This window comes from Dermacentor andersoni, chromosome 3 (genome assembly GCF_023375885.2).
Source record: "Dermacentor andersoni chromosome 3, qqDerAnde1_hic_scaffold, whole genome shotgun sequence".
Classification (NCBI taxonomy): Eukaryota; Metazoa; Arthropoda; class Arachnida; order Ixodida; family Ixodidae; genus Dermacentor; species Dermacentor andersoni.
The window spans coordinates 71,832,243-72,120,600 of NC_092816.1; the positions used below are offsets into that span (position 1 = coordinate 71,832,243).

The window sequence follows — 288,358 nt, forward strand, 5'->3', positions numbered from 1 at the left end:
GAGAGGACACCTTGAAGACGCGCTTGGCAAGTACCGTTCAGTCTGTCGCAATGATTCATTTTCTACTAGAACAGCACGTGAAAAGCTGTTTTAGCTTTATTACGCGAAAACATGTTTAACTATGAGAACTTATTGTGTGTACGACTACATGTTACGTAAAAAGTATCAGCGGGCCGCTAAAGTTCGAGGACAGACGACAAGGTTCGCGCTCGCTTTGAAGCAGTTGGTCGTCTGTTCTTGCTTTTCTTCGCTTGGTCATGCATTGTGGGTGAGTAAAGATGTAATATGCGTTAATGGAAACATTTTATGACGATTTTACTTTGAGAACGCGTTATTTGCGTAACCATATCCACGTTTTAGACGACGCCTCTTACAACACGAGCCTCGCAGACATACCGTCATTCCCATGACGGCACGGTGCCCCCTTAAGAAACTCCCATAGACGGTGGCGCCAGATTACCCTCTAGGTGTTATAGCAAGAAACTCTATGGGTTGGAGTGCATGCATGGCAGGCATTAACAAATCCCGACTTTGAACTTGCCAATGTTGAAGAGGAAAATGTAAAATCATTGCCTGCTGCCAGTGCTAACATGCGAGGCAGAAACTTGGAGGTTAGCAAAAGTTGACTGCCTTAAGATGGATGGAATGAAAAATAGGCTTAATGTTAAGACCGTGATTGATGGACTGGAGAGTAAACGGCAATAGCCGATATAGTTGACATGAGAAAGAGGTAGGCAGGTCATGTAATGCATAAGGTGGATAATCTGTGTACTATTTGTGTTACAGAATGGATGCGAAGGCAAGGGAAGTGCCTTCAAGGGTGGCAGAAAATTGAGCAGGGTGATCAAATTGTGAAATTTGCAAGCAGGAATTGGGCTAATGCAAGACAGGTGATTTGAGATTGCTGGGAGAGGTATTTGTCCTGCAGTGGACATAAAAATTAGGCAGATGGAACATAAACTGCAATTCACTAGGCAGACAATTGTGGGAAGTTTACCAGAGATGGTTGTAAAATTTTGGGTAATTGGCAAAGTAGAACCTATTTCTCTCCACGAAGAGTATGGCTACAGTGGCTAGATTTAGCGGCACTGGTCCTGAACTAAGTTACGCAGTGGTAGGGGCGGCCGCAAATCAAGGGCTTGTGACTTGCGCCACGGCTAGAGTTGCATCTGCGAATACCGCAGAAGCTTCAGCCATCGCGCTAGCTATTAAAACTAAGGACGATCTGGGACAATCGTCGATAACTCTTACAGATTCCCAAGTCGCGTGTAGACTATTCCTCACCGGGAGGCTACCACACAGCACCACTCGCCTATTAGGATCCAACCTAACGCAGAAACACATGATCATCTGGTGCCCGGGTCACGCAGGACTCGAGGGCAATGAGAGAGCGGACGGCGCAGCTCGTACTTTTGTCAACCGAGCGGCCGACCACTCTGACGAAAACCCCTTTTTACCACGAGACATCCTTGAGCACCAGCGGCGCGAGCGAAGAAAGTACAGTCCACCACACCCTGACCTATCCAGGCAGGACTCTTATGACTGGCGCCGAATACAGACGCACACATTTCCAAACCTTTATTTGAAAAATGCCATTCACCCAACGCTGTACAGCGTTCGCTGTGCTTGGTGCGGAGGCCGGCCAACTCTCGCCCACATTACGTGGGACTGCCAGAACAGGCCACCCGAAATTAATACACCAAAAATAGCCGGCAAACTTTCCGGAAGGGAGCAGTGGGAGACTTGGCTCGCCAGCGAGGATCGGGAGATGCAACTAGCGCTCCTCGACCAAGCACGGCGGACCGCTCAAGCCGGTGGGGCCCTGGACTAGGGGCTCCACCCACTCGCTTTCTGCATTTTTTTTTTTCTTTTAAATAAACGTTTTGATATACATACGATGACATCGGAGCCAATGTTACGCCCAGCAGCATGAAGTTTCACTGCATGGTGAACATTGGTACCGAAGTAGTCTATTACGTGAAATTTTACATGATTTCACATCTCTCCTTTGTCCAAGAGTATTGTAGTAGTGTGTGTGTTCTTCGGAAGAGGGGGAAAATGTCACGGATTCCCTGCCGCAGGGGAACTTCACTCCAGCTTGCATGAGGGGATGCTCAACTTACCGAGGACTTGGCGTCCTGTCACGGTGTGCGAGCGTAGTGAGCAGTCCTACAGAGGAGGCAGTGAGTGTCGTCATTCATTGAAAACGGGACAGCAGTTGTGACTATACTTTGTTAGGTCACATGCAACCTTGTTTAGAAGAACAGAATTCTCCGAATGGAGAAGAGCATAGTCCTTGGCCGGCCTTAACTCCCATTGTTTGGGGCAATAACTGGTAAGAACATCGGAAGTGTATGGAGGTACTGTGATTCAAGATAGAATTTGCTATGCTTGCATTGCACGTTCATTACAGCCTGTACTACTGAAAAAAGGCCACTGAGGGGCAACAAAAACAAACCGTGTGCCCTCTGATTTGTAGAAGGTAGACAAACTTAACTTTCTGCCCTTGAGACCCTGTTGAGGGTTAAAGGGCCCCTGAAATGGTTCGGACAAGTTTTGTAGGTGACAGCTTAAGTAGAACATTCGCACCACAATTTAAGTGAAGCGTTACGTATTAATGGAGCTACAAGCGATTAGAAGTTACCCTCCTCCCTAGCCATGCTTTTCCTCCTCAACTCGTTTGCCGAGCGATAGGGGCTAAGCTCCGCCTTCACTGGTTCTGCGTCACCATGCGTCGTCACATCGTCCACTTCCGGTTGCTTTGGAGCCCGCCCCCGCAAAACCTCTCATCTAGCCTCTTGGCCGTCAACCCCAAGCGAGAGCTATCGAAGCAGCGTGCGTTGCGAGCATTCGGTCGCAGCGTCAAACGTGTCTGGTATTCCGGTAACCACTCAGTAGCTGAACGTTTCGACGGAACGGTGGAGGCATAAGTTCAAGCAGATGAAGGAACTTTAGCGTATACGTACGTGAGCTGCCTGATCGGTCTCCACGGTCCAGCCATCCGTTGGCGCAGAGCTTAACCAGCCAAAAGAAGAGCTAATATTGCTCAAACCAAGTGTAGAACATTTTAAACATTTGCAAAAACAACGTGTTAACGATTACCCTCCTGCGAAAAATTTACACCAGCAGCAAAGAATACATTTTCTTACTGCTACTGTGTCTGGTTGCGCTCTATGCCACCAGGTGGCTGCACCGTGCAGACCATTCACATTTGCGCTTCAGTTCATCCATGAAAGGACACGCAAGGGACACTGCAAGGCCATGGCCCCTTGCGCTTGCGTTTACCCTAATACCGGACTCGCGAAACGTTATTGCGTTAGTAATCTTCCGGCGTAAAGTGACGGCCGCAATCGCGCAAATCCTGGCGCCGATCGGATAGCGGCAGTCCGATGCGCTGCAGCTAGTCCGCTCATGGCTTGCAGTGGGACACGATGTCGCAGCTTGACATATTGCCAGTCGCTACGTTTGCAGTCCACAACTAAACAAAATCGAACCATAGCGCTCGCGAAGATAGACCAACACTGACGGCGGAGCGCTCGTCAAAGACGGAGCACGTTGTAACACAAGCAGACGACCATAAAGTTGGAAAAATTATCGATCACGCGCCCTGGTCAGCCAATCGGAAACTCTCCCCTATGGGTGAGAGAGAGAGAGAGAGAGAAGTTTAATGATACGAAATGCCGAGAGGTCGGCCTGAGGTATATTCCTCTAGCCAGCTACTCGGCATTGGGGGAAGGGTAAGAGGGAAAGAAAGAGGGAAGAAAGAGGTGCATGATGGGTGACGATGACGATAGAAGAAAGATGTAGAACATATGGCAAGCAATTTGGCATGCTCAAAGTCTGCAATCCAAGCCCGTAATTTTTAAAAAGTTCAGTAATGCCTGGATGGCCTTTAAACTCGATTGAGCATCTGGCCAAGGGCCTAAAATAACGTCCTCCGACAACGGTGCGCTGTCGAGACGCGTAAGGTCGTTGTCCAACCGTTCACGCTCTTCCACGTACTTAGGGCAGTCACAAAGCACATGACCTATAGTCTCAGTCACATTGCACACCTCACAGTGTGGAGACTCGGTGCGTCGCATGAGGTGCACGTATCCGCGCGTAAACGCTACCCCCAGCCTTACTAGTCTGTGCAGGAGACTGGCACAGCTTCGTTGAATTTTAGGTGGTAGCCTAAAATTCGTGTAGGGTCCAATCTTTGGAGTCGTCTGTGGCGATTATCCATATGGGTTATTTGAGTCATATGGGTAGGGGCGGCTTAAAATTCCGCCGCGTAGAGTGCTGCGATCGGCAGCAATGTGCATTTTTAAAACCTTATAATAAATTACACGCTTTGAAGCACTTAGATGCGTCAATTAATGATCAGAAGGACCTACTCTAACGACTCAGTACGTTTGTAGAAAATCGTTTCAGCGTCTTTTTAAAGTGCCCCTCACCTGGTCTGGCCGTTTTGAGAAGCGCAGAGCATACATTGCGTGATAACGACCATGCCGCAAGGTATTGCATCGCTACGCGCGACGGAAAGATTGAAATTTCGAACCGAACGCCGTTTTTCCTTCTCGCGGCCGCCGCGCTCCAAGCCGGAGGATGACGTAGTCGCGTCCCTGCGCCTACGTACTCGAGTCCGCAGTGAGACGTCGCTCGTGGTGACACGTGCCTTCTAGAATTGTTCAAAGCACCATCTGTTACTTGTGTGATCAGTTGCTTGAATTGAAGTTTGCGGAAATGATAAAACACACAAACAGAATGTCTGCGTCTTCTTTGCTTCGCACCGAAGCAAGAGAGATTTACTTCCGCTTCGTCTGCTTGTTCCCACGGTTGTGCGGTCACGTGCACAGGTACCGAAACTATGCCATTTTCTACCGTGTTCCGGCGCGTGATACTCTGCGATCCGCTTGTTCTATCTCAGTATATTCTTGTAGCACTGAATTATACCGCTAGTCATGTGTCCTTGTGCACAGCCCGCAAAATCGTGCGCTGCGTGAAACGATAACAGCTCGCGCGCCATGCCGCCAGCGAAAACAACGTAACTACCGGGCGTATGTTGGCGCTTCCACGTTTCCAGTGAGATCCCGCTCCTTGCGCAACATCATGCGAGGAGGGGGGGGGAGGGGTTCTAGCTAACTCTAGCAGGCGTTTGCCTTTCGGCCATGCCAGGTTATTCTGGCCGCCAACAGATCACGCCACAAGCAGATGTGCTCCTCCTTACTCCCATTTGCTGGCGCTCTAAGCAGCCTCCGCATAAAGTACCTTACCTCCGCATAGAGTTACTGTATATGCTACCAAATATAGTAGCATATACTGTAATTCCACCTCCGCATAGTATGAGGGTTCACGCGGCGCGCTCCTCATAGGTTTGGCTTACGGCGCGTAATAACAACGCCACGCGGCAGCCCTCCTGTACATTTCTGTAAGTACTTTCAAAACGAGGGACCTTTATTACTGTCGAGATAATAATATTGGGCAAACTGAAAGCACAGAAGTGTTTACAGACGCCATCTCTTTACCGAATACGTACAGTGACAGCCACTGCGTGCGGTCGCCGCGATGGAGTCTCCTGAACCAGCTTGTGTGAAAGGTTGGCAATCGCTGAGCGCAAACTATGTGAAATATGTTCTTATAGCGGGTGGTCTGTATAACCAAATGGCGCATAACAGAATGAAGCCGCAATGCAGCGATCGCACGGGTTCGCGGCGACTGACTGCGCGTCTGCCTGCATGTCCGCGCACAATGTTTTCCTTTCGCTGTGAGCGCGTCATCATACCGTGCTGTGAGCTTTAGGCCGCAGCATGTGGACATTTGACAGTACACTAGCAGCCATTGTTGCGTGGACGCTATCAGAACTGTTCAAAAATAATTTCGTTATAGAGACTTCGACGCCTACGGCGACGTGATGTGCCGTTGCGACGATTCAATATTTTTTTTTCTAAATTCTTGGACGTTTCAACATTATTTCTAAAGTTGCGTCGCATTGTATGCACTCAGCGGGCAATATCGCGCTACTTTTCGTAATCTAGTGCGTTAATTAAAACGCGCACTGAGACGTTCGCCCGCGCTCGCTGCCCGGCTAATGTCACGACGGTTTCGCCTATGAACTTGTTGATGCTAGAAACTGGCAAGTTTACCGGAATGGAAAGGTAGTGGTAAGAAGCACATTAAACAAAGGCATCGCATATGGTCATGTTTGTGTTATAGAAGCACATTAAACAAATGCATGGCATACGCGTATACGGTCATGTTTGTGTTATGATCATAACACAAACATGACCATATGCCATGCCTTTGTTTAATGTGCTTCTTACCACTCCATAACACAAACATGACCATATGCCATGCCTTTGTTTAATGTGCTTCTTACCACTCTCTTTCCATTCCAGTAAAATTGCCAGTGTCTAGCATCAACAAGTTCATAGGCCAAACCGTCGTGACATTAGCCGGGCAGCGAGCGCGGGCGAACGTCTCAGTGCGCGTTTTCTGCTACTCATAAAACATCGCAGTCCCGGCGCCGTAGCAGAAATATTCTTCGCATCTGCGCTTGCTGCATACCCGAGCTGTAGCCAATGGCTGTTTGCCGGTTCTAAGTTTCGCGAGCCAAACTTCACGCAGCTTCTTGTCCTGCGGCTACGTGTGAGTAAGGCTGACACCGGGCTCCGTTTGGTACGTCCGGCACTGCGGCACCGAACAGTAGCCTACCATGCTGCACGCCTCCAAAGGCAGCCATTATATATATTGTGATTTCAAATGTTGTCAAGCAGATACCCAAGGCGGGAAAGCCTCACCACATCATCAGAACCGCAGCGCAGGTGGGTAAACTTTCGTTTTCAGCTCGCTTCGGCGCTTCCGAAGCAGCCGACGCGGCCGCTGTGTCCACGTGATCCCTCATATGCCATACGTCACGCTGACGGGGGCGCCTGCTTTTCCAGTGGTGGAGCTCGCCCCCAATACAGGAACTCCCCCCGCGCGCTAGGAGAAAAGTGTGGCGGAAATGACGTAGAAGGTTCTCATTTTTTTGCTGCTTTTTTATTTTTTTATTTTTGTATGGCCACGCCTTTTGGGCCACAATGGCGGCGTTGTTATGGTTTTGAGCGCTCATACGTGTTGCTCTGGTAGGTTTCGGGCCGTGGCAAAGGCGCTGAGTGGGCGGGTTTGCGTTAGTCACCGTGTCTTGTTGCGCTGTGTTACCTGCACCGTGCTCTGCCAGATGTTGCGCGAGCGCGCGACACCACGCGCAGCGCGGCGTGGTTTCGCGAAAGATGTAAACAAGAGAGGAGGGTGGCCCAAAAGGCGGAGCATCGCCATGAGCAAAGCCAAATTCTGGCTTCACTTTTGCTTCACAAAGAGTGACGTCAGGGCCTCTCCTTAGTTTCCTTCCTCCGTGATTTCCGCAGAGCACGGGTCACGCGCTCGCGTGTTCCCTTTCATAAAGGACTACCCTGTACACACAGAGAACATTGTGTCCGAGTCTTATTATTTCATGCAGCCATATTGATGAAACCCGATATATGGTACCTGCTGCTAGACCACCGCTTTAGTTCTGCAGAAGTTAAATTACGTAGAGATGCCGTTGAGATGGTGGACACCACAATCGCCATAAATTTATTCAGAGCGGGGTGGTTACCCCATTATAGACGTGTGCAACTTTAAATACAAAATCTGATGAATTGATTTCAGTCTTCGTTTTTTTTTTTTGGTTAATGTGCAGCTTTACAGTGTTCAGTGTGTGTGCAATGAGAGCATTAGTATAGTTTCATCGTATATGTAATTGTCATAACCTTAAGCACCTTAAGCTAGGGCGCCTCGATGTCTCAAGGAGGATTGAGGCACCCTATTAAAAGCAAGACTGGTGCGACAGTGCCATAAGATTCCTACATCATCATTGACATGTGACAGAATATTCTGCGATAAGAAGGAGCTTATTGAAGAAAGTATCATGTTAGGTGTAGGATGGTTGGACTGAAAACTGAAAGATTGGTGCCTTTCTGTCTCACATTAGATACATTGAATGACTAAAATAGATCCACTGGCACAAAATCTGCTTGTGGAGCAGACGTGACACACTCCTTTTTTTTTTTTTTTTTTTATCGGAAGAGAATGTGTTTGCGCTTAGGGGTTTCAGCTTTATCTGTCTTTTCGATATACGTCAAAATTCGAAATTGCAAGTACATTCGAGTCGCTTGAACGTCCCTTGACTATCTTGACACTAATGTTGACCTAAAGCTTTAGGTGGACCTCACTCAGTAGGGGATTGTAGAACAGTGAGCTAAACTACGTAAAAATCGCGTCCTTTTTAACTAAAATTAATTAACAAAGGCTGGCAGCAACGCGCGCAGGCTGATCAGTGGAGAAACAACCGAAACATCAATACTGATTGAAACGTTGCGTAAATCTATCGCGAAGGTTTATAATAAATCAACCTCATTTCTGCATGTCTTCGCTAACTGTAATTTGCAAAAACCACGATAACCCAAAAACAAGAACAAGTGACAAAAACCTCGGCATCATCATCATCATCATCGTGTTTTGAAAGTCGCCGGCACGAGCCGCAGACTTTATTCAATGGCGACGTGCGTGAGTAGCTGCAAGGGTTGAATTATTGAAGTCGCAAAGCGTTGCGAATTGAACAGCAGTATGCATTCTTTTTCGGACGACGAAACTTCCTTTCGGGTAAGCCGTATCCAAATTGACTTCGTACGCCTTTATTCAGTGAGTTCTATAGCTGTTGCCTTCACCATCATATCCACTGTAGTTTGAAGAGCGGAATCACCCAACTTTCAAAACAAAGTTAAGGCGATAAACGCACTTTCGCGCTAGCGACTAGCGGAATTTACAGTGTTTAGTATAGGTGCAATGACACTTGGTTGGTCTTCTCACCCGTCTTCAACTTAACACGTCACGCGCTGTGAACTAGACTAATGAAGTTCACGGCGTTTTCATATCATACCGTTTTGTTTAATGTGAGCCAACAGTGCAGTATGGAACGAGGCAGAAAGTGCATTCGCAGATTCTGTCTTGTCTGAATTGAGACCGTAATACAAGAAATGCTCCGTGCTTAAATCTTGACAAGAGCATTGTTTGAGGTTCCACAAGGGCCTGTAGGCATCGTTTGTGTGAAACACGCGCGTTTGTACCCTTTCAACTAGGCTGAATTGTAGGCGTTCATGTTCGCTGTGTCACCTTTGATACACCATGGAGCTGCCGGGTAATCACACAGCTCAAGCGTTGCGCAACGCGTCGCGAAGTCGCAGCCTGACGTTCGCGCGAGCTGCGGGCGAACGTCAGGCTGCTAAAGAAGGACAGGCAAGGTAAAGACAAGCGCTGACTTCAACTAAAATTTACATTCACTTTCCCACGTAAACACCAATGTAACTTGACTGCCACGCCGTCTACTAGCCTGAACTAATTGGTTGATTTCTCAAAAAAGTTTACGATCTTATGTTTCGGTTTACGACTGTTCCATGCGCGAATGTATACATTCGTGTTTAACGAAAGTAAATTTTAGTTGGAAGTCAGCGCTTCACTTCGTCTTTCCTGTGCCTCTTTAGTCAGCTGCTGCGATTTGCATAGCCTCATGAACTACCAACTTGCGTCCGATCAAACACAAGCTGCGAAATATTAAGGAGAGTGGTCTGTTTTCTTATGTGCTTGAAGTTATTAGCAGCTGATGTTGCTCTCGATGTTCTGCTTTGATAATGAACCTAGCATACCTGTTTTCAGTGTCGTGTGCCCGATCCTGCATTCGCAAGTGGCAGAACCAGCTTTGCATGGGGAATTGGGAATTCCCTCATCGTTTTCCCCCAGGCTCCGGATGGTAAGGCTTCCTTGTCACTTCTCAGTGAAGCTTGTATCACAGCGCCTCTCTGAAAATATTGTGTGAAGGCAAGACCTGCCCTGTGGCAACTGCTTGCTTCCCTCGCACTGAAATTTTGCGAATGCAAGCAATCGTGTCATTGCAGTTAGGCAGTGACCCTAAAGTTGCAAATTCGAAAACATCCATGGTAAGAAAAGGCAGGTGTTCAAAACAGAGAACATCAGGAGAATGACAAGAACAACACAACACAAACGCCAACCATCAGCTGAAAGATCGCACAAGGAGAGAAAAGAAAGACACAATACCTGCAGTTCAGTTTCGTTTCTTATTTCTTTTGCTACCATGGTGACATGGTGCGCAAGTTGTTATCCTCTGATGAGCCAGTGATGTAGTCTGCTATGGGCTATATAGTACTATGAAATCAGTCGCACACAAGGCCAAGGCAAAGTGTAGGTTCATCCAAAGTGCACTTTTTGTACCAACACAACAGTTGGCAAAGCAGTGCATTCTACTTTCTGCTTGGCACTTAATATTTTTGCTGCTTATCAACAACATTTGCTCGAAAAAAGGCTAGATGCAAATGAGGAAGGAATTCAGTGTTGGTCACTGCTTATCCTTTCTTTTCCTTGTCACAAAGGCTCTAAGTGCAGGCATGTGATTTATGCGGCCTTTGTTTAATTGAAAAGACGGAACATGTTTGCTACATAACATAACTTGGTGTTCACTGGAAGCAAGATTGGGAAGCGATAAGTTTGTGACAGTGTTGTGTATTTCACTAAGTCTAGGTATCTTGTAGAAGTTGATCTTTATTTTGTTGTGCAAACATATACTCATGAGCAAAAGTTTGGAGACCATCAACAACAACAAAATTCCTTCTAGTGCAGTTTCACATTGTAAAATTGCTCTAATACATTACATTGCTTGAATGTGCATGTGTAGGCTGCAGCACTTGACTTCAGGCAGTATGGCCAGTCTGTGAACAAATAAAAGATTTGTTTCCTACCACCATTAGCCTTGTGGGTGTTCATTTTATTGCAGTAATTCGGTAGAGGAGCTGAAGCTGCGAAGTATCCTGTGGTGATTGAGGCTAAACAAGCTACAATTTCGGATGGAGGAATTCTCATTATGACACATGGCTTTTGCTTGCTTTTGATTCTTGCTTTTTACTGGATCACACAGGTTGTAGCCTCAACTCCATAACTAGATTATTGTGAAATGTAGCGACGGTATTATCCATTTTATATATAGCAGGCAACACTACAAAGGCTAGAGAGACTTCTCTCACTGTTCACATTTGCAACCAAAAAACAGTGTGTCCCATATGAAAGAAACATGCAGGTGTGCATCGTGTGATTCCATGTAACATTAAGTCTGGCACTTTTATGTCACAGGGTATGACATAATTATTACATGGGAGGTGTCGGAGATCTGAAGCTACTTACCACTGAGCGAGGGGAGTGACATGTTTGTGTGACCAGAGGCCACAGCTTGTACTTGTGACCAAAATATTGCACTTTGTATACTAGAAGCAAAAAGATGCACAAATAATAGGTAATTCAATGTAAACTAACGTCCACAAGTTGTAGTTGTAATATATGAAGTAGTTATTCTGTAGGCATCGCAGATCAAAAGATAACTGCAGTGCGAAAAACATGGAGTGAGTCTTGTATGACCGCACTACTTTTGTAACTTCCGTAGCATAGTCTGCTAAGTATGAAATGGAGTATAGAATGTGTTGTCCTTTCTGATGGAGATATGTTTCATGTAGAGACTGTGCATACATGTATCTGTGTTATTTTTTTGTGCCCAGCCAAGCAAGCGAAACCGAGGGGCCAAAGAAAGGCCGGCTACCTGCATGATGTCTGTTGGAACACTTCCCTCTACAACAGGGTGATGAGACAGCTGGTCAATGAGTCATCTTGTGAGTTTGACTTCCGCTAGTCCAACCCTCGTGAAGGTTTTCTTCCACAAAGCAAAGTTCACATCTTTCCTTGTCCTTTGAAGTCTTTGTGCAAGAAGAGGTTGAACTACAAGGGAATTTTTAAAAATAATTGCAGAATTTTATTGATTCAAAAAGAGACAGTTCACAGGAAAGTGGAGGCTTGAGGTGACGAAGACAAGCCCCCTTACCGAAATGTTGGCAACGACATTCTTTGTTCAACTACTGTTGAATCTCATTAACATTCTATAAGATATTGCCATAGTGCCATTAGGCATATTGATTTACACTAATGTTTCATACAATAGTGTCACGATGTTAGCGTAGTAATAACTACAACATTAGGCATTCAAGAAAAAAAAAGACGCAGGACCCAGACAATCTTCCATATTGTCTGTAACCTGTAATTTTGTAAATCGCCTGTAAATGTATTTTCACTTGTCTGTCTGTAAAATTAATGTGATCTTTTCTACTATGTCGAAATTACAATAAATATAGTTTAATTTTGTTGTAACTGTGCCTGAGAAATGTATTCTGAATACTGCCATGCATTAAAGAAATATTCAGGTTTTAATTAGACTTCTCTTTATTGAGGCTTTATCCCAGAGCTTCTGTGCAGAGTAACACAGTCCACTCAGGAATGAGTGCAGGTTATAGCTTCTTAACAAGTAGAGTAGGTCACAGCAAAATTTTCTTGAGGGAATAGTAATTTCTGGTGTTATGGAACACCACTGTCGAACACCAACGTTGGTACTTGAAGCCCCCCCTGTGCAACTGCAGTGCATATGAGAAATTCTTTCATTCTTCAGTTGCTGCAGTGATAAGGATGAAACCAGAAATTCTGTTGGTATCGTCTAATTGTTTCTACAACCCGTGCAACCTTGAAGGCTGCATGGTGAAGCATACTGATAATGGTACTACTCATAGCTAACGCTTACTTTATTGCATACTAGGAAAATGGGACCATCCGGGCTTTTGAATTGCGCAGTGGCGCCATCGCAAGCAGTGTCTGAACCATTGGCTCTGAACGAACAGGCTAGACCCTCTCGCCCACTTCATAACAATGACGCACTCCCCTGCACATTCTCGTTTCTTCCTCAATTCCTCTTGGATTTTATTCAGCCGCTATATGCGCTGCACATAATCAGGCAGTCCTATGGTTAGTCATTCCTAGTTTTGCCTGGCTTCATCTCAGTGGATCGATTCTTGCATTATGGTTTTGCTTTTCATTGTCCAGATAGATGATTATTTTTTCACAAATCATGCTGTAACTTGCTGAAGAGGTTGCAATTTACGCACTAACTACAGGCCGTTTAGAGGGCCCACGACATCGCAGAGAGTCACCACTTCCTGGTACCGTCGTTGGTGGAGCCACCCACTTGATTGAGGAGCCTTCGGCTCCCCCCAATCAAGTTTCTCAGGACACTCCAATAAAGTTCTTGTCACTGTCACTGCTGTAACTCATAACTGTGAAATTCTTTGAGTTCTGCAATGGGGTATGCTCATGGCCAATGTGGTGTTATTCTCGGTCATGTTGAATGCATTGTTGCATTTTATCATTGAATACAGCATACAAAAATAACAGTGGAAAGACACTTTGACCTCCTTAGAACCCTAATATACATAATAGTAACAGCTAATTGCCTTCAGTTATCTCGGAAGTGATTACAAACAATGTTTCCATCTGGGTACGAAATCAGATATGCATGCAAAACTGTATGGAAGTGGTTTAATCATGTTCTACATGTCAGTCTGAGAAAATTGACATTAGTTTGACCTAACTACCGTGTCATCACGGGCAATGGAAAGTGCCCGTGAAGTGCCTTTAAACTACTGCAAAGTGAAATTAAAATCCTGGATGCAGCATCAATATGCCAACATACCACGCAATATAGCGAATTCCTCTCTACATCTAGGCAAAGAAAAACATTTTTTACCATAACTCAAAAGACCGTTACTTTCTCCAAGTATGGGGAGATGTTGCTTTCAGCATTTATGTGTGATATTTGAAAAAAGGCTGGGGGGTTTTTGCCAGTAGGTAGTAAAAATATCCTTGAAAAGAAACTCTCCCTGAGCTGTTTTCAGGTCTCGGGAGGTTAAAAGGGGCATTAAGTAGGAGTATGAAATTGAGTTGGAATCATAAGTTGGAATCGTAAGTTGCGCGGGGGGGGGGGGGGGGGGGAGAGAGAGAGAGAGAGAGAGAGAGAGAGAGAGAGGTGCTTCTGCAATAGCAATATGGCCACTTTTACATGTTATGTTGTGTCTTTAGTTTCCTTATAGTGCAAGTGTAGCACTTTCTCTTTGATGAGCAATTAATTGAACCCTAAGTCATGCTGTCAAAATTAGTCGTGTCACTCCAAGATGGTGTGGCAGCTTCAGGGCATCATTGCCACTTATCTTTCGTTTCTTGCCCTTTTTCTGGCTAACCAAACTCCCTCTTACAGTAAGAATGGGTGTTGCATTATTGCATAATTTAATAATACAGCTTAACATTATATTTCTCTATATTGTCAATTTAATTCATCACAAGCTTATTAGGGGCTATTTTTTCTCTCTATATTATGATATGTCAAGCTTGCAGTTTTAAGGATTATCACAGGCATTTCTAATACACATTGGCACATTCATTGTGACCTATTCTTCTTGACCTGTACACTTTTTCGTGCTGCTTTCTTTTTGTTGTTGTTCTTGTTCATGTGCACATGGTGACTGATTTTGTGTTTATGGTCTGCAGCGGTATTCCTAGACTTGCAGAATTTTGCTCGAGAGTTCAAGGGAGAGACAGCACATCCAGGGTGAGAGGCATTTTAAGTTGAATGCTAAGTTTGTCCACATGTGTCAAGTTCAATGACAGCTGATGATAATGATGTCACATTAATATTTGGGAATATACTTCAATAAACGTAACTGTAATTGTAAGATATGCTAGGCATGCATTCTCATTGTAGTTTACACACATGTATTAGTGTTCACAGACCATTGACTTGGCGGGAACATTTTGTAAGAGTTAGTTGAATTTTTTCGCAGTGGTTGCTTTGTCATGTTTGCTTTTCGGTATTAGCACATGTTGATTTCGTTTCATTGCAGCTTAGTGACGACCAGCAGGAGTTACCGTGCTACCCTGAATGGCTGCTGGAATAGCTGCCAGGGTAAGCTGTTCTGTTAGGGACGGCCATCCATCCCACATTTCAATGTGCTAAGGGTGTGCTTTGTGTTGAAGGTCAGTTACTTGGCTGGTGGGGGATGTGCTGAAACATTTTTCTTTTGTCAGACTTGCGTGTCTTTGGCAATGAGTTATTTCATATGCATCATGACAGCTACAGCTCATTTGTAACAGCTTGAATGACGATGGTGAATTCGTTGTCTGTCTTGTTTTCTTGAGAGTGCATAGACCTCCATTGTTAATCGGTTTTCAGCGCCACCTGCCACTTAGCAGCGGTGCGCATGTGACCTCGCTATTGTTCACGATTGACATAAAGTGTGTTGCACATATAGTGTGTTGTGTTTGGTGGATTGCTTCTGTCCTTTGTTTGTGTGTCCCAAGCGCAGCTACACAGCTGTGCTTGGGAGCTGACAGCCCTGTGTGAGCTGATGAACAGGAAATACTGTGGTGTACAAAAAGGAATGGTGATGATCATAGTGCTGCATGTGTTATGAATGATTGCGCACTATCACCAGTCTTGCTGCTGTGCTCCTGTAACATGCCCAGTCGCTCGGCGCTTACCGACTTGCATCATATTAATGAAAGGTTGAATAAGTTGGTCTGGTTGTGCGCATCATTTCTTGTTTTACTGTCGTCACGGCCCATAGCATTTGTCTAACCTACACACATTACCATCAGTGTTAAATGTGGAATGTCAGCATGTAATATATACGTTTTGCCCTGCCTCCACATTCGCAGAGGAAATGCAGTTGGTGGATGAGGACAGCAGGCTGGATTTTAACGCAAAGGTGAGCATTGACCAGTCATGGCCTTAATGAACAAGAAACATTATGTTGATGCATGCCAATCCAGACAATGTGCTCCACATGGCATTCCACCACCCTTCAATAGAGAATAGCTGTCAGTGCTGTGACGAGGGGGACATTCAAAACAAGATTGTCTCTGGAGTGTTCTGCTTTGTGCTTAACATTGTGCCTGTCTTTTTTTTCTGACAGCAAACTGCCTTGGCCAACTGAGTACGTTAGACCCTTCTTGCACGCCTAGAAAAAGTTTCAGAGTTGCGTTGCCATAGCACGTCTCTATCAGTACATTTAGACATTTACGTAATGTACTTCGTTGTAACAAAATTTTCGATATAATGAATCATCTTACTTTTCGTAAGTTGATGTCTGTAGAATGCCACATCCATATATGTTTTTGAGCTCAGTGTAATGAAATTGCACCGTTGCCACAATGGAAAACTGTAGCACGAATGGAAACTTTAGTATGGGCACTGGTGGTCAAACGGTTGGTTAGTATGTGCAGTTGTTTATTAATGGACACACTTGGGAATGTAGGTGAGCATGGTGCAGTGTAAAAATGAGCTTCGTTCACAACCTGATTGTGCACAGGAGGTTGTAGTGCATCCGTTACTCATTTAAGTGCGAACTGTTTATTTCAGGAATGTTTGCACTATGCATACTGAAACTATTACAGCCCATGCCTGTTACAATAGATCCACATGCAACATACTTCCAGATATAACAGACCATTCTTATTGCTTAATTTGCTCTGCCCGTATCATTCCTGTAACAAATTCCGCTTTTAACGGACCTGCCTATAATAAACTATCAGCTACAAGGGACAAAATTTTGCATAAGTTTTGCCCAGATGGTGCATGTATAGAACATACTGTGCTGCAACAATGCGTGTGTGCATGTGGTAGTGCACTCAACTATTTCCAGCCACTTGCACTAGGTGCGAAAATTTACTTTTTTAGGGAATAAGAACAGTAGTGGCGTGCTGCACGATGCCCCGCCAGCTAACAGAGAGTTTTAGGGGCGACTATGCAAACAGCTCACCACTGCCCGCCACTGTTAGCTCAGTGCCAAGCAAGTGGCAAGAGGGCCCTTAGGTCTAATCAGCTTCGCTCTGAAACCGTAGCATATTGGCACTTCAAAAGTAACTGCCGACTATCACAAAATCCATTGATTTGAGAATACCGGTTTTCTCATCACACCAATTTGCTCAAAAAAAGAATGCAGTCTGGATGATGCACTTCGCATCATGCAGACTGCAAAGTGCATAATGCATTCGAGCCATCTCGCATGCAGTGCAGCGGCAGCTAGACGCAGGCTCAGAGTTGAACTTGCCTCGTATCGCAACTCTTGTTCCTGCTATAAATTTGACAGTGGTCATCGTTTCCTATCAAAGGTGAAGTTAGTAAGACATCGGTTTATCCTACAGACCACTGTTTTGTGTGAAAAACAAGCTAGGTAGTATTTGTGTGATTGGCGGCAGCAGCATGCACGGGTAGGGTGGCCACAATGGCAGAATTTAAGATGTTTTGCGGATAAACTGCCATTTGTTGGTAGCTTGCCTTGAGAACATGGCGAACAGCAAGGTGCTGCACGCACAATAGTGTAGATGTACGATTACAGTGGAAATCCGTCTATCTCATGATTTATTTATGCCAAATTCGATTTTCTTAATTTTTTCTATTGCTTCTAGGTTCTAATAATCATACAGGCTGTGATTGCTGCAAAGCTCTGCCATTTCACAGCACACCGTCGCCCTAATTTTGGATGGAACAGACTTTGAATATGACACTCCTTTCACTGGATTATAGGGTGCATTGTAACACACATTTGCTATATTTATACCCGACAACTCCTGTGACCCGCCATGGTGGCTTAGCAGCTATGGCATTGCATTGCTAGAGACGAGGTCGCGGGTTCGATTTGTTGCAGTGGCCGTCGTATTCAAATGTGAGCGAAATGAAAACACTCGTGTACTGTGCATTGGGTGCAGGTTCAAGAACCCCAGTGGGTCGAAATGAATGCGCAGTTTTCCACTACGGTTTGCCTCATAATCGGATTTTGGGTTTGGTATATAACACCCAAGAATTTTACTTAGTATTTAATTGAACTCCTGTGCTCTGCCTCACACACTCTTGCATAAAACTTGCACCAGAATCACCATGGGGGGATGCCGCTCTTCCGGAGTTGCTGCTATGCCTCGATAATTTGTGCTGGCTGTTGTTCTATTGCCTCTCTTTCTTCTTTCATTCCATGTGCAGTACGAATTGCTGAGAAACATCGAACACATTTGGCACTTGTGCGAGATACTTTTCTTGGACGTCCAACCAGGTAGGTTGTGAGAGCCCTGTCAGGGTGTCTTTTATCATGGAGAATGTGGAATTCTCAGAGAATTTGCCACTTATGGAAAATTCAGGGAAAAGACAGGGAATTTTCACCTCAGTTTTCAATTGGGAAAATGTGTGCTTATAGTGGCTAGAGCCAAGCTAGTTGTATGCCAGAAGCAAGCTAAGCTTTTAAGTGAACCTTCTTTCTGCATATTGAGTCTTTTGCTGGTTTTTTGAGCGCAAACCTTGCTGGATGGTGACTACAGCTCAGACTACTTATAACGTAACCGCTTATAATGCAGGACTGGATATTATGTGGTCATTTCTGACTCCCTCTTATCTTCTCATAGCACTAAATGTATGTGCATACCGCTTGTAATGGAGCCACACAAGACAAAGTACTGGGTTTAATGCGGTTGCCGGAAAATACACCACAGACAAGCAGGGCAGCGAGTGCATGTTTCAAAAAGGCACACCAGCTGAGGGGAGATTAACAAAGAGGCAAGGAGCAAATAAACAGGGAACGGAGAGAAAAAATAAGAAAATGCGCCAGCAGTGTACTGGCACAGTGGGCGCTTGGGTGTTGTGTAGGTGACCGAGAAGCCTTTTGCTTCGACCACTTGGTCACTTGTCAGCGGCACGCAGTCCACACCAAACGCACGTGCATTGTTGTTCTTTGGCTCTTCAGTTTGTGCGCGGAAAGTAAATAAAATCACCGACTGATATTTTCTCACACGAATAGGTTCTCAAAATGCCCTGAATTGTTGAGCAAGCTGGAAAAACAAATTTCAACGGTAAAATTAATTTGCAGTTTGTTTTTCAACTCCAGCACCACGCAAAATTTGGTCGAGGACGTGAGGGTTCTTCATGGTCACCCGTTGTGATGCGCATCGTCATGAAGTGCAGATACCACGCACGCACCTTGACTCCTTGACACTGTCAGTTTAACCTGTGTTCCGCAAATTCGTCAGTTCAGAACGTTGTCCACATGCGAGCTTTCCCCGTTCCTACCAGTACATGCACATAAAAGCTTCTGCTATACGCATCCATGGTAGTTCCCGGCTGATTGCCTGTGAACCCTGCTTCACACATGCAACCATCAGTTCAGCTTGTGCGCAAGATCTTGCACCAGATCTTCATGTGTTCATCTAGGAGTACAAACATATGCCAAGGGTGAGCTTACCACGATTGCGTGTTGCCTGACACCCCTGCTGGCAAGACCTAACCAGCGCCGTCTCATCAGGAGTCCGCGGCTAAAGTTGTGGTTTGGTGCAGAGTCAACAGAATGCTTCGTAATGGCTGTACGGCACTTGGAAAGCTGAGAAACCACCTCACCAAATAAAATTAGGGCACATCCCGTTCGTATGCTTCAATTTTCGGACACACACAGCTGCTTGGTCTACATGTATTGCAAGTGCCTATTGCCTTAGAAAAATGTTTTTGTTATAGTGCAGAAATTCTCGACTCCGGCAACTTAGGTTATAAGCGGTCTATGCTGTATCATGAAACAGATAGCAAAGGCCTTGGCTTTGGCAGCCTTGATGCCATGAGGTAGCATACGAGGGTTTATGGGCACGTTGCAAGTGCTAGGCGGCGCCCTGTCTTTCCGACCGCTAGCGCCATCTGACGAATAGTTGCGCGAATGAGGTAGGATTACTCACGGCGTCAGCAGCTCGCGCTGCGTGTTTGGCGCCCTGTCAAACGGTAGCGATGGCGCGAAACAGCGTGCCGATATTAACTTTAACCGGGTTTCGGGAATTACAAGATCTTGACAGCTTTTTTCATGAAAAGAATTGCGAGAAAGGAAGTCGTCTATTTGAAGTGGGGCACGTCTACGATGTGAGGAAAGTGCTGAACTCGCACTGATCGAAGTGACTGCTAGGTGTACTATTCCGCAAACGAAACATAACGCACCGGCGAGATGCGTGAAGCTCAGCGTAAGTTACTTCGTTATCTGCGGTGTGGACGCATGAAATTATAGGTGACATTGATTCTTGAAGATCGGCGACAGCAGACAAATCCTAGCGGGGAGCTGCAATTGCCGTGCTGGCTTCGCAGGGAAGTACAAGGACGCCGCGGTAGTTTCCCTGTACATACAGGACGGCAAATACGAATCCAAAACATCTCATCCAAGAACGTGGGGCGTACGAACGACTCGTAAGACCTACCCGAGGTATTCTAACGTTGCTCTCCCCAAACACAAATAAAGGTGTATTCATAGTAAAATATTTACCGCGCACAATTGACAAGGACACAGTGAAGGGGGACACACGAGCTTACCTGTTGAACTTGCCAGTTCCACTGAACTTACCAGTTGTGTTAGACTACGCTGGGAAAATATTTTCGCCCAAGTTACTGGAAGTGCGATACTTTTATGTTGCGATTTTTCAGTGCGTGCAAAGGAGGTTCCAATAAACCACGTCGTCAAAAATTTTGGTGATCTCAACTGCCCCTTAGTTGATACACTGGGTGCAGAAGGGTGTACGCCAGCTTAGCCAGCTGCAACCCCTCCTCAAATCTCTCAGCAAGCCCTAGCGCTGTTTGAATGGGAGAGGATTGGGAAAGAGTTCCACAGCTTTACTGCGGTACAGTGTGGAAACAAACTACTTTGTTTGCTGCATATCCTGGTACGCACTGCAAATGTCCCGTTGCTGCCATCATTGCTGTAAAAGCAACGAATTCAGTGTTAACGCACTTGGCATAACGCCGAAACATGAAACAGCTTATGCCGTCGGACGAGCGCTATCCAGTGTTGACGCCGTTCTGCCGGTCGGCTTGGAAACCTGTAAAACTTTGTTCCTCGTGAGTTGGTGTACGTGCTGTTGCAGCCCACTATGCAACAGCTCGGGTTGCACTTCGGCATTGCTCAGAAAAGGCAACAGCTACGCGCAAAACAATGCACAGACAGGCTTTCTGAACGCAAGCGGGCCGGTCGTATCCTGCCGGTTCCACGCTCGCCGCCGCGAGGGGCGCCCTAGTAGGCGCAGGAACTACGTTTGCAACCTGCCTATTGGCCAGTTGCCTGCTCACCTAATGTGTCAGTTCACATACTGTGTGGTGCCTGCAGTTAAGATGTTCCACAACTGCTGCCATGGCCATGAGTGGCACAGGTTAACACTCCCAAGGTGGTCAGATGTCAAGAAAGTTGGTGGGTGGATGGCCCCTATGGTCACTTAATGGTAAAGTACTGCACACGTAAATGCTGATGATGTAGGCTCAGCTACAACCTGCGGCAAATAGTCTTTTCGTTCATGTTCATTTCCCTTTCCTTCGTTTCTTATTATTTCTACATTTAGTTAATACACATAGAAGTTAATTTCACCCCCAATGTTTTATGTGGCATAATTGTTGGTTTGCTTCACATAGTCTTAACAAACAAAATACCGGGCCCCTCAGTTATTCTTCCTTGCTTATTGGGAGTCAACAACTCTATGGCAGCTAGTACCTGTTGACTTGCAGGTTGGGGGTGTATGATGATGAATTGAGCAAGGAAGCAAGTACATGTGGTACCTAACTCTGAGTCATACTTTTGCCCGCTGGTAAAGGCACAGCATATTTGCAGCAGCTGCAGCGCTGGGTTCAGAGCCGTTCTGCAGATACCCTGGGAGCCCGAGTGCAGGAGATACTCGAAGAGGATGAGCCACACCGGGCTGTGGATTACTGGGATCACGTGAGTGAAGGGGGTCGCTGGTGGCCCTATCCTGACCTGGTTCCACATGCTTGTGTGCGTGCATGCCCAAGCACAGACAGACAAGAGAGGCAGCGTTCACATATTGACGACAATGAATCGCTAAGTTTGAATTTTCAGCCCCATTCAAGGACGAAAAAAAATCAGGCTGTAGGTGTCCATTGAAACTACGACCGGGTTGGCCCATGTACACTTCACCACATTATAGAGGAGTGTGCTAGATGGATACAAGAAACATATCTGTAGGCATGCTTCAATTATTTTAAACTGTAGTTATTTTCCTCTTTACTTCTAACTTCTAGCATCAGATATATTTCTAGATTTATCTAGTTTCATCAAATGACGGAGTGCCGCACAGCCCAGTCTAGGAAGCCATACATATTGCAGGAATGAGTAAAGGCCCCATCAAACATTGTCATGGTGCATGGTAAACCAATACATCTCGAATTATTGTCGAGTGATGAGCAGCCGTTATCATCATTAATAAAAAGATTTTTCACATCCTAGTCTAGTAGACTTCCATAAATCAACTCCGTATAATTTGATTTTTCGTATAATTTAGTCGTGATCGAAGGTCCCGGCCAGCGCCTATACATTTCTATGGTCCCAAACTTTCATTATTTCGACACTAACATTGGCCTTCATCAGATCATTTGATCTTGACCAGTGAGCATGTATGTGCGTGACCTCTAAGCAGTCCATTTGCATACCCAGGACTCATTGACGAGGGCTCATGATTGTAGTTTAGCTGGAAAAGGGACTCTTTGACCAACGTAGCATAGCACTAGGTAACGTCTTATGTCTGCTCTAATTACATCGCAGTAGAACCCACTTATAACAATAATCAAGTGCCACGAAAATTTCTTTCTTACAACTGATAATTATAACCGGGTTGCATGAAAAAATCAAAATAGGGGGATCCCAGAGCTGATATGAGAAAACTATATAGGCAGGGAGGCTACCACCTTCCTCTGCCCAGCTGCTGATTGTGTTCCCTCGTTTAACTGTTTGGTGGGTGCTCCTATCGCGTGTAACAAGCTGCGGCTGTTGGCGTTAAAGAATGGCACTGCTATAACAACTGCAAAGAGGTGCCAAGGGTGGCAAGTGATCTGCGAGCACTGCCAAGGCATCACTTTGGTGGCCCCAAAAGGGGCCTTTTAAAAATTGCAAGAAGAGTGCCGCAGCAGCCTGTCAGCTTGAGAAATCCAGAAGAAATGCTGAGGAGAGATCGCCACAAGCATCTCACCGCGTACTTCTCACGGGCTTGCACAAGAAAAGCCTATGTCCGTCAGCCATGCATGCTTTACGCAAAGCTTGCCGACATCCTTCTCCAAGGCATCCAAGCGCTCCACGTAGTGCAGCAGAAGGTTCCTCACAAAAACGAAACCCCGGAGGGACTGAATCATGCCGGGCCTCCTGTGAGGATAACGTTGAGGCAGCCTGCCCTACCGCGTCATCACTGCCGTCGTCACCGTCGCTATCCGATGAAAGCACGTTCGCGACGATCGTCTCATCGGTTAGAAGTACTTAGTTTCCAAATCTATAGCCGTGCGCTTTCTTTTCACCGGCAACGTCGTGCATTGCCGATGATCAGCGGGCGGATCAGCCATCTTCCGTTTTGGCGGCGAGTCAAGTGAAGTTGAGAGACCGCGTGGCCAGGAACGACTTTGACACAACCAACAAAAACGAATGCGAGCGATTAAGCTGTTCGCAGAACTGCACTGAATGAGAGGAAAAACGTGTACGCATTGAGTGGTGTCCCCGGAGAGGTCTCGCTTGCACTTGTTTTGCCGACTGCAGCGCTGTGACTGTCAGCATGAGCACCATCGCTGCAAACCAGTCCCTGGAAAAAGCTACCCCCGATAACCATCACGAGTGGAAAGGGAGAAGCATGGGGACGACAGAATAGGTGAAATGCTCGCCTGAAGGCACCGGGTGCGCACCTCAATCCCCATATCTGGAGCCTTAATTACCCTTCTTTTCGAGTTCACGAAGATTAAACTGAGGTGCACCTTTGGTATGACAATAAAACACAAACATAAGCTTACTCATTGTTTTTATGTGCCGAGACTGTTATGGAAGTTGCCCACTTATCTCCCCATCTGAGGTCATCTTCAACATGGCACTTCCAGTTCCTTTGTAAACTTTTGCCATGCTTTCACGATGGTTACTGAAGAGTTGCTGCATCGTGCATAAAGTGAGGCCAGCTGAAAGCTGCTTCCCTTCTAATTCGATGATCACCGACTGTGATTGCAATCGCTGGAACTTTAGCATTGCTTGATGTCCGGACAAAAGGCCTCCTAATAAACTGTTTTCAGCATAATTCTTGTTTCTAACTGGCTGCCTGCTTGCCTGCCACTTCCCTATTACTACATTGTGAGAATATGTGCTCGCAGTGCTTGCAATTGTAATACAAACTGGTTACACTGATGCTCTATCTAATAATGGATTTGCAGGTGTATATGCTGGTCCTTCAGGCCAACCTGGATGATGTAAGGAGGCTTCTCAGGACACACCCAAGTTCAGGCCGAGACGACTTCGTCATGCTGGATGAGCTGCTGCAGTCAGCACCACAGGTGGGCATGCTTGGGCGGGTAATTGCCATGTGTGCAGATGCTGTAAAAAATGAAATTCACTTCTGCTTTGCTCTTTTGCAGAATATTCTTGCCAACTGCTTTAACTACAGCTTCTGGTCATGACATATGTTACAACTGACAGTGTACTTGCTTTTATTAAGAGAAGCCACATTGCTGTACTATACCTTTTGGCTAAAGCTGAAGAATTGAACATGACCCTTTCTCAATTAGAACAGAACCATGAGCTAAGCAAATTGATGTGATAACATGGCTGGAAAGAAAGAAGTGCAAAATTATAAAGACACGAGGAAAGAGACGATTTAAGGGACGGGATGAGAGTGCTGACTAGCAACAATACTTTTGTCTGCATTAGAAAATAATGTAGAGGTTCGAGACTCGGGTGCCTACATAACCTTGATTGTGTACACTCAAGAATGAGGTGGAAGGCAGAACTGGAAATGAGGGAGTTCCAAAGATTGATGTCTTTTTGTTTTTGTTGTACAGGGGTCCCACCAGGTGGCGTCGAGGGAGCTGCATGTCTGGTGGCAGACATGGCAGGCCCAGTGTGCACGTCATCTTGCAGATGGTGATTTTTCTCTCTTGCCAGAGCTGGAGGTCATCTGCAAGGTTAGCTCTGTCCCAGAATACTTAGAGTGACATGAACAGTGAAACCTTGTTACTACGAGCGCTTCATTAATGAATTTTTCAGTTTATCGAACATTTCAGAAATCCCTTGCTGACTGCTTATACCGTATTTACACGATTGTAAGTCGACTCGAATGTAAGTCGACCCCCCCATATCGCGTGAGCGAAAAAAAAAAAAAAATAAGAGAGCATACCCGAGAGCGCATTCGATAACGAAAATTTATTAGTAGCTGACATGGTCACTGGACTACTCGTCTTCACTAGTGCTGCCATCGTCATTGTTGCTGCGGTCCCACAGCGCGTCGTGGTCGAGCGGAATTTCAAATTTGGCAAACGACCACACCAGGACATCTTGCAGAACAGCAGCCCACGCCAAATGCACCCAACCACACGCAGCCGTCAGGGAGGCTCTTTTGACAGGTCCGGTTGGGGTAATTTCGCAGTCTTCTGCCGCCAGCCACTCGTTGTACTCATGGCGGAGCAGAACCTTAAAATTAAGGCGAAGGTCTGGGCTTGTTTCATGACCACGTCGCACTTCACTGGCAGGGACCGATCACGCATTTCAGCGACGTACGCCGCAAGCTTAGCCTACGGCTCCGGAAAGCGTCCAGACTTTGGCACGTGGGAAATTTTTCACTTGTCGTCACAGGTGAAAATTTCGCTTCGCTGCAGTCGCCACTCTCGCACCACCCGTTTAGAAACATCGAAATTGCGGCCCGCTGTGCAGTGATTTGTTTCTTCGGCGTAAAGGATGGCAGCCCTCTTGAACGCTGCTATGAACGAGTGCCGAACTATTAGGGGGCTTGGAGCACTCATGACGACTGGGGAAGCATAGAAGTAGCACGTAGCCGGCAGTCAAGTGGAACGCGTCAAAACAATACCATGCCAATACCAATGCCTTCAAATAGAAAGAGAAACCAGCGAGCGGTGTCTGCTCTTCCATGAACTACCGATACTCCCCGCAAGCGCCGCCGTTCTGAGGGTGCCGCCGCAAATGGGAACAGCGGCGCTTCCATCAACTATCGACACCCCCCCATGAGTGTTGCATGCACTGTAAAACTCCCAAAAATGTTAAAAAACCCTTCCGAAAAGCGAACAAACACGCGGGATAGCGAGAAGATACGGGTAAGGCCATAGAGCAAACATAAAATTCTAACTACGTTGTAGCTCCCGTTGGTATCGCTTATTTTGGCGGGGCCATGCTTCGGTTTCGATTGTAAGTCCACCCCCCAACTTCAGACTTTCAAATTTTAAAAAAGGGGTCGACTTACAATCGTGTAAATACGGTAGCTTTAATGTAAAAGTATTTCGGTACTACAAACTTCAGAATACAGAACTTTTCAGACAAATGATCATTGTTCTGTTTCCGTGTCATGTTGATAGCATCTCGGTACTAGGAACTCATATTCCGAATTCTGAGAATTCCTAGATGTCAGTATATTGTCACGGCAGCCGGAGCAGTAGGCTAGCAGACGACGACGCAGTACACGGACTCTGAAAACCTGAGATGATGCAGTAGGAGAAGAATGCGGCAGTGGACCTTCTTCATTTTTTTTTCTCTTTTTGTTTGTTTCGAACGTACATAGAGTTCATATAAATGACTCTAGAGGAAAAACTTCCCACTGCGTCCATGCATTGAAATCGGCAACCACAAGGGTGCCACCATGTTGCTACTTCGTGCAGGTGAGCAGGTGCAGACGACGAGATGAGATTCGCGATCCATAACCTTCCTCAGTATGGTGGCACCATCTAGTTCAGGCACCTGTGAGTGCATCCTTTTATGCACCATAAATATTACATGACGATTTCTAAATAGCCATCCGATCTGCATTTTCATATAGTTTAGGTGCCGGCCTCAAGAGAGACAGTTGCGGTGTTTGCAGCAAGGAATGTGGGAAAAGAAAAGCATCGTGCTTTGGAGGTGATGCCGAGCTTCCTCCTTGTCAGTGGTACTGTAAGCGTTGTTCACTGTTACTATATGGTGTGCCAGTGGTGCATAGTGGCAGGTTCTATGGAAAATGGCAGCAGCACGGGCCATGAGGCAACACTGGTGTTTTCATGGATTTGATGGGCAGAATGGCTAATATTGGGGCTTTCACTCTAACGACCTTTCAGAATAATGAACAATTTGCCATGGTCCCCTGACGTTCATTAGGTGTATCGAGATTTCGTTGTATCAGAAGTGAAGTCGTACATGTTCTTAGAAATTGCATATTGAATAGGTTTTATGGTTATAGAGACCATGATGCCAGGTTGCATAATTTTATGCACATCTCCATGCTTCGCTGGCGTTTTTAACTGTTATGGCTACGTCTGCCACCAGCATCCTATTAGGTTCTTGTAGAGGAACTTCTGTCGTCGCCATCACCCAATCGAATCAGTGAGCAAGGTAAAAGAGAAATTCCGGCAGAATCCATCTCATGATTACTGTTGATGTTAATGCAATTAGCATTCAAGCAATATCGACACATCCTATTGCTGAAGACACGTTTATTTAAAATTGGTTGTGGTCATCCTGAGATTTCTATTGCTTCATCTGTACTCGCATGCACTGTTCTTCGATATTGGGTAACGTCGATATGGCGTTTGCTTGCCAAGATCGACCATGAGCATGACAGGATGCCCACAACTATGTGACGATGACGCAGTGAAGACAATAGAAAGATGCAGAAGGAATGATGTCGATTGAATGACGAAGGCGGCATGAGGATGAAGGCATGGTGACAGTGAGAGCACAATTCTGAGATAACGACGACAATGTGATGATGACAGCATGAGGACAATCGGATAACGAGTGTATGAATATAGTGGCCATCATGACGACGGTATCACGAAGACTGTATGATAACAATAGCTTGACAATGCTATTACGATGACGGCATGGTGAGATCGGGTGGTGAAGTTGGAAGACGACGATGGAACAACCACAACAGCATCACGGGGACGCTTAGAGGTGTGTATGACGACGATGCAATGACGGCGATAGCAGGACAACTGTATGGTGACAATGGAATGGTGGCATGATAACAATGGCAGGAGGAGAGAGTCAGGCGACGAAGCTGAAATGATGACGATGCAACGACTGCGGCAGCATCACAACCACAAGCACTTACTTAGTCGCCCAAGCTTTAACAACTTGGTCCACTGGGGCGGCGTAAAAAGCATGACAATGACAGCATCATAGAATCAGATGAAGAAGCTGAATTGACAATGGAATGATCACGACGGCATCACGACCACGAGCTCATACCTAGTGCCCCAAGCTGGTAGACAACTTTGACCACTCGGTTGGCGTTAAGGTCTAGATGGATGTATGAATGGACAGAGCGGATAGATGGACGCGCCTCTTACAATTAAGGTTGCCAAATTTTAAATGCTGTGTCCTTGCAGCTGAATTTCAATTTTTATTTTAAAAAATACATTTTGTAATGAAAGCATTCAATTGATTGGTCTAAGCACATTGTGTGACTAGAATTGCTAGAATAAACTAGAATTGCTCTGTTGACTCCCAAAAATGTTCATAAGGCACATAGCTTCATATCTATTTACTTTTTTTTTCTTATGAAATCATATCTTTCTCTTTTTGTACACAGATATTAATGGGTGACAAAGAAACTTTCAGAGAACTAAGGTATGTAATTCATTTTTTTTTTCTTTTCCTCCCCTCTCTTTCGTTTAATCACGAAGGGGTCTCCGAGTGCCGTGCTTCTTTCGTTGGTTTGTTGTTTGGCAGATCACTTGATATGTCTTACAAAATGCCGCTGAATAGAAAAAAAAAATTCTGATCTCTGTGTTGGGTTCAAGCTCAAGACCTTTCACTTTCGAGCCAGGCATTCAACTTTTAAATGCTGCACCAAGGCTGTCCTATTGAAGTGACAGAACATAATCAAGAGTTCGACGGCACACCGTCTGGTCATGTAAGAGCATCATTAGTACAACAGGTGGCATGCTTTGTATAAAACAGTGTGCACAACAGCAAAAAAAAAAAAAAAAAAAAGTCTGGATACCATGAAATGTGTCACTTTGCGCATGGTTCAAGGCCGATTAAAATCTGGCATTGCAAGCACTGAAATGCTATCTGTGACAATGTAAATTTCTTTAGTGTGTGCCGTCATATTCCTTGTGTGATGAACATAGTAAACCTGAAAGGCTTGCAAGAGGGTATGTCAGTGAATGAGCAGTCTGCATACATTGTAATATGATTTCAATGCAGTTAAACCTCGATATAACGAACTTAAGTATCACAAAATTTTGATTAACGAAGTATTTAACTTTTCATGACCTCTTCTCCATAGAACACCATGTATTTAGAACTTCAGTATAACGAATTGTCTTCATGCACGATTTCAATATAATGAAATTTCACTGCCACTGCAAAGGAATGCTGAGCCGCAGCATGTTCCATATAAAGTACAAGTGCGATAAGATCCTGTCGTGCCCCGAGCACTTTGTGCTTTAGGGGCCAGTGAAAGTGTGCGAGGGTGAGAAAGAAAGATGTTGGCTTGACACACGAGTGCCGCCTCCCCGTGCGAGCAAAGGGAAAGGGGGCAAGGGAGTGAGCTCGTGGTAACGTGATCAAGCATGCACGATGGGCAGGTAGGGGGGTAAGTTGGTGCACGTTGCGATTTCTGGCGTGTCTAACCCGTGGCTGCGCGTGGCTGTAAGCGTGGCTGGGCGCATACGCAGCTGCGCACTCTGCTTTAGACGTTATCTGCTGCCTGTGCAAAGAGTGGGGGTGCTGAGATGGCGTGGCGCGACGTAAGTTGTCTTACCACGCATTTATTATTGGAGTGGCATAATCTCGAGTTTCGGCGACCCGTTGGAGCGAAAGCTAGATGCAGCGTTCGCTCCCTGCTGCCAGCGCTTTTCCCGATAGCGTTGTCCCAGTGCAGGTGACGCTATCACCCGCGGGGGCGAAGTGCACGCGAAAGCGTGGATAGCTTCGCTTAAATCATACCGCTGAGAAGATATCGTCAACTTACGTGGCATGAAACCATACCATTCGTCGCCGACTCTCAAATTTACCAAAACGGATTGTTTTCTAATTCAAATTTGCTTTTGTTCTATTGCCCGATAAATTGTAACATTCTGTGGCCCCTTTCTGTGTCAACAAAATTTATCGCGACTGTACTTACTTGCATAAAAAGTCGAATTTCAATGCTAAGAAATTTCAATATAACGAAGCAAATTGCTTATTTTACCAGCTTCGTTATATCGAGGTTTAACTGTAATATTTAGATGACATTAATGCATTTGAAGTGCTTCTGTAAAATCATTTATCAAGGGCAATACTGGTCCCCCTTTGGTTATCATCATTACATGTTGTTCATTTTCATAAATGAACAGTGTTGCAAACAGTACTGGCGTGTGGGTTTCATAATCACACTAGTGTGCAGCTCTACAGAGGCTTATGCAACATACTTCCATTACAACAAGAAAACGAGCTTGGGCTACACAGCCTCGTGGCACAAGTGGCACTCATGCCATTAGTACTTGTGATAATAGATGCCATGCTCATAAGTATGCACGTGCAGTCGAACCCACATATAACAATATTCAAGTGTCAAGAAAATCCCATTTTTATAACCGATAACTGTTAAATAATTGATAATTGATAACTGGGTTGCATGAAAAAAACTAGAGGGGATGAACATCCAACATTTTATTTAAACAGGAAGAAGCATAGTCAAACATACTTATAGCATTACTGTTTTCAAGTGAAGCTTGTATTGGCTAACAAGTGGCATCATCATGGTCACATAAAAACCCAGTTGCTCCCAGAGCATAGTAGCTGTGGGAAAGGGGTGGTTTGATGAGTTGACAGCTGCGCTGGCACTGGAGCGTGAGTCATTATCAAGGGTTCCAGCTGCATAGGTGCGCGCTCACGCCACGCGTGCGGTCAATCGGAGCTGTTTTGCTTCAGCCAGGGAGGGAAAGAGCACGAAAGGGTTTCGCACGCGCTGTGCCGGCTTCGTTTCTGTTCAGTTTCGGAAAACGGATGGGATGGACACGCATTGTGCATTGCCTCGAGGAACGGGCAGCGTTCGATGAGCAGCGGCGAGAACTCGCCCGTGAAAGGGCTCGCCGTTTGCGCACCGATCCAGCCGTTAGAGCCACCCAAGCCCAGGGAATCCGACAGCAATGAAAAGAAAATCCCGAACTGAGAGAACAATAGGCCGAAGCAATGCGGCACCGTTACCTGTGGATTACTCAACCATGAAGAAGGTCAGGTGCACGCAGGACAAGCTTTACTTACCCCTATTTTCCGGTAGGAGAAGGGTTGGTCATTGTTTAATAACATTATTTGATTGTTAGAATGACCACCTGCCTCACCCTGAACTTTAGTGGTGTATGTTTGCTCTGTGGTAAAATAAACCGCTTGCTACAATGTTCTCGTGCCGTATTATTCACTATAACAATTAGATCTGGCTACTGGGTGTCTCGGCGCAAAGAAAAGCAATGTGAAATCCAGAAAAAGAAACAAAAATGTCGCAGTTTTGCGAAAAGGGCGAAGCATCGATTGCTATAGCAAATTATTAGAGAGCTATAAAAGCAAGGATTGTAGTTTTATCGGCCTTACAAACTTGTAAACATTCGCTTACTATTTAACTAAACAAGCACAGTGCTACACGCGCACAGGCAAACGTGAACACGAGTCACTTGACGACTGTGAACACTGACTGTCAAAATGCTGGTGGGAAAAAGAGTGGCACCAGCAGCATGCGAATTGACCTTCGTACTGCCTGTCTCTTCAACGCGAACTGAGCGCCGAGAACACAGTGCGCTGGCACTATGTTATTGTACTTACGACGACGATGAAAATGTGCCTGGAGTGTCCATATAATTGCGATCGAAAAGAAAGATAGATAGCAAAAAAAATATGGAAGAAAAATCTTGAGCTGCTTCCCCACCGCCACCTTTGTGCAGTGCACCCTACACCAGGCCGTGCTACATAGAGCAAACTTTCACGACAAATTTTGCATGGCAGAAATAGACGTGGCAGCACGATGCCAACTGTTTACTGCTTAGGCTACATGGAGAGGAAAGGCTAGGCTTCCATCACAGCATGTTTACCGCCTTGCTGTTCATGTTGCCTGACTCGATAAACGTGTTTTTGTAAAACAAAACAAAAAATGATAGTTTTCTCTCCATTACATGTTAATGTCTAAGCAATTAAAAACAAAAAGAAAATTACATAGATGCACTTACAAACGATTTCTAGTAGGCGTGTGCAAATATCACCGAATCGAATGGTGAATGTTCGAATAATTCGATTGGCGAATTGAATATTTGACCTACGGAGACCTACAGAGACCTACACACAACCATATGTGGTGCGCGCCGCGGAGCCTTTCATGCTTGGTGCCGCCCCAGTGAGTGTTTCACTTCATTTTCAGCGCAGAAGGAGCCCTGAGCGCACTGTCGATGGACCGCCCTGGCTGATGCGGCAGCGGGCTTTGTCACTGTACGCACTCCCCTATGTTGGCCCGAGCCGGGGATCTTACACACAGCGCCTGAACGCCATAATTTGCAGGACGGTGCTGCGCAGGTCGGGGTTGACAGGACAGATCCAAATGATAAAGCAACGCTGACAGATAGAACAGCAACAAAAGCAGTGTGAATTTCATAAAGTGCAAAGATCGGGCCGATTAGCTGCCAATAGGCATGCAGATCGTGTTGGATACATGGTGACAAACTTCACGCTGCTTCAACAGCTGTCAGTCTAACACGCACGCTTGATTTCGGGACCGATCACATGATGAGCCACCCGTATAAATTCTGGGCTGGCTTGCTGCCAGTTATCACATTGGCCAGCGGCGTATTTTTGCCACGGCCACTCTGCCTAGGCCTAATTAGTGCTGCTTCATCGGGCATCGGCGACTAAAGTTACGGTTTGGTGCAGAATAAACGAAGATATATTCGCAGAAGCTGTGCAACACACTGAAGGTGTCAAACCCCCAAGCAAACGAGAGTGAGTGCACGGGATGGCAACAAAGTTGTTCACAGCTGCCGTTTTTGCAACACATGGTATGACGGCCTCTTGTTCATAGTGGCGTTCGTAGATGCACATCAGTACCTCTCTGTCTCTCGTTTTTTTTAAGCCTCTACAAACCTATTACAAGACTAGCTTGGATTTACACCCTATTGCATGCATCGGTGCGAACGGCATATAACAAAGGAGAGGGAGTGGGGGGGGGGGGGGGAGTATTGTACGAACTTACAGTAACCCTGCAGATTTCAAAACCTTTGACAGGTGGCAAATCTGTACCTGACACTGTACCTGACGCTGTACCTGACAATGAAAAGGCGCAGGCGGCACCAGCTCTTTACCTTCGGTACTGGCTAAGCGGGGAGCGCTGATCATGCCATGTGATGCGTGATTCTTTCATCTGTCACGTAGATTGGCTTTATGATGACTCATCTGCCGTAAAGCTGAACGCTTCTGAGAAATTTGGGAGAAAAACTGGAAAGAAAAACTTTCTGTGCAGTAAATGAAAAATTGCCACAAAACACAAGTCCACTATTAAACTTAGAACCTTATTGGTATTCAGTACAACAGAACATCACTAATTCATTCGATTGAGAAGAAAAAATGCGCTTGATTCTACTCAACAGAAATTCTGTTGATAAAAAAAAGATCTTTCAGACCTTCATATACCAGAACGGAGTGGTAATCATTGCTTGCATACTTATTTGGTGTTCCCTGTAATAAGGGTAGACCATACTGTACATCTTTATTTCTAAGTACCCAAGTTACTGATAGCTTGCTACATTCTTGTTTACAATGCTAGGAGACTTCCGAGCACGTGCAGAACCATATTTTCTTGTCCAAAATTTGTAACCATTAAATTTTGTTAAAATTTTCTGATATTCGATACTCAATTCGATATCTACTCTACGGCATTCACACACACCTAGTTTCTACACATTTTATTGATCTGTAAGCATTTTAGTGGGCTGGCATTGTGCCATCCGACTACGCTGTTCGATGGCACCATAGAGTTTCCTTTAATAGTTGGCATTAGCTTGGTGCCTTGGTGCCTCCTGTTTCACATGCAAGCCTGCAAGCAACTGCACGGCAGCAGTCGCAGCGATTGAGTGACATCGCAGCACACAGACGTTACAGAAGGATTTGTTGTTCTGCAGCAGCCATATTAGTCCTTCGTTTTTTTGTGTGTAAAAATCTGTTGTGATGATTCATGCTTACTTCAGTTTTAGTTACTGTTTTAAAACCTCGTATAACAGCAGGCGTCTGTTACTGTAGCTGAAGGGAATAGCGTTATCGAAATTTGGCATGTAACAACCCTGTCACTGGCTCTCATTCTCGATGCTACCAGGCATTCCAGCCACACCGATGCAAACAACCTGGAGACCAAGCACAGTCAGCTTCTAACTATAAACTCTTGTCCCCTTTTTCCCTCAAGGCACTCGGCCATGCGATGGACACTCCACTGGCGGCACTAGAGAAAACATTAAAAACTTGCGGCGGCTCACAACCAGCCGGCAGAAGTCAGAGGGAGATAGCTCGTCATGACACCTGGCGAGCACGTGAGGGCTGCCAGGCGACTTTTGCTTGTGGTGGCGAAGTTTTGCTGGTCGAGCTAGGCTTACAGTGGGCGTCAACTGTTTTGGCACTGGGGGTCGAGCATTTGCTGTTGGCTGAAGTTTGTCTCTTTGATGCCGATGTTTTGCTCCATGTAACCCAGCTTTTAGTCTCCAGTCTCTCTTCTACCCCTTCAACGTTGGCAAGCGATTGGAAGGGAGATGGGAGAGTCGCGCCGTGTGGGGTGTACAGCACTAAGGACGATGTAAAAAAAGCTTGCAAGTTTTTAAAGCGAAGCTCTCTTTGCCTCTTCCTTTGACTTTTGCACTGCTACTGCTGCCTTGCATGCCACGTCGGAGAGTGGCTGAGATCATGTATATACATGGAAGGAGCGGGGCAGAAAGGAAAGGTGTCATGAGAGACTCGTTTGGACCTGTCACATGTGCACAGCGCCCTCTGTAGCTTCCTGGGCATCGCCACATTAGCATCTTGACAGCTGTAATTATCTGTAGCCCCCAGTAAAAGCATTGCAAGAACTGCAGCACTTACCTTTCTACTAACCTGCAAGTCCGGATGGAAGGTAGAAATAATTGCAGAGAGGAGGTGGGAGAGGAGTCTGAGAGTGGATAGAACCGACATATTCGCGAAACAAATGAGCAGCCTTGCCACTCTCGCAGTTCCCCTACAGAGGAAGAGGGTGGGTGAGGGCAAAGATTACGTGAGAAGGCAAGGAAACGCTACTGCCATAAACACGAAAGCGGTTGCGGGCAAATAAAGGTACAGTACATTTCTGCTATTTCTGAAAAACACCATGAAAATTTGTCAAGCGGACAACTGACGCATGGCATGCAAATGCAAAGCTGCATTAAAGCACCGTAGGGTATAGGCAACATCCCGGAAGCAGTCACACGCCAAATTGACACTTCTGTGCCCACCGTGGTAGCTTTGTGGCCATGCCATTGCTCTAGGTCGCGGGTTCAATTCCAACCGCAGCGGTCGCATTTCGACGGGATCAGAATGCAAAAATGGTCATGCACTTTAATCAGGTTCACATTAAAGTAAACCAGGTTGTCAGAATTAATCCATAGTCAGCCACTACGGCGTACTTCATAATCCGGTTGTGGTTTTGGCACATACAGCCCAGCCCTGGAATTAAAACACTTCTGCCACGAATGCCATGTGCCATGTGAGGAAATGACAATGCTCTGCCCTCTCAGAGGTTATGAATAATGGCACACAACAATGCCTCAAGCAAACGCGTCTCCTAGTGTGCGCTTTGTAATTCGCAAACAAACAGCAGTCGTGCATGCACGGTAACCTTTAAAATCAACTCACTACTCTTGCATTGAACGAAACATTGAAGAAATTAAACATTCGCCTCAAATATCACCGATTCGTCAATCAAAGCCAACAGCACAAACTTTCACTTACATCGATTTCCATGCTGCATGGGGTCCACATAATTTTTTCCCCTGTATTTTTTAGGCATTGCGACGAAGTCGTGCCAAGAAATGAATGCGCGCGGCACGAAGTGGGTGTGACGAAGAGCTTCACATATTCTTTTTTTTGAGGCACTGCGAAGAAGGTGGGCCATGTGGAGGTAGGGTGTGTGTTGGTGTCACAAAGGCCGGGGTGACAAAGGGGCTTGCATTTCTTTTTTTCAAGGTTTTGCCTTCTTTTTTTGAGAACGTACTCTGTAGCCAGATTTAACTGTTATAACCGATAATGTGGCATAGGAGCATTGTAGTAAGCAATCTGTTTTAAAATAGAACACAGAGAAAAGTTGACAATGTATCAGCTGCTCATTATTGTTAACACCGGTATCGTTAGAAGTGGGTTCGACTGTATTGTAAGTATATGATTTGCGGTAATGGCAAAAGGAGTTGAAGTACGCGCTCTACAACTGTTATAGAGTGCACTTTCTGAGGCATACTCTTGGTGCAGATACTTGTGGTACTTTACAGGGAGCTGTGCATGACGTGGTACAACTACCTGGTTGCGCTGGTGACATACACTCGGCCCACAGATGAACCACAGATGCTGGCTGACCTGGCCGAGGTCAGTGAGGGTGGACTTCCACATTCACCTTCTTTCAGGGTTTATGATTCACTCTATTGTGACATGATTCTGTGTGTTAATCCTTTGCAGTGTTTCTCTGCTTCTGATGATGAGAACCATTGTTGGCGCAATCAGTTTCTAGCCTTAATAAGGTCTATCAGTATTTAAGTTTTCTATTGCGATTGAAGCGCAAAGCATGGTTGACTATTGCAGGATTAACGACAAGCTTGGGTACGAATGGGAATGGCAGTGTAATGGTGCCAGTGTCTGTGTCAGTTTTTATCAGTGTCTCTTCAAGGGCATTTTATTTAATGTGCCCAAGTAATAGGCACTGCACTTCATGTCGCATTGAGATCGCTCTGTACTTGTCCAGCACATCTGGAACGAGAAACAGAGAGCTTCAACAAACTGGAAACTACAAGTAGGAACATTGTAATGACAAGAATTTTTAAAAATGCTAATGGTTACAGTCTGACAGTAATTTGCATTGATCTGAAACGGCGGGTGTACTGCAGGTAACTCTAAACAGCTGCTTTTCCTGTTGTCTTAGTGGTTTCAGCAACAGTGATTAATGTTTGGTTGTTCGACTGTTGTTTTCTCCTTGTTTACATTCAGTCCTTTAGATTCCAAACTTTGTTGAAGTAAGGGAAGTGTGCTGCACTATGGTGGGTTTCTTTAGTTTTTCTTTCCTTTTCCTTTCCAGGAACAGTATATTTGTTGAGGTCAAATTCTTACATTTACCGATAGATTTAAAGAAGCTCAGCTTAAATGGAGCCCTGGGCTTAGAGAGAACTCAGTTGGACTACTAGCAAACAGTACACACAGTGGACTTGCCATATACGTACAAACAGATCTCAAAATTTTTGTCAGCGTGTGTTGTTTTTGGAGCCTTTTGAAATGGCTTAGTTAAAACAAGCCAAATAATGGCTTATCTTTACCGCTTCCAATGGGACAGTGGAATGCACCCAGAACAGCTAACGAAATGACATTCACTAAGGCTTATATCATGCATGCAGTATTTGTTCTGCTCAGGTATCTGTTCGGGCACAATCATCGGGCACAGTCGATCCTCATCATATAACTCACACCTGACTTGGAAATACCTTCGTTGTATTAAATATTCAATATAAGTGTTATGTTCCAACATCCACAAAAAAATAATAAATCACAATGGGGCCTGGGCAAAATAAACGCTAGCATATGTGACTCCTCCAAGAAGGCAGCAATGGATTTCCTGTAGATTTTGATGGCATGCTGGCAGCTTGCCATGGCGATACGTGGCATGTGAACATTGATAAATTACAAACACTTCATACCATTGCCATAATATGCAGCTGTGTGATCAGTTGGATCATGCAAAGTTGGTTTACTGGCTTCCCGGCTGCAGGGCCAGCCAAGCCATTGCCCAAAATGTGCATAAACATCCAGGATGTGCTGTTTCAAGTCGCTGAGTATTTGGCACTTTCGCTCCTAGAATACATACATGGTACTTTCAGCAGTCCAGTAAAGAAGTATTCGCGCCATTATAACTCATATTGTATTGAACCTTGAAATCTAAGCTAGGTTTTACAGCAGACTTCTGTTAGTTCGACTCTGGTTGTGGCAATTCATTTTTCGGTCAATTTGGTCTTGCCCAAAGGTCCCGGCTGGCACCCGTGCATTTCAGTGGGCCCAAACGTTTGTCTTGATCCTAAAATTGGTCTTCGTCAGATTATTTGAACTTGACCAGTCCACATGCTAGCATTTGACTCCTATGGAGATCCCAACAGTGAAATCTTTAGTGGCAGCGTCTCTCTCAACAGAGCTTGGAGACAAGTGAATCCGTTGAACAAATGCCATCTCTTATCGAAAAAGCTCATTTTTGGCCTGCCCTACGGAGATTTTCAGGCAATAACCGTATCTTACAATGTCTGATTACAGTATTTAGCCACTTCCAATGTACGCCTGTTTTCCTTTTTTGAGAAAATTGGGCCGGAAATTGCCTGCGTGGTGTCAGGATTGGGGGCTCAATCCCATCGCTCGTGATCCGTTGTCAAGATTGGAGTCTGGCATGAATTCGAAGTTAGCTGGCCCATGCCGTCGTCCAACTTATCCATGCTGAGGACGTTGATGAAGGGAAGTACTGCTTCTCATCGAGAACGAGGAATATGGGTTTGTTTACATGCAGTTCATCAGTCTAGCATGACTGCGAGAGAAAGTACGTCAGTCTAACACGACTGCTTGAGAGAGTGTCTCAGTCTAACATGACTGCTTAAGAAAGTGTCTCGAGCATCCGCACAACAGCCGTTTGTAAACACTCGGTCCTCCCCCGATTCCAAGGTGGCAGAAACATTCGTCCAGTCATCGTAAACACGCCGCCTCTCCGCGGGACGGTTTACACATACACACGCACACACACACACACACAGGTTCACGGTCCGAAACCGACATCACACAAATTTCGTGGAACTCTGAGCAGACCCTCGCAGTGCGCCCGGGTAGCCATTGTCTTGCGTCTTGGTCGGCGCGTGGAAAGGGGCCTCCACGACGTTACCGCGGCAACACCCTCACTCATAGCAGATCAGGTCCGCGTTGGTGGGTTTGGTAACAATAGTTGGCCCGCCGAACTCATTCAGTCACAACGGCGACGAGGATAGAGCGTAACGGTGGCGTTCCTTGTAAGTGGACACCGCCGTCGTCGCAACTGGCTGGCCACACTTGCACCTCAGCTGGGCCGTTCTTAACAGTGGTCACAAAACCAAAACTGCCTTTGTGGCATGCATATGCTTTACCGCATAACACACATGTATTGCGGCGAAGCTGACATTTAGAAACCAGTCTCTGCGGTTCAACACATATCAGACCCCTGCCCATTCTTCTCGCTAAAAAATCGGCTGTGCGTTCTATTTCTACTTCATTAGGAGCTTTAATGCTACTTCTGCGTCAGTTTTCTACTTTGGACACCTAGAAAGTGGGTGCACGTTTGAGGGTGTGTTAAAATCAGGCAGATAAATGCAGCCATATGAATTGGTGTATTTTGGCATTTTTTCTGCACCTTGTTCAATTTGACCCACTGGATAATTATATCAGTTTTGTGAGCCTCGTCAAGGTAGAATTAATGGAAGTCGACTGTATAGCAGTAGGATGCGCATAGAAATAATGCATGGCCAATCAAAATTCAGATTGGCTATATATATCATATCACTTAATATAATTTGTTATGCTGGGTGCGCGAGGTATTTGAGAACACAATGTTGGCTTCAGGCAGAGAAGAATATCTCCAGCAAAAGTGGACATATTTTCACCAGGCTTCAGGAAATATTTCTCTTACTGTTTATTTGCACAATTACTCAATGAATCCGCCATCCTCAGCTATAACCAATTCAATTCGTCTTTGGAAACGGCTGTATGCGCAGATCAGGTGGTCCTTAGAGGTGTTGGCCATTGAGTCAGCAATGGCGGCCTTCAGCTAGTCTTTTGTGTTATGTGGCTGTTTGTCGGCCTTTCTCTCAATGACGCCCCAGACATAGTAATCTAGCAGATTTAAATCTGGAGAACTAGGAGGCCACAAGTTGGGAGTGATGTGGTTGTAGAAGTTGTCAGACCCACTCCTGGGTGATGCAGGTGGTGTGGGTGGGAGCCGAATCTTGCTGAAAGACATTAGGTCTTCCTTTCGAAACAATCTCTATCCAGGGCTTTACAGCGGTGGCAAGCACCTCCACATACGCGGCAGCATTAACGCGGAATCCTACTGCAAAAAAGTGTGGTGGCATGACGTCAACCTCATTGCTGATGACTGCTAACACCATCACAGATGACATAAATTTTTGTGCATCACTGTAGGCACCTCATCAGCACTTGCACAAAGCCACCTGTCGTTATGGTGGTTAACATTTTGGCCTTGGTCAAAGTTCTTTTCATCTGAAAATAAAATAAATAAAAAAAAGAACAGAGCACTCCAGGCTCCTCAGGTCCCTTCAGCTTGCTTAGCAAGCGCTTGGACTGGAGCAGATGAGTCTCCAGCGTTTTATCGGACATGAATAGCCCCCTCCTCATGACAACAGAATGCTACCTCAAATCCTTCTGCACCGCGAGCCTGACAGTCGACTCTGCGACTTGAAGCTCCTTTGCAATGGCCCGCATTGATTTCCCTGGGTCGTCAATCACGATGACTTGCAGTCGCCAGAGAAAAATCAGGGGTTCTGACGATGCCTGACCACTGACTGTGCTTTTTCCTTTTCGCCACAGGTGCCATGTCACCACCAGAACGCTTCAGTTCTATTCGCGCCTTGTAAATGAAAGACTTCGCCGCGTTCAGAAAGCTGTCAAGTTCCAAGTCGCTGTGGTGGCCGCTGTGGCCAGGCCGATGAGGACTGCACGGCGTTTCATTTACTGTGTCAACCTGTACGCTTCCTTCTTTGAACAAACTGGGCAGTGTGAGTGATAAGGGGTCAACCAACAAGAAGCCGCACGCCTATATAGATATGACGAACCTGCTGGTCTCAGTCGCGGTAAGGAATAGTGTACTCAAATACTTCACGCACCCGGTATTCATATTTATTATACGAGTGTCAGGCTTTTACAGTGTGTAGATAGTTGATGTTTGTGATAATTCATGCAAAACTGAGCAAGCACAAGTGTCCTGCTTAGTTAAGTGATGGGGAAAGGCCCACACCTGCTGATAGTATATGAGAATTGGTTCTTTACCTCAACATGCCAGTGCCACTGTGTTTGCTTAGGCAGTTATACATTACAGCATTTATGCTCTGGTTATTTCTAACCTGACAGAATTGCCTTACCACGTTTGGAGGGCTGGAATCAACGGGAGGCATGGACAGCATTCTCCTGGCTGCATTCAGATTTGACTTGCCGCAAGTTATTCGAGAAGCCAGGTATGCTAATTACCTTTCCGTTGTTGGAAATTGACTGTCCTGTTTGTAAGTGTGCGTCAGTTGCTTGCTCTTTGTCAGCTCCACTGAATTTTAGACAGCACTGCTCCTTAACTGAAAAGGTTGTTTTATTTCCGTAATGCTTCTTCAGTTCGTATGCTATAGTTTGTGTACTATACATTAATGCTCCCGAAAAACTGTGCCAAGAGATAAACCCTGCTGTGCCCTGCTACATTTCAGCAAAATACGAGAAATCTGTGCCCACCAAATGCCAAGAGGGTTGCCTGAGCTTTCGAAAATGAAACTAAGTCCTTCAACGCCATTTTCATACGCATCATAGAAAGCAACATGGCTTGAAGTAGCGGCTGCGTTAGCTCTGCAGTGGACTGATCCAAGCCGCTCCAATTAAGCCTGGATCTTAAAATTGTTTCTTCTCTGGCTGTTGTTTGTTTTCAACACCTTTCGCCCCGCTGGGTGCGGGTTGCTTAGGCGATGGGACAACATCACTTTTCAGGAGGCTGTGAGTGATGATGCTGATGCAGAGCCAGACCTTCACTTTCATTCGCAAGGCGATGTCACGGCTTTAAGGATGCCGTGCTGCTGCTACTAAGATTGTAGTCGACACTGCACCAAACAAGAACTCTCTGCTAACTCGTGAAGCAGTGCTGGTTAGGCCTAGCTGCATTGTGCTGCCATGACAAAAATTCACTGTCGGCTGACATGGTAATGGGCTGCAGGCCATCACAGCAAGGTGGCTGTTAAAAAGTTTGTACCAGTGCTGTTCGGCTTGGCTATTGGGCGTGAGACCGTGGGCTAATCTGGCGGCCGGAAGCCAAGATTAGGTCCGTGGGTGACATGCCGGCAACTACCGCTAATGCCATCACAAACTTTTATTTTTGCGCTTGCAGGATGGAACGGGGAAAGCTCGTGTGCAGATAGAAAACCCCAAACTGAATTCACGCATCACAGTATAATGTGACATTGTTGCACTTTCAAAGGTCATGAACGCATGCGTGCACTTTGTGATGGCACAGTATGCAGATCAAGCTGTGCGACTAGTGAAAGCAAAACTGCCTCACGCTGTTGGCCACCGCATTACTTCTTGTACTACAGTGAACTCTCACTTGAGTGAACTTCAAGAGACTCAAGGAAATAGTTCACTTAACTGAAAGTTCACTAAACTGAATATTCACTAGAATATGGAACAGCATAGGGCATAGCAGACATAGAGTCAAAAGTTTGAAATGCAATTTATGGAATTATGTGCATCAATATATACAAAGTGCATAACAGTTACGTTGCTGCCTATCACATTTTGAAAAAAGATATGTAATTTTCATTTGCACTGTTGCTCTTAAAGTGTAAAAGTAACAAAGCTGTACAGAGAGTCTGCGTTTTTGTGCACTTTATCTGGCACAGCCTTTTGCTGAGACACGGAAGCCTCGAAATTTTCAAGGGCATCCCAAGCCTCGAGCAGAATTACAGGATTTTAATCTGCCTCTGCCGTTGCATCTTTCTCATCGCACCCTTCTTCTGGGTGACGAACACTGGAAACAATTTTCAGATCTGATAGTTCAGCACAGGTAACCAGCTCACTGTGACAACACACATAGCCGCTGCTGGAGGGGCGATTTTGGTGCAGTGGGCTTTGGCTACGCCAGCGCTGCAGTGCGCAAAACTTCAACTGATTTCAAAAATGAGCCCAGGTATACTGATCAAGTATGCTCAACTGAAATATTCACTACTAAAGAATTCGTTTAATTGAACGATTTTTCCATTTAATGCATACGAAAACTGCTAGGAATTTTCTAAAAGTCTGTTGTTCTCAAATATTCGTTAAACCGACGTTCGTGGAACTGAGAGTTTACTGTAGATGGTATATCAGTGAAGTCCACTATAGGGCAAAATGAAGTAAAATACCGCTGGTGTTGTAAACAGCAACAATATTAATTTGACTGCTAAAGTTCGTGTTTTGGGACTGTCCCATTATTTGGAAGTTTTTGCAAGAAATCTGAAAAAATGCTGGATGACTGTTTTCATCATCAAGTTTGATACTCAGTATGCAGATGTTACATTCAGAGGCAAAAGTCTCGACACAAAGACGATTCCACCATGAGACGTGGATAATTATGAACGAAACCATTCTTGAAGAATCAAGCAAAATGAAGTTGTCTTCAAATTGATCATGCAAGTTTTTAATGTAAACATCTATTCCATAAATTGTGGGGGAAAAAATTATTTGCTGGCTTTACTTGTTCACGAAAAATGTGTCTGCCAAAGCACATCAACCACCTATGCCGCAACTATTTGTGCTGATAGCATTAGGTTTATAAAAATTACTGATACCTTAACTTTAGAGGATTCATATCATCTGCAGGTAATGGTGTGCCGACAACAATGCAGAAATAAAAAACAAATCGCCGATTCCATTTAAGGAGGTAAAGGAGAGTGTGCCTATTACATCAGGCTATACTGTATTATCAGTGTACTTTTTTTTTTTTTTTTAACCGAGTGCTCCACCTTAAAGAGGGCCCCTTACCAAGTCTGGCCATTTCGAGCTGACAAGCGCCGGGCATACGATGCACGCTAACGATCGTGTCTGCTAAGTATTATGTCGCTGAAATTTCAAACCGAACACCGTTTGCCTTTCTCCTCGCGCGTACCGTGCTCCAAGCATGACGGATGACCTATAGATACTAGTGCGCCTACGTACATGTGTTTTTGCTGTGATGTCGCTCTTACTGACTAATGGCTTCGAGAATTATTCAAGGCAACATCTGTTATTTGTGCAATATGTTGCTTGAATGAACAAATTAAAGCTTAGAGAGATAATCAAACACACAAACCGAATGTCTGCATGTTTTCGTTTTACTTCGCATCGCAGCAAAAAAGATGGATTTCCGTTTTGTCCCCTTGTTCCCACATTGTGCAGTTGCGCACGCTGACATTAAAACTATGCCATTTTCTACGATGTTCCAGCGCGCGATCATGCTCTGTGATCCGCTTGTGTCTGCCTCAGTGTTTGTGTAGCACAGACTTATACTGCTAGTCAGGTGTTTTCATGCAAAGCGTGCACAATCATGTGCTGCGCGAAACAAGACAATTGCAACAGCTCGCGCGCGACGGCGTCAGCGGAAGTGTGCTGCGCTGCAAAAAGGCGAGGAGAAAAAAAGAATGAAGCCGGGGCCCGTAACGTATGCGTCACGTGAACCTCAAGGTCCGGTGTGGGAGAACGCAGGGAAGGAACTTCACTCGCGGAGGCTAGATGGGGCAAGTGGAGAGAGTTTCTTTCTTGGCTATTAATGAACCAATTCAGAAAATTCTTGTGGCTGAACACTCCTTAGAGGGCACATAACTTAATCTTCCAGCGTATAGTACTGCCATTCTACCGAACCTTCGTTCACCCGGCTTCCCACATTTCCACACGCATCGACCATGAACATGAGACAAAACCTACCTATATTTTCTGGTACAAAAAAAAACATAGTATTTGGCCCTTGTTTTGTCGATCAGTGAGTGGAATTCTCTACCTGCTAGCATTGTGGCCCACACACAGCAGTCAACTTTCCAATCTTCTTTACTTGCTTTCCTTGAAACCGATCATCCATTGCTGCATAAGCAATATGTAGTGCGTTTGACATGTACATGCTTTTTATATTTATTCTGTGGTCTTTGCTTTATTTTTCGATGACTGACTGCTTTTCCTTCATCCCAACATGTTGCTTTGTTAAGAAAGACCACTCTTGTTCATGATTACTGTATCCCATCCCCCCTTATGTAATGCCCTTTTCGGCCCTTAAGGTATATAAACAAATAAATAAAATAAATAACTAAAATTTGCTATGGGGCCTAGTGAGAGGCCCTTTAAAGGATACATTTGTAACAATTACATCATGCCGAAGGTTCTCAACACGCCTCCAAAGTGTGTATGTAGCTCGTCCAAGTGCTTCCGTGCTTTTCTAAGCCACTGAAGGGCTTTTTGAGTGCATCTTAGTGCACCACCGTTTCATCACAGTCCATAGTGAAGACTGCAATGAAGGGACTGGGTAATATATAGTTAACAACTGCATTCATAAACCTGCTCCAAAAGTCCATTCTACTGCTCCAAGATGTATTTCTGGCTGCTCGAAAAGCTGCTCTGAATTGTCATGGACTAGTAGCATCACTGACTATAGTCCATGTGGTATAGTGCTATAGCACTTATGCATATATTTGAAGTCGCAGAGACTCTGCCACATGCTTCTTGCACACGAAAGAATGACACTTTGCAAGCATGAAGGTCAGGAATTGCTTAAAGCGTTCTGTAATTTGATACTAATGTTGATTTTGAAATGAGGGGGCATGGCGTCATAGACATCATTGCGATGGCATGACACAGAGCAAACTTTGCTTACATTGTGTAGCAATAAGGTCAGATATGGTGACGCTACTTATTTGAAAAATAAACAAATTCTGTGTGCGTTTCTTCCGGCTTTGCTCACTCATAGAAGTGGCAGAGGTCGCAGGAACGGAGAAAACCAATGCATTGTGGCATCATGATGCGTCCACCTCTCGGCAAAATGTGCTTTGTCAGCCCTGTTCTGGTGTCGGTGCATCACTGTTCTCTCCAAGTGGTAGGATGTGTTGAAAGGCTTTGGGCTTATCCCTAGCCTTAGCTTCAGTACGAGGTTGAACATTGTATTCTTGCTCTTCATGGTGTGAGATGTTGATGGGTTGTAAAATGGTGTGCCTAAGAGGGAAAAAAAGTAAAAAGAAGTTTTGTGCATGAACTGAGCAAATATATACTACTTCAGGTAAGGTTTAATTGTTTAAAGGCTGTTGAATTGCACTGGCTTGTGTGGAGGCTAGTGTGTGGCTCTCTCTCCCTATTTTCTTTAACAAAATGTTCTGATAATAGTATTTGCTTAGGCAGGATTAGGTTAGGTGAAGTAGATGCTTTATATTTGAGGGTACTGAAGGCATTGTCGCAGCTGCTACATGTGTTTTTTTCTGCAATTACAGCTATAACTGGCTGCTGTAGTTCTCAGTAGCATGCTTGCCTGGTAAGTTAGTTCTGATGCTATGGGTAACAGGCTTGTGTGAAACCATGACCTGCAGCTTATTCCTGGACAACTGGTGGTTCTCGGCACACCTGTCAGACCTGCTCTTTCATGCTGGACAGATGGAGGCTAGCCATGCAGAGTAAGTATACTCTCTCACTCTAGTCTAGGACTTATAAAAAAATATACTATAGGAAGAGCAGGGACATTACTATGCTTTCTGGTGTGTAACTTGTGTTTGAAATGGTCACGTCATCTCTCATCGTAGCTGGGTAACCATTTAGCATCACATAGGAGACAACTGTGAAAGGAAGACTAAACGTCGGGGGGACAACTCGGAGTCGACTGTCCCCACAAGTACGACCTCTCCCTACTGAATGCCAAATCTAACTAAAAACAGAAATAATGACTTAAAAGCCTTGACTGTCTTGACATTTCTCTTGGGATAGCAAGCCTCCACTGCAGTTTTTGTATGCATTCATTGTTATCTAAACTTTCTAAACTAAACATGCTGGAATTAGTGGGATATGTTTCATTAAATATCTATTCTTGAGGAAATGTTTGATAACATGAATGTGATACAGTGAGCGCAATACATATTTACTTTCCTCACTCATCCTTAACTCTATAAGTTCCTCTTAGCGGGGCAATGCTGATTGCAATGCACTGCCTGTCGTTCCTTTCCCTTTTTTTTTCTTTCCGTAGTGTGCTTAAGGTAACCTCTTGAGGCTGGCATGATACAGAGGCACTCGAGATTGACAAATTAGCAGTGACACGGCAGGCGGGATGAATTAACAGCCGCCACTTGTCCGTTTTCTTAAATATCTGGAAGGTGGTGCATGCATGCGCCCAATGGCTGCTTCTCTGGGCCATCATGACTCAGATAGAGTCATCGGTGACATTGCATAGTGCAGAAAAGAGAAGCAGGCATCTTGAAAGTTGCTCCAGAGAGCGAGATAACTTTTGTGTGAGGTTGTAGGTTTCTTACTGCACTCAGTGGAGTAGTGTTTGGCTCACATGTTCACGGCAGTATTGTTGTTATTTACAGAACAGGATTTTTTATGCCACTTTCGAAAAGTGGTTCAGCACCTCTTTCAACCAACCTAACTTCTGCTGCATCCATAAAAAAGGTTTGGAACAAGTAATGTATATCTTGTAACAGAAGCAGTTGCTGAAAAAAAAGTGGATGACTTTCTTACTAGGGCGTGATGCTACAAAAATGTTTGTCAAAGCATTATTAGTGGTGATTTCTTAGTGAAAGTGCTTAGAGTTTCTCACTGTTTTACGTCTGGTCTCTTACTTTACCTACAGGTATGCCAGTGAATTGAGGGAGCACCTTATCCTGGAGTATGCCGCGTCCCTCATGACACATCACAGGTGTGTGTAAAATGCCAAGTTTCAGACGGTGTAGATATTGATGAGCCTCATTGCAGAATTTCATGTTCGAAGTACGAGTGGATGTTTTACAACAATCTCACGAAAAGAAGGCATCTCTCATACTGAAACTCAAAACAATGCCGCTATTAATCCTCGCCAAAAATTATGTAAACCTGGAATGTTGAGAAACAGCATAGTGCCTTGGCCCAACTTCCAAGTTTGGGTAATTCTCACAGCATGCTGAAAATTTCGGAGACCATGTTCTGGGATTTCAGGTCCTCCAAGTGCCTGCATTGTCTGGTTTGGTGCTAATTTGAGGCTGTTAATAAGAATGTTAAGCAAATACCAGCTGTGCAACTTTGCCAAGATTACTTCAGTTGTACTGTATGCTGCTCACTTAAAACCAATTAAGCCAAAGTTAAGTTTTGCTGCAGTTGGCCTTTAGAGGGACTTTAAAGAAAAACACTAAACCAATTTGGGCTGATAAAGTATTCCTTAAAAACTAAATTTGATTAATATTGTTGTAACAGGTTGATATTAGAAGATGAAATGAAGGTGAAAGTTCAAGTTTTTTTGTTTTGCACTGAAACCCCAGAGCTGGTACATCAGCGTGACGCCACGAATTTTGAAGTATTTTCTCCTGTTTGGGCCATCATGGCTCAATAAAAGTTGCAGAAACTTTACAAGTTCAGTCCTTGACTCCTTTGAAATGGAAAAAGGATCATCTTTAAGGGTAAAAAAATAACTAGGCCCAAGCAGAGGCTGTCAATATCCATGACCACACTGTAAGCTTGTGTGGGAAGGGGACTTCAACGCAGTGTCGCCACCGTGTTTCATTTTTACCTCTTTTCTGGCATACCAAGCCTCTTCTCATGGTAAGAGTGGCTGCTTTGATATTGTGGAATAGCGATGTGCTACTTAAGCTCAAATTATTTTTATCTTTCGTGCGCCTTTAAGAAACTGAAGTTGCTGCAGTGTCTCAGCAGTGGTAGGCTAATGTTTCAGCTTTGTGGACTAGACCGCGATATATAAATTTCATGACAGAAAGTGTACTGCTTTGCTTTTGGTCCCTGCGGTGTTCTCTGTTTGAAAGTCAAAGTGTTGCATTGTTTTATGTTGCAGCCTCTGGCAGGTTGGTGTTGGCTACCTGGATCATTGCCCGCGACGTGGAAGGTCAGTCCTGGGCTTTATTAATGGTAAAAATCATGTTTGAGACCAGCTGACTCATGGAACATCCCTGTTGCATATGCTGACTAGGCACATATAATATAGTACTATCTATCTATCTTATATAGTGCTATCTTATATAGTACCGGTACTATCTTATATACAACCTTTGTCAGAAAAGTTCCAGTGCAAAGGTACTAAAAAATAGAAAATTGCACTTACCAAGTAATGATCCTAGCTCCTATCAAAGTAGTACCCTTGGCTATCTATGCACAATTGCCAACGTTTCTGGAGGTCTTGGAAGCAAGCAGGGAAATCTGTAACTGCGATGCTTGTAAGCTCATTTGTCACAGCCCGTTGGATGTTTGCATTATCTTGATGAAGCTTTCCTTTCAGTTGCCTTTTCACTCGCAAAAACAAGAAAAAATCACACGGCAATCACATGGCAAATCATATGGCAAATGTGGGATGGCAATAACAGAATGTCTGGCAGCTACTCGTTAACAGATAAAGCAGAATGGAGTCTTGCATTGTCATGCAGTAAGATGCAGTCCTGAGAATGCCACAAATCAGGGCGACGACATTGGATTGCTTCTCACAAACGTTTCAAGACTTCAATATAAAAAGGTTGGTTCACTGTTTGACCTGGAGGAGTATACTCATGGTGAACCAATTCTTTACTATCAAAGAATGCGATCAACATATTCTTTGTTCTCGAAGGTTGTCGTTTGACTTTTTTCGAGGCTGGTAATCCATGACTCTGCCATACAGCACTTTCAGACTTCGTGTGAGGATCATACTGGTAGCACCAGCTTTCATCCCCTGCAATAATCGATGCAAATGCGGGATAACATCTGGTGCTATCCAATAGCTTAGCGCAAATTCGTCGTCTGTCCTCTTTCTGTTTGTCCGTTAATGAGTGAGGGACAATCTTTGCATTAAGTTTCCGTTTCCCTAAACCTTTTCATAAGATCTTATGACACGCGTCATGATTCAAATTCAGTTCTTCTGATATCATATGCACAGTTGCACGACGGTCTTCTTGCGATAACTGCCTTACGTGCTCCACATTTGCATCGGTATGTGCTGTAGACAGGCGACCAGCTCTGGGATTATCCTGCACTGAATCTCTGCATTCACGAAACCTTTTGTGCCACTCGAAAACATGACTTCTTTGAAATGCCTTGCCTGCATATGCCTGCTTAATTGTGCTCCACATTTCACTAGGGGTTTTCCCGAGCTTAACGCGGAGCTTAAAGTTCACTCTTTACTTACAATCAGCATCTATTGTGTCACCTTAACTAATGCGACAACAACCCAAACAACGTGTTGCTAAGCACAGCTCTGCCACCTAGTGAGTTTGCGTGGAAAGATGGCCAAGGTTATGTCAAGTAAGAACATATACCAGGTGACATAAAAACATTTGTTCCTTTTTAGTATTGCAAACTCAGAAATAAAAAAAAAATTGTCCTGGAACTTTTCTGACAAAGGTTGTAGTACTAGAGTGAAACCTTGTTAAACCATAGTTGGCCGGAGCTCGGAAAAAGTATGTACTAAACCGTAGTACTGTTTAATCGAAATAGCATGAGATCGACCGCTTACCTGTCAAAAACAGAACTCGAAGAGAGTGCAATGAAAGGGGAAAAAACATGCCTTAATTATTCACTTCGTGCGACAAAAGTGTTACTTTCGTTTGATGCCGCCGCGGCGCCTAGCAGCGACGACAGCGGGCTCAAACTTACTGAAGCTTTGAGGCAGCTTTTCAGCCAGCCCCCTCTTCTCAGCAAACACTCGCATGGCAGATTCCTCGTTGCGTCACATATTCTCCGTGCACGCACGCAGTAGCGCTGCGAAAATTGCGGGGCGCCTTTTTCATTGCGGGGTGCTGTTTTTGTTGCAACGATTGCATTCATGTGGCTGACATAACGCACAGCTTCTGCCACTGTCGGGCCTGAATCGCCCGTGCTGTTGCTTTCCGTGCCGTCCTCGTCACTGCCGCTAGTCGACACTTCGGCAACAACAGAGGCAACGATGGCGAAAAGTCAAACCTTGTAGCCAACATCTCTTCACGATCGCAGCAGCGCTGCCGAGCAACTTCTTCGCATTCCAAATGCCACACACCGTAGTCAACAGCAGATCCCTGTCGCATGCCAGCACCGACTTCTTCATGTCACATTCGATAGCATGAACGATGTCTAATTTTTCTTCTATGCTGAGCATCCGGTGTCTTTTTTATCGGAGCTTCAGCTTGACACGAGACCTCGCTTGCATGACGCCATTACGCTCTCTGGCACGGTGCCGAAATGATCTTGATGTTGATGTGGCTTCACGCACAAACGCAGAGGGCGCTTGGAGGCTGTTGTTCCAATCTCTAATGCTTGTTGTTCTGCCAGGCCACCCGATGAAGACGACGCACCGCCATGTTTGCGTGATGAAAAGTGGAAACACTACGTGCTAACAGATACGTACGTAATAAGCTGGTACGGTTTATGTTCAATGGCCGCTGAGTCGGGGATTTGACCTTACTACTTTTAAAACAAAACTACTGTTTAAGCGGGTACGGTTTAACGAGGTTTTACTGTATATATATACTGTATATATATACTGTATATATATACTGTATATAAGTGCATCTCTCTGGAGGTTGGAGGAAGAGGGGGTGAGCGCGTATATTATACCCAAATTGCGTCACATAGCACTGCTCAAATATTTATACTACAAGTACATTCGCACAATAGCATATGTAATAACCAGCATATAACAAAAATAGGAAAACAATTTTTTGGGATCTTTTGGTATTGCTTGCAATGCTGTTCTTGGTAAGACCTGCACCTTGACTCAAATGACAGCTTCACGACAGTGTGAAGTGCAATGCCTTGAAGGCACATTGCAAGGCAAAATTACCTGTACATAACTTTGTGGGATATGAAGGGCCACTTCAGGGTTTTTATTTGAAGCGTAACGCATAAAATTCTGTTATCTTATTGCATTTACTGGCCCTTATTCCTGTCCTCTCAGGTGTCGCAGAATCTTGGTATTGGTAGGCTTAAATAAACATGGACATTTCAATATGTTGTGTTGCATGCAGGGAGTACTTGGAAGCCTTTATCGAGCACATCCCACTGAAAACCCAGGCGCAAGCATTGAAGGTGGTCGAAATACTGGAGCGCAGGGAAATGCCAGCAGGTGAGGGCTGTTTGGAGAACTTTTTTGGGAAATCTGGGAAAAAGAAAGGCGAAAGTCAAAAGCGTCTCTGCAATTTGTCTTCTCTTTCGTTCTAAGAAGCACATGGAGTGTGGTGTCTTTGGACATTGTTCCGAAAAGCTTTTAAGTCACAGGCATACCTTGCGCCGTGGATGCCATGGGCGATGATTATATCCATAAGTGTGCTGCCGAACCGAGCCTGAGCAGTGGTGATAAATAGATGGGCATCAGATATGTTGTGGTGCATGCACGAATGAATAAATGCAGTATGAAAGCAATGTTATTGGTTGTTTTGGTACAAAAAAATGTGTGGAATATGCATGGCCAAAATAAATTAGACCAATGTAGCCCACTCCCGTGTAAGGGCCTCATCTCGTCAAGATTGTTAAAAAAAAAAAAATAGCGGCCTTACCACAGGTGTGTGCGGTGCATTCGTTTCATGGAGTCTTCAGGACCCTTTAGCTTTAGTTTAGTTTTAGCTTTGACTGAACTCGCACTAAAATAACTGGAATGGGGTTTCTTACGGTCATACTCTATCATTCCTTAGTTGGTTAGTGTTTGTGGAACTGATCTAAATTTATAATCCATGCACGCAAAAAGAAGGGGGGCAAAATTCGCCGACGGTTGCGGTACTCTCTAAGCGTAATTTGAGCGCAGCGCTATACATGTTTTCATTCCACGATATATTGGCCGGTGCGGACAGTCTGTCTCGTGCTGCAAGTTGCAAACGGTGCGAAGTGTAGCACGGCAATCTCACTAATCTGGAGATCACAAAAGGCAGTGCATGGGTGATGCTTGGGTGCGATTCACAGCAGCCACCTGAGACAGACCTCCCAGATGACGTGTGCTACTCTGGCGCCATCTCGTAGCCATCGTCACCGCACTACACTTTTCTTCTCACGCTTTCGCCATACCCTCCTTCTACACTTCCTGCCTCGTGGTTCGGCTGCACCATCCTCATCCGCTTTCCCCCTCGCAAATTTCATCCCCCGCTGCGCTCCGCGTTCACTCTTCACTCTTTCATCATTCACTTGGTTACGCTGATGCAGAAGTGGGTGCATAAGAGCTGCACTCTAAAGCACAAACTTTCTCGAAGGCTACCTAGGCATGCACCCTAGAATGATGTACAGCACTGTGTGAACACTACAGTTTTGAATATCTGGATTTGTGCATAGGTGCTATCAGCCTCAACTCGTCTGCTTCCTCTAGCATTCAAGCTGCTGCTAGCAGTGCTCTGCCCATCATGCCTACGTCAACTAGCTTCGTCATTTTTCTTTATTTTCCTTTTCTTAGTGCATTTACGATAACATTTTACTTCGGCTTATCCTCAGCAACACCAGCTGCAATGTTCAGGAAAAATTGCTCAGGGGTCTGCACAAGCTGGTTGTTGCCATTTTGTAGCTACCGTAATTGCTTGATCTTAATGCACCCTTGATTGTAACACACATCCTGTTGATCCGAACTGAAATGAGAAAGTGCACTGCCCTCGATTCTTCACTCATCAGTTTATGGCAGTAAGAGTGTGAGAAGTAGCAGTTCGCTCTCACTTGGGCAAAGATAATTTATTGCATCCCATCTGCAGTAGACTGGGCATCACTCATTTTCGTCATCACAGACCTCCTCTTTACTATCAGCAGCTCTGAGCATCGCATCTTCAATGCCATCTATGGCATCTGAGAATGTTGCATTTCCAAATTAAGGGGGGACATGGGGATCAAAGCAAACTTTTTTATTTACCAGCCGATTTTGATGAAATTTTGCACAGGTGTTAATAATATCACATAAACAAAACTGTGAAAATATGGCTGCGATATCTGAAGTACTTATTTGTTTACAAAATTTTTCTGCTTTCATTTTTGCAAAATGCCTGCACACCTGTATATTGATGGTAGGAGTTCAAGCAAACATTGATAGCACTCCTATATGTATCCTCCACACAGTGACATTCCTGTAATTTTTTTAGCCTACCAGATTTTTTTTATATTCTCATTCCTTGGTAGCTACTTCAATTGCATGAAAATCTCGACTGTGAAAACAAAAGATAAGAAATTATTGAAGCAACTATTTTGAAAACAAAACATGTCACTGTGTGCAGTGGTGCACAATGAGTGTAACAAAACAAACGGTGTAAAAATATTCATAACAGTGGCTGAGTTATTGGCTTTGCAAGTTGACCTTGGTGGTAGAAAAAAGTTTTGAGAAAACGGTGTTCGAAGTTTTGAGCCATGTTTATTCGAGTAGAAACCACCGGCCTTGTAGGTGCAGGTGTCAGGTTGATCTCTTGGCTTCTTGGATCTTTTATGCTTGCTTTCATGTGCTTTTTGTGCCCTCTTCTTGCTCAAGGCATCTTTCTCAGCCGCTCGACTCGCTTGAGTCCGTCACCACCGAGCATGCTCCTCCCGCCGTAAACCCTATCTTCCGTTCGGTTGCCGGCACAGAACCAAGTGACGCGCGGACAGTGGCGGCGGTCATATTCAACACCTCCGACAAGATGAATTGTGACTCAAGATGCGACTGTATGGTGCGACCGTTGCTGATGCACGGTTCGTTTTCACGGCCGGCAGACGCACGCGCTTGGACCGCACTTTCGTCGTTCATCTCGGTGACGGCGGTGGCACAATCGCGGTACGTCGCGGAGTATTTACGGGACGTCGCAGGCCCGGAAGCATCGGAAACGGCCGTTATTAGTTCGGTATCATCACCATTGGAGCTCAAGGCTGCAACAGCCTGCGAACTGCCCGGCAATGCGTCGACAGTCTCTCTTGCAAGCTAGCGCGCGGACACATCTCTGCTAGGACTACTTATCGTTTGGATGTTCGGCGGCTTGCGCTTGCGGCTGCCGAAGCGGTGCTTGGTCGCGTATTTCGTCGTCCACGTCCGCCCAGTCATGCTCGAAACCACAAAATGAAATAGAAAACTCAAATCGGAATAAAGCGATGAAGCGGTGGTGTACCTCGAATATCTAACACGTACACAAAGGCGCAGCAGCCAGCGCGCGAAGAAACGGGAGAAGCAGACGCCGCAGCAGCTCGCTTCCAGACCCGGCCAATGGGGCGGCTCATAGAACGCACGTGACGGAGCAAGCCAATCGGCGGCCGTAACAAGCAGCTCCGCGACCTTCAGACTTTTTATGTTTTTATGCTTGCTCTTCTCTCTATCAGGAAATGAAGGAGGGGCGTCAAAAGGCGAAGAGGCGCGCTTTTCAACGGTACCAGCATGGCCGCGCTGCGTACTGCCGTTCCGGAGCTAGGGGCGCTCGAAAACCGCGACTTTTCCACCGATTTTCACGAAATTTTCGCTGTATTGCCTGGTGTATATATTTATTTATGGTACATAGCAGTCGTTTTCAGCGGAAATACTTGGAAAACTTATAGAAAAGGGGTCAAAGATTCGGAATCTGCAACTTTCTAAAAAGTGATTTTTGGGTCGTTTTTCCATAGTTGATCCCCGCGTCCCCCCTTAAATGCCGTGTAGGCCATGGCAGCATGACTAAATTAGAGTGGGCCCAAAGATATAACTGCCGAGACATGAGGATTGTAGTAGATTAGATTGGATTACAGAAATTTCTAATGCCAATGACGATAGCTTTTTCACTATTATAGTTTAGTTTCATTCTCTAATCTGGCATGCGTAATGTTTTTAATACATTTCCTAGAATAAAAGGGCACATTATAATTGTGTAAATATGGTATATTCTAACATCTGCTTTGATTGACATGCTTTTCTATTCACTGTAACATGAACTGTTTGAAAGTGTGTGTGTTTGTGTGCATGCATGCTCACCTTCAGCAATTCTCTTCCAGTCAAGGACATCTGCCTTGCAGGCAGTGCAGGATAAATTAACAGCCTCCACTTAGCCATTTCCTTTAGGATCTGGAAGGCAGTGCATGCGTGCACCCAGTAGCTGCTTCTGTGGGCTGTCATGCTCCGTGTAATTTCATCGGTGCCATTGCATAGGGCACAAAGGAAAATTGGGCACCTTAAAGTCACTGCAGAGAGCAACATAACCTTTGTGCGGAATTGTAGGTTTCCTGCTGCGCTCAGTGTGTGTAGCTTCAGCAATTCTTTTCCAGTCAAGGACATCTGCCAGACACTGGCGGTTCGTATGGCAAAGAAGGGCCAGCTGGGCATTGCACTGACCTGGGCCATGCGTTGCAAGGTGAGTTGTGCACCTTTTAGGCACATCGTGCAAAACACAAGTCGATAGGAATCCAGTGAAAGTCAAGGTTGGAGAGTTAGCTCACGAGAGTTAACCCTGTAACGCCTAAGCCTGAGCTCTACTCGTCTTACCAATTCGTACCAATATTGCCGAGGGCGAGTCCTTCTCGTCAACACTGCAGTTTCCATTGCTTTAATTGCCACACATCTATGCATCCCACCGTCCACTACTCAGATGGCACGCTCGTGCATATTATTTTGCAGCTTGCATCTGTTTTGCTCCCATGATTGAGATAATATTATTGAAGACTTCTACGGGGGCATTATGAGAACTATTCTTCTAAAAACAAGGTTTGTTATTCAATGTTTTCATTGAGTAAAAGGAATATGTAGAGCATACATTTACTTTTTCAGTTAGCGCAGTACATGAAGAACCTCAGAAAAGTAAAAGAAGACTTAGAAATATTGCTGCAATTTTCCAGGAAAGATTTTGTGACAAAAGGGTTAAAGGCCAGCTATAATGAAATTTCACTTTAGCCATATTTGATATAAATGAGTAGTTCAGTAGAACCTAATTTGTACATGTTGGAAATAAAATACATGAACAAACATACTACAGAACAAAAAACATAACCTCGAAAATGTGCTACCCACATTCACAAAAAAATTTGGCACTCAACTGTAGTTATGTACGTAATGCAAAGCCCTGCCCGAATTGTTGCGGCATGAAGTGCCAATGTGTATCGATTGGGCCCAGAGGCCAAAAACGCACATTGCTTCAAAGCGACAGCGTTAAAGGCCCCGTGTCGAAAAATATCTGGTGTCGGCGTCCAGTGCCAGCGTTGGCTGTCTGCAAAAAATCATCCCGAACCACACATATGGAAACACGCAGGCCCTCCACATGGTACAGAGGCGTTGCCGAACTAATTGAATTTCTCAAAATAAAGTGCATCAGAAAAATCTATAAGTACGACTTACGCGCAACCTACAGACATGATAGTGTGAGATTGTAATTTCAATATGCGAGAAAACATTATTCTGTTACGCGAAAACTCAAACACAAACCCCTTTTCCAGCGTTTCTACCATTCATAGAGCAGCGCGCCCCACTCGGTTCCTTGCAATAAGACCATCCAGGTGGTGCTTGCCTCTGTGCATCTGCGGCAGTGGCGCACAGAGGCAAGTGCCACCTTCATGCGTAGCATTTGCCGCCAGCGTTTTTCGGTAAACGTTACGGTTACCTAAGCAGCAGTTGCCAGGAAGCGGGAGAAGCAGTCAGGAATCTTTGAATGCCGTCGCCTTCCACTCTTAAAGGTGAAGCTGAAGCGTCCTCCCCAAATTTTTTGCCATTTTTGTGGCTTCAGCAAGCTTACACATGCACTCCTCAGATTCGGCCTAGGTCAGCAGCTTCTTCAGGTGCCACATTTTGACAGTTTTGACATGCTCGGCAGGTGAGAATTGTCGTGGCACGAGATGCCAGTGCACGTCGAGCTGGTGGGGCTCGAGCAATCCGAGACTCCATTTGTAATTTTTCTGTTGCTTAGTGTTTTGAGTGACAGGAAACAAACAGAATCAAACAGGTGGGGTAGCTGACATACAATGCCTCCATAGCGAAACACGACATTTACGCCAATGCATTTCTCCGCAAAGTTTGGGAATTAATATCTCGAAACTGGTGTCGTTCTGAGAATACATTCCAAGTGGATCCGCCTTGTGAACTCTACGGCTAGAAATTGTAAATTGCAATAAGGGTCATATAGTAACTAGTTAAAAATGTAATTAGTATATTTTTGTTAATTAGTCAATTTCACATTTCAATTTTTTTTTTTAAGTAGTGTCCGCTGCTTCGAGTAGACCACCATCTCATGATCTGGAATTGAGCTCTCTCCCACAGGCAACTCTAAAAAATCTTAGTGTTCGCTGAAACAACCCGTATTTAAGAAGGTGCTTCATACAATGTTAGAGTGGTCCCTGAATGACTGAATTTCCTGTGCAGGCATCCAATTGTGGGTGGAATAGTACTGCAGCTCAGTTTATTGCATTTAGTAACGACATACAGCACTTGCCGCTATGCAACAAAAATAGAGTGCTGTGTGCTGAGGAACACTTTAAATTTCTGCACTATAGGCACTACAGCAAGATTAATCATGATCAGCAGACTTCATGCTTACTTTTTTGTGTGTCATTTGCTTTTGTTAGCAAAGCAAAACATGCAGGATCCATTATGAGAGTAATGCGCATGATTTTATTATGACTCGACTATCCATGGCAGCGCTGTAAAAACGGTTGGGAAATGTGGCGAGGGTTCTGCCCTACACATGTCCACATTTGCGGTTCATGGGATAGTGACCGAGGATCTGCAAATGCGCAAGGCCTGCACGAAGCTTGTGCCGAAAGTGTTGACTGGAGATCAGAAAGAACTTCGAATTGTGCACTGTTAAGAATTGTTGGATTTGATTCAAAATGAGCTGGACTTTCTTAACTCTATCGTAACTGGAGACGAATCCTGGATATTCGAGTACAACCCAGAATTGAAAAGGCAGAGCAGTGAGTGGCACACAATCTCATCCCCCCGGCTCAAGTAAGCGCGAATGACCAAGTCTCACACCAAAACAATGCTCATTGTCTTCTTTGACGCCCGAGGAATCGTCCATTTTGAGTTTGTACCGCAGGGAGAAACAGTCAACTCAGCCGTTTACCCAGAGGTGCTCAAGAGATTCAAATGCCAGGTCGCGTGCGTGAGGGCTGACATGCTGACTGACACAGTCAAGCTTCACCATGACGATGCCCCTAGCCACACGTCCTTCATCGTTACGAACTTCCTGGCCCGGAACAATACCCCCGTGGTCCCCCATCCCCCTTACAGTCCCAACTGGCTCCATGCGACTTTTTCTTTTTTCCCCGGCTGAAGAGAGTGCTGAAAGGAAAGCATTGGGATACCGTGGAAAATATCCAAAAGCTTGCTACAGCGTTTCTGAGAGACATTCCTGTCGAGGACTTTCAGGGTGCCTTCCAGGCGTGGCAGACACGTCTCCGCAAGTGTGTTGATGCAGGGAGAGAGTAGTTTGAAGAATTTTAACCATTTGTACAGGTCCATTCAATAAATCTATTTTTCCCAGAAAATGCGCCTTACTTTCATAATGGACTCTATACAGCTGTAGTTGTCTGTGCTTCACACTTCATTTACCTGGAAGAATGTTTGCATAGCCATGTTTGATAATTTTTCTTTGAACTAGAACTTATGTTTTCTTTCCTTTTTCCTTACAGAATCCAGTACTAACATCAAGACTGGCAGACCAGTAAGTCTACTTGCAGTGCTTCTGAAGCTGCGCACTTCACATGCTGATAGTATCTACTGGGCACTGTTAAGTAATGTATTATAGGGCTTGCAGAATGCTTACTTAGGTGTATAGTTACTGGGGGAATAATTTAAGTTCGTCTTTCATAGTGGACCTAATATGTACTGAATGCTGTGTGGATAAGAGATTCGTAATGGATGGCTCTTACGGCTGAACTGCTCACAGGTTTGCACTCGGATCTTTCACAGAAATAGCATTTAATGCCATGTTTGGCCATCATAATTTGCGTGTTTTGTCCATTACAAATCACAACATGTGGTTCGGGGAAATGAGAGACTGAAAAATTTTTACTCTCATAGTGTGACAAGAGGAGCAGTGGTGCAGTCTGTTACTGGTGTGATGGAACATGGCATGCATTGTGCTTTGCCATGGCACTGACTGATGGTGCCTATGCTCTTTTCACCGAGAAAATCGGCAGTTCTTGCCTTCCATTGCCACCCATGACGCACACTTCTGATTTACTGTGTTTGCACAATTCTGACGTGCACCTTTCCTGAATAAAAGGTGTATTAAAATATGCATGCACGTTACAATCGTAACTAATTCAGAATCAAAAACGAAACCGATTATTACTATAAAGAAAGCTCAATGCAAGATAGCTAGCCCACGCTGCCATTGTATGGGTTGTATGAAGAAAGCGACGCTTGGAGACATCGTAAGGTGGGCCCATGGTGCATGGAATGCTCTCCCGCAGGCGACAGTTGTTGCATACCTCCAGAAGTGTGGCATTTCTAATGCATTGAATGGAACTGAAGTTGACTTTCTGTGGTCGGCAGACAGCGAAAAGGAGGCGTCGTTGGACTCCGATTGCGACTAGCCACCAAAATTCAGCTGTACCCATATCTGTGTGCCTTTGTACGTTCCATAAAATTGTTTCAACACGGTACGCGTCAACTCAGATTTTGTTACTTGATGTGCGCAGTAGGATTCGCACCAAGTTATTTTTCTGGATATTTGGATGGTAATATATATAATATATATATAATATTTGGACGGCACATTACAATCAGTGGCACGGTGAAATCATGCAAATACGGTATTCGGATCAAACAGCCACGTGTTCCTGCTTTTAAACATGGTGTCAAACAAAATAAACCATGAAATGCCACTTTTGCATGAGACATTAGAGCACCAGCGAGCCTGCAGTTTAACAAGGATTGCCACTTATTTACAAGGCCTTCATTTGAGCTCTCATTTACTGAACGTTCGGTACACGGCTGCTTACAGATCAGGAGAACCTGTCTATACATCTTTTCCGCTGCAGAGCAGAATAATTGGCTGCTTGTTAAGGAAAATTTGATTTCAGTAACATTATTTATTTGTTGCATTTTTAATATAGACTTTCAAATTGCTGAGTCAGTGTTTTCTGCAAGACATTGAGCACCGTCGACACACAACCCAACCCACACTCAGCTGTCAAGCACTAGTATGTGTGTTTGGCACTATGGCTTCACTCGAAATGGTGCAATGGTGTTGCTGTTATTAGCCGAGAAAAAAAGTATTGAGTACTGCATGTGAAGCAAACTAAGCATTAGAATATGAGCTGCCCATTGCACTTGATTTTCTGTCATATTGTGATTGGTTTCTATGCAAAAAAAAAAAATTACATGGCATTTTTTGTTGCAATCCTTTCTCCCATTTTTCCTCTACACCACAGGTTCTTGGCTGAGTACAGTGAACGGCGGGAGCTGCCCTGCCTGGACTTGCTTGAGAACATGGGCGAGAGCATGTTGTTCAGTGACCGCCTGACATTCCTTGCCAACTACCGGGAGTTTCAGCGCAAGCCTCCTGGCCAGGCAGCTGCACGTCTTCTAACTGACCTCATCGACTCGCAGCTTGCACCTCACTTGTAAGTTGTCATTCTTCCGGGCCTCTTTCAGAGCAAGTAATTATATTTAAGGGGCACTAAAAGAGAAATTCTAAATCACTTTAAACTAATAGAGAACTCTGTCAAACTGTTTTCATTCATTTCACAGAAGTAGGTAGACTTTAATGAAAAGCACTCTTCCTTCAAGTCATGCCAGTTTTTGTGGTACCTCGGTATTTTGCTGTTTTCGTGGGTCAGTGAACTGGCAAACATGTACTGCCATCTGCGGCCAAGGATAAGTAGCTGAGGCCTGTAGCAACGGAAACAACAGGCGAGGACCAGCCAAGCACGTTGAGTGAGAGTTCATCGTGCATCTGCTGCGAGCATCTCCTCTTTCAACATGCCCTTTTGGCTGCCATCATATTACCTGGAGCAAGTGACGCTAATGAGCAATGCTAGCTGAGGCGTTGGTTGGAGGCCGTGAGCGTCGCGTTTGTTTGGTGGTTTCAATTTCCCATTGGCGTCTTAAAACACTAGGTAATAGTAAAACGGCAAGGAGTGTCTCAAGCCACTGGGGTCTCACCAGCTCGATCCGGGTCAGTGTCTTGTGCTGCAACAGTTTGCGCAATACTCCACATTATGTTTTTGCATATACAGTTGGTCTGCCAAATGAAGGCCAAAGTTCCAGCTTTGAAATTTTGTGCCAGAAACCCAGCTTCAATATGTCAGTGTGTCATCATGGTCTTATAAGTATTTTCTCATATTTGTGTCACTGGGGGTGGCTCAGTAAAACTTGTTGGAACAAGTTAAGCCTTTGGCCTCTTTAGAATACAGCGTAGTCCATCTTTGCCAATAAAAAAAAACTAAGCTAGGCCCGAACATAAAGACATCACAGGAAGGTGGCTAAAGAATTTCAAGGTGGCACTGCCACCTATCTTTTGTTATTGGATCTTCTGTGGCCCACCAAGCCTCCTCTCGTGGCAAGGGTGGCATTGTTGGCATTGTAGGAGGGTAGCTTAATTATACAGCTCAAATAATTTTTTTACTTTGTGTCCATTGAAACTAAACCTCATTACAACAAAGTTGCATCAAAGGCTAAAATGTAGGCTTGTGCAAACTTTGCCTTAAACGTGGTCTCGCAGCAGCGCTATCACGAAACCACACCTCAAGGCGAAATTCTGACTGTTGTGAAGCAACACCTTGAGTAAAAATTTTCATATTAACTGCATCCTAATTTTGCCATTAAATTTTATATTTTTAAATTTTCGACGTGGCACTAAACAGTAACTATCGTGGCTTACGCTTGGCAAAACAGCCTCGATTAGTCCCAACAGCCAGGGCAGGCATGGTGGGAGACTGTAAAGTGTCGCAGAAAATATGCTGCCTATTGATGATCGGGCTGAGATCATGCATGAGGGCAGGATTGAGGACCGCAAAAGCAGCGAGCATGCCTACCAACTTTGCATGTGCGCTTATTGAATGGAACGGGTTAAGCTTGCGTGTCAGCGGAAAGCCTCAAGTTGAGTTTGCACAACACTGCATAAACATGCACAGACTGCAGCTGCAGTTACATCGGTGAAACCGGCAAATTCACAAGACGATTAAAAGAGCACCAAAGGGACGTCTCCAACAAGAAAAAAGTCTCGAGCGCCCTTGCCGAACACGCCGATAATCGCAGTCACCGCATCGATTGGGAAAACACTGCTATAATGGCTAAGGAAAAGAATTTGATGACGTGACTCTTGTTAGAATCTTTATTTATTCAAACTACTGACAACAGTATCAACAGGACTGATGGAAATCTTCCTGCCAGCTACACCTGTTCCCTAAGTCACATTTTCGCATAAAAACGACTTGGGGCTCTTGCCCACTTTTAGTGTGATCAAGGAACCCGTACGGGTCCCGAAACATCTCTGTGTTATTTTCACCTTGACTTGGCCAGTGACCGCAATTTCTTCATCGTCATGTCACCTGACCAGACAAACTTTCGTCGAACTCTTGGCTATTGCATAAACAGCCGACGTCGTGCAGTCAAGGCTGTACTTTACAGCATCACGATGATGCACGACTGGCGAACACAAAATGCTCCTGTGGCGTAACAAATCTTCTGTACTACTGGAGTTGTAAGAAATGTTGAACTTGCATATTTGCATAAAAATTTATGCATTACGGCACTTTGAAAATAAACTGTATTCTGAGATGAACCTGATTCCTTTTTGGCAAGTAAACAATTTTCTTTTACATTTGTCAACATCCGGTACTTATGTCATGGTTTTATGCAAATCCTACAATTTGAACTACTTTGTTCAAAATTACTCTGCACTAATTACTTTTCGCTTCGTGCTGAAGACCTGATATTTGCATAAGCCCACTAAAATGCTTTTGTTATAGCCGATGTATAAAATAAGCATACATGGCGATATCAGATAAAGATTTCACGATCAGTTTTATGCAAAAGCAACACAAGCATGATGCATCCAATGGGAAAATTTTGATGGTCTATCAATGGCTTACTGTGCCGATACATGGCCCATGAACAATGCTAAGCCTTTGCACGGTCCTTAAGGGGGGACACTGTTCTTCGAATAATGTTCATGATGTTTTCCATCAATATTCATGAAACTTTCCATTCTTGTTAGGACTTTTGTGCTGATTTCAAATATGTAATTATTTTTCCAATAGGCCATTTAGTTCTGAAGATAAATGAAATTAATTGTTCATAATTTGCACAAACAATAGGGGGGAGGGGAAATGCGCTACAAAATTCATATTGGCACATGCCTGGGTACTAGAAAACATAAGGAACACAATGGTAGGAATACTATTTTGATACATCAAATATTAGCAATTTTATAGCAATTCAATTTTTACTGTTCAAATTGTGGCTACCCCACTGTCTGTTCTAAAGCAGAATAGAAAATGTTTAAAGCATAAATTCCAAAATCTGACCCTACCATTGTGTACTTTGCACACTCAGCTACAAGCCACAACAAAAATTATGGCTCTATCTGCTTTGAAGGCAGAGATATCGCCGCGGCAAATCAGCAACAAGTCAAAAGTCAGCGTTTCGAGAAAACGAGAAAAAAGGAATACATTCACTTTTAATCAAAAGTACAGAAATAATTTTGCATTATTTTGCAGTGAAAGTGGCTAAAAGCCACCATTAATGTAGTCGCTCTGACCACGGCCACCCAAATGCGGCAAAAACATCATTTGGCACCTTTCGCCGATTCCCGGTGGCTTGCATCGCGTGCGCGGCAAGGTTGTCGTTCATGCGGGTCGAGCTCCACGCCGACGCGATATCGCTGCAACACGCGCACGTGCTAACGATCTTTATGGCGAGGCCAGATGACCGTTCGCTTTTGCCTCCTGCGACGCTGCCGCCGCACACCTTGCACTTGACAAACGACATCAGTGCGTTCACGGAGTCCTACTGAGGATAGCGAAGCCTGCGTCGGCGTCGACTGGCGCAGCTGCAGCGCCGTCGGCGCGAGTGAGCAAATCCAACACCCGCTTTGTTGCTGGCGTTGACGCAAGAACTTGAAGTTTTTTTTAGCAATCATCTCCCTCTGCAAAAAAATCCGCACGCTGCGACATTGCAGCGTCATGCCGAACGCGGCCGCTGTCCGTAACGATTTCACTCATTTGTGAGCTGTCTAGGCCTACTTCGGCATCGTCTGCGGCTTCGGCATCATTTGCAGTTGGCGGCGAGCTACTCTCGATGCTTTCAGAAGCAATGGAGCGCTTTTGAAAGTTATAAGCTGATCGCTTCTTTTTTTTGCCGAACTTGTGCCTCGTGGTGAACTTCCCCGGTGGACTGGACATTGTTGGGCATGTGCCAACAAAGCTACGAGACGCGCCATCGCGTTGCCTGCGGAGTGGAGCAGACGATGGGAACCTCGCGCAGCCAACCACAGCACGCGTTTTTGGTCACGTGCGCTAGTCAACGAATCGGATCGCGCGTTCTGGCTTATTTCTTCCCCGGATTTCAATTTCACTGGCGTACCGACGGAGTCACTTTTGGCGGGAAATTAAAGAAGGAAGGCTCCTCTTTCCAACGAGACCAAGATGGCTGCGATCGTGCGCATAGAAAAAGAGCTATGCGCCGCGATAAAAAGGGCTGTTTTTGCGCGGAATTTAGCTCACAGTGATGTTATAAATTGATATTGCGGACGAAATACTCTTCCCTGAGATTCGAAACTTGGTGAATTAAAGGAATATTAGCTGTAGAATTCGAAAATTTGGTTTTCAAAAAATCGTTTTTTTTTGCGATTTTCTCGCCGCAAAGACCCGTGTCCCCCCTTAATATGCAATTCTGCAATTGGTGTGATCACATGCGTGGATGTGTAAGACTGGCCTGGCGTTGTCACCATTATGTTCAACGTGTGGTGTGTGCGGTGACATAGAACATTACCTTATGTGCTGTACTCTGTATGACGCGGAAAGGAGCGTGTTATTCGGGTCCCTCAAGAGGACAGGAATTCCCCACAGTTCTATACAGGACATTGTTTTCCCGCGCGGGAACCGGTTAGATAGGAAGGAGGTTTCTCGCCTTCTTTTAAATTACCTGCAGGACACGGATTTGGCCTCCACATGGTGACCTTAGGTGTGACTATGTGTAGTGTAGTTGTGAGGTCTGTGTCTGATTTATATGATTTATGTATTTTAAGTGTCGCTACGGTGGAGCAATTGCCGGCAGCTACTGCAAGGCTAATCCCGCCAGTAGCCTACAACCACTCAACTCAACTCAACTCAACTCATGGGTTGGTACGTTGGCTTGTTGACTGTGGCCCAGCCAAGTCAAGTCGCTGGCCAAGACACGCAAATCCAGAATGTGCCATTCAAGTACAGTATTCGACATTCTTGCCACCAGAATACACATTTTGTACTGAAAGTGGACAAATATTAGCTTCACTGTAACTGATATCTTGGACCTTGCATTTTCGGTTTCATTAAAGCAGTAGAAGGTGTTCTTATAGAAATGAAGCATGGGCAACAAAATTTTAGATTTATTTCATTATATATCAAGTAACTTGTTATCCCTGCATTTATTTTTGGTTGAGATTCAACTGTAATCAGTATGTCTTTAATAGTTATAGTTCAATGTCCTTAAATAACACTGTGGGTTACAAGAGATGCCGTATTATAAGAGAGCCATATGTTTTGCCACCCATGGTTCGTTAACTTGCACCTAAATCTAAATACATGTACAGAAGTATTTCTTGCATTCTGCCCCCACCGAAATGAGAATGCTGTGGGTTTTGGATCAAATCTGCAGCCTCGTGCCCACCAGCAGATTGCCATAGCAGTTGATCCACAGCAGTGGATTTGAGAGAATGCACTCTTTCAGCCAATGCTACAACTCTAGCTTGACAAGACGTCGCATTAGGATATGGGAAACAAGCTCTATAGCGCATTTCTTTATTACGAGCAAGCATAGATGCCCCGTCTGTGAAATTGGTGAAATTATGTTAGAAGGGAGCGGCCGGAGGAGGAAAGCGCTTGGAGGTAGGGAAAAGAATCATTGCATCTGCTTCCGTTTGTGCTTCGATGCCGCGGTGCTCGCTGTGCATGTTCGTGCCATCCATATGCTTGCGCAGAATCCGTGTTGATGACGTGAAATGTCACTAAGTGTTTATGTTTTCTCATCAGTAACATCATTGAGCAGAAACTACTCTGAAAGTGCAGAAACTGCACTGAAGACGCGTCGCGTCTTCAGTGCAGTTGGTCGCGTCGAGACAGTTGTTGATAAAAACACAAAAGCCATTTCCGGCATGTAATCATGACTGAACGATTCAGAAGATAGGGCTCGTTCTAACCTTGTGTTTTTTGGCGTAGCTGACATTGAGCGAAAAACGTGGCAAGAATTGGAAAACAAGATAGCAGAACTTTGCAATTCCAAGCTTAACATAAAGTTAGACGCCGTAGAAATCAAGCACACCCATTGAATTGCCAGATACAGCACTAATAGAAAGAGACCCATAATTGTCAAATTAGCACACTTCAAAGTGAAACAACATATTCTTTCAAATGCTAAACAACTAAGAGTGTCCAACCATGGCATATCAGAAGATTACTCATCTAACATTCGGCATGCATGTAAACAACTAATCGAATTTGGCAAGTCCCTACGGAAACCTTTTAAACATTGGTATGATGAACTAATCATGGAGAACATAACTTACAAGTATGATAACACTACAATAGAGTCATATCATTTTCATAGCTACCGTCACGCACTACTGCAAAACCAAATAGCACACCTGTATCACTTGTTTATATTAAAATAAGAAGCCTACTGCCCAAACACAAAGCACTTTGTAGCCTCACTGATTCTTCTGATTGTCAGCTTCTCATACTAACAGAAACATGGCTGAATTCAACCGTCGATGACGCAGTGTTTAATTCATTCCTGCTGATTCCATGATTCCATTCCATGATTCCATTCCATGATTCCATTCCATGATTTTGACATTTTTAGACGGGATCGTGTAGGCAAATAATGAGGAGATGTCCTGATAGCTGCCCATCATAGCCTTTGTTGTTTGATTGTCTATATCACTTCACCTATAGAAATTTCATTCGTGTTGTGCAGTTGCTCATACCTACAAATTCTTATCGGTGTATGCTATCGACTTTCCTATGCAGATGCTTCTTCACTAATCACTTCCTCGAGGCAATGCATTCTGTTACAACACCATTCAGTCATGCGCAACTACTCCTCTTAGTTGACTTTAACCTTCCTGGTATAACATGTTCCGAACCAGCCGTAACGCTGTCTAATAACCTCGAAAGTAATTTTCTTAACACATGCCTCACCTTTGGTTTGACGTAGCTGGTATCTACCCCAATGTGAAAAAACAAACAGTGCTCTAACATACTCAGCCTTATCTTAAAATTTCATCCCGGCAGTGTTTCTTCTATAACACGTCTACCCAGAACTAAGTGATCACTCAGTACTGCATGCAGAATTATCCTGGCAACTACCTCGGGGCAAAAAACAAAAAAGAAAATAACACTTTACGATAAAGGTGACAACATCAGTATTAACAATGCACTAATTGAGTTTTACAGCTGGTACATAAAGTATACGCTCATTACAATGAACCCGCGTACAACAGACTTTCGGATATAATGGACCATATTTCAACCTTAGTTTGCTCTACCTATTTTATTAATGCAACGAAGTTCGCTTTTAATGGACCGTGCTACAACAGACTATTGCCTGCAGCGGACGAAATTAGCGGCAACTTTTGTCAAAATCGGCGTATAAAACGGACTTTTGCCTAGTAGGCACGGGTTGGCAACTGACTTGCGAGGGTCAGCCGATGATCGTGGCACAACATCGCGTGCGCAAGGAAGGAAGGAAGGCAGGGTGGAAGCATGCCATCATCTTGTGTGCCCGAGGCACGGGGCGGAGGCAAAGGAGAGATAGGGGGGCGTTCTACTCCAGTGGCTGCTGCTTAGGGCACTGCCGCCGTATCTTGAAAGGGATCTGCAATGTGGACAAAGTGCCGCCCGCGCAGGCGCCGCATCTCCAAAGCGACTTACGATGTGGACAAAGTGCGCCCAGTGCCAGTAGCCTTGTATGTGTTGTGCTTTCAACGTTTAGTTGGCGTTGAAGCGAAAGACAGCACGAAGGTCAATTCGCTTGATGCTTCGCCTCTCAGGCGAAACTGCGACTTCTTCTTCTTCTTCTTCTTCTTCTTCTTTTTTTTACTTTGAACATTTGTCACTCACTCTTTGCAATAAAGTTGTTAGACATTGCGACGAAAGTTGTTTTTTATCAGGTTACCAAGGTTCATTGTAACGAAAGTCAACTGTATTATATATCTCCCAAAGCACATAGCAGACACCAATTAAACGCTTTTTAAATATGAAATGATTGAACTCGCTGAGAATTACATACAAACATCACCTTGACCGAGCGATCTCTGTCCCCATAATTCAACTACACATTAAAATGACTAAACAATAAAAAGAAAGGTTATTTTGCAAAGCCAAACATTCCAATACCACTCCTGCCTGGGAAAAATATAACGCCAGTGAAGAGACGTTTGATTCTTTGGCTGCAACAGCAAAATGAACCTTTCACTCAACAACACTCCCTAGTATGCTGCAAAACAATCTGAAACAATTCTGAAAATACATTAGCCCAAATAACTATAAATCATTATTTCATGAGAAGCCAACAAACAAAGACACCAAGGAAAACATAGGGGAGATTACTTGTACTTGCTAATTAAATTTAAAAAATGATAAATTAATGTCAATGAAAGTGATGAAAAAACAACTTGCCGCAGGTGGGGAACAATCCCACGTCTTCGCATTACACATGCGATACTCTAACCAAATTAGCTACTGCGGCACGGTTTCCCCATCCACTTTCTTGGGTATTTGTGTTCTACCAGAACTAACCTTGGGAGTGTTAGCCAACGCCACCACTCACAAACCTTGGTGGTGGATGTGGAACATCCTCTCTGCCGCAGACATCATGAGTACATGATCTTTCTGGGTGAAGGCAACTGGTCAACAAACCCACACATGCTACCTGCAGGCATTAATGGTGCCGGATTCGAGACCCTCGTTATCTAAGAACGAGAAAAAAGGGGTTAACTAAGGGGCCCGATAATTATTAATCATATCACAAGAAGCCAGCAAACAATGATACCAAGGAAAACATAGGGGAAATTACTTGTACTTACTAATTGAACCAAAAAAATGGTAAATTAATGGCAATGAAAGTGGATGCATAAACAGCTTGCCGTAGGTAGGGAACAATCCCACGTCTTGGCATTACACGTGCGATGCTCTAACCAATTGAGCTACCGCAGCTGAAGTGGATGAAAAAACTTTTCATCCACTTTCATTGCCATTAATTTATATATACTATATGCCCACTTCTATTATGTATTATTTATGCCCACCTCTTCTATAGATCCCCGAATGGGTTAGTAAGGGTATGAATAAATAAATAAACAAATATGCTCCACATAATGAATCACAGTTTTATTTTATTAATTGCGACTAGTGATTTGCTTATAGCAGTAAGTTCAATTTTCCAGGTGAGTTCAGGTATCAGGATTAGTAAACCACACATTTTTCACATGTTCTTGCATAGCCCATGTTTTTCTATGGCAGGAATGCGTTTTTCTGAATAAGCAGAAGCAGTCGCCAATCCAAGCGTGCAGTGCCTGCATTCGTGATTTATTAAGGGTTTCATTTAGCGACAGGTGCTTTAATTGTGACAAAGATTTTAAATGTAAAATTAGTCGTTTGCACTGCTCAATCAAAATTTGGGTTTCACTTTCTTCACAGAAGAAAATTTTCACTCTCCAGGGAAGCTGACCTTCAGGTCTCACAAAGGGTACACGACTGAGGAAAGCATAGTTGTATGAGGCACTGTCACTCTGTCCATCTTGTAGGTGTTGAAAAGACAGGTTGGAAGTGTCAGTGCATGCCCCTTGCCACACCCATCCTCAACGTGCCAATTTGGGCTATTTGGTTGGACGTGATTAAACTAACAACTCGAAAACAAAATGTGGATAAAACAAACACAATACTGATTTTCAACTGGTGTATTTCTTTCGAAACAGAGGCTTCCTTACAAGCAAGACAGTGCAAGTACTCGGAATAAGTTCTATATGACCGGCACAAAAATAAACAGCAAAGCAAGCTCGATACCCATGCCTATGTTATGAAATTCCCACATTCCAAGTTTTAATGTTTTCAATCTCTTGTCGATAGAGAAACCAAAGGGACGTTGATGTACTTAGTGTTGCAACATGGCATCTCGCATTGTAAGCAAGAGAGTCCACTGTTTGCATTTCTGGATCTGGTCTTGTTCTTTATCTTGTATTATTTTGCTCCATTTACAGGGAGGCGTTCAAGCCAACTCACCCAGTTCTCTATTTTGTTGCTTCGGAACATTAAACACAATCAATCAATCGGTCAATCAATCAACCAGTTGTTCTGGATTTGTGCTAACAGTGCACTTGTCTTCCGTTTATGGCTTGTATGCAGTTTGTGGCCTCGTCTTCTCCGGGATGCGATTCACACGCTGTCAGACTCAACGGAGCTTCTGCTGGATATGAACCAGGTGCTGCAGTTGTTGAGTTGCCTGGAGGCAGTCTCTGCAGGAAGCACAGCATCTGGAAATGTAGTTGATGTGCCAGAATCTCAACAGGTGTGGGAAAATTCTACTTTCCTCCTTTTCATAAGAATAAGTAAGTGGCAAAAAAGCGACATTAGCCAGTAGCTTCACAATGTGGGGTACCGTCGAATCTGAATAATTCGAACTCGAAAGGGCCCGAAAATTTATTCATTAAAAGAAATTAAAAGAGGCTAATTGAACGAAGGACTATATGCAGCACTGCGTTAGGCGGCGCAGGTTCACTAAGCTAAGACGCAAGTAACGAGTTCCGGAAGTGTGGCTTCACTGCGGCACGGTATGTAGTGCTAGAAGCCTCAATTGTAGGCAGTACTGCATTAGGCGGCGCATGTGCACTGAGCTGACACAAGTTCCGGAAGTGTGGCTTCACTTCAATGCGGCGTGTGCTGCTATGAAGCCATTATTGTAGGCAAAATTTTTATTGCTGTGAAGTCGCACCGCAAGGCAAAATTTGCATATAAACCCGGACCACGACATTACTGTTGTTTTAAAAATTTTATTTGAGATTATACGTGCCCAAATACGGTACTTACAGGGGAGTATGGGAGCAGTAGCAGGCATGCAGCAGCACTGTCGATTCAGAAATGCCGTTGTGCGTGTTGATGTGGCGCTAAGAGTACGATCGGTGGCACGCTATGTTCGATACCAGTCACAAACGCTTATGCATTTCAATTACCGGGTGTTTTATCACATTGAAATACGCATTATTGTGACAGGACCACAGCGTCAGTTCGAATAAACTAAGTTCGAATTAAGAGGGCTCAAATTAATGTCCACTGTACATAGGTTGGCATACTCACGACTACACTGACTCATGCTCTCTCCACACTCATTTCACAGCTGAGTGATAGAAGCATTAGCGAGTGGCTAAGGTTGTGGGTGAACACAAATTTGAACAGAAGTGAGTGCAGCTGAGTTTGAGTGGACGCAATATGAACATAAGTGAATGCTGGCCAGCATGAGTATGGCCAGAAGTCATTAATGGTGATCTTGAGTAAACACGAGTATTGTCTGCGAATGCGGGTGGGCATGAGTATGTATGTGAGTGAGTGCCGGTGAGTGGGTGCCACTTAGCGTGAATGGAAGTAAGCAACTATGAATGCAAGTAAATGGCAGTGGGCACAAGTAGGAATGTGAGCACATTAAAACAAAACAATATTTGAGAGTGCGAGACCTTTCTTTGGAAACAGAAAAGAGAAGTGCCAAGACTACATCATTAGTGCAGTGTTTCACAATTTGATCGAACATGAGCTTTCCCAGTACAGTTGAAATTCACAGTAACGAAATCTCGCGACAACAAAATATTTTCTTGTCCCTGGCAATCGCCCATTGGATTCAATGCGTTTCGTGCCTCATGACAATGAAATGTCACTGTGCTACAATCCTGCACCAAGAAAGTTTGTTGAAGCATAACCCTGCATATTACCTACTTGCACAAGGCTAGCAGGCTCCAAGACGTGCTCAAATGCGATTGCTTTGCACTAATATTGCGTAACATACCACCATGTTACACTTGTGCAGGCACCGCCATTTTTGTTGTAATACGGGGGTTACTGGGGTACAAACACATGGATAACATAAGTAGAAGTGGACAGGATGCACACAGTCCTGTCCACTTCTACTTATGTTGTCCGTGTGCCTGTAGTGCAGTAACTCCCACATTACAAAATGAGCTTTCACCAACTGGCCCAAATTGCCACTTTATGCATCCCTTGCTTCATGAATGCTGTTTTTGGCGCCACCCTATAGGCATCACATGCGGATTCAGTGCTGGATGTAGATTGCGGGACAGGGCAGTAGTTGCGGTCAACTGCCTTGTCTTTGGGTATACGAGATACATTCACTTTCGTACTCGGCACTGGACACGTCGGCGCCTATGGGCGACAGTGTGGGCTGGAGAAATGCTGCTACATGTGTGGAGCACTGTCGCTCTGCGTCCGGTGCCGAGTTGCGCAAAATCTCGCAAAAGTGGTTGTATTTCTGAAAGCAACTGACTGAGAATACTGCTTGACGGCAGTGCTGCATCTGCTGATCTACGCAGGCGGCACGCTTTGTACTGCCGGCAATGCGGTTCTATATCCTCGAGCAGAGCTTGCCAAAGTAGTCTAACGGAATTTTCACAGTAAAGTTTCGTTCTGCGACGCATTATGTATCTGTGCTGTCTCATTTCACAGCAACGAAATTCTTGCGAAAGAGAATTTTTTTCATGTTGCCACCAATTTCGTTATTGTGAGGTTCAACTACATGTTTGAATCGAATGATCGCAGGTGGTAGTGACCGCAAATCGATGCTTATGCTTGGTATGTTTGCTGGACAGTGTGGGGATTGTGTTTGTGCATTGTGTTGCCTCGCCATAGTGCAGCACGTTTTGAGCATTAAGGCAGCGATCTGGAGAAGTTACTTTTGAACTTTTGGTGTGTGGGCCACCGCTTTCCCTCTCTCTTTCCTCCGAGGGCAGCGTTGAGCAGCGACATTAAAACACTTGCTGCTGACTGCCCCCAAAAGGACCAGAGGCTCACCCGATTGGTCTGTTTGGGCAGAAAATCGTGTCCCCGCTCTCCTGACGGCTCAAGCTAACTGCGAGAGCTGGGGCGCGGGGAGAAACTCTTGCACACCAACATGAACAGTGCATACGGAATTACAATTATCTCAGGCAGCCCTTTTTGCTTGCTGGCAGGGTCCTAAACTCGAATTGGAAACATACCTTTTTGCTGCTCCTGTTCTAGAGACTATGTGGAAGAGATGCAGCTAACCTCACGTGCATGGACATATTGCACCAGGTTGCCCTCAGAGGCTATATCGAGCTGGAGGAACATTACCCTGCACCATTAGCATTAGCATTAGCACAGTTCTTGGGAGCCATACTCTCTTATAGTGTCGTATTGCAGTGTTCTCTAATACTGTTGTCTCACCCTTGAATTGCAGGAGCAACAGCTCATGCGCACCACACAGATAGGGTGTAGCAGTTAGTCAACACCAAGGCAGTCGTATAATAAATACAGTTGAATCTTGCTCATTCGAACATGCTTAATTCGAACTTCTGGTTTATTCGAACTGATGCTGTGGTCCCGTCAAAGTTATGCGTATTCCAGTGAGCGAAAACGCCCGGTAATTCGAGTGCACAAGTGTTTGCGCCGGTTAATTCGAACATGCCGTGCTCCAACAATGCTCTCAGCAGCACGGCAAATCACGAAGCGGCGCCCCCGACCAGCGTTGCTCAGACCCCGCCATAGCGGAAAGGCTTAAGAGAAACCCCTCAACACTGAGCGCGAAGAAAAAAAAAACCATGGCGAAAATTTCATCCTCTCAAATGGCAAGGTCGCTGTTTCTGCATTGCGCAGTGGCAGCAGCGCTAGCGGCAAAATGCCTGCTGCGAGAGGGATCGGTCCTGGGCTGACTTTTCACGACTTGTCGTGGCAGCAAGCGAGCCGCGAGTGGAGGAGACCAATAAGAGTGGCTTCTTGAGTGATGTATGCACAGGAAACGGGTGTCATGCGAACACGCCTGACCACTCTATTCATACTCGCGTCTGGTTCAGCCGGACCACTGTTTCGCACGATCGTCTGCTCGCGTCAGATCTCGCTCGAGCTTGTTTTGGTTTGCTTGCTTTGGTCCTGTTTGTGCTTGTTTTTTTGCAATGACGAGTTTGAATGGAGACATCTCGATAGAAAAGTTGTTGGAGACAGTGCGCCATACTCCATCCTGTACAACAAGACAGCCCCTAAATACAAAAATGCGAAGGCAACACCTATTACCTCATTCTCCTTGTCTTTTGAATGTGGCAATGCCACGACGGAAGGGAACACACCAACGGGATTGTGATAACTGGCAACGGCTTCGTCCTTTTGATAAGACCACCAAAGCAACTCCGCTGCTTCGGTGGCAGAGGTAATTAGCACCATCAATCAACCTGGTGGAACAGCAAATCCGCTTCCCTCCCGCCCTTCCTTGCAACTACGCTCCCCTCGTCCTCCCTCTCAACTCCCTCGTAACTCCCTTACCTTCGACGGTCTCTGCGCCGGTGTTGCCAGCCCGGCGCCAGCTTAGCCCACTCCTTGATGTTTCGTTTCCTGCCGTTATGGGGGGGGGAGCAAGCGTTGGCCAGCGTGGGCAATTTCGTGGTCCTCACTCGTTGTGCTATGGTGCACAAATACTTCAAGAACAGGTCCTTCTTATAATATGAATTTCTTTTAATTTGAGCAAATTTTCATGCCCCTTCGAGTTCGAATTATTGAGATTCTACTGTACCTTCCTTGTACTCTGGACCACAGAGCAACGTGAGATTAATAAGTTAGGTATGATTTGTTCAACCGAATGATGGCACTTTCCCTCTATGCCATTAGTTCATATTTAGATTGTTCTTCTAACTTCTTCCCTGCCATGCCTTGAATGATTGAAAGCATTGTTAGTGACAATGCTGGGAACCACAAACTCCTTGCGATAGTATCGCTTCGGGTGTCTTGACAATCCGCAGAATGCTGGTAAAAAACAAAGTGCGCAGAATGCATTATGCCTACCTCTGTATCCTGTGGGTCAGTTTTCAAGCATTACAGTTTGATTTCTTGGCTACTGCTATCTGATTATATATACGGCAAGAAGGTAGCGAGCTTGTCTGGAGCTTCCCGATTCCTCATTTACCACACTGCTGGTCGAAGTCTAATATTCCAGCACCAACCTATTGCTGGTCCTCTTGGTAATTGCTTGACAGCTTCCATTTGGACGTCCTTGTTGCATGGTAAGAATTGCATGACCCCACCATTTCATTCGGTCGCTAGGAACTTTGAAGGTACCTTTTCCCTGCAGGATGTGTAGCCACTGCTGCAGTTTGGCACGACACATTTCTGCCCCATCCTTAAAAAAAGGTACAAATGGATAGCGCTCGCCTTTCTTGCAACATGGAAAGTGCACACGAAGTCTGAGAAGCCAGCGCCGCCTGTACAATGCGGAAGCCCGTGAGAGCTTTAATAGAGACGGAAAGCCTGCAGATGGCAAATAAACACGACAGTTTGCATGTTTAAATTGGGAGCTTTTCATCCCAAGGCCACCTTTGCATGTGCTCACACCACATGCGAGCGATTGAACTGTGGCGGCGCCAGCAGATGTCTGCTCCGGGATTACTACTAGTAGCTCGTTTGAAGTTTAGTACGGCATGTAATAAGGACAGTATTCATTCATGGCTGTTGATAAAATGTGTGCCACTTCTATTTATTGACACTACAGAATGAAATCTGGGAAAATTTACAATATATGAGACGATATCGCGATTTTCGTGCGTCGCGTCCGTGGAAAAACATGTAAATGATAGCAACGTGCCAGATGTGTCGTCTGTCATGCTGTGGTGAAAACTGCATTTTCTTCTCGCCCGACCATGACACTATCGCACTGCCTGCCTGCACTCTCGCGGCCTAGCAGATTCCTCTCCTCAAATACTTCTTTCTCCGTGCTCTGGGCCTTCTCCTTGTGGCACTCTGTGTCGCTCCCAGTGAAGACTGAACAAGTGTCCATTTTAAGCACATGACACACAAGCGGCGGAGCTGATCGTCCGCCTGAGGCTTGGCTCCTGGGACCCACGCAGTAATCTAAGTGACCCCTGATGGAGCACCGCGTGATACAGACAACCACGCTCGTGCGGCAGTGCATCAGGAGCCCCGTTTACATGAATGCGACAGTGGCGCATCGCATTTCCAAGCGCATTTGGGAAAAGCGAAGCGACGCCGTTTACATGTAGCGCATTAACTCTCGCGAGAACGCAGCGCCTCATGGTGTTGTATAAGGGAAGTGCAGCCGACTTCCGGTGTAACTGGTTTCCGGTAGTGGACCGAGTGCACATTGGTGGCTGATTGCCGAGAAATAGTTTCACCTAGAGCACGCTGCGGCGAGCGAAGTTGCCGGGGGGGACGCCATTTTGCTTCTGCTTCGGATGTTGCTGTCTCGCAGCTTCACCGGCGCGGCAGTCCCGCAGCTAATTCCTTCCCATAGTTCCTAATCCGACGATGCTGCGTTTACATGCTCCGCGAGAGTCGACTCGCGCCCGTAAATCTACCCTCACCTGGCGCATTACTGCGATGCGCCTTCCTAGCGCATTACTGCTGTTTACATGAATGTGATGCGCTAGAAATGCGATGCGATGCGACACTCGCATTCATGTAAACGTGGCTAGGATTAGGCTTCAATCAGTTATTTGGATCTAGTAATGTATTGGTGCAAGCTGCATCATTCAAGGCTTTGTTCTAGGCTAGTGCAGTTAACATGTTGCTTTTTCATAGACATTTTTTGAGGAGACGCAATAGAGTGACCAAGGCTATTCTTTGACATGATGCTAGTCTGACTCACAATATTGGTATTCAAATGCAGATGCAGCCACTTTTCATCAATTCTAACAATGAAAGTCATAAGGTTTCTTTATCTATACCAAACTGGAAAGCTTCAGCTTAAGGGGCATATATTTTTCACTAATTTCTTGCAACAGATAATGTTTATGGATTAAGAGAAACATTCATACATGTGCTGAAGGGAGCGCAGCTTAGTATCTTCAGAACATGTAGATAGCTTTTGGCACAGTTCCAACAGCATCTTGAGTCATTCTAGAATGGGAAACAGGGTGATCATCTGTTTTGCGACTCTTTCTCGACTACAACAGAAGATTGCAACTCCATAGCGTAGCTAGAGCACATTGACCTGCACTGTGCACCAGAGCTAAAAGGCATGCACCAGAAAGAACCCTTCATTTTGTTTTACAAGAAAAGAAGGACCTTGAAACTGGCCTATACGGACGCGGTTACGTCTGTCCGCTGACGTTACGTTTGATGTTCCTAAACAAGAGCGCATGTCTGGCTTCATTGACTGACACAACATTGCATCTGCTGAAGGCAGTAACCAGTGCTACTACACCAGATATTTACTGCCTTTCAATATGCAAAACATGCAGCATTTTTTACTAAGGGCAGCCCATGTGGCTCCCAGAGAGGTTGGTTTGGCCCTTGCCAGTTTTGAGTTGTGCAGCCCTGGTTTGGAATGCTCGGTTCAAACTGAAACCATGTAGCAATCTTGGCATGTATATGCTTTCCACATTCCTAAAACGCTTTTGTTCTGTTATCTGTTTTTGCTCACAGAACTGGACAAAGACAGAAGAAAAGGAGCTGCGACTACTGCTTTCTCACCATCTGGTACACGCGATCACAAAGGAAGCCAGTGCACCACCATGAGCACAGAAAGGACTCTTCAGCTCATTTCAAATCGTTGATATTAACAGATGATGAAATTTCATTTATTGACATGAATAAAGTGAGAATCAAGCCTGTGTGTCTCATTGTCGAACGAAAATACTATATATTCAAGTTGGCCTGGCTTGAAGGAAGGCAAACTTATGTAGATGCGGTCTGCTTGAGCTGTGTGGTTTTTCTTGTTGCATCACTTCTGGCTTTGCCTGTTCACGGTGTACTTATAGAAACAAACTGATTGTTGACTGGTATGTATTTAGTCTTGAGCACTCCCAGGCGTGGCACTGAAAAGACTGCTAGCTTAAGAGCTCTCAAAGACTCTTGAGAAAAGAAAAACTGCAGAGGTCACATTTTTTTATCGGAGATATTGCTCTACTCTTAACTGTTTAGATTTTTTGGCTATTGACATTTTACATAAATTTTGTACTTAGCATTTGTTCTGTACTCGCATTAATCATGTGCAGGCCACCACCACAAAGTGCATATGACCTAGCTGAGCAGTTACTTATGTACAAGACGTCTTGAGCATTCTTCAAAAGAGAATCTGCCAGAGTGAGAAAGGCTGTGGCTTGTAATGATGACTTTAAATAACTTCATTGGAAAACATTTGTGCTTGACTGTGTGCCTAACTTTGCTTGGTAGTCTGCGTTGCCATAGTTCCCTTAGTTTAAAATCAAGTATTGGGATTTTATGTGCCAAAACCATGATATGATTATAAGACGTGTCATAATGGGGACTCCAGATTAATTTTAACGACCTGAGGTTCTCTAACGTGCATCTAAATGCTTGTTTAAATACATCAACATTTTTGCATTTTGCCTCCATCGAAGTGTGGTTGCCATGGCTGGGATCAAACTCGCAACCTCGAGTTTAGTAGTGCAACGCCAAAGTTGCCACACTGTCTGAACGATCAGCCTAAGTAGTAGAAGAGCAAAAAGTTGTTTAATAGTAAATACTTATGCGTCATTATGAATGTACTTACATTGCAGAATGATTCCTGTCATGGTGAATTGCCAGCCATAGTTGAGTAATACAATCTAGACATAAACATTTGTGATATATATTCCTTACATTTTCTTTGCCATTTCCTATCAATCATCCTTATTGCGGAGTAGCTTTCACGTCAATACTCCTATGCCAGCATACCTCTTTGTTTAAATACAGAGCTTTTCTTGCCTTTGCTATTGTAGGCGATACCTTTGCTGTCAAATTTACTATAAAATGAAGCTGAAGCATTGATTTGCACAGGCAACAGTGCAAGAGCATTCAATGCAACCTTCTAGTGTCTTTGGCCATATTTTGCAAGAGCTTAGTTGGCCTGAGTACAGGCAGCTTCAAAAAACCTGTCGCACATGTGGTTGCAGGAAACATATTTTTCTGTGCATTAGTCTGTTGTAGCCTCTTCGCATGATAATGTGTGTACCTAAAATAAGGCCTAAAATTGTGTAACCTTTTCTCGTCTGTAACAAGGCTGCAAGCTTTAATGATGTGGCAGATGCACGTGTTTAGGTCTTTTTAAGAGTCAAATGTAGGTCCATAGCATGCATGCCTCTATGTATATATCTCAAACTTCGAATTTATTCGCCAACTGAAACTTCTGGGGAAGGCCATATTTTACTCTCGGCCATTTCTCATAAAAGGGTACCAAATTGAACTGTCAAGTTATTTCTGATAAAATTATACAGGAGTACAGTTAAACCTCGATATAACAAATAGTAGGTAGAATCGGCAGTTTGCTTCGTTATATTTAAATTTCGTTGTATTGAAATTCAGCCTTTTACGAAAATAAGCGCAGTCACCGACAGATTTTTTACACGGAAAGGGGCCGCAGAATTACCCAAATTTTCCTGGCAATTGAAAAAGCAAATTTGAATGAGAAAACAGTTCACTTTGGTGAATTTGGGAGTCGGCGACGAATGATGCGGTGTCATCACCGCATCATTCTTCACATAGGCGGTACGAATTAAGCGAAGCCAGCCGCACTTTCGCGTGCGCTCCGCCCCCGCGGCTGATTGCATCGCCCACACTGGGACGACGCTATCATGAAAAGCGCCTGCAGCGGGAAGCGAATGCTTTGTCTGCCTCTCGCTCTGACGGGTCACCGAAACTCGAGATTACGCAACCTTTAATACTAAACGCGCCGGAAGGTAGCTGAGATGATGCCACACCATCTCGGCACGCCCACTAATTGCACATGCGGAAGATTACCTCTAAAGCAGGGTGCGCGGCTGCTTATGGGCTCAGTTGTGCTTACAGCCATGCGCAGCCACGGCTGAGACATGCCAGAAATCATGAAGTATCAACTTAGCCCCCTGCCTCTCGCGCATGCTTCATCACATTATCACGAGCTTACTCCCCTCCCCTCTTTCTCTTTACTCGCACAGGGAGGCGGCACTCGTGCATGAAGCCACCATCTTTCTTTCTCACCCTCGCACACTTTCATTCGCACCTAAAGCACAAAGTGCCCGGGGTGCAATAGGATCTTATCGCACTTAGACTTTATATGGAGCACGACGCGGCTTCACTCATGCGGTCGCTCTTGTCTTGCCGCGCGCGATTTGAGAGGTGCGTTTGCAAGCAGCCACATATACCTTCTTCAAGAAACACTCCATTCCCAGTTCTTGATGGTCATGAAGGAAGCTTTGTGGTCGGAGAAATGGATGGATATATGCTCGACTTGCTGCACCAATGCCTGGTTCAGTGTAGCGCACCTCTGGACTCTGGTGGCGATGGCGCTGTGCCTCTGCTCAGGCAGCTCGTTTAGCAGCAGCGGCAGATGGACTTTCACCGTTGCCTCACTCATGGCTCAGAAAGAACTGACTGAGAATAAACTACTTATATAGGCAGACAGATTATATTATAATATAAACCATCTGTGAGCCTCAGACAATCCGTCTCGTGCGGAACATTTCGCACCAGCCGCCACAAATGGAGCTTAGCTTGGCACAACTGCCTCGATCACTTATTGGGAGGTCGCGAGACGCAGTGCGTAGGCGCATGGGAGCATTGCGGGGCAAAGAGATGGCAGCGACTGACTGACACTGCTAGCAAGTCGACTGAAGGTGGCTCTGCTTTTCGGCTTGGGAGGTGCGCCGTGATTCGCTGACACCATAGAGTTTCACACAATATTGTAGGAAACTATATGGTTGATACCGAGCCGGCACTTTGGCAACTGGAGAACACCGCGCGCTCTCGCATGATCGCCGCCACGGAGGAGGGGGGGGGGTACAGGTAGTGGCGGTGGTAAACATTTATTACTTGAACATTATTTCCAACACTACTTGTGAGGGGGTTCAGGAGCGCGTAGGGTAGCCGGGAGTTTGTGGCTCTCGGCGACCCTTGGAACCCAGTCCACCAGCCATGTTTGGTCACCTGTGTTGGAGCTAGAAACTGCGGTCTCCCGTCCCTCAATGTCGGTGAGTTGCCACTCAGAGGGTGGCTGGAGCTCAGGGCATATGAACATTACGTGATTGAAGTTGGCTCTAGGCGTGCCGCAGAGCGTAAATTACTCTCAATATAGGCCTGGGTGAACCAGTGCGAGAACAGCTGGAGAGAGGAAGGTTTGTGCCTGAAGCTGGTGCTAGGTAGTTTGCTGGGATTTCATTAAGGATTTGCGTTGGGCAGGATATCTCAACCGCATTTCGCATGAGGGTGATCTCATGATATTCTACCAATCAGTCTCTGGCGTTATCCAGGTCATCGGACGGCGTGGCTCGGTTGACAGCTACTTGAGCGATAGAATGGGCCATCTTGTTGTCTGGATGGCCCGCGTGCGCGGACACCCAGATGGGCTTCATTGGTCTGAAGGGGGGTGTGACGTACACGCAGTGGCGAACGGCAGTGGCTGTGCGTTTCGGCTTGGGCAGCAGCACATCATCGAGCTGAGCCGCCACCGAGCTATGGTTGTCGTCACATAGGTGTGGCATTGGAGAAGGAGCGAAGAGAGCAAGAATCGTGCCGTGTGCGAGAGATGGCACCAGGAGCGCGCACAGCTAGAGCAGCACACTGGCCCCGGCTACGGAGCTGATTATGGCGAAGGACAACAGCAACGCGAAACGCAGGAATGGGCGCCAAAGAGCTGCGCTCTGAAATTAATTCTGTTGGTCTACATGCCAAAACCACAATGTGTTTATGAGGCACGCCATGGTGGGGGACTCCGGATTAATTTTGACTAACTAGGGACCCAATGCACGGCACACTGGTGTTTTGGCATTTTGCCTCCATCGAAGTATGGTCGCTGCGGCTGGAATTATTTGATCTCGCAATCAGTTTCTCTGTTTCAACGTGCCAGCTTTTATCTTAAGGGTACGGTGAACTAGACGGCGCAGTGCAGTGTGCGGAGGCAGCAACGCATAGGGGCACGTGATGCCGCTGATGGCGAAAGGAGCGGCAGCGCTGCAATCGCTCGCTCTTGCATGCGATGCCTGTTGTGTGGCTTGAAAGCGCTTCGGTGGTGGTTCGCCCACTTTCTCTGTATGTCTGCTGCTTTTAAATTCGTGAACATTTCAGCTCGCATCGACAGCAACGAGGTTGGCGGCTGATATTGTGCGACATTATGTGTCTGTGCAGTTCCTTTTTCCAGGGTCTCAGTTAATGTGTTGTTGAAAGGTGTGCCAAGGAGAGAAAGTAAAGTGTAACTGCTTAAGTTAAACTTACTTTTGTTGTCACGGGGACTAGGATTTGCTGAAGCAAAACAATCAGCGGGACTTTTGTAATACAGGTCACTTGTTCTTGTGCCCTTTACCATACTGTATTAGTGCTGTCATTGCACTAGTGTGTAAAGCTATTCCATACATCATTCTTCTGCATCGTACCGGCTCTTGCGTGTTTCCCCATACTCTGTGATGCCTGTATAGCGAGCATTTAGTTACAGATTACACAAACCATGGAATTGTGCCCCATTTGTGAAATGCTGTACCCATATCCCCAGTGACAAGAATTGTGTCCTATAGATATCCTATCGACATCCACATGCTAGGACATCGATATCCTTAGGGATGTGCTGAATACATCATGCGAACATACCTCACATGACCATTTGGTTGCACTTTCCATGTCCTGCAGTCATCGGTTGCATGCCCATGAGGGACATTCTTGGACAGGCTGCGTGTATGTAATGCACATACGCCAGAGCCTTTGCATACTGTTTGCCATAATGCAAATTATGTAATTACCCTATTGAACTAATTAAAGTTTTCAAGGTAAATTGCTTCAGAAAATCCGTAGTATGACGTAAACACGAGCTGCAGGCATGATAGCTTTGGATTGTGATTTGAGCATGTGGGAAAGCATTATTCTGTTACGAGGAAACTAATGAGACATAGCTTCAATTGGAGGACAAATATTCACGTGCATGTCAAAATAAGGTGCATGAGGGATAACCTTGGAACGTCCGTAATAGGATATCCAACAATAATATCCAGCAGATGTCCGTCCTATTTGTATCTGAAATGGTGCGTGGGCATTGGGACATGATTCGGATGTCCTATGGACGAAGTGTTTTCACCGGGTCGTTAAGCTGCTCGCCAAAGCATGGTCACCATAAATACAACAATGAGCTGGTTTTCTGTTTCAGTGAAGCTATGCCACTTGGCTTCTGGCATCAATGTTGTGCTAGTCCTCTCCTGCTCATTCATGTTCACTGTGCGAGTGCTACGTGATTTCTACAGATTAATTTCAGTGACTTTTTCAGAATAAGTGGCTTCAATCCATGCATGCAAGCTTTCTTTGCTGCTTTTCAATTCGTGAGCATTTCTGTACAGATAAGGAGCAATGCACAAGTCCAGCTGTTCGACATTAATCATTGGCACAGTTTCTGTTTTAATCTAAGGCATCGCCTATAATGTGCTGTTGAAAGGTTTGACAAGGAGAGAATGAATGTGCAACGTAACAGCTTAATTTACACTTACTTTCGATGTTCTGGGGACTATAGTTACATATAATTACTTGTAACACGGTCACTTGATTGCTGTTATGTACGAGCTGAATCTGTGCTCGCTCGAGTTTGTATAGACTGTCGTCTGCACCCTCAAGCTCTATAATCTATACAAACTCGATCCTGCATTTGCTGAACGTATAGCAGTGATAATTTTCTATCGTGTTGAATAAGTTCATTCGGACGGGACTTGATTGCGATCGAAAGTGTCCGTGTTCTCGACAGCGTGGCTACAGGATCCAGCGTCAAGGACACATGTGCTATAGCGATTTCAGAAAACGCTTTAGCGTCTGTGGCAAAAACAATATGCGTTTCATTGTCTGAGCGTAAGCTTTAGCTCGAGGACTCCTATGTAAATAAAAGGGAAAGGAGAAATAATTTTTCTCGGCAACCACGGCACCAAATTTGATAAGGTTTGTTGCATTTAAAAGAAAAAGTTAATATCTAGTGACTAATTGCTAGTGGATTTTTTATTTAGGCTGTCAATGTTTTAGTAAAAAATATTAAAGATAGCAAATTTTCAGAAAATGAAACTACAAGTCTGTTGCTCGGCAATAAAAAAAAGATATAACAATTCTGTAAATTGGATTTAATAGTAGATCTAAAACGGACAAAATTGATGTATTACACATGGCTCTCAAATTTATCACTAATATATTAGTAGGACTTTTGCAAAACCCTTGCATACAAAATGTAACAAGTTCACGTAAGACGAAAACTGACATATCAAGTTTGTCTGCTTTGAATGATCTAATGGATGCAGTTTACAGAACCGCGATATATGCCATAGGTGCAGAGCTACAAATTTGTAATTTTCATGTTTCTATTCTTTTCAACCATACCAAATTTTTAAAATTCCTTTTAAAAATTAAGGCCCTAAATCGGAATTCCGCTTCCTACAGACCCTAGAAGTTATCTTTTTTCACAAATGCAATAAATTTCATTAAAATAGGCACAGTGGTTATCTCTGACAGGCGTTTCTGCGTTCTACATCTATTTGATTAGGTGGCATCGGAGTTCGGCCCAGGCTAAAGATTGGCACCACACCTTTAAAACCATGTGTAAAATTATGGGAGCCAGAAACAAGTGACGCAATGTCCGAAATGAGAAGCCACGTGAGACGCCAACAAACAAGGACCACTAAGGAAAACATACGAGAAATTAGAAATTATTTGTACTTACTAATTGAATTATAGAAATGATAAGTAATCGCACATGCAATGCGAAGACGTGGGATCGTTCCCCTCGTGCAGCAAGTTGTTTTTTCATCGACTTTCATTACCATTAATTCATGACTTCTTTAATTCAATAGTAAGTACAAGTAATTTCCTCTATGTATGGAGTAATGTGTTTTATACCCCATGATTTATATATAATAAAATTTAAAGTTATGCAAGTTCAGATTTTCAATATTGTAGTTGCTCTTGAGCGTTTGTTTGGATCACTGTGGTTTTAATGGCTTTGAAGTTCCCCCGGTTCACCTGGAGGGGGCCTACACTGTAAAAAAAGTTTGCACCCTTTGGGGTGTATCTCTGCCACACAACAATGATCATCATCTGCCTTGCTTGCGTTTCCTTGAAAACGCCGCGCCCGCTACTTTCCTGTCGGGAATGCTATGTCATGCTGATAACGCGCATGCCATTCGTTACTGGAAAGTACCGGGCTCGTAGCCTTAAAGAAAGGAAATGCGGACAAAATAGATCACGTTTATCGTTGCGTGGCAAGATACGACTCAAAGAGTGTAAACTTTTCTTACACTCTTAAAATGGTTGCACCCTTTGGGGTGTATATTTGTCCCACAACGATAATCGTCATACCATAGAGTTTCTCACTATGTTATAGTGAGAAACTCTATGCGTCATACACTCAAAAGGGTGTAAATATACTAATATGAAACTCTACCTTTCTTAGAGTGTATAATAGGGGCTTGGTGGCGCAACCCACCGTCCCGTTCCAAAGGGGACGCTTATAACATCCCTCCATCCATCCGTAGCGCGCCGTTTTCTTTTGTGTGTCATTTTTTTGTGTTGGTAGTCGCATGTAATGTGAGCGCGAAGTTGGAGGAATAGTGGCACTCGTTTGATGTGCTTACCTTAAGTGTCGCGTATTAATTGGCAAAATGGACTACGCAAATGGAGCCATTGTCAGAATCAAGTTGGAGAATTTTATGTAAGTAGAGCTGTCTCCATGCTCATTTATTTTTCACGTGGCTTGTAAACACCTGTCTAGGCGATGTTGTTCCTCGTCAGCCTGCATTTTCGTGCTTAGCCGATGTGTCTAGTTTGGCCACTGATTTCTCTCTTCCTCTTGGAAACCAAAAAGGCTTGTTTACTGAAACAATGACGTTATCGTACCTGAAGCGAACGAAGTGAGCGATTGCAAACTTGGTGACGCCATCTCCTAGGCACATCTTAATAATTTCGACCTGTTTATCAGACTCGTAGAACGGGCTGATTGGTTGCAATGTTTTTTTTTTTTTTAGGGATGTGCTTATATAGGCGAAGTGTCCCTATCAGAGCTTCATGCTATTTGCAGAGTTTTGCTGATGTGCTTCATGTCCACTGCAGGACGAAGGCCTCTCCCTGAGCCAACTGATTCCAACTTGCGCCTGCAAATTTCCTAATTTCATCACCCCGCCTAGCTTTCTGCTGTCCTCGACTGCGCTTCCCTTCTCTTGGCACCCATTCTGTAACTCTTGATAGTCCACCGGTTATCCATCCTACGCATTACATAGCCTGTCCAGCTCAATTTTTCTCTTTTAATGTCTATTAGAATATCGGCTATTCTCATTTGCTCTCTGATACACATCTCTCGCCTCCCGTCTCCTTGCGCGGTCCTTAACTTTAGTACGGTAGCTAGCTGGTCGAGTCGGTACATCTGCATTATTATTACTTACAGCGCGCACTAATAAACTAATAACAAGGACGAAGAATAGAGACGAAACACGAGCCCCTTAACTTGTTCTCGAGCTTCTTTGTCAGTCGCTAAGTTTCGGCCCCATATGTTAGCACCGGTAGAACGCAGTGATTGTACGCCTTTCTTTACAATGATAGTGTTAAGCTCCCATGCAGGATCTGACAATGCCTTCCGTATGCACTCCAACCCATTTTTATAAATTTCCTTCTCATGAACAGGGTCTCCTGTGAGTAATTGACCTAGATAAATGTATTATTTTACAGACTCTAGAGGCTGACTGGCGATCCTGAACTCTTGTTCCCTTGCCAGGCTATTGATAATTATCTTTGTCTGCTGCATATTAATCTTCAACCCCAGTCTTACACTTTCTCTGTTAAAGTCCTCAGTTATACATTGCAGAGGGGAGGGGCAAGAATACATTCCAAGAGCAAGAAATACAGGATTAGTTCTAGGAATTCACAGTGCAGGGAACAAAAGAGATATGAAAGAACTAGTAATGTATTCATAACAACCAAAAAAGACTAATACGAAAATAAAGAAAGAGTATACTTTACCAAGCAGACAATGTTCACGAATAAGTACTTAATTATGCCATTTGCCACCATACATTATTTTATGTTGATTAGTGCATTCTTAAACAGAGTGGGGTTTCTGAGATATTCGCCATTGATCCTCACTCCTAAGCCTTCCCAGTTTAATAGCTTGAATACTTCTTTCAAGCATGCAGTGAATAGCGTTGGAGAGATTGTCTCCCCTTGCTTGACCCCTTTCTTTATAGGTATCTTGCTACTTTTCTTGTGGAGAACCAAGGTAGCTGTCGAATATTTGTAGCTATTTCCCAAGATATTCACGTATGCCTTTTGTACTCTTTGATTACTTAATGCCTTTATAACTGCTGGTATCTCTACTGAATCAAATGCCTTTTCATGATCTATTTTGCAATGAAGATGTGCAGAGGGGTGTGGGATTATAGTCGTAAGACCGGCATTTTAGTTTATGTGGTTCTTAACGCATTTATTGTAAAGAACTGACATTTAACACCTTTCACTTTTGTGGTGTATGAAAATTATTATGGCAGAAGATTGAATGTTTATTGGCCCGTTGATTGCTGCATGACAGTTTCTGTATTGCTAGTGGTCCTGCTGAACGCAGGACCACTAGCACGTGCTGCAATCACATGTGCTGCAAGAGGCGCATGGTACAACCATAGAGGTATGACCACTTAGACAGTGGTACGACGCAGCCTCAGATAAAAGGTGGCCAGTGCCGCCTCGTACCAAATGAAAGCATGAAATGCCTTAGTTAGGAGGAGTGTGAGCATTGTTTCGAGAAAATGAAAACTAAAACGATGGAAAGCTATAAACATATTTTTAAAAGATATGCCTATTTAACATATATATTGAAGTAAGCGAAGGGAGTGACTGAAATGCGGCCAAGGTTTCTAGCGACCTGAAATTCTGAGTGTCTGGGAACATATTCTGGGACGATTGCTTTCAGCTATGGAGGAGGAAAAAAGTTAGTAGGGAGCATAACGCAATGCAACTGAAGCCAAACCTGTCGGCCCAACACGTGATCGCATGTAAAAGTGCACAATTGGTGTTAGTGTTCCTGTTGTACAGGCAGGGCAGCCAAACAAGCTCGCTCCGAATAAAAACTACTGGCATAGCTACTGGGAACCAGACGCTTCAGCAAATCTTGATTCTTGCTCGGTGATCTCGACACAAGAGGTCATGTGTTGAGCCACCACTGAGCAAAGGGACTGGCTGCATGAAGCATTCACTTGCAAAGGCTGGCTGCATGACGTAATGCTCTCTCCTAACTTTTTCCTTCTTCCACGCTTTTGGTGAGACTGTCGCCTTGGCCATCAGGTGCATGCTGGTTGGTAGGTTGAGCAAAATCGGATGAGCTGATTGACTGGTTGAGCGCTATGTCACACGAAGGTGATAATATGAGTGCTTGATGGGTGCTCTTTGTTTACAGTCGCTGTACTATTATTCAGATTTTATCACGGCATGATTACGCGCCCATTTGAGCTCAACCATAACAGTGGCCAAAATTTGGATGACCTGCAAGGTTTCACTTTATGTCGTTGGACGCCATCTGCTCATATGACATTGCAAGTGATAATCTAGCTGCATATCCTATAGAAGCTTCATAATTTAAAAGCAAAAAGCTAGTCTTTTGTGGTCTTAGTGCCTGGCACTGGCACATGGGCCGAAAATAGGCGAAATAGATGTCATCATCATCATACTAATCATCATCAGCCTGTTTTATGTCCACTGCAGGACGAAGGCCTCTCCTTGCGATCTCCAATTACCCCTGTCCTGCGCCAACCGATTCCAACTAGCGCCCGCGAATTTCCTAATTGCATCACTCCACCTAGTCCTCTGCCATCCTCGACTGTGTTTCCCTTCTCTTGGTACCCATACTGTAACCCTTATGGTCCAATGGTTATCTAACCGGTGCATTACATGACCTGCCCAGCTGCATATTTTTCTCTTAATGTCAATTAAAACATTGTCTATGCCCGTTTTCTCTCTGATTCAAACCGCTCTCTTTCTGTCTCTTAACGTTATGCCTAGCAACCTTCGCTCCATCGCTCTTTACGCTGTCCTTGTTCTCAAGCTTCTTTGTCAGTCTCCAAGTCTCTGCCCCATACGTCGGCACTGGTAAAATGTACTGGTCGTACACCTTCCTTTTCAATGATAATGGTAAGCTTCCATTATCAGTATTTCAGTGATAATGGCAAGCTCCTTGATTACGTAATGCCTCTGTGGCTGCTGGTATCTACTGAGTCAAATGCCTTTTTGTAATCTCTGAAAGCCATACAGAGAGGCTTCTTGTACTCTGCGGATTTCTCGATAACCTGATTAATGACATGGATGTGATCTGTTGTAGAGTATCCCTTCCTGAAGTCAGCCTGTTCCCTTGGTTGACAAAAGTCCAGTGTTGCCCTTATTCTATTAGAGATTATTTTGGTAAATATATTATATAATACTGAGAGTAAGCTAATGGGTCTATAATTTTTCAATTCTTTAACGTCTCCCTTTTTGTGGATTAGTATAATGCTCGCATTCTTCCAGTTTTCTGAGACACTTGCAGTCGATAGACACTTCGTATATAGAGCCACCAGTTTTTCAAGCATTATGTCTCCTCCATTTTTGATTAAATCGACTGTTATTCCATCTTCTCCTGCCGCTCTTCCTCATTTCATGTCTTACAAGGCCCTTCTGACCTCATTGCTAGTTATAAGAGGAGTTTCTGTATCCGCTTCATTGCTGTTTCTAATGGAGGTATCCTGACTCCTCTGGGTATTGTACAGGTCAGTATAGAATTCTTCCGCTGCTTTTGCTCTACCTTCAAGATTGCTGATGATATTACCCTGCTTATCTTTCAGTGGATACATCTTGGTTTGTTCTATGTCAAGTTTCTTTCTCACTGATTTCAGGCTGCGTCCATTTTTTACGGCTTCTTCAGTCTTTCTCACTTTATATTTTCGGATATCACTTATTTTCACCTTGTTGATCAGTTTTGACAGTTCTGCGAACTCTATCTTATCTCGTGAGTTGGACCCTTTCATTCTTTGTCATTTCTTTATTAGATCCTTTGTTACTTGGGTGAGCTTGCCTACTGGTTGCCTTGGTGCCTTGCCCCTCGCTTCAATTGCTGCCTCTGAAGCCAGCCTAGTTACGGTTTCATTCATTAGCTCTATGTTATCATCATCTCTCTGTTCTAAGGCTGCATATTTGTTTGCAAGTAGCAGCCTAAATTTGTCTGCTTTTACCCTTACTGCCTTTAGATTGACCTGATTCTTCTTGACCAATTTTGCTCTCTCTCTCTTCACATTGAGGTGAATCCTAGCCCTCACTAACCTATGATCACTGCACTTTACCCTACCTATCACTTCTACATCCTGCACTATGCTGGGATCAGCAGAAAGTATGAAGTCACTTTCATTTCTTGTTTCACCATTAGGGCTTTTCTAGGTCCGCTTTCTGTTGCTACGCATCCTGAAAAAGGTGTTCATTATTCGAAGCTTATTCATTTCTGTGAATTCTCCCAGCATCTCTCCTCTAGTGTTCCTAGAATCAATGCCGTAGTTGCCAATTGCTTGTTCAGCAGCCTGCTTTTTCCCCACTTTCGCATTGAAGTTGCCATTACTACAGTATACCGAGTTTGCACTTTTCTCATCGCTAATTCAACATCTTCGTCAAGCTTATCTACTTCCTCATCATCGTGACTGGATGTTGGAGCGTAGGCTTGTACTACCTTTAATCTATACCTCTTATTAAGTTTGATTACGACTATAGCTACCTTCTCATTAATGCTGTAGAATTCATCAATGTTGCCTGCTATGTCCTTATGGATTAGAAATCCTACCCTGTGTTCCTTCTTATCTAGGAGACCTCTATAGCTTAGCTGAGGACATGTCTGTTATCCAGCAATCTAGAGGCCTCACCAGCTCTTCTAATCTCACTAAGGCCGATGATATCCCAAACAATGTCTGATAGTTCCTCAAAGAGTCCTGCTAAGCTAGCCTCGCTCGAGAGGGTCGTGGTGTTAAACGTTGCAAGGGTCAGTTTCCATTGGCAGCCTGTCCGGACCCTGCCGCTATTGGAGTCACTCGCCATTGGGGCTAGATGCTTGCATGCTGGCCATTCAAGTTTGAATTATATGGCGAAAGCCGATTTCAAGATCGAAATAATGCAAGTTTGTGTTTATCGAAATGCATGGGTGCCTGCCAGGACCTTTGGTCACGATCAAATTAACCGAAAAACTTAAATAACTGGAGTTTATTCAATCCATCCGCGCTGAAGAATTTTTGTCCAGATTGGCAAGGCCAACTTAAATTTTGCTGTTGACACCGATGCGACCGTGTTGCTTTAGAACTTGAAAAAGATTTCCTGCAGCATTTTTCTGGGGCCTGGCTGCTGCAATCAAACTTCCTCCTTGAGGATTGCTCCAAGCAGTTGATTCCACATCTTGGATGTTTCACTGCAGATGTTTGTTATAAGGGTATTGTTGCTCGCATCACATTTTACACGAGTGAGGAAAATGCACCACTTCTCGGCTTGGATATCACCCAGACCATTCGACCCAACATCTGTGGTACTACGTTGACATGTTCGCTGACTCCATCACACATTAAACTTCGCCCAAGTAATCTGCAAACTTCTCAGCACCTATTCACAAAGCAACCAGACTTGGCCAATGCATTGCAGGAAGCCAAATGCCATCTGTGTCTCCAAACAGCAAGTGTTAATCTGCCCCAAGTCCGTGCCCTCTACAAGGTACTTAGGAACTGACCTTCAGGGAGAACCGGGTTATCATAGAACATTCTCCACTGTGGACTTGCTCTATTTCATAGTGTTCAGCAAGGACATTCCAGCAAATGTTTCTTTTATGAAACTTGCCTATGTTTGGCAACCTGGTGTCAGGGTAAACATTGAATTGCATAGTACTTCTTTATGTAGTCGTGCAGTTCATCAGCATGTCGATTCTGCATCTGCTGAAAAACCTTGCAATGTTTGAATGTCATCAGCACTTTGCTGCAGTACTTTTCCCAGTTTTATGTGGGTTTGTACCAGTAGCCCCATGCTTTGTGATTAAGAGCTTTCTTTTTTTTTTTTCCGCCGAAGTGGGTGAAAGTGGTGTTAAACTCCTAGAGACCTTTTTGCATGGTACAAGTGCTTCAGTCACAAATTTTTTTCCAACAAGGCCAGTAAAAATGCAAGAGGCAGTCTTCGTAGCATACTTTTTAGAAAAAGTCGGAAATATGCAGGTAAAAAAAAAAGTTCTGCACTTCCAAATTTTTTTTTTTTTTATTTGTCAAGGCAGTTATGGAGTTAGAGAAATTGAGTAACTCAACCACCACTACTTTTGCTACATGTTCACTGCTCTCAGTAAGGGAATAAGCGAACCTGAAGGTGCAAACCTGCTTCATTCTTCTGAGCTAGTTGATGTGGCTTTGCTGGTGGATCAAAATCTACAAGCTCCTTGCAGTAATTCCTTACATGACTGTCCTACGCATTACTGGAAGGCACTGGCACATTTTAAAGATTATGTTCTTAGGTTAGGTCAGATCATTGTCTGAGTTTTCTGTGTGAAGTGCTCTGTATATTGTGTGAGCTGTCTTTTTGTAGTGCTCTGAGTAAACACTGTGCCATTGTATATTTGAGAGACAATAGAATGCATGAAAGGTCTTGCACGCACTTGCCTTGTGCTTGTATGAAAATGCAAATGCCAACCACGTCCAACTTCGTATAATGCACAGTTAAAATAGTCAATACATTCTAGCTAAACAACGCATAATCCACCATGTAGTCAGAAATTCTGACTGACATGTAGAAAGACTCATTCAGAATGCTTCTATGCATGTGTTGCATTTAGATGCCAATTGCAATGAAATTTCGCTTTGGCTAAATTTGTTATAACTGAGGCCTGTGTACCACTGAAGCAATCTCAGCAAAGCCGCAATTAAGGACTGGTAATTGCATAGTTTTCTTCTTAGCAGTCTTTAAACAGCACCACAACAGATCACGTATGCAGTTGGTGGTTGTCGCTATGACGTAAGTACCAGCACGTTGCCTCCAAGATTATTATTCAGCACGCTGCGGGCGCCGCCTTATCTGGGAAATCATACCGAGGAGCACCAAGAAGCCACTAATTTTAGGTCATTTTAGGTCATGCTTCACTTCCAGCAAGTATTAATGGCTGCATTATTTACAGCTATTTTCGCTAGCTTTTCGTGACACTTCCATTTGTATTTCAAACATTAAATTTTTGTGTGGAGGCTACACCATCCTAAGCTAGGCTTCTTACATGGTCCAAAATTGTGTTGTCCAGGTCTGTGACCCTGCTGTGACTTTCTTGAATTGTATAATACTTTAGTGGCATGTCTTTACGGTATTAGCAAAACTTGCAGTGTTAGTTTGGTGTAGAGTCCCACATGTCTGCAACACTGGCATAATGCCAAGGTTTACCTTTCCATCTTCTTTTTGTAGAATAGGGGATTGGTGTTGCATATTGGTCAGTTTCGATTTAAAAATGTGGTATGCGGAGTGTCCCTTGTGGAGACATCTCAAGGCGTGCCTGACGTCAAATATCAACCTATATATTGCGACAAATTGTGCAATAAAACGTTCTTCTCGCACTGCGTGCTTGCGCCTGCCTGCTGTTTTCTCGTCAGTGACACAACAGAGATCAAGGAGAAAATGTATGATAGCTCTTCTCAGAAGCAGGAATAGGACCTGTGCATGGTATGCAAAAATACTGCATAGCCGATTTCATGTATCTCATTAGGATGTTGGTTTATACTTCCCAAACTAGATAAACATGAGGTCTAACCCCGTAATTCCCTAGGATTTAAAAACTAGTGGTAGTGTAAACATTGCCATGACGAACATAAGCAAGCAGTGTTTGTAGTACTGGTGATGCATAACTAGAGGGGAACCAGAGTGATGTCGAATAAAAAGTGGTACATGGCCATGGAATGATGTAACCATGTGCTTGTTACAGACAGCTAGGAGTGGCATTGAAAAAATAACACATAATGACATTAGAGTTGCCTATGAACTTAAATAATATACTGATGTATGGTTGGTGGCATGTGCCACTGCCCGCTTCAAACGGGAATTCTTTCATAATTGTCATGTCTCCTGCTTATGGTACGACATTCGATCTGGCATAAGACTTGTGGCACCAGCAGCTGGCATTTCAGGCGAGGTCATGGTTCAGACAGTCAGAGCAGCCATCTTTAAGCAGGAGGCACGTTATACGACACAACAATTGACATTGCATCTGACGCGTGTGAGATGATATCAGACTGTTGGAAACTGTTGGGAACTTGTTGGTACGGCAGCACCTATGCCTGATTATATGCAAAATCATACCATGTGTCATCTGCATAAAGTGCAGCTTATGTTATATTGGAGGCTGCAATGTTCGCTGTCTTGCCGTTGTGCAAGTCCAGCATATCTTATCTTGCCTCTTGGCCTCTTTCCTCGCTATTTTTGCCCTGCCTCACTGCAGTGGCTCATTGACTATGGCATTGCACTGCTGAGCACGAAATTATGTAATCCTCGACCACGGTGGTCACACTCCGATGAAAGCATAATAAAGAAATGCTCGTTTACTCAGATTTAGGTCTTGGTAAATAACCCCATATGGTCGAAAATTATCTGGTGCCCTCCACTATGGTGTGCGTCATAACCCACTGTGAAACCTCATATATTTAGTACTAATTTCATTCTTTAATTAGGGCACAATGACTGTCCAACTATTTATCTCCTCTTTTTCTTTGCTTTTTGGCACTGCACTTTGTCTGGTCTCTGACAGCATGTGCAATGCCTCATTGCTATTGTGATGACACTGCAGGACATACACTTATGTGGAGGTTCTGCCAGGCCCCAACCTGAATGTCATAGTGGGCACCAATGGTTCGGGCAAGTCGTCCCTTGTGTGTGCCATCTGCCTCGGCCTATGCGGCACACCCTACACTGTTGGACGAGCCTCCAATGTCTCTGACTACATCAGGCATGGTGCTGATGCTGCTGTCATCGAGATTGAGCTGTGAGTATTGTTCGCAACCTACAAAACATAAAAAGAGGCCCTGTAATTGTTCTTGAGCATGGACCCGCCGTGGTTGCTTAGTGGCTTTGGTGTTGCACCGCTAAGCTTGAGGTCGCGGCATCAAATCCCGGTGACGGCAGTTGCGTTTAAATGGGGGAGAAATGCAAAAACACCCATGTACTTGGATTTAGGTGCATGTTAAAGAACCCCAGGTGGTCAAAATTAGTCCGAAGCCCCCCACTACGGCATGCCTCATAATCAGATTGTGGTTTTGACATGTTAAATCCCATAATTATTTTTTTCTTGACCATGGTAAATCAACTTCTCGATGTCCTCGCAACTTTTTGAGCTTTTTGTTGTGCATTAATAAGGCAGGATGACTCTTAGCTGGATTTGTTTAGAGGTCATGACTGGAGACCTGATGTCTAGGCACTAAAGAATAACACACCAGAGCAATGATTTAAGGCATATATAGGTGCCAAATGCTGTTTACACATGAATAGGCTCAATTAATAACTTCCGCTGTGCATCTGAGGATAATTTATGATCCTAGGAACACAGCTGACTAAACCTCTGTTTTGTGAAATTTTATTTTCCTGATAAAATGCAATGAGATAAGGTGTGTAGGTTACAAGATTTATCTGAAATCTAGTGTGACTAGCGGCCACAGGAAAAGTTATGAAAGCAGCAAAGAAGTACTATCTCAAGATTTTCGGGTTTCGTGTTGGGCATTTTTTCACTCAGTATTGTTTATATGCAGAAAAAGGACACTCAACATCCACCAAAGTTGGCAGTGCGCATATAGGTATACTTCAGAATGTTCAGTGGTGCAGTGTTCTCTAGAATTGTTGTATACTCACCAGTCAGAAGCTTTCACAGTTCTTTCAGTACTGAAAACCCGGGATTTTAGTTCGATCTGATTGAAGCCTTTAGCTAACTCTTTAGAGTTACACATTACACTTTAGAGTGCACATGGGGCATGCACACACACAGGTGCACACAAATTCAGGAACAGGTTCATTGGGGATGGTGACGAACCTTTTTTGCATGTCCAGAATGAACCTGGCATTCTGGGTCTGGGCTGCGCCCAAGCATTGGGGTTTCTCAGTGATGTCGGCTAAAAACGTCAAGTGTGCCATGCACAAGTATGCTAAGTCACCTTCAAGTGTATTGTCGCCTAGAGCAGTTTGAGCTCTTCTCGTAGCGATGCTCTCGTCATCCACAAAGCTATTACTAGGTCTTTACACTGGCAAAGTGTTTGGGGTAATAAGGGACTGCTTTCAGCCAAGTTCCTATAAACAAAATGAAGTCAGAACGAGACGTGGAAAAGGGCATTTTTAGGCGATAAAACTCTAATAAAGGCAGCAACACAGAAATAGGCATCTATAGGCACGATTAAGGGCATAAGGAAAATGGAGCCTTACGGAAAAAATTCTGGTCTGTAATTATTACTAAGCAGTGCCTGTGACAGGATGATGAAAAACAAAGAAACCTCTGTCAACAGATCCAGCGTGGAGCTCACGCGCTGATACCAGAGCTGAACATGATAAATGGCAGAGCAAAGCAGGCATTGGGTGATAATGGCACGATTTCATTGCTGATAACTCCACTTGCATGAGGCACATTCAACAACTTGTTGTGTTACAAGAACATTAAAATGGTGGCCTCTCTTACCATTCTTAAAAGATGTTACTTGATGCCTTTAACTTTAATACCTCAGTGCTGCAAATTCCTATATCGCAGATTCCCGTATTGTTAGACGTATGAATAATCCATAATTGAGTTGTGTATAGTTCAGTATGAAACTGGCTCAGCATGTGTACAGGTAGCCACACAAAGAATATTTTCTGCTTTCACATACAGAACCTACGCATGTAAAAAGCGAGTGTAAATTATGTGACAGGTTTCATTTTGGGTCCATCAGCTGCTCTGCTGGCACACAAGATGGCACATAAGATGCCTGCCGAGTGCCTTTATACAGCCACTCGCAGCCACAAGAACACCATTAGTTTGTCTCACTCTCTTCCCATGGAAGAAAAAAAAAAAAAAGGTAATCAAAAGCCGTGCTTAAAACTAACATGTTTTAAGATGCATTGCAAAAAAAAAAAAAAAAAAAAGTGGACAAGCCATAGCTTTCAGATTTTTGAAATGACTGTATATTGGAGGTAAGAAATGCTTGTAGAAATATAAAGTAATAATGTTTGCATTACTGTGAATAATGGGGTTTCAGTATCTGTCTTTCGAAATTGAAACCACGAGTGCACTCACCGATACTTACTCCATACTCATTTAAACAAGCATGAGATATAGCATTAGTAAGTGATGAAGGGTGCGACTGGACAGGTGTGTTAACGAAAGTGATTGCGGATGCATTTATGGGGGCGCGAGTATGGACAGGAAGGAGTGCTGGTTAATGTGAATATGAATGGTAGTGTTTTGTTTTTTTATTTGTCCTCCCGGACTGTCAAGACTGCCCGAAATGCTACATATGCAGAAAGCATCACCTTGGGCAGCCCTGTACAATTTGGGAGGACAAATCGAAGAGCCCCTCTGAGTGCTGGTTAGTTTGAGTGTATGTGAGTATGGTTATGAGTGACTGTCAGCGAGTATAAACAGGCTTTAGTATGCATGTGATTGGGTGCTGGTGAGTAGGAGTGAACCAGAGTGTGAGCTTGAGTGGGTGCCGGTGAGTATGAGTGGGCATGAGCAACAACATGAGTGAATACCAATGAGTTTCAGTATGAGTACAAGTACATTAGTACATAGCCAGCAAAAATATTGGTGAGTGAGTGCGAGTGACAGGCCTATCCTGCTGACCTATGTGAGTTCTCAGCCGATAAAGCTCTTGTCTGTTCATTTCATTCATGTCCATTTCACAAGAATGGTTTAGGGAAGTACTCCAAAACTGGGTTGTCACCTGCCTGCAGACCACACCCAGATTATTTCCCCTACAAATTGGAGAGACCATTTGCTTTCCATGTGTGAGTTTACAAGTTGTAACACATCCCATTTTGATTGCACATGCAGGTCTAACACATCAGGCCGCAACATTGTCATTGAGAGAAGAATCACTGGCAGCAAAAGCATATGGAAAGTGAATGGTGTTGTGACGCCCCAGAAATCTGTGAGTACACACTGATAAAATCTTTTCAGTATGCAAAACTTCCCAAGCAGCATTGGCTGCTTTTCTCTGCTTGGCAAAGGGAAGTTGTTCTGAAAATGGCTAAATTTTTCTAGTTCACTTTCATATACAACTGGAGAGGGAGGTGGAGTGACTACGTTCATGAGAGACATTGTGGTATTCTTGCAGTGGTGACATGATGGAAGCACGCAGTAGCTAAGGGGACTGCTTCTGATGGTCATTCATGTTGCCCAAGCTACAATTCTCACTATATTTACTAAGAAATCTGTATGAAAGGCAGTTAGTAATGAAAATTGCTTCACAGCTGGAAGAATGACTGCCTGTAAGTAGAATTGGCCATGCTGAGCTTAATTCTCGAAAACTGGAAACCCTGTCTTGTTCAAGAGGCAATATCGGGGATCTTGCAAGCACATTCCAATTTTGTTATAACAATGTCGAAGGTGGAGCCGAAACTACTTCATTATATCTATTGCTTTGTTATAGCCATTATTGCCTTTTATTGCAATACATACCCACCTTTAAACATAAATGAAGAAGACTGCTTTGCAGTCTGTGGCCGCTACACGGCCACGTATCCAGTGAGACTTTCATAAAACAGTAAAAGAATCTTTGGGGTGTGCAACATGTGACTTCTTAACACCTGATTCGAGAGCCTTTATGATGCGGCCTTTTGTCCCAATGTGATAAGCTTACGCTTGGCTTGTCCATGATGCCATCAAATTGGCAAAACAGTGACGCGATTAGCATGTCCTGCTTGCATGCAATGTTGGCACAACATTCGTCGTGGTGGTCAAGCAGTATGTGGTGCACTACGCAGCTGATCCAGGCTGATCTGCTTCTCTCATGTGGCTTCGTTGCATGAATGAAGAGGGTAGTGGACCTCGCTGCGCCAGCTTGGCTTGGCTTGTTCGTGGCCTCCAAGTTTGCACCGGTGGCGATGCAATCTCGGAGGCTATGCTTAGCTGCACCAGCTTTCATGATGCGCTGCAGTGGATGCACCGGTATTTCACACTGCCGCATGTAGCAGTGCTAACCGTGCACAGGCAGCTGCTCTGCTTACCATTGCGTTTCTCTCTCTACTGCTGTGCGTTGCTCAGACTGGCACAAGTATGGTGTGGCCTCCGAGTGAAATCTCCGAGACCAGGTCCAGGCAATGCCTAGCTGGGCCAGCCTGCACAGCGCACCACAATCAGAGAAAGAAGTGCAAGAGGTGGCAGTGAGTTAGGTTAGGTGTTTGATGAGACTAGCGTTTGGTGAGGCTTGTGTTTGATGGTGCATGCTGTACAGAGACGCAGGTGGTTTGAACTGCTGTGCCAAACAAGTGTTGAACCTCGTTAGAATGATCACTCAGTGTGCAGCAGTCAGGCATTTTTTGGTTTTGAAGATGGATTTAATTCATTATATTAATTGGCAGGACAAGTTTACTTTTATTACAACATGATTTTGAATACATGCATCTCTGTAGCGATTCTTTCATTACCTCCCATTTCGTTCCAGTGAGACTCTGGTGTATTTGGAGGTGTTAATTATACGCTTGACTTCCGTTGACTTGACCCTGATGGGACTGACGAACTTGATTGAATTATCCGGCTGGTCGAATGATAAAAGATGCAGAAACAACGCCAAAACACACCACTATTCATTTTCCAGTGTTTGCGTGATTCTAACACATCCCCTTATCAAACAGGCGCCTCATTTATACGTGTCAGAAGTAGAGAACTAACGTAGAACTTGCATAAAAGCTCCTAAACAAAGTATAAATCTAACACGCATAGGATTTCATAGTAAGAAAAAAATGGGTTGCACAATGGCGACTGTTTTCTTAAGTCAGCTTCGCCGCATGATTTTGAAAGTCTGCTTCGCCGGAATAGAGTCGTGTTACGCGGTAAAGCATACTAATGCCGCGAAGGCAGTTTGGTTTAGTGTCTAATTGCGCTGCGCTGGAAGTGTTCGTATGAAACCGTATCATAAAGATATTGTCGACGTGGTGCCACATCGACAATATCTTCACATCAGCAGTACGAATTATACGAAGCCAGCCACACTTTCTCGTGCACACCGCCCCCGCAGCTGATAGCATCGCCCGCACTTGGACGACACCATCATGAAAAGCGCTGGCAGCGGGGAGAAAATGCTTTGTCTGCCTCTCGCTCCAACAAGTCACTGAAACTCGAGATTACGTAACCTCCAGCACTAAACGCGCGCGAAGACAGCTAATGCGATGCCATGCCGTGTCGGCACGCACACTCAAGGTTACCTCTGAAGCAGAGTGCGTGTTTGCATATGCGCTCAGCCGCGCTTACAACCATGCGCAGCCACGGCTGAGACATACCCCAGAAATCGTGAAGTGCCAAATTACCCCCCCTCCCCATCACTCACACACACTTGATCGTGTTTCCGTGAGCGAGCTCCGCTCCCCCTCTTTCCCTTTGTTCGTGCGGGAAGGCAGAACTCGTGAGGCCACCATCTTTGTTGTCTCACCCTCGCCCACTTTCACTCACACCTCAAGCAGAACGTGTGTGGGCCGCAATAGGATCTTATCGCACTTGGACTTTATATGGAACATGATGCTGCTCCACTTCGGCAGTCACTCTTGTCATGCAGTGTGATTTGAGAAGTACGTTTGCAAGCAGCCGCTTGTAATTCAATCATTTCACCATGTGCATTCGTGGAAGTCTTCATTTATTGTCGCAGCAATCGTTTGCGGCGGAAGCGAAATTTCATTATATTGAAATTGCATACAAACACACTTTGTTAAATTGAGTTTCTAAATACATGGTGTTCTATGGACAAGAGGTTATGAAAAGTTGAATAATTTGTTATATCAAGAATTTTGTTATATTAAAGTTCGTTATATTGAGGTTTAACTGTCTTTCAAGTTATCAATATGTTGAACTATTTTGTGATCCCCCTTTGAGTTCAGTATATCTGGGATTGACTGTACTTTACATCTATGGGGCAAGTGACAGTGCCACGAAGCTGTCCGCATAATCGGTCGACAACCGTACAGGTGCCGTACACATCTTGCTTCTTCAGTCAGATATGATTCCTTTTTGTGTGCAGGTGGAGGCCATAGTCGCAAAAATGAACATCCAAGTAAGCAACTTGTGCCAGTTTTTGCCCCAGGACCGGGTGGCGGACTTCGTGCGCATGTCACGCCAAGAACTGCTTGAAGGCACCGAGCGTGCCATTGGCAGCTCCAATCTGTTCGAGTTGCATCAGCGGCTCAAGGAGCTCCAGGTGCAGTGCAAGAAGTTTTTGGGTTTCCTATTCAGACGAAGTGCTTAAAAATGTCACCTTGGGAGTCAACATACAACATATATTAAAAGCTGTATCAGATTCAATGGGCGTGTTGCATTAAGGAAAGAGGAGCAACACTTATTTGCAATACAGCAGTCTCTTCTTTAAGATGGACATTGACAAGCCTTTGAAATCTTGGGTCATGTTGCCAGAAGTTCAGCTTAGTGCAAGGTCTTCTTGCTTTAGTTGCATACGAAAGAATGGTTGACAAATCATTCACTTTAGGCAATTCTCCTTAACAGAGTTTGTACTTACGGAAGTGCTAATTTGACTGTGGTTAATTCAATATTTTGTTCAATCAAACCATAATGAAGAATCTCGGAACGTACCCATATTCAATGATGAATTTCAATCTTGCTGGTCATGTATCTCCGGCACAATCAGGTGCTCAGGTTGTTGACTATACTTCAGAAATTACTCAAATGATATTGTGCAACAAAAAACGACACGGACATAAGAGAAGATGACACACCAAGCGCAACTTATCCTCGTTAACTTTTGAAATGCTTTCATTCCTGTCATTTTTTGTGATTACTGTTCCCCACTGTAGAAACAGCTACCGATGGCTAAGGCCAGAAGTATTTGCAGTCAGTGACAGGAGGTTTTGAAGCATGTTTTGCCCTTGTGTGTGCAGCAAAAGCGGAGCACTCTGGAGGCTGCGCTGCAGGGCCAGCAGACGCGACTGGAACAAGAACGTCAGAAGGTGTCACACCTGGACGCCGAAGTGAAGAAGTTCCAGGAGCACAAGGAAGTGCAGCATCGCATTGAGCGCATGCGCCAGAAGTTGGCTTGGATGGTAAGCTCACAGGTGCACCTGCACCTTAATTTTGTCTTTTCAGAATAAATCTCTACATAAAAACAGCAGCACAAGCAAACCATTTCAGTACTGCAGGAAGTGGCAAGAGTTATACAATAGACTTCCCTTAATTCAACTTGACTTGTTCTTAGCACGAGTCATGTATTTTTATAATGAAAATGTTGTTGCCACTGATTATAATGATGTTGGTGTGAACCTGCCGCGGTGGCCTAGTGGCTATGGTATTTTGCTGCTAAGCACGAGGTCGCAGGATCAAATCTCAGCCGTGGTGGCAGCATTTCGATGGGGATGAAATGCAAAAATGCCCATGTCCCGTGTATTGGGGTCACATTAAAGGTGCCTTGGTGGTTAAAATTAATCCCACCATGGAGTCCACTATGGTGTCCGCTATGGATTCCCCCACTATGACATGCCTCGTAATGAAATCGTGGTTTTGGCACTGAAACCCCAGAATTCATTCAATCATGTTGGTGCGCTTCCTTCTGTTGCAGTGTTGCCGCATTCTAAAGACAAGGAGGTACTGGTTGTTGCCTTTGTCTTCTTGTATTCAGCATCCATCTTGTCGTACGCTATCGTATATGGTGCATTGTCTCAGAAGACCTTTCCATCGGCACGTCGAAACTAAGCCAAGCCAACCAAAACAAGTGCAAGTGAGAACTCGTGAGCAGATGATAGTGTGAAACGAGCTATCCGGCTTACACCAGACAAGAGTACAAATCGAGTGGTACTGCAGGCCCACATGACACCAGTTCCCTGCGCGCACGCCACAGAAGCGCCCCTCTCATTGGTCTCTTCCATACACGGCAAGCCATGAAAAATCGGTCTGCTACTGATCCCTCCTGTGGCACGAAAAAGCTGCCGTGAGGCAGCTTTTGTGGTACGCATGTTTTGCCGCTAGTGTGGCCGGGGTTTAACACGGCTATGTTGTGGTGAAGCTGCCTGCAATAACCCTGTCACACGGTGTTGGATCTGGTGGACAATCCCAATTGCTGTCCCCCAGGTTTTGGACCTTGCCGTTGGGTGCCAGAGTTGGCCAAGGTTGAGGAGACCTTTAGGCTGAAAACTGGAGGTTTATTTACATTATTTACAGTGAGAGTACGGAGAAATTAAGTCATAAAGTCATTGCGGGCTGGCAGCAACTCTAATGCTGTGGCCCGTGGCAAGAAGCTCGAAAGAGATGAATGAAGGAAAGCTCCCTTGCTACCCCCGGTCTCCGGCTTTTAACCCCTTCGGTGTCTCAAAGTCACGTCATGTTTGGCCAATCGGCGAGCCCGCTCAGGTGTCGTCATTTTCGGCCAATGGTAGGCGCCCGTGCGAGTGTACGTCACATTCGGCTCAGAGGGTCACTCCTTGGGCTCCAATTGCCCGAGGGATTATTTGTCTGCGGTATTGCCTTCCTGGTCTGCAACTGCCTTCACAAAGGCAGACGGGGGGGGGATTGCTCCCAAGTCTTCGCGGTGCATTACGGCCGTAGTTGCCTTGCGGCTTGCACGCGCCGTCACAATAGGCAGATGGGGGGAGACGGGTTGACTTTCAGAGCTGCAAAGCAGCTTCGCTTGGGACCCAGGTTACCTGGAATCGTGGCGGGCTCCCCTTTCGCTTTCAGGAAGAGTCATGCAGTGGGACAATAGCTCCCCATGCAGCGCACGAGGTGGGGGACGTCAACTTGCTTGGACGTGCTGCGCTTTGGGCACGTGGTATATGTGCTTCTGCGCTCCTTACTTAGGTGTGACGCGATTTGAAATGGTCTGGTGAATTTGAAGCAGGCTCAGGAAAAGGTCCCGCATCTAACAATGGGCAAAGTAAAGTGCACTTTGAGCAAGTGCACTTCAGGGTGCTGAGCATCATTTTGGTGGCATGCTGCTACACGAGAAAGAAAAGTGTTCTTTCAGATTGGTGGCGATGGCGATTGGGAGCGAGAAGTCAAAGCATATATTTGTCAACTTCTTTAACTTGACTACGTTGCTTTTTGAGAACTCGTGTCCATTTTGTACAAGCAAGTGGTGGCGACTTGACCAGCACCAGTGCAAACAATGCGTTCTGCCAAACAACTATGCGACCATTCCCCAGCGTGGCCGTAAACAGCCGGAGAGCAAGAGTAGTTCTTGGCTGTTTCCTTTCTTTCAGTGTGGCACATGTTATTACCTTGTAAGATTTGCAATTAAACAATAATGTGATTAAAGATTAGTACTCCTGACTCTGCTTTCAATATCACTTTACTTATATTTTACACATTGCTAATGAGTCTACACACTTCACCGCTGCAAAGTGTGTTTGCTGAACACACTTACTGATGAGTGCTCTCTGCAGTAAGTGTGCCTAAGCGTTTCTGTGTGGCAGCCTGCGAATGACACTAGCGGCGAAGTGCACTCGCTTAAAGTGCACCTAAGTTTGCATGTGTGACAGGGGTATACAATGTACGGTGACACTGACTTCAGGAAATTGGCCACTATTTTGCAACACATATTAGACCCTTGCCCATTTTTCTTGCTAGAAGATTGGTTTCTACTTTCTTACGAGCTTTAATGTTATTCCTATGCTGGTTTTCTACATTCTACACTTAAAAAGTGCGTGTGAAGTCATTCGGGTGTGTGTCAGGCTGGCAAATACTGTCACATGAGGCGGCAGTGTGTTTTGGCGTTATTTCTGCACCTTGTTTAATTCAAATAATTTATTCAGTCTTGTCACGGTTGAATTAATAGGTCAACTGCACCAAATTTCCCAGAAATATGGCACACCAGCAGCCAAGTTAGTAATGCGAACAGTTGAGCAGGCCTTAAGAGAAAAACTACGCACACTGCCATTAACATATGCAACTGCTGCCATCTAGTGTCGAAAACTGCAACTAAAAGCAGTCTGCCAAATATTCTCATCGGTAACTTTGATTTCCTTTAGTTCTTGTAAGCACCTCCGCATTCCAATAACCAAACATTACACCGCAGCAAGGGCAAACTTTTGTATATTTCTTAACTTTGGATAGTGGGCACTTCATATATAATGGACCTTTCTCATTGGATTATTATGATTCGCTGTAGTGAGCATTGACTGCATACACGCCATCAGTCATGCAGTCAAACCTTGTTATAAGGAAGTCTCATCGGCACAACATTACGTTATCTGATATTTGTTACAGCATATAAGCAGACATTGGGGCGAAAAATTTCGGTCACGTCCATGCAAAAAAAAGTGGGGTGCCTCTGACAGGCCAGCAAGAGGTCTCCTGCCGATTTTGATGGCCCGTCGGCATCTTGCCGTGCTGAAATGAGGCATTAGAGCGACAATAAACACTTTTTCCACATATCACCCACAGCGTTGTATAACCATAACCCTTACATACAAAACCTCGGGAAAAAAAAATCTGTGTGCATAATTCGCACAAATAACTACACACCACAACACTCAAATCTTTATGCAGTTAAACTTCGATATAACGAACTTCCACATAATGAAATTCTCGATATAACGAAGTATTTAAGTTTTCATAACCTCTTGCCCATAGAACACCATGTATTTTGTACCTCAATATAATGAAGTGTGTTTGTATGCGATTTCAGTATAATGAAATTTTACTGCCACCCCAAAGGAGTGCAGAGACAATAAATGGAAACTTCCACGGACACAGATGGTCAAATGAACGAATTACAAGCGGTGCTTGCAAACGCATCTCTTAAATCGTGCCCCGCGAGACAAAAGCAACCCAGGAAGTGGAGCCGCATCATGTTTCGTATAAAGTCCAAGTGCGATAAGATCCTATCGCACCCCAAGCGGTGTGTGCTTTAGGTGCGAGTGAAAGTGTGCGAGAATGAGACAAGAAAGACCATGGCTTCACAAGTGATGCCTTCCCGCTCGAGCAAAGGGAAAAAAGGGAGGGAAGCGAGTTCGCGGTAACACGATCAAGCGTGTGCAAGGGGGCGGAGTGGGGGCTAAGTTGGCGTGCGTCTCGATTTCTGGTGCGCATCTCGCCCGTGACTGCGCATGGCTGTAAGCACGACTGAACGGATGCATAGGCGCACACCCGGCAGGTAATCTGCCACGCGTGCAAAGAGTGGGCGTGCCAAGACAGCGTGGCACCATGTAAGCTGTCTTCCTGCGGGTTTAGTATTGTAAGTTGCGTAATCTCGAGTTTTGTGACCTCTTGGAGCGAGAGGCGGATGAAGAATTCGCTCCCTGCTGGCAGCGTTTTTCCTGATAGCGTTGTCCAAGTGTGGGAGATGCTCAGCCGCAGGGCCGGAGTGCATGGAAAAGCGTGGCTGACTTTGCTTAAGTCGTACCGCCGATGTGAAGATATCGTCGACGTATGTGATATGAAACTGTATCATTCGTCGCCGACTCCTAAATTTATCAAAATAAACTGTTATTCAAATTTGCTTTTTTTGGTTGCCCAATAATTCAGGAAATTCTCCGGCCCTTTTTCATGTAAGAAAAATCGATAAGCGACTGTTTTTATTTGCATAAAAGGCCAAATTTCATATATAACGAAGCAATTTGCAGATTTTACAGACTTCGTTATATTGAAGTTTAACTGCATATAAACAGTCGTGGATGCAGTACTCTCACACATTGCATCTTTGGCCAGTGGTTCTGTTCTTCGGCGATGCTGATAATGTTATTCTACACTGTAAAGGAGCTGCCACCAAGCTGCGTCAAGATCAGAGTTCAGATTTGCAGGTGCTGTGTGCACTATTTGACATCTGCAATGTAGCAAAAATGCAAAATGGCCATCTAAAAAGAGGAGACTCGGTGACGAGCAAAGAAGGGAAAGGGCACTTCAACATGTGTGGGCAGAGTTTTCAAGTTGAAATTTGCATTTGATCAGTGCCCTGACCTTCTAAATTTTTTTCTATTTCTTGAGGGGGTTATACCCGCAAAAATACAGTACATGTGCGCACTACTGCAAATCCACAACCGTACAATAGGTATTATCATGCAGGACCAACACTTTGGTTTGCTGCCTGTGGTCTAACCAACCAAGCCGCTAGCCAAAGCATGCACATGCATCCCGGGGCGAGATCGCGCAAGCATCTTGCTTTCCGAATGTTTCTTTGTGCCGTTGCGATCGACCCACGTTGTGCTTTCATCAGCGGTCTTCATCATGGCTTGATGGGAGTGAAAATTGAACACAGCCTACTGCAACCAAAATTGGGGTTGCACACTGTTTGTGCCTGAAATGTCATGCAGCATTTCAGTTTTATTATTCTAGTGTTACGAGTAGGTGGCAGGGCCATGGGAAAGTCTGAAATATTGCACAAGTTTGGAAAATCTGGCCTGTAAAATATCACTTGGTGACTACACTTGACATTTTTGTTACCAGAATAAATAGTTTGAGGCACTTGAAAAAAAAAAAAAAAAAAGGTTTGCTTTGCTATAGTTTATACCGAGTTGGATAATGCATTTTCGATTTCGTTATGGCAGTAGAATACGCCATTAAAGTAAAGCATGGCTAACCAACTTTTATATGTGCTTCATTATGTTCGGTAATTCGTTATATCCATGTTTGTTATATTGAGCTTTTTGTGTACTGATACAAATTCCGTTGATTATTATAGTTGAGCCGAAGTGCTCAGTACAGTGTCTATGAGCTGTGAAAAGGGCTGCTGCTTGCTGTTTGTGTTAGCTGCCACGGCAACATTCAGGCGTCGCCACAGCAGACACCACGAGTGAGTAAGGCCATGAACGGTGATACGTAGATTACTGCCTGTCAGATTCATGCGTGCGGGAACGTAGTATGATGGAAGCAGAGATCTGATCATGGTATGATGCGCATATTTTTGTGCATTGTGTGCAGGAATACGAAAGTGCAAGGCACGTCTTTTTGGAGGAGAAGAAGCAGCTGCGAGATGAAGAGGACAAGCTGAAGTTGAAGGAGAAGGAGCAGGCACCACTCCAGAGAATGGTGGATAAGTTGTCCAAGTGGCAGTCTGATATTGCTGCAACTGACAAGCGACTGGTGAGTGGCTTGCTTGGGTGTGCATGTGTGGGTTGTGTGTGCGCACAGGGCATGCATCTCGTGGATGGAATTGGTGCATGAAGGAGTCGTGATTATAGGAAGCCTTATGGCAAGTTTCTTGCTTGAGATTGGAGCTCAATTTCTTCCCTAGCGAGGGTATTCCACTTTATGCAGGCGTGTGTTTCCACACCTCCACTGCAGGATCGTGTTGGCACTGAATGTGGAAGGTCTTCGTGATGGCCGCAGCTCTGCCGGCGCAAAATATGAACGCTGCATTACTGTTGTGTATTACTGTCGCAACAGCGATGCAAACGCAAATAGTTTGATACTGCAAATGAGGGTGCACCATTCCCTAAGGAAGTGGTATAAGAAAAGCAGACGATAAAGCAGATGGCACGGGCGATGTTGCAAATGCATTGGAACTTTTTATGCGTTTACTTGTATCCCAACGGCGTGAGTTGTGTCTATTTTACGAGCCGTGCGGACTAAATACATAAAGTGCCCATGATTTGCACACTGGCGTTCAGCGGTGATTTTGTTGTCTGCACTCCATTTCTCCAAATCTGTGCAATCGAGTGAAAGCTGTGGGTCACGTCAGCCAACCAGAATAGAGAACCACACAAAAGGGCTTCTCCATTGTTTGCCTCTGGTCTCCTTTCATGCAATGCCATCTGAATAAAGTTCAGTGGAAGCATGAGCAGTGCATAATGGGCGAGCCTTCTTCTTTCCTCTGGAACATGCATTCGGTGCTCTTTACTGGTTGGCTGACACGAGTTGGTGAGACAGAGTATTGAAAATTTGCAGCAAATTTTTCATTATTATTATATTTTCTTGTGCATAATGACTTATGGTTCTTAACAGAAGCCCCTACTGAACTTGACCCGGCTACACATGTACAATCAACCACGAAAGTTTACGCACCATGGTATCTTGGGAAAACATTCAATTTCTGAGCAGCCTGTAAGAGTAGTTGGTAAAACCGAACACCACAATGTTTTTCACACATACTGGTGTAGGCTGTAAATGCAAGTACTAGGCTACATTGTGAGGCTGTGCAGATGTTCTGCTATTTCTCAGATTTTGTGTTCCGTAGAATTTTGTGGTTGACTGTACATACAACTCGTAGAGGGCACAGCTAGGTGGTAATAAAGCCAATATAACTAAAACATTACTTTTACTTTATAGTGAGAAAAAAGAAAAGTGGTGGACATGTCAGGTTCATAACTCGGCGATGTATGGTTTGCAGATGACATTTCTCTGTTCAGCAACGCTGGTGATGAATTGCAACACATGATTGAGGACCTTAGCTGAAAAATTGTAAGAGTAGGGTTGAAGATTTATATGCAAAGACAAATGTAATGCTCAATAGCCTGGCAAGAAAACAGGAATTCGTGATTGGCAGTCAGCTTCTAGAAGTTGGACAAGAGTATGTTTATCTAGGTCATTTACTCACTGGGGACCCTGATCACGAGAAGGAAATTTGCAGAAGAATAAAACTGGGCTGGAGTGTATACCGCAGGCATTACCAAATCATGACCGGCAACCTATTGCTATCCTTGAAAATAAAAGTATACAATCATTGCTTTCTATTGGCACTAACTTTTGGCGCAGAAACTTGAAGATTAACAAAGGAGCTTGAGAACAAATTAAGGACTGTGCAACGAGCGATAAAACAAAAATTTTAGGCACAACATTAAGAGACAGGGAGAGAGCGGTCTGCATCAAAGAGCAAATGGGGGTATCCAATATTTTAGTTGATATTTAGAGGGAAAAAGGGGCCTGGGGTAGGCCATTTAAGGCGTAGGGCAGATAATCGGTGGTCCATTAAATTTACAGAATGGGAACCAAAGGAAGGAAAGCATGGCCGTGGATGACAGAAAATTAGGTGGGGTTATGAAATTAAGAAATTTGCAGGCATAACTCAGAATCAACTAGCGCAAGACAGGGATAATTTGAGATTGCTGGGAGAGGCCTTTGTCCTGCAGTGGACATAAAAGTAGGCTGCTGCTGCTGCTGATGATGATCATGTCACATTGTCCAGAGTTCTACGCCTGGATAACCATGTCACATATAAGCTGTAATTGTCTCCCAAGGACCCTGAACCACCTTTCTTTGAAGCCTCAAAAATGCCTTGGGTAGAGTATTGTCACATAGTAGTGATGGTGAAGAAAGCAGCAAAACTGGGAATGACGAACTAGCATTTTATTGGGCAAACTTGTGCCCTCAAAAACAGGCTACACTCAAAGAACGGCGACAGCGGCGAACACAGTCAGTGATCTTCGAACGTCTGATCTGCCGGTCAAGTGCGTCGGCTTTTATACACGAGCCGTCGAACGTTCCAGTGCAGTCACTGGTGCCTGCGCGTCTTCCAGAAAGTTCTACACCCTTCGCGTTGCGCATACATGCAATCAGATTACACAGTTCGGTGACAACAGACAGCAGATAGAACCATTGATAACATTTCACAAACTTCCGATGCATGCAGGCATGTCCCGTGCTGGGCGATAACGTTTGTTAGACACTGAAAACGCTCACCCGGAAAAGATAAACAAGTCCACGTGTCGGTATGGTACCTCCCAGGAATATATTACTGAAATAATTTTTTAGAAAGACCTAGTACTGTTGTACATACTGCGACTGCAATATTTACGTTTCCCCATTTGTGCTCGATCTCCTCCATTCCGAAGGAGCGGGCCCAAGTAGTGGGGACGGTAGAGCGGCAATAGAAGGGTGGTGCCTTACCTACAGCATAATGGCGAGTGGGCTTGTCACAGCACCTTGAGGCGGCCGCGATATTTACGCTATGCAGCAGACGCAGCTATGCAGCTAAGTGCAACTTTTAAGTGCTTGGCAGGGCTGGAAGGCACACTCGCATGCTCCTACGTGGTGCGGAGTGGCTTTGTCCCACTTGGATAGTAGGCAAATCCATGTTGTGCATTTTGAAGCTCTTTCAATAGCCAAATACAAAGCATGTCTAATTAAGAGCGACCGGCAGTTGGCGCGCACTGGCACACGTCCCTTGTACATGCTAACTGCCATTCCTCGCAAAGTGTAGCAGGCATAGCATATCTGCACGGTTGTGGCCACTGTGCTGTTTTAGCTTTGCATTGCTTTCAATTATACCATAGAATATTTTGTCTGTTTCCTTGCGCTTATTACACGTTGCTACTTTTTGTTTTATTTCAGAAAGGAGAGGTCGCTACTGCTACTAAAGGCTTGGAAGCTGCCCTGCAGAATCTCACTGAACTTGCAGAGAAGGTTTGTGGCTGTTATTTATAGACAACAATGCTCACACATTGCAGGTTTTTATGTTAGCAATGATTTAAGCTTTGTCTCCTGGGTGGCATTTAACATGCATTTAACAGAAGAAAACAATTTGTTCTCGTTTAATAGTCATGCTGACAGCGGCAAGATCGCTTCCGTCGCTCTGCTTACAAAGCCGATTGAGTAGAGCGCAGTTTATGCTTTTACAGCTTGCTCCATCATCAGTGAGATAATCAGTGAGGCTGTGAATGGCAGATAATAAGTGACATAGAATCAAATGGAATTTGCTACAAACTTGTGGTTCTGTCACTTTTTGGTAATATTGCAGTGGCACGCAATGTATGGAAACCTTTAACCACTTAACCGTTTCATTATTTTGACAATTTCTATGCCCAAACTGCTTATTTATTTTTAAATTTGATATTGAATATTCTTCTAAAAAAGCAAGTCTACGATATTAAAAAAAAAACCAAATACAGAGTCAAATTAGCATATTAAAGTTTATTATTGTTCATGATAAAGGAGGCCAGTTACTTGCTGGTAAACAACAATAAAAAACAGAGCAAGAGCGCAGTTTAGAAAGTTTTATCATTCTGATGACGCGTTAGCAGGGATGCCCATAAACGGAAACCGAGGAGGCATCATGGGGATGTCATTCATGTCGATGCGCCGCCAATGACGCGCACTCGCAATAGTGTCTTCTGAGCGGTCTTCTTCATCTGATGAACTGCTAATTTCGAAGTCATTGCAGCTGCTTCCGCTTTCAGAAACGAAGTACACTTCCGTGTCTGAATGAGTGAAATGAGTGAAAGCTGGACGACAGCGAAAGGCTTCTTTTCTGAGACGACAGACCAGCAACACATGCGTCGCCTCCACTGGACGCCATTTTTTTAACCCTTTCAGGGTAAATGACGTAAATATACGACACCGTGAACAAGCCCAAAGGGGTCGATGCCATATATTTATGGCACCGTCGGTACGTTTAAAGAGTGCGCCAATTCCCTAATTTTTTCTTTCCAGGCATGTGCTGCCACTATGTGGGAATACAAGGAAATTTTTTCTTGTGCCTCCCTCTTTCAGTTTTCATTGCATGGTTCGTTTTAAAGCTAGCTTGCTCCGGCATGTCTATACCACCACTCGCGCATTGGCAGGCGGGCGGCAGTTTGGGTTTTGTTCCGCGGGCGGTTTCGGCTTCTTGCGCTCGTGAAACTGATGGCTATCTCGTTACTAATCGCTCGAAGGGCAGCCGCCTGTCTCTCGCTCGTTTACTGCTCACAGGGGTGAGCATAGGAAGGATGCTGCCGTGCATGCGTTTCCTTTTCTTTTCTTTTTTCGGGGAGACTCGCGATATCTACCTAATTGCCCCTGGTTGGCGATAAGATGAAGATTAGCGGAAGTTTGTCACACGTTTTGCTTTTTTGACGGTCAGACAACCACACAGTTTTCTTGAAGTGTGCTCACCTATGCAGTTCCATTACGCTATGGATATAAATATTAGTGTAAGAGCAGGAACATTTGAGACTTGCGAAATATTTCTGTGTGCACATATTCTAAGCCTTGAACTATATCAATGCATCAAATTTTTTATTCTTATAAGTTTATTTCCTTGTTTTATTGTTGTTATTCATGAATAAAGAGTACATATATACCAACGCAAAATATTTTTTTCTCGCTTTACGGTCACCCTAGAAGAATTATGGTACATTTTTTTTTCAATATAGGTCCCTCTGAAGAATTGAAATCTGCAGTAAAAAAAATCAACCCTGGGTGGTGGCATATGGCGAAAATAATCGACCCTGAAAGGGTTAAACACGAGTTGTTCCCCAAAGAAATGTGAAGTGCGGTGGGAAAAAAAAAAGGGAATTACTTGCTAGTGCTGCAAAGTAACATACCAGCTAGCCCGCAAATGAGTGTGTTTTGTTTAAAATGCTCAAAAGAAGATATTATCTCCAGCAGACGAGCTACACTCATCCGAAACGGTTTTGGGACAGTTCAGCAAAGACGATTCGAGTTTGTCCGAAACGATGAAGGAGTTAAGCAGCAAATTTTTTCCAGCATCATTGCACTCGAGATTTCGAGATATCTGGAGTGCCGTGCAAAAGCATTTCGAGATAAGAGGTGAAAAATACATGGAGTTGGCACCACGCCAGGAAAGAATTTAGACTTAACCAGTATTTCGAGATATCAGAGTTTGAGTTAACGAGGTTTTACCGTGCCACTGCAGCACATCCATAGCAGAAAATGTGCCCTGGATTGTCGGGTAAGCCGGCTTCTTGCATTCATGGGCTTTATGTTGCTGTCAGTGGAAGCAGTGAGTTCAGTGTATCTAATGTCCAGATAGTTTGAGGGAGTTATTTTACGTGAGTATCGGTCAATAAGTTTTGTGTGTTCGACACAGAGAACAAATTCTTTGGTGCGTTCATTATATAAAGTTCGGCTGTAGCACCAGATTTTCTGCTGAGTATTTCTATCACAAACGAAGAGTGTGATTCCTACAGCTACAATTGCCTCCACTGCTAAAGTCAGCTGTAAGCATAAACAGTTGCGAGGTTTTGAATTGATGTAATTTAATGGTTTACATTTTGTAAGAGACAAAGAAGTTTTAAGTGGACGAGGACCAGCATTGCCCTTGTCCAATTAGCGCGTCTTCGTAAGTGTTTCCAGTGCGCTGGCTCCACTTATAATATCGTGAACCATCTGGGTTCATGATACTACTAGTGCGAGTGATGGTTCACTGTTTGCCTTTTAGCTTAGTAGCACTTGTTTGTGAATAATTTTTTGTATCCCTCTTGTCCTTTCAGTTCTTGTCAGTCAAGCATGAGCTTAGGAGAAAGATTCAAGAAGAAGAAGGGAGGAGTGAAAGGTGAGGTGTTCCATAATATCTACTCTGTCACAAAAGATTTTAATACTGCTTTCGCTCGTCTCCCTAGTGCTGGCCTTGGCATCGAAGCAGTTTGGAGCAGCAGTAAAGGATGTGTTCAGAACAGTGGCAGCTTTGCATGCCTTTCACATACTAGTTGACTGCTAACACTGCTGGAGCTGCATGGTACTGTACCCCAGTTATGCAGCGTGGCTTGAGCAGGCATCCTGCCAGGTCATGGATGTTGCGTGCAGGTGTGCAGCGCCATGATTCCAGTAGCATTAGCTGCTTTATTTCTCTATATTAGGGTCAAAACAACTTTGCGTTTTAAGGGCAGGAGGGAGCTTTTCTAGCTGGCACAGACACCCACATCAGTGAAATGATGCTATCTCCCACAAAAGGTGCCTGTTTATGACGCCTTCTTGGTAGCGAATTTTTTGAAAACGTATAAATTATTAGTGTTGTGGAAGCACTCTGCACTAATGTGGTCCTATCACAACAGAAGTCTGTGTGTGTGCATCACACGTGGCAGTGCAATTGGCAGACAGCTGCGTGTGTACTTCACAAGCATGGGTGAACGTACTGTGTACTCTGATGCCATACTGCATTCTGCATGAGGCCACTGCAAATAATGGCCTGCTTCAGTTGAATATATTTCAAGGATTTTTATGTGCAAGCAGCAGCTGTACGATTATGGATTACCGTATATACTCTATTCTAACATGCACTCTACTGTAATGCGTACTCGTTTTCCATGACACACACACAAGAAAGAAAGAAAAAAGAAAAGAAATGAAAACTGCTCTCAATTGTGATGCGCACCCATTTGCCGTGACCTAAAAAAAAGTTCTTCACAGTATCCTGCACCTCATTCTTTCATGCAGAAATGCAGCTTTCTCTCATTTGGAAAAACAAAGATTTACTCCCAATGCACTAAAGTTACGATAAATAAAAAAAGTCGCAGTTTTGTCTGAAAGGCAAAACTGTGACTTGATTGCGATCGATTGCGAATCAAATTAGTACTTACGTACTACTACTATTAGTACTTACTAGCTAAATTAACAAGCATGGTGTCACGTGTGCACAGGCAAACATGAACATGTCTAACTCAATGGCCGCAGAAACTCTTTATCTAAATGCTTGAGTGCGGAAGCATGAGCGAACGAATTGACCTATGTGCGACCGCTTGACTCAACGTGAACTAACGACGAGAGCACAGCATAGACTAGATGCATAGACTCTTGTCTCCATCACAGATTGCTTTCAAGATAGGTCGCATCGTATGCCGCAGCCACTGAAGTAGTAGAACGACTCTCCTGTTCGCGCCAGTCCGAACGTTGTGAATGCTCGTGATGCAGCCCGATTTCTATCCGTCTCCGTATACGTTGAACTCCAGTGTCTTCGCTGTCGGCACTTCCATGCCAACAAAGCAAGCGCAGAAATCTGGATGACCTACTAGAGCACATGGAGGAAGCTACAGCAGCTAGGCTCGAAGTGTGTACGAGGCAGCCGTTTTGGAATGCCGGGTAGCGATATGGTAATGCAGAATTAGGGTCGTACTTGATTCTAATGCGCATGCAATGTATGGACGCGTTTTATTGGAAAAAAAGTGCGCATTACATTCGAGTAAATACGGTATATAAAATTTCGTATTTTTTAAACTCTAGTTATCCTGACTTTTTTTTTTCTCGGTTTTATGACTTCATGTTGATGGGAGATTACGGTTTGTGTTTTAAGCAAGGAACGCTACCTTGTTAAAAATTTTTTGTGTTAGAATTTCCAGGGATGTTTTGTAACATTTGCCAACCTTTTGGATGGTAGCAGCAGCTTTATGGTAAAAAAGAAAGCGCTTGCGGTCTGGAACATACATACTTATACAAAATATGCCTTATTCTAATATTACAAGTACTCCAACCAAAATTTCTCATGATTTCCTTTATCTGGACTGCCTCACAATTGTGCAGTGCTATTAAGGGACAAATACATATGCACAGCAACAATAACTGCATTCATATTTCCTTTCTTGTATTCAGGATCAAGAAGTATGTTGACGAAGTTGCTGGAATTGAGCGAGAAGTTGCTGAATCATCAAGAGAAGATGTAGAGGTCAGTCACATTAGCAGTCTGTTTTGTTTTATCTGCCTTGTTGACAAAAGACAAAGCACTATTTCCTTATTGCTCTCTTTCATTTATTTATTTATTCATTTAGTGCCGAGATACCTTGGCGTCGATCCTCGAATGCCATGATTTCTGTTGCTTGCAGGAAAAGATTAAAGAACTGCAAGGGGAAATACAGGCATGCAACCAAGAGATCAGCAGCGTCAGCAATGAGAGGGCTACGGCAGAGAACTTTATCAGGGACAAGCAGCGTGAAAGCAATGGTAATGATCTTGTGTAGTAGTTTCCTTCCTGCTTTTGCTGTTCTTGTGCTCAGATTTCTAATATGGACACTAAAAATAACATTGAATTGATCTTGAATTGTTAAATTGCCCGTTTAGAAATATTGTAACATTGGTTTTAGGTCGCTGCCCCAAAAGATTTGCGTCAGCAAACCTGGCGGCACCCATCGAAGCGATGGCTTGAACCTAGTACCAAACTGCCTGATCCGTGGTAACGCGGGAAGTTCACAAGCTAGCAGAAGTGATCGTGGTTATTGCCTTCTCTAAACTAGCGTATGTTATGAAGATTGATTCCTCAGATGCCATTGATTCCAAATTCGATTGTCGATTTCATGGCTTGTAGGCCTAACATGGCTTAGCTTGGCTGGTGAAGGCCCGTAAAGTTGCTTACTCAAAACTAAGCGCACCTAATTGCTTTGCTGTTGATAGAATAACCTCTAAATTGTAAGTAAACGCCAAAAACAGGAAAGTCAACACTACTCTTTTTATCATAAAATGGTATATTTTATTATTTCTACTAGCTTTCTTTTGATGCCGTAGGGGCGCTGTCAGCGCGAGACACTATCTGCAAACACAAAGCCCTATTTCAAAACTCTTCACTCCTGTGTGTCCCAACGCTAGCACCCACAAATTTCTTTGGGGCCCCAATTCTAAAACTCTCTACTGTTGGGCTAAATGTCTTTTAGGTATCGCCTTACCCTTTGGCTGCTACTCGCAAGTGCAGTGGAACCTCATTCATACGTTTAGGAAAAAATGCAAGAAAAGAAACATAAGATGTACTATCCGAAGTAACTAAAAAAATTTGGCAGACTCAACTATTGTTAACATCTATGTAATGTGAAGCGTCGCACAGATCGTTGCGGCATGAGACGCCCACACACGTCGAGCTGGTGGAGCTCTGGCGGCCTGCGACGCATTTTGTTGTTTTCTTATTGCGTGATGTTTTAAGAGAGCGACGGGGAACCAAAACGAAATCGATCTGGTGGGCGACACCGGATGCCGCTGAAGCGAAACATGATGCCCACATTGTGCCACCTGCAGAGAGGAATGACGGTGCGTTTAGATTATCGCCTATTAAAGGTGTGCAGTACACTACCAATGGCACTACGCACAACGCGCCGTGAAACAGGCAAAGATGCTCATCGCAATATGATTGGCGGTGACAGCTGTAAATGCCCCGTACGATGACCCCGGAGATTTGCTGGTACCGAAATGACAAACTGAATGTGCGCCGGCGTTTTCACTTGAGATGGGCGATGAAGCTGTCGCGGTGGGCAGCTATATACTGATTTCGGTTGCACGCGCCCTGCGCATTTTCTTGTTTACATAGAATCTAGCAGTCGGAAAACGTATCATACGATCTCAGTGTGGTGATGTACTGAACGTTGCTGCCAAAAATTTGTGTTTTCTGGGAACATATGAACTGGTAAAAAATGAGCGTAAGTGTATTGGGTCATTTTTTGTGTCCTCGATTGCGAACGTTGGCGCCGGGATAACATACGTACTGGGAAAGTATCAACGAGGTTCTACTGTAGGCTCATTTCGTCTTTTCAGCACGTTGCCTGCCTCTCAAGAAGCAACTTGTGCAAAAATGACCATTGTGTACCTGTTGTAATATATATAGAGAGAGAGGTCGTAGAGAGACCTAAAGCTTGTGAGATAAATTTCTAATACAGTCGGAACCCGCGATAACGAAATACCGCAACAAGGAAATTCCCGCGAGAACGAAACATTTTCGTATCCCCGGCGAACGCCCATAGGATTCAATGCATTTCGTACCTCTCGGCAACGAAATGTAGCTGTACTGCAATCCCGCATCAACGAAATTTGCCGGAACGTAACTCCGCATATTGCGTAAGGCTAGCAGGCTCCAAAATGTGCTCAAATGCGATTGTTTTGCATTAAAATTGCGTAAAATACCACCACATTACACTTGCGTGGGCGCCGCCATTTTTGTTCACCAGAAGAACCAAGCGCCGGAAGCGATCAGTGCGCTGGAATTAAGTCATGGCCGCCATCTTGTTCGTTGATCGCCCGTTTGAAGCGGCACCATGAGCGGCACGCACGTTGCTACCGACATGTTACGACGGTGTTTGCGCGCCTACCAGGCGAGATTGTTGTTCGAAACGCGCGTTCATTTTGCGTTCCCCGCGCTTGACTCGGCGAGGCCTAGTCCAATCGCGTGAGGCGAGACTGAACGCAAACTGGACGCGTGTTTCGAACAACAATCCCCGATCGCGGCAGCACGTGCACTGCGTAATGTGCGCCTCGGTGGGAAAAATGCAGCAAAAACGAAGAAATCCACGTCCCACCTACGTGAAATTGTTTATGGCGCTTGAGATGGCGGTCGCGGCATATGGAGTGTCACGCATAAGGCCATGATTGACCGATCGTCCTGGAATACGCATCCCTTGCATCAAGAACGCTGGTTTTGGTGCCACCCGACAGGCATCGTGTGCGGATTCTACGCCGGATGTAGATTTGCGCGAAAGGGCCGTTATCTCGATCGTTTGCCTTCGCGTACACGAGATACGATCACTTTTGCGATCGGCACCGGCCGCGTCGGCGCCTACGGGCAACAGCGTGCGCTGTCGAAATGCTGCTGCATGCGCTGTTGCTCTGCGTCCGTGCCGAGTTACGCAAAATCTCGGCAAGTGATCGCATCTCCGAAAGCAGTTGACTAAATTCTGCGCTACGGCACTACTGCCACTGCTGGTCGACGCATGCGGCACACTTTGTACTGTCAACAATGCGGTTCTATATCCTCGAGCAAAGCCTGCAAAGTAAGCTAACGGAATTTGGACAGTAAAGTTTTGTTCTGTGATGCATTACCTATCTGTGCTGTCTCTTTTCGCAACAACTAAATTCTCGCGACAGCGAATTTTTTCGCGTTTCCCGCCGATTTCGTTATTGCGAGGTTCAACTGTAGCAGGTGGAGCAAATATCTCGGTGCTCTGTTGCTCTGTCTCAGCAGGACAGCCATAGTAAACCAGCATGCTGGTTTACAGCATGTTGACAAAGGGATTTGTAAGCTGTTGATGAATACTGCGTTGAAAGAAAGTGGCAACGAAAAAACAGTTTCTATGCAACACGAAATGTCCACTAAACAAGCACCCGAAAAAAACCAAAAAACTGGAAGTCAAAGGGTTAAAAAAAGGGAACCAGAGCAATTAAACTAAGACCATAGAAGTTAATGTGCACTGTTGTAATTTCGATGTAATAAAGGAGATTTGTACAACCAGTCCTCTTCTGTGGTTTCAAATACGATTATCCGTATGAGCCATTCATATACTGCTCCATTTGATACTTAACAGGTAACACTGTGGAACCCACAGAATAGCGTGGTCATTGAAGTCTCATGTTGCGTGTTCCGCAGTGCAACCATTTGTAATCTGCGACACTTTCTATGGAATAACTACTTTGTACTTTACAACTACAACTTGTAGATGTAAGGCTATGTCGATGATGAAACAACTTTTATTGAAAATGGCAAATGTCAAAGGAGTTTATCTCCCCCATATTAGATGGCGCCTAGGAGCCCTTGGGTCCTAGTGGCATCTTCGGCTTGCCTGAAGACTTGTAGTTTGACCTCACTGTCTTAGCTGAGCAGAGTGGTCTCCCACAGCTCCGCATTCGTATATGTGTTGTTTGGCCCCTGCACTATGTTGGGGCAAGCCCAGATTGCGGTGTCTGAAGTCTGCCCACTGATAACTCTTTACATCTATCTGAATAGAGTTGTGAGTAACATTGATTATAAGCGATCGTACACTGGGCAAAGCGGGGATAAATACGACATCCCAAGAGAAACCAGAAAGTGCATCATCATACCCTCGTTACCCAGAAACATGCACCCTGAACATCACCGAGAGCAGAGGAATGCAAGCGCAAAAGCACTACACAAGAAGTTTCAAAACAGTGTGGACGTGGTCTATGCAGTCATGGCGGAATATGCAGACAGTCGACACATGGCAGTGGTCGCCTCAGATCAAGCTGGCCGCCAGCTTGCCAGTGCCACCATTAAAACAGCAAATGAGGAAACTGCGGTGGAAGCAGCCATAGCGCTGGTGCTTGCCTCCACAACTGCCAGTGTCAAAGTCAGTGACTCTAAAACTGCGCTTTGTAACTTCACCAAGGGGAGGCTCTTGAAAGAAGCGCTAAGGATCATGACTAACCTTCGCGGGGAGTATGATGTTCATGTCATATGGATGCCTGCCCACTCCTCCCTCCTGGGCAACGAAACCGCACACACCCTAGCTCGAGAGTTAGCGAGCTGATAAAGGGCAGGAATAACATGGGGCCCGAGTGAGGAGAGAGATCGCATGATCAAATATAATGAAATCGCCAAAGACTACAGATTAAGGAGGCAGTATTACCCCCACCACACTCCTCATTAACTAAACAGCAGTTGACAGCATGGTGCCTACTACAGATGCCTTCCCTAAGGCTGTGTCGAATCGCACATTACTTATGCATGTTTGCGCTTCCAGTTTGCGACATACTGGTTTGGTCGTGAGTGCAGAGTGTGCGCTGTTGCTGCTGGTTGCAGAAGCGTGTCACTCTGCTTGTTTGGTATTAAATCTCTCATATCTTCCATGTTAAATACATCATATTTTACAACATAAAAGTATGAGACTTCATATTACATCAAATTACATGATGCATGCCTATATCTTTCTTTCAAGTGTGACTGGCTATATATCTATTAGGAACGTAAATAGTGGGAGATGTCTAGCCTTCGTAATGTTGCTTGCCATGTATGAAATGGCATAAAGCAATTGGACAAGCTGATGAACAGTGATAATTGCTTCCTTCCTCTATTGCATTGCAGCGGTTGTGCAGGAGATAAAGCGCATCAAGGACCTGTCGAACCAGAGGCTGGAGCTCCTAAGGCGACGAAGCCGAGACGCCTATGAAGCGACTATGTGGCTGCAGCAGAACGAGGGGCGTTTTAAAGGGAAAATTTATCCGCCTATTATGACTCAGGTACAAACACCTTTCTTTTCTTGTCATTCTCAATCTGCAGTCCCTTGTAGACCTTTTGGAGACGGTCAGTTACGCATCTCGCAATTAAAACTAAGACTCATGTCATAGCCACATTGTCTTCTCTTCCTTTTCTTTCTTTCCCTTTGATTTTGCATAAGAAGTGTAGTTTGTCTACTATAGCGATAAATATGCAACTTTTGCTTTGTTATAAGTGGTTGAACTGCTGCTGCGACATTTGCTCCTTACTACTGCACAGAGTGAATGTCATCACATGTCGCTATGAAAGCCTCATTTTGGCTATCATTGGGCCATGTCCGCCTCAAAGACACTTGCTGCAGGTATGGCCCCAATTATTGTGATAAGCGAAACCAGGGCTCACACATCCGATTGTAAATGCGCCTCTGCTTGTCAGTTTGTGAAAGCAACGAAGCAGGGTGCATTGCCCCCGGCCTCGCATAAGTGCCTTGCAAATGCACCGACTCCACTTAGCCAAAAACTGTTTACACCAGTGAAGGTGGCCCACAAGCAACAACAGTCTGCAGTTAGCGTTGCCATGAGGTTCCTTATAAAGTCCAATGGCTATGTCGCCGTGCACCATATGCTGTATGTGTGAGTGAAAGCATGCAGCCGGCGCAGTCTTACGCATGCAACGGCGGAAGGTGTTGAGGAATTGTGGTACCTTCCATCGCGCACAAGGCTTCGGGGGGAGGGTAGGGAGGGGGGGCGCATTGTACTCTGTGTATGTAGCCTGGGTGGCTGTGTACGCCCAGCCGGGCCGCTGTATTTTGAAAGCCACCTGTGAAGGGGCAGGGTCTGCCATTTGCTGCGTTTTTGCGGTGTACTTTGCGTTGATGCGAGCGGCAGCACAAAGGTCAATTCACTTGCTGCTTCTGCCATGTTTCCTCACACCAGCGTTTTGACAGCGAGTTTCCGCAGTCATCGAGTGCGACGTGTTCATGTTGGCTTGTGTGCGCATGACACCATACTTGTTAATTTAGGTGGTATGCGTTTACAAGTTTGTATGCCTGATAAAGCTACTATCCTTACTTTGTATAGCTGTCCGTTAATTTGCTATCGCAATCAATGTTTCACCTTTTGGGTCAAACTGTGGGTTTTTTAAAGAGATAGTGTAGAAAACTGAGCAAAATGTCGTTTGCTGGCTTCTTTTCTAGCTAGATTAGAAATTTGGAATTGTAATTTGTGTAACTCAGAAAACAAATGCATAGGTATTATGTGCCAAAGTCACAATATCATTATGAGACATGCCATAGTGGGGCACTCTGAATTAATTTGGACTCTGGACTTCGATTGGACTCTGGACGTTGCCTTCGATTCTTAACGCGTACCCAATGCAAGGTACATGGGTGTTTGGGCGTTTTGTCCCCATCGAAATGCGGCACCTGTGGCCAGAATTTGATTCCGCACCCTCAGGCTTAGCAGCGCAACACCAAAGCCACTATTTCACCACAGTGGGTTTTATGCAATACAATGCGAGCTTGCGCTGTGTCATAAGCCACAGTTCATTCACCACCATTCCAGCAGTAGTTAATTGAAGCAAAAGAAAAATGAACTGACTATGCTGCTGTCGAGGTGCGCAAGCTAAGCCAACCCTATGCAGACATTGCGGCAGTGGTGGCAACGAGAAAAGTTTATTCAAGTGGCGCGCATCATGATACATGAGATACCTCTGGTGTATTCGCAGATTGACTTGCTGAACTCTGGTGATGCCAAGTACGTTGAGGCACAGATTCCAGCGAAAGACCTGCTGGCGTTCGTGGCAGAATACCCAGAAGACCTCAACACATTTCTGGGAGCCATTAGAGATACTCAGAATCTCCGAATCAATGGAGTTGTTGTTCCATTAGAGAGCTTGGAGTCCTTCAAGCCACGAAGGCCACTTTCCGAGATCAGGTAAGGTCCCACATGGTGCAGATGCAGTTTGTGTTACGCTTATAGGTGTTACATAATTAGCATACTTACCAAATCTCCCTTTATGTTTGCAAATTTGGGTTTGTCCTACGATATCACGAATGTTGCACCATATTCTACGAAAAATAAATTCTGTTCTTGAAAAACTGCTAAAGATGTTGAAAGTTGGGGGGGATAGCAAAAGGAAAAGATGCATGGAAATAAGAGCTTGTGATAATATGGGGCCACTACAGTGCAGTCCATATACAATGATACCACATATAATGATATATTGATTATAACGATGAATCGACTTCAGAGTATAAACTTATGAATTAGGGCTAGGAGAAAAAATCCCCTATATAATATGTTATTCACTGCGTATCGGATATAACGATTGAAATTCTGCCTTTTGGGCGGTGTTTTCCATGCAGAATAATCGTGAAATTCAAGTTGCTAAGTTCCTCTTAACCGAGACGGAGCGAAAAGGTTGCCTACGCGAGTTTGTATCTGCCACCGTTACCGCACAGCGCGCCGATAGCGAAAGCCACGGAGAGCATTGCAAGTTGGCGCAGCACGCCTCAAGATGGCGCCAGCTGCTTTGCGTCAACATCGCCGGCGAGCGTCCAGAGAAAAAAAAAAGCGCGAAGCAGACCACGCCCGTGCTCTCTTTCTACAATCTCCTTATTCCACCTATTCGTGCCTGTGTGTGTCTATTTTCTCCTCTACGACCTTGTGCTGTTTGCACTAAAAAAACAATTGCAAAATGTTACACCAACAAGCACAAATATCTATACTGATGGACTTTATATCCCTCTCTTCGTCAGTGAGTGTTGAAATGTGCAGCGAAAGCAGCAGTCGGTGCGCTGGCAGAGTGCATAGCTGTGTCGCTTGGGATGAAGCTGCAAGTTCTGCAAGACTCAGAGTACGAGCTCGCGCAGTCGACGATATTGACGATTCTGAAAGCTGCATGTGCAGCCACGATTATGAAGCCTACAACTAGTGATCATGCCGACCAATGGAAACGGTGGGCTTTGTGCGCCAGGGCCCAAAACCCCCATGTGTGAAATCAACACTGTAGCAGCCGCTGACATTAACTCTGGGAGCACGTCGCTACTGGCGATAAAATAGGTAGTGCTTCGATGGAAGAATTTCTGATTGCAGATAGCACTGCCTCGTTCTGCGAAGCGTCTCCAACGGGGCGATAGTTGTCACGACACAGACGGTGGCATAGTGCGACAGAGGCAACGACAGCAGCAGCAGTGACGACGAGATGGACAGTGGCCTGTCTTTGACACCGACCTGTAATGTTTGGGGTCGGGCATGAAATAGATGGTAGCTGGCCCATGCCGTCGTCCAACTTATCCACGCTGAGGACGTTGTTCAAGGGAGAGACTTGTTCTCATTGAGAACGAGGAATATGGGATTTATTTACATTATCTACATGAGGACGTTACAGTTCATCAGTCTAGCATGACTGAACGAGAATGCCCACTCAGCAACCGTGCAACAGCTGCTTATAAACACTCTGTCCTCCCTAGATCCCTAGGTGAGGGAAAACGGCCGGTCGACCAAACGGAGCGTCCAAAGTTATTGTAGCTGGCCCGCCTTTGAGGAGGAGGGTTTACGCAGTCACTTCCGCACAGGTTGCACTGACCACACCAAGGTGAGAGGGTTCTCGCAGACATGGTGCTGCCCTGAGCAGGCGCCTCTTTATCCCAGAGTCGACACTGCAGTCAATGGCCGCCATGTCTGTCAATGGCCGCCGCGTCGACTGGCGACTTCTAAGCTGCGTGAGATGGCACTGCCAAACATCTTCCCGGAGCTCCCCTGCTCCAAACAGACCATGACGGTGTCGGTGTACACACTAACAATACTTGCTCCGCCGACTGCGTCTCGACATCTCGGCGTCATTCCTTTGTGGACGCGGCACATTGTCCTCCTTGCAAAACGAGTGGCCGCCGCAGCCATGGTGGCGCTGATGGGCTGGGGACTGACTTATTGTCTTTTCAAAGCGAGTCGTCGCAGCAGACAGGGTGCGCCTTTCCGTCGGTCGCTTCCCCGAAGATCGCCAGCCCCCGCCGGTCGAACGTAACAGACCCCATTGTTCGCGCAAAGTGCGCTGTTGTCGATAGAATTGCTCACTGATGTTGTGCATGCTAAATTATAGCCGCCAGTGTTCGTGCAGCCGCTGGACGCGATGCATACTATAGTTGTGAACCTGGAACTGACTATTTCAGGGCGCCTAATGCTTGACACGCTGCTTAGAGGTATAAATTAACTTTTAAAATTTTTCACAGCCTACTTTCTACAATGCCAATTTTTTATCCTAAGTGGGAAATTTGGTTTCGGAGCTACGGAAGTATGTTCGGCAGCTTTTCTTTATTTTTTTCTGGCAGTCCTGATATAGCGATGCTCAGTTATAAATTTTTCATTCTTCTTGATATCGTTATAAGTGGACTGCACTGTATCTTGTGGCAGCACAAGATGTATGCCACTATGATAGCCTCCTAGTCAGCCAACACCTGTTGCAACAGATCCACATACAACATACTTTCATTTGTCACAGACCGAACTTGCAGAGTCGGCGGTTACTGCGCTGTTATTGGAAGATAACAGTTTATGGATACTTTGCTTATGTAGTTGCTGATAATGGGTCGCTGTGGCATTCTGCCTTTTGAACTTCATACTTATTCTGCTGAAGGAACATTGAAAACGTAGCTTCGAGGATCTCAATGCGCGCCTCATGGCTGATGCTGCAGCCATACTTTTGCAAAATGCCTGCATACTGCAGTAGCTTACACTTCCAGCCAACTAGAATGCTTCGCTGCCGTATTCAGAATCCACTTGCATGCTGCTGATAATAAAACTTATCACGAGCTTGAAGGAAAAATGGCGGCAGCTGTGATTGGAACTGCCGGGACGCCGTTTCGAAAAAGCTACGACGCTGCATTTTGTTTTACAGATGACGTTTTTAACGGAAACTTTGTTAGATGCGGAAAGGTATCGGGAAAGAAAATGAAGGTACTGAAAATTATATTTTTGTAGCAAAGTGGTGTCTAATCGCAACTACTGATGCCAGCTATAGTGTCAATAATTTTGTGTGCATTTTGAAGGGAAAGTCCACATATAATACCGACTTGATACAACGACCACTTATCGCGGAGCTATAGAGTTCTCTATAAATGGGTTCGCTGTTATGAATAATTTATAGGAATTTGGCATATCAAAGTGCATAAAATCTACAAGTTCTTACGAAATAATACCCATAAAGAAAATTGTTTTAAGAGTAGACTCCCTCATTAATTTGTTCCTTTCTTTATTATATTGTGTCTTGTCTTGTTACTGTAGGCGGTATGGCTTCCGGGCGTACATCCAGTCTCTGTTCTCTGCCCCTGATGGAGTGATGCGCTACCTGTGCAAGCGATACCGAGTGCATGACATCCCTGTCGGTGATGCACACACTGAGGACTGCCTGGCTGAAGTGCGCCAACTGGGGATCCGGCGGTTCTATACCAAGGACAACCTGGTCAGCAATACCATTTGCCTCCCTCCCACCCATTGTCCTTGAGCTGTGTTTGCTACGAACCTATAGGTTACTTTTGATAATGTGTGCTCAGAGAACTTACATAAGGGCACTAATGGTACTGTTGAGTCTCGAAAGGTGTTTTTCTAAGTTGAAATAAAATTCAGACAAAATGAAAAGAGGAATACAGTAGACGTTCATTAATTTGACAGCGGCAAATTAGACTTTTGGGTCAGTTCGATCCTACTAGAAGGCCATGGCCAGCACCCCTACATTTCTATCAATGAAAACATTCATTATTACGATCCTAAAATTGGCCCCCACTGGATAACTTGAGCTTGTCTGGTTGGCACGGATCCACCTGACCCGGTTAGAGCCCTGTTGGTACCCCTGATGCTTGTAGTGCCTGCGTTGGCAGTACTACAGTCGAACCCGGATATGCAGTTAAACCTGGATGTAAGTTTGTGATATTTCATAATATACAGGTTTTCGTTACATGTAGTTTCAGGTGAAAACTAGGAAGTATCATGCAAAAACGAAATGAGACGGTTGAGAGCTCACCTCTCAAACCTTCATTCAGGAGAAAAAAACTGGGTGATTTTAGCTTTTCCTCTGCATGACTGATGACATCAAGCGGCACTCCAAAGAAGCTAAATCATGCACCGCATCCATCACCCCTCTCGTGGAAGGCATGGCAAACAGTGCATCGGCCTCTGATGCACCTTCCTTGTCACCACAATCTTGCATGATTTCAATAAGTGCCACATATGTCATTTCATCAGTACCTACGGTGCCATTGTCAGCATACAAAAATACGCCAAGTTTGACGTCATCGGGCACTCCACCGTTCACACATAGTGCATCCCACGCTTTGGTGTCATCAGGAAGGTTTTCAGGCTCCTCCTAGTCGTCGCAGATTCTAGCTTGAACGACCTTTATTTGGGCCTTGGCGAAGCAATTTGAAACCATCTGATTTCCAACTTCGCCACGATGCAGCAAGCATCTCGATCACTTGATATATGTTTATCTTTGTCTGCTGTTTAAAATGGATGTCCAGAAGGACCTCACCTGTCACCCGACGGCGATAGCAGCATTTGAAGCTGTTGATAATTCCTTTGTCCACTGGCTGTATCAGGGACGTGCAATTGAGAGGAAAATATATCAACTCAATGTTTGACAGCTGAAGACCATCGATGTAGTCCATGGAACAATTGTCAAGCAGCAAGCAGATTTGGCGGCCTCATCACTTGATGTCTTCAGTGAACTCTTTCATTTGGTCAGAAAAGATTGCCCGCGACATCCATGCTTTAGAATTGGGCACAGATTTAACTGGCATTTGCTTCATTCCCTTGAAGCATCTGGGCTGGGCACTTTCTTGATAATTAACAGGATTCGTTTGTCACTGCCATTGTTGTTGGCGCAAAGCAATACCATTTCACGGCGTTTTCTTTGCTTGCCACTGCAGTAGTCTTCCCCTTTAAGAGCCAGCGTTCGGTTTGGCAACATGTGATAAAACAGAGCCATCTCATCAGCATTGTAGACTTCAGCTGCCTCATAGCAGCGGAAAATGCCAGGCAGCTTCTCGGCAACCCACGATGCTGAAACGTCGCTGTCGGCAGAGGCAGGCTCGCCGCTAGTGATTTTCCCGACGACTATTTTGGCTCTTAAATCTTTGCAATCAGCCATTTCTAGCTTTGACGTCCTCATCGCCCAGGATGTGCGCAAAATCCTACGCTTTCTGCTGCAAGATCGCTCCACTTAGGGGCATGTTTGCAGTGCCAAAGAAAGCACTGCAAATGCTTTCTTTGGCATTCAAGATAGTCAACAGGATGCTGGCTGGGATGTTGAACTGGACGGTGACATCCTTCTTGCCCTTGGCAACCGCACTCACAATTGAAAGCTTGTCCTTGAAAGACGAAACTGCGCTTCTTCGCCAAACTCATTTTCGAAGCGAACAAACACAATGAGAAACATGCAATGAACTACTGAAGTTGGCACTCGCGTTGCGTTCGCTTTCATGTTCACGCACCTGCCACCGTGCCAGACCAGTCCTGGCCATGCCAACACTTGTAAGCCTAAAAAAATTTAAAACAGGCAGGCACGGTAGTGGCACCTGGTGTCATGATGCATAAGTGAAAAATGCAGAGGCTGATCTGCTTGTCAAAGAGCTGCACTAGGGGAGCTAGTGGCTTTTATTATCATCATCTCGGCAAACTGGATCAATTGCTCTGGCTCGCTGTGATCGCATGCTTTCGTCTCGGGATCAGCCGCTTGCCTTATTTATCAACAAAAGTTAAGCATTGCTTATCCGAATTTTTGGTAGAGCTACTGCTCACGATAATAAATGAGCGTTGAAAATTCATTAAAACAAGGTCAGGTGCCACAATGCCTTTGTTACGTGGAGGTCAGAAATATATGGCTTCTATGGGGATGGCATGTTGGCGAATTAAAAAATTTCCTTAAATCCAGAAGTTCGTTACACCCAGGTTTAACTGTATAGAACTCGAAGGGGATCTCGAAATAGTTTGTCATATATATATATATATATATATATATATATATATATATATATATATATATATATATATTTTCAAGGAGATATTACAGCTGTTGGCTTTACAATAATTCGTTATATAGTAGAACCTCATTGATACGTTCCTGTTACATACGTTTTCCTGGCGCTAACGTTTCAATCGAGAACACAAAAAATAACCCAATAGAGCTACCCTCATTTTTTACTAGTTCATATGTTTCAAGAAAACACGACTTTTTGGCACCAACGATCATCAAAACTGCGACCGAAACTGATATCATATGGTACGTTTTCTGGTCGCTAGATCCCGTGTAAATAAGAAAATATGCAAGGTGCATGCGATCAAGAACAGTACAGTCAACGACCGATTTTTCGGACCCTCTAGGGAACGTAAAAACGTCCGAAAATTCAGGCAGTCCGAAAAAATGAATGCATGCAAAAAGACGCACCCTTTTTATTTTTTTCTCAGATCTAGAGGTAAAGGGCGAAGTAACAGGCTTCCGAAACCCTGCCACAGCATCAGTGAAGTGGCTATAAAAAGAGGCGTTCAAAAACTCTCTATGCAGCCGACTGCCGGTTTATTATGTACATGTGCATCGTCGGGCAGCTGGTGGTATTGCTGCAGTGGCTTGAAGAACTTGTTGATTGTTGTTTTGACGGCGTTCTGGTTGCATGCCATCATATTCGCCTCGATCTGAGCAAGGGTCATGTCAACACTGTACACCGATGAAAGAGTCAACAGTACTCGCGTCAACTCGGCGCTTGTAGGTGGCGCAGGCATTGGCTCCTCATTTTCAACATCGGAGTCTTCTGAATCCCCCACAACCCGACGGACTATTTCCTCGTCAGTCAGTTCTGCGCGGAAGTCGAGCTCGTCAGCGTCAACAAACTGTTCAAAAGTTATTTCCGTGGGTATGGAAACCCCAGCAGAGCGGAGGTCGTTGATCACGTCGTCCGACGGTACTGCTTTCCGCGCTTCGATGCCATCGGCGAGGACGACGAAGATGGAGTGGGTGCCATCGAAGGCAAGCGAAATCCTCAAGTTGCGAACAGTGGAGTTCGCTGACGAGCGTCGAAGCACCTAGGCCTAGCGTCGCAGAGCACACTTGACACAACAGACAACCACACACCACGCTAGCCAAAATGTGGCCTGCGCAAACAAACAAACAAAATGGCACCGCTCCGGAAACTCCGCCGGAGGCGGAAGTGCGGCGATGAACATAGCCAGCGTGGCCAGACCAAATCGGTGTGTGACAACTAGATTCGGCTAGTTGTGGTTCAAAGTGGTGATATGCTTCGGCTGCAAGTGGATTTCCTTCTCAAGGGCGCTGCTCGAGGAGCCAAAAGACCTTCCGTCCGTCAAAAAGTCCGGAAAATTAGACGGCGGGGGGTTCGAGCATCCGAAACTTCAGATGTCCTTATACATTGATTCTATGGGGCTCGTGGCGGTGCTGCGAAGACGTCCGAAATATCAGGCATGTCCGAAAATTTGGGCGTCCGAAAATTCAGTCGTTGACTGTATATAGCTGCCCACTGCAGCAGCTTCACCGCAATGCTCACCCGCCCGTCTCACGTGAAAACGCCGACGTACCCTCAGTTTCTCATTTTGGTGCCAGCAAATCTTCTCTGGAGTCGTCGCATGCGGCATTCGCAGCTATTACTGCCAATCCTATTGCAGCAACCCTCTTTGCCTATCTGTCTCGCCATGCGTGGTGCCGTCGGAAGCCTAGCGCACACTTTTAACAGGTGATAACCAGAATGCGCCGTTGTTCCCTGCTGCAGACTGCGATCGTATACGTTTTCCGGCTGCCAGATCCCATGTGAACAAGCAAAGGTGCAAGGCGCGCGCGCTCGAGAACGGTATGTAGCTGCCCTCCTCAGGTGAAGACGATGGCATGCAGTTTCTTATTCTGGTACTAGCAAATCTCCGCCAGGTTCAGCACACGCCGCATTCACAGCTATCGCCGCTGAACATATTGCTATAAGCATCCTCATATATCTGTTTTACAGTGCATGGTGTGTAGTGTCATTGGTAGCATACTGCACACCTTTAGTAGACGAGAATTCAAGTGCGCCGTTCCCTGCTGCAGGTGGCACGATATGGGCATCACATTTCACTTTGGTGGCATCCGGTGACGCCCACCAGCTCGATTTCGTTTCAGTTTCCCATCGCCCTCTTAGAATACAATGCAATAGGAAAACAATAAAATGCGTCTCTGGCCGCTGGAGTACCACCAGATACTTTGGCTCGTACATTCTCCCAGTTAGCATATTTTTTTCTCGCAATTTTTTCCACACCGTATGAACGAGGTTCTACTGTATCTGGGTTTGACTGTAGTGGACAATAATTCCATCAAACGCATCATCTTCCACCAAAAACGTCCTTTAGGCCATCCCTGTGAAGTATTTCATTCAAAGAGTTGTAGCTAACAAATTGAATGCTTCTTGTATTTGTACAGTTCTAATACGAACCTTTTTTTTTCCCATGAGAATTGATCTGAAAATTGTCCGCGTGGTAAGTGATACGAAACCAAAACTGCGTTCGCGGTGTCTGCAGCAGCCTACCATCACAAGATAGCGATGGGACAACTGTGCAACTACTTCTTGCATAACAAAACAATGATACGCCACTGTCAAATTGTACCAGCACTATACTGGAGGCCATGCTTAGCTGCATCAGCCTCTGTGACACTGAGCAATGGTGAGCCGCTGCTTGCACACGGCTGCACGTGTCAAAGACCGTTGCATCTTTGTCATGCTGTGCAGGCTGCTGCAGCTAGGCATGGTTTCCATGATTGCATCGGTGCTTGTGCAATCTTGGAGGTCACAAGCTGTCCAAGCTATGTCAGCTCGGTGAGGTACGCTGGCTTCCTCATTCACGCAGCAGCCACATGAGAGCAGTGGATCATCTGCGTAGTCGGCATACAGTGTTGTGTGCCTCATGCTGCCCTATCACAACAGACTGTTACCATTGCAGTGTGCTAGTTGTTCTCTTTTACTGCATTGCCATTTCACTGGTTTCAAGGCAATGTGGGCGAGACAAGTGGATAACTGAAACAAACAACCATGACATTGGAACAGAAGGCAGCTATCATAAGGCTGTTGTGTAAGGTGCATGTAGTTGGTGTGTTGTACATGGCTAACATGCTTTTCCCTTTGTTTTATTAAAGCTTCATCGCATGCATGGCCGTGTAGTGGTTCGAAGGGCTGTAAAGGTGTCTTTCTTGCATGTTTAAAAATTGTGCACCACATTGGGCATCTATTGCAGTAAAGGGCAATGATGGACGTAACGAAGTTGGGGATATGGAAGTGTTATTCTGGCTCCCCCTTCAACTTTATTGTAGTGAGGTGTAAGTGCTTAAATTTTTTTTTATGAAACAAGGTATTCTTCTTCGTAACTTGCATGTGTTTTTCATTTTTCAGTACACCGTCAAAGTGTCGCAGTATGATCCCTCACGGACTGCGACTATGTCCTCGGAGCTGTCGTAAGCAGTTTTTTTCCTTGCTCATTTTTTGGCGCAACATTGGATGTGAAACATTCAATGCATCGAGATTATAAAGTTATTAAAATTTGTAGCAATCTAATCTGTTAATTTTGTCTTTGTTTGGTTGTTTGTCAAGCTTGCTCTACAAATGTTACATAAAGTTTTGAAAAAAAATGCTGTTCGCAAGAAGGTTACCAGGCATTGAAAGATCGTGTGACTCAAGATTGCAAGAAAGTGCATCCAAAAAGAAGTGATAGTACTTATGCTGCCCTCTTGTGGGGGGGTGGGGAGGGGGCAGCACAAGTTTTCATACACCAGATGGGTGCTTGCTTTTAGCAAACTCATTTAGACAAGTTCCTGAAGTAGGCGAAATTGGAGGCAGCAAAGTGCTGAAAAGGTTGCTGTGATCCACAGATAGTGCCGATTGTCAATCTCTGCTGTTGCAAGCTTGCTCATGCGTATGTTCTGCAGCTAAAAAGAAATTATTTCAGTTAAACCTAGATATAATGAAGTTGGTAAAATCTGCAATTTGCTTCATTATATTGAAATTTCGTTGTATTGAAATTCGGCCTTTTATGCAAGTACAGTCGCTCATCCGATTTTTCTTACACGGAAAGGCACCTCAGAATTTTCTGAATTATCGGACACTCGTAAAAAGCAGATTTGAATAAGAAAAGAATTCCTTTTGAAGAATTTGGGAGTTGGCGACGAATTATATGCTTTCATGCCACGTCGACAATATCTTCACATCGGTGGTGCACTTTCGTGTGCAATCAGCCCAAACGGCTGATAGTGTTGCCCTCACTGGGATGACGCTATCATGAAAAGCGCCGGCAGCGGAGAGCGAATGCTTCGTCTGCCTCTCGCTCCAACGAGTCACTGAAACTCGAGATTATGCAATCTCCAATACTAAACACGTGAGAAGACAGCTTACATGATGTCACGCCGACTCGGCACACCCACTCTCTGCACATGTGGCAGATTACCTCTAAAGCAAGGTGCGCAGCCACGGCCGAGATGCGCGCCAACTTGCTTCCCACGCCGCCCCTTCGTGCACACTTGATCGCGTTACCGCGAGCTCGCTCCCCTCCCCTCTTTCCCTTTGCTGATGCGCAAAGGCGGCACTCGTGAAGCTGCCATCTTTCTTGTCTCATCATCGCACACTTACACTTGCACTGAAAGCCCACAGTGCGTGAGGTGCAATAGGATCTTACATTACTTGGACCTTATAGGGAACATGATGCGGCTCCACTTCGGCAGTCGCTCTTGTCACGCTGTACGCGATTTGAGAGGTGCATTTGCAAGCAGCCGCTTGTAATTCAATTATTTGACCATCTATCTGCAACTGCAGAAGTTTCCTTATATCGTCTCGGTATTAGTTTGCGGTGGCAGGGAAATTTAGTTATATTGAAATCGCAAACACACTTCATTATATTGAGGTTCTAAATACATGGTGTTCTATGGACTAGAGGTTAAGAAAAGTTAAATACTTTGTTATATCGAGAATTTCATTATATTGAAGTTGATTATATCAAGGTTTAACTGTAATAATAAAATGCATATTTATCGCACAAAAAAAAAAGTTGTGCGCTTGGGCCATGCACTTCTTAAATGTCTTTTATTCCCCTCTCCAGTGTTGCTAGTACTGGACTTTTATTAATATTTAGGTAGTGACTACAGTGGCGGGGCCCGGTACTTTAATATCTGCACTACAGTGATGGGGCCCAGCACTTTAACATCTACACTAGAGATGGGGCCTGGCTCTTTAACCACAGTTATATATCACAATGAGACATATGACAAAAATATGAACATATATATGGACATGTTGAGATAAGAACGGTAATGGAGGTCCCATGACCATGATCGTATATGACAAAAGGTAGATAATACAGTTCTTGCGATTTCGCTAAGTTCCATGTTTGGGGCCTTCCTGCATGCACAACACATTTTTCTTGTGCATGAATATTTTCTCAGCAATCAGTGAGCAAATCTCGATACATCTTATGTGAAGGTTGGGCTGACGAGTGGCTTCTTTGTAGCGCATAGCTCGTGGAGAAAAGTTTAGGATTTTTTCCCGGAATAAGAAGACAGCAAAAGAAATGTTACTTAGTGTTTGAAACAGTACAAGTTGTTAGGCTTACATGAGAAAATACTCAAGCATGACAAAAAAAAAAGTGCATGCAGGAGGGCCCCAGACTTGGAACTTTGCGAAATCGCAAAAATAGCATTCTCGACCTCTTGTCATATAAAACTTTGTCCCAAGAAAACTAGAGCGTTTCATGCAGAGCTAAGGGTTATTTGTTTGTGTCAACATATTTGCCCATCACGTATAAAAATTTTATTGAAAACAGGAAATGGTCATGGGACCTTGATTACCGTAATCTGAACATGCCCATATTAGTTGGCATATCTTGTAAACTTTGCATATTTTCAGAAATTTCACACATGACAATTCCGACAAAACCACACCTTACTTTTTGGTGTAGATGTGACAGACGCATATTTAAAGTGCAGCCACTTCAGGCACGCGTCACACCACATGGCGTTATCATGGACCCTTTGCCGACATGCAGTACATGTCCACGAACTAAGATTACGCTTCTGAGTAATTGTTGCAGTGAGCGCGGCCACCCATCATCGGTAAAATAGTTCCGGAGTTCACCTATCTCAACTCGGTAGTCCAGAACTGCTGAAGGAACTTTCTCATGGGCGACTTCAATTTCTTCTTCACCAATCTTGTGTTTCCTGATAGCCTTTGGTTACATGGAACATACCCTCCAAAATAAAAATAAAAACACAAAGTTTCGGCAAAGCACTAAAATCATATTTATTAGCTATAAACCACTGATTTGGTGCCTGTATGCTTGCTTGGCGTTCTGTTCTTTGCGGTTTGATAATTTATGTAACTATGTGATAATTTTTATGCATGCTGTAAAAAATTTTTTTTTCCTGTTTCTAATGTGCTAACGTGTTGCATTCATCCTGTGTATTGATCCCCCTATGCTTGTACCGAATGTCTATTATATTTCGCATCCGGACCCATCCACTAGCCTGTGGCTGTTGGGTGCAGCAGTCTTTTGTGTATGCACTTAACACCTATGATGATAATGAAGAAAGAAAGAAAGTTCATTCGAATGGAAAGCGAACGGTAAAGAGCACATCAAAAAAAAAAAAAGCATGGCATATTTTTATGCTTGTGTAGCACCAGACAATGAATATTTTGCTGGATTAAGAAAAAAAAAGCAGCGGGTAATTGCTCACTTAGAAGACCAATAAACATACAGTGCAATGCAACTTGAGAAATAATGATATTGAAGCTTCGAAGACTTTAGAAGAAAAAAGAAGACTGAATCATTGTGACGGCACATCACAAGTCGCCGTAGCCGTCGAAGTCACTAGCTATAATGAAATTATTTTTGAACAGCTCTGATAGTGTACAGGCAACAATGTTTGTTTGCGTACTGTCAAATGCTCATATGCTGTGGCATAAAGCTCACGGCACGGTGCAAAAACGCGCTCGCAGCGAAACCAAAACATTAGAGAGTTTTAGAATAGGGGCCCCAATAGTTTGGGGCCCCAAAGAGCCTTGCGGGTGTTAGCATTGGGGCACGCAGGAGTGAAGAGTTCCAGAATAGGGCTTTGCACGCTTTGCTTTTGCGGATAACGTCTTGCGCTGACAGCGCCACTACAGCGTCAAAGAAAAGCTATTCGAAATAAATAAAATATACCATTTTATGATAAGAATAGTAATATTTACTTTCGCGTATTCACGTTTAATTACAATCTAGAGGTTATTCTGTAAGCAGGAAACAATTAGTTGCCCCTAGTTTTGAGTAACCACTGTTACGTGCCTTCACCAGCCAAGCTAATCCGTGTTAGGCCTACGAGCCATAAGATCCACAGTCGAATCCAGAATCAGCGGCATCTAATGAATCAATCTTCATAACACACGCTAGCTGAGAGAAAGCGATAACCGCAGTCACTTTTCCTAGCTTGCAAGCTTCACGCGTTACCACGAATCGAACCCAGTTTGGTGCTAGGTTAGAGACGTCGCTTCGATGGGTGCAGCCATGTTTGTTCACGCAAATCTTTTGGGGCAACTTTTGGGGCTCTCGCTAAATCAGTGAAATAGTATGGCCGACGCAAAACCCAAACGCAGTTTGCGTCTCGCGCATGCTCAGTGGCTTCGATGCTATTTATTTTTGGCCCCAAAATGTTTGGCGCCCCTATTCTAACACTCTCTATTATGTGCGGACATGCATGCAGACGCGCAGTCGGTCACCGCAAACCCGTGCGATTGCAGCATTTAAGCTTCATTCTGTTATGCTTAATTTGGTTACACAGACAGCCCACTATAAGAACATATTTCACATAGTTTTGTCTCGGCGATTGCCTACCTTTCACGCAAGAAACCGGTTAGGGGGAATCGATCGCGGCGACCGTGTGCAGTTTCCCAGCTTACTGTACGTCGTAGATAAAGAAAGCATCTGTAAGCCATTCTGTGCTTTGTTTCCCCAAGATTATTATATTAAAATTAAGATAATTCTGTCATTTTGAGAGTGCTTCCAAAAGATGTCCACGAGGGCTCCCGTGTAGTATCCTAGCGCCGATAGCCAAACCTATGCGGAGCGTGCCGCGTTATTCCTCAGACTATGCAAGTGAGGCGCTTCCGACAGATGGCGACTCCGTAAGTCCTCGCCCCCAATACCGACATCGTTATAGTGATGGCCCCGTCGCTACGGTGTTGTTGTTAAAGTGATCGGCCCTGTCACTGTAGTGCTGATGTTAAAGTGCCAGGCTTTGTCACTGTAGTGCAGATGTTAAAGTACTGGGCCCCGTCACTGTAGTCATTACCTAATATTTAATGTCGCATGTTGGCAGGTATGTACAGTAAACCCCTGTTATCTGGCACCTGCAAAAGCCATAAAAAAATTTGATATAAGGTTAAGCACAGAAATATAAACCCTCTGGTTGCGCATAGACCACATGGGCCTTTCCAGTATGCAGTCGACGACGGATCTTTTTAACACGCCTGATAATTCGGACGCCTTCGTGGCCCCGTCACGTACCCCATAGAGCCACTGTATAAAAACGTCTGAAATTTCGGACACAAAAACCCTTCTCCAACCGATTCACCGGACATTTAGCTGTGACCGCAGGATCGAAATCACGTTAATCGAAGCCAACCACTGCCAGCCTCGACCCAACACTCACACGCTGATTCGCTGGCAGCCGTAGCCACCATGCTAAGCCTAGCTAGTTTGGCGTTCGCTACCAAGCTTCCTGCTGTTCAATGTTGTGTTTTTCATTTGAAGAAATCTCCGCTGTCAGTAATGGCGCCTACTCCTCCTTTGTAATCTTCGCCGATGGCTTCAAAGTGCGGAAAGCACGTTGAATTTCATAATGCCGGTTGCTAAAGGTTAGCTTCGCCCCTCTACAGCGGAGTTACGCGGTGAAGCATACGTGTTGTATTGCGGTGGAGCATACCAAAAGTGGAAAGGGGCAACTGTCGCGGGACACATTGTGTTCCTTATACACGCGTGCACCCGCTATCTCCTGTCACAGTACAAGCACAGATATACTTTACTAATCTGCTGGCTGACCTTCAGGGCTATTTCTGACCTACCTGTGATTTGAGCCCTTGGGGGCAGTAAAAAACATATGCATTCCTTTTTTTCTGACATTTTCGACACCCCTAGGAGTCGAAAAAAAATTGGATATTGACTGTACCGCTAGTAATATTTTCTGTCACTTTCATATGCACTGACGCCAGAGACGGCATATGCAGGCATCAGCATTACTGGCACTGTGTAAGGACAGCATGCTTGGTGAAGAGTCATGTAACATGATTGATCCTAATTATATATTTGTAGCCAGACATCAGAGCTTAACTGTTTTCAGACATCCAAGAAGTTAAAGCTGCTACTTTTTGTATTATGAATTTCAGGCAATTTCACTTCGAAAACTGAAACTACAAAGAGCGCAATTGTCATTTGCCATGGCGGTGTATGGCCTTGGCAGTGTGCTGCTATGCCTGAGGATGCAGGATCAAATCCAGGCCACGAGAGCTGCATTTACATGGGGGCGAAACGCAAAAACGGCTGTCTACCATGCATTAGGTGCACGTTAAACGTCCCCCACTACGGCGTGCTTCATAATCATATCCTGGTTTTGGCACGTAAAACCTCAGAATTGAATTGAATCCAATTGTCACGTCTTTAGCAGACGCCAACAAGTGATGCGGCATTTACGCTTCGCAGTCACGTGAACATAAAGTGAGTGTCCTTATCACGCAGCAATCTTGCTGAAACACTGTGGGCTCACATGCTGGCTTCTTTTGGGCTCAGCAGGTGGGCTGGTCGTGCTGCTCAAAAGTGTCGATCATCTTGCCCAAGGTCACAATTAATATGCTGTGACCACATTGATGCATCTCTCACAGCATCCCAAATGACATGGAGAAAAAAAAAACACTGACTCCCAGCTCACTGCTGCTGCATGAGGATACAACAAAGTGGCAACGAGCAGCCTAGCAAGTGTGCATGAGCGGTCATAGAAAAAAAAGGGGAAAGATAAGCGGGGCGCACGGTTCGGCGTGGCGTTTGGCTTGGCTTGTGAGCCGGCGGCGGATAAAAAGCGACTGCAAGCGACACTGCCCTGTTGGGCTTTTTCTAGTATTTTTTAAGTTGAGATTTCGAGATATCTGGAGCCTCGTGGAAAAACCTTTCGAGATAAGAGGTGAAAAACACATGGGTTAAAACTACAGCCAGAAAGAAATTTAGGCTTAGCCTATATTTCGATATACCAGAGTTGGAGTTAAGAAGAGTTTACTGTAGATGAAATGGGCACATTGATTTCAACTTATTCCATTAGTTCAGCAGCCTACATTGCAGTCTACAATTGTATTGCCTAATGGTTCAATAGCCATCTCCACATTAATGCAACAGTAGCACATTGCACTTCCTACTGCATAACCTGAGTGTATTACGCTGCCACTTACATGCAAACCTCACACGACAGTGTTCACAATGAGCTTACACCTGTTTTAATGAGTATTTTACACCTGGAGGAGAGTGACACAAGGCATCACGCTTTTGTTTTCTCTCTCCTGATGCAATGCACTTGTTCACATGAATTCACTGGAGGTGGCTTCATGCTCCAGTTAATGCATAAGGCCATGCTTCTTCCTGGTGGGTCATTCCTGTTTACATTAATGCAATATGCTAAAAAAAACAATGTGATGCACAACTGTTGCATTCGTGTAAAGGAGGCTACTGATGATGCAATAATTGGGAGAAATATGTAGTTGTGAGTGTCATGCTTATTCAGGTAGAAGCATCTGTAAAGCAGTAATGTATCACTTTAGCTTCAGCTACAGCTTACATATAATTTCTCTTTATCTTTCTTTTGAAACTTCATGCTTACCTGTCCTTATATCAGCGCTACTTTTCATTCCTTCAGGTTTCTGAAATCAAATCACGAGACCACCATTCCCGTCTCGTATTTCTTGTGTACTTTTCACTAGCTGGGTAGATGAATTGTGACATGCATATTTATATTGCGCTCTTTGTCTGTTTAACCCCTGCTCAGTGCGCCCCGCTTGTTGACGATGTCCGTGGATGTCACCAACTTGAACAAGCTGGAAAAAGACAAGCAGGTAAGTTCAGTGATAAGTAAAATTAGGTTACTGAGAGTACTAGTACACCTTTGTACACTTTTGAAAGCTTCAACCCCCTAGAGTGTGCGAGATGTGCTACAGGATCCCTGCTGCAGAGCCCAGCAACATATCATGTCACTCGAAAAGTGGCTTTGAAATTCTTAGCAAAGACTATACAACTATTACTATCCAGATATGTGAATGTGTATGAAAGTTCAACAGGAGCACACTGCAGCAGTCTTCTGCCCCTCAAAATATAATCTAGGTTTCATTGAAGTTCAAGTAGGTTGATTGGTAAAACATTGAAATGGCGACCTGCTCAGTGCAGTGTCTAATAAAAATATTAATGTAATTTTTTGTTGCATGGTGTGCTGAAGAAGTGCAGCTTCAAATGGCGCTAGCCAATCTCTTTTGGTCTGTTCACGTCTAGAATAAAACAATACAAAATAAAATCCCACTTTTTGTGGTGTTCTTCACTTAGCCAAAACTTTGTGCTCCTGTGGCTATCATGGAAGTTTGCATGTCTGCTTATTAACTCCACTTGCAGGCTCTTGCCGAGGAGATTGCTGCAAGATCAGCTGAAGTGAAGAAACTGCATGCAAACGATAGGACTCTACAGCAACAACTTGAAGAGCTCAGAATGGCAAAGGTAATCTTGATAGTCATAATGATACCTCTTTTGTGATAAACTATCTTCTATCTTAGTTTTCTTTCATTACTTTTGTTTTGTTTCATCACTTTCACCCAATGGATAGCTGCCAATTTTTACAGTTATGCCTGGTTATTGTTGGACTATTCTTGAATTGCATCCAGCTTAAGGCGGAATCTATTAAAAAAAAATTAAAATACAGTTGGCAACTGATTTTCAGATCTGTATTTTTTTATTGCATACCTGCAGCGTTGTCACCCACTCCACAGAACCAGTATATAAAGTGGTCCTGAACCACCCCTTGGGCTCGGTGAAAAAACACAGTCCGCAGGATAGCATGCGCTGCTATGAACAGATATCTCAGCCAAATTTTGCAGTTGTGCACAGAACATGAGTCTCACAAGCGGAGCACGAAGTCACCTTCTTTTTAAACACTCTCTTTTCAACTGAATCTTTCTCGCTCTCTTCGGGCTGCTATATTTCGTTGTATAGCAGATTCCCATATGCGGCTGCTATTGGCCAATAGCTGAAATCAATCAAGAAGGGTGTTTAGATCAGTGTGCTTATTCCTACTGTTACTGTGGATATTTATTGGTGCTGTTTAATAAACAGGCTAAAGGAAGTGAAAATCAGCATTTCGAACTTCAATAAAAATTGCATACATCCAGGAGAAGCCAACTATCGTCTGCTCATGCTTGGTCATGGCCGCCCGCATAGAATTTAAATTCTAGCCATGCTTCTTGTTGATGTCATAGCTGTGGGGTCTCTGTAATTTTGACTAGTTTGAACTAGCCTCGAAACATGTGAAACTTCAGGTCAGACCCCACACACTTTTGCCATCGTGCGCGCACTCCTGGCCGCTCCTGGTTAGGCACCTTGGCAGACTTTGCTTCATATTGAGCTATTGAGAATGCTTCAAGATGCGTCACAGTGATCTCGAACTTGGGCAAATACAGTTAAACATCATATAATGAAGTCGTTAAAATTAGCATTTTGCTTCATTATATCAAAATTTCGTAATGTAAAAATTTTACCTTTATGCAAACAAACACAGTCCCTGATTAATTTTTCTTACATGGAAAGGGCCACAAAATTTTTGAATTGTAGGGAAGGTCAGAGAAAGCAAATTTGAATTAGAAAAAAATTCATTTTGTTGAATTTGGGAGTCGCCGACTAAAGATAGGGTTTCATGCCGTGTGGACAATGTCTTCACATTGGCTGTATGAAGTGAGGCCAGCCACGCTTTCATGTACGCTCCTTCACATCCTCCCACTGTGGGAAGTGCTATCATGAGAAGCGCCAGCAGCTGGGAGCAAATGCTTCATCTGCCTCTCGCTTCATCCGTCTATAAAACTCGTGGCTACACAACCTCCAGTACTAAACGTGTGGGAAGACAGCGCACATGACGCCATGCCATCTCGATACGCTTACACTTTGCACACGCATGACAGATTACCTCTAAAACAGGGCGTGTGGGCTGCGCATGCACTAGAAAAGGCTGCGCATGGCCATGCTAGAAAGGAGATGCGCACCATCCTCTGTGCCGAGCAAGTGCCAGAGGTGGTGCAAGGCCTAACCAGACATGAGGCGTAAACGAAGTGTAGGGCCCTTCAAAAACCACCGCTGACAATCACAATATGCAGTGTTTCGAGAATGCATTATTTCTCATCGCCTCAATTTGCACAAAAAAGAAGATATGTCGCTGTTCACGGCTTCCAGACCGCGAGATGCATGACATGGTTGAGCCGTCTCGCATGCAATGCAGCGGTGGCCATACATGGGCTTAGAGTTGAACTTGCCTCATACCACGGCTCTCGTTTGTGCTACAGATTTCACAGTTGTTGTCGCTTATTGTAAAAGATAAAATTAAGACATTGGTTTATACTGCAGGCCACTCTTTTGTGTGTTAGGAAACACTGCAGCCAATGTCTGTATTATCGGTGGCGGCGATGCGCTTGGGCCGGGCAACCAGCACGGCAGCGCTGGCCACCTGGCTACTTGCTGTTGTGCCAGCCATTAATCTCGCCCTTGTGCGGATATTCGGATGTTCTAGTGCAGGTAAACCGCTATATATTGACATGTATACTTGTTTATCTTCATCGGGCGACCACGTTTCACCGCCCAACAAATGTGATCGCACAGCACAGGACGCGCCTACATGTATCGTAAATTTCTGGAATGCTATCGGTGGTTCCATCCGCTGTCTGTCACCGAACCTTGTGTAATCTGATTGCATGTATGTGCGACGCGAATGGTGTGGAACTTTGTGGAAGACATGCGGGTCCTAGCGATTAGTACTTTGAAGATTTGACGACTCATGTATAAAAGCCGATGCGCTTGACTTGCTGATCAAATTTTTGCCGATCGCCGACTGTGTTCGCCGCTATTGTTGTACTTTAAGTGTGACTTGCTTTTGAGGGCACAAGTTCACCCAATGAAGATTTAGTTTCGCCATTTACAGTTTTGTTACTGTGTTTGTCACATTCACTACAACGTGACAATGTTTTGCCAACCAGCAGCCAGAAAACGGTGGACAGCAAGATGCCGTGCCACGTGGTTGTACAATCACCGCATCAACCTGTTCATTTGTATTTATTTATTTTAATCTCAATGTTCTTATTGTTTTTGTGATCGCTTGCGGGTTACATAACTGTATATGTGAAGTTTCACCATTACACAACATACCACAACCCTAATTTTGGATAGTACGGACTTTGTATGTAACGAACCTTTTTCGCTGGATTATCATGCTCTATTGTAACGAGTGTCGACTCTACTTGCAATCGTGGGAAGAGTGCTTCCAGCATTGAAAACACCGGTAGAAGTGTTGGTCTCTTGTTTCATTCTTTTCATTTCCTTTCTGTTCTTTGCAGAAGCGGCTTATTGGCGAGCTGTCGCACATTAAACAGCTCAGTGTTGTGCTTGAGCAGAAACGCAATGCCCTCCAGGTTAGTCCCATTACTTTTACCCTCGCAGCAGTCTACTAAAAGGGAATACTGTGCTAAAGGGACGTGCTTTCACTGGTTATCATGAGACAGGTGCAGGGGAGGATTGATTGCGGCTAAGGGGTCATGCAATCATGGCAATGCATTCTGCTTGATTTGGAAAGAAAACAAAGGTGTCAACTCACATAGAGTAAAATTTTAATAAATGATTGTTTGCTATTTCTTATGAAACTATCTTTCTATGAAATCTCGTTTGGTTGCCATGCTCATTTGACCACAAGGTTATTCCAACCCAATCCCTTTCCATAACTTGGCAAGTAGTGATTGTTGCACTGCCTTTCCACTGTTAAGTCCAAGTTTTATCAATTTAATTTTTAACCAAGCTCGTGCAGATTCACTTATCTGACGATAATATTAAATAGGGGCAAACGCATTTTTACTCTATGTTACTTTTTACCAAAATCACTCCTTTGATCAATTTTACTTCAGACTTAATGTAATTATAATTATAGTAAGACTTACCCTTGTTTTGAGTATGTGGTGCACAGGCCGTGCATGGTATCATGTACAGAGAGACGCAGTAAATTCTGGGTTGTGGCAGATGCAGTTTAATGAGGATCAGAACCCTAAAGCATCACTTGTTTTGAAAGCTATCCGCCCCAGATAGTCAAACTTAGCTCGGAGTTTTGTGCTTAAGTATGTTTTGCAGCCAAATTGTGGCTTTTGCACATTAAAGTAAATGAGCCGTTATGTTTTACCTGTGAGTATCGTAGCCTGCTCAGTTGCAAGTTAAAGTGCAGCTTGGCTTGCCCTTGTTACGTGTACTCCTCTGTTGAGAGCTGAACCCTGTTATTTCTGAGCAGGTCCTTGAAGGACGAGAATGCCAAACTGCACTCTCGTTGTATTAAACTATTCTAACCACCATATTCAAGAATGCAACTGAAGTTGAAGACCATGCTTCACTTACATGCTGATGCCGGAGGATGCTCATTGCATTTCTTCCAGCACCTTCATGACAGGGGTCATTTAAATCCAGTCAAGCATGGGCTTCAATTTAAGTTGTGTTCTCGAATACAGGAATTAAAGCACTTAGCCCTGTGGTCCCATGTGGCCCATGATTGAGGACAATACAAACATGGATCATTGCATTTCATTACTTATGTCTTTGCAGCTGTCACACTGCATGAAGATGTCTGTCAAGGGAAAGTAGATTTTATAGTTTTTTTTTTGTCAGCCACTCTTTTTATTTTAATTGTGCTGAATGCGGAGTAAAATTTATGGAGGATGTCTGCAGAGGAAGCCTTGGTACTCTGCTCATCTATCTCGAAGTCTTGTAATTTGCTGGGCGGGCTGCTGGCTCCATGGCTGTGCATTCATTTCATGCTTTGCACCATGCTGTGTTGTAATATTGCGTGCCTCGTTGACGCAGTTTCAGCTTGGATCATGTGCTATGCATTTCTCCTTTAGCGACTCCAAAGTGAAGCCATCGACCTGGACACGGAGCGTCAAAAGGCTGCCAGTGAGCAGCGAAAAATATGTGCCTGCAGAGTTGAAGAAGTGAAGAACTACATAAAAAAACTAGAGGTGCGTTGTTGACATGTGCAGGACTCCTGTTTGTTGATCCAGGAGCACTTCCTTACAGCAAAGCTGTGTTCAGGGCAAAGTTTTGTTTTTTATACCTTATGTACGATTCTAGGATGTGTTAAAATGGAGGAAATACTGACAAATGTGTCAGTGATTTGTTTCGACAGTTTTTCTGTCTCTTGTTTAATTCGGCCCGCCGGATAATTAAAACAATATCGTCAGTAATGTCAGGATTGAGTTGGTGGAAGTCGACTGTGTAGGACTTCTGTTGGATCAATGCATAAGGACGACTGACATTTTTGGCACCACATTGGATTTTGCTAAATTTTTTGGGCATGATGCTCGCACAATGTTGCAATACAGAAAATCTGGTGTCCGTGGACAGAGTTGCCATAATTAAGATTGTCACCTCACTTCTATGCAATCTTAAAAGTGAAAATCACTTACAGTGCGTACATAGACAGAGTGATGGAAAGAACGATGAAGAGAAGCGCTGACTTCCAACTGATTTTTATTTTGAGTAGCAAGCATATATACCAAGACACCAAGACAAAAGCGCCCCCTCCAAAGCATGAAGCCAGCGCGAGTACGCATTCAAAATTCAAAGGAACTATAACCGCCTCCTGAAGATGAACGAGCGCGCATGTGTGACCTCAGAAAAGCAAGTTCTTTATCTGTTAATGCAATTGATGGCTTACTAACCGAGTCACCCTCAGTGATCGCTGCTGCTTCAATGATATGTCTAGTGTTTTCATTCGGATGCCTAAGATACTAGTCTTTTCAAAGAGCGGAAGACAGCTCCATTGTGCGCAATGAACGCCTAGAAACCCTTCCCGCCCTTTGCACATTTTATTGCTATGTTCTTGCAATCTAACATTTAAACATCTACCTTTCTGCCTTATATAAGACCGACTGCATTTCAGGGGTGTCTTGTAAACTACAACTTTCAAACAATTTGTATACTTCTTCCTGTGATTGCTACTGCAGGAACTACGTCCCTTAGCAATAGGATTAGTTCTAACGCAAGGCTGTGCAAGTATTTTAGGCACAGAGAAAACAACATCGATACCTGCTCTTTGTCCTATTTTCTTAAGTTTGTGAGAGATCTGCACCTAAAAAACTTGCATAGCTTTGCATTAGAACTAATCCTGTTGCTAAGGGACGTAGTTCCTGAAGTATCAGTCACAGGAAAAAGTATACAGATTGTTGGAAAGGTGTAGTTTACAAGATAGCCGTGAAATGCGGTCGGTCTTACATAGGGCAGACAGGTAGATGTTTAAATGCTAGATTGCAAGAACCAAGCAATAAAGTGCCCAATACTGAAGATGGGGCCCTTCATCTTAAAGGGCCCCTTACCAGGCCTCGTAGCAAATTTGGTTATACACTAGAAGTTGTTACTGGAAGTTGTTACATGTCCTCTAGGGAGTGTTCTGCTGCAAAAATTTTTCAGATCGGCTCATTAATAGCCGAGATAGAAATATTTCAGCGCCGCAAACCCATGATTTCAGCAGGCATGCACCACTGCAAAGTGAGACACTCTCTCCATTTGCCCTGAGCCTCTGCAAGCGAAATTCCTTCCCTGCTTTCTCCCATACCGGACCTCGAGAATCGCGTGATGTATACGTCACGGGCCGCGCCTTCATTCTTTTTTTTTTTTTTCTGGCGCCGTGCATTTTCGCATGACGGCGTTGCGCACAGGCTGTTGTGATTGTCTCATTTTGCGCAGCACACGATTTTGCACGCTGTGCATAGGGACACATGACTAGCGGTATAATTAAGTGCCACATGATTACTGAGGCAGAACAAGCGGATCGCAGAGCATGATATGAGCTGGAACGTGGTAGAAAATGGCATAGTATTGGTACCTACGCACGTTACTGCACGACCGTGAGAACAAGCAGACGAGGCGGAAGTATATTTCTGTTGCTTCCGTGCGAAGTAAAACAATAAACACGCAAACATTCTGTTTTCATGTTTTATTATTTCTCCAAACTTCAATTCCTCAATTCAAGCAACAGATGACACAAATAACGGATGTTGCCTTGAATAATCCTCGAGGTCACGTGTCACCGCGAGTGATGTCACACTGTGGACATGAATACATAGGCGCAGGGACACTAGTACGTCACCGTCTGGCTTGGAGCAAGGTTGCCGCGAGGGAAGGGGAAAACAGCGTTCGCTTTGAAATTTTTGGCCTTTCCACGGCGCGTAGCGATGTAATTCTTTGCAAACACGATCGTTAGCTCGCATTGTATGCTCTGCGCTTATCAGCTCAATATGGCCAGACCTGGTGAGGGGCCGTTTAAAGAGGCGGTTATGGTTCCTCTCAATTTTGAATGCATACTCGTGCTGGCTTCGTGCTTTGGAGGGGGCACTTTTGTCTTGGTGTCTTGGTATATATACATGCTTGTCACTCAAAATAAAAATCCGTTGGAACTCAGTGCTTGTCTTTGTCGTTCTTTCGGTCCCTCTGTCTATGTACACGCTGTAAGGGATGTTTACAATGGAATACCAACTCATCATCATCATCATCAGCCTGGTTATGCCCACTGCAGGGCAAAGGCCTCTCCCATACTTCTCCAACTACCCCGGTCATGTACTAATTGTGGCCATGTTGTCCCTGCAAACTTCTTAATCTCATCCGCCCACCTAACTTTCTGCCGCCCTCTGGTACGCTTTCCTTCCCTTGGAATCCATTCCGTAACTCTTAATGACCATCGGTTATCTTCCCTCCTCATTACGTGTCCTGCCCATGCCCATTTCTTTTTCTTGATTTCAACTAAGATATCATTAACTCGCGTTTGTTCCCTCACCCAATCTGCTCTTTTCTTATCCCTTAACGTTACACCTATCAGTCTTCTTTCCATAGCTAGTTGCGTTGTCCTCAATTTAAGTAGAACTCTTTTCGTAAGCCTCCAGGTTTCTGCCCCATACGTGAGTACTGGTAAGACACAGCTGTTATAAACTTTTCTCTTGAGGGATAATGGCAACCTGCTGTTCATGATCTGAGAATGCCTGCCAAACGCACCCCAGCCCATTCTTATTCTTCTGATTATTTCAGTCTCATGATCCGGATCCGCAGTCACTACCTGTCCTAAGTAGATGTATTCCCTTACCACTTCCAGTGCCTCACTACCTATTGTAAACTGCTGTTCCCTTCCGAGACTGTTAAACATTACTTTAGTTTTCTGCATATTAATATTTAGACCCACCCTACAGCTTTGCCTCTCCAGGTCAGTGAGCATGCATTGCAGTTGGTCCCCTGAGTTACTAAGCAAGGCAATATCATCAGCGAATTGCAGGTTACTAAGGTACTCTCCATTAACTCTTATCCCCAATTCTTCCCAATCCAGGTCTCTGAATACCTACTGTAAACACGCTGTGAATAGCATCGGAGAGATCGTATCTCCCTGCCTGACGACTTTCTTTATTGGGATTTTGTTGCTTTCTTTATGGAGGACTACGGTGGCTGTGGAGCCGCTATAAGTATCTTTCAGTATTTTTACATACGGCTCGTCTACACCCTGATTCCGCAATGCCTCCATGACTGCTGAGGTTTCGACAGAATCAAACGCTTTCTCGTAATCAATGAAAGCTATATATAAAGGTTGGTTATATTCCGTACATTTTTCTATCACCTGATTGATAGTGTGAATATGGTCTATTGTTGAGTAGCCTTTACGGAATCCTGCCTGGTCCTTTGGTTGACGGAAGTCTAAGGTGTTCCTGATTCTATTTGCAATTACCTTAGTAAATACTTTGTAGGCAACGGACAGTAAACTGATCGGTCTATAATTTTTCAAGTCTTTGGCGTCCCCTTTCTTATGGATTAGGATTATGTTACCGTTTTTCCAAGATTCCGGTACGCTCGAAGTCCTGAGGCATTGCGTATACAGGGTGGCCAGTTTCTCTAGAACAATCTGCCCACCATCCTTCAACAAATCTGCTGTTACCTGATCCTCCCCAGCTGCCTTCCCCCTTTGCATATCTTCCAAGGCTTTCTTTACTTCTTCCGGTGTTACCTGTGGGATTTCGAATTCCTCTAGACTATTCTCTCTTCCATTATCGTCGTGGGTGCCACTGGTACTGTATAAATCTCTATAGAACTCCTCAGCCACTTGAACTATCTCATCCATATTAGTAATGATATTGCCGGCTTTCTCTTAACGCATACATCTGATTCTTGCCAATTCCTAGTTTCTTCACTGCTTTTAGGCTTCCTCCATTCCTGAGAGCATGTTCAATTCTATCCATATTATACTTCCTTATGTCAGCTGTCTTACGCTTGTTGATTAACTTTGAAAGTTCTGCCAGTTCTATTCTAGCTGTAGGGTTAGAGGCTTTCATACATTGGCGTTTCTTGATCAGACCTTTCGTCTTCTGCGATAGCTTACTGGTATCCTGTCTAACGGAGTTACCACCGACTTCTATTGCACACTCCTTAATGATGCCCACAAGATTGTCGTTCATTGCTTCAATACTAAGGTCCTCTCCTGAGTCAAAGCCGAATACCTGTTCTGTAGCTTGATCTGGAATTCCTCTATTTTCCCTCTTACCGCTAACTCATTGATCGACTTCTTATGTACCAGTTGCTTCCATTCCCTCCTCAGGTCTAGGCTAATTCGAGTTCTTACCATCCTATGGTCACTGCAGCGCACCTTGCTGAGCACGTCCACATCTTGTATGATGCCAGGGTTAGCGCAGGAATACAAACTAGCCCATACCCAAACCCTGCCTAAAGGGAAGGTTTTATTTGCACCATCAGACTGGTTTTAATGCTGCATTGATCAGACTGTGTGGAGAGTAGCTCCATTCAATGTTGTTCGGTGTTGTACCAATTTGAGCAACACCGAATTTGGGCAGTCATGTTAGCAAGCTGTAGTGGTGGAATGGATGCGAAAGCTTTGCTTACGGTGATCAACCTCTGTACATTAGACCAGCTTATTTCTTCCCCCCGGCATTACGTGTGCCATGCAACCACTGTAAAGACGACTTTGTCGGTGCCCATCCAACTGTAAGAGTGGTTGCCGGTTCACAGCTTCCACAAAATTTATATACTATATATATCTTTTTTTTATTTAGTATTGTTCTTTTGAATTGCCCATTGTCCCTTGCTGTCGCACTGATTGCACATGTCTTTTTCTCCTGCTCTATCCCTTCTGTTGCTTTTTGTGATGATTATACTTGCTAATCTTGCTGATTCTAACTGCGAGTTCCGTGCTTGTGGCATCCACTACTTTGCCTATTCTGTGCCTGTTGTGCTGTTTTCCTTTTCTTTTCTACTAGTAGACTTAAACTTAGTTAAACGAAATCGCACCTGACATGAATATATACCTTCATTATATCCCATAATTTGTTATATTTGCGTTTATTATACAGTTGACTTCCATTTATTCGACCATGACAGAATTGAAGAAACTGATTGAATTATGCGGCAGGTTGAATAGTTTTTTAAACAAGATGCATAAAAGGCACCAAAACGCACCGCTGATACATTTGGCATTATGTGCCCACTTTCTGTGTGTTCAAACTAAAGAAAGTTAACATAGAAATAATATTAACGCTCTAAGCAAAGTACAAATCTAATGCGGACCCTTTATTGTAGCCAGAAAACTGGGCAATACGAGTTGCACAATGGTGGATGATTTCCTAAAGTCAGCTTCGCCGCAATATGTTTGTGTTATGCGATGAAGCATCAGAAAGCTGCAAAGGCAGTTTTGGTTTCGTGGCTGATTTCACTGGACAAGCAATATTCGACCCAGTTTTCTTGAAAAAAGAAAAAAAGACAAAATTACGGTAAATGCCGTATTCAGACATCGTGAGCTGCAGTTATCACTTGAAGATCCTCCCAGGGAAGGTTGTAAATAGGTGTTTTCGATGGGCGATGACGTGCATTCAACGCATTCACTGTCCCCTAAGCTCCGCCAAGACAGACGCTGCCACTAAAGGGGTTGCTGTTTGAGTCACCATAGGGGCCAGGCAAGTGTGTGCTGACTGGTAAAGTTCGAATTATCTGGTGGAGGCTAATTTTAGGGTTAAGATAAAAAAAGTTCGGGCCCATAGAAATGCATGGGCACCAGCCAGAACCTTCGGTCAGGGTCAAATTAACCGAGATATCGAATTAACTGGAGTCTAATTAATGGAATTGTATGCGTTCAGGCTCAACTGTAATGAATGCACACTTAGTTCGTATGCTTTTGTTCCTTATAACATTACAGTGTTGCCATTTATACTCCATTAGTGTGTGTGTATCTTCAGGCTGCCTGTGACCCACCATGGTGGCATAGTGGCTTTGGCGTTGCGCTGCTAAGTGCAAGGGTGTGAAATTGGATCCCGACTGCAATGGCCTCATTTTAATGGGGGCAAAAAGCGAGAACGCCTGTGTACCGTGCATTATGTGCACATTAAAGAACCCCAGGTGGTCAAAATTAACCAAGAGTGCTCCACTATGGTGTACCTCATAGTCATATGGTTTTTGCATGTGAAACCCCAGAATTTAATTAAATTTTCAAGCTGCATGTGGTACCTAAATTAACAAACGTCATACACTACAGACTGGAAAACGTAGCAATTATGGCTGCCCGCTTTTTCAGGCCTGCTACAAGAAGCACCGTCTGTTTGCTGAGCATCGCCTGGACATGGTGAAGGCTGTGACTGACAAGAAGGATGCTGAGGAAAAGCTCAGGGCGGCCCAGAATGAGTACCACTCCGTGGAGGTATGGTGTAAAGCAGACTCGCCATTTTTTTCTGTTTCTGTATGCCCTTACACCAAGTCCATGCACTGCAGCAGACATTATGGAGGGGTGCTAAGGCATTCATATTAGTAGCTGGATTCTTGCAATATGTGAACAGAATTGCCTATTTATTCCACAGATAGAACGTTATGTGACTAAGTGGCACTGAATAGTAGACAGAAGACACTAGATGGAGCACATGGCCTTCAGTGCATTGAATTCGGCACGATTCGGTGCATCTGGGTCTTGTGATGGCCAGTCTACAAACTGAAGTAACAATTGATTTTGTCATCCAAATCCACTATGAAGTGCCTGCAGAGCTGTTCTTATAGTGCTTTTTGGTAGTACAATTGCATGGACATGTTGCATGATCATTGCATTGTCAGTAACCTGTGCCAATGCTTTCTATTCAAACTGAAATGCGGATGCAATGCCTAGTGACTGGCATAGCAATAGTGATATTTTTTCAAAGGTGATGCAAAAGCTCTATACAGAGACGAGCAGCAGTGTATGCATTATCCTGACTTCCTTGCCTTATCACTTCACTTTCACCCATCAGCAAAAGTCCACAGTAAATACTGCGATGTGTTGTGGCAACAAATCCCAACAAACTTTGATTCCTGCAGGTGATGACACGGCATAATATAAATGTTTGACACTTACTGCAAATCATGTTTTTCACAGAGAGAGGAGAAACAAAACACGCACCCACGCATGCACATGCACACACACCAACCATTGCTAGCATCCTATCCTCATCATACAGACTACAGTCAAATCTTGTTACTATGAACCCCACATTAACAAATTTCTCAAATTTACGAATATTTTAAAGATCCCTGCCAGATTGCCTATATTTTCAGTGTAAAAATATTTCAGAACTACGAATTTCAATACAACGCATATTTCAGAATAATGCACTTAGCTTACTTTTCCCTTCATAACCGAGGAACGTCAGTGTTAGGAGTTCGGCTAAAAGTAACAGCGCTGCAGCTCTTGCGTGAAACAGAAACCGCAAGTGCAATAGCTATCATCATCAGCATCTCGAGTGCCAACAGCGTCACCACAAACTTCACCAAGAACTTCACGAGAAAGGTATGGCGATTTTCGCGCGAGATCCAATGATGAATGCAGCTAGCAACAACGCCAAGAAGAAGCAAAAGCAGTTTTCGCTGCAGGACAAATTGGACGTATTGCAGGAAATCGTTGCAGGGAAAAAGCAAATTGACGTGTGCAGACAGCGTGGCATTGCCCCATCGACCGTCGCAACCATTTTGAAAGACCGAAACAAGATTGTGAAGCTTCACTGTGAAACGCAACTCGCTCCTACAAAGAAATGGTTGCGACTGGGAAACTTTCAAAATGGGGACCAAGCTGTTGTTGCGTGGTTCAAAAATGCCAGACTGCAAAACGATCCCATGTCTGGCCTAATGCTCCAAGAAAAAGCCCACAAATTTGCCGATGCACTTGAAATAACTGGGTTCGACGCCAGTGCGGGTTGGTTTTTTCGTTTCTGCCAGGGGAACAGGATAACTTGGCATGTAGTCTCAGGCAAAGAAAAGGCTGTTGACAGAGAAGGTGCAGATTCCTGGTGTAATGATCGTTTTCTAGAGGTGGCTGAATCGTACTCTGAAGATGACATTTTCAACGCGGATGAGACCGCATGTTTTCACCAGCTCCTCCCACACCGGACAATGCACTTAAAAAGGCAGCAGTGCAAAGGAGGGAAGAAATCGCATCTTCACGTGACAGTCCTGCTCTGCTGCAATCCAACAGGCATGAAGAAAATTAAACCGCTCGTCATCGGCAAGTATGTGAAGCCTTGCTGCATGAAAAACGTCATCTTGTTACCAAACGACTACCACGCCAGCAAAGGAGCCTGGATGACCAGAGATCTCTTTTCCGAGTGGCTCATCAAACTCGATGACCGAATGAAGAGGGATTACTGAAGAATTCTACTGGTTGTCAACAACTGTTTTGCTCACATTGTGAATGGTTGCTTGACGCACGTTCGCTTGGAGTTTCTGCCACCAAACAACATGCCCTTGCTGCAGCCCCTAGACCAGGGCATTATAAAGAGTGTGAAAGCAGAATTCCGTAAGCGCCTTGTGCAGCGGTTGATTATCAACCTCCGCCTAAAGCAGCCGACTGCAATCAATATTCGTCAGGCAGTGGAAATGCTCACAGGAGCTTAGTGGAACTTGAAAGCGTTCACCATTAGCAACTGCTGGCGAAAAGCAGGGCTTGTCAAAGCGCCTGTGCAGCTTGCAGATGACCTGGAGGTGACAGACAACAACCCAGGAGACCTCGGGACCGAGGTTGCGAAACTGCTGCCTGCCATCTGTTCCTTCAATGACTACTTGGAGAGTGACAGCACAGCACTAACAGCGGCGTACCTAACAACCGAAGAGATTGTTAACTGCGTTCACGACATTTTGAGTGACGATGACAACTCGAAGGAAGACGACTGTGGGTCACCGAACACAGAAGATAAGATTGAGTCGAACATCGATGTTTTAGTGCACATGAACAAAGTCCGCACTTTCATCGCTCGGTGCAATGGCGTACCCGATGAGGTATTGCTCAAAGTCAAAAATGTAGACACACTCCTGGTTGTGCGTGGTGCACGCGCCAGAAGAAAATCACTGATTTCTTGAAACAAAGCAGCTTTAAAGTGAGTGAAACATTTTTATTTGAGAGTATGTTTGTCTACAAATGTGTCTACTGCCAAGGTACGTCATTTTCATTCCTAGCTTTGTCCACTGGCTTATAACTGCAAGTTTTTTATTACAAGGATATTTCAAAATAACAAACCATTTTTGGTGGCCTGCGTGATTCATTATATTGAGATTTGAGTGTATATTGGTCTGTCCAGATTGAAATGTCATGGGGTGTGCAAGCCTAGAAGCTACTTCTAGTCGGTGATACCCTAAAAACGCAACGGGGCAATGGTTCTTGAACTTTCTGGCCTTAAAGGGGCCCTGAAGAACTACCCCTCGAGCTTGGTGAAATAACATGTTTCACAGGTAGCATACGCTGCTGTGAACATCTCAGCCAAGTTTTGCTGTTGTACGCAGTGTGTGGAGCTTGTAAGTGGATCGCAAAGTCACCTTCCCCTCAACGCTCTTTTCAACAGAAGCCTGCCTTCCTACTCTTAAGGAGGAAGGTTTTATGCTTTATTTCGTAATAAAGTGGATTCCCATATACGACTGCTATTGGTAGCTGTGGATGGCTACAGAGCATAGATACCGCAGCCGCCATGGGATACCACCACGAGTCCACTGGCTAAGCGCACTGCGGCTCGCTGAGGACAACCGTGTTTGGCATATGTTTAGCGCATTGTAGGCACCAGAGGTGGAAGTGGCATCTACTTCAACATCCAAAATGAAATTTGAATAGTGCGCCATGGTGACATTTAGAAGGTGGAGCGTTGTGGGCGCGCCCCGCTATGCCGTAGCCTTTGCAGTGCAAGGCACTCAAGAAGGAACGGGAGCACAGCGGAGGCCGTGTTTGACTGCCAATAACTGCGCTTCTACTGATCGCATTGAATTACTTTGTGCAGCAAATTATTTCTGAAATAGCCTATTTTCATTTCAAATGGCTTTCTCCACTTCAATAAAAAGGGGTTCGGGGCCTCTGTAAGGAATCTCACCAGCTTTTTTTTTAGTTTCACAGAACCTCTCCTGATTACCATTATATTACTCTTAACTGCCGGTGTAAAGAGCTGTCAACAACACAAGTGATCACATGCAGTTCTTTTATGATTTTCATTTGGAAAGAATACTCCTGGTAGAAAAGAATTTTTTCAACACATAATAGTTAAAAAAGAAAGCTCACAAGACGTAGCTACTGATTTTGCTACTGCCGTCAAGAGCTCCAATAACCCTGTTGTCTGTAAACTGTGTAAAGTTCGTGGTCAAGCTAAATCTTTCCAATTTGCTAGGCTAAATGTGTACATGTGTAATCTTAGCACTTTGTGCGCTCGTTCTTAATTGGCCATGATGCAGAATGTGGTGAAGAGCATGCGGGAGAAGCTGCTGCAGCTAAAGCGGGAGGCCCAGAAGAAGCTGCACGAAGCCCAGGAAGCCACCAAGTGCCCATCCAGCACGTTCACCATCCCACCAGACGTGGCCAAGGTACGTAAAATGTGGGCTGCTACTACAGCCTTCATCTTTGTGATGCAGCCACCTGTGGCTCTGCCAATTTGTTGCCTATAAGCAGTGTACAGGGTGTAGGATATCAGATGGGCCAACAGCGCTATGTCTTGTCACTCTGTGCAATGTAGTTGCTGCAGGCCCACTTGATGGCAACCACATGTATACTCAGAAAACATTTATCAGATTTGCAACTGAATTCTTTGAGGAACTATCAGACGATATGCGGGATATCATTGGCCTTAGGGAGGTTAGAAGAACTGATGACATTTATACAGTGCTGAACAATGACCATATCCTCTGCTATAGAGGACTTCCAAATTAGAAGCAATATAGGGTAGGATTCCTAATCCATAAGGACATAGCGGGCAACATTGACAAATTCTACAGCATTAATGAGAGGGTAGCAGTAGTTGTAATAAAGCTAAATAGTAGGTATAGAATAAAGGTAGTACAAGCCTACGCTCCAACTTCGACTCATGATGGTGAAGAAATAGAACAATTTCACAGTTGAATCTCATTAATTCGAACATGCTTAATTTGAACTTTTGGTTTATTTCAAATGATGCTGTGGTCTGGTCAAAGCTGTGTGTATTCCAATGGGCGAAAACGCCCTGTAATTAGAATGCGCAAGCATTTGCAACGGGTTATTTGAACATACTGTGCTCCGACAATGCTCTCAGCAGTGCGCCAGATCATGTGGCGGTGCTTTTGACTAGCATTCCTCTGAGAATGCCATAGAGGGTGTGGGAGATACGGGGTTCTCCTCCGTACTCTTGGGACAAAGGAACGACAACACAGTAGTGCAAACAATCACAAGGGCATTTATTGCACCTTTCATAGATCAATGCCTGCTAGCCGAGTTGCTATCCCCAAAACATGCCGATGGGCGCGCGACAAATCTAGAAGTCCGACTTACCGCGACCGCATTGCGAGCGAATATGTTCACCCCATGCTGGATCCCAACGCCTGGTCGTTCGCGTGTACAGTCACGCGAATGGTGGCACGTTCGAAGGCGGCCACGCGAGACAGTCTCGCAGAAGCATGGTCGGCGCACGCGCGGGGGGGGGGGGGGCACGTCCACTCCCGCTCGCTTCCCGAACCCAAAGAGACCAAGCGCCTTCCCTTTCGGCGCCCAAGTAACCCCGCAGCAGCGCGACAGTCGCGCCATCTCTCGCACTGCGCTTGTACCACTCTGACCGCCAGGCCACGCGAGCCGTGCGGGAAAACCGCATATCAGGGGATGCGCTATGCGGGAAAAACATCAGGGGACGCGCGAGAGTCGCGCATCCCCACAAGGGAAAGCTTAGGAGAGACGTCTCAATGCCTCATGTGAAGAAAAAAAAAAAAAAAAAGGCTGTGGCGGAAATTTGTGTGCAGTGGTGTGCAGGCGAGCATCACTGATTTCTTCTGTTCGTGACGGGTTAGTGACTTCTGTCGTGTCGTGGCGCCGCCATGCACCCCATAGAGTCAATATATAAGAACGTCTGAAATTTAAGGCACAAAAAATCTTCGCCGTCCGGCTTTCCAGACTTTTTGCCATTACCGCAGGTCTGAAATTGCATTAATCGAAGCCACCACCACCACCGTTATTTTGATTATCACACCGCATCGAGCCGGCGCTCTCTTATGCAGATCCGCTGGCAGCCATAGCCTCATCACGGCAATGCTAGCCCTAGCTACTTTGACGTTCGCTACCTCGCTTCTTGGTGTTCGGTGCCATGTTTTTCGCTGAAACAATTTGCTGATGTTAGCAGTGGCACCGACTCCGCCTTTGTAATCCTCGCGAATGGCTCATGAGCGCGGAAAGTACGGCGCGTTGCATAATACCAGTTTCCGAAAGTCAACTTCGCCCCAATAGAGAGGTTTTACGCAGTGAAGCATACCAAAAGTTTGAAGGGGCAATTGTCATGGGACGGATGTTTGCTTTTATCATACACGCGTGCACCCGCCCCCTCCTATCACAGCATGAGCACCGATACGCCTAATAACTGACTGTAATTTGTAAATACGTGTAAATAAATCTTGTGGAACTTCCTACTCATGTGTTAGCTCAGTGCATATGTGCCACTGCAGGTAAGTCCTCCATTCACTCAGCGTGCTTTAATTCGAACTTCATGTAATTCAAACAAATTTTTGGGCCCCTTCGAGTCCAAATGGTCGAGATTCAACTGTATGAAGATGTTGAGTTAGCGATGAGAAAAGAGCAAACTCAGTATGCTCCAGTCAAGGGCGACTTCAATGCAAAAGTGGGCGAAAAGCAGGCTGGTGAACAAGCAGTTGGCAACTACGGCATCGATTGTAGCAACACTAGAGGAGAGATGTTGGTAGAATTTGCAGAAAGGAATAAGCTCCGAATAGTGAACGCCTTCTTCAGGAAGCGTAGCAACAGAAATGCTCCAACGAAGAAACAAGAAGAAACATCCTCTCCCCACTGCTACCCTCTCACTAACATGTAGTGCTTCCACTTTTCTTCGCGCAATCACGGAAGAAAGAAGAAATGAAATAGATTTCATACTTTCTGATTATCCCAGCATAACGCAGGATGTAGAAATGTTAGGTAGGGTAAAGTGCAGTGATCATAGGTTAGTGAGGTCTAGGATTCACCGCAATATGAAGAGAGAAAGAGTAAAATTGGTCAAAAAGAAACGGGCCAACCTAGACGCATAAGGGTAAAAGCAGACCATTTCAGGCTGGTACTTCCAAACAAATTCGCAGCCTTAGAGCAGAGAGATGAAGATGACATACAGCTACAGTAAAGCCTCGTTATACCGTACCCGCTTAAACAGTAGTTTCGTTTTAAAAGTAGTAAAGTCAAATCCCTGGCTCAGTGGCCATTGAACATAATGCGTTTTGTATCCGCATAAACTGTACCAGCTTACTGCATACGGGACGGTTAACATGTAGTGCTTCCACTTTTCTTCGCGCAATCACGGAGGTGCGTAGTCCCCATCGGGCAGCCTCGCAGAACAACAAGCCTCAGATCAGAACAACAGCCTCCAAGCACCCTGTGCGTTTGTGTGTGAAGCCACATCAACATCATTTCGGTGCCATGCCAGTCATGCAAGCTAAGACTTTGACCATGCTGAAGCTCTGATACAAAACACCGGGCGCCCAGCATAAAAGAAAAATTAGACGTCCTTCGTGCTATCAAACATGGCACAAGGACGACGGTGCCGGCATGTGACAGGGATTTACATTTGACTATGGCGTGTGGCATTTGGAACGCGAAGAAGTTGCTCGGCAGTGCTGCTGCGACTGCGAAAAGATGTCGGCTACGACGTTCGACTTTTCGCCATCGTTTCCTCTGTTGTTGCCGAAGTGTTACCTAATGGAAGTAATGAGGATGACACGGAAGGCAACAACATGGGCGATTCAGGCCCGACAGTGGCAGAAGGTGCACATTATGTCTGCCTCATGAATGCAATCGTCGCAATGAAAACAGCACCCCGCAATGAAAAAGGTGCCCTGTGACTTCTGCAGCTTTACCGCTCTCATGCATGGAGAATATGCAACACCAATGAAGAATCTGCCATGCGAGTGTTTGCAGAGAAGAGGGGGCTAGCTCAAAAGCTGGCTTGCAGCTTCAGTAAGCTTAAGGCCGCTGTTGTTGCTGCTAGGCTGCCGTGGCATCAAACGAAAATAACGGACTTTTCTTGTTCGAAGTGAATAAATACTGCATGTTCTTGCCCTTTCATCCCACTCTCTCTGAGTTCCGTTTTTGACAGGTAAGTAGGCAGTCTCATGCTATTTCAGCTAAACAATACTACCGTCTAGTACATACTTTTTCCGAGCTCCGGCCAACTATGGCTTGGCGAAGTTTCACTGTAATCAATGAAACCGTAACTACGCTTGCTTCAGGAGCAGCAATTGAAGTGGGAGGTAAGGCACCAAGGCAACCAGTAGGTAAGCTCTCCCAAGTTACGGATGGACCTAATAAAGAAACAACAAAAAATGAAAGTGTGCAGCTACGACAGTGCTGCGCGCGCTGCCGTAAAGCTGCATTTCAAGGCAAAGTTCCCTGCCATTTAAAGTTCCGTTATCTCCAAAGAAACCTCATCCTCTCCCCACCCCTGTGTGTGGAAGCTCCCTTCCCTCTTTCATGATTGCCTATTCTCCTCTTTTTTCTTGATCGATATTTTTTGTTTAGTAGTTAGAGAGTAGTGCATGCAGCACTGCCAAATGAGAACTCCGATAACAATGTGCTGTGCTTGGTCACATTGCTGAAGATAATCGGCATCGCCAAAGAGATGGGGAACAAAGCCGCTGTTTGAAGATACAACATGGATGAGTCGTGCATCTGCATATGGAGATGGCATGGCAAATACGTGTGATAAACGACAATTTGGTGCAGGATTTAGCTGCATGTCTGTCACGGCACAGTTTGGTGCATTTGGCAGAGCACTTCCATCACTGTTTATATGCTGTTGCGCTTCGACGGTCGCTCTTGGTAGCACCGTGCGTGATTTTGAGAGGTGTGTTTGCAAGCACCCACTTCTGATTTAACCGTTCGACCATCTGCATCTACTGAAGCTTCCAATTATTTTATTGGTATTCCTTCATGTTGGCAGTGAAGTTTCATTATATTGAAATCGTGTATAAAGATACTTTTTTATATTGAGATTCCAAATACATGGTGTTCTATGGACAAAAAGTGATAATGTTGAATACATTGCTATATTGAGGTTTAGCTGTATTTAAATTTCACCTTTTAAGCTAGTAAGTACAGTTGCCGATTGGTTTTTCTTTCACAGAAGGGACGGCAATGTTTTGCAATTATTGGGCAATCGGAAAAAGCAAATTTAATGGAGAAAAAAAATATTTTTGTTGAATTTGAGAGTGAGTGGTGAAAGATGGAAGAACCTCCCCCCCCCCCCCCCCGCCTCTCTAACATGCTCTTGATCGCTTTACCGTGAGCTCGCACTGCTCTCCCCCTTTTCCCTTTCTCACGTGAGAAGACTGCACTTGTAAAATGACCTACATCCTTGGCTCACCCTCGCATGCTTTCACTCACACCCAAAGCACAGTATGTAGGGTGCAATTGAACCTTATCGCCTCTTGCAGTACAGAACAGAACAGAATGTGATGCTGCTTTGCTTTGCCGATCCCTCTTGCTGACACATGATTTGAGAGGTGTGCATTTACAAGCAGCAGCTTGTTATTCAATCGTTTGACCATCTGCATCCACGGAAGCTTCAATTTAATGCCCTGAATTTTCTTTTTGGCGGTAGTGAATTTTTTTTATATTGAAATCATGTATAAACACATTTCATTCTATTGAGGTTGAAAATACATGGTGTTCAGTCTACAAGAAGTTATACCAAGAATTTTGTCTTATTGAAGTTCATTATATGAAGGTTTGACTGCATTATAATAAATTATTTAGAGCACTCAGAGGCTTACAAGTACATTTTCTAGGGTTTGTATTCTTTAGATGTTCATTTAATAAAAAAGTATGAAAGGTTGCAAATATCATGCCGGCACTCCTTTAAGAAAAATAGAACAATGTGCATTCCAATGCCCTCGGCAGACAGGAAGGCTAGCTTTCCAAGTTTGACAGGATGTGACGCTGCCTAATTTAAGTTTTCTGCATAAGTACTGCATCCTGAAAGTTGTTGCTCCCTGTTGTTGACGATGAATCATACTGTTTTGCAGGAATTCCAAACACTTCCATCCACAGCCGAGGAGATCGCCAAGAAGTTGCACGCAGAAGAAGTGAAGCTGAGCTGCATGCTTCCTGTGGATGTCTCAGTAAGTAATTATTTTAGTAATTATTGATTATGGCGGTATACTATGTTTATCTTTCCTATGTTATTTATGGGCATGTGTATAAGCACTCTACAATGACAAATTTCTTTTATACCACCATAAAGGAGCAATTTTATTGATAGAATTTTCATGACTACAGTTACTACTCTGCTTGGACCACTTACAAATTAGGTCAGTACTCTGTAATTAGTGCAGCACTGTAACAAAAATGCAGTCCAAGCAAACATGCACACCCTACAGTTCGTTTAATGATCTTCCATTGGTAAGCACCTGCCGTGGTTGCTCAGTGGCTATGGTGTTAGGCTGCTGAGCACGAGGTCGCGGGATCGAATCCTGGCCATGGCGGCCGCATTTTGATGGGGACGAAATGCGAAAACACCCATGGTACTTAGATTTAGGTGCACGTTAAAGAACCCCAGGTGGTCGAAATTTCCGGAGTCCCCCACTACGGCGCGCCTCATAATCAGAAAGTGGTTTTGGCACGTAAAACTGCATAATTAAATGTTTTTTTTTTTTTTTCCATCGGTAAGCGATTATTGTTCTGTTACAGTTCAGCTTGTCTTCCACTGGTTTGATTACGTGCTCAACCTGTGCAATGCATGGCGGCAGAGCGTAGGACACTGTTGCGTGAACAACAGGTGTGTACTGCAAAACAGGCACGTACTGCAAAACGGGCACTGATGGACATGCTGCGACATGCTTTCTATGGACTTCTGCTTTCTGCCCAATTTTTGGCAGTTCACTGTCATTCTCAACCTAGATGTTGGTACGATTTGATGCAGCAAGTTACCTGAAACATTTCGAGACCACATGGGCCACAGTGAGTGCATTTTACGCCAATTTTTGGCCCCTATACTGCCCTCTGATACCCTGCTGCACATCAGAAGCGTGCCAAGCCTACGCATCGTCAGAGCTTAATTGAGCCCTGGGCGACCGACAACATGATGCATGATGCGACACACTGGCAGCTCAAGATTGGAAAGTTTCGTGATGGCTGCTAAGTCTGACGGAATTAAGGCAAATGCAGATGATGGTATCTGGGGTACCGTTCCAGTGCTTGAAGTCATAGGCGCGCAGATGCCTTATTAGACATCCTAGTCGTGTCCACGAGGCGATGAGCGCAGAGGTCAACACCAAGGGCGAAGTAGGTCAGAAAATCGACACCCAATATGGCCATACGTACGTCTGCAATGTACGTCTGCAACAATGAATGCCCATCGCAAGGTGTGCCGGAGGAGGCCCAAGTCGATGGTAAGAGAGCGCTGGCCACGTGTGGATAGAAGAGCTGTTGGCTGCTTGAAAGGAAGCTTTTTTTTTTTCTGCACACTGCCGGTATAGTTGTGTGGCAGGTAGACCGCTGACCTCTGCCTCTATGTCCACAAGAAATCATATGGCAATCCTGTCATGACATAAAACAGGCGGCTCGTATAACAAGAGTCGCCGGCTGCCATCAGTGACTCAGGCATATTTCCCTGCCAGCTGCAAGGGGAATGGCACTGGCACCGAATTTGTTGCTCTACCAGCAATATGTGCTGCGATGAGGGCCAGAGCAAGAGCTGGACCAAGAAGGGAATCTGGAACCCCAATCACAGTAGCATTGATGACACTGGTTCGATGACCGTACTGCAGTAACGGTCTCTGCAAGTTGGCAATCGTATTGCTCAAGGCAAGACTGCAAATCTTCGAGGTGTGACTGCAGAACGGTCGTTGCCACAGTACCTCTTGCTGAAGAGTCAGCGATGCGGTCGGCCAGCTCTGCAAGATTCTCGAGGGACATGTCTTCTGATGTGGTAGCCAAGGCGACCACAATATTTTGCGGCAGGTGCTGAAGGAACAGTTCCCGCAGCAGCGGGCTGGTTGTGTCCACCCTACTATCACTGAGAAGCTGCCAATAAGACGTAGAAGTTCTGACGGTAGCCGAGCTCCTCTTCATTGAGAAGCTGCTGGAGGTGCCTGTGCACAGACACGGACTTGCGTTGCAGCAACTGTCGTGTTGAAGTGGTCATAGGGGGTGGTGTCATGGGGTGCGTTGACGACGTCTTCGAACATGACCACCTCTATGGGGAGTGCTGAGACAGCATGGAGGAACCTTGCACGCTGCAAAGTAATGCGCCGAAGGTCGAAGATGGTCTCCACCTGAGTAAACGAGGTTGCAGGATTTTGGGGCCGCAACAACGGCAGGTGCATCTGCACCTTGGTGAGGCCCTCTGCGCTGGTCGTTGGTCTCTCGTTCGTAGTCTTGTTCATGATGTCGTGCTCACCGTACAATCACTTCCGGGTCGCCACGTTATAGGGACTGAGGTTAGGTCCACTACAGCATTGAGTGAGTTGGTGAGCGAAAGACATGAGAATCGTTTGGACCAATAGCAGGAGCAGAAGAAGATTTCTTTTATTATTATTCTTCCCTTTTTCTTCTAGTCTCACAACTCACAGTATGAGGCACGAGACACACGTGCAGGAGTGCGCCATGTAGAAAGGGCAGCTGAGGAAGATGACAATGGCTGCTAAAGGTTTAGTTAGCACATGTTGAACCATGGTCACTCGCTACAGGGGAGGACGGTGCCGCGTATTATGAGCTCCGGTGCAACCTGGCATATGCCTTACAGAAGGAAGTGGTCCCCACCAAAGCGAGCCAGTCAAGAAGAGGACGTTCCCTATAAATCACCCTCGACATTATCAAAATGACCAGTCACAAACGTGCTCTCTTCAAGCAAGCCGATCGTGATCAACATTCCACGACCTTGACAAGGGCTAAAGAACTACGCTTTCTTAAAAGGCCCAGCGATGCTACTGTTATGCCAATTGCACCGGACTGTGCCGAGAGGCGAACCCTGCTACCTCCTGCTACATTTCAGCAAAATATGATAAATGTGCACCCACCCTGCATTGAAAGGGTTGCTCAAGCTTTTGAACACATAACTAAGTCCTCAAGTGCTGTTTCTCCACACCATCAAAAGCTGCATTGTGTGGACCAGTGGCTGCACTAGCTCCATGTTGGACCGAGTCAAAGTGACCTAGAGGAACCGAGCCAAGCCTCTCCAGTATCGTACCGCTATTTTTGTGGGCTGTTTATTTTCAATACCTCCCGCTCCTCCATGTGGGGGTAGCTTGGGCAACAGGGCAGCATCGCTTTTCAGGTGGCAGCAAGCGATTATGCTGTTGCTGAACTGGATCCCGCGCTACTCTCCTGTATGACCAATTTGAAACGGTGACTGAAGTTTAGGATGCTATATACTGTCTTATTAGATTTTTCGAACATATTGTGCATAATGTCACAGACATGGCAGTTGTGAACAAAATTGCCACCATTCAATTTGTCGCATATCTCTCACTTTAGTTGGTGAGGTGGCTTTAAAATGCCATACAGCCGCTGCTAAACTTTTGGTCAACTCGGCACTAAGCAGCAGCTTTCACCTTTGGATACTGACAAAGTGACGCTGTTTAGGCCTAGCTGCATTGTGTGATCGTGACAAATATTCAGGCAGCAGGCATGTGGGCCAGGACCGCCTCTGTCAGTACAAGGTTCGTCTGGATCGACAAGACCAATAGAAATGATAATGAATGTTGACAGTAGGAGACGCGTCAACAAACGCAGCCTGTATTTATTAAAGTGCAAAAGTGTATGCGAAGATCAGGCCGATTAGCCACCGATAGGCATGCAGATTGTGGTGGATATGCACGCTGACGAACTTCACGGCACTTTGAAAGCTGTCAATCTAATCCGCATGCATTATCTCGGCACTGATCACTGATAAGCCACCCGTACGAACAAATTAGTGGCATGCATTCCTCGACGGCTTGCAGCCCGCTACCACATTGGCCAGCGGCAAAGTTTCATCATGGCCACACTGCCTTGGCCATTAGGCTTACTTGGCATTGCTTCATCGGGCGTTGGTGATAATGTTACGGTTTGGTGCCGAATGAACGCAAATCTATTCGCAGCAGCCGTGCGACATTCGGAAAACCGACAAACCACCTTCCAAATGAAAGCGAAAGATGGCAGATGAACGAATATGAGGAGTGAGGGTGTAGCAAGTGTCGCGAACTTACAGTGACCCTCCAGATTTCAGATAATTTGACAGGTGGCAAATCACACTGAACCTGACACACGGACGGCACTTTTTCTTTACTGTCGGTGCTAGCTACGCGCGGAGTGGTGATCGAGTCGTATGATGGGGGCTCCTTTTGTCTGCCACACAAATTACGCCTTACGATAACTTGCATGGTGTTAAGTTGGGATAGCGCTTTTGCATTTTGGAGAAACACAGGAAAGCAAAACTTTCTATGCAATAAATAAGATTGCTGCAAAACACAGGTCCACTGTTAAACTGAGAACCTCATTGGCGTTCGGTACAACAGAATGTCACTGATTCATTAGTTTCAGAGGGGGGAAAAACACTTGATTCTATTCAACAGAAATTCTATTCATAAAAAAAAAAGATTTTCCCACACCTTCATGTACTAGACCTGAGCTGTAATCCATGCTGGCATACTAATTTGATGTTCCCTTTAGTAAGAGTAGACTGTACTCTATATATAGATTTCTGTGTACTTACGTTATTGATGGCTTGCTACAGTCTTGTTATGCAATGCTAGGAGACTCCCGCGCATGTGCAGCATCATATTTCCTTGCCCAGAATTTGTAAGCTATAAATTTTGTGAAAAACTTTCTGGTATTCGATTTGATGTTCGGCTTTCTTTTCTTGATTCAGTTCGAAACCTACTATTCAGTATTCACACAACCCTAGATTTCATCGGCCTTGGCTCAACAAAGAGAGCATCTTAATTGGAACTGTGCGCTGCTACTTCCTATATCTGACTCAGGTCTCTACACATGTGAAGTGTAATATCAGTTGGCAGCACCAGTGAAGGAGTCCTGAGAGAAAGTGCACCATATAGGGAACAGCAGATAATGTCAGGTTTGATCCATTCTTGCGATTGTGTTTTTTTTTTTTTTTTAATAACCACACTTGCTTTATGGTTGTGTCATGTATGACACACTGTTCCTGCATGCTTCCCACCGCTCACCTCTGAATAGTTTCTGTTGTGGTGTGTTTCTCTGCCATTATGATTCTGTGATCCTTTGTGTTCACTGTGCTTTGGGGTTTTTCCGTATTAATTGATTCATGATCAAATATCTCTGATTCAGTCAGTACTTGATGCTATAAAGTAATGCACATGTTCCAGAACCAAATGGCAACTCCGAATCATCAGATGTCTTTTTTTAATTTATAAGATTTCACTTGTTGCATTTCTAGAAACTGATACTTGATTTAAATAATTTACATTTCTGCTTAAAGTTTTTATGATTATAGCTCCGACATTGTAGAATTCGCCATCTCGCTTGAAACATTGCATTAATGCAAACTATTAACACTGGCATTATTCTAGGTATAGTTATGCTCCACCGTTTTATTCCTTTAAGGGGGCCCTGAACCACTTTTTATCGAAGTGTAGAAATGTGTTTGAAGTCAAAATAGGCTTTTTCAGAAATACTTTGCCACAAAAAGTATTTCAATGTGTTCAGTGGAAACGGAGTTATTAGCAATCAAACATCCCCTGCACGGTGCTTTCACTCCTTCTTCAATGACTTGCAATGTGAAGGCTGTGGTGGAGCGGGGCGTGCCTACAATGCTACGCCTACTGAATGTCACTGTGGTGCGCAGTCCAAATTTGATTTTGGATGTTCACGTAGGCGCCACTATATTCAGTTTTGGTACATTGATGCACCAGATGTAAGCCAAACGCAGTTGTTCTCAGCAAGCCTCATTGCGCTCAGCAAGTGGACTCTTCACGGCACCCTGCGACGAGTCAGGATTCCCATAAAACTAGTGCATTTTTGCAACCGAATTTTTGTCACTCAGTATTGTCAAACATCTTTATGTGGTGCCAACAAGGACAACGATGAAGTGAGGGAAGAGCCATACAACGACTATTGCAAGAAGACCTGCGGTCATTCGGCTGTCATAGTGAGGTTGACCTGTGTTTTAAAAGTTTTCAGGGGACATAGATTCACTGTTTGCCTTGTCTGTACTGTCACATATTTATAGCGACAGCATGACAGTGGTTGAAATACGGGCTGACCAGGTTGCAGGCAAGTGAATTTGGATTTTGGAAGGCAATGTGCTGACAACTCTTTTCAAACCTCTTAGTCCCCATCGAGTTCAAATTATCTGTCGGCAACTGTATGCAGTAACTTTCACAGGTTATAAGCACTTTTATTTTTGCTCCCACTTTGCAAGACTTGTAATTGGAGTCGGTGCTTTCTTGTAGGCAAGGCCAAATTGCTTGTGTAAGAACATCTGTCATTGATGTCAGTGGTTTTAACTATGGTTGAGGCTTCCTGTCAGACATTTTTGTCTTATTTTTGTCACCTGCTGGGCAGCAGATGTATCTTGTATCTAATAATTTTCATGGGCCAACCCCGAAGGCAATGCATTCTGACACAGCATCTCAAAGCGCTAACTGTCACGAGGGAAGAATGCGAGACACTGGCACATGATGCACATGCCAGGTATTTAAGAGAGCAATTTAGGGATGGAGAGAACCATGCACATGATGATCGTTTAATGGTTAGAGCATTTGGCTGCTGTGCTAGAAGACAAGTTCAATCCCGCTGTCGTTCACGCATTTCTTTATAACATTATAGTAGGTGGACTTCACTCACTGGAGATGTCTAATGGGAAACTTGAGGTGCGTATTGCGTATGCGAGCATGCCACAGTGTGTATGATATTGCTAGTTTGTAAAAGATCCGAGGCACAGAAAACGCACTTTGATAAAGCGAATAGCTTTCTGGAAGCATGCGGCCATTTGGTTACATTGGTAATCATTGTTGATGGTTTGTGCACAATCTCTCTCCGTCTCTTTCTCTCCTTTTTTTTTTTTTCCCCCCATGTGCTCTACTGCTCTGCAGAGAAGGCTCATGTTTCATGCTCGCTGATCCTTGCCATGGAAAACCTGTGCAGGTTGAGCGAGAGTACCACCAGCGGAAGCGAGACATCAGCCAACTGGAGACAGACGTTGGCGAAAACGAGACTCAGCTGTCGCAACTGGAGGCGGAGATGGAGGACACTCGGGGTCGCTGGCTGCCAAATATTGAGCAACTGCTGCAGAGGATAAACGTCGGCTTTGGCCGTTTCTTCCGTGCCCTGGGATGTGCAGGAGATGTGCGTACTGCCAATGTTGATTTTTCTTGAATAAGTCAAATCTCGATAATTCGAACTCAAAGGGGCCCGAAAATTGGTTCGAATTAGGAAAATTTCAAATTAAAAGTAGGACTTGTTCTTTTGTACTCGTGAACCATAGCACAATGCACGAACAGTGCGAGTCGTGAAATATCGCAACGCGCAAGCACACAGCGAGCGAAGATTACGAAACTGCCCACGCCAGCCAACGCTTACTTCCCTATAATGGCAGAAAATTAAACTTCAGGCAGCAGGCTAAGCTGCACTGGGCCAGCGGCGATGGCGCAGCCATAAAGGAGTTGAGAGGCAGGGCGAGGGGAGCGCAGTTGCGAGGAGCGGCGGGAGGGAAGCGGATTTGCTTTCACGCCAGCTTGATGGATGGCACTAATTAACTCAGTCCACCTAAGACTGGCACCGAAGCACCGAGTTGCTTCCCGATGCTTCCCTTTGCATGCTCGCGTGCTTGTTCCTTTGTCTACTGGCAGATCAGCGCTGCGTTTACGTTCTTCGTCCTGATGTTCTTAACGCGTCATGTTTATGAAGATGACGCCACATGTTTATGAAGTCATTGCCACTGATCATAATTGTGTTGGTGGGCTCCCTTCTGCTCCGGCGTCGCTGTGTGCAAAAGACAAGGACAATGACGTACTGAGTGGCGCCTTTGCATCCTTGTATTCAGGGTCCGTATTCAGGGACACCTTGGTTTAGACTCGTCATTTTTAAAAAAGTTGCAGGTTCACCCGAAAGGCGAAGCATCGATTGCGATAGCAAATTAGTGGACAGCTATACGAAGCAAGGATAGTAGTTTTATCGGGTGTATAAACTTGTAAACATAGGCATACTAACTAAATTAACAAGCATGGTGGCATGCACGCACAAGCAAACATGAACACATCTCACTCACTGATCACAGAAACTCGCTGTCTCGATGACCGTGGACACTCGCTGTCAAAACACTGGCGTGAGGAAATGCGGCAGCAGCAGCGAGCAAAGTGACATTCGGGCTGTGTATTGCTTCAACACTAAGTGAGCACCAAGAACACAGAGCACGCACAAAGCTATGAGCTGCCAACACACCTAGACTGTGCCCCTCTGCAGATCGCTCGAAAGATACAGCCGCGCGACCACATGCAGCCACCACATGTGCAGTTGCAGCCAGGGTAGAACGCCGCCCCCGACCCTCCCCTCCCCCGCGGTGCCTCGCAACGTTGGGTGCCTCGCGTGTGACGGAAGATGGTGCGCTTCCTCCCTGCTTCATCTCTTCCGTGCGGCCGAGATTGAGCCATGATTGTCAGCTCCCCTCACACGCTTTCGCTCGCCCATACAGCGTAGGGCACATGGTGACGGTGTTATCGCCCTTGGAGGTTATTGGTCTTTTTCGTGGAGTTCCCGTGGGTGCTGTGTTTGATCATGTCGTGACGTGCCCATTGCTTGCCTAAACTGCCTCTACGTTTACACTGGGTGTGTATGACACAGGTTCGGCTTAGCAAACCTGTTTCAGGAGATATCTTAGACGGTGACTGGGTGAACGACACGAAGGTTTGGCCACAGCTTCAGAGAACATGCAAAAACGCTTTGGAAGCCAATTAAGCTATGTTCAAAAGGTGCGAGCAGCGTATATGGTGCTTGTTTTAAAAGGGAGGCTAAATATGTGTTCCAAGCTATCCAAACTTTTTCCTTATAAATTCAATCAGGATCAGCGCATTTTGCTCTTTGTTCCTTATTTGGCAAATACTTAGAAGCAGAGGCTTGTCATGTTTCTGTTTCAGTAAAGTTTCTCAGTGCGGTCACTATCTCATTATTTTCTGCCGTCTCTCGTGAGTGTGTTCAGTTCCGATAGATTTGTTCTTACTGCGCACAAGGCTTGAAACGTAGATGTTTTGTGCATTGTAATAACTTCTAGCAAAGCTGTATTATCTCTAGTAACTCGCTTACTCTTGTGGACCGTCACGAAACATTCAGCTTGGGCCATTCGTGTGCTGTCCGTGTAGTTCGTCATTTATTGTGCATATAAAGTGAGAGCAGCATACTGGGCAAGTTGGTAATCCATTACTTAAATGATATTGCGCGACAAAAAATGACACGGACGTGAGAGAAGATGATTTGCACTTGGTGTGTCGTCTTCTCTCACGTCCGTGTCGTTTTTTGTTGCGCAATATCATTTAAGTAAGCATATATTCAAGTGTGCGAGCGTTCAGTTATTCTTGATACGTTGACGACAGAGTGGGTGTAAGTTTAGGTGCCAGTTGGGTTACACGTGTGTAGATAACATGCAGGAAACTTACTGTGACAGGAAGCGGTGCTGTTGCCATTGTCATTGTTTAACGAGCAGCACTCATTCTTGCCGATGTTCCAGAGTTGAAGTCCTTTCTTTGGAGGTTAGCGATACAATGCTGGTGAATGAACTAAGTCTTTTATTCTTGGGGAAAGTCGTGCATTGCAAAGGGCCGGCAACACAGGCTGTCCTTATGTAGCAGCAACCTATGAGCTTGGCCTCATAGATTCATTCCATTCCTTAATATGCCAGTCACTATTTTCGCTGCCAACTACTCTGCACACGTCTTCAATCCTCCACTCCACAAAGTGCAGCATGATTGGAGCACAATGCGTGAGCGAAAACAGCTGCATTTCTAACAGCTGAATGAACACAAACAGGATGGAAACAGTAATGGTTTCGTATTCATGCGCTGTCACTGAGGCTACGTGCGGCGGGCCACCGAAAGCGCCATCTCGTTTCTCTAGAACAAACTGCTCTGCGAAAAGGGTCAATACGTAACTGCATGCACGGTGTTTAGGAGTCTTTCCTGAGCTTATCCTCAAAGGCGGGGTCAGAGCAATGCTGGTCGGAGGCGCCACCATGTGATTTCACATGCTGCTGAGAGCATTGTCGGAGCGCAGTATGTTTGAATTAACCATTGCAAATGCTTGTGCATACGAATTACCTGCCGTTTTTGTGCATCGGAATACAAATAACTTTGACGGGACCATAGCGTTAGTTCGAATAAATGGGAAGTTCAAATTATCAAGATTCGACTGTATAGTGATACATGCCTACCAACAGAAGGAAAATAAAAACCTTCAAACCAGCCGAGATGGCAGAACAACCCTTGAACCCACAACCACACGCGCACGACGCATGATCCAGCGAACGCGGAGCCACCGCACCACTCAGCAAAAAGAGAGGGGGGAGTGGCAGTCGCACCGTACTCTTCAATACATGTACTACACAGGTCGGGGCGAAAATGCAAACTTGTAGAAAGAGTCAACAGATGACGTGGCCAGTCCAGGAGCGCCAGCTTTGCACTCAGGCGCGAAATTTTGAACGCATGATAGAGAACGTACCGGTACGTCAGTGACACTGTGGGGGGGAAGCGCGATGATGTACCGGTACGTCCGTGACAGCGAAAGGGTTAAGGATTGAAATAACAAAAGTTTGGTCCCATAGAAATATGTGGGTGATGGTCAGGACCGTTGGTCGATATTAAATTAAACGGAGTTGAATAAGAAGAAGCCTTTTTCAGCTCTGAACGCTAATTGCCAATCATAGAATCATTTTCTTTGTGGAAAAGCTTGCAACACTCGGGAATGTGGAGAGCAGCATCTCACTTTTCACTCTCACGTGTTGATATTTTTCTTCTTCTCCCCCACCCCTCCCCCTTTTTGCACTGCAGTGCTTTGATAGATTTTGTTTGCTAAGGTTCAGCCGAATTTGGCATAGGAAGTGTGCCCACTGGGCTGCTTCAAGGCGCATGTGTGTCAGAATGTGTGCTTTGCTTGGAAATGTTTTACAAATATTGACTAAAGATTTTATGAAATCAAAGTACCTTGGTGATGATGACGATTTAGTGGCATTCCCTTTGAAATGGTGCGGTGACAAGTAGTCACCTAGCTTGCTTGAGTTAATCAGGCATGCTATATGTGCTTTTCATTCTAGCATTTTCGTCCTGCTTAGAAGCAGGCGCCCTACCTAGTGCCATCTGTTGACAGCATTTCTAAACTTGTCCAGCGTATACTGCCTGGTGTGTCGTCTACGAATAATTTTTTTGAGCCAACAGTACCTCCCACCCAGAAAAACACTGACTTGAGCAATTCGGTCCTCATTCTGATGCCGGCATGGCAGCTTTGGCTGTCAATGGGTTAGGTAATTAAAGGCGTACTGATGTAACATTTCTGACAATTCTTTTATTACATTAAACTTAAGGGTCGAATTATTTTTGAAGAACCATGCCCACGTGGTCAATATTTTTTTTCTTTTGTTGCTGTTTCCAGTAGTAGGAAACGATTGAAAACTCATGAATACAGCAAAGATTTATTTCAAACAATATTTTGTCACATAAACAACGCTTTACTTGCACCAGCAGTGAGAAATTGAGAAAATGCCTATCTAAATTTATGGTTATCAATTTATTTTCCCAAAAACATGTTTAATCAGAAGAAACGCTCGAGCAGTCACTGTGAGAAGAGGCACCTCACATAGCCATACCGAAATCACGACTGCACACACCTCAGTGTGCAAGCAGACGTGAACCAGTACGGAAAGGAGAACGAAAAAAAAAAAAAATATATATATATTATTGCTGTTGCTAAGCTTCGTCCGCGTAGGGCTATATCTAAGCTAACGGAAATGCAACAGTGGTGGCCGTAAAAAAACGATAGCATATGCTCTACGCATGTCTAGGATTTAGCAGTCGATGCATGCGTGACCACATGAGCTAGGGCTCAAAGGTAGAGAAGTTGATTTGTGCGCCTCGGTCAGCGAAAATGCAATGTCAGATGACTTTGGGTGACTCCATAGAAATGGCAGCACCTGTCAACAAACAGTGTTGTCTAATACAAGCGAAATATTATACATAAAATTCGTGCTGTACATATACGTCAAAAACCATGCAAAATGGATTAGAGCCATCGTACATGTATAGCAAAAACCCTCCAAGGGGTAAGTGAATGCTGTAGGCCATTAGAGCCTAAAAAGATTGCAGCAAGTTTCAGAATGGCATGAATTTGAGGTAGAAAGCACTAATTGTCTCGCAGATACTTGCGTGCTAGTTAATTTCTGCACATCACTATTAGATGAGATATTCTTTGTGGTGCAAAGTGACACAGACGAAGACTTGAAGAAGACAGGATGCCTTCTTCTAGTCTTCGTCTTTGTCACTTTGCGCTACAAACCAAGAATACGTTACCATATTAACTCACCCAATTGTCCATCCTTTTGCAGTAATAGATAGATGATACTAGTTTGCATGCCAATGATAACATTATCATCATCTTATACTGCACTTGGCACCAAACTGCAAGTTTGCTTACGAAACTCAACATAGTGGTGCGGTGGTGCTCATTAGGCCTAGCCAGCGGATGTAGTGGAGCCAGCTGTTGTAGGAAGTTTGCCCACAAAATGTTGGTACCAGTAGAGCACATCTGTGATCGGCCACGATGTCATGTGATTTTGTGCGGTGCTGGTCTGATGGCCATGTGCGTGAAACAAAGTTTGGGTGCATGGGCCAACAGTCGGCAACTGTACCACCAAATTCATGCGTACACTTACTGGATGGAAAGAAGCTCATGTGTGCTAAAACCAATGAAAGTAAAACTGATTTTGATAGAATATATGAGTGGGCTTGCCTTTGTGATGCTCAGGCTGAACTGACAAGGGCAACAATCAAGATACAGTATACTTCCATTAATTGGACTCTGGTTAATTCGATCTTGGACTAAAGTCCCAGCTGCCACCCGTGCATTCATATGGTCCCAAACTTCCATTATCTCGATCCTAAAATTGACCTTCGGCAAATAATTCAAACTTCACTAGTCAGCACGCACGTATCTGACCCCCATGAGGAACATGACATTGACCCCTTTAGTGGCAGCACCTGTCACAGCAGAGCTTATGAGACGGTGAATGTATTACTGCATGCTCCCGCCGGAAAGGCTTATTTTCAATCTGCCCTGGGAAGACTTACAAACGATAACTGTAGCTCATAACTTCTAATTATGGTATTTATCCAATTCTAACATGTGCCCCTTTCTTATTTTATTGTTTCTCCCCCCAAAAATTGAGTCGAAAATTTTCTTCGCAGTGCAGCCGGATACCGAAACCCAAAACAGCGTTCGCGGTGAAGCTTACTTTAGGAAACCAGCTGCCATTGTGCAACATACATTAGACCCTTGCTCATTTTTCTTGCTAAAAAATTGATTGCGCATTAGATTTCTAATTTGTTTAGAAGCTTTAATGTCGTTTCTATTTTAGTTTTCGACTTTAGACACATAGAAACTGGGTGGCCATTTGATTAGGGGGCATTTTTGAGTCTGGCAATTACTATCAAATGAATCTGGTGTGTTCCCGCGCTTTTTCAACATCTTGTTTCATTTGACCTGCCAGATTTATTTGATCAGTTTCATCGGTCCCGTCAGTGTTGAATTAATGGAAGTTGACTGTATCTGCACATCGCAATGACCCGGACACCATAGAGGAAGAAAAACTGAGGAGAGGCTCTACCCTCTCCGTGCACTAGGCAAAAAGTATGTAGGAAGTCACGTGGTACTTCCTCCCTTTTTTTCCTTTCTTTTTCTTTCGCTGTGGCGGCCATGTTCTCCGGCCACAGTGGCAGCTTTGTTATGGTTGCGTTTGTTCACACATGTTGCTTCATGGGTTCAGTACTGTGGCAAAGGCATCATGCCTGGATTGCATTAGACTCTGTGTTTTGTACCACTGTGTTATCTGGGTTGTGCTCTCCCAGCTGTTGTTGTGGCCAGGTGGGACTAGAAGAAGTAAAAAGCATGAAACGAGCGTGCATACAACACCGTACACCACGCCACGGACGAAGGACGATGTGGGAATATTTTTCCAGTCTTTGGTGGATTCATGCTAACGTGTCATCACAGACTGAAACCGCTGTGCTTCAGGTTATGTATGATAAACACCTTCCACATCAGTGACAGCTGTGCAGTGTTCCTGGGACACCGGACGATGCATTTGTGGTGCGTACAACAGCCATGTGGAAGAATGGGAAAGAAGTGGCTGCTATGGGTAATGAAGAGACGAACCTTCTATACTGCAGTTATCTGGTGTGCTCAAGGGGCGCAGGGAAGTGAAGGCTGGCAGATGCAGTGCAAGAGTGAACAAGGCTTGACAGAAGAACGTACACCTGCATGTATGTAGGCCCGGTCAACGCGCTAGCTGCACGCATACACGCTTGCTGTTTGGCACCGCAGAGCTTTCTTTCCATGACACTTCACTTGCCGTGAGAACAATATACCACAGGCCGCAGTCGATGTATTTAAACGCGTCGCAACGCCCTCCTCTGCCGCACTGTTTGTAGGTCCACTGTGGCTCGTCACACCTCCATTGTGAGCTGCTGCCTGAACCGTGTTTAATAAAGCAAAATGATTCCGGTGGAGCCACTACCAGCATATGTGTTAGTTCTCATAAACTGCAGATGGGCTTGCCATAGGTTGTATCGCGATGGAATGCACTGCAATTGGGCCATTAATCAGATCACTGCAGCATGCAGCCTGGCGTGGTTGCACCTGTGGTAGCATCCCAAAGGCGAGAAATGTAAACAAGAGAGGAGAATCTGGCCTGGCACGATGGCAAAGTAACGCCGACTTCTGGCGTCACTTGGCTTCCCAACTAGTGACATCGGGGCCCCTCCTTAGATTTACTTTCCTCCATGCCTGGGATGCACACCTGGATGTGCAACAGGGAACACGAAACACACCTGTGGCTTTGGCCAGCACAAACTTTTAAGTAACTTTATCTCATTGGAGCACAAAACTGAGCAAGAAATCTGTAAACCGATTTTCTGCTGTGCTGGTGCTCTGTAAAACAATGGAATCTATTTTTCAGTCTCAATGAACTTTTACAGGCTGCCCGATTATTCTGGCAGTTTTGCAGCACTGTCCATGTTTCATTGCATTGTCCATGGTCGGCACCTGTCATGTGTTCATAGTTGGCTGCCAGTGATTGCATAATTTTGCATAGCAGTTTTGAGCGCAGTTTGAGGCTTCAGTGAGTAGCTATAAACCGACCTCGTGTAAAGCCAGCATCCAGTAAAAATTCAGAATAAAAATGTGCGGGCCTTACACAAGCAAACGCGGTAGCTTTTCTGTAGCCAGTGTTGCTTTCATTTCCACAGAACGTGTCTGTGTCGTGTCACAACATGGTAGGTGGTCATGTGGGAGCAAGGCATTGCAACATTTTTTGGCACTCACTCTTACTGTTCATTGCCTGCTATGCTACTACATTGGGCTTCACGAAGAGTAGCAGCATGGGAGGTGACTGAGCGAGCCAGAGTGAGTGCCAAAATGTTGCAATGTCTTGCTCTCACAAGACCACCTGCTGCGTCATGCCACAAATACCTCTGGGAAACGATACCAAAACTGACTGTAGAAAAGTTGCCAGTAATTTTTCTAAAGCTGTGAAGTTCTGGACTTTCTAACAGAATATATGATGACTCAGAATTACTATGTCAGTGTTTATTTAGAGCTTGTGGATAAACTTAAGATCAAAGTGCACAGGACTTACAACACATTAGCAGAGTAACCACTAAGTGTAAATAAAGGCAAGAGGCCTGTCCACAGGGTCTATCAGCTTGCATTTCAGAATCTGCATGTTCACACCAGCGTCACTAGATAGTGTGCCTCTCTGCTGCACAGTATAGTCTTTAAGCATTCCCTGTGTTTTGGCATTTCTGTTTATTGCTCAGCCTAGATGCGCTTTAGCTTTAGGTGTCCTTTCATGGTTCACATATCTACAATTTGAGAAAAAGGGCCGCTCATAGGTTCTGCAGTGATACGTCAATTAGTGCTTTGTGTGCAGACATTATTGCTTGTGATTGAATGCCATAGGTGTCCCCTCTCTTGTGCACAGGTGTCCCTCTACCAGGGTGAGCAGGCACACCAGTATGATCAGTTTGGCGTCAACATCCGGGTGAAGTTCAGAGACCAGGAGGCCTTGGCGGAGCTGTCTGCAGCGCACCAGAGCGGTGGAGAGCGGTCGGTGGCCACAGTGCTCTACATGATGGCTCTCCAGGAGCTGACGAGCGTGCCCTTCCGCTGCGTTGATGAGATCAATCAGGTGTGCATGCATGAACTTGTCCTTGCAGGGTTTAACACTGGTTGTTGCTTGCCGCAGTGACTCGCTTGCTGTGGCTTTTTGTTCTCGGCCACAGTGGGCACATCTTGAATTGAGTGGAATTCGAAATACGATTGAGTGGAATGGTCTTGCATTTAGATTTAGGTGCACATTAAAGAACACCAGGCGGCCAAAATTAATCTTGCTGCAATTAGCTGTATCTGAATTAATAAGTACAGTCAATGACCAATGGCCCTGAAACAGTGCTCTCGCACGCTGATCTGCTGGCAGGCGTAGCCACCACAGTGAAAATAGCCATTGTGTTTGACCACATTGCTTTTGGTGTGTGGTATAGTGACTGTTTTGTGTTGTCATGCGCTTTGCAATGCTAAGCCTAGCTGCTTCAGCATTCAGTACCAAACTTCCTGCTGTTATTCCGCAAAGATGTAACCCAGGGCGGAAAATGCTTTAGGACAACAAAGAATGCTCTTTCCTGTCCTAAAGCTCTTTTCCGCCCATGGTTGCGCGTCAACTTTGCAGAATAAGATGAACCAACTAGCCCAGCAACAAGTATTGATACGTTATATTGCTGCTGTTAGGTGCTGCTGTTAGGTGCTGTGTTCTTCATTGAAAATATTTGCCACTGTCAGCGATGGCACTGACTTCAGTTTCACCATCCTCACCAATGGCTTCGAAGCGCGGAAAACAAGGCAAACTGCATTGCAGAACACCGGTTCTCAAAAGTCAGCTTTGCCACAATACAACAATATTACGCAGTCTAGTTCAATGTATACGCGATGTATTGCGGTGAAGCTTACCAAAAGTGGACAGAGCCCACTGTCACAGGACATGCAATCAAACCCACATGTATCAAACTCGCAAAAAAACAGGAATTAGTTTGATACATCGTGTAATTCAATGTAGAACTTTTAGAGAACTGGACAACATAAAAGCACATACCATTTGTAACAGCACTTTATTGACAAAATGGTCTTAATTGTGGCTTAATATGCATACAAAATAGTCCCGAATTATTTTCTTTGTCTAGGAGTGCTCACATTTTTCGATGTTGTAGCTGTGGGAGGCTTCACATAGAAGAGCTGAAACAGGGCGAGTGCCTCCATCACGTTGGAGGGAGCAGGCGCAGGAATGGAGTTGTTCTCACTTTTCCGTTCACTCATGTCCTGATTCACGACAGCAGAGATAAGATCTCATTCTAAAGCTCTTCCGTGATCAGGTACCTTTGTCCATGGACACTAATTTGTTGACCATTGACCTGTCAACAGTTTCTGGAAATGCTGATAACTTGCACTGAATTTCGTGGAAATTGCCGTTGACTTTGTTGCACTCATTGGAAGACTTTTCACTGTCGTCACCAAAAATGTGGAAACTGGTGCAGTGATCATTTCCTTCTTACTGTCAACCTAGAATGCTGCAGTGACTTTTTTCTTTTCTCACCAAGTTTTACTCATTCATTTCCAACTTCACGGTGAACAGCAGGTTCTGCCGCTTCGTGCCAGCCATCACCTAAAGATAAACTAACGGCTAGGTTTGAATGCGTGTACTGTAGCTATGATTTATTTATTTTAACATTTATATGTAAAGGACGTATGGGCCTTTAGGGTACATGAATAAAAAGAATGAAAAAGAAAAAAACCACGAAACAGTAGAGTGAGTGTCTTTCCAGTGCTGCAGGGCAAACCAAGATCAGCTCTTCACGGGGGGGCACCATGTGCTGACCGCAGCATGGTAGAGCCGCAGGCATTGCTGGGCTAAACCACTCATTCTGAGGGGGTGTCGGCAGCTTACTTGACCGCCGCACAGGAAACCAAACTTGTGGGACAGTTTCGAGCTGCTTAAAGTTTGATATATCGGTAGTGGCTGCTATTATTGTTCGATGTGACCGTACTTTATGGTATATAGTCTCAGTGTAACTTTACTGTTCAGAAATTGTTTGATATGAGGGCCAACTCGATATAAGCGGGTTCAATATAGTTGGGTTTGACTGTAGTATGCATTCCTTAATTATACAATTAAACCTTGGTATACTGGACTTTAATATAGAAACGTTCTCAATACAGTCATACCTCGATATAATTAACCTCAATTTAATTACATTCGTGATATAATGAACTATTTTCATTTCCCTACTTCAGTTGCATTCAAAACAGTGCATTTCTTTTTGCGATTTAACAAAGTAATTGTGGGACACAGTTTCGAATTAACGAAGCTTTTGGCTATTTCATGCATGTACTTGAAGCCTGTATTGCTAGTAAATCTAGCAAAAAAAAATTATATATATATATAAATATGTCTTCCGAGGCAAAAGTTATTTCAAGTGTCCTTCTGCATCTAAAGTTTGAGTGGAAAAATTGCTGTCAAAGCAGGTGTGCCGGGATGTGATAGGAAAGAAACACCGCGGTGCCATTTGTTGCATTGGTAAATGACTTGCGGAGGCCGTAGGGCATGCCACAGCTCGTAGCACTCAGACAAACACGAGAGCTGACGATTCCTTTTGTGCAAGGGGATGGGGAAGAAGTGAACGCACAATAATGTGATCAAGCACGCCCTGGCGGGCAGGGAGTCGCGTCCTTAGGCATGCGCCTATCTGCCTTCTCCTTCTCGCGCACGTCCATGCTCTGGCCACACGCCGTATTTTAGACGTCTCTCTGTGGCAAGTGCAAAGCCCGAGCCGAAATGGTTGGTGCCTTTCCGCGCATTGTGTTGGTCCTGTGCGTCTAGCGTTGGCGGGTGTGTAGTCTCAAGTTTCCAAGACACATGCGAAATGCTCACATTGTGACTGCAAGTTCATGGTCATCCAGTGAGATCTGTTAATGTTTGCCTGAGCATGCATGAAACTAATAAAAGCACAAACATTACTTTGTGCAGTTATCGCCATCACTGCTCTGCCTTTATGGCAAAACTGTGACTTCTCTGCATATTTTTTCCCTCTCAGGACTAATAGCCGCACCTTATTACACAGTTTTGAAATTGTGGGTGCCAGCTGAGGGGGCACTAAGCATTCACTTCAACTTGAAGAGAGAGTAAAATTGGTCAAGAAGAAACAGGCCAACCTAGATGCGGTAAGGGTAAAAGCAGACCCATTGAGGTTGGCACTTGCAAACAAATATGCAGCCTTAGAACAGAGAGATGAAGATGACATAGAGGCAACGAATGAAGCCGCAACTAGGCTGGCTTCAGAAGCAGCAGTTGAAGTGGGAAGTAAGGCACCAAGGCAACCAGTAGGTAGGCTCTCCCAAGTAACAAAAGACCTAATAAAGAAACGACAAAGGATGGAAGTGTCTAGCTCAAGAGATCAGATAGAATTTGCGGAACTGTCAAAACTGATTAAAAAGGCAAAAATAAGGGATATTCGAAATTATAATGTGAGAAAGACTGAGGAGACGGTAAAAAATGGACGCAGCCTGAAATAAGTGGGAAGGAAACTTGGCATGGGACAAACCAAGATGTATGCAGTGAAAGATAAGCAGGGTAGTATCATCAGCGATCTCGAAGATATGATGAAGGAAGCCGAAGAATTCTGTACTGACCTGTATAGTACCCAGAGGAGTCACGATACCTCTATTAGAAACAGTAATAAACAGGATACAGAAACTCCTTCTATAGCTAGTGATGAGGTCAGAAAGGCCTCACAAGACATGAAATGAGGAAAAGTGGCAGGAGATGGAAGATGGAATAACAGTCGATTTAATCAAAGATGGAGGAGACATAATGCTTGGAAAACTGGCGGCTTCTTATATGAAGTGCCTATCAACTGCAAGGGTCCCAGAAAATGGAAGAATGCAAGCATTATACTAATCCACAAAAAGGGTGACATTAAAGAATAGAAAAATTATAGGCCCATTAGCTTACTTTCAGTATTATATAAAATATTCACCAAGATAATCTCCACTAGAATAAGGGCAACACTGGACTTTAGTCAACGAAGGGAACATGCAGGTTTCAGGAAGGGATACTCTAAAATGGATCACATCCATGTCACCAATCAGGTAATTGAGAAATCCACAGAGTACGATCAGCCTCTCTATATGGCTCTTATAGATATGAAAAGGCATTTGATTCAGTAGAGTCATAGAGGGATTACATAATCAAGGAGCACAGGACGCTTACGTAAATATCTTGGAAAGTATCTACAGAGATTCCACAGCTACCTCAATTCTCCACAAGCAGAGTAGGAATATACCTATAAAGAAAAGGGTCAGCCAAAGAGACACAATCTCTTTAATGCTATTTACTGTGTGCTTGAATGAAGTAATCAAGCTGTTAAACTGGAAAAGCTTAGGAGTAAGGATCAACGGCGAATATCTCGGCAGCCTTCGATTTGCAGATGACATGGTCCTGTTCAGCAACCCTGGGGATGAGTTACAACAAATGATTGAGGACTTTAACAGAGAGAGTATAAGAGTAGGGTGGAAGATTAATATGCAGGAGACAAAGATAATCATCAATAGCCGGGCAAGGGAACAAGAGTCCAGGATCACCAGTCAGAGAAAGAAACATTTTCCTCTTGTATATCGCCAGCACACCCCTCTCCATCCTGCAATGTTTCTTGGTGCAGAACCGTTCTTTGATACCAAAGCAGTTCTAGTTTTTTTTTTTTTTTTTTCCCAATGATGTCGACTTGCAAGTTTTTAGCCCCATAAATTCATAGCACATCCTCTTTCCAGAGGATTTCACTGTGATGGTAGTTTTGTATAGCACATGCCTCCAGGCTCTTGCATCTCAAGGGCTCTGTTAAGGCAGTAGTGCTTATTGCAAATGTTTATTTATGACATATTTCACTATATAATCATTATTTCACAATGTATCTTTCGTGTCTATTGTACAGCTCATTAACCATTGGCATAATTTTATCTCATATAGGTTTTATGCACTTTGCAGTGACTGTTTTTTAGGCCTCTTTACAGTGACGTAATCTACCCTTCGTCATGCATAGCTCCACTGCGAACTCATTAACACCGGCCTGGCACTCTTTGGCCACACTTGGCCCTTGTGCCACAAAACACCACATTCATCATCATCGCCAGTCAGCCTCTAGAGTCTGCGAAAGAGTATGTTTACCTAGGATAATTACTCACAGGAGACCCTGATCATGAGAAGGAAATTTACAGAATAAAGATGGGTTGGAACACATTCAGCAGACATTGTCAGATACTGACTGGAAGCTTACCATTATCATTAAAAAGAAAGGTGTACTATCAATGCATTCTATCGATGCTGATCTATGGAGCAGAAACTTGGAGAATGACAAACTCTAAAGCAAGTTAAGGACTGCAGAAAGAGCGATGGAACAAAGAATGTTAGGCCTAACGTTCAGAGACAGGAAGGGAGCGGTGTGGATCAGAGAGGAAACAGGTATAGCTGGTATTCTAATTGACATTGAGGGAAAGAAATGGAGCTGGGCAGGTCACGTAATGCATAGGTTAGATAACCGATGCCAACAAAAGGGAAGTGCAGTTGTGGACGGCAGAAGACTAGGTGGGGTGATGAAACTAAGAAATTTGCAGGCGCTAGTGGGAATCGGCACAAGACAAGGTTAATTGGAGATTGGAGGGAGACGCCTTTGTTCTGCGGTGGACATCAAAAAAGGATTATGATGATGAGTGTTTAGCTATGTCATTCGAGATTTATGATGCCGCAAGCCACGTCAATGTATTGCTCTCAGTGTGATTGGCACCACACATGCTGGCGCTTTTAGCCCTGCTTTTATGGCCCGACCTTCTTTGAGTTTGATTATAACTGCTTACTAACAAGATACTATCTACCAGGAAAGCAACATCTTGTCCATAGCACATCATGTATTTAGAACCTCAATACAATGAAGTGTGTTGACACAGGATTTCAATAAAACAAAATTTCACTGCTGCCGATGCAGATGGTCAAGTGGTTGAATTGCAAGCTGTTGTTTGAAAAATGTACTCTTCCCAAATCGTGCGTTACGCCACCAAGAGCGACTGCTGATGCGGAGCAGTGTCATGTTCCGTATAAAGTCCATGTGCAATAAGATTCTATCGTGCTATGCGCGCTGTATGTGTTGGGTGCGAGTTAGGTTAGTTAGAGGGTTAGGTTGGCGCGCGTCTCCTTTTCTAGCGTGGCCGTGGCTGCGCATGGCTGTCAGCGCAGCTGAGCACATATGCAGCCTGTGCGCCCGATTTTAGAGGTAGTCTACTGCGTGTACGAAGAGTGAGCGTGTCGAGATGGTGTGGCATCATTGCACTTTCTTCCCATGCATTGTGTACTGGAGGTTGAGTAATTTTCAGATACATGGACGCAAAAGCATGGCTGGCTTCGCTTCGTTCCGCGGATGCGAAGATATCGTCGACACAGCATGAAACCATGTCTTTTGTTGCCGACCGTCAAATGCAACAAAATAACTTTCTTTTCTCATTCAAATTTGCTTTTTCCAATTGCCAGACAACTTGAAAATTTTGCAGCCCCTTCCGTGTAATAAAAAGCCATCTGCGACAGCTTTTTTGTAACGGTGTGTGAATCCCGAATATCGACCGTTTATTCGGACCTCACGGGGACTGCGGAAATGTCCGAATATACAAGTGTCTGAAAAAGCAGGTTACGAAAAAAAAGAAATCTTTTATTTGCACGCACTTATTCGGGTTTGGCAGTAGGCTTGATGAAACCATGAATGCTTCGTTGCATGCTGTTCCTTTTACGTGCAATCAGATAAGCCTGAATCTCGGAGAGGGTCGTACGGTCACTGTAGGCGGCTGAAAGCACAGTCACTGCTTGTGCACGCTCCGCATGCGACGGCAGCGTAGCACATGGTGTGTCATCTTCCGACTCGGAGTCATCGTCCAGAGGTGCAGCAGAAACCTGATGAATGATCTCGCCGTCATCGAGTTCTGCACATGTCAGTACAGCAGTGTGAGCACCTGTGAAACTGTCAAATGAGATGGTGTCCGGAACCACTTTACAGGTCTCGGCAGAGCACTTTCGGCGTCAGTAGGGTGCACATCGGAAAGCAACAAATCCTAGGCCTCCCGGCACCCGCCTGCTGGCATTCCCCAGCGCAGTCTGCGCGGGCACTGTCGGTGCCATTAGACACTTGACGCAATGTTTCTGTATGCCGTGTTGCATCACCGCAACCTCGACACAGCACACAAAGCAAACATCACCACGCGGTCACGCCGATACCAGTCGCACAAACGAAAAACGTGGCCTACTCGCAGCGTTGTGCACGAAGAAACAAACAAATCAGCTGCTGGATTGTCTTGACATGGCTTACTGAGCTGAGACCGGAACTGCTGTAGCCACGAACCAGGCAGAAACGATGATGATGAGCAGGGATTTGCAGGAGCGCCACTTCATGGGGCAGCAAGGAGGCTCCGTTCAAAACAAAAATGCCGTTCAACAAGTCGAACCATGCACCGGTCAGAGTCGGTACATCGTGCTCTCGATCGAGTTGGCTCAAGGAGTGTCCGAAAAATCAGACGAGAGGTTGCAAGGTGTCCGAACTTTCGGCAGTTGTTATACATCATAGTCTATGGGGAGAATGGCGGTGCCGCAAAGCAGACCGAATGATCGAGTATGTCTGAATTTTTGGAGTATGCAAAATCAGTCGGCGACTGTAGTAGATTTGGAATTGAATGTTGAATCACATCGAGGAAAAAGAAGACCACACATCAAATCGAATATCTGAAAATTTTTCTCATATTTTTCATGCTTACAAATTTTGAGCCAGAAAAGGCGGTGCCGCACATGCTTGGGAGTCTCCCAGCATTTCATAACAAGAATGTAGCAAGCGATCAATATCATAGGTACATAGAAATCAAGGTATACAGTAAGGTCTACTCTTATATTATAATAGGAACAGCAAATTATTATGCCAGCACTGATTATAGCTGAAATATAGTATACGATTGTCTGGAAACTATTGTTCTATCTATGGAACTTTTATTTTAAATAACATCAGGAACTCTTTTTTCCTCTAAAACCAATGAATTAGTGATGCTGTGTTGTACTGTCGTACTGTGAGGTTCTTAGTTTAAAGGGACCCTGAAACGATTTTGACGACTTTCTACAAACGTACTGAGTCGTTAGAGTAGGTCATTCTGATCATTAATTGACACATCTAAGTGCTCTGCGCAAAGCGTGTAATTTATTATAAGGTTTTAAAAATGCACATCGCTGCCGATCTCAGCACACAGCTCGGTGGAATTTTAAGCCGCCCCTACCCATATGACCGAAATCACCCATATGACGTCAGTGGGGCGAGCTATCCGATTGGCTGATCAGGGCGCATGATCGATAATTTTTCCAACTTTATGGTAAACAAATGATGTTCATAATAGTTGGAATGTTAGTTAATTTGTTTTTATAAAAAGAAAGTAACATATAGAGAATGCACAAGAAAAATTTTTCAGTACACTTAAGCACTTCCGGCACACAGCAAGTGTCGCCTGCTTGTGTTACAACGTGCTCCGTCTTTGACGAGAGCTCCGCCATCAGTATCGGTTTGTCTTTTCGCGAGCGCTATGATTCGACTTTGTTGCGTTGCGGACTGCAGACGTAGCGAGTGGCAATATGTCAAGCTGCGACATCGTGTCCCTCTGCAAGCCAGTTCACGAGCTGACTGGCTGCAGCGCATCGGACTGCCACTATCCGATCGGCGCCAGGATTTGTGCGATTGCAGCCGTCACTTTACACCGGAAGATTACTAACGCAATAGCGTTTCGCGAGTCCGGTATTAGGGTAAACGCAAGCGCAAGGGGACAGGGCCTGGCCGTGTCCCCTTGCGTGTCGTTTGAGGTGATGAACAGAAGCGCAAAGGTGAATGGTCTGCATGGTGCAGCCACCTGGTGGCATAGAGCTCAACCACACACAGTAGCAGTAACAAAATATATTCTTCGTTGCTGCTGGTGTAAATTTTTCGCAGGAGTGTAATCGTTAACACGTTGTTTTTGTAAATGTTTAAAATGTTTTACACTTGGTTAGAGCAACATTAGCTCTTTCTTTGGCTGGTTAAGCTCTGCGCCAACGGCTGGCTGGACCGTGGAGGCAGGCACCGGTATCAGGCAGCTCACGTACGTCTACGCTAAAGTTCCTTCACCAGCTTGAGTTTATGCCTCCACCGTTTCGTCGAAATATTCAAGTAATGTGTGATTACCAGACACGTTCGCTGCTACGACAGAATGCTTGCAACGCACGCTGCTTCGATAGCTTTCGCTTGGGGTCGACGGCCAAGCGGCTAATGGAGAGGTTTCTCGCGGTCGAGGGCGGGCTCCAAAACATCCGGAAGTGAACGATGTGACGTCGCATCGGGACGCAGAGCCAGTGAAGGCGGAGCTTAGCCCCGATCGCTCGGCGAACGAGTTGAGGAGGACAAGCATGGCTAGGGAGGAGGGTAATTTGTAATCGCTTGTAGCTCCATTAGTACGTAACGCTTCACTTAAATTGTGATGTGAATGTTCTACTTAAGCTGTACCCTACGCGTTTACAAAATTTGTCCAAACCGTTTCAGGGGCCCTTTAACAGTGGACCTGTGTTTTGCGGCAATCTTTTATTTATTGCATAGAAAGTTTTGCTTTTCTGTGTTTTTCAAAAATGCAGAAGGGCAATCCTAGCTTTACGGCAGGTGGGTTGTCGTCAATGAGGTTTTATAAGACTTCTAGAGTGGCAGTCCCTGCAACCGCCTACGAGAACATGTGAAGCCACTGCGGCCATATTGCTAGAGGCAAATGAGGCACGTTCCCAGCATAGGCAGCCGTGGAATACGCACGGTATTCGATTGTGTTTGTGGTTCTGCGATAAAAAAATAATGTGAAGAAACCTCTTTAAGATTTATATCAGTTCTCAATTGTGTGTTGTCGGAAAAATTTTCTCTGTCCATTATTTGCCGCAGGCTTTGAGAAAGGCAACTGGTGGGATGCTTCGCCAGTTGGAGACTCCTCCGCTCTGTTAACTTACGAATGTTCTATCATGTGATGTGACTGCATAATATACACTTCTGATTACCTGCTAGTTGGTGAGAAAGGTTTTTCAGGCACTTTTTATAAAGACCTAGTACATTTTCCACCAGCAAATTCTGATAATGCAGCGCGAGGATCATTTATTGGTTTATTGTATCTCTCGTCAGGGAGGGCTGTCACATGACTGTAGACATGTGGAGAAACTGCGCTTCATATTTTTTTATCTGCCCCAGCTAGTTCCCAAAGGGCCCTCACTACATTGGAGACCTTACTTTATTCACAGTATTCTAGTAAGAGCTGTTTCATTTTGGTGCATAACTTTGACCAAAGTAGCAACTTATCTGGGCAGGTCCAGCTAGGCCTATTTTAATTCAGCAGCAGGGAAAAATATCACGAGGCACTGCTGCCCACAGCTCTGGTTTTTAAAGCTGAGAGGTATTTCTTGTGCATGGGCTGTTTTACCCTCCAGAAAGAAACTGTTCTTGGTAACACTCAGCCAAGCAAACCTATCATGTGTTTGATTTAATCCTTTGCCCTCTTTCCCATGTTTGTTTTTCCAGGGAATGGATTCGGAAAACGAGCGCAGAGTCTTTGAAATGATAATGAACACTGCACGACAGAACTCTGCCCAGTACTTCTTGCTCACTCCTAAGGTATGGACATGTGGAAACCTCTGTCAGTTGTTGTCTGTGAATAGTTGTACAATGCTGAATTTTACGCACAAAATGTAGTCCGAAAGACTACACTCAAACCTTATTATAACAATGTAATGGATAAACGATGTTAACGCAATTCCTGTCGAAATTCCCTATTGAGATCCATTTATTTAAAACCTTGTTTTAACAAAGGAAAATTTTCCTGTGAAGGGATATATAACTAACTTAAATTATCCCCAAGACGGAAAACCACCTGACTGCTGCGCACCAAGTAGTATATCGCTTTCTGTGGGGTTTGGCACTCGTTCGGCGCAGCGGTTAAGAATTCCTGCATTGGATGCATTGCTGAGCACCACTGATTTTCCTTATAGCCATGTGCAAGCAGCATTTCACCATCAGCATTGCAGTTCTCTCTATGACCGTGACCTGCAGCCCAGTCTGACAAAGCAAGGCATGGGCTCCAAGATTGTACCAGCACAATCTTGGAGGCCACACCTAGCTGCCAGCCTGCACAGCGCATCATGAAAGAGAGAAGTAGTATGGCGATAGTGAGCCACAGGTTCTGCCCAGCAATGCACGGCAGCGTGAAGGACCAGTGCATCTACTTCTATGTCTCTCTGTGCCACGCTGCACTGGCTGCCCAAATCAAACCAGCGCGGCAAGCCTCACTGGCTACACGGCGGATGACTGGCTGTGTCCCTAACCTCCCCGCTCACGCAACAAGACCATGTAGGAGTAGCGGTTCGGCTGCATAGTCAGCATGCCATGTTGTGTGCCACGTGCCTTTCTACCACAATGGACTTTGTTCACGTCACAGCATGCTTGCTGTTCTGTTCGACCGTGTCACTGCTTCGCCAGTTTGACAACTACATGAACTAGCCAACTGCAACTCGAACGCAAAATACAGTCATATTGAAGCAGAAGGCAGCTCTTGTAGTGGCTGTCACGTCAGGTGCTAAGAGATCATGTGAATGTTCCTTTGCTGTTGTTTTGCCAGGATTTCATCTCATACGTGGCTGCATAGTGATTTCGCGGGTTGCAAGGTTGTGTTCTTTGCATGTTTAAATTTGTGCACACCAATGAGCACATATTTCAGCAAAGGGCACTAACGGATATAAATAAATAATTTCGGCTCCCCCTTCAACTTTGTTACAAGGAGGTTCGAGTGTGTACTGAAAAGAAGTGCAGGGTCTTTGACTTGGATGCTTTCCCTGCATGTTCCTAGCCTCTGCTGGCCCTTGTGGAGGCCTAAGAGCATGCTGGAGTCCTTTGTCATGGCATCACTCTTGTTTCCTTTTTGTTGTGTGGCAAAGCAAGCTCAGCTGCCCATGAAAATTTTGCAAGCTAGTTCTCGTGGCATCTTTTGCATGCTTTAAGGTGATTCTGGTGCAGATGTGATGGTGACGAAGGCAGCAAAATGTTTGTTCATCCGTTCATATTAAAGCTTTTTTTCTTGAATAATTTATTTTCTTTGTTTTTATTTTTGTCTAATTTTCTTATTTCTGTGAGGAGAACTACGAAGACACGGTGGGGGGGGTTAGAACATGATAATGAATCAGGGCAGGGCGAACCAGCACAGGTCCTGTCTTACGCTCATGTTTAAATCCCCTGGTCTTTGTTAAGAAACTTCAACATAGTCATGAAGGTTTTAATGGATTGTGTGCTGTCGAGTGATTGCGTCGAGTCAACAGCAAGGCAGAAAGCATGTGCTAAATTCAAATTTTCTTGCCGATAGAGCCTCGCAGCTTTCAGATAGAATTAAATTTTTCTACTTGCAGCTGCTTCCAGACCTTCCCTATGCTGAGAACGTGACCATGATATTCATCAGCAAGTGCACCATCCATATGCCTGACTGGGATCCCGACTCACTTGTTGGTCGTGGCACCGGCTTCGCTGCCCGTGTCCGACACAGTGCATAACATGTCAGGTCTTCGTGCTGTGTAGCTGTACAGTCAAACTGTCAACATGCAGCTTCTGTATGTTGCATAAGGTATTCTGCCTTATTAAAGATGTAGTATTTTAAGACACCTGAAGCAATGTGAACAAATCCCTGCTAAAAAAAAGTATTGTTATAATGGTGCTGCTGTGAGATTTAAATGTAAATTTTTTTAGTGCCAGGACTTGTGCTGGGTACGCGCAGCTTTCAACTTGTTCTATGCGTTTTCACAACGAAGTTGTGTACTGATATTGTTGTAAAGGACCAGACCTAAAATTTGCACGAAGCTGTTTTTGATGTTGTAGATAAAGTCCTGCGCAATTTTAATTTCGGTTCAGAAGAACACTGCTAAAGTTTTAACAGTAGTTACTGCCTTATTTATGAAGGTGCCTTGAACGCATTTTAGCTCTTTCTGCATAAGTTGCGAGTGCACAGAAGAGCAGAAACTATGTGGGTATCGGAAAGCCACAATGCTTGTAGCCTGGATGCAACTCTGCTCTGGTGTATTTTGTCGTAATGTACAGTACGGTGCACTGTCAAAGGGAACATCCAGTCAGTATTTGCCTGCAAATTGCTACTGAATTAAGGCACGGTAACATACTGACGATCATTTAGGGTATAGATATCGGCCCAATGTACACTGTTGGCCATCTTTTCCCCTCAGTAATGTAGGAGCATTTCAGTTATATTGGCTTTATTAACGCATGGGTTTTTTCTTTAACAGTGGACTGTACTGCATACTTCATCATTGTTTCATACTGGCCTAGCCTTGATGTTAAAGCATTACGTCATCTTTTGACTGCATTTCATTATGTGAAGTTGTGGCCAACTTATATAATGGCTTAAGTGTGATAGTCATGTACAATTTTAAAATTTATGTTAAGTAGGAATAAAATCCTAAATGTTGATAATTGAGCTTGCCTGTTAGTACAGCAGTATATGAAATTGTTGCATTGGGACTCACGGACAGACATAAAAATGGTAACATGGGAATGCTCATGTGTTGCTTTTTTATATAATGCGCTCTTGTAGATTGACGACGCACATATGGAAAAACGATGCTTTATGTCCTATGTTTCGGCTGAGGCCCAGCCTTCATCAGGGAACACATGAAACGGTAAAGCTTCTGTGCGTGTGTGTATATATGTAATATATATAGTTTGTTGTTGATGTGACCTTGCACTATGATTTAACAATTTCCTGTCCCCTGGAAAAACAGTAGTTCTAGGGTAGTGGAGTAAATATTTGTTTCTCTCTCGCAGAGCATGGTCGATACTTAAGCCTATAGAGTAGCAGATTGTAAAGGAAGAAATTCTCTTTCCATGGTACTAGTCCCAAACAATGTTTATTGGAAAGAATACGAAAATATACACAAACAAAAATTTTGTAAAACAAAATGAACCATATAAAAATGCTAATGTTGCTTCACACAGAGAGAACACCAAGAAATTTTTTAGTCTACATTTTCAACACAAAGGATCTGTGCCATATTCCAGCAAATATCAGCTTTCAATGTAAAGTATTCTCATATCTAAGATACGTAAAAAACGTTAGCCCTATATGTGAGGTCGACTCCTGGCCGTTTTTTGTTGCGAAACAACTCGTTGTGTGGGCCCTGACAAGTGAACTTGACCGAAGGATTTTAACACCCGGCAGATAAAAACTGTGACTGTTAGAACATGCAGGATGGAACATGCAGCTGTGGAAGAACGCGCTGTGGAAAGAACCGCTGTGGAAGTGACGAGCGCGTGTCTGCGCGAGACGAGCACGTATGACTGCACTGCACACCGCATCTGGGGTATGAGCCACTTAAAGGGACTCTAAAGGCAAATAAGTCGACGTGGACTGTTTAAATACCATTCCAGAAACCTCGCAACGCTTGTTTCGTGCCAAGAAATGACCTAGTTTGCAAGAAAATTGCTCCGGAAGGGTCCGAGTACCTTTTTTCGAAATTCACATCTCCCGCCGCCCAACAAAGGGAGTGGTGACGTTGCAATTCGCCATCACGACCCCATGACCACCCTTTGCTGCCGTCGGTGAGTAAAACGTCGCCCGATAGACGGCGGTACCGAGTCAAGACAAAGCGGTGGATTAGCCGCTGCAGCTGCATTTTGATCAAGTGGCGTAGGCCGTTCGGGCATGCCGCGGCATCACGTGGACGTTGAATTCTCGGCTACTCGCAGTTTGTGCGAGTTTCGCGAGCCAGTAAAACCAGCGCAGCACTACGCGATAACGAAACAACTGAAGCGTGGGCGGCGCGGAGTCGAGCGAAAACGAAACCTTTCGACCTTCGCGTCGTTGTCAAGGGTAATTTCAGTCAGTTCTTTTTTTCTAGAAATCACATATAACTGGACAAGTAGCATTTTATTTCGTCTTATACTACAATGCAAAGATGTTTTTTTGCAATTAGTGGTTCAGTACTAGTGACAAAGGAGTGTTTTCATCATCGGGCAAGTACTTGAATATCCCATGGGAGTCTCTAATCATGTCCTGCATTTACCTCAATTTCTCTATTATTAAGGCTCTATTCGCGATAATAGTGACGCCTTAGAGATTCTCGAGTACTACTCTATCGCTTTAGCTTGACTTAATATTTACATTCAGTGTCCCTTTAAGGCTTTTGCCATAAAACATGGTACCAAAAATGGCCGATGGCGCAAAAAGTAAAAAACACTCGGAAGAAATGCTCGAATTGACGTAAAATTTTTCAGTATCTTCCCTACACTCTAAGAGAAGTTTACACCCTTTGAGTCGTATCTTACCACACAACAATAAACGCCATCTGTCTTGTCCGCATTTCCTTTCTTTAACGCTGCGAGTCCGGTACATCCCAGTAACGAACGGCATGCGCGTTGTCAGCATGACAGCATTGCCGACAAGAAAGTAGTGTGCACGGCGTTTTCAAGTGATAGTGCTTTACAGCACAGTGGTCACCATGGCCTTGACATTGTGGTAAAAAAATTGAAGTTAATTTATTATTTACAAAACCTATTGAATATACATATATTGAATATTACAAAACCTATGTGAACCCGCAGCGTTTAAATGGGCCCTGAACCACCCCTCGGGCTTGGTGAAATAACATAGTCCGCAGGTAGCATACGCTACTGTGAACATCTCAGCCAAGTTCTGCTGTCGTACGTGGTCCGCGGAGCTCGCAAGCGGAGCGCGAAGTCACCTTTTTCTCAAACGCTCTCGTTTCAAAAACATGATCCTCGCTCTCTTCTGTGTGCTTTATTTCGCCATAAAGCACACTCCAATACGCGGCTGCTATTGGTCGCTGCGCTCGGCTACACCGCGGCCGCCGCGAGGTGCCGCCACGAGTCCAGCGGCTAAGCGCACTGCGGCTCTCCGAGGACAGCCGCGTTTGGCTTACGTTTAGCGCGGCATAGGCACCAAATCGGAAATTTGAACTGCGCGCCACGGTGACGTCTCCGCCGTAGCCTTCGCAGTGCAAGGCATTGGAGGAGGAAGGGGAGCACAGCTGAGGCCGTGTTTGATTGCCGATAACTGCGCTTCTGCTGAACGCATTGAAGTACTTTTAGCGGCAAAGTTGTTCTGAAATAACCCATCTTCACTTCAAATGTCTTTCTCCACTTCGATAAAAAGTGGTTCAGGGCCCCTTTAAACGCTGCGAGTTAAGCGGTGTCACTAAATCCATTCGATTGGTAGACGCTTAGCAAGCGTGTCAGAGAACTAATTTACCAAAACCAAGTGGAATAAGTTTTCTGGTCAGATTTAGAGCACAGCAGATGAATAAGACATATCGACTGCGTAAAAACGTAAATATCGGAACGGCTTAGCCCGTTCACGCGGGACTGAACAAATCGCTTCCGTTTCTCGCGCCTTTCGGACCAATCAGTATTTGACGGCGGCTTTCAGCTAGCTCAAGGGCGAAAATATGCTACTTAATCTGTACAAAGCTCGAGTAATTGTCATTGCCATGTTAAGAATATGCGGCCAAGCACGTACCACAGAATTTAGTCCTGCTACCACGAATGTCGACAAGCACAGAAAAATTAGGGACAGTATGCAGAATAAATGCATTTTCATGGTAGGAAAACTACGTTGCTTGTGTTCTTTTGAATCGTGCTGTATTCGTAACCTTCCAATCTGAAGATAATGAAAAATTTAAGCTGTCAGAATATAGCATGTAACTATAGACGTAGACGATCGAATATCGACTTTTTCAAATGCGTATTTAATACGAATAGTAAGTATCGAATAGACAAACGCAGATGCACATATTTACAGCGGTAATATATGTTTCGGTAAAATTAGGAACACACACTCAATAGACAGTCACCTACCACGCAGAATTAAGATCGTTTTAAACACACGATCACAACAGTCATGGAAAGAACTACACGAATAGCCGCTTGACACCTTTAAGCCTGGTGGCGAACAAGCTTTCCAAGAATTGCAGGCATTTGAAACTGACCAACTTTTCAAAAATGCATAATAAATAGTTGAGAAAAATGTAAGAAGTTATGGAAACGGAACAAAAAAAAAAAAAAAAAAAACGCTAAGGAGGTATTTGTGTACCCTAGAAAGAATGCAGAGCATTATACAAGAAGAAAAAAAACATCACTGGTTGTGACGTAAGAGCTAAAATTCCTACATGACTAGGCTGCAAGAAAGACTAATTGGTAGACCATAAGCACAATATAGCCGATTGTCATGTACTGGACGAAGAGAAGGGGAACCGAGGGGCGCGGTTTTGTAAGAACACTCGCACGTATTTGTTAGAACCATATGAAAACAACAGAGAATGAAGAAACGGAAAGCATAGGATAAATTATTTGTAGTTTCTAATTGAAGTGCAGGAATGAGAAGCTAATGGAAATGGAGGAAAACTCAACTCTCTGACCGTGAGTGCCGAATCCACAACCTCTGCATTACGCGTCGCGTTGCACTACGAATTGTGCAACGGCGACGACGGCAGTTCCCACATCCATGTAGCCTAGGGTATTTTTCTTTGTACACAACATCTAACCCAAGGAGTGTTAATCAGCGCAAAACAACCATCGCAAAAAAAAAATAAAATTATGCGGTTTTACGTGCCAAAACGACGATCTGATTGTGAGGCACGCCGTAGTGTCCAGGGACTCCGGAAATCTGGACCGCCTGGGGTTTTTTAACGTGCACCTATATCTAAGTACACTGCTGTTTCCGCCCCCATCGAAATGCGGCCGCCGTGGTCGGGATTCGATCCCGCGACCTCGTGCTTAGCAGCCCAACACCATAGCCACAAAGCAACCCCGGCGGGTCCTGCAAAGACAAAAACAAAGCTTATATTACCCATCTGCTTTTTGCATTGCGTCAGAAACCTTGTCGCTGTTTTACTTCTGATAATAATAATTTGCAATACTTTGTTCAGCAGATGGAGAACACCAGCCTGACTTGAACAGTCGGTTGTTGCGAAATACTTGGTTAGTTTTGATATTCGAAAATACCGAATAGTTCATTTTCGAATACGAATAAAATATTGCACACCAACTATTCATATTAGAAACTTGGATGTTCGCCTATATATCCTATAGTAAATACATTACTAAAGATAAAACCCTCTATACTCTGTTGGTAAAGTCACCGTTTTCCTTCAGCTGCGCGAACATTAGACGAACATGACACGCCTAAGTGAATGATTTACTTCACGCTAGATTATATTAGGGTGTTTCAAATACCTACATTCTTAAAATCCACTTCACAGTTATAGCGAGTTTCCTTTTTTTTTTTTTTTGTCTCACTTCAGTGACACGCTTGTATACGTGCCACCTGGGCTCGCTCTGAGTATGCATTCTCCGCCCAGTCGTGAACGATAACTTTCGTATAATCTCCAATGAGTATTTACCAACAAATCATCATGTCATTAACACATTAAATAAAAGAACCTGCCATCGCTTATTCGTCCGTGGCCGCTGAAGCGGCATCCTCCCAACCGGAAGGAGCCGGGTGGTAGGGAGGGAGGTTAGGTAGATGCCGCTAATCTAACCTCCGCTCCCCTTGGAAGGATCCCTCCTTGTCGGGCTTTGTGGTAAACCATACGAAAAACGAACATGTACTGCAGAAGTCAAAGGGGAAATTATGTGCGGGGTAGTGCAGCTGCCGTTGTTGGCGTGGGGCGCCAATGCGGACAGAGTAGCGGCGGCAGAGCGATCCCAGGTTGCACGTACTGCGAAGATCACTTTCCAAGATATATATATATATATATATATATATATATATATATATATATATATATATATATATATATATATATATATATATATATATATATATATATATATATATATACAGAGAGAGAGAAGGGTGACTTGCCCCCCACACGAAAAATAGTTGGAACGCTACTGGTTGGGTATGGGTGTTTCGGAATTTCGTTCGAAATTCTTTTTGCTGAAGCGTCGTATCCTTTGTTTTGCAGACGGTGCATTGGCTTAAAAACAGTCGGTTGTTGCGAAATATTAGAATGTACCGAATAGTTCACTTTAGAATACGAATCGAATATTACACACTCACTATTCGTATTCGAAACTTCGGATAGTCACCCACCTCCACGGTTTGCTTACGGCAGCGCACGTTGTTGTCACGTTTTGATTGACGGTGTGACAGACGTGATGACTACGGCGCGACGACGGTAGCGTCAAGACGACGTCACGTGACAGGACAATGGCTGCGCACCTGCGCCTGTTTCTCCGCTCGTTTGCATCACGGATGGAGGCCCAACACTCCATCCGACCATTCACTTTAAAATCTTGCGTACCCCACGCACTGCGGGAGTCGGGTCTACAACTCTAAAAATGATTCTGTGGCGAGCCGGCAAGAGGAAGCACCGCGACAGTAGACGCGACAGTGGACTCCAGCAGTGAACGCGCCCCGCAACCGTCAGCCCAGGCGGCGGAGAAGCGTCTTTGTACGCACGCCTACGTCCTGTTGTGAGCCTGTGTTGTGAAGGCTCCCTGTGGGGAGTCGCGTGACGCAGTGCCACCACCTTGTATGGAACTCTATGCCACCACCGACCGCAGTGCTCGTCTGAACCTTCAGACGCCATCAGAGCTGTCGCGCGATAGCGCATGCGTTTAAAAAAAATTGGCAGTGGCTTAGCTCGGCTATGCCAGGATATACGTAGCTAAAGCTAAGGCATAGCATGGTTAGCCTTGATTAATCTTGATTGCAAGTTCAGGTTAGTCTGGTTGTCTAGCTATGTTGCGGCGTTCAGCCAGTTGTTCGGCGCGCTGTTCGTATGTTTCCTGGGCGATTCGTTTCCTCTTCATCTCGTTCTGATGTAGATTCCAGGCCTCCTCCTGCTTATCAGAATTGTCGCCGTCCACACTGCCGCCTCAACTGTGGTTGCGGCGCACGCGAGCTCTCCTTTTCAATTCTCCGACATGTTATCAGGCATGCGACCCAGCGGACGAAGTGAGCGGAGGCGAGTGCAACGACGAGGAATGCGGTGTGACGTCATACCAAACGGCGGGGGCGGAAAGGCGTGCAGCGGCGGAACACCTGTGGCTCGGTGCTACTAGTGGCGCATGCGCAGTAGTGACCAGGGAGCGAGAGAGAGAAATATCCGTGGCGAGGCGCGCGTTGTGACGTCATGTGCCTCCTCGGAGCACCGCCACGGCGAAATCGCAAGTTCGCGGCCAGTAAAGCTTTCCGTTAAAAAAAAGCTATTGGGCGTTCGGCGACAAACATAAACAAACGCTGCGCGCGCAACTCGCTTGCGCGAAAGCGACAGGCTTTGCGTCGGTGGAGAAATTCCGGCCGCCAACCACTACGAAAGCCGGTGAAAGAGCCAAAGAAAAAATAAAAAAACGCTCCCTTGCTAAGTATTCGTTTGGATTTTTGCTTTCTTTTTCTAGCCCACCACGGCTTCACGTGCTACTATGGTCGGTTCATTATTTGTAAATTTTCCAGAATTTTTAAATATCGTCTGTTCCGGATGACGTAATTCTAGTCCTTGAGCTGGATTATTCAAGGAGGCGGACGTGCACGAAAAATTGAAACATGTAATAGAATAATTAAAAATAACTAATTGTTAATTAATTACATTACATATTGCAATTTACGGATTGCAGCTGTGTGCAAGGTGTATCCACTTAGAACCACTTTCCAGAACGGCACCAGTTTGTAAATAGGCGCCGTCAAACTCTCCGTAAAAATGCACTGTTGTTCCACTTACTTTTTAAATAAAACTTTCTTAGATGCATTGAAGCACAAAAGTAACTGGAACACCCATGAATTTAGTCCCACACTTTGGGACATAATATCTCGAAACTGGTGTCATCCCAGAGATTGAAGTGAATACGTCTTGAAAACTCAACGGCTACAATTTGTAAACTGCAATATGTGCAGTAAAATAATCAATTCGCAAGTTAATTGGTGATGTTTTGATAATTAGATGAATATGTGTTTCGATTTCTCATGCTATTGATGTCCGCCTCTTCGAACAACCCAGTTCAATATTTTTTTTACCTTCATTCTTTCCTGATCATTCTTACGCAAAGCTTGAGAATGATCACACCGTATAAGGCGGCTTATAGTAGCACTATGTGCCCAATGACAAAGTAAGCCAGTGAAAGCAACGTTGTTCCTCGTTACATTTTTTCTGCTTTGCGATCGAATGAATCCTTTTCTTTTCCCGGTTTCTTCCTTAAAAAAAAAAGAAAAAGAAAGAAAAAGTCAGTGCCCTTCCACTCTGTGAAGGATGACCACCGAAGCTGTGTATGTGGGCCCCTTAATGGCGAACTGCACCTCCGCCGTGGGTCGGCCCGGCATTGCACTATCTTCGGGATCTGCCCATATATGGGGAGTTTTGTGTCTACACACGGACACGATCCTGTCGGAACTAGCCCTTAAGAGGAAGCTTTAGCTCGGGTGCCCTTATCTAAATACATGTAAAAGTAGAATTCGTTTTTTTGGGCAACCACTTCACCAAATTCGACAATGTTTGTCGCATTAAAAAAAAAAAAACAACTTAAAATCTAGTGACTGTTGGTTTCGGATTTTTTATTGAGGCCGTCAATTTTTTATTAAAAATTGGCAAAAATAGAAAATTTTCAAAAAAGCAAACTATCACGTGTACAACTCTGTAACTCAGCAACGAAAATTGATAATACAATTCTGTGAAATGCATCTAATAGTACATCTAAAGCGGACAAAAATCATATGTTACACATGAATCTCAAGAAATTTAGTAATATGGCAATATAGCTTTTACAGAACCCTTGTAAACAACGTAACAAATTCACGTAAGATATAACATGACGTATCGAATTTGTCCGCTTCGATGATCTAATGAATCCCGTTTACAAAACCGAGATATCTGCTTTTTATGAAGAGCTATGAATCTGTAAACTTCGTGCTTCTATTTTTTTTCAAGCTTTCGAATTTTTGAATATATTTTTAACAAAATTAGGGACCTAAATAAAAATTACTCGGCCATCAGTCACTAGAATTTAACTTGCTCGCTCAAATTCAACAAATTTCATTAAAATCGGTGCAGGGGTTATCTCAGAAAAACGTTTTTGCGTTTTACATGTATTTGAATAGGCCGTGTCAGAGTTGGGCCCGAGCTAAAGCTTCCTCTTAAATTATGAGGTTTTACGTGCCAAAACCACTTTCTGATTATGAGGCACGCCGTAGTGGAGGACTCCGGAAATTTCGACCACCTGGGGTTCTTTAACGTGCACCTAAATCTAAGTACACGAGTGTTTTCGCATTTCGCCCCCATCGAAATAAAATAAAGCTTCCTCTTAACAGCTTCGCTGTAAAATACGTCTCGTCTGTGTTTCTTAATTTATTAATTAATAACGACGAACGCGGGAGCAGTGGCACGAGCGCGTTCGTGCGGTAGCTTGCTTGCTTGAAGGCCTTTATTGAAAACAAGAAGAGAGGTGGAGCCCTTAAGGGGCTCCGCAATGGGTGGAGTCCCTATTCCGGGACCCCATTGGTACAAGCCGCCAGCTTAGCCCTCTGGACCAAGGCCTTCTGGTCCTGAAGGTCCGAGCAACCGAGCTGCGTCGCCTCCCACTCCTCTCGGGTTGGGTTAGGGTTGAGGGAAAGAGCTGAATTTAGCTGACAAGCCCAAACCATGTGGTAGGTGTCAGCCACTTCCCCACAGTATTGGCACTTGCCAGTGAAGGAACAATCGAAATGTTTCAAGTATGCGGGGCACAATAAAGTGTTCGTGAAAAGTCGGATCAAGATTCGTTCATTAGCCTTGCCAAGCCCTTTTGCAGGAGTTGGGTATTGGCGATGCCCATCTTTGTAAAAGGAAGATAGCTGCCTTTGGATTCCAGGTACTCATGGTCTAACTGGGACGCCCGGTAGATGAGTGCTCGGGGCCGGCGTGTTCGCGGCTTCATTCCCTGCTAGGCCCTGGTGGCTCGGAGTCCAGACCAGGCAATGGGGGGTAGGACCAATTCTCCCGTTGCTATAGGTCTCCAATATTCGTTCCGCTAGTGGGGTGACTCAACCAGCTTCATAATTTCGACAAGCCCCGCGCGAGTCGGTTATGATATATTGAGACTGGGGGTCAGAGACAGCTAGGGCAATAGCTACTTCTTCTACATGTGTTGAGCCCGAGGCTTTGAAAGTGAGCCCATCTACTCGAACTCTGATGGCGCGCCTCCAGAGTTCGGACACTCGGACTCGCTCCTGAATGTGAAAGCTGTGTTTCAAGTGGAGCCGGTCCAGCAAATGCTGTCCCGATTTTGTCTGAGGTAGACGTGTGTATTGGCTGGTAAGGTGGGCTTCCTTGAGCTCCCGAAAGGTATTCACTACTCCCAAAGCGAGAAGTCTCAAGTTCGAAGTTGCGACAGGGAGGTCAAGGGCCCTATTCATCACTTTGCGGAGGATGATCTCGAGTTTGGCTTCATCATGTTTCCGCAGATGGAGATAGGGGACCGAATATAGAATTCGGCTGGTTACGAAAGCATGAGCTAGCCGCACAGCGTCCCTGCTTCGCAAATTCCCCTCTCTTGTTCGAGACACGCCGGACCATTCGACCCACTTGGTCCCCAACCTTGCGGAGCTTTTCTAGTGTTGTGTCTACTCTTCTTTAATTGTGGATAAAGAGTCCGAGAATTCGGAGCTCCTTGACCTCATGTATGGGACCACTAGCCAAAGAGAGACGTATTTGTGTAGTGTCCTTAGGTGTTGGTCTAAGGTGCACAAATTCTGATTTCTTTGGTGTACACAGGAGTCCACAGTGCTCTGCGTAACGATCCACTACGTGGTTGGCTGTTTGCAGGTTTTCCTCCATATGCCCTATGTTTCCCTCTGGGGCCCAAATGGTAATATCGTCGGCGTACAGCGCGTACCGCACGCCTTCAATACCGTTTAGGTCGGCCGGGAGATGCACCATCGCAAGGTTAAAGAGCAGCGGGGAATGCAAAAGCGCCTTGTCGCGTCCCCCTAGTACCCATTTCGTAGGGTCCATATTCAGTGTCTTGGATTCTGACGAGTGCGGCTCGATCTGTCAAGAAATCCTTGATATATTTAAATGTGTTTTTGCCACAGTGGGTCTCACTGAGGTGTGCTAAGATAGTGCTGTGTTTAACGTTGTCGAAAGCTCCCTTTAGATCTAAGGCCAGGACAGCTTTGTCGTTGTTATGGTGCTCTGTTGGCTGTAGTATATTGTGATTGAGTTGTAATAATATGTCTTGTGCCGACTTGTGTGGGCGGAAGCCGAACATGGTGTCTGCAAAAGTGCTACGATGTTCCAAATATTCTGAGAGCCTATCTCGCACCATCGTCTCCATTAGTTTGCCCAAACACGATGTGAACGAGATAGGTCTCAGGTTGTCCGCATTAATTTCCTTTCCTGCTTTAGGAATGAAAGGGACAAGGGATATTTTCCAGTCGAGGGGTATGGGAGTCTCCCCTTTCCATATGGCATTAATGTAGTCAAGAAGGGCTTCATACGCGCGATCCGGGGGGTTGGCCAGCAGTTTCACTGTGACCTTGTCCCGACCGGGCGCAGTGCCTCTCTTCATTTTGGCTAAGGCTGCCTTGAGGTCGTAAAGTTGGAGCGACTGATCCATCACTGGATTATCTCTGCCTGCATAGAGATATTCCCGACCTCGAGGGACCTGTTTGGTGCAGAGATACTTGTCCCTTAAGGTCTTTGCCAGTTGTGTTGTCGTGCCCTGGAAATTGTGTGTTTCTGTGTTTCTCCTCGCGATTGAGCGGGATCAGTCAAGCTGTGGAAGAGCTTCCATGTATTCTTCCCTGACATCTGTTGGGCTGCCGTGTTGCAGCGATCCACCCAGTTGGAATCAGCTAATTGAGGGGCATACTCGGCAGCCTGCTGGGTCAGGTCTGTTATACGTCTTTTCAGTCTTTTGTTGTGTTTTTGTCGTTTCCATCTTTTCGTGAGACTGCGGCGAGCTTCGCAGAGATGGAGTAAATGAATATCCACCGCTGGACAGTCCTCCGCAATCTACATGCATGTCGGTAGCGCCGAGGAGCGCCAACCAGGCAGCTGTGGAAGAAGACGACGCTGGAGCCAATCCAGATGATGATAGCTTTGTGTTAACACACGGACACGATCCTGGGGGAAGTAGACATCAAAAGCTTCACTGTAAAAGCTAACGGTTCTCGGTGAGTGCATTCGGCAGGGCTTGTTTGAGAGATATTTATTGTTTTGACACAACAGCTTCTCGTCGATTCTGTCCTCGTGGATGCACGTTCAGAAGTAAACGAAGTCGGCCAGGCACGTTCAGGTCGTGGTTCGTGCAGAAGAAGAAGAGCCGTCGAATCTCGCGTCACGAGGACGAACCGCTGCGTGGAGCCGTTCTGTCGATCAACATCTCGATCAGAGAAAATCGACTGTTGCTTGCATAAGCCAGTGACTATACCGAACTTAATGGATTCCAACTCGTTGCGTTCACGCCGCGCAATTACCCACCGGAAAGTAAAGAGACGCAGGAGTGTTTCCTCCTCCAGTAGCAAGAAGAGTCTGAGCTCCGAGGACCAACGTGGCGTCAGCTGCACTCCGACGGAGGCGCCGGTCTTAGACGTCACCGACCATGGTACTGAAGCCACTGACACGGCACGACAACCGATGCCCTGCCCGGGTGCGAAAGGCTCGTCCTCTCGACGGTCTCGTGACCTAACAACGAATGATGGCGAGGAACATGCGACTGTTTATGAGGCGACCGCAACCTCGGACCAGGACAACAGTGTCCGGGCTCGCCGCGAGGCACCGACACAGGTCGATTCGCGATACCCGGGCAGTCGAACAGCCGAGATAACGACCGAGGTTTCGAGGCCGCTGACTACGACTGCATCGCCCTTCGTCGATGAAAGGCACGACACCAGCTCTATAGTTGGCCTGCGCGATTTCGAGGTTCACCGCGTCGATGGCAGCCAGCCGCCGTCGAGCATCGCGTGGCGAGGCGCGACCCGTGCTACGGCGCTCCCGGACTGCGCCCAGACGGCACGGGGAGCCGTCAAAGTGCCTCCCCAGAGTCACTTCCAACCGGTTTCGACCGCATCGAAGAAGCCTCGGCAGCTGCTTCCCGTGCTCTTCGTTGGAGCATGCCTGGCCTGTGTTCTTACGGTAGTCATCGTTGCCGTCGTCCTGATGCCCGGCAGTCCCAGTCCACCGCCCAGCGTCTGCTTGTCGCAGGAATGCTTGGAGTACGGCAAGTTGCTGAGGTCCTCCATTGACGACTCGGTGTCACCATGCCACAACTTCACCCGCTTCGTGTGCGGCGGCTGGCGGCGAGAGCACCGTCTGAGCGTCCGTGAAGAGCTCTACAAGCGAGCCGTGGAGCGCATGACGCGCTTCGTCCGCACCATCGAGGTGCCAACGAAGGGCCAGAACGGCGTGCAGCGGGCGGCAGCCGTCTACCGGAGCTGCGACGACGTGCTGCAAGGTGAGCGAAACGAACTGGCGGCCGTCAAGAGGTACCTGCTGGAAGCCGGTATCACGTGGCCGAGCCGCAGCAGGAACAGGGACGTGGTTCACACGCTGCTCTTCAGCTCGCTGAGGCTCGGCTGGCACGTCATACTGCGCGTGGAACCCCGCTGGGCCGACAAGGGTGACCCAACATTACTAGTCGACCCTGGTGCCGCTTTTCATCTCTTCAGACGGCCGCGTGAAGTTAGCGATCTGGAGCTGTACTACAAGCAGCTCATGGAAACATTCGGCGGCCCCGGCGGCAACAACATGGTGTCGTTCGAAGACGTCGTGGAGGCCGAGGACTCTTTTCGTGATACGCTGACTGAAGCTTACAACCATCGCACGGAGTACCAGGACTTTCCTGAAAGAGCGTTTCTGGGACTTGGCGAGAGTCGTTGGATCGACGTTCTGAAGAGGTTGAACATTTCCGTGGGCAAACGTTTCCAGCTGCTCACGACGGGACGGCGTTTCGTCAACGCTTTCTTCAGCCTCTGGGACAACTACGGTGAAGAAGGAGCGCACGGCTGCACGTCGTGGTGCACCGTCCAGCTGGCCGCCTTGTACGCGAACCGCCAGCTCGTCCTCAACTACCACGGTGGCAGCGTGAGGAGGGCTCAGGCTTACTATGGCGCCTTCTGCGTCACTGCGGCGTACACGTTCTCGCGCTATGCTCTGTTTGGAGGCTACAGAATCGAAGTACTCCGGGGCCAGACGCGTGCCGTCGCCGAAAGCGTCACGCGAGCTGTGGGCGACAGCTTCCTGAGGCGCCTGTCCAGATGGAAACACTTCAAGAAAAACGTTGAGGTCGTTACCAACTGGTCGTCCTTGTCCAGAGCGTTTCGGGTCTTCGAGGCCGCCCACGATGCAACGCGGGGTCCGATCGATTTGGACATGACCAAATCATTTCTGGAGAACTGGCGTATGTCGACGCTCATCCCTAGCAGTCCGGAAGACTTGATTCTTGTTGCCGTTATCAATTCGCTGGAGCTGTTCGCTTTGTACGCCGTGGGTGACCGCAGGGGCTTCCAGTTGCTTCCCGTCGCGCTCTCCTTCCCGTTCTTTGACTTGGGACTGACGGCGCCCGTCAACTACGGTGGCCTTGGCGCGCACGTGGCGTGGGCCCTGGGCATGCTCTTCCTGACGGCGTACAGCTCCGACCAATCAGCGAAGGCCACAGTGAAGCAGCTGAAGGATTGCGTGACCGACAAGTCGAAATCCACGGATTCGGACGCCGTAGTTGCCGTTGCCGCAACGGCGGACGCCCTGCTCGACGCGATGGAGAGTGACAGCGACGCGGCAAACCGACTGTCCATCTCGCAACTCGAGAGCTTCTCGGCGACGCAGCTATTCTTCGTGTCACTTTGCTTTGCGCACTGCGAAGGACGCGATTCTGCCGGAAACTGGGCCGGCATCTGCGACCAGTCGCTGAGGCACGTCCGGAGCTTCGCTCACGCCTTCGGCTGCGCTCCTGCGTCGCCTATGAACCCTGGGCAGCGATGTGATGTGCCTTAGTTATATCGCTGTATTTGTTTCCTCTTGTCTCTTACTTTGCACTTTCCTTACAGTTTGCCGATTTCATTTAATATTTGTTCCTAGTTTAGCGAGTTTTATAGACTATAAAGTGCTTTCTTTAGTGTTCGTACTGCGCTTTGACATTACCGCGGGGAGAGTATTCGCAATTATCCCGAAGTAATAGTTTATCATTATTATGGTTTTTCTCCCTCTCTACGTTTTTTCTGGGTTTTCTGTTGTGTAGGTCTGACACGTCACGGCCAAGCCTGCTGTTGTATACCTTTTATTTTCTTCCTGTTTTACTGCAGCGACCACAATTGCAGCGCCCACGTTAAACATGGGGACGGCATTGTGCGTTTCCAGCCTAAGTTGCAGCCCGTTATGAGATCCAAGCATTAAGCCGTGACGCACATCGCTTGCTGCGCGGTTAACAAGTGGTGCTTTTGTGCACCTATTAGCACGTGTCATTCTGGCCTGCTCAACTCGTGGCTGAACGTTTGCCTGCGCGTCCTGCTTTGTTGACCTCCATACACCGTGCCGATTACTGATCTACTTCTTGAACTGTCTGTCCGCTGTTTCCGTTCTTTGCTATTATCTTGATATTGCTATGTTAGCTAGTCACGACTTGTGCGACACTTCATGGACTGCCTTCTGCTCTCGGTTCAAAGATTCTGGTTCCAAGACCCGGAAGCCCAATATCTTATACGTGTGCGAAAAAATGGACGCCGTTGGGAAAACTGGTGTGTCTGATGTAGATATGTTCACGTTTGTGCGCGAGGTTCGAACATTATTGCGGCATGTGCCGATGCAGCGTCAATGCGCTAGTTATTGCAGATTATCGTGAGCGTGTGCCGGCATCGCATAAGGAATGCTAGTACGCCGCGCGTGGAAAATTAGCGTTTACAATGCAGCACGCGGACGTCTCGAGTAAAGCACCTTGGTACATTAGAGAAATACCATGTGGACTTGTACGCAAGAGCGACTCGTGAAAAGTGTTAAGGATTAGTGATATGGATTGGACTTGCCGGAATAATCTAGATGTGAATAGATAGTGCAAGCGAGCTTCCGGCAGCTATTGCTTTTTCCCACATTTTCTCAAGTGTTTCTGAACGCTGATGGATAGATGCATGCTACCTACATATGGTTGCATATATTTGTCAGGTGCAAATCATGTGAGGAAAGCCTGGGTAAGTTGAGCCGCGAAGCAAGCGAACGAGGAAGGCGCCTGGGCCTACGTGCTGGCTCCGATTTATATGCAGATTTCGTCTGCACATTTAATTAGCAATATGGGCAACCACAACGCAAAAATCTGAGGATAAAAATCCTTAAGCGTCCTTCATACTCCTTAAACACTTTGAACACGAAGTCTGACACGCATGTGCCTGAAATTGTGCTGCTGAAATTTTTGCTGTTAATGGATAACGAAACATAAGAACCAACCCTGCTTAATATTCCAAGAATACGTTAAGCATGCATTGGGATGTGGTTATTTGCGGAACTATGTTGCACTCCGTGTTGCACTCCGCATTAAAGAGCGGAATCGCCATGTCCTGCCTTAAGTCTTCTCTCACCAGATCCTGCATGCACAAAATGAGCGCCAGTTTTAATGCACAGGTTCGGCGCCAATTAGAAGCAGGTTATCCTAGCGTAGCAGTGGCCACTGTGGTTGAACGCCTAAAGAAGTGGGTTTCGAAGGAGACGGACGCGATTACAGAAAGCAGTAATAGCAAAAAAAAAAAAAAAAAGAAAGAGTAGTGGCTATTCCGTACATGCATTCAGCATCGCACAGGCTTAAAAAAGTTGCAAGTAGATATGCTTTTAATGTTGTTTTCACTGCTCCCAATGACCTAGGTAAGATATGCGCTGCCGTGCAGAGGAAAAAGGAGCAGTTCAAAGGCAATAAAAGAACAGATGTTTGTCCTGTGAAGCACAATAAGAATACTAATTTTAGTGACTGTCGTATGGGTGTGGTTTATAAAGTTCCCTTTAGCTGTGGCCAGTTCTACGTACGGCAAATGGGGCGGTGTATCGATCAGAGGCTAATGGAACATAACAGGTTGTTAACCGGTGGATCGCCTTCTAATCTTTCCCTACATTGCCAAGATTGTAACTGCACGCCAGAGTTAGATGAATGCGCGATATTGTACAGGCACAAGAATGAAGATACGCGTCGTATGGTAGATGCATGGCATATCTAATGGTGGAAGTGCGTGCGTGAGTCGGCCTTCGATTACTTTACATAAGGAAGAGATTACGTGCCTTAACAGCTATCTCTCACGTAGACCGGCACATGTACCCGACTGACATGTGGTGATACCATTCCGGAGCTTGCGCAGATGAGTTTTGTGTCTTCTATCGTCTTTTCGGCTAAGTGGTCCCTTCAGTTGATAGTCGGCGTTCGTGTTGTGCACTTCTCTTGTGTCCTGTCTGCACGCCTTACCTTTTTTGCATAATGAATCCTTACCAACTAGCTCAGCTTTCTGTCGTTCTAATGTCCATCCAAATTGCACTAAGCAACACACCAACACGACATATCCAACAGTGGCGTCGCAGAGGCCGCAGAGACCCAGGCAGAGACTCGCGACGACGGTGGCGCGGCGGGCGGCAGGGCAGGCGCAGCCGTGAAGTCGGCTTTCCCTCTGAAGGGTGCATTTTACACATGTGATCAGATTTGGCGGATAGGGGCGCGAGCGGCGCGTTCCATCAGTTCCATCTTTTAGTTCCATCAGATGCGCAACTCTGCTCCCGAAGGGGAGCATATACGGTAATTCTAACCTCCTCTGACAGTTGCTACAGGTTTTCTTTTGCGATGCATACGTACCGCGTTCGTCTCGTGATAACGTCCTCGTGCGCCGTGCGTGCAAGTGAAAGCGTGCAACAGTGAGCAGACGATGGCGGCTCAATCTCGCGTGCGTAAGGGGAGGAAGCGCGCCGTATTCCATCGCGCGCTTGGCACCGGGTGAGGGGGGGGGGGGGGGCGTTGTACTTCGCTCGCGCGGGCTTTATCTTGAAAGCGATCTGCTTTGGGGGCACATTCTATAGGTGGGCCCACGACTCGTGGATTTGCGTGCGCTGTGTTCTCACTGCTGAGCTGGCGTCGAAGCGATAGACAGCACGAAGGTCACTTCGCTCACTGCTGCTGCTGCGAATCCTCAGGCCAGCGTTTTGACAGCGAGTGTCCGCGGTCATCGAGTGTGAAGTGTTCATGTTTGCCTGTTCATTTAGATAGTAAGCAAATGTTTACAACGGGGCGTTCTACTACGGCTGATGCTGCGTATGACGTGGCCGCGCGAGCCTTGTCTTTAATACGATCTGCGATGTGGGCAGAGTAGGCGTCAAGGCGCACCGGGGGCCGATAACGACGTGTGCGCTATAGGCACTGGGCGGCCGTCGTAAGGCGCCAGCGGCGTGCTTGTCAACAGCGTCGCGAACGGCAGCACTAAGTGCACTGGCATGGGAAGCAGACGACGGTGCAAAGGCGCACACGGCGCTCCCAGTGATTTCGCACTGCGCTCTATAAGACCTCACGCACCGGAAAATGAATTTTCTTGCGTCTGCTCGTGAGAAAGGTCCCTGCTTGTACGAGACTGGTCACATTCATGGCATAACTTAGTATATAAAGAAGAAGCCTTTTTGCTAAGAGGTGTAGCGACTATTGTCTGGTGCAGCTTCCGAGCCCCCATTGCTGCCTTGCTCTTATGGGTGAATGTGTGGAAGGGATTCGCCGCTTACTAATACTCTCTGGCGACGTTGAAACTAACCCGGGACCCGACACGAACGTTGTGTTGAAAGAATTGCAGAAGATTTCAGCCAGTCAGAATACACTAATCAGTGAAGTTCAAGGCCTAAAAAGTCAGATTTTAAATACTGATAAGATTCTAATGGACTTGAACAAACGAATGACCGAACTGGAACATCATTACCAGGCCATGATACCACTTCAAAATGAATTAGAAGCTGTCAAATATGCCGCTGCTCAAACTGCCAGCGTGATATCCGGCCTCGTAAATCGCCTAGACGATGCAGACAACCGGTCCCGAAGGAATAATCTAATTTTCTATGGCCTTCCTGATACTAACCCCAAAGAAACCTTTGCAGAATCAGAAAAGCTGATCATTGATGAAATCACGGATATCATGAATGTAAACCTTGAGTCCAAAGATATTGAACGTGCTCATCGCCTTGGACGCTATTCACCTAACCGGCACCGTCCCATCATTATCAAATTCGCGTCATATAAAACGAAAGAATCTGTCCTGTCTAACGGCCGCAAACTGAAAGGCACAAATTATAGCGTGAGCGAAGATTTTTCACCCGCAGTTCGGAACGCCCGAAAACATCTTATCGCCTACGCCAAAAGTCAATCTCTGCCTTTTTCCATGCGTTTCAAAACGCTCGTTATAGGTTCCCAGCGCTATGAATATGACGATTCGACGAAATCAGTTAAAAATATTCAGTAGCAGTCATTGCACAAAATTCATGCAGTTAATAACCGCCCTTCCGCCGCTAAGAAAAACCTTTCCCTATCTATCGTTTACACTAATGCCCGCAGTTTCATTCCCAAACGTGACGCAATATCAAATCTCGTGACGTCATCTAACAGCAACTTGCTAGTTATAACAGAAACGTGGCTCACAAGTGAAATTAGGGACGATGAAGTAGTCCAAGACTTGCCAAACTTCGATGTTTATCGCTGCGACCGTCAAGAGGCACGCGGGGGGGGGGGGGGGGGGGGGGGGGCGTTCTTATTGCTTGTAGTCGTGAATTATCCTGTACACCCATTATTATTTCTTCGAACTTAGAAATACTATGGCTTCTTATTCGCTCTTCCCCTCGATATGTCCTTCTAGGTGTGTGCTACAGGCCACCTACCAGTAATCCAAACTTCTCACCAGAACTTAACAGTACTTTATGCCAGATTACAGTAAGCCATCCTAACGCCCATATCCTTCTGTTCGGTGATTTCAATTTTCCCATTATTGATTGGAATAACCTAACTTCCACAATAAATAACACTGAGGCGAAGGATTTCATCGACATCTGTTTGAATTTCAACTTAACACAGCTTATCTCAGAGCCGACACGTGTAACGCGCGACTGCGCAAACATTTTGGACCTTATACTTACTGACCATCCAGAGACATTATCATCGGTTACCTACCTTCGCCCTATCAGCGACCACAGTGTAATTCATGCCACATTTGACTTTGCCCCAGCACCCCGTGTTCTTTCCAGCAAAACTATCAACCTGTATGAAAAAGCAAATTTTGAAGCTATAAATGAAGAATTATGCACTTTTTTTGCAGTCTTTGAAACCTCATTCAATGAACGGTCTGTTGAAGACAACTGGGAACTGTTTAGAAATAAAATGAATGAACTAGCAAACCAGTATATTCCGAAACTAACATTCCGTGCGAATCATCAGAATCCCTGGTTCAATAACAATTTAAAGAGGTTGGAAAATAAGAAAAAAAGACTTTTTCGTAGTGCCAAGTTGAAACCAAGCCCAACTTCATGGGATAAATATTACGCCGCTGAGAGTGAATACTTACGTGCTGTCCGCAATGCCAAATGGTCTTTTTTCAATAATGACTTACCTAAAATGTTAACAGACAACCCCAAGAAATTTTGGAAAGTTATCAACCCAAGTAACACACGCACTGTAACTCTTGTTGATGATATGGGTGAAATCGTGCCTGAAACTGAGTGCGCACTCATATTTAACAACGCATTTTCGTCAGTATTTTCTAATGATAATAACGTTCCATTGACTAATGTCCCCTGCAACATAGTTTCTAGCATGCCGAGCGTGGTGTTTTATCCTGATGGTGTTTTGCGCATAATTGAAAACCTTAAACTTTCTTCCTCAGCAGGTATAGATGGTATAAACTCTAAACTGCTAAAAAATACAAAATATATTTCTTCATCATTTTTGTGTCTTATATTCTCGCAGTCACTTTCTACAGGTTCCATGCCTCACGACTGGAAGGTGGGGAAGGTCATTCCCATCTACAAGTCTGGTAATAAGAACACACCGCTAAATTATCGACCCATTTCTCTAACTAGTCTTCCTTGCAAAATCATGGAACACGTCATCTACTCCCTGATCATAAATCATTTGGACGCAAATCAATTTTTTCATTCGGCACAGCACGGGTTCCGCAAAGGTTTCTCTACCGAAACGCAACTAGCTCTGTTTCTACACGACTTACATGTAAACCTTGACTCTAACCAACAAACTGACGCTATTTTTCTGGACTATGAAAAGGCTTTTGACAAAGTTTCTCACCGCCACTTACTACTAAAGCTTTCTTCTTTGAACTTACACAGTGACGTACTCCAATGGCTCGAAGCATTCCTTACTGATCGCTACCAATTCGTTTCTGTAAATGACAAATCATCCACTCTTCTCCCTGTAACTTCTGGAGTCCCTCAGGGATCAGTTCTCGGTCCTCTTCTTTTTTTAATTTACATTAATGATTTACCCCAACACGTATCTTGTAAGATACGAATTTTCGCCGATGACTGCGTGATTTACCATCCAGTTTCTAATGCTACTGACGAAAACACCTTACAACAAAATCTTAACAACGTGCAGTCTTGGAGTGAAAATTGGCTGATGACTCTTAATCCCAACAAATGTAAACATATATCTTTTACCCGTCGCCGTAACCCTTTCCTGTCCTCTTATACTATAGTAAACGTTCCCTTAGAATCAGTAGAATCGTTTAAGTACTTGGGCGTCACACTTTCTCGTGATCTCAGTTGGAGTACGCATATTTCTAACATACTTTCATCAGCTAACCGAACTTTTGGCTTCATGAGACGACACCTGCGTGACGCCCCGCAGAACGTAAAACTCCTAGCTTTCAAATCCCTTATCAGACCGAAAGTTGAATACGCATCACCCATCTGGAATCCATATCAAGTCTATCTAGTTAATGAGCTCGAGTCCTTTCAAAACCGCGTCGTCAGATACATCCATTCATCCTACTCATACGACGTAAGCGTATCATCCTTAAGAGCAAAATCTGATCTACAGCCCCTTGCACGTCGCCGCGCTACTGCTAGCCTTTGCCTCTTTCATAAGTTTTTTTACAGTTCCTTATTTCACGAGCCTTATATCACACCACCCGCACGCATATCGCTACGAACTAGGCACCCATTACAAGTCTTACGCCCACGCTCCCACACAACTACTTTTTCCTCGTCTTTTTTTTCCCGCACAGCATCAGATTGGAACGCCCTTCCCCACCACGTAGCTGCTATCACTTGCCCGACATCGTTTCTCGAAAATGTGTCCTTGTTGGCTAATCAATAACCTGCTTTTTTCACGTGTTATTATTTGTTTTTATGCACTTGCGAAAATGTAGCTTCCATGTACAATTTTTTCTGTATACCTGTGTTTATATTTGCATTATCAACTGTACCCACCCCTTATGTAATACCCCTAGCACAGGGGTCTTTAAGGAAATAAAACTGAACTGAACTGAACTGAAAAAAACGAGGGAAAATTGCGATGCAAATGCACCTAGCGAACAGAACTCACCGAGGCAAGGTAAGACGTGGAACTACAGCAGTTATTTTCCAGATATTATTTTGCTGTGCATGTTAAGGTTGTAGCATATTTATTCGTGTAAATTGGCGATGCCGCACAAAATTTACGAACAGAGAGGGAAAGAAAGGGGGTTAGCCTAGGGGCCCGAACAAGCACTGCCACCAAGAACAACATAGGGGAAATCACTTGCGCTTAATAAATGAAATCAAGAAACGATAAATTATTGGAAATGAAAGTGGGTGAAGAAACAACTTGCCGCCGGTGGGGAACGATTCCACAACATTCGAAGGTTGTGGGAGGTTGTGTATCACCTTGCGGTACGTTTGTTTGTATCTGACCTCCTTCATGCCACTTATTGGGCCACGGGGACTGCGTCAGAATGGACCACTGGGTATTTATTTGCCCATTCTTGGAAACTCTCCTAGAACGGGTATATGCCACGCCTCCGTCCAGACGGAAACGGGTGATCAGGAGGCCGGCTGCAGGAGGTACGCGCCTCATACATGACGCGCTTCAGGGGTGACAATACAGTGTGTCACTACATTGCTTCAATGTGAATTGCATTAATATCGGTCCACATCCACCGTGATATGGGTTCTGTAACACTTCTTTTATTAGTACTTTTGCTTGTTTTCTAGAATGACCTTTCAGTTCCTGTGTCAGCGCTTGTGTTCGTTGTCCTCTATAGTTCCTGTCCGTAACATTGCGTTGTCTTTAAAGACAATGCCTTTCTTGGCGAGTTAACCTCATTTTTCAGCATAGATATTTGTGTTTTTAGCCGCTTCCGTGGGCCGATCTCGGAAATAATGCAGTCTGATAATGTGGGCTCATGCCGAAGGTAGGCACGCAGGCGCTGTCGTTTGAGGCTCTGCGAGCACCTCAGAGTGAATTATATTGTTTATACACCTCTTTGTCACCCCCCATACTCGCTCAGAAAGATATTGTCTTTCATTGACGTCAACTATAGACGTTAAATTGCCTTTCAGCTTATTCACATTATCGATTCGATGCTAACGCATCAGCGCTCGATCGTGTCTAGTGCATGAAGCCGTTGTAAGCTGACATCAAGACACCTTATACTATCGCTGGTACTCGTCTTGCTGCTGTTTGGAGAAGGGTTATAATTATACGGTTATAAGTTATAAGGTTACAAATTGCGCAGCGTCAGCTTGGCCCCGCATTGAGCTTTCCTGCTGTCCTTTCTTTCGAACCATTCATGATAGGCCATAAGCACAGGAACTTATTCACTCTGTTGGAAAACTTTATTCTGCCCAATGCTTTTTTAAACGTTACCTTCCGTTATTTTTTTATTTTTTTTATTTTGATTCACGTACGGGATTTCATTGAAAATCATTAGAACAACAAAGACAATCACAAAGAAGAAAGTACGACACGGGCGAGGGTCAATATCTTTTCAGCTCGCATTTGCCCTTGGTCGTACTATACTAACACGTCTTGTTCTTTATTCAGAGCTTAACCCGCATTGCCCGAAGTCGCTACAGCAGGGGTTTACATCATTGACATAAACAAATCTTCATTTTTACGTTATTATTGCGGGTCTATGCGTTTCATTGTAATATTTAAAAACAATAGTTAGTTTCATTAAAACGTGTGCCCCTTGTGCACCAGCTTACCGATTTCGATTCTTGGTCAATAATTAATAGAGAGTACGTGCCACTGCTGAGTTGAGGCCATGGATCATCATCATCACTAAATAGAGGGAGAAGAAGAACCCGTTCTTGTGTGCGCTCGTTCTATCGGTCACCTGCCGAGTCAGAGAACTTCGATTGTCTGCAGCTCTCGGATTGGGACGACCTCCTTGGCGACGCCCGCTGTGCCTGATGAATTCCCGATTGCGGGATTCATTGCGTTCCTACCGGCCTATTGGCCAGACGAAAACAAATAGACGCAGGACCTTCTCCTCCAGCAGCAAGGAGAGCCTGAGCTCCGAGGACCAGCGCGGTGCCAACACCACTCTGACGGAGGCGCCGGTCCTAGACGTCACCGACCACGGTACTGAAGCCACTGACACGGCACGACAACCGATGCCCTGGCCGGGTGCGAAAGGCTCGTCCTCTCGACGGTCTCGTGATCTAATAACGAATGATGGCGAGGAACATGCGACTGTTTATGAGGCGACCGCAACCTCGGACCAGGACGACAGTGTCCGGGCTCGCCGCGAGGCACCGACACAGGTCGACTCGCGATGCTCGGGCAGTCGAACAGCCGAGATAACGACCGAGGTTTCGAGGCCGCTGACTACGACTGCATCGCCCGGCGTCGACGAAGAGCACGTCACCGGCTCGGCCGTCTTTGGACGGCGGAGTCTCGAAGTTCGCCGCTTCGACAGCAGCCAACCGCCGTGCAACGTCACGTCGCGAGACGGGATCCGGACCACGGCGCTCTCAAACTGTGCCGGAACGGCACCGGGAGCCGTCAGAGTGCCTCCCGAGAGCCACTTCCAACCGGTTCCGGCCGCACCGAAGAAGCATCGGCCGCTGTTCCTCGTGTTGGTCGTCGGAGCGTGCCTGGCCGCTGTTCCTATACGGCAGTCGTCGCCGTCGTGGTGTCAGCAAGTCCGCCGCGCGACGTGTGCTGGACGCGTGCTTGCCTGGAGTACGGCAAGTTGCTGAGGTCCTCCATCGACGATTCGGTGGCGCCATGCCACAGCCTTTGCTCGCGCTTCGTGTGCGGCGACTGAATGCAAGAGCGGCACCTCGGCGCACGCGGGAAGCTCTGCATCTAGTCCAGGGATCGTGTCGGATGTGCCATTGATGGACCGGTAGCATGTTGCAGGCAGCGACGGCCGTCTGCCGGCGTTGCGATGACATCTTCTAGGCAGGCGGGTCGAACGGGGAAAGTCAAACGAGCCCTCCATTAGAAGTTGGCTTTGTTAATCTTTTCCTTGCTATTAAATTGGTTTTGAGTAATCTGCATCTCTGAATCTCGTATACAACATGAAAAAGAAATGCCGTTTTACTTGTCAGATGCAACTGTCGCGATAGTTTTGGCTGTAAACTCTTGGGGTATAGAGAATGGTCGAGAGAGGCCGAGGTATGACCAGCCTACTTAAAGCCCAGCCTACTCCGTTCCCACTCTTTCTTTCTTTCTTTCTTTCTTTCTTTCTTTCTTTCTTTCGTGTTGTCTTTCTTTCCTCCATTTGTTCTTTCTGTAGTTTCTGAGGAGCTGTGGCAGATTGCGAGACGCACTAGATGTTCGTTTAAACGCGATGACGACGTACATGCGTAATAGGTCGTAGAAAGCGTGTGCCCCGCTGATAATTTCCGTAATTGCGTGTGCTCGAGGAAGATCTAATTGGAAACCCGGGTGTCTCGCTCATATAGCACCAACAGAAGCTGATGCATACAGCCAAATGCAAGACCGTAATCCAACGCGCTGCGTACGAGCAGGTGGTTATTCTGTTCGCGTCCTTATCTGGCTCGAAGTTTCTAAAGAAAATTAACACGTCGGGCAACAGGCGAAGTGCACATGTTGCTTCAATCTTTCAAGAGGCAAAAGTCGATACACAGAAATTCTGTGAAAGGCAGCTACAGTTTCTATTTCTACTTTTACATCAGCTGACCATGCTAGAACTTGCTATATAGTAAGTTGCTGATGTATTACTTGGAAGTCACTTCCACCGTGAACAAAAGCACAAACGAGAAACATCAAGAGGAGCAGAAAAGAAAGCTATAAGCGTATACTCATTGTGACGACTTCACCGGTACTTCCACAAGCACCGTCACCATTCACGGCAATTTTACTTTTGAGAAGCTCGGAAGCGTTTTCTGATGTTTCTTTTTTTCTATTTGATTGAGCTGCGCGCGTTACCCTGCGCGCGAGAGAGAGAGAGAAATAATTACATCTTGCCGTTGAGTGCGGGAGTTGGCCGACGTTGAGGAGGATTTTGAGATGAAACAGGAGGTTTATTTACATTATTTACAGTAATAACATGAACTAATTAACAGTCATAAAGTCATTGATGGCCGGCAGCAAATCGGACGCTGCGGCCCATGGCAAGAAGCCCGAAAGAGATGAATGAATGAAGGAATGCTTCTCTGCTCCCTGTCTCTGGTTTTTAACCTCTTCAGTCTCTCGGGGTCACGTCATTTTCGGCTAATCGTCGAGCCCGCTCAGGTGTCATTTTCCTCCAATGGTAGGCGCCCGTGCAAGTGCCGTCACATTCGGCTCATGAGGTCGCTCCAAGGGCTCCACTGTGCCACTGTCCGAGGGATGACTTGCCACCGGTGTTGCCTCCTAGCCTGCAAGTGCCGTCACAGTCGGCGTAGGGGGGTCGCTCCAAGGGCTCCATTGTCCGAGGGGTGACTTGCCATGGCGTTGCCTCCGGGTTTGCAAGCGCTCAGCGGGGGGAGACAGGTTGTTTTCGAGCGACCTTTCAGAGCTGCAAAACAGCTTCGTTCGGAACCAAGATTACCTGTAACCGTACCAGGCTCCCGTTGCACTTTCGGGAAGAGTCAAGCAGAGGGACAATAGCTCGACGTGCGGCGCAGGAGGTGGGGGTCGCCAACTTTTGGGTGCGACGGCGATTGGATGTGGTCTGGTCAACTCGAGTGATGCCAGAATAAACTTTTTTATTAGGTAAATGCAGCTTTGGAGAGGTGTCCTCATTCCAGAACGCCTTGAGCTCGGGCCGCGCCCTGGACCCTCGCAATCAGCCGTTGCTGATGCTCGAAGTCGGAGCCGGCCAAGGCACTCTCCCAAACCTCGTTGGTGTGGTAAGGGTTCGCGAAACGTGCGGACGGCCGGTCCGTCGCCATTATAGTCGCGTCGTCGTTGCTCGCTGTGCTGCGTCGCCGTCAGACTAGCTCCTGTTGCTAGATTACGTGGAAATCACGGCTATATCCTCCCGAGGCCCAACAATCGAACATTTGTCCTATGTACACTAGGAAGATAGGCGCAGCTGCCTGAGAAGCACCGCTTGACCCAACAACACCCCCCCCCCCTTTTTTTTTCTCTCTCTCTTTTTCTTTTTTATCTGGAGGCTGTCATGCCATCTGGAGGGTATATATGACCCATGCGCGCTTGTTTTCGGAAGCTTTCAAAATGGCGGAACAGAAACTCCGCCATAGCGCTAACTGCCCTTACAGCGCTTATCTCACCAATAAATTAATTTTTGTGCACTTAATTCTGTGACAACAATGTATTTTTTATGCATTATTTAATCTTTCGGATGACTGAAGGAGTAAACATCTGGGCGCCGAGTGAAGGAGTCTCATTGCAATGTCGGCATGCAATGTTCAATATATTGGACATTGCCGTACTCGCTACCAAATATTCTAAACACTATAAAATGTCGCTTTATGGTTTTTTGGAAGCCAAAGTAGCCGAATTTCTAAATACGAAAGAATTCTGCGACACAAAATGCACTACGGGCCCCATGAAGGCATATATATGTACAGGCGCCGACAAAAGTGGTATACTCCACGCAGCGGGAGCCGGAGCAGCGGCACACTGCATCGCGACGCCATCTACAGGCGGCATCTGGGATCGAGACAGCCAATGGCCAATGCCTGCAGATAATAAAGGGCACCCATTGGCTGTCTCGATCCCAGATGCTGCCTGTAGATGGCGTTGCGATGCAGTTTGCCGTAGAGTTACTGTATATGCTACCAAAGGTAGCAGAGTTGCGCGTAGGTCCTCCATCTTGCCTGGAAAGCAACCAAATCTATGCGGCGAAGCCGCACTCCGTTATTGCAGGCGGCATGCCTACCGTATCGTCGATCGACCGTGGGCGCTTTTGCATCGCTTGTGGACTGCTTTTCCGCTTAATCGCAAACAAAGCGCATCGAAACAGCTGACTGCATAAGATCGTCAAGAAAAAGGCGCCGAGATCGGTCCCCACCGAAGCTTAGGCCTAGCATATCCGCCGAGTCCGTCTGCACGCTCTCGACGCGCCTAGGCTCAGGAATCAAGAAGTCTAACAAGGATAAATCACTCTATATTTCAGCTTTCGCATCGGTGTTCTTAAATAAACCATTTTTTCATGTTTACAGTGCCAGCACAAGTAGCGATGAGCGCTAATGTAACGCGTCATAAACACAGGTATATATAAGTGTGCTGTCGCCGAAGGCTCCCGGCACTAGCCTGCGCTTCTCTGACTAAGATATATGACTAGACAGACGTGTCGACTGAAAGGCATCACTGAACTAAGAAAACGCTGCATATCCTTCGCACGAAGAACAAGAAACAGCTATCCGAATCAGTAGTAACAGCCCATGCAGCGTCCCGGGTCGGCGGTTCATTTAGGAATTTTTTTTCGAAGTTAAAATGCCAGTCGCAAGTGAAAATCAATGTTGTGGCACTTCCGAGCATGCTACTGAATACGGACAGCAAAATTTTCTTTGCGGTACAGGTGTCAGTTTTAGTTGCTGGGCGATAGCGCATCTACCATGACTGAGCGAAAAGTATCTTTGTGAAACTAAAACTGCTTCTCGATCTTTGACATGGCAAATTGAAGTACCGGGCTTGGGATCTGTAGGTCCGACGATCGAATCCTGGTCGGAGCTTTTTTTTATTTTTATTTTATTGCACCAAACGCTGTTACTTTCTGTATTCCAAAAAAATATATACGGTGTCCAGGCGCCGCGTATTTCACGCACTAGAGCTATTTTTCTCACCAGTACCTAGCACCTCCAAGTACGCCGCGCCTGCCCAGCGCCCCAGCATCCAGCGTGCGGCACTGGGCCCATAATCCGGCGCTGCACTGAACACTGGATACTGGGTACTGGGTTTTGATTTAGGGATACCTGCTTATGTGCCAAAGATCTCAACGTGTAGGCAGTCTAAAATATTACTGGTGAATCAATGACCAACCATTAGTATTTCGACACTGGTACCCCCTTAGACTTGCTGTAGAAACGTACCCACCTACTAGCAGGCACTGGATATCAGCCACACTGCATATCAGCCACACCTGCAAGTGCCACTTCATTATGTGCCTTTTCACTGCAGGGATTCCAAAAGCAACCTTCTGTGGGAGTGTAGTGAAAGTTTCTCTCACAGGTTAGACATAGCTACATCGACGTAGCTACATAGCTATCTCTCCGCAGCTAGCCCGCACGCGAACAGCGAACGCCAAGATCGGCCGGATTCGCTTTGAATTTGACTGGCGATAACTTGTGTCAATCCAGTTCGCTGTAGCGGCGGCGTCGAGAAATACAAAAATTGGCCCGAGCATCTGCTTCTCCGCAAAGCACGGTTGCTTGACTACCACGTGATGACGCTCTACCAATAGGGGCGCAAGCGGCGTGATAAAACAGACGCACAACTCTGCTACCTTTGGTAGCATATACAGTAACTCTAGTTTGCCGTTGCTCCGGCTCCCGCTGCGTGGAGTATATCACTTTTGTCGGCGCCTGTACATATATAGAAAGATGAGAAGCACAACTTCGCGGCTATCTTTGGTTTATTTCCCCAACAGTTTCCGTCGGTAGACCGATTCTTTCAAGGGCTACAGTAAATTCTCGCGACATAGTCTCTTCACATATGTAGGTAGAGAGAGAGAAAAAGAACAAGGCGAGAAAGAAATACGAAGAAAAAGAATGAGGGAGAGCGCCGAGGGCTAAAGGGATTGCCCGTTGCTAATATGGTTATTCACGACGCATTCGCGGAATCACTCCCCTCATCATTGGTAGTGTTGAGGACTTAGACCCGTTCCTCAAGACGAGTGTCATTGGGTCAGGGAGTGAGAGACGTAAGAAAAGGAATTCGTTCGCAAGAATTTACGGCAGCCCTTGAAGAAGGTCGGTCCACCGAGCAGAACTGTTGGGGAAATAAACCAAAGGTAACCGCGAAGTTGCGCTTCTCATCTTTCTAAATACGCCTGGCCCATTGAAACAAGAAGGGGGTTAACCGAGGGGCTTGATTATTATTAATCCTATCGTATGAAGCCAACAGGCAAAGACACCAAAGACACCATAAGGGAAATTACTTGTACCTAATAATTGAATTAAAGAAATGATAAATTAATGGCAATGAACGTGGATGAAAAAAGAAACAACTTGCCGGAGGGTAACCCCTTTTCTTCCCATTGTAGGGGTTGCAGGACGATCTCACCGCTGCTACCAGTTGTAGGAGTTGGAGGTCGTAGGGAGGAACTTGGGAAGAACTAGGCGTACAGGATTTATTTACATTTTTACATTAAAACAAGAGATACATTCGACAGTCTAGCGTGACTCTCAAATGGAGCTCGCAAGATGAAGCATACAGCATACGAGCACGAAGCTCCAAACACGCAGCACAGAGCACGAGCACACTACTCACGAGCACGATCACAGAGCACAGAGCGCACTCTAGCAGCCGACAAACAGCTGCTTATAAACACTCCGTCCTCCCTAGATCCCTAGGTGAGGGAAAACGGCAGTTCACCACCAATTCGTAGCGTCCAACGTCAGCGCAGTTGACCCACCTTTTTGGAGGAGGAGGGCTCACACACACACGTACGCACTGGTTTCACTGCCCCCACCGACGTGAGACGGGCTTCGCAGAACTCGGGGCTTACGTCTTGAAAGGCGCGTGGGAAGGTGCCGCCAAATACCTTCCCTCGGGAACTCCTCCGCTCACAGCAGACCAGATCGGCGGTGGCGAGTTCAGAAACAAAGCCTGGTTCGTCGATCGCGTTTAGTCATAGCGGCACCGAGGGTGTGTTGACGCGGCACCTCGTGGTCCCTACGAAACGAGAAGGCTTCCATGGTCTCTTCGGGGAAGGTCGCCACGCTCGCAGCCGCAGCGGGCTGAGAAAACTTTGCATGTCGGCACCTCTGCAGGCCGTTCCTAACATCGTTAATTGCATAACGAAGGTCTCGAATTCGGCAACACCGATGCCTTCAGGTAGCATGTGTGGGTTTATTGACCAGTTCCTTCACACAAAAAGATCACGTACTCGTGACGCCTGCGGCAGAAAGGATGTTCCACATCCGCCGCCAAGGTTTGTGAGTGGTGGCGCTGGCTAACACTCCCAGGGGTTAGTTCTAGTAGTAATACATAAATACATAAGAAGGTGGATGGGAAGACGGCGCCGCGGTAGCTCAATTTGTAGAGCACTGCATGCGTAATGCGAAGACGCGGGATCGTTCCCCACCTGCGGCAAGTTTTTGAAGCGAAAAGCTTCACTACGCTAGTCAACACCGCGCTGCGCGAGCCGGCGTATGCCGGAATTGAGTCGGCGCAGGTGGCCGCCACCGACTCCGTAGCCTGATCTTTCGCAGCAGCCGCGCGTGACGTCACGCGCGGCGCAGGTAGCCACTGCCGCACGCAATGCGTCATCGTTTGACGTTCGCCGCAAGCGCGTGTTTATCGGGGAGGCCGACTATATAACCGCTTGCCAGAGAATAGGCGTGCGCATTCAACATGGAAGGAGAAGAGAGTGATACCACCGATACAGAGAGCTGTTTATGGCTGTACAGAAATCGCAAGACAATGTGCCCAACAATGATGAATAAAGAAGTTTAATAATCCTGCATAACTTATGGTATATATCATTGATAAGCAATGATAAGCAATTTGCATAACTAGGCAAGGCACACGTATAGCATAACCATAAGCTGAACCATAAGCATATATATATATATATATATATATATATAATATATATATATATATATATAGTCATATCATGAGAAGCCAACAAACACTGACACCCTCGGTTAACCCCCTTTCTTCTCGTTCATATATATATATATATATATATATATATATATATATATACGTGTGTGTGTGTTCATTGTTTTCCATGAGCCAACATGTGACGCCAGCTGCCCCCGGAGGTCCCGCTGCTGCCCCTCATTTGGAAGTGCCTATGCCAAAACGAACAAGTTGACGAGTTGACAAGATGACCTCCCTATCGGCCTCTCTGTGTCAGTGCTGGCGTCACATAAGAGGTAGCATAGTTCGAAATCGGTGGCACCGCTCCAATTTTCCATTTTTGTCATTTTTCTTGCTATACGAGGGACGAATTCGTTATCGGAGAAGCCCAATCTTTTAATCTAGCTTGACTTAATGACTTCCTTTAGTGTTTCTTTGATCTTGTGAGAGAGAGGATAAATGAAAGGCAGTTTAACGTTGTAACGTCCAACGTATCATGTATGCTGGGCTCAAGCAGACGCCGTCAAAGTCGTCTGACGTCGCTGTGACGTCAGAGGACGTCACGGCTAGCTGGTGCGCGAACTTCAAAATGGCGTCGCCACCCGTCTTTTGTTTTTGTGTCTTTTCTGACTGATCAGGCCTCCTCTTACAGAGTAAGAGCGGCTGCTTTGCAGTGAAGCTGTTAGCGCGGCTACAACCGCTGGAAAACGTTATATGCGTGTTCCCACAGTGGCCTGGAAGAACTAGATTATTCACGGAGTTTATATTTGCATACGCTTTTATCTAATGTCTTCATCATACCGTGCGGCAACCCAGGCTGTAAGAATAATAGAGGACAGACACGCTTTTGCTCGCTTTCGGTGACGCGCAGGAACCATTACTCTTCCTCGGGGTGTGGTTTGAGCTGCGCTTCCAGAGGAGGACGTTTATCGGCGCCGGTAAGTGTCCCCGCCCCGTCTCGAACAGCAGGGAACGTTTGACTCAGCACCGCAAATCGCACGGCGGCGACAATAGACCAACGCGCAGGTATCCAGGTAGAAACCAGCCGCGACCACACGGCGATGGTAATCACGAGTCGGTGAACTTCCGCGGAGAAAGCCAGCGTCGAGGCACCCTATACCTGGTCGTCGCAACCCTTCGGTGGTCAGTGCGCTAAGCGGAAGAGAATTTAGCAATGGAAACGAGCGCGCCTCTTGCAGAACCGCACCGACCTACGCTTTCTTTTTTCCTTAATCCAAAGGGATCATTATCGGCTCCAGATGAGGGAGCTAGATTGCGTTCTTTGTCCAGCCACTGCACTCAGCCCGGCTCGGTCAAAAGCGTTAGCAGCGGCCGACGACGCCGGCGGCAGAGCGAACGAACACACAAAAAAAAAGTTCGCATGCAGATCCCACGCAATGTGGCGGTCTATATATGTTAATGCGAAACATTTGCCGGCACAACGGATGTGAATAAATGCTTGTTGCATGCTTAATACCAAGTAACGTGAGATCTGCGTAAGATACGGGGGAAAGGCAAGGGTTGATGTAGCCGACACACGTTTCTTTAAATGACAGCACTTGAAATACTACGCACTTGCTGTATTGAGAAGTCTTTTATTAACGTGGTTCACATGTTTGTGCTCCGATTTGGGCATGTGTTGAAATATCCCGGTCGACGGCGACATGCGTGCTGGTCGCCGAGTTGAGAAGGGTGGAGTTAGATGTAGCCGAGGATCATTAAGTTGTGTAGTCCCCTTGCGACCACATGATCAATGACACGCTCTGTATGTGTGCTGTTGGTGTTACGTCCGATTGTATGCGGCTCAATTCCACTGCTTCTTTCATAAATGCAGGAAACTACTTGTTCCAGCGAAGTCACCGGTTAAGTCACCGGTGAAGTAGTAAAGGCAAGGCGCAGAAGACCAGGACTCAGGAAGAAGAAGTCCTGGTCTTCTGCGCCTTGCCTTTACTACTTCAAGCATGAACCAACTAGCCCAGGCAAGAGTTTTACTTGAGCATATTTCACCGGTGAGAACCATCGGAATGCTTTTATCTCTGGCATTCTCATATGTCCATAATTTTGACACCTTTCGTAGAGCACGCGCATAAAGAAAGGGAGACGGAGTGCCAGTTCCCCAGAGTATGTGCATGGCATGTGTCGTCTTTGTCCTTGCTGTGAAATAAACCGCGCACCGTCCCTACATGTATAACGTATTGTACCTCACTTTCCATTGTGTTCGATTTATTTACCCGCTGCAATAAGAGGCATATGTGCTTTAAAGATTACAAAGAGGCAACGTTATAAGTAAAAGTTTTATGCCGTGATCATTTGCTTTATTACGCAGGACGGAGCGCTGCATGGCACTACTGTGTAGGTCAGTCAAATCATACCACCCGTCCCGCCGCACGAAGAACATCGCAGATAGATCGCAATAATGTTTCGCCATTGAAGCGCCGACACACCCCCTTGTACTCTAATATTTTCGTTCTTTAATGCGCTGTATATTCAGCGAAACCACAGTTGTAGCGTATTATGATCTTTTATTATTATTATTATTATTATTATTATTATTATTATTATTATTATTATTATTATTATTATTATTATTATTATTATTATTATTATTATTATTATTATTATTATTATTAAAGCTATTGCTCCTGCTGGTTGTCATCCCTGCAATAAGCCCCGTTGTAACGTTTGTACACGTATGACCACATCAAAGGCTGCTAGAAGCACAGCATCCAATCTTTCTGTTAAAATCAACAGCGACTTTACTTGCGACAGTACTAACATCATCTATCTGCTTGAATGTTCAGTGTGTCATATGCTGTATATCGGTCAGACCGAAGCATCTTTTCGTATTAGACTCAACAACCACAAAGCACACGTTAACAGCTTGCCGCATTTTCCATTATCTAAACATGTTCGACTGCCAGGTCATACGTTTGACAACATCAAAGCAACAGTAATACAATAAGGTTTCAAATCGCACCATGATCGAGAAGTACGACAATACTTTCTCATTCATAAATTTAACACAGTCAACGAGAGCGTACGAAAAATGTCGTGCCTTTCTGCCATATACCTTGATGTGTATGTTCTTGTACGGAATTGACAAAGCATGCCACATCAATTCGTTCCTAGTTTTGCCATGTCGCAATTGATATCATTCTGTAACTTCATGTACAATCATCGTGATACCATAATGATATTTCGTACGTATCATTTATCGTGCTGAAGTTATACTTACTGCTGCACTTCTTTCTTTTATTATTTGCAAGTGTACACGAGCATGTACTGCTGATTGTGCCCACGTGCGAATGCACATAAAAGCGAGTGCGCGCTTGTATCTCTGTTTATTCTGACGAAGGCCGGGCCACGGCCGAAACGTTAAAACATTAAAAATTCAATTTTCGTAAGTGTGCGCCTTCGTTTCTTCAACTATATATATATATATATATATATATATATATATATATATATATATATATATATATATATATATATATATATATATATATATATATATATATATACACACACACACACACACACACACACACACACACACGACAATCTTACCAGTCCCGTTAAGCAAGGAAGCGAGCTCACCTCCATAGGCTAGCCTTTACGCATACACGTATATATTGACGCACGCTTATAATGTTCCTTGAATACGCTGCAGACAATCGCCAACTGACGCTTTGCTAGAAACGTAACCGCGGATCGACGGCGCCCGCACGATCGAGGCACCTCTTCCTCGTCGATGATCTGCCGCGCTTCCACCTTTTAAATATAGGCACGCGGTTCTGCTTCCACGAACAATGCTTTTTTTTTTTTTCGCGACCCATATATGAGAAGGCCCTTGCGCGCTCGACAAACGAGGAGCTCGGTAATTTTCCCAATGCGCATGCGGACGTGATCCGCGACATGCGCGGCGCTTGTTCCCGGGAAGGCTCGCAGTACACGGAAAGCTATAGGAAGCGTACGAACCTGCTGCTTGTCACCTGTTTGCTATATATCACCACACCCGCAGTATAGGGCAGCTTGATCTGCCGGGCGCTAATGAAATACGACTGGAGCATTTGGTGGCGCAAAAGCAGGAAACAGAAAGAACAGATTTCAGGACAATAAATTTCTTCTAGGATCAATGATTCGTTAACACGTATACCGCGGATTTCAAAGGCATAATAAGAGGTGCAGAAGAAAGGTAAAAGAGACGAGCTGGCTGGCATCCAGCACCGACCCGTTTCAATGCGGATGCTCGTATAACTAAAGACCTAGTTATAGCTAAATTGAAGGGGGAGCCAGAATTACTTCGTTATGTCTATTATTTTGTTATATCTATTATTGCGTGTAAAACAATAAATACGGGGTTTTACCTGCCAAAACACACCATCTGATTATGAGGCACGCCATAGTAGGGGTCTCCGGATTCATTTTGACCACTTTGGTTTCCTTAGCGTGCACCTAAATATAAGTGCATGGGTGTGTGTGTTTGTGTGTGTGTTTGTGCGTGCTTTTCGTTTTTCTGCATTTCGCTCTCATCGAAATGCCGCCGCCGTGGCGGGAATTTGATCCCGCAGCTGCGGCGGGTCATTATTGCGTGTACTGCGATATGAAACTTTGTGAGGAATTCAAGGGGAATTTCACTTACTACGTGATATCCATTATGTCATAATATACCGCTTCGTTATGACGAGGTTTGATGTATATCACCACAACCTATAGACTCCGGCCGGAAGAGCAGAACATCACCGAGGCAGTTTTTTTATCTTCTACCGACAAGGTCTCATGATCAGGGTACTCTGATCATGGAGGTTAACAGAGAACTCGGAGGTTAACAGACAAGCTCGGAAACAAATTAAGGACCGCGGAAAGTGCGATGGAACGAAAAGAAAAGAATAGGCGTAACGTTAAGAGACAGGAAAAGTGCAGTGTGGATCAGATAGCAAACGGTGGCAGCCTATATTCTAGTTGACACTAAGCGAGAATAACAAAAACAAACATAGATGTGGGCAGGTCTTGTAATGCGTAGGGCGGATAACCGGTGGGCCGTTAGAGTTAAAGTATGGGTGCCAAGGGAAGGAAAGCGCAGTCGAGGACGGTAGAATATTTGGTGGCGTGATGAAATAAGAAAATTTGCAGGCGCAATTTGGAGTCAACTGGCGCAAGGCAGAGGTAATTGGAGATCGCTTCGTCTTGCAGTGGACATTAAAATAAGCTGCTGCTGCTAATGATGATGATGATGATGAGTGACCCGTATTGCTGTGAGCATAATGAAATGAAGTTCACCTATACAGTGTGCTTATGAGCCGGTGCAGCAGAAATCCTTTGGTATGAGGATCGAGCCTTCATTTGCTTGGACGTAGCCATAACCTGGACTACTTGGGCAGCGATTACTTAGAGCCTTTGATTGCCTTGATTACTTGCATAGCACTGCACAAACTACTCCTTACAACAGCTATACTCCTGAAAATCTTGTCGAAGACGGGCAGTTTTTCAGTACAGGAGCCGCAGTCTCTTGTATTGGTCGCAATGCTTACTGTATGTAACTGTTTTATGCATAACAGATGCGTATAACATGAGAAGGGGCGCTTAATTCGCTGATCACGCGTCAAGGGCTCCGAACTTATATTAAAATTGCCCTGCAGCCCTCTACAAAAAATAAATAAATAAATATATGTATGATTGCGAGAACGTGATCGATCACAGTGTTCACGGACGGTATACGCAAACGACGCAGGCGGCATGAATACAACGATGTAGCTTTGCTTATGCTTTGAATACAAAGCGTCTTGCTCGGAAGCTCTTTTCCTTTCTGCCACACTCGAGGTCACCGGGCAGGAGAGCCAGATGCGGTTAGTTAAGTACGCGACGTGACCTGCTTCGCAAGTGATAGACGTCATCACGAAGTTTTGAAAGGAGTCCTGTGAAACCGACAATCAGGTTATGTACACTCGCGGACAACTTTCGGTGGCAATGAGTGGAAAGCTATGTGGACAAAGCATGCGCATCTATAAGAGCTCTCCTGAAAAGAAAAAAAAAGAAAGAAAAAAGAAAGAAAAGAAAGAAGTCCCACATTCTCATCCACGCTAGTTTAAGCTGGGGAAGCGAAAACATAAACGTCATATATGTACAAAAGCTAAATAAGACAACATTCAGCGCATGCGGGTCTATTTTACTTATTATTCTGCTCTTTTCTATCCTGTTTGGGCAAATGCGAAACCGTCGCATTTGCAAATGCGAACAGTATATATGTTCCAGGAAGCAGGAAGCGTTGTCGAAATATTGCGGACTACTTGGCGCAGTAACACATGTGCAGAGGTTTCGCCCCTACAGCTTTTTCTTCATTGCCAGAGAAAGTTGTGCCGAACCGAGCCAAAGAGGAAGAGCCTTCTCCATTTTGCGCCCAAGTAACCCCGCTGTTAGGTGGCGTTAGCAAAGCAACACTCGCGCCATCTCTCGTACTGCGCTTCAACCAGCCTGACTGCCGCTGGCATCAAGCCACGCGGCGAAGCCGAATTACAGCAAACGAGAACTATGCGGGAAAACAACATATCAGGGGACGCGTGAGAGTCGCGCATCCCCACAGACTTCAAGTGAACATCCCATGGGTAGACTTTCTCTTCTTCTTTTAATCTTTCCGTCCCCTTTTCCATTTCCCCAATGTAGGGTAGCAAACCGGGCTCAGTCCTGGTTAACCTCCCTACCTTTCCTTTATCATTTGCTCTCTCTCTCTCTCTCCCCACCGGCTAGGTATGTAAACCAGCGCCTCGTGTACACGATTTTAGCACCGGCAATGCTCGTCGATCATCTTGAAGAGCAGTATCAAATTTTTTCTTTATAGAGGGTAATTAATGGCACCTGAACGGCATTTTTTGTGCTTTCCAATCATCCGTAATAATGAATTTTCGTTAGCACGCTTTGGAAACGACCGTGCCAACTGCCATTCAAACGCTCAGCTTTTTCGCTAGCATGCAGACCGTGGAGGTGTTTGCTGTATTACATTACTATAGCTAAAATGAAGTCGACGCTCAATTAGAATTTTAGTTCATTACCACGCACATGCAGTTAAGTTTCCTACGCGATTGCAAAGCTTTCAGTGGCTGGGTAGCGTGTACATCGAAGGTGACGAAAGAAGTGCAACACGTGGTAAAGGTGCTCTATACATGGCGAAAACGAATACGACAGTATAACTGCTGATTGTTTATTTCGGAAAGTAAGCTACAGCTGCAGAACAAGCATAAATACGCTTAGGCGAAGCGTTATAGGTCAAGCCTATGTCGGTAGATAGGCTCAAACATCTGAAATTAGAAATGGGTTTGTTTCGTTGTAAGCGTTTAAGGTTCGTACTGCAATATATATATATATATATATATATATATATATATATATATATATATATATATATATATATATATATATATATATATATATATATATATATATATATATATATATATATATATATATATATCATGACAATGGACTGGTGGCGACGCCATTGTGAAATTCCAGCACCAGCAACCCGTGACAACTCAGGTTTTGGCACTCGTACCAAATGACTCAATTCGACGTACGTCCAAGCAGCAAATAGATGGCGTCTATATTGTTCCCTCGGACACAATCGTCCTCTTGCACAACAGCACAGTTTGACGACCGTCCTTTCCTGCACAGACAAGGTGCCAAAACACAGCAAGCCCAGCCGTTTGTCGGCGCATGAGACTCCGAAGGCGCTATTGCGTTTAATAATGTCAACGGACCTTTATGAGCCCTTTGAATCAAATGACATTGCCCATTGTGCGCGCGTGTGTTCGGAGAACCTTGTCTTTCTCTCGCTTTCTCATCTCCCTATTCGCTACTCCCATTTCTCTTTTGTATAAAGTAGACAACCGGACACGGTTAACATATCGCATACGTTCCTTTCGGCATATGCTCTCTCTCTATCTATCTATCTATCTATCTATCTATCTATCTATCTATCTATCTATCTATCTATCTATCTATCTATCTATCTATCTATCTATCTATCTATCTATCTATCTATCTATCTATCTATCTATCTATCTATCTATCTATCTATCTATCTATCTATCTATCTATCTATCTATCTATCTATCTATCTATCTATCTATCTATCTATCTATCTCTTTTTCAGTGCGACGGCTCCTTCAGGGCGACGAAACCAGTTGGGATCATTGCATCATATCATCGTCACACCACTTTGTTTCCTTTTTCTGTATGTGGGGAACTACACAAAAAATCGGGGTTGGTGGTGTCGTACTTGAGTCGCAGGTGCAAGGGTCATTCAAACTCGTCCTAATGCATGCGTTTTAAAAGGTCGAAGTGCGCCGATGGTCAAGCGGAAGCTCCAAAACACCCGTTGGCGCCATCATATATAGCATTGCAAAATATGTGAGTCGGCGCTTAACGGAATCAGTCGATGACATAATGCTGGGTGAATTTTGGGCACCACCGTACCTTATCAAATAAAAAAAATTCATTGCGCTACTAAATAAATAAAAGGCCAAAAAAGCGAATAAATAAATAAATTTAATCTGGCATAATTTGTGGACATGCCCTGAGCAAAAAGGGATCCGAATGTCGAAGTTGTCGTGAGACATGACGTCGCAACGATGTCATCGGCGCCGCAACACGGATGAGAAATTAAAAATCAGAAAGTGGCCCTTCATTTTCGTTGCTCCCAACGAGTCTAATCCGGGCCAATCAATTTGGACAGAATTTTCTAAACCTACAATCTGCTCCTGTGAATAGAGTTAGTATTACTCATTGCGTATTCGCTTTGAACGACCTAATTATAGCACCGTCAAATTAAGGAGTGCGCGATTATCGAATAAGAAAAAAAATGCAATAATAGAGGGAAACGCCCATCAACATTGCCTGACGTGTCTTCAGGGTACCCATAGGTCGCGGAGGGCATTCTGCAACTCCAGCTATAATGCATCGTGCCTCGCAGACAGTACGAATCGACGCGCGACACGGAATGACGGCTTGCGATGCCCTCAGTGTATACAGCACATACACCTTTATAATGGCGACCTTGCCAAAGACAGCCAGTGTATGAGTGACTAACAGGAGATCTCAATCTTCGTGAGCCGATTCTGTGCGGGTTCTTTTGTGTTACCAGTATTGAAAGAGCGGGCACACTGTTTAATAATGTTAGGGACGCGATGGCTGCAGGGCATACTGTCGTCTGCAGCACGCCTGGCCTTCGCGCGCGCTTTGTTCGTCTCGCGTAATGGTCTACACCTAGTAAACGTGACTGAGAACGGCGTTATTGAGTTCACTAAGACTTAGCCTTCGAGGTCTGAGTTCGATACTTCTCCTTAAGTATAGTATCACGCTGAGATTACTGCAGACCGCTGTCGGTGTACAGCGGCTGCGCAGGGGCGCCGTTAACCGGCCGGCTAATGAGGGAAAGTATACAAAGCATCCAAATGCTTTACCAGGAGCACTCGCTCAAGCGAATATGTTGTGATGGTTCTCAGTGCGGAATTCGAACGTCTTCCCACCTGAAATATTTTGGATCTGAAGGAGTTAGGTGACCTGTTGTAAGTGGTTCCGTTTTTCATACGGAGTTCTATAGCCGAGATTCTACTCGTATAGGTTTGCTTTAGAGCCCGGCTCTTAGTCTGGTGTTCTGCACTCTTGGTGTTCTGCCGTCAAATGGTTTCCCACCAGTACAGCTTTCAGCGACGAGATGGCGGGCCACCATGGGCCCAACAACTCGAAATACCGAGACGTGTATACGTTCCCGAACGCTGTTGTTTATTTAGTGAGAAAGTGCTGCAAGTTTCGCTGTTCAAAAGCCAGCTATCGCAAAGGATTGACCGAGACAAAGATAGCAAGGCTCTAAAGGGATAGGATGGAAAGTGAGGAAGGAATTATAGGAAAGCGAGTCTTTGAGCTTAGAAAAATAAAAATGTTTTGCATAGACCATAGAAACGCATGTACTCATAAACCGCCCACAGTAAGTGAAAACAAGGGCAATGCGCTATATAGGCCTCATTCGAAACACGTTGTGGGCCGGACTCATAGCATAGGGCATTGCGGGAACTCATTAGATGTTCCAGTCTGGACATATGGGAGAGGTTTATATTCGGCAAGGCGTCGGGTAGCACCTTTATAGCAAGGGCAGGCCGATATTAGGTTTTTCCCGCATCTACAGGCTGCGTGCCCTCTTAGTGCGAAAGAAGGTGACCGAAACATGGCGAAGATTCGAGAGCTGGGTGAGTTTACATATTTGAGGAGCCCATCGCAGCAGCGCTGAAGATGCGAAGCACGATGGAGGACACAACACAGGCTCTGCGCTGGTGTCTTTCACTGTGCTTCGGCTCTTGAGCGCTATACTATACTATACTATACTATACTATACTATACTATACTATACTATACTATACTATACTATACTATACTATACTATACTATACCATACCGTACAGGCTCCCTAAATTTGGCGCGGCTGCATTAGCGATTCGAAAAGCACATTGCATGCACGCGATCGTCGTCAGCCGCGCTAAAGAGATAAGCCGCTTGACTCAGTGGCGGAACGCGTGCGAGCCGTTTGTCGCGGTTGATCGGCTCGCATGCTTTCTCCGATCCTTGACCTCGGGTGCTTGCATTTAGCCGCTTCCTGGATTAGGCGAGTGCCGCCTTCGGTATGCGGTTGGTATGCCCTTGAAAACAGCTCTCGCTATCGGCTGCCTTGTACACGCGGAAGCCGACGATTCTTATCGCTAATATTTTCGTTAGCTGTGTGCAGTATGCGCATACTTCACTGGATCTTACATAATCCCCCTATTAGGGAATGCTTCTTCTTGTTGTTGCTTGCTTTGATTTTGCAACTAAGCGGCCCATCCACGATGGGGACGATGAAGGTGATAATGATGATGCCCGTGGCCACAATATGACGACGGAGAGCGACAGCTGGCATTGCCGGATCGGGTGCAACGACAACTCGGATGCTTCATGCTGGTCCCATTGGACGCAGCGTGATGCTGGTCCCATTGGACGCGGAGCATAGTGCATCGACAGCGACAATGAAGGTGAGCCGTTTTCGTTGGTTGGCGCCTGGCGGCAATTTGCAACCGCGTTTGGGCATCGGCGGAACGCGAATGAGGCATTGCGTTGTGATTTTAGTGCACGATAGACTGCCTCAAATGGTCGAAATTAATCCAGAACCTATCCCCTATATACCGCGCCTCCCGTGACCTGTGTGCATGCCGCCGTCGTGTCGCCGCCATCATGCCCTAGGGACCTATAAAACAGGAGCACGCAAGCTTAGGGTACCCTCGGAGCCGCTCGCTAGGTGTCCCTTACAGGGATTTAGTCCGGTGGGCTTCTAGGAAGAAAAGGCTCACAAGATTGTGCCAAGCGCATGTGCTGAAGCAATTGTTGCGATTACCACGTGCGAAAATGCTGATTACAACAATTTATAATCGTTATCGAAGCTTAATATGAGAAGAAAAAAAGCTTGATTTTAGAAACGCGCACTTATTTTTTTCAGGTAAAAAGACAAGGAGAGTGACGGTACGCTAATGCACGTGTCGCTGTGCTCTTTTATCTGAAAGGCGTCAAGAATGTTCATAGCCTTTCGCGTCTTAATTCCATCGTCCAGAAATTGTTACCGAACTTAATCACCGGCGCACAACAGCATCGACTACAATGATTAGCTGGTTTTGGCACGTAAAACCCCATAATTATTTATTTTACAATGATTAGCTATCACCATCTTCTCCTGAGTCTGCTCTGTTGATGTGATCCTGCAGTCTTTGCTTAATACACTCGTAGTGCCTTGTTTGACTAACATGGGCCTTGCCGCAAGTCGCGAAAGTTTTGTACACTGCTTTAAAGGGGGCATAGTATATAAACTTATTTTTACGATAAGTAGAGCACACATAGCTGCTATAGTAGTTTGTCGATGCGCACGAACACTAACTAGAGATAGATGGCGCCGGAAATACTTAGGTCATACGCGAAGACTTTGGCTCTTGCAAGGGGTAAATTAGTGCCGACTGGGTGAATGCCTAAATGATTGCTGTAAAACATTGCTTGCTTCATTCAGTGTTGGAGTGCGACTAAGATATTAGAAAAGTGCGAGCTTCAAGGTCAGAGTCACTTGAAGGGCACAGTGTTTGATATGCGCGCAATATGGTGCATGACATGACAAAATAATAGACTAGAACCTAAGTCTTGCGAAAATGTCGCAGTGAAAGCTGTTGGATTGGAATGAACCATTAGACATTTCAGCTGTTGCTGGCGACGTAATGACAAAAACAGATTTAGCGAGGAGAGTTTACAGTTTCGTGTAAACGGTGACATGACACCTCTTACACCTCCAATGTTCGACCGGTTCTTATAATCCATTAGGGTGCTACTAAGTGTACTCACATACAGGTGCCACTCAGTCCCAGTGATCATTCCAGTTGCAATCGCGCGATATAAAGGGAAACCTACAAAAAGCGCATGGTGTTTCTTTCGCGTTTTTCATATACCCGACTCAATGCGACTTGATTGTTGAAGAATAAAGTTTTGCAGTCGCACCCTGTAATTAGTGGTCCAAAAGGTTAAGCGAAGCCATTAGGCAACGAGTGGTATATGACAGGAGAATGAAATACGTATACGGTTCTCCAAAGCAGATTGACAGTGGGCCGTTTTGAATGGTGTCTGCAGGCGATACTGCGCCAAACAGCGTAATACTGCGTGTATTTAGGCGCTAGCTATCGTTGTCACTGTTCGGCACCTTAATTGGACGAAACTACAGCTTTCTCGGAGATGCCGCGGCTACCACGGCACAGCTGCTATATGTATGGATATCGCAGGTGCCGATTTTCTATGCAAGGACATATGAATTGGTTCTTTCGTAGATTACTATTGCTAATAATTGCTACTAGTTTTCTGAAGTGGGGCTCACGGCGACTTCTCCCACATATCCGCCTTTTCCCGAAGAAAAAAAAAGTCCCCAAATGATGGTTGTGTCTTCTGCGTGGTATTTCCAGCAGGGAAGCCTTTCTATATTTGTCCGGGCATCCATTAGTGGCGTCGTCATAATCGCGTTTCCCTAAGCACGACGGAGAGCTCCGGCAGGGCGTTGAGTATAGAAATAGCAAGTTTCCCACGGTTATGTGTGAACCTGTCGCTTTCAAAATTGCCTTCATTTTAAGTATTTGCCAGTGCATCTTAAGCGTCCTTTGGGGGCTGTAAATTGGGTGAAAGGGTCTTGCTGCTTCCCTTTTTCGCGCGCAATCTTATTCTCATTATAACGAGTAGGAAGTACACCTGAGCCAGATGTCATCGCGTTCCAGTCATAGTGCGAAGGAGGGCACCACCAAACGCGAACCCATCCTCCTTGAAGAAGAACCTTCCTAGAGCCTTCCGTGATGTTACTAGCGACTACGGGGGGAGGGGGGGGGCGTGTAGGGAAGCGGTTTTGGGCAAGGGAAACATATAACTGAAGCATAAGGGGGTCACTACGGTCCTTTGGGGTTATATTTATCCATGTTTATGCGGTACCACAAATCCTGTTGTTTAAAGAGGAAAAGAACCGCGACTTCAGACGGGACGTGACGAAGGAGTGGACAGGACGAGCGGTGTAACTGTAACAAACAAATTCCGCGTGACGGCAGTTGTCATAAACTGCACGGAGCGGAATTCAGGCAGCAGTCGCCCGTCTTGGCTGCAATCACTGAGCCTTTCGCGGTGTTCGCCGGTGATTAAAACTTGAGATGAAAAGTTTAGTGGCTCACAGAGTCGGTTCATTTTCTGCTCTGAAGGGCGAGGGCTTAGCGCCCTGTACGTCCGGAGCTAATTTATGTTAAAGGCCTCTCTTCGGCGAGAAAAGTCCAGGCGCCCGTTGCGTTTAGTTCTTGGCTCCGGGGTTCGCCGAAAGGCTGTGGGGCGCTACATTGGTGTAATTCGCCAGGTACGGCCACGGTCCTGAAGGTGATAAGCGGCGGTTAGTCACCTGCGATTGAAAAGCGACCCTTCCTTCCGTGGTGTCTTTGATTAGAAGCTGGCATGGGGTCAAAAGGAAATGGCAGCTTAGGAATCGCCAATCGTTAGGGAAGCGAACTCCGGGTGAAGGACTGCGCTGTCCTTGAAACGACACAGTCAAAAGGGATTGTCGAATCGCGGCATCTTCGGGGTGGCAGTTGCCAGCCTGCTCCTCGCTTTCCCTTTCCTGTCAAGTGTACATTTGTTTTCAAGAGAAATAATAATACTAATAATATCTTTATTGTCATAACATATTACCATTATTATTATTATGAACATTTTTGTATCCTCTACAAAGTGGCAATTATTATTATTATTATTATTATTATTATTATTATTATTATTATTATTATTATTATTATTATTATCATTATTCCGTGTATATTACCGCGCATTGTTGTAAAAAAATTATGTAGATTCCACGCACTGCGGGAATCGATGTTAATCGAAGCGTTTTGCAGGTTTTGTTTGCAGCGCTAAAGGCAGACGAACCAACGTGTTTGTGTAAGACGATCAGCAGAAAAGCGGTGACGACAGCGATGTCGACTGACCTGCTGCACTCCGGTGAGAGAGAGAGAGAGAGAGGGATTATTTTGATCGGAGATATCCCCGCGTTGGGTGGGAGCCCTCAGTGGAGGCCGGGCTGCGGGGCCGCAAAGTTTTGGGCAACAGCGGCGGTGGAGCCACTTTCAGCTCTGGCGATCAGCTTTCTCCTCGGCGAAGAAACGCTCTGAGGTGGAGCAATTAATTGCCGCCCTCGATCACCAGTGCCAAGCCAGCCTGTTGCTAAAACCCACTGTCACTACAACGTACGTACTTATGTCGTGGTGAATGGTGCCGCACAGTTCCCAACTTCGTAATGTCGCGCACTGTTTTATGTTTATGTAGCACATCGTTAACGAGATATATGCCAAAGCGCAAACATCAGCTCGGGCAGATACACAGTGTGAGACGTCGTCGACGCAGCCGACGTGACGAGGACGAAGGAAGTCACGTATCATGCTTGTTGAGAGGGGAGAAACCTGATGTGAGGTCTATGCAGAGAAGTACGACACTACCTAATGTATACTACAACCTTCTATACCCCATGTGTCGCAGTGTCGCATACCCATTCTGGAGGACTGGCCAGAAATGGGCACATATACTCAGAGTGGGGCAGCCCGAATATGCCAAATTTCGGAAAATGCACGAATATTTGGATACCATGCGCCGTACTCTTACGCTCTGTGCGTACTATGGAAATTTCTATAAAGCTGGCATTGTATACGTAGGTTGCAGTCGTGATTTACTGTTTCATTACGCAGAACAGTTGCGCAGACTGGCGTTACATTCAGTGTCGATCAAAATGAAACCACACTATACCCTGCAGCACGTACGAAAAGACACGGCGATCGATCACAATAATGCTTAGCAGTAAAAAAAAACAAAAACAAAAAAAAAACAAATCTGCGGATCACACGCGCAGTAGTAGTAACAGCTGCAGCGGCGGTAGCGGTGACAAAACAGCAGCAAAGCAAAGCAATGCAAGGCATCACTGCGACTACTAATAGAGTAGCGTAGTCGGTCTTCACGACTTTGTGTCCACGGGATCATTTATGTGGGGAAATAATTTACTGATTTTTAGACAATTAAAATTCAGTGTCAGTTCGATATACTGTATAGACTGTTTACATGACCTGGAAGAAGCGAGTCCGGTGCACGGTTGTTCCACAACAATTTCAAAAGAGTGGTCAGTGTGACGTGTTAGGTTATCTACAGCAGGGTTTCTAAGGAGCGAACAGCCAAACGCGCTGCCTTCATCCTATCTCGTAAAGAACCTCCGCTGTTCCCTGGCTGCCTTCCAAAAAGCATACGCATTAATATTCCTTAATTTTTGTTGTTGCACGCAGAAGCAAGATGCACGAGCAAAGCATTTCTCTGGGAGTGTGCGTCTGTAATTAAGTGTAACTTTCTCAACAAATGAAAGTCCATAGAAAACAAAATTTGCACTAAGAATTATTGTATTCCGATGGCGACGGTTGTACATGATGCCGCTTTTCTAGTATAATCTTTTTTTGTAGCTCAAGTTTTGGCTGTTTGATTTCTGATACGCAAACTAAGGTAACCGCAAAAGTTGAGTCTGGCGAGCGACGCAGGAACAATGAAAGTATAAAAGTGTTGGCTCTGCCGTAATCTAGAGTGGACGTGAGCATGAAATGGCAACCATGGCAAGGCAGATAGGTTGGAGATGACACTAGCCACAATCTTAACATACGTGTAGTGCATGTTCGCAATGGCATACCACGTCACGCTACACGGCACCATGCCATACTGTGCACTGGTCGATACGGACGGTGCCCAGCTAGAAGAAGAAAAAAGGGTGAACGCCGCACGACAGGCAGCGACAGCCGCCAGGGAGCCAGAGCGTACTGGTTAGCTGGAAGAAGAATAAATTGAATTCAGGGATATTACGTGCCACTACCACGATTTGATTGTGAAGCACGCCGTACTGGGGAACTCCGGATTAATTTTGACCACTTTTGACCATCTTTAACGTGCCCTCAATCATAGGCGGAAAGTTTTATTTGTTCCAGGGGGGGTGGAGAAGGGGGGTTAGGGCCCGGCCTGCTTATATATATATATATATATATATATATATATATTTAATGGAATTTCTTGACACAAACGAAACTTTATGGACTTTCCAGCATGATTTCAGACGTGGCCTCAGCACTTTAACACATCTGACAGAATTCGTTCAAACATGAGCAGCTCTTTAAACATAGGTGACCCAGATTGATGCTATCTCTATAGACTTTGCAGAGGCCTTCGACACTGTATCGCACCCTAAATTTGTGCACAAGTTGTTCGATATTCTAAAGAATGCATCCTTGGTTGGCCGGATATCGGACTTTCTTTCCCAGCGGTCACAATATGTACGTTTCAACTCTACTAAATCACGATTGATGCCTGTTTCATCAGTGTTTCCCTAAGGCTCAGTACTGGGTCCTCTTTTATTCCTGCTTTATATTAATGATCTCCTCCTACACACCTCAGTTAAGATACGCCTTTTTGCAGACGATTACGTTTTATATCATACAATTAAATCTCCAACTGATCATGTTGTCCTTAAAAATTTTTTTCGCTGACTTCTGTAACTGGTCCAAAGCATGACAAATGAACATCAACTTTTACAAAACTGTCTCAATGTCCTTTACACGACGCTCATGCCCTTCCTTCTTTGCTTATGCCTTTAACAATATTGCTTTAAGTATAGCGCGTTAGAATCAAAACATTTAGGTGTCCTACTAACACATGTTTGTCATGGTCGAAACACATTGATGTCGCCTGTAACAAGGCCCTTTAAAGACTAAGTTACATAGTACGCTGCGTCTTGCTCCTCTAGAAACTAAACTTCTAACATATAAAACCCTCATTCGCCCCATCCTCGAATATGACTGCGTTGTATGGAATCCATAATGACACTGTGACGTCAAAAAACTAGAACCAGTGCAAGAAAAAGGCAGTGTGTTTTGTTTGTAGGAGATGCGACAAGGACTTTTCGACGTCTAGCTCTCTTCCCCTACATGGTCTCATTCCTCTTGCAGGGGGTCGCAAACTTGAATGCCTAAACTTTCTTCACACGTTGATCAATTCTCGTCCCTCCTCTCTAGATAAACATATGATATTTTCCAAACCCTCATCTACGGGGAGTCACTACGCTCTAAATATCTCAATTTTTTTTGCTCGCACTGCTTCCTTTAAAGACAGTTTTTTTTTTCTATCAACAGTTGAAGTCTGGAATACATTGCCGGGCAACACCGTTCACTACCTCTAAAACAATTCACGCAAGCTTGTTTATAAATGTTTGATTGTTTGTTGTTCATCCCACTCCTGCAATAGCCTCATTGAGGTTGCAGTATAAGTAAATAAATAAATAAATAAATAAATAAATAAATAAATAAATAAATAAATAACAGCGGTTGGCACTCGAAAAAACTCCCTGTGACCTTGAAAAATTGTTCACTGAAGTGACGGCCTAATTTACAAGACCCCATAGTACGACACAGTTAAATTTCACAGCCCGAGTCCTCTCGCACTACCAAGAATCTGGCGTCTCTCGGGAGTATAATATTCCTTCGTGACATTGTTTATACTTCGCTGTCACTAATACTGATTTGCCTCTCCTAAGAAACTGCAGCATCTCTCTCTTTTTCTTTCTGTGAGACCGAGTGTAAGCGCTGCTATGCATGACAGCTGTTGATTCTGATTTTGAGTGAATCCGGCTTGGCGTCATTTCGGTTACTGAGTGAATCATATAGGGTGCCCCAACTATCATGCACCTAGACTTCAAAAAAAGAACAATTGCGTTACTCGAAGAAAACTAGTGCATATTGTTTCAAGTACAGCGGAGAAGACGCCAGTAATATTTTAGTTCCGGATATTTAATTAGGTAATCATAATTAATTATTTAACTCGAGAAGTACTGTCGTAATTATCGAAGTGTCAATGAGGCACTGTAGGCACCCCCAAATCATACCTAGCTGCCGTGTTTACAGCGACGTACTAATTGCGTGCAATTTTTTTCTGACTGCTAAAGAAACCTCTCGAAAAGTGAAAAATACCACGTGACTAAGCTTCCGCCCGCATCATAAAGCGGCACCCTCAAATCGGCTGATCGAAGGCAACTGCTTTACCTGTCGCAATGCCGCAGAGACAGTGCATCACCTTGATAACGGTGTGGAAGGAGCACCAACAATAGGTTTCTCGGCTTCACAATTATTCCTTCCTCTCATTTCTACGTCACAGTTATTATCCGTCTCTCAAGGCTGACTGATCACATTGATAACAAAAGGCCCTTGATAACGCAGCCGAAGCGCCGCTCTGACCACGCAGAAAATGATAAAAGCAGTGAAATAGGCGTAGAATGTTTGAAAATCCCGGCTCTGATCGCACCGCATCGAAAGAGTACGCACTCAACTACATTTCGCGCCAGAAACTTGCTTTGGACCAAACACAATTAAAGCGAAAGCTTTATTTTTCATTAGAGTGCATACGTGCTGTAAGAGCAGGTTCGTGGCGAAAAATAAAAGCGAAATAAACAGACCAGGAAGCGACTCACATGTAGATAAAGGACAAAACCTACGCGTTCAAGAAAGTAAATGTACCGCTTCTAAACGAGCAGAATTGGCAATCGGGGCGTCTGCAAAAAAAAAAAAAAAAGAAAGAAAAGAAAAAACGCAGAATTTTTTCTGGCGTTAATCTGAATGATGCGTAAGCATTTCGTAGTACCGACGCAGTGTTTCGTGTTAGTATGCTGGTATGCTATATTGTGTAAATGCGAGAGCGACCGCGAAGGAAACGTTAAACGGAGAAGCACGGTTGCAACACCGAACTGTTAAGTGAGACCTGCACGAGACGACGCATAAGAAGGCGCGTAGAAGCAATGTTCACTGTTCGTATATACATAGCCGCAGCGGATGTGGACGTGGGATGAAACAACCAGGGAGACAGACGTAGCAAATGAAAGAAATATGTGCAGCATTTATTAGGTACACTGAACAATTGCGAACCGCTCTCCGGCGGCGGCTGCTTCTGGCGCGACGTCGCGGCTCTTATATTGAAAGCGATTTGCGTAAGTGGCAGAGTGCGGCATGTGCCGAGAGCTCCGTGAACGCTGTGTTCTCGCCGCTTCGTTGGCGTTGAAGCGAGAGGCCGCACGCAGGTGAATTCGCTTGCTGCTGCGGGAGCCATGTTGAAAGCGATCGTCTCACTGGACGGACGGAGGGACGGTTGGGTAAAGATAGAAATGCTTACGCATATGAAACAATCAGGGCCGCTATTTTGTAGCGATGCCTTTTCTGATTCTATGCTTTTTCAGGCTTTTCGCGCTTGGCCAGTGGTCAGAGCGACGGTCTGCCCACGTTATCAAAGGGATCAGGTGGCCGTGTGTGGTGGATGATAAGAATAGCATAGAATAAGGCATAAGGCATAAGGCGAAATGAAAATAGAAACGCAAAGAAAGCATGTTGACCACGATCGAATGCCTACTTTGGGCGCCTAATGTGGCTACCGAAGGAATATTGAAGAAAACGTGAGACGCTTGGTCTACAGAGAACCATACGCATACTGCTCGGCATGCGTATGGTAGACTTTCCGGAGAAGTTGCAATAACATCGAAGTGAAGGTGATTCCCTCAAGCGAATGCGTTGCAATTCGTCGAGTCCCCACAGTGATGGCGGCGAGCGACCATTGTTTCTTTTTCTCGTCTGCTAGCCAGAGAGCGTCCAAAGCTCTGAGGTCAAAATCCACTCGGCCAGGGAAAAACGAACGTGCACGAAAGAGCGCCGCGCGGTGGTCGGGGTCACGAAAAAAACGCATGCGCTCTGGCTGGCTCTGGCTGCCCGCGGGTAGCGAAAACACGAAAATCTGAAAGGTTGAATGTATCCTCTCGAATAAAAGTCAAAGTATAGACAAAATAAATAATAATGTAGTTACCTTTGCTGGCTTTAGTGTCTTGACATGGATGCTTTGGCGCGGGTGAAAAAAAAAGTTGATATTCTTGTCTGTGACATGACGGCACAAATGAGCCACCACAACGCTTCGTCTCATCGGACCTCGCTGCATGCCTTGTCAACTTGTCTGATAGTGTGTTGATTTGGCTTGTCTCGTTGTATGGTCCGATGTACGACTTTAGAAAAGTAAATGCACCTTCGGCATCAAATGTTTATAACAACATTATACCCAAAATATTCCGGAATTGAAAATCTAAAGGACGACTTTGGAAATGTCAATGCACCTTTCGGATCAAAAGCTTATGAGAACGTTATGCCCATAAAGTTTCGGAATTAAAATCTATGCGCTCCGTAGATTCCGCGGCGAGCTCCACGAGAGGTCGCGACGCGCCCGCTCGGCATCAAAACGCCCTTGAAACTTTGTGCTCGGATGAGGCTCCTTGCGTTATGTGACTCCAGGTCCTCCAGGTGCATGGGCGTTGCCACGAAATCCAGCCCAAGTTCGCAATGTTCGCACCGAAATGTCTTTTCGAGCGTGAAAAAGGCATTCTAGACAAAACCCAGAATGATTTTCGGCGCCGTGGTTGTTGTGGTCGGCCGTGCATGCCGACCACATGCATGCCGACCGGCAACCTCAATTCGTGTTATATCCGGTGCTTGTTTGCCTTCCGTCCGGCGGCTTTTTGGAGCTGCCCTATCTCCAGAACCGGCCGACATTTTACGGAGGCGAAACTGGCGCGTCCCTGTGCACGACCTTGCTGTGACCTTCACTCCGACTGGCCAAAGAAATGCCTCGCATTATTAAAAAAAAAAAAAAAAAGAAATTGATTCATCGAAAATGCTAAGTGGTCATGGGTTTTTGTATTTGCGCTGTGGTTGTATATTTCATCCCGCCGTCTTAGGCGCGCTGTTCGTTTCATCTCGGTATGCCCATTGATTGCCCACGACACCCCGTTGGTATTATCCATCTACTTACTGCCCATTCTACATATTAATGTAGTGGTTTAGGGGGACGCTAAAGGAAAACCACAATAAGGACTGATAAAGCATGGTTATAAAAAAATATTTTTGTTAATTTCGCGTTAGCAGGTTCATTAGTATGTAAGACATAAGCATATTATGTTTATTTTTCGAACCGAAACCTCGATGCTGGCACCTCACTGTGACATCATGAATTGCAAAGTATTGTCTCGCATTTGGGCTATTAATGTGGCGTAGTAAATCTTCTGGAAATTCTCATCTCTCTATCTGGAAATTCGCCAAGCTTACTCTGCCTCCGACGCTGACTTTTCTTCGATTGACACTTGACATAACCACGCCGATGCCACACGTTGCGATTAAGGTCCCTAGACTTAATCTGCCTTCATCGCTACACAAAAACAGTTGTGGAACTCGATTTCGTATGGTAGATCAGTTCTACGGAAGCCCGCAAGGTGGGGCAAGGTTCATTTAAACGAAAATCGTCGCTCACTCGACTTGTGGGACCAAGCCATCGGAAACTCATGAAGGGTTCCTTAGAGAGAAAGCTTCGCAGTTGAAGAAAAAATTGTCCTTGTCCGAGGTTCGAACCTGAGCTGAGCGCCTTCCCTGGTCGGTCGCTCTACCATCTGAGCTAACCGGCAGGTCGCAGCACGAGGGCATGCAACATGAAGAGTTCTCCGTCTGCAGGGAACCGACTTATCAGTTAAGCTCCAGGCGACTTCGCCTTGAAATGACCGAGCCGCGGCACATCTCACCGCTTGGCAATGGCGGCCGCGGCGTTCACGATCGGACGAACTGCGCTGCACGGGTTCGCGTAGCACGTTTTCCCCCGTCTGGTCATCGGCAGGAAAAAAAAAAAAATATCAGCAACGATGGTCGTCGCTAGCCGTCCGAGTAAATAGCCGTTGAGGGTGGAAATAATAGCGCGGGGGGAAAGCGTTTTCTTTCGCCTCCGTTTTCTTTCTTTCTCTTTGTCCAGGGGAGCCTTCATCCGTCGCGACGAGATGGTAGAGCCAGATTGGCGCCTCCGTCGCTGCTCGGCCGAGCGAGGCGACGAGGCGCGCGACGTTAGTGTCCGGGTGTTGCGTCCGTCCATGTCCGTCCGGCTTGACTTCGTGCGTGCGTCGCGTGTCGGTTGCGTCGTCGCCCTCGCAAATCTTGGCGGGTTGCGCGCTACTGATGCCGCAACTTTGCGCGTACGAGAGAACAAAGGGAAGAAGCCCCCGCGCGAAAGAGGAAGAAAAGCACCCTCCGTTTGGTTTTTTTTTCTGTTTTCTTTTTGTCTATTTCTGTAGTGCTAACCATCACATTGCCCCCCTCCGTCAGGACGTTGTTTTCGACGCTCCCCGTAGTTCAGCAAGCGCAACGGACCGGCTAGCTTCTTTTCGGTTTCGGCGCCACTGGAGCTTGCAGTCGACGGTGCCGGGCTTGCTGACAGGCGGCCCCGGAAAAGGCAAACTGCGTGTGTCGAATGCATTGGACAGTCAGCTTTGAGGAACTCACCTTCTCTGCGCCCGCCATTATAGCTTATGCGGGCCTGTTCTGCGTAACCCGACTTTCATCTTTCTTTTTTTTTCTTTTTGATTCGGGAGATTTGTCGCGAAGGATGTGAAGCAGTAATGATGACATCAAATAAACGCATGCAGTACTGTGTGGTGCAGGTACCGCAGCAATATGGGTTAGCGCAATTGCTGTGTGCTATCCGTTTGGTGATGGTCATCTGAAACATTGGGCTTTAGTTTGGAATAAAGTGTGAATTAGGGCCGGTTGGTACATGTTACATAAAAAATGAGCTAGAGCGCATGACACAGGACACAAGAAAAGACACGGGTTGATAGTCAGCGCTTCGTCTGTCTCCTTCTTATATCCTATGTCTCGTTTTTTTTTTCATGCTTCAGTTTCGCCTCCCTGAGAATCTTGTGCCTAATATCCTGAATACGAAGGAATCGCCACAGAAGGTGATGAATATCTGTCATAGATGGAGGAGCCAAGCACATATGATGCGTTCTAGTGTTGTCAGCTGCTTATCGAAGCCGGAGTAGTCCTGTCACCTTAGACAGGCCTCGGGGCCCTACTCGATCTACGGTGCCAGGACTACTCCAGCCTCGTCAACTCCTGGTGAGAATAGTTAAGAAGAGAGGAGAATTTGTTATAATAAATACGTTTGAACGACAGCCTCCACGCACCAGGGACAAGGCTGCGGTGATGGAACCACTTTTCTAAATTCTTTCTTTCTTCTTTCTTTCTTTCCAATAACTTAGTTTTCAGAACACCGATTACCAGCGCCGTAATACTATCGGCGTCTAACTTCGACGTAATAGTTCTGCGGAAACCCACAAGGTGGGTTTCCGCAAAACTAGTACGTCAAACTCTTGCCTTTGATTCGAGTTGTTGACAAATTAGACTTCGCCCTGCCATCTGCTAGCCGCCTGATTAGCTCAGATGGTAGAGCGGCTGCTCCGGAAAGGTGGTGGTTCCGGGTTTGAGTCCCGGACCAGGACGAATTTTTCTTCAACTGCGAAGCTTATCTTTCGAGGAACCGGTATGGGTTTCCTTTGTAGCAATTGCTACGAACGGGTGGATGTCCGGTTTTCCCTTTATTAAGTACTTCTCTCCACCTTGCGGGTTTCCGCAGAACTATTACGTCAAACTCTTGCCTTTGATTCGAGTTGTTGACAAATTAGACTTCGCCCTGCCATCTGCTAGCCGCCTGATTAGCTCAAATGGTAGAGCGGCTGCTCCGGAAAGGCGGTGGTCCCGGGTTTGAGTCCCGGACCAGGACGAATTTTTCTTCAACTGCGAAGCTTATCTTTCGAGGAACCGGTATGAGTTTCCTTCGTAGCAATTGCTACGAACGGGTGGATGTCTGATTTTCCCTTTATTAAGTACTATCGGCGCCGTAACAGCAGGGTCCCCAGAGCAGAAAAATAACGCGCACCGCTATAAATTTGACTTCTGACAACTGTCCAAGGCTCGTGCATATTCAGCTGACGTAGGTGGACTCTCGATTGGCACATGAAGGAAACGTGTGCGGGCATACTGCTTTCAGGCAGATGCTGCGAAGCAGGGTCTGCGGTAGCATGTGGGCTATTGCGTTTCGTCACTGAGTGCAAGATCACGGGTTCGGTTCCTAGTGATGGCGGTCATCTTCCCGTGAGAACGGAAAGTAAAAACGATCGTGCAAGCGTGCACGTTAAAGCACCCGATGAAGTCAAAAGTAATACAGGACCCTCCATATATTACGGCGGCGATTTCGTCCCCATGGGCTTCTTTTGGAGGTGAAAAGTTTTGAAACTGTGCGGCCAGCAATGAGTAAGTGATGTTATCATCATTGTGTTTATAATTATTTTACCTACGAGGTATATTAGAAATCTGTGATGTGAAATTTTGGATGATGTTATCAATTGTATATCTCATATGCTTGGTCATCTTTTCTTCTTTTTTTCTTCTTGCAGAACATCATATGTAATTGAAATAAGTTGATTGTGCGTTATCTTTTTGCCGTACTCATTGCTGTTAACATAGGGCCATTATCCTTAACACTTTCTTGGTACCCTTTTGTATACGTATGTAAATGCCTGTACCACAATCTCTACAGACCCTTCTAAGCCACTCCTCAAAAATTCATGATGGGATTGACAGCATCACGAAATCATAAAAATCCCTCTCTCTCTCTCTCTCTCCCCAGCGTAGGTATAGCAAGTTGATCTGCTCCTCCGGTTAACCTCCCTTCCTCTCTCTCTCACTATATATATATATATATATAAAAGCTATCGCGCCAACAGACTTCGCTATCTCACTCCTACCAATGCAATGCGAGCATCAATTCATTTCCACACATCTAGGTGAGATGATTTCGGCAAACTCTGGATGTTTATCTGGCCTTTCGGCCTTTGCACAAGATATCGACAAATTCCTGCTTGAAGGCTTCTTCAGTGTAGAAGACGAGGATGTCGTTTCAATTAGATGTACATTTGAAGTTCAGTGTGTCGGCTACTCTTGTGTACTAACACGACACCATTGTTTTAACTTGTTTAGACCTGAATGTTGGTGGCGAAGCGCAAAAGGCGCTATCCATACGAAGATTGCAAAGACCTTCCAAGGTAAAAACCTGCACGGAAACTTCAGCACCAATCCTCGGAGATGCGGAAGAGGCGGAACTGCAAGGTGTGTTGTCTAGAATGTAAAGTCGAACAAAAATCAAACATCTGTTGCCACAAATGCAGTATTTTCCCTCACGAAGGTGAGTAATTGCTTTACTGCATTGCATGGGCACTGGAAAGACAAACCGTTTTGTGTTTTGGGCCCAAAGAACAATTGTGTACCAATTATTTATCTAAGAAAAGTGTTCTTGGGGCATTTATCTGTGAGACGTATATTCTAAATTTCTTTTGATATATCCTTTTTGAAGCGGTATAGTATTTTCGTATCGGGGGGTCCTTCTCCGAGGCAAATTAATATGTCCTCAAGGATAGAAGCTGAGGTGAAATGAGCCTCCCAGTTTTCTTGTTTATTAGTCAAATGTAAATAAAGAAACTGTGCACTATTATCGCTGGTACTCGAGTTTGTCTTCATGTATACCGCGTCCGGAAGTAACAAAGCTTATTTCAAGCCGTCTATCATGTCCTTTGTTGGAGCGAGAGACGCATTAATATCGACTAACATGGATTATCCATAGGACACACCCAATGCGTGAAGTGGCCAACGAGATATGTATGCACTTACGAAGTTACCGAGCGTGTATGTGACAACCATTAGCGCGCGTGTTTCTGACCCGGTCAATTGTTCCGCGAACTGCCTCTAAGAAGCACGCACACATACACTTCTTAGGTCTTTCTCCCAGCTTCCGGTCATGTTGACCTCGGTAAGTGAGAATCAATTAGTTAATTACCATTGCTTGGACTTTCCCACGCCGAGTCTGCAACGTTCGAAAAAGGTCCCAAGCGGTATTTAACCTTCAGCGGCACGGAGGAGGGGCAGTGCCAAGGGCACCCTGCATTTTATGGGAGGTGTTTGACTTTGGTCGCCAGCGCAAACAAGCCTGCTTACGAGCGTGTAGCACGCGGGGTCCGAACAACTGGCAAAATTTTGCAGTCGGTATGATCGTGTTTTCTCTTAATTCCGGGAAATAGTACGAATGATGATTTATTTCTCCGCTGATAGTGATAGGCCAAGAGTTGCCAAGTGGTCCAGAATGACATTTACTGCTCCCTACATAGGAGACTAGCCATGGCGATGTTGAATAATAAGGGAGATAAAGCACTCCCCTGTCCTACGCTGCGAAATATGCCTATTTCATCACGGGAACTTTCGCCAAGACGGACTCAGATGCGGCGATCATTAAGAACGAGGGCATCCTAACCAATCGTCATAAGTAAACGGAATGTCTAGCCAAGAGCAAAGCCTTCTGCCATCGATAAATAATGTACTCTAAAACATTCGCGTCAGCCATTGCAAAGCTAACGGTCTGACTGAAACTAAGAACTCCCTTTCTCCTTCTTTTGGTTGATGTTGGCAATCATACATGATCCAACTTTGTACAGCTGCATATAAGAATGAACCTTTTGTTAACCAGATCCCTGCCGCACTTCTTAAAGATCGACTGGGCTCAGCTTCCCGCTTTTGAATGCGCGATTCAAGAACGCTATTATGAAGCTACCATGGGTTCGCGATTCCAGCTCGTCCAGATCAGTACCTTATTCAGTGCTACAGAACACATAGATGAAGATGTAAAATCATGTGGTGGGTTGCCATGTATGCCAATGCTGCTCCATAGATTTTCGTGCCAGCTTGCGGTGTTCGACATCCGAACTGCTTTCATGCAGGTCTACATGTATCTGACTTCATACGGGGATCAATATGTTAAGTAATCATGTCCTAGTCTATTATGAAAATTAGGGAAATGAACGTGCGATATAATGTATAAAGGGTCTGAGGAGGACTGAGCTACTGCGCCGGGTTGTTACAGTGATGAACAGAGTGCACAAGATGGATCAAGCACAGGGACGCTATAACGTAAAGCTATTCCAAACTGTTTCTATTCAATTTCTGCAATCAGCCATCCACGATTGGTCAAACATTTTTTGGGCCACCCCCACTTCGCCTGTCTGTCGCTCGACGTCACTAGAACGGTGAAACTCGCCATCTGATATGACGTGTACACACTGATTATGCGTGATTAGTCCGAGCAAAAAAAAAATTATTTTTGATTCTACGCCTTTTTTTTTTCATTGGCCCTCCGTCATTGGTCAAAAGTTTTCAGGCTCCACAGATTTCGCCTGTCTGTCATGCGATGTCACAAAACTTCGAAAACTCACCACGTGAAAGTGACGTGTACGCATTAAAGATGCATTAATATACCGAAAAAAAAAGGCTTTTTTTTACTAGCCGGGGACTGCCCCGTTCCGAAAGTAACAGAAGATGTCTGCCTACCGCGATCATTCGGACACTGGCTATACTTGGAGGTTGCGGGAACCATGAATTTAGTTGCGCATAACAAACATTTTTGCGTGGCAGTACAACGTTGTCAAGCCCTTTCGGCACGTTTACCATGTTGCTCTGTGAACTCTACTTCGCTGAGGATATATATTTTAGCGGCATTTTATCACTGCTTTCACTGCTTTCACTGCTCTATAGCTCGGATTCACCGAAACCCTTGCCACTGCTGCACGTTCCTCGCCTCTTGACAGCCACTAGATATGAAAAAGCTGTCCAGATAGGCAATGAAATTCGTCTTGAAAGCAAAAACAATAAAATGACCTCCTATAGATGAGGAAAGCATTTGATTGCTTGGACCAAGAAACGCAGCGGGGTCGCCGCCGATGCTTGCGCCGGCGGTTACCTACATTTGACGTCAGGAGTTTGAAATAAAAACAGATGGGAATAGTTCTACGCGATAGGGCCCCAGGTCTTAGTCTATTCGTAGCGTGTTCACTAGTGCACATATAGACACGTTGTCTCTGGCCATTGTGCAACTGCGAATCGCGTCTCACGCCGAGTACTCGGCAGTTTCTTTTGCGGATACACGAATTGTAGACAGCCCTCCACTGAGCAACCATGCATTCTTGCGTTTCAAGAACATCCTCGCGTTCTGCTCACGCATCTGCCCTGGCTTTATTTCCCCGACCTGTTTTCCTTTTCTGGCTGCAGACCGAATTTCGGACAACGTGTAAGAACGTTTGCGCGTGGCGGATCCGAACGCAACAAAAAGCGAACAACGCAACCGACGAGCTTGCCTCTTCCATCCTTTGCACACGGATGTCTCGGTTGTGTACACACAGCATCCTTGCCGTTTCGCTCCAATATCTGCGCGATTGAACCGAACGTGTATGCCGTGTTTCGTGTTCTATTTTTTCGTTCTTATTTGATACCGCCAAAGAAATTGCAGAGGAAAAGAAGCTATACATAAAAATAGAAGAAACAGACATGTGGCGATAAAAGGTGCTGCTGGGACGGAACCCTTGAGGATATATTCGCTCTTACGTCACTGGCTACCGTACTGAACGAACCTGACGCCTGTAGCTCTTTCTGTTTTTGGTAATTTTGAGGCTATATCGGGGCTTCTTCCAGTTTTCTTCTTCCTTCTATACATGGCGTTAGCTTTATGTTTCGTGTTACGCCTTTCTCTCTGCAATGACTGCGACTCCTCTGACGCTATCGAGTATACTGCTTTTGAATCACTGTCTTCTTTTCTCGTCCTTTCTTGCATATATTTTTCCTTTTTTTTATTTCGCGTCTCGGCTTCGTTGCGCATGTTGAGTGCCATTATTACCGTGGCATATAAGCCAAGGCTCTGCTTCTTGGCCGAGGTGTGTTATAATCGCGCGAACCGCAATCGCATTTTCTTTATCTTTTTTGGAGCACCACTGTCTACTTCCTTTATTGAGGGGGAACACACGCACACGGCGCACACTCTATACAAAAACGAGCCTCGGCAGCGTGTGGTTTTTCGGTGTCGTGACTCCTTTCTTTTTTTAGGCCACTGTATGTATAGTCGCCGCACCATCTATACTTGCGATGCTGCGGTGCGCACATCTTTTTGATATTGCGCTGAGTACTGGGCGCTTGAATCTGTCTGCGTACTTTTTTTTTTCATTCGAGAAGCGTCGACGCGCGCGCTGCAAGTGCATGTACTGTGTGTGGGCTTGCTTGTATCCGTGCGTATGTGTAACATACCTGCGTGTCTGCGCTGTTACGCTGGCGATGAGGAGGGCGCTGTAATGGAACGCAACTATGGACTTGGTTCACTCGTGTCATCTCATCGCGCTCAGTAGACTCATTCTTATTGACCCTGCACGGACCGTAGCTGCGCCTGGCCTTGATGGATTTCTTAACGCCATGGAACTGGACGAAAAAAAGATAAAGTAAAAGAAAGATGAAATGAGGCTATGTGTAGCAGTGACTTTGGGTATAGTCGAATAACGGGAGCACGAATGAAGCTGAGCTACGCGGAAAGCTCTTTCTACATCGTGACGTCGAGTGATCAACAATGATTTAACAAGAAGTCTCGCTGTAACGTACGTTTCGACAAGGGTGCTTGTCTTCGTGACACGTCGTGACCGTGACTGACCTTGTAAGCGAGCAGATGGATGTTTTCAATGCCTCTGCGATTGCATCGTCGATAGTGCGTGAAAGGCCTTTCCGACATGCGTCATCCGTATCCTTCTTAAACCTTGACCAATCAACTGTGCGCAAGACAGTAGAGGAGCGTTGCACGCGTCCTCTAATCTTTATGTATGTTGGAATATGGTAGCTTCCATGTGTTTTTATGTCCGTAAACCATTCGACGCTCGAGGCAAAGCGCCGTCACACTAAAGTTAAGTCCAAGCAGCTACTATAGGACGTGCCTCGCAGAAATGTAGGGCTGCCGTCATTCACACAGCACAAGTCATGGTCAGCAGCTAAGGAGGAAAGACTCCTGCCTCTGGAGTCAATTTTAGTGCTTCTCCATAGCTATTGATGCGCGTTGAAGTCACCTGTGATAACCCAGGGGCCATTGTTCATTAGTATTATTTTCTTAAGTCGTTAGCCGTCAAAGTGACCCGCTGGGGATATGTAGGCTCCAATTAGTGTAAATGACACAACTTTACACCGTTCACCAAGTCAAAGACACTCGGACCGTTGCCACACCCGTCACTGGCACGAAAAGCGATTCGTGCACTAGTGCAATACTTGAAGTGCACCGGCTTAAAAGACCGTTTGTAGTGTCCCTATGTATAGTGTTCCTCCCACACGCACTGAGTGCGTACTCTCTCCCTTTTTTCTTCTTTCTATTCCCCTTTCCCCCACCCCCAGTGTAGGGTGGCAAACTGGGTGCTCGCCTGGTTGACCTCCCTGCCTTTCCTGTCCTTGCTCTCTCTCTCTCTCTCTCTCTCTCTCTCGTGACGCTGTGTTACGATGACGTCGAGTGGACTCGAACAGTTTAGCGGTTATGCCAACGTGGTATGGTATGAAGAACTTTATTTAGGTCCTAAGGGATCAGTCTAGGACTGGTGCGGGCCGCTCCCACGTCGGCACAAAGAGGCCGAGCCCCTCTGTAGTCACACGAGCCCTCTGGACAGCCCTGAGTTGGTCTGCGAGCACTTCACTGTGCAGTATCCGCTGCCACCACGGTTCACCTTGAGTGAGAACCATCACCGGCCCACGCCAAGCAGCGCCACAGCATGTTCTAAATCGAGCAACCCCCCCCCCCCCCCCTTACTGCCATAGACTGAAACCCCGCAGCCCAGATTAATTTTATTCATAGTGACCGGGCTAGGCACGTTCATGTCTGCAGAATCCTTAATGTAACGGCCTGTAGTCTATTTAATTTAGAATGTGGCAAGGAGAATGGCCTGCGCCCTAAGTAATAGTGATTGGTGATCTCATTGTAGGTTAACAGCTGGTCCCTGAACTCAGGAGCGGGAGATCCAGCCCCTTCAGGGAGTACACGGCACACTAATCATCGTGCTTCCCTGTGCACCCCCTCGTTGAGTTTACGCGGGGCTCCCTCCGTTGACCCAATGTGCGCCGGGAACCAAGTAACTGTATGCGAACTGATATCCCTACCCTGCAGCAGTCTGTTAGCCGGTTCTGCAACAAGTCCCCTCGAGATGGCTTTAATCGCAGATCGCGAGTCACTGGACACCAAAACACTTCTTGAATCAATTAGTGCTAGAGCAGTAGCCACTTGCTCAGCGACCCCCGGATCTTTTGTATAAGTGTAAGCGGAATTTCGATCGCTCCCTTTGCCATCTACCACTACCACCGAACAAGCATCTTTCCCAATAATCCATACCGCGTCAACAAACGCAGACTCCTCATCCCGGTCATTTGCCTCTCGCAACAAAGCCCCAATCTCTCGCGACCCGCTTCCCTATATTATGCACAGGGTGCACATTCCGCGGAAACGGACGAACCGTGATATTGTCCCTAAGCTTCACTTTCAACTCGCGTAGCCGCACACCATCGCGCGACACAGCCATCGATTCTCCAATTGACTAAAATATACCTACCCGCTGGTGTACCTAGCAACCGCTCTCTCTGTGCCGTACGCAGAGCCTCGGCAAATTCATCTAAATTGTTATGCAACCGCAGTCTTAACAACATATTGCTTGACGTAGTACTCACAGGGAGACCATGCACCGCCTTAAAGGCTTTTCTAATTAAAGCTTCTAATTTATCTTTCTCCCCCCTATTCCAATTTAGCATGGCTGCCACGTGCGAGAAATTACGCAGAATGAATGCGAGAACTAACCGCATTGAACCTTCTTCTCCTAAGCCCCTATGCCTAAGAAATCCTTCTGATAAATCTTATGGCCTCCTCCGTCTTCTTGGTAATAAGCTAAATGGTTCTAATATTCGATCCATTCGCTTCAACTACAAAACCCAGGAACCTAATTGCTTCAACTATGGGAATCAACGACCATTCCCTAGTATGGATTCTAATGCAAGCCTCAACTTCCGGTACCTAATCCTTCAGCCTACGACCTATCTTCTTAGATTTGAAGAGCAACTCCGACTTTTTAGTGGGGCACTTGAGCCTCATAATACCCAAGTGCTCTTCCGTGAGCGTTACCACCTCCTGCAGCCTAGCCGCAAGCTCTCCGTCGCTACCACCAACACTCCATATATTAACGTCATCCGTGTAGATAGAATAGCCAATACCCTGGACAGTGTCCACTGTATTAGCCAGCTTAGACATCGCGAGATTGAATAACATAGGCGAGAGTACGGATCCCTGCGGAGTACCACAGCCACCCAATTTAAAGACTTCCGACTTTATCTCCCCAAACCTGAGACATGTCCCTCTATCCACAAGGAAAACCTTGACAAAATGTAAATGCCGCTGCCGCATATTCAAGTGCGATAGCACTCGTAGAATGAAAGAATGTCGGAACACTAGGGACCATGTCAGAGGCAGTGTTCGATTCTCGCCCCAGGGCCGAGCAAAGGCGACTCCCCGACATGGAATCACTGGCGGGAATCGCTCGTGGTACCTCTGTTTCGGGAGATATTGTAGACGGTGACTGGGTGGACGACACGAAGCTTTGGCCACAGCTTCAGAGAGCATGCCAAAGCGCTTTCGGAGCCGATTAAGCTATGTCCAAACGGCGTGACCAGAGATATCGTGCTTGTTTTAAAATCCAGGCTGAATATGTATTCCAAGCTATCCAAGCTTTCCGCTCATGAATTGAATTCGGATTAATGTGTTTGGCTCTTTGTTCTTTATTTGGCAAATATTTTGAAGCGGCGGCTTGTCACATTTCTGACTCAGTAAATTTTCCTTGTGCGGTCACTATCTGGTTATTTCTGCCTAATCGCTGGCGGATGTGCTCAGCTCTATATAGTTGTTCTTGTTGCGCGCAAGGCTTGAAACGTAGGTGTTTTGTACATTGTAATACCTTGTAGCAAGAACGTATTATCGCTAATAACTCTCTTACTCTTGTGCACCACCACGAAACATTCACCTTCGACCATTCATGCGCTATCGGTGTAGTCCTTCATTTATCGTGCGTATATGGCGCGCATATATTCAAGTGTGCGCCCATCCACTTATTGACACACTGACGATAGAGTGGGCGTAAGTTTATGTGCCAATTGGGGCAGATGTGTATAGATACTGTGCGCGAAACGTACTACAGGAGACGGCGCTACTCTCTTTGTCATTTTTTAACGAGCGGTTCTCACTCTTGCCGACGTTCTGGGGCTGAAGCACTTTCTTTGAATGTTAGCGATACAACGCTGGTGTATGAGCCACTTTCTGTATCCTCGAAAAAAGCCGTATATCTTGAAGTGCCGGTAACACGTACAGACAGTTGCAGCAACTGTCCGCGAACTTGTATACAGAGATTCATGCCATCATGCCGGTCACTATTTTTGCAGCAAACTACGGCACACGTCTTCAATCCACGTGTTTCAATCCGGCATGATTGGAGCACAGTGCATTAGCGAAAACTCAGTTGCATTTCCGACAGCTGATCGCACAGAAGCAAGGTGGAAGCGGTATAGTGGTTTCGTATTCGTGCGCTGTCGCTGAGGCGATGTGCAGATGGATGGGTGGATGTTATGAGCGTCCCCTTTGGAACGGGGCCGTGGGTTGCGCCACCAAGCTCTTGCTATTATACTGCCTAATGTCGTACCTAGGTAAAAAAAAGAAGAAAGAAAGAACGCACGATGAATTTCCATGACCAAATTTTCTGAACCCCTTTTGTGAACTTTGTACGTCTCCGTTTTTTGTCGTTTCCCTGCTTTTCTTCCACCAATCTTTGATTAGCCTCTTACTAATCTACACTGCGGACATGTTTACTTTCCCCCTGCTCTCGCTGAACCCAATGACTTCAAGGAGTCCATTGGTGCCTAAATCGACCGCTGGGCAGATATCTTCACATTCTAATAAAACATGCTCCATCGTTTCCCTAGCTTTAGCCAAGCACATGCTTCTTCTTCCTTCTTATATCTCGCTTTATAGGTGCGTATTCTAAGGCATCCTGATCTCGCTTCGAAAAGTAATAAGCTTCCCTTTGAGTTATCATAAATTGTTTCTTTCCTGATTTCGTTTTTTCCTCTTGGCAGGTTTCTTTCCCATTGACGCCACCCATGAGATTATCTCAGCCTCTCTGACTTTCCGCTTGACGTTCTTTGTTCACCCTACCGGCCGCATACTTGCTGATAAGCTTCCTAGTTCTTTTCCTCCACTGTTAATCAATGCTTTTTCTGCACAAATACCTCAACACTCTACCAGCCCATTTACTTTCTTCCATATTCCTCAGTCGTTCTTCATAATCAATTTTACAGTGCGCTTCCCTCACTTCAAAACTAGTCCAGCCCATATCCCCCTGCACAGCTTCATTTGTAGTCTTCCCGCAGTGCGCAATGCGAGGCGTCCCGCTGACCTTTGGTTGCCATCGAGTCCTGATTGTACCCCTGATTTCAAGCAGACAACTGCATTTCAAAAAGTAAGCACTGGAACCATTACACCTTTCCACATACCCCGGAGCTCCTCGTACCTATTGTGTCCCCATAGCGCTTTTGTTTAATTATGGCCGCATTTCTCTTCCCCTTTACTGTTATTGTTTTTTCCTGCGTTTCAATATATATATTGCCTTCGTTTATCCATACACCAAGGTATTTATATTCTTCTGCGCGAGGTATTTCCTGGCCTTGTATTGTCGCTGTCTGTTCGCTATTTTCATTGAATACCACAACACCTGATTTTTTAAAGCTAAATTTCAGACCTAACTTATCGCTTTTCTGCCTGCAGCCACACGTTGCATATCACTTCGATTATTAGCTAGCAACACAATGTTGTCCGTACAAAACAGACCTGCAAGCTGCTGCTCTACTACTGTACCCGCTTCTTTGTATGAGAGATTAAATCCGATATTAATTCCTTCTAGCGCCCTTTCCATTCTCACCATGTACATACATCATAATCAGCAGTGGGAATAAAGGGAATCCCTGCCTCAGTCCCTTGTTGATATCAACTTTCTCCTCCCTCCTCATCCCTTCCTATTCAACGCAAACAGTATTTTCTAGGTAAATCTCTCTCAAAAGCTGTAGACAATCGTCGCCTAAGCCTTAGGCTTCCAAAATATCCCACAAAATGGTGCGGTCTACGTTGTCATACGCTCCTGTAATATCTAAAAAGGCCACATATAACGGTCTGTTTTCTTCTCTTGATGTTTCAAGAGTAGAAAGTAGCGGCGCACCGCCGAAAACGGCATCTCGTTTCTTTTGAGCAAGCTGCTCCGCGAAACGGGTTAATAATTCGTAGATAGAAATATGTGGTGTAAAGTCATTAATTAAAAATTTAGTTATCGTAATTACGCTAATTATTCAATTGAGGATCTTGATTTCTCATAGTAGTGATTGCCACCTCAGCGAGTAATTTAAATCAAGAGTTAGAATAATGCCGTCTGCCATAGGCAATCTTTCAAAAATTTGGTGCAGCTAAAAAAAAAAAGAAAAGAAACACCCTCTATAAAGTCGGATGCATGCGAAACCGTATGACCGGAAGGTATTTAAGCATTTACTCTTGCCGTAAAATTTCGCGATAACTGACATCAATTTGGTCTAGACCGCTGTTGTGTCGTCAAAGAGGACGAAAAGAAGCCGTGACGCGCGTTTTAAATACTGCGCGCGAGTAAATATTCAAAAACAGCACGCAGCATCAACATACCGAGCCGTTACGCCGTGTTACATTTTCACCTCTGTGGTTAGGACAAGAAAAGCGGTTTTTACGAGGGACATGGGGAGACGGTTATTTTTTTCCACGTACATGAAAATGCTGCTTTTAGCGCAGAAGTATATCCAAAAAAATATAGAAGAATATCAAACACATAACACTCGGTAATAAAACCGACTTGAAAAACACGATTATGTATCTCAGCTATGTTTTGGTCTGCGGGGGATACGTACAGATACGAGTGCCTGGGATAAAGCAGGACCCTCAACACCTCCACTCAGGGCGTCACAGTTTGCCAAGCCTTCTCTCGCGCGCTCAAGCTTCTCTTTGCCGTGCATCGCTGGGCGCGGTTCTTCCGCATCCGTAAGGGCGACCGCGCATGCGTATACGTGGGTGCAGCTTGGCGCATACACATGAGTAAGCGCACACGTCAGACCCGGACACTCCAATTCGCGTGCACCACTGACCAAGGAGCTGTAGTTTCTGCGTTTCGAGCAGCGTCAACGTTTACCCCTTCATCGGTCTATAGTTGTCCTCGTTTTACTCGGGAAATAACAGGACAGGCAGCGCGCGGGCTCGGACGCAGTATACAGGTCGCGTCGCTGGAGAATCTACGACACCGACACCGTTCGAGGCAAGCGAGCTTGCCTCGAACGTGGATTGCAAAGCTTGGCAAAACACTTCCGTGCGGGCTCAGCTAGAGAGAATGCATATAGGCGCCTGTTGAGTTGTGCGACCGAGCTGCTCGCGCTGCGAGGCGTGGCGTATGAAGTCGACGCAACGGGAACCAGGAAAACGAAATGGTCATCGCTCTCGTACGCATTCTGTAACAGTCGCTAAGAAGCTGTGCTTTAAGGAAGCCACTTTATAAAGTGTGAGCCATTCCCAGTAAGAGGTGAGAGCGCCAACGATGAGAAGGTTTAACGCAGAAATGTCGCCTGTCGTACCGAGTAATGTGAGGATGATGCCCAGTGTCCGTACCGATTGGCTCCTGCGTCTACTCCGGACATGGCGGGCGTCTAATCTGCTTTGGATATGCCTTAGGACAAAGACAGTGCGCGAAATTGTATTTAGGGGCAAAAAGTTGAGAAGGGATCAGTCTGACGACAATACATTTCATGAGTATATATATATATACATGATACGCGCGGTGTGCGTATCGTCGTTTGTCCTACGGTAGCAAAGCTGACGTTCTGTCGCGTTTTGGCACGAAAGGCTAACTCAAGCGCGTTCGGCACTCTATTACATACAAGGTAATCATATTTAAGTTTTACGGAATTTTTAACAATTGCCTGTGGCAGATAACATAATTTTTGTCATTGAGCTGGATTATTCGAAGAGGCGGACATTACAAGGACGAGAAATCTAAACACATACTGAAATAATTTTAGAAATTGATTAATTAACTTCTCAGTTAATTATTTTACAACCCATATCGCAATTTACAAATTGTAGCCGGTGAATTTTCAAAACGCTTCCACTTGAAGTGAATTACCAGGATGACACCAGTTTCGAGATATTATTTCCCAAAGTGTAGGACGAAATGCATGGCCGTTCCAGTTACTTTTGAGCTTCAGTGCATAAAGTAGCGGTTTGTTAAAAAATAAGCCGACCAACAGCGCATCATTACGGCGAGTTCGATGGCGCATATCTCAAAACTGGTGTCATTCTGGATATTTCTTCCAAGCGGATACGCCTGGCAATCTCACCGGGTACAATTCGAAAATTGCAATATGGGCCTAATGTATTTAGTTAAGAAGTTGATTAGTAAGACGTTGTTAACTATTTTAATATGTATTTCTAGCGCCTAATGGTTAAAAAAAGTGGCTGATATATAAGGCGTTTGGCAGGCTATACTTCGCGGTATCTCATTCCATATGTAAGCTGCTACGTGCGCTGAAATATTAAATGAAGTGTTTTGAATAATAGAAGGCGCGTTGCTGTACAACTGCGCGTGTGTGCTGTGCACGGGCACCAACATCCTGATTGAGAGCGGAAGCACTCGCATTCTATGCCATTCGCGGGTTGGTGGTGGCGGTAACAACTTTATTGAGATGCTGCCCAGTTATGACCTGGCAGGCCCGAGTCCTAGGATGGCCCCTCACGAGGAGCGACCCTTTCGGCCCAGGCAACGAGGGCTTTTTGTAGTTTTTGATCCGGCGTTCTGAGCAGCTCCTCCCACGTCTGTTGTGAGGGAGCTGGCAGGGGCGACCTGGGAGGGGGTAAGCCCTCGCACCCCCAAAGAATGTGATTTTGGGCATTCGCGGGCTGATCTGGACTATACTGATCTGGACGACGATCTACGAGACAACCGCATCGACCCGTACGTCGAGGGCGTCGTCGAATTCGAATTTCGCTCGAACACCGAGCGGCTATAGCCGGCGACGGACGGATAAATAAAACGGAGGTGACGCCGCCTGACCGGCGTGCACAGTATAAACGTGCCTGCAGACTGTTAGTGCCCTATCGTGTTTAAACTGCACTCCGCAAACACGAGCACTACACGAACGAAGCGGTGCGGCTCCCAGCAGGGCGTACACCCCTGTGACCACGCGCTCGCGGACAGGGCAATGGACGCTCCCCTGCAGTGTGCCCTCGCGGTATTCTCCCCTCCTAACTTAATTTACGACACCGCGGTTCAAGTGTCAACCCGCCCTTGCTTTGTCTCTGGTGTATACACGTCGCACTGGCACACGCGCCGCTGCGCGGATCTCGAGGAACGCCCGCGGTGTATATTATACGCGCTCCCGGGGTTTAGCTGCGGGTCGCCGGACATGCATCGTGGCTTCGGCACATGTGGGCATGTAGCCGCGCTGTCAGCATTCTTCAGGATCGCGGGCGCGCCGCCGCGTCGTTTAGGATTGTCACTGATGCCACAGTTTGCGGAGTCCTCTCGAGCCGGGTAATCCTTACCAGTTGCGGGGCGAGATCGGGTGGCCCTGCACTGCGTGCACGAGGTTAAACTATACGCGAGCTCCGCGCAGGCCACTCCTTGACCGCTTGTAGCGTGATTAATAGCGAATCGAATGCGGTGGCGCCGTTGAGGTACACGCGGGACCTCAGCGAGCCGTTCTCGTGAGGTATGCAGAGCCAGCCTGCTCGGGGCATTTTGCATTGCTAAATACATAAGCGGCCGAGAAGCAAACACACGGCGCTGTGCTTGTGTTGCAGATTCAGCGCCTCCGTGTCTTCCTTCTCCGTCTGTGTACTTCTCTTGGGCGATGAAAAATTTTGAGAGCGTGAGCTAAGTAGCTGCAAGCTAGCTTCTCTTGGTTTTATGTGGCCGTGGTCCAGCGCTAGTGGCACAGTTTAATCTGTTCCCCAAAACAGGCTAATGAGCCATCCTTCGTTATCTGAACATATGTGCTGTCCTATCCAATCTTATCATATCCTATCGTATAGATCTTCGCTCCTGCCCTGAAACTTGACTTATATAACCATCATGTGAGTGGAGCCGTGTGCGGATGGATTAAAGAAATAAAAATAAAGATAATTGGGTAGACAGCTCCTCGTTTCTACCCTCTTTGGTTATTTACCTGGACTCGTCCGTGTTAAGGATCATGGAAGCCAACATCGACTGCTTAATTTTCTTGCAATTCCGTGCTTATCGAGAGAGATTCAAAACCTTCGAAGAAGTCGTTACTCTTTTGGGGGTATTTTTGAAACAAAATTATAGCGAAGCAAATTATAACAGCGAGGAATTAAATAAACTAATTGCGTAAAAAAATGTTTATGGGTAAAAATGTGCTAAGAAAGGTGAACTCAAATTTTGGAGGTTTTACACAGCACGTAGCATGGAATTCATAGCTGGCTGCGGACTCTATAGCAGCAAGTGGCAACCAACACGGTGTTCCAGTCGTTTAGGCGTTAGATTTCGTAGAAATTTAGTTGTATTTTCTTTCTTTCGCAGGCGACGTGCCGCGTTGATCTAGATCTGGTGTTTCGATATTTTTCCATGTCATAGTACTTTGATCTATTGCGGCTAGAGACAGACTGTATTTGCTTCCTGTCGAACTTCTGCATATACTATATAGTGTACTCACGCCAAATTCATATGGCCGCTTCATATAACGCGTTTTCTTTCTTTCTTTTTTCTGAAGTTGAAGTGTCTGTAAAACAGTTCTTTATTCACTGTAAATGCATGCCACGTTCTTTAGACTTATGGCGTTTCGTTATTGAACTATTGCCGGTGACGAGCGAGGGTCTAATTGAGAGTTTTGCACATTGACGAAATCCCGCCTCTCTCCTTACCAAAACGTAGAACTCGCAAATCGCAAACGGCATGACCACACGGACCACGTTTTGGACATAGTTTTGAGGGCTATGATCTGATTCGTGTTAGTATTCTTTTCTGAACTGCCACTGCGTTTGTTCGAACGGGAAAAGATGACTTTTTACGAAATTAGCGGCAAACGTCACCTAAATTTATTTCGCTTTGCCACCGCGTCGTTTTCTGGAACACCAAACTTTCCCTCCAGGGCTGTGTTATTCCATAAAGGGTAGACTAATCATGAGGCCCAACTCAACTAACGTTTCCTCCCACAACGACAGCGGTCGAACTAGGAATACGCCTCAGGCTGAATGCCAACGTGTCGACAAGATGACTAAATCATCCTCGTCAGGGCGTGGCCCCTTGTACTGACAAAGACAAGTCCTCTAAACGCTGGCTCCGGCCTGAGGCCTTGTCTTGTTTGACTATTGTTCGGCACGTCAAGTGTCCATCTTTCTGTGAAAAACGTTAATCTTCGTTTCTTTCTTTATTGACTTGGTTGAAGAAGTAAATATTGGCGCACAGGTATAATACGTTGCCGGCTACTACTTGTTGCACGAACAGGATCGTATAGTTACATATAGATTTCTTCACTTACGCACATACTTTGTGTAGAAAGAATGATTGGAAGAACATCTGTCCTGTTTGAATTTGTGTAGTGCATATGCCATTGAAGAAAACGAAGACGTATATTTAGTGGCGTCTAGAATCTATACATTTTACTCTTACATCGTGCTGAAACCTATAGCGTATTATATTGCACGTTGTCTTCAAATAGCATTCATCATAACTAACTCGGAACTGATCACCTCGTACTGTTCATTCCGGACGAAACGTTGCTGATGCGTGTGGAACGGTATGATAGTGGTTTAACCACTTTTCTTTCTTTTTTTTTTTTGCCGTCGGTTCTGCAAAAAAATAAAAAAAGACTGGTATACTACATTAGGAAACCAGAGGAGCCCTTTACTTTATCCACGTACTTGGAAATGACTGCAGTATCTTAACGCGCGATTTAAGCAAAATATTTCTTTTTTTCTTGTACTTTTAACGTTTGCAATTAGCCAGTATAGGTACCAACTTCAACAGTGAGTCTGCCGGTGATCTGTCGAGATATGCCTGCCATACGCGTTTTGGTTAGTTTATTCATTCATTCACAAAACTTTATTAGAGTCCTGAAGCCCGGTCTTTTCAGACCGAGGCGGGCCGCGTCCACGTCGGCACCGCTAGGCCGCGCCTTATGGCGCCATCGTGGACCCTCTGGACAGCCCGTAGTTGATCTTGATATGATGAATTTATGCCCAAGTTGAGTTTGCTTCGTCCACGTCCGCGCGCTCTTTCGTGCGCCGCTTCAACGCGTGAATTGGCCGCGTACAACCGAGCGTGCCCTAAGCTTTCCGAGTTTCGCTTTTGCGCAACCACTTTTCGCCGTTTCGGTCACCTTCTTCGCAGTTTCCTCATCGCACACGGGGGCTGGAACTGACTCGGTGAAACAAAGACCCATTCTTTGACAGTGTAGCAGTATATAGGAGTGTTCATTCCTGTACCTTCCGTCTGCAGGGAGCGGGAGCCTTCCTCGTTCGCTGAGGTGTCGTTTTTCACCTGGTTCTTTATTTTTTTTTTCTCGCAGAAAGCAGATATGCGTGTTACAGGAAGCCACAGTGGTCTATGAAACCGAGCGGTGTCACTTGCTGCAGATTTTCAGCAACGAAGCGTTCCAAGGGGAATCGCTGCAGGCAAAGCGTGCTCTCCGAGGCTGCTTTGCCCAGTGGTCGTTGTGTGCGTACTTGCAGGAGTAGGTGTTTAGCACGCGAGAACGCAGAAGATCCTAAGCGAGAGAAGAATAAGTTTGGAAATAATGTTTATCCACCTAATCATGCAGTCGACAAGTCGGTTGAAATTATAGGCGTTTAGCTAGCACTGCTGTCTGTATAATTCAACGTGCCGCTGTGATGTATTGCAGAAATCTAAAATTGTTGATTGCGTTGTTGTTTATAAATTGCGACAGAAATGGAAAGTCTTTTCATATTAAAGGGCTTTTTATTGCGCGATTCTAGCTATAACAAGGCAATCAGTGATTGAAAAATTGTGGAAATAAAGAAATACTTTTTTGCAATGACTAAGCTTGTGCCATTTTTCCTAGTACATATGTCGTTTTGTTTAGTGGGGCTTTGTTTGTAACATGTCGTTTGAGCTGGCTATACACTCTCAAGCGAAGTGTCTGTTACGAACGAAAAAAGGGAGGTCCAGAGTTTCCGGGTTTATGGCCGTATCTCGTGGGTCTTTGGTAAGTTTCGGGCGTTTAACTCATAAATTCTTTCGTTGGTTACAACCGTTCGTGATCACCCAGCCACCTTCACTAATGGTGGCTGTTCGCTATTACGATTGTCCGGCTTCGGCTAGGAATGACCGCTTAACGTTCAGTGTGCTTGAAGACGGGTCAGTGAGTTCTTCAACGCCAGATCAATGATCAGCTGACAGCGCAAGCCTTCCGAGAACCTGCATCGGCGCACCACCACTCATGCAAGCGAGAGAAAAGAAGGCCTCGCAACTGGTGTCGAAGCTCTGTGATTTTCTCTCAGAACACTGACTCTCCAGCCAGCTGCGTCACAACATGGACGAAGGGCGAATGTTAAAACAAAGCAATCGCTTACCCGTTCTATGCGTACGCATAAAGTTTTTCAAAGGCTTGGAAGTAATCTAAGAAAGTTCACTTAAATTGCAGCGTTTAGCGCCTCGCAAAACTTGCGATAGCTGAAATGACTGCGACTGATGACAACAGCCGAAGACGAATATGACCGAAAATCATCTCGGGATTTTCGGACGAATACCTCGAGCAACTAATGCCGAAGCTACCAGTGCCACCATGGCAGTGGACACTATATATAGTAGTGTTGTGATCTTAAACATCTTCTGCAACATACAGTGCTTAGCGATTGAAACGCGATACTCAGATTGCATGGCGGCTGGCGCTTTTTGCGCCACCAGTGATCGCTGGGTCATTGCTGAGGAAGCCGAATGCAGTTACGATGCATCGAAAAGATTCTCGCTTTGATGCGACACAAAAATGTATCATCTCATCGTCACCAGCGCGCACCGGTGGCACAAGAAAGTACCAGCCGCCATGTTGTCCGAGTATCGCGTTTCAATCGCTGATCACTGTGCATACGTTCTTATTGACACGAATGAATAAGATAATGTTGGCACCAATAAATGATGTCAGCTGCTTCTCTTTTCACATGCATAACATGGAATGTATGACAAGTCTCATAACACAAATAACACATTATGAAATGACTCAAAGCATGAAATCCCGTCCTACTCAAATAGTATGACGACACGGTGGGTATGCCCGTCACGGACACCACGAAATCCGTTGAAAAATCATTACATCAGCAAAAGCTGGTAGATTAATTTTGCAGAACTGTGTAGTTCTTTCTTAGGTGTGTTTGATGTTTAACGAAGGAAGCGAAGACGAAAGTTACCAATTTTAATTTTGTGCCAAACTCGCCACACGGATTTCACTATTTTCGCTTTTTGGTGAGTTCTTTACAAACGGAATGGACTCGAAAATCAGCCAGGTTGAGGCCTTGCTTAATTTGAAATGCTCCGCGCAGACTCTGCCGAGACCCGTTACGTCACGGGCAGCTAGGGCAGGAATGCCAAGGTGACGCCGTGACCCGTCCTTCCTTATATGACTACGCTTGCTGACTCGCCAAGCTTTCGCTTACTTCTGCCGTCCTGAAAAGAAAAAATTGTCGTTCACCTGACAGTATAGCTCGAAGCTGCCAAGGAAACTCATACGGGTTTCTCAGAAATAAAGCTTCCCGCAGTTGAAAGAAAGTTGTTCGGCATTCGAACCAGGCACCAATGCCTTTCCCGGGCTGTCGCTTTACCATCTGAGCTAACCAGGCTGCTAGCAGGCCGATGAGCGAGGCCTATATTAATCGACAACTGTAAGCACCTCGACACCGAATGGGACAAATCAGTTTTCCGGAATCTCTTAAGGTGGACGTGCCTTAATTGATATTCACTTGCTTGCTTCAATTCGTAGATTGCGATGTACGTGTCCGTGAATAATTAGTTAGAAAGCTAATTGATGAACATCTGTTAATTAGTCAAATGCTCTTTGGTATTTTATGCAAGTAACACCCGCCTCGTTTAGCGATATGACAAATGGATTAGAATTGTGCCTTCTGCCATGGGCGAAATCTAAAACTTATGTTAGCTATTAAAAAAATAATAAAGCAGATGTAATGTGTGTATACGGTGATTTAAATGTAGCGTTAAAAAAGAAAAAAAAAGTTCGCCTGAGAAACAAAAAAGCACACGACGGCGCACACAGATGGAAAAGATTGGGAGAACAGCTTCACCGTCGCCGCAGGACAGAGTGAATTCCAGTCGTTCTTCGTCAGCGCTCGAGAACGAGTGAGCTCGCTCTTCTAGGAATGATGCATATTTCATGCGGGGGAGCGCCTCGGAGCTATACTGGCGTGCTGGAGGAACGAACGATCCGAACTTAATTGAGCATTTGTGTGCGAGCGTAGTTCGATCTGATAACAGTCCACTTCTTCCGAAACCGTTTCCTGTTAGCTCGACACTTGGAAGATATTCGCCGCTCGTTATATACATCAATGTCAGCCTCTAGGCTGATATTGCCCGTAAACGCATGGTACGTGAAGAAGTTGCTGTTGTGTTGATAACGTTTTAAAGTGGTGCTCGCCTTTGGAGAAAAGCTGAATATACGTGTGAATAGAAGGTATAAAGAGATTGGATAGCTGCAGTTTACTTGACATACTGAGGTAAGCCACCAACAAGCTGTCTTGGATAAATTTTTTCTCATGTGGAATACTTGAAACAGCGCGCGGGAGAAGAAAATCACGCTACGCACTGAACCCCATGTTTCACTAAACACGCACGCACGCACGCACGCACGCACGCACGCACGCACGCACGCACGCACGCACGCACGCACGCACGCACGCACGCACGCACGCACGTTCTTGCACACACATGCACTCACGAGCACACGCACACATACACAACTACAACTACAACAACGCCCTGCAACAACAAACGTCTTACAACTGTTTTACTTAGACATATGCACAACAGATGGAGTGTATCACCCGCTGACATTTATTTTCATGTAATCACAAACTGCAAAACAGGGATGCTATGCATGCCGGAAGGCCAGAATTTGGCAAAATTTGGGATATCCGGGAGCTCTGGCGACGCCCTTAAATGAATGAGCCAATGGTAGCAATCATTAAAATCCAACCCTCGGCGTATCCCTATCTTCTTTGGCGTATCTAGATTCACTCTTGGGTTATCATCACTTGGGCGTTACCTCCTGGAAGACCAAAAAAGGAGTCACGTGGTCAAACCGTCGATGCCTTCTTTCGTTTGTTTATTGTGCCACCCAGTGCATGACCTGTTCAAGTAAGTTATAGAAATAATTTTTTCTGATGTATTTTTCTTGACGTAATAGTTCTGCGCAAACCCTCAAGGTGGAGAGAAGTAATTAATAAACGGAAAATCAGACATCCACCTAATCGTAGCAATTGCTACAAAGGAAAACCGTACGGGTTCCTTGAAAGAAAAGCCTCGCAGTTGAAGAAAAATTTGTCCTGGTCCGGAATTCGAAATCGGGACCACCCCTTTTCCGGGATCAGCCGCTCTACCGTCTGAGCTAACCAGGAGGCTAGCAGATGCTATTTTTTTTACGCACTTGATGTCAGTTTTTAAGTTTTTTAAGGACCTACAGTCACAGAAGGCCGTGCAAGCGCTATTGCGCTTTTTGCGATCTACCGGCCTGTGTGAACTACTTTAACTGGAACGCCGTTTGTGTGTGTGTCTGCACGCGTGCGTGTTCTTTTTTTCTTCTCTTTTTTTTTAGCGTTTTCCTCTCTGTCATCTTTCTAAGCCCTATCCCCCATCCCCAGTGTAGGGTAGCAAACCGGAGACTCATATCTGGTTAACCTCCCTGCCTTTCCTCTTCATTCTCTCTCTATTAAGCATTTCAAAATTTGCAATATCTGTACTGAATTTGCTTCAAATTAATTTACAATTTATTACGCTTTGCGTTGTACCGCGAGGGAACTGTGGATAGACAGAAAGACATGGAGGACGCTTAAGCTTCGCGCCTAAGAGTGGAACGCTATAGCATTCAAAATTCCCTGACTGCTTCTCACGCTTCCCGCGGAAACTGCAGCTTAGGTAACTTTAATGTTTACCGGGAAACGCTGGCGGTGAACGCTATGCACGAAGACGAGATTTCTGGTGGAAACGCTGCCTCTTGCGTGGGCCGATCGCGAAGTTAGTGCGCAGCCGCACCAGAAAAATTACGTCATTTTCAAGTTTCTGTTATTGTTTCGCACTTTTAATATTTAAGTCTGAGTAAGTTTAACATAAAAGACATGCGCTAGCGGTGTTTTGTTTCATCACATTTGTTTGTGGGCTATCATTCTCAATTAATAATTTTGGCTCGAATGTAAGACAAGGTATGAGCCACTTTAGTGATAGAATGGCGTCACAATATAACCAGCATATACCGCATGTCATATAGCAAGGCGTGGCATTTACATATACATAAATGGTATGGGTATGTATAAATGGTTTAGGTATATGCATATCTGTACATGCACTGAAACGTAAATTTTCGCTCACGGACAACTCCGCCGACGCCGCAACCGACACCAGATTTTCTGCGACACGGGGCCCTTAAGGCTCTCGCGTTAAAATGTCCCAAAGGCTAGACAGACCCGCGACGCGCCGCAGAAAGGCGCGGTAAGCGATAGATAGCGGAACAGTCATAGTATTTCAATATTGCGCGGATAACGAGGAAGCGACTCATAGGATGCTGTTGTTTCAATGAAGCATCTCGAAATATATGTTTCCGTAAAGTTGTCCTTCTCTCGTGTCAGCGGGAGTTCCGTAGGGGTATCAAAAGTTCTGTTGCAACAGGTATTTACTAGTCGACGGGAAGAGCTTCGCTTCAACTTTTTATCTTTTTAGTAAATTTCATTAATTAATTTTTAGGTATGGGCGCATATAAACTTTTTCGAATACGAATCGAATGCGAGTAGCAAGTATCGAATATCGAATAGCCGAGGAGTAGTTATTTCGGTATAGTTGGGTATCACACTCGTACTTACTGGTGAAAAAAAGCTATCATGCACAATTAGTATCAGTTTTCAACAGAAGATAACTAATATTCATTAAAGAAAACTGAACGAATAGCACCTCACGATCTTTGGACCCTCGCTACAAACAAGCTTTCCAAGAATGAACGACTTCTGTATGACTAGCTTTCCAAAATCTCTAAATAAATGGTTGCCCCCCAAAAATCAAATCGTCTGAGGAACAAAACAAAACAAGCTGCCGAAGGACTTGTGCGCCTTAGACGTTTGTAAAAGGGCCTGTTGCAAGGAAAACATCACTGGTACTTTGTAGCGCCAAAGATAAAACTGCTACGTGACTGGACTGCGAAACACACTAAATGAGCGGCTACGAGCAAATTTCAGAGGTTGTCATGTATAAGCTTCCGCGGCGAAGCGGAAAACAAAGCTTGCACTACTCATTTTGTTTCTCCATTGCTTCGAAAATTTTGCCGTAGTTTAATTTCTGTAATTTATGATACCTTGTTCGGCAGACGGAGAGAAGTAACAAGACTTTAACAGTCGGTTGTTGCGAAATATTTGGTTAGATTCAATATTCGAAAATGCCCTATAGTTGATTTTTGAATACGAATACGAATAATTGGCGTGCAATATTGGATTCGTATTCAAGACTTCGAATATTCGCCCACCCCTACGTAAATGTGAAACGTCTCGCGCTTTTTAGGGATGCAAAAAGTCCTGTCTTATTTATTTTTTTTTATTTTTTATTTTTTTACTGGCTATTGCACTTTCATATAGACCTGTTGAACTGAAACATGCCAGACAACAAGCTTCTTCAGGAAAATTTATTGAGCTGTTATCATTGCCTGCTTTACACAATATTCAAAGTGACCACTCCCGTCGTCCGAAGGAAGAACTGTAGCACGGTGCAATTAATGGACATACCTGTTCATATGCGTGAAAGTCAACCTTGCTCAGCGGTCAACCTGTTGCAGCAGTACTCGATCGACATTACACAGCCAAAGTAGCTTAATTCATTGTCTTACATTCATCTGAATTCAATGTCATAACTTTTCTGCCTTAGTGACCTTTTATACGCTTTGCTGTGATCTGAAATTTTTTCAGCATGAACAGCACTACTTTTACTTGTCACAGGTGATACACTTAGCATACATCACATATGATTTGAGAGAAACTATTTAATGAAATCTTATGCGGTTATATTTGAGTGCATATTTACAACTTTATATCAAGTTCAGTATGCTTGCATAGCGTATACATGTGTCGCGTTACTCTTACGCTAAGCGATTGTGAAGGCTTTTGAAAATTTCCTTTTCTTTTCTATTTATATTTCTCTATCCTTTAGCGTTCGTTTGTTTGTGTTAACTACAATTTTGATGTAGCGGCCTCTTCACAACCCACATTTCCCATGCAGTCGCAGTTATTAAACAACAAATAAATTATCCTCACTTCGGTCCGCAGTGATGTTCCACAAATGAAAGTGGGCTATAGCTCATCGTGTCCAGAGGATGCGTCTTTTGAAGCGAGGACGCGCGAAACAGCCTTCACGTCTTTCTGGGTCTCGGTCCTCTCCACAGAAGTCTCGCTATTTTTGTCTTCGCGGTCATTACTCCAGTCGTTCTAGCTTTACTTTCTTTTCTTCTCCCGCGTAGCTGCGCTGCGTCCAGGAGTCCGCGGTATATAAATGGAAACGTCCTCAAGGCCGTTGCTTTGATCCCTCTTCGCCCGCTTTACAGTCTCGCTAATGACGCGGTAATGAACTGTCTCCTAGTTTACTTATCGCGGTATACACACCTCTACCTTTCTCATCGTTCCATTTTATGGCTCCTTGCGAAATGGAAAAAGAGAAAAGCACAACGAGCGCGACCGTTGGTGGCTATTCGTTCTGACTGCAGCGCAGCCCGGCCTAAACGTAATGCAACTGACCCCTATAGTAATGAGGACAAAAACATTGTTCAAGTGCATTCGTGTCAGTTGCGTATAACAAAGGACATTACCAGCGCATGGATAGGATGCGTTCACACCGTCAGCATAGGAGATGTCGAGGTAACGAACATGACTCTTGAACAAGGAGAGATGCCCCCGACTATACACGGGTCCACACGTTCGTTTCGGCAAGAGAGGCTTAATTGCGTGTTTCTATATTGGGAATAGTTGCGTTCCCGTCAAAAAATTCTCACGATTAGTGTCACTGGAGTGATTACGCTTGCTCGGACCTAAGTACTCGGAACAGCTTGATTACGTCTGACCATGGCAGCTTGTGCTGGCATGTTCGAAAAGCGTGAAATTAAAAAAAAAAATAAGAATAAGAAACACAAGCAAAGATAGATAAGGAACATCAGGACTCTCGTTTTTAAAACTTGGTAGGAGAGTTTCTCTCTCTCTAACGTCTCTGCTTGCACTTCGTTTACCCCAGGTACACAAAGGGATTCCAGTCTGGAAGGTTAGCGAAGGTAAAACGTCGCCAACGTTCCAGCCAACCCGTATCAGTTGGTCTACGTAGCCACTGATGTGCACACGCACCTCAATGTGGGGACTACATCCGTTTTCCAAAGTATAGAGCGAAAGCACCTGCCGGATAGGGTTCTCGCAACACAGCGTAAGTTTTCGATCTCGTTTTGCGCCTATACACGCATCACATGAGTGAAGTGCCACGAAGTTCAGGCGCAGAAGCGGCCAGTGGAGGCGCGATTTCGGGGACATATAAGGTGAGCAGGGATTCTCTTCTTAATAGTGACGTAGATATACAATAGATGCGAATTCAGCCCGCACTACACTGTAAAAATAAAGCCGACATACCTAAATGACACATTAAGACGTTGCTAACTCGTGAGCGGTCCTCAGAATACAAAATTATTGCCCCGACTGAGCATTTCAATAGTCATTCACTCATTCAGTCAATTATTTATTTGATTACCATGCAAAGGAAGAACCCTATAAGGTCCGAGCGCTGGTCCCCCCGCAAGGATACATTAAAGACCAAATACTAAAAACAGAAACAAAATTATGAAAAGAAGAGTGTCCATACAGCAAAGCGCAAGGTAAATATAAGAGAAGGAGGAGAAGGGTAGTAGAACAATGTGTGAAACTATGACATACTAATGAAAAGCTTGGAAAAGAACATTGACCACGAGCTATGAAAAATATGGAGATCGTAAAAAGGAAACGTTATAAAAACTCAGTATTCTGTGGACGGTTGAGCAATGTTGACGACAGGCAGTCACATGGAAAGGTCCATGTTCTCTGGATATCTTGCACGGAATACGTAACATAATAGGACTGCGGAGTTCGGATTAGGTGAGGCTACCGTGAAAAAGTTTGGAAAGAAACAGAAGGTCATCGCGATTACGTCGGTAGCGATGTAAGGACAATGAAAATAATCCAATAATGCTATAATAAAGTCCGTATCTGTTTTAGCAAAGTGGTGATGATATATGCTTAAAACCTTTTTCTGTACTCGATCACTGCTGGATCTAGAAATGCCATTCCAGGCGACCGACGCGTATTCGGGTTGAGGAAGACAGATTTTTGCAAACAACTTGCGGAAAGGTGTAGAAGAATGGAATTCTTTCGATAGTTGGCAAACTGAGCCAAGAAAGTGCATACCCAGCATTGCAACGCGTTTAGTGTGACCAGAAAAGTTTACGGTTGCATGAAAAAGTACACCGAGATCATTGACTTCACAGGCCTTACGCAGTAGTACAAAATCTACAAAATTACAAAAAGAAATGCTTTCTACTTTGCGAGTGAAAGTCATGACTTTGGTCTTAGCAGCATTGAAGGTGAGGTTGTTAACTTTGCGCCATTTACAAAAAGAAAACAGGTCGGGCTGCAGTATGCGACCGTCATCAACAGTATGCATTTCCATAAAAATCTTGATGTTATAGATATATATGTAAGGAAGGAAGAATTCTGCATATCGGAGAGAACGCCACTAATAAAAATGAAAAAAAGGGATCTTATGATCCTTGAGGGACGTCGCTAGTTGCAATGTACAAAGAAGGCGTTTGGCCATTGACGTTAACATAACGTGATTTATCAAGAAGATAGCTGCGCAAGGTATTGAAAACTAACTGACAGTCAACACGAAAGTACATAAACCTGACCAGAAGCAGTGAGTGGCTGACTACATCAAAAGCTTCTCTGAGGTCACAGTAAATTATGTCAACTTGCTCCCACGGAAGTACCGGCACGGAGATCTGTGTCATGAAACTGGCGAGATTTGGTATATTGGAATGGCCAGAGAGAAATACGCGCTGATTCGGAAGCAACGAGTTCCTCGCAGTAAAACATTATATGTTGTGAAGAGCAAGCTCATAAATTTTAGACATGCACAGAGAAGATAAATGGGGTGACAATTCGAGACATGGCTTTAGAGGCAGACTTAAATACCAGAAAAACACGAGCAAGTTTTTCACATGTGATAGTCTTCAATGAGTTATTAAATATAGATGTCAATACTGGACCAGGTATACTGCCGTAAGCTTTTTGAATTGTGGAGGGGATGCCATCAGGGCCGCAGGACAGGGAATTATTCAAGCGCTCGAGGCACTCGCTGGCGAGATTTTCATCAAACAACACAGCACTTGATGTAGGAAACGTCGCGTGCTGCTAACTGGCGCTGGCGTGGAAACCTAAAGCTTTTTATAAGGATGAGAAAGGGGCTGCAACACATTCCGCGAGTGCTTGGATTTCTACTCCGCTAGAGTCGTGCAGGCGAAAACACTCCACGTTTACTAGAGCGCTTGCGCATATTCTTCGAAATTCCGCCTGCCGTTCGGAGGCACCCTTTTCCAAGAATGCAATATACGAGTCGTGATCACGCTTACCGAGGCATATGCCGAGAGTCCTAAAAAAAGAAAGCGTAATTCTTCTCTCCATTTATTAGGCAGAGCACATCCGGATTTACGGTGCGCGCGATCTTTATACATTAGGACAGGTGCAATTTCAGATGAGAACTAGTGGGGTTATTTAGAGCGTTTAGGACTGTGATGAGGAATGTATCTGCGCGTACTGATCAAAACTAACTTCGTAAACTAATCTACTTGGTCATCAACATTGGTTTTGTCTGTGACCAGTGACCAATTGGTGGTGGAAAAGAAATTATATAAACCAACATAATCACCATGCTTGAAAGCAAATCCAGAGAATTAATTTATTCCACTGGAGGAGCTCTGCCTTAAGGCTGACACACAGGCCGGTAATTATCTTTAGGGACGGATGAAATTTATCGGGGCGCACAAAAGAATTGTCCGATTGAGAGACATCTGTAACTTGAGCATTCGAGAGGCAAAGGTTAAGACATCGCCACGGGGAATCGGCGATCAATTCAGTTATGCTGCTGCAGGAAACAGAACGATAGAAAGTCCAACAACAAGCTGCATTTGTTCTCTATGTAATGACTGTAAGTAGAGTACTTAAGCGAGTTCCAATCAATTCCAGGTGTATTGAAATCACCAAGAAAAATTACTGTCTGCTTGCTATGGGAAGATATTATGCTTTCAATGGAAGAGATGAACTCATCAAACAAGACAAGGGAAATATTCCGCGGTATATAAAAAGATACAATTAACAATTTTTCGTTGCGCGTTAAGCTCACTTCTAGCCAAATCGACTCCTGTACACTTTATATGTCGCTGCGCCGAACACATTGCAGAGAACTTTCAACAGCAATCACTAGGCCATTGCCTTTTTGTTGTAATCCACTGACGATCCGGTCACTGCGGAAGACGTTGCAGTGCGGTGGAAAAAAAGTCTGAAGAGGAAATTTCACTTCAGAGCTAAATTTCGGAAATAACTAAAAGAAGAAAAGAAGAATATATGACGTTGCAGAAATATCAGTTTGCCTTGTTGTGAAGCCCACGAGCGTTTCGCTAAAAGATGTCCAAATTACGCACCATTTTGATCCATGGGTGTTATCTCGGAGGCATGAAGCATGTCGTCGTGTTGCACCCCACCAACAGATTTGAACAGGCATCCCATTGGCCACTTTGATGGGTCGTTCAGGCGCTTGAGGCCTCATCATCTATATATACATGAAAAGAAGAATACGACCGATAAGTTTTCCAGTCCGGTCCAGTTTCGTTCTTAGTCACCGGCAGGAGAGGGGAGAAATATTCAAGGCCTTTGAGTGTTTCGTCAGGTCGGAAGAGATTGTTTCTGTGCTGAACTTAGAAAAAAAATTGCCTTAGGTCGCTGCGGCCGTTGAGTTGTCGACAACGTAGAAGTCTTCGGGGCTCCAACCGGAGCAGGACTCTTGCTTTTTTGTTGAGTCTCGGGGGCTTTCCCATTGGAGGAAGCAGAAGCAGATGGGGAAACGGTAGCCCATTGTTCAGCTGTGCGTTGGAGTGCATCAGATCGTGTTGAGGTGGAAGTAGGAGAAGTGTAAGACCTTACGGAGTTGACAGGCGACTTCCCAGGCGTGGCAGTTGCATGTCGCGTCAACTCGTCACGTAGGCAACGAACCTCCGTTCGAAGGAAAACGACGACTGAGGTCTGTTGCTCCACGTCACGAGAATGGTCCTTGCGAAGGCGTTCATTCTTCTCCCGCAGTTGGGAAGATCACTCACTCACTCACTCACTCACTCACTCACTCACTCACTCACTCACTCACTCACTCACTCACTCACTCACTCACTCACTCACTCACTCACTCACTCACTCACTCACTCACTCACTCACTCACTCACTCACTCACTCAATCAATCAATCACTCAATCAATCAATCAATCAATCAATCAATCAATCAATCAATCAATCAATCAATCAATCAATCAATCAATCAATCAATCAATCAATCAATCAATTGTGTTTATTAAAGGGCCTGGGAACAACCTCGAGGGTCTTGGTGCTGGCGCACTCGGCAAAACAATGAACAAGAAAAGCAGTGCACGCCCGCACACACATACACACGCGCGCACACATAAAGAATTAATAATTCCGCCAATACAGATTTTAACGGAGCATAAAATGTGTACACAAAGAGAATAGAAAGCAAAAGTGTAGAAACAGAAAAGGATTACAGAATGGCGGAACATACAACTGATGAGAGTTTTTGTTCATTTATTGAAATTACTCTGCAACTCCTTTGAGGAAAATATTAAAATTAGGTATGAAGATGTCCAGACACTCTGAATAGGCGTTATATGTCGCCTGCATTCTAGATAGAGGGTCACAAAAATCGGAAGGCTGAAAGGCGCGCTGTTTCCTTGTGCCTTTGTGCGGAATGCAAAAACGCACATTAGAAAGCAAGTGCGAGCAGCAGATTTCTCCATGTGTTAATGTGTGGAGAAAAACAACATCCTATTTGTTGCGTGTATAGGTGAGTGTAGATAACGTGAGTGTCTGTGTTAGCATCTATAGAGATGGAAGGCTTTTGACAGAATCGATGTTTAACTATATATGTTAACTTTTTAGCACACTTTCGAGAATTTCACGATTTCGTCTACAATTACCTCCCCAAAGGACGGAGGCGCACTCAAGCACTGGAAGGCATACGCTCTTATATAAAGTTACAAATGGTCCATGTTGTTTGAAATCTCTCGTCACCTTACATACTGTCCCGAGTGTTCGATGTGCAGGCTGCCTCGTCTGTTGAGCTTGGGGCGAGAAACTCAGAGAGCTATTGAAGTGCACTCCAAAGTCATTTGGTTCTTGAGCTTTTGGCAGGAGAAGGTCTTTAACGCTATAGGAATAAAAAGATCCTGTTAGTCTACCGCATGAAGCTTACAATTTTCGTTTTTGATGCGTTCATGATCAGCTTGTTTCCAGCGCACCATGACGCAAAGTTGGCAATGTTCTTCTGAAGAGCGGCGCAATCATTAACATTTTTTACCGCTTTGAAAAGTTTCGCGTCATCACCGTATAAACAAACTGCCGAATCATTGCCGAAATGTCGTTAATGAACAGCGAGAAAAGAAGAGGGCCCAGTACAGACCCTTGAGGAACTCCAGTTGTAACCGCATAAAGTTGTGACGATTGACCATTTACGCTAACGTAGCAATACTGGTCGCGTAGGAAGCTTCTTATCAGCACTGTGAAAGAGTGGCGCAGATAAAGCCGTGTCAAATTTTGATGGGGTATGTTGTGGCATACAATATCGAACGCCTTCCAGATGTCAAAATAAATTACATCCAGCTGTCCTTTCTTATACACTGCTTGAGAGGCATGCGTCATGAAGCTAACGAGGTTGGTAGTTGTGGAGCATTCCGATATGAAACCATGCTGCATGCTGAGGAATGATAGTATCTTTAATAAAAGATAAAATTATTGAGTGCAGAGTTGGTTCCAATAATTTAGATGGTGCGCATAGGAGAGAAATAGGCCTGTAGTTACTCGCAGCAGTTTTTACCCCTTACTTAAAGGCGGGAACGACCCGCGCTGTTTTCCAAGTCTTTGGGAATGTGTTCGTCTTTAAAGGAGAATTTAAAATTAACGTGAGCACTGGAACAAGCAAGAACTCGTACGTCTTGATCAAAGCAGGTGGAATGTCATCAGGAGCACACGAAAAACACGGTATTAAGCGGTTCACGCTCCTAAAGACAAGTTCCTCTGAGACCGCGACAGACTTGAGTCCAGGGAAGGAAGATCGCGAAGCCCACTGACTCCGTCACTGTACCCTTCACTGTACACAGACTCAAAGTGTAGGGCGAAGGCGCCCTCGCCATCTGTAACAGGTTGACTGTCGCCGCTAAGTAGAGAGATATCTTTTTGTTGCCTATTGTTGGATGACTGTTCGCGGACGTACGTATGTTTAGAAAGATTTTGAATTTTGAGAAGTACTAGCGTCCACGTGTGCTGTACAGATGGAATGCTTACGCTTGTAAAGATAAAGAGTGCCCTGTGCATTTTAAGATCTGTATGCCAATGTCCCTGATTTGTACGCTGTGCCTTCTTGGGAGCACGGTCGTTATAATAATAATAATAATAATAATAATAATAATAATAATAATAATAATAATAATAATAATAATAATAATAATAATAATAATAATTATTATTATTTATGCACCACAAGAAAAAAATACATAGTAAGCGGGCCTGTCGAGGCCTAAATGGCTTGTGTGACTAGGCCCGGCAGTGCCGGCAACAGCGATGAGGTCAGTGTATGTACATACATGCGTAACCTTAGTGCCGACAAAATATTGTGCATAAATGAAAAATAAATACATGTCAATACAATGTAGCGTGAACATATTTTCACGCTTATATAGATGAAAAACAGAAAATTTTGATACATGGTAGTCCAACATAGTGAACATTTTTTTTTATGCTTACATAGAACAAGAAACAAAAATTAAAAACAAGTTATGGCAACGTAATGAACATTTTTGTAAGCTCATAGAGACATACAGGTTAATACAACCAAATTACTTCAAATAAACACATACCCATACATAAAAGAAAACTCAAATGGAAGATAACATCTTCTTTAAAACCTTTTTTGACTGAACCGAGAAAAATTCGTCAGGTAGATCATTAAAGACTTTGGGCACATAGACGCATCGCCGTGCCTCGCCATACCGAGTTGATGAACGAGGAACATTGAAACGAATGTTGTCCCTCAAAAGTCGAGGAGCTAATAATAATAATAATAATAATAATAATAATAATAATAATAATAATAATAATAATAATAATAATAATAATAATAATAATAATAATAATAATAATAATAATTATTATTATTATTATTATTATTATTATTATTATTATTATTATTATTATTATTATTATTATCGATTGGTCACTGGTCACAGACAAAATCGATGTCTATGACCAAGTAGATGAGCTTACGGAGCTGGTTTTGAACAGTATGCACGAATGCGCAACAGTGTGAAGTTTCCGCAGCTGTTCATGGGTATTATAATAAACATTTTATTGATTGATTGATTGATTGTAACAAAAGAACAGCTGTCCTAAGATAGATCTCTGGCTATGGACTCGTTTACTGTAACAGCAGCACAGATGCACCTGGTGTTATACTAACGATTGAATAAAAAGCCTCCGAAGATGAATTACAATGCTGCGAACAACTCATACCGTAAGGCGCAACGTTGTAAGATATCGGACAATGTTCGTAGAACCAACTCGGCATTTTAAATACAACGTGTTCCATAATGTGTGAATTGCTAAGAGCTAAATCTTTTAGGCTCACTTAAAAAAAGAAGCGCCCCCTTATTGAACAAAATATTCCAATGAATTCATTTGATTTAACCTGAGCAAAAGGTCTGATGTCATGGGTCTCATTTTTTTTTTCTTCTTCTTTCTCCTTCCATTCCATTTACCCCTTTCCCGAGCGCAGCTAGGGTAGCCAGCCGGTACTCCCACTGGCTAACCTTCCTGTCTTTCCTCCCCTTTTGTCTCTCTCTACATGTGAGCGGAATAAAAAAAATAATACTCGCGTACCGTACATCACACCCACCTTTAAAGTACCCCGCGAACTCCAAATTAAACCAGAGCCATCCACTATACACGGCGTCTGTCAAAGCCCGCGTATTGCTTTTGAGACGTTCAAACCCCATCGATCAATCATCGATCAGTCGTCCTTGTGCCGAATAAAATGCACCGCTGCACGCGCGCACTCCTCGTGACCGTGGAGCCGCGGTTCGAGGCTGCAGCCGATCGCCTCAAGGTCGACCTCCTCGTGCTCCGAAGGCGAGACAAGGTGGATGATATTCGATGGAGAACCGCTCCACTTTCGCCCCCTCTTGCTTAACGCGCCGATGGAGAGCGCTCGCCTACCGTGCAAACAACCGAAGGGTACTGTGCCTGCTTGCACGGTACCTTTGCGCGTTTTCCTTTGCGCGATTGACGATGACGCGCGGTTCGTAGGGTCTAAGCGCTTAGCATTGTTCTCACTCGTGGGAGGTCGGAGACGGTCAGAACGGCCGCGGCACGTATCGCGAGAGAGAGAAACGAGAGAGAGAGAGAGAGCCAGCCTCGTGGGCCACGTGGTTGCACGCGACACAAAGCCTCATTAACGTCGCGTTGTTTCTCGGGCTACGGACGAGCTGTATTATCGTGAGCTGTGGCACTTGTTTAGAACGCATTTGTTTGTATACTGTCGAAGCAGGGCGAGTCGTCGTGGTTATCTCGTTTGTTCTCGTAAGATGCTTTTCTATTCGTTTCACATTCGTTGCCCAAGCTAGGGTGGGAGGGCGACCGGAGAGAGAGTTCCGGCTGCGCAGCGTAACTTTTCTTCAATTTTTGCGTGATAAAGCAAAGCTGCAGTTCGGTGGTATCAGCTACCAACCTTTATTTAAACTAAAATAAAAAAAAAGAAAGAAAGAATTAAGAAAGATGCGCAATACATTCGTTCATCCAAATTTCGAAACTTGAGAGAGCTTGAACGAATGAATGAATGAACATTACCTTCTAGAGAGTTCTGACTAACACGTGTGATAGAAACCGCAGGGAAGCGTGGTTGTGTTGTCTGAAACGACGACTTATTCTTTCTAGTGACGTCATGTACCATGTAGCTGTCCATACAGAAGTCATGGTCGACAATGACGCTGTTTATAACATTGTTGATTTGATTTAGAGCAATGTTGGAAATGTGGCTTCTCAGGAACAGGTCGTTGTATACTACCTCATAATCTCTGTCTTTTAAACACGTATGCCGATGCCGCAGCTCGTTGGCGCAGCTGTCGTGGACCCATTGTATTCTCTCGACGGCGTTTGATGACGCATTGATCGGTGTCCGATAGACAAACGGTAAACAGGAAGTGTCCGCATTTGCAATAACGACGTTGTTGCTCCAAAACTGCACGCGACACTCTGCCAGCAAATAATAAAGCTGTCGCAATCACTCGTCGACAACGTTAGCGAAGCATTCAGCTCGGCATTCTCCCACGCGGCAAACCCTTGGCTGTCGACATCGAGCGCTTACGCAGCGTCGCCGGAACGCGCTACGGCGCTACTACGGACGACCGATCCTTTTGTGCCGGCCACTTACGTGACGACAGCGCACGGCATCATTCAAAGGGCGCCTTTCTTCTGTGCCACGGTATTCCTTTCTTTTTCTTTTCTTTTTTTTTTCGCTGTCGGCTTCTTCCTGTTTGCCCGAGTGTGGGGATAGGTCGTGCTGGTTATTCGTCTTTCGGTTTTTTTCCTCTGTGCTCTCAATTCGTGACATTTGCTTCTGTGACACCGGGAAGGCGCGTGCGTCTTGTTTACCTGCGTTCCTTGAGACATGAAATGTGACTGCAGCGCAGTAATTCTCTCTTCGGTAGAAGAAGTGGTGTTCGTCCTTGATGTCTAACATCGCGATTCTTCTCATCAGCGTCTGCATCTCGTGCACCGTCGGCTCTGATATCCTCGACAAAACTGAATATGTGTTTGCTGAGTTCTCTGTGAGTAGAAAATACAAGTCAAGTTAAAAAAAAGAAGACAGTGATAAAATGATGGTTTGCAAGACAGCAATAAGACCAGGGATGCTGCATGGAATTCAAGCGATCACAGTGTAGAAGTACTACAACGTCAGTAGTCGAAACTGGAGCAAGTGAGGATGCTGAAATCGATGCGTGAAATGACAAGGGAATACATATCTGAGAACGAAAGGGTTCGAGGAGTGGCTAAAGTCGTAGACACTGCAGCAAAGGTTCGGGAATGAGAACAAGGCAGCCGAATATTTAGAGCCCCATTTTCCATGTTGCCACAGCATATATGTTGCACAAAAATGAAACAACACAAGGCGCCTTCGTCTCAAAGTTGCAACAATGAACAAACGTTAGCAGTTAGACACAATACCGTTTAATGTCGATGTTGATAGGCACAAAATTGCCCTGAGTGCTGTTAATTAAGATCGCTGTCCCGACTATAAATGCGGTTCTTTTGTGCTTCAGTGGTTTCCGTGGCCTCCTGGGTTAAGGCTGCAGATCAACACTTGGCGCAAGAATAATATCGACTGCACCGCCGCCGGCGCGTGAATGCTGTATACGCGTGCTTTAATTGTTTGAGTGCGGGTCAAGGGCGCAGGCTCTTATAGGCCGACACTGCACCGCTGAGTCAACCATGCAGTCTCTGAGACTGCGGCGGCAATTAAACGTATACGTGTTCAATGTCAGCGCATGCAAACTATAGAATACCCAAGTAAAGCGAAGGAAATCGTTCGACATCAGGCGTCTGCAACGCCAGCTGAACTGATTTAAATTAAATATCTTGCACTTAGGACAGAAAGCTGTATTTTATCAGAATGACTGATGGAACCATGAGGTGAAGTTTTCTTTATTGTGTCGGGAACCTACAGCAGCAGCCGGTTCCCGTCGGCTTTGTCGGATCACGTTGCTATGCTTTGATACGCTTAAGTACACGACTGTCGTAACCGACACAGCGGGCCATACCTACATAAAGTTTAACCATGCTTGTAAGTTGTTGTCGTTTTTTTCTTTTTTAATCTCAAGAACACCGTGATTTTCGTACGTATACCTAGACCCACAAAGCAAGGCGGCTTTGTAATCTCGAAGGAAATGGGTATTGGTTTGTTGGACGTTCCCGAAAAAAGAAATATATGTATAGTAAGCCATTCACCGCTGCATGCATCAAATAATAATATTCAGCGATAATTGAGCGTATGCATTAAATTCGGAGAGTGCCGCCGGCAGCAGCGGGTCAGATTCGTGGCTTCGACTGACACGTTTCTAACCGGACAGGTTGAATTAACGCCGGCATGCTTGATTTAGATACACGTTAAATAACACAAAGGCTGTCAAAATCAGTCTGCAGCGCTCGTTTTCACCAACGGATGCCCTGACCCTCATTTCTTCAGATCGCCTTCGTTGTGTCGCGTTGCCCAATTTAACTACGAAAACGGATGAACTTATTTGCTCTTCTTTCGGTTATTCTAATGCGAAATTGATTGATAACGAAAACGTATAGCGGCGGATCTCCGCGGGCTTTGTTTGATTGCTTGTTTGTCGCCTTTCTGCAATTAATGAAGCACTTGTTCTTTGCGCTCATTGTGACCCCGACTCCTGATTGCTCCCAGCAGAAAGTTACGAAGTCGCGCGTGTCAGGTTGCCCGCTCTGTTGCGGTGTTTGCTCACACGGTATATACGCTTTACTGAGGTACAGATCGACGGTTCCAGTGTGGGTTCTTCAACTGTTTATTGTGCTTGTTAAATTTGTTGCTTGGTACGTGCGTTCATTGCATGTCCTTGCATCTTCTCTCTGAGCATGAACCCGACATAAAGTTAGCTAAGAGGCAAGACGTTCAGATGCCATTGCTTCCGAAGAGGAACGCTAAATTGCTTGCTTGCTTGCTTGCTTGCTTGCTTGTTTGCTTGCTTGCTTGTTCGCTTCTTGCTTGCTTGCTTGCTTGCTTGGCAGAAACTTTTCAAGCGAACCGGTCAGAATGTGGCACAGGGACGTAAGCCTTCTTCAGCAACTAGCTCAATTGCAACAAATTGCGCGCTCCCACGCTACCGTGACCTCTCTCTCTCTCTCTCTCTCTTCTTTTTTTCTATCCCAACTCTGACAGAGCTGGTGATTATGAAAAAAAAAAAAAAGAGTGAGAGACACTGAACTGAGCGCCTGCTTGCACACAGACGCCTACCGTAACACGACACCAGGCGCGTAGACGTTTCTGCATAACCTAACGTCCGAGTTGTGCGCCGCCGCCTTTGCCTGCCACTGAGACGGCGTACGCTATTGGGTCACGGTCGTGTCGAGAAAAAGTCCGCGCGTGCACGCACGCCGAGAGGGTCGCGAGTCGAGTGTCACAGTGTCGTGTCGCACCTCGTGGGCGCCTTCGAGCGGATCGCTCAGTCCAAGGCGTCGCGCCACGGCGGCGTAGTCGGCGTGAATGACACGCTCCACTTGTCGAGCATGCGCGCCTATATGCGCCGCAACCCCCTTTCTTTTTTCTTTTTTTGCCCAGGTTGCCTTCGTAAGTGTATTTATTACTCGCGTCTGCGGGCATGTCTCGCGGGGCACGCGCACTGTACACAGCTATCGCTGACTATACGTATACCTGCCATGCCGCTTTTCAGGCAGTTTCACGCACAGTGTGCCTAGAAGTCACCCCAGCAGTGCAGTTTTGAGCTTTCTATCAGTCCGACTTGATGAACAAGAGAGAGAGAGAGAAAAAAAAGGCAAGAGAGGTGGAGAGTCACTAGAGTCGGTTCGAGACCCATGCGCTTAGTCGCGTTTTAAAGCCAATGTGGCCTGCATTTTGCCATTGGGCCATGGTGCAGTGGCTTGCAGAGGAAAATTAGCCTGCATTTTAGAAGCCGAAATTTTCTGTCGACTGTTTAGAACCTGTTGCTAGATGATTGCCGTAGCGACTCCCCAATTCGGAAGCCTGAAGTACACTCACAATCATTCTAACGGGCACTTAATTTTATCACTACAGCTTTGACTTTCTATAACACCTCGAGAAATAAAGAAAACAAAAAGAAAAGCCTTTCACTCATGCTATCGTTACGTATATACTGTG

General features: G+C 45.2%; 2 protein-coding genes across 2 annotated transcripts; both read left to right on the forward strand.

Annotated features, from left to right (window-relative positions):
• The first annotated feature begins 8,522 nt into the window (after positions 1–8,522).
• Positions 8,523–78,990, forward strand: Nup75 (nuclear pore complex protein Nup75). Its single transcript, XM_050193420.3, has 22 exons — positions 8,523–8,664; positions 9,715–9,808; positions 11,619–11,729; positions 14,482–14,542; positions 14,835–14,896; positions 15,649–15,698; positions 17,969–18,038; positions 21,580–21,704; positions 24,179–24,298; positions 24,803–24,925; positions 28,537–28,574; positions 36,452–36,545; positions 41,313–41,416; positions 46,511–46,594; positions 47,764–47,829; positions 48,952–49,002; positions 52,085–52,182; positions 56,274–56,359; positions 59,625–59,656; positions 61,374–61,565; positions 71,547–71,709; positions 78,807–78,990. The coding sequence occupies exons 1-22, from the start codon at positions 8,629–8,631 to the stop codon at positions 78,897–78,899; spliced, it is 1,953 nt and encodes a 650-aa protein (XP_050049377.1). The 5' UTR covers positions 8,523–8,628; the 3' UTR covers positions 78,900–78,990.
• Positions 78,991–86,855: 7,865 nt separating this feature from the next.
• SMC5 (structural maintenance of chromosomes 5) lies at positions 86,856–195,579 on the forward strand. The gene is made up of 25 exons (XM_050193372.3): positions 86,856–87,018; positions 96,142–96,336; positions 99,364–99,460; positions 102,542–102,718; positions 103,413–103,574; positions 109,381–109,542; positions 112,729–112,800; positions 115,608–115,669; positions 117,700–117,772; positions 117,930–118,047; positions 122,894–123,048; positions 124,751–124,959; positions 128,308–128,485; positions 134,439–134,500; positions 142,091–142,157; positions 142,705–142,806; positions 145,680–145,754; positions 147,219–147,335; positions 153,929–154,051; positions 158,077–158,205; positions 163,879–163,974; positions 170,960–171,160; positions 180,048–180,254; positions 190,756–190,848; positions 192,630–195,579. Exons 1-25 carry the CDS (start codon positions 86,969–86,971, stop codon positions 192,768–192,770), a joined length of 3,123 nt encoding a protein of 1,040 aa, XP_050049329.1. The 5' UTR covers positions 86,856–86,968; the 3' UTR covers positions 192,771–195,579.
• Positions 195,580–288,358: the final 92,779 nt, after the last annotated feature.

Bases quoted from the DNA above. Each gene is read 5' to 3' on its own strand.
- Nup75 (XM_050193420.3), top strand. From the start codon at position 8,629: ATGCATTCTTTTTCGGACGACGAAACTTCCTTTCGG. The intron at 46,595-47,763 runs GTAAGTATACTC...CTTTACCTACAG, and splicing joins ATGGAGGCTAGCCATGCAGA to GTATGCCAGTGAATTGAGGG. The intron at 49,003-52,084 runs GTCAGTCCTGGG...TGTTGCATGCAG, and splicing joins CATTGCCCGCGACGTGGAAG to GGAGTACTTGGAAGCCTTTA.
- SMC5 (XM_050193372.3), top strand. From the start codon at position 86,969: ATGGACTACGCAAATGGAGCCATTGTCAGAATCAAGTTGGAGAATTTT. The intron at 87,019-96,141 runs GTAAGTAGAGCT...ATGACACTGCAG, and splicing joins ATCAAGTTGGAGAATTTTAT to GACATACACTTATGTGGAGG. The intron at 109,543-112,728 runs GTGAGTGGCTTG...GTTTTATTTCAG, and splicing joins CTGCAACTGACAAGCGACTG to AAAGGAGAGGTCGCTACTGC.